The sequence below is a fragment of the Nycticebus coucang genome, chromosome X (genome assembly GCF_027406575.1).
Source record: "Nycticebus coucang isolate mNycCou1 chromosome X, mNycCou1.pri, whole genome shotgun sequence".
NCBI lineage: Eukaryota > Metazoa > Chordata > Mammalia > Primates > Lorisidae > Nycticebus > Nycticebus coucang.
Genome location: NC_069804.1, coordinates 160,009,439 through 160,297,796, shown reverse-complemented (window position 1 = coordinate 160,297,796; position 288,358 = coordinate 160,009,439). Strand labels below are relative to the sequence as shown.

The 288,358-nt window shown below is 38.9% G+C and overlaps 1 protein-coding gene and 2 pseudogenes across 1 annotated transcript; all 3 read left to right on the top strand.

The window, feature by feature from the left end:
* Positions 1–86,852: 86,852 nt before the first annotated feature.
* Positions 86,853–87,803, top strand: LOC128577600 (ADP/ATP translocase 2-like; annotated as a pseudogene).
* A 33,360-nt stretch (positions 87,804–121,163) lies between these two features.
* Positions 121,164–121,668, top strand: LOC128577822 (ferritin light chain-like; annotated as a pseudogene).
* A 34,827-nt stretch (positions 121,669–156,495) lies between these two features.
* Positions 156,496–283,342, top strand: MBNL3 (muscleblind like splicing regulator 3). Its single transcript, XM_053580901.1, has 10 exons — positions 156,496–156,677; positions 220,899–221,782; positions 223,776–223,817; positions 257,253–257,417; positions 271,958–272,149; positions 273,359–273,595; positions 277,272–277,422; positions 279,390–279,425; positions 281,928–282,022; positions 283,269–283,342. Exons 2-10 carry the CDS (start codon positions 221,606–221,608, stop codon positions 283,323–283,325), a joined length of 1,152 nt encoding a protein of 383 aa, XP_053436876.1. The 5' UTR covers positions 156,496–156,677; positions 220,899–221,605; the 3' UTR covers positions 283,326–283,342.
* The last annotated feature ends 5,016 nt before the right edge of the window (positions 283,343–288,358 follow it).

Sequence of the window (288,358 nt, the reverse complement as noted above, 5' to 3'; positions counted from 1 at the left end):
TCCACTTCAAGATTATAAAAACAAAATATTTACCTTTAGATTCTTCTAATACTTTTAGTGTTTCTTTTCTTTTCTTATATTTAAATATTTAAATGATCTAGAATTTATTTTGCTTTAGGGCACCATGTAGAATCTAACTTAATTTTCCTTCCAAATTACTTGCCATTTGTTCCAATATCATTTATTGAATAACTTTTCCTTTTTCCTCACTTTTACCTAATACTTTTTCTGCATACCAGTGAAAAAGGAAACTGTTATTTATTTTATTTTTATGTATACCATCATTCTAAAGTATATGGGCTGTAACTTGGCCCTGATTTATAAGTCTAATGGTAATTTCTCTCCTAAACAAAAATTAGCTTTGTATTTTGGTTTTTTGTTTTTTTGTTTTTTTTGTTTGTTTGTTTGATTGTTTGTAGAGATAGAGTCTCACTGTACTGCCCTCAGGTAGAGTGCTGTGGCGTCACACGGCTCACAGCAACCTCTAACTCTTGGGCTCACGTGATTCTCTTGCCTCAGCCTCTTGAGCAGCTGGGACTACAGGCACCCGCCACAATGCCCGGCTGTTTTTTTTTTGCAGTTTGGCTGGGGCCGGGTTTGAACCCGCCACCCTTGGCATATGGGGCCGGCACCCTACTCACTGAGCCACAGGCGCCGCCCTAGCTTTGTATTTTGAATGTCTAATATTTGGTTCTTCTTCTAATAGTGGTATACATGCAAATGGAAATCTAAACTCTTGTGCAAAATTTTTAGGTTTAGATTAGATTACACCCATATTAAAATAATTTTGGCAAGTCACTTCAATCTTACTGAAAATTTTGTTCGCAAGCAGACATGTAAATATAGCACACTCTGAATCTGGGCAATAACTTTTCATACGACCTCGAGATTTTTATCAGCCATCAACTACAAAATGTGACATTTAATTAAATTGATGATATGTAAATCAATGTATAATTTTTACCTATTCCTAAGCTCTATTAGGCCTCATCCTGGGAAAATAGATAGCAATGCGGCTCAATCCAATTTCCCAATAGGGATATAGTCATTAGCAAGTTGCAAATCATCTGGCCAGGTAATCTTTACCATCTTTCAAAGTTTACTTTTCCTCTTTACCTTAGTAATTAAGAAAATGAGACTAAGAACTCAATGCCAGTGACTAATTGGAAAAATATGGTCTAGTGCGCTCTGATGCAGAAAAATCACCTGATCCTAAGAATAATAACCAAACTAATTAGCCTTTATAAAAAAAAGTAATCAGAGACATTTCCAATTTATCTTCAAATCCATTATTGACACTTTTGAAGTTTCTTGACAAATGTGCTATAACAATGCTATTTTTATTTCTGTGAAATAAGGTATGTCTGTGGAATGACAGTATTTCTGGGAACTATTATCACACATAATAAAACTCTTTTGTCTTTTACTGGCTTTCAACATTATGTCATGAATTAGCCCATTTATAGAGCCTACATTCAAGACTGAGCACTGACCTGGAAGGAGACCTGAGTCCTCATCTTGACTCTACTTCTTTCTAGCTTGTTCTGTGTCCTTGGGCAAGTCAGTTTCATATTTGGGCCTTGTTTCTTTCATCCTCATCAAAAGGAAGAGATCGTTTCTGTGAGTTTAAGATTTTTTTCTGTTTTAGCTGTCTACATTTTAAATTCACTGCCATAGTTGCAAGTTTATTTCTTCAACTGCTGCAAGGAGAATCTGGTAGGTTTTGTCATTTGTGATAAATGGAACAAACACAAATATATGGATTATGTACTTTCATGTCCAAATGTGACTTTTACAGGTGATACACAATTTTCCCTATCAATTAAAGAATGATTGATTGTTACAGAGTGTGACATCTCCACACCAAGCAGGCCAAAGAAATTCCCAAAAGGCTTGGATCTCCCTTTACTTTAAAAGTGCACAAAGTACAGACTGTACCCAATGCCACCAGGCAAATGTTCAACTGACTTTTGAAAAGTCATGACATGACTTTTAAATAGAATCTAGACAGTAAGGTGGTAAGGTTAATTAGAAAAACCCAATGCTTTAAAGAACTCCTTCAGTTTTTTTCATACTTAAAGATTTTGAAATTTGTTTTAAAGATGAAAAGCTATACATTAGTATAAGAGTCTGGGAATCTCCACTTCCTATTAAAATGGACAAAAATAGAATGAGAAGGTTGACTCACTTGATTATTTACTTTATATCTAAAGGACTGTGAGTGGTAGGGTTGAGGAATGACTGGGGACCAGATAGGGCTGCAGAAGTGAAATTTCATGTCTCTGTCTCCATTACTTTTCCAACTTCTCCATATTGTACTTCTTGCTTCACAGAATAACTCAAGATAAAATGTTCATAATTAATTCACAAAGCAAAGAGCAATCCTAAGATATTATAAATACTATTACTCCCCTCTCTCTTTTTTTTTTACTGTTGGGGATTCATTGAGGGTACAAAGAACCAGGTTACACTGATTGCATTTGTTAGGTAAAGTTCCTCTTATAATTGTGTCCCGCCCCATAAATTGAAGACTTACGTATTACACTTTAGTTAGATTCTTCCTTATAAATCATAGTAAGTAGTTTTGTGACTCTCAAATATGTGACCTCCAATGAAAGAATCCCACTAAAGAACTCTGGGTTACAGAATTTGAGTCAGATGTTATTTTCACATCTGATCTTGACCAGTACATTGAGAACATTCCCTTTTTTTGTAGGGTTAAACACGGGGCAGCGAGGCTGTCTCTAGCAAAGTCTATTTCACTTTGTATCTTCAGAAAGAAAGAGCACAAGAACTCTAGCCATTTGCCAGCTAAGTCAGGCTAGAAAGTGCTTTCCCTAACCATGCAGAAATGAAACTGCCTTTCTTCTTGATTTCTTAGTATTCACATTCAACAAGATAGTTGGTGACAGGATGGGCTGATACATTTAGCATTCTTCACTGTCATATCTAAAGCTAACAGGATACTTGTGCTATTTAGTCTTCATAATATCTCTACTTTATATATATATAATTATTATTTAACAGATAAAAAAGTGAGGTTCAGTTAGGTTATATGTCTTTTTTTTTTTTTTGAGACAGAGGCTCAAGCTGTTGCCCTGGGTAGAGTGCCGTGGCATCACAGCTCACAGCAACCTCCAACTCCTGGGCTCAAGTGAGTATCCTGTCTCCGCCTCCCAAGTAGCTTGGACTATAGGCACCCACCACAATGCCTGGCTATTTTTTGGTTGCAGCTGTCATTGTTGTTTGGTGGGCCCAGGCTGGATTTGAACCTGCCAGCTCAGGTGTATGTGGCTGGTGCCTTAGTTGCTTGAGCCACAGGCGCCAAGCCAATTTAGGTTATATGTCTTGCCCAGGATTAATCAACTAGGAATATAAGACAACCAGAATTTGTACCTCAGACCTGTCAAACTCTGACCCTCCCCTGTAGGGCTTGATATTTAGCTATGGTAGAAACTTCTAAAATATTTCTTTTGGAGAGAATTGCAGAATCTCTCCTGGATGGGAAGAAAATGTGTACATCAATGGAACTGTAATAGATACCTGCATTACTCAGATGTAAGGGCTAGGTGAGGAGGAGCAGAGGCAGCTCAGATAAATGGGGGCATTTTTATTGCCTTAAACAAACTTCTAGGAAACAGTACTTTATCACCCTGATTTAGGCACCTGTACATGATTTTGCATATTAATATTTCACCACTGAATAAAATGCACTTATTTCCAAAGGCTTCCTTTAGTCCAGTAAGTCATATAACTTTCAGCCAGGGATGGTGATAGTGGCTGACATTTATTGAGTGCTTGCTACGAGCCAGGCATTATTCTATACCTGTTTTCCTGAATTATGTCATTATCACAATCACTATGTGTAGTTGGTACTATTATTATACCCTTGTGGCAGATAAAGCAACTGAGATCCAAACATTTTAAGTGGGCTATTAAAGGTCTAACAGCCACAAAGTGGCAGAGCCAAGATTCCAATCTATAGGTCTTATGGAAAAGACTTTTCTCTCAGTATAACTACTTTCCTCTCAAGAGAGCTAGAACAATCAAGATCCAACCAAAATGTTTTTTTCAAAGAATACAAGGTAGCAGGCATTTGCAGGATTCATTCATCCCAGAAAGATGCTAGTTGTTAAATATTTATTGCTACCTTTCTTGGTGAACAGATAAATCTAGATAACACTGGTTAAAGATCTTTGCCTTCACTTTTATTTCTCTGATAATCATGAAACCATTCCAAATCTGCAAGTCTGTTATTGTACCCTTGCCTAGTGATTAAAGCACATTAGCCAAGTCCTGAGATATTTGGCATGGTACAACAATCATATCTCTTGCAGTGCACAAAACAAAACAAGAAAATTCAGTGATGTCTTTGCCAGAAAAATTCATTGCTAATGTCTTAGCATAAAGTTCAAGAGCCTCCACAATCTGACTTCATTTCTCTTCACATTTTCTGTTCCCCATCTCCTTTCTATCTACCCCAGGCTGCTACTGTTCCCTTCACAGGTCCATGCAGACAGTGACGGTTAATTTTTTGTGTCAGCTTGACTAGACCATGGGATGCTCAGACAGCTGTTAAACATTATTTCTGGATGTGTCTGTTGAAGGTGTTTCTAGAAGAGATTGACATTAGAATTGGTGGACTGAGTAAAGCAGATGGCCCTCCAAAATGTGGATGGGCATCATTCAATCTATTGAGGGCCTGAATAGAACAAAGACGTGGAGATAGGTTGAATGAACTCTTCCTAGCTGTTTGAGCTGGGACATCAACTTAGTGCTCATGGTTCTCAGGGCTTCAGACCCTGACTGAAATTTACACCATCAGCTCTCCAGCTCTCAGGCCTTCTACCTACTTGTAGATGACAGATTGAGGGACATCTTAGCCTCCAGAATCAGATGAGCCAAAACCTTATGATAAATCTCTCTCAATCTTTCTCTATCTCTTTCTCCATTGTCTTATGAGGTCTGGACAATTAAGTTCATGAACTTGCCACTGTTGGCTTACGTTGGTAGCACTGTACCAAACATTCAGTAAGGTTTAATAACCTTGGTTCATCAATGTCTCACATCTGTGTTTGTGTCAGTGTGTGGTGGTGCTTTGCTGAGTGGTGTTCATTATTATTGTTGCATGTTTTTGTGTCCCATACAATGACAGCTCTGATGGTCATACCAGAAAGAGTTCCAAAATTTCTTTGAAGGGTGGACTAAGCACTTCAGTGTGTTGCTTCCCAAATGGAGTATAGTGATAGAATAGCACAGTACTTAGAAGATGACCATAGTGTTATCTAGCAATGAGATATGTAGCACTTTTTTTAGGATGAGTTCTTGAACTTGTCAGACCTCGTGTATATGTGTGTGTGTGTGTACGCACACTTGCACACATATAGGCAGTCCCTGATGTATGTATGTCAGATGTTTATGTTTTAAACATCTGACATACATACAACTCACACTTATAAATGGAGGCTATTATAGTAAGTCCCCATGTTACAAACATCCAACTGACATACCACTCACACTTATGAAGGGAGGCCATTATCGGTAATAGATAAACATACCTCTTCCAACTTACACATGAACTCAACTTAAGAACAAACCTACAGAACCTATCTTATTCATAACCCAGGGAATACCTATGTGTGTGTGTGTGTATATATATATATATATATATATACATATATGTACGCAGAAGGTGCCCAAAAATGTATACACTTTTTAAGTAAGGAAAAAATGTATTAAAATTGTAAAACCCAAGTCATGTTTGAGTTCTGCAGTTATAAAAGATACAATGTACAAGGTGACAAATATTATTGGTATATTGAGTATATATTGGTATTATTGGGTATTAAAATTTTAATAAAGTTTTCTTTCTTAAAATGTGTATACATTGTTTTGGCACCCTCTGTATATCATGTTTCCTTAGCTATATCCTCCCCACCCTTTTCTCCACTTGTTTCCATTTTATCCTTTTTTTTTTGTGAATCAATAAAAAACTTTATTTGTGCTTCAAAATTTAAACCCAAGACACACTGCTCCCATAGGAAAAACATTTCCCATTAGTCTCCCCAACAGACTATATACATGTTAATTAATTTCAAATTACAATCATTATCAGAACTGTTAATTTATAAGATTATACCCAGATCACCCAAACTGGAGGCCTGAATGTACTAAGTTGTACCCTAATTTCACTAACTGCCAAAGGTTTTCCGGGATAATCCCAGCCACTCAAATTCCTTTAAAGATGAAGTCCAAAGAACTCTCAAATGATTCTTTGGGGGAGATTATTTTACAGGCATTAGCAACTGGCAGCAGAGGCAGGGCTGTGCTGATCTGGCATCTCATTACAGTTAACCTCAGGAAACGTAGTTCATAATTCTCATACTGCAAATACATGCCTGAGATGGTCTACTTCAGTCCAGGTTCAGGGCACCTGCCACAGTGTGGCTGCTAGAGATCCTTTTTCAGCCTCAGAAACTGAGGCTGAGACCATACCATTTACAGAAATTTCATCGTGAAGATTCTTACACTCAACATTATTAATGGATTTTCACGTGACAACTTCCATCGTTATTCTGAAGCTTCAAGCTGCAGCTCTGCTTCTCAACGCCTCTACAGATGACCATCACCACAAGCCCTATGTTGCTCGCTAGTCTCAACACCAGCACGAGCAGCCATGACCATCAGACATGCGGCCGACCTAAAAAAAAAAAAAAATTTTTTTTTCTGAGAGTAGAAATATTTTTGGTTACATAGATCACATTAAGAATGCCCAAGTCAAAAAAAAAAATAAAGAATGCCCAAGTCATGATTATAAGTGGGCTCATCATCCAGATAGTATTCATTGTACCTTTAAAGTAGGTTTTCACCCATCATCTCCTCCCCTTACCAGTGGTTCTCAACCTGTGGGTTGTGACCCACGGGAACTGTATTAAAGGGTTGCAGCATTAGGAAGGTTGAGAACCACTGCCTTATACCTTACTTGATTTCCATTGAGTTTTACTGCTCTCTGTGCACATGTGGGCCAATCAGCTAGTTACAATTTAATGGTAAATACATGTGGTGTTTGTTTTTACATTCTTTTTTTAAATTTTTTTTTCACCATACACTGACTTTATATACCATTTGATTAATTTTCATCACACTGGTTAACATAGCCTTCCTGGCATTTTCTTAGCTATTGTATTCAGACATTTATATTCTACATTTAGTAAGTTTCACATGTACCCTTGTAAGATGCACCTTAGGTGAGGTCCCACCAATTACCCTCCCTCCGCCCATCCTCCCCCATCTCCTCCCCTCCCTCTCCCCTTTCCCCATATTCTTAGGTTATAACTGGGTTATAGCTTTCATGTGAAAGCTATAAATTAGTTTCATAGTAGGGCTGAGTACATTGGATACTTTTGCTTCCATTATTGAGATACTTTACTAAGAAAAATATGTTCCAGCTCCATCCACATAAACATGAAAGAGGTAAAGTCACCATCTTTCTTTAAGGCTGCATAATATTCCATGCTGTACATATACCACAATTTGTTAATCCATTAGTGGATCTATGGACACTTGGGCTTTTTCCATGACTTAGCAATTATGAAATGGGCTGCAATAATCATTCTGGTACAAATGTCTTTGTTATAATGTGATTTTTGGTCTTCTGGGTATATACCTAGTAGAGGAATTGTAGGATTCAATGGCTGGTCTATTTTTAGATCTCTAAGTGTTTTCCAAACATCTTTCCAAAAGGAATGTATTAATTTTCATTCCCACCAGCAGTGTAGAAGTGTTCCCTTTTCTCCACATCCACGCCAACATCTCTGGTCTTGGGATTTAGTGATGTGGGCTAATCTTACTGGAGTTAGATGATATCTCAAAGTATATCAAATGAAATGATTTTCATTTCTCTGATGATTAAGGATGATGAGCATTTTTTCATGTCTGTAGGCTATGCACCTGTCTTCTTCAAAGAAGTTTCTCTTCAAGTCCTTTGCCCACCCTGAGATGGGATCACTTGTTCTTCTTTTGCTAATACATTTGAGTTCACTGTGGATTCTGGTTATTAAATCTTTGTCAGAGACATAAACTGCAAATATCATCTCTCATTCTGAGGGCTGTCTGCTTGCTTTATTTACTGTGTACTTGGCTGTGCAGAAGCTTTTTAGTTTGATCAGGTCCCAGTAGTGTGTTTGTGAAGCTGCTTCAATTGCCTGGGGGGGTCCTCCTCATAAAATATTCGCCCAGGCTGATTTCTTCAAGAGTTTTCCCTGCATTTCTTCTAGTATGTTTATAGTTTCATGTCTTAAGTTTAAATCTTTGATCCGGTGAGAGTCTATCTTAGTTAATGTTGAAAGGTGTGGGTCCAGTTTCAGTCTTCTACAGGTCACTAGCCAGTTCACCCAGCACCATTTGATAAATAGGGAATCTTTTCCCCACTGAATGTTTTTAATTGGCTTGTCAAAGTTCAAATAACAGTAAGTAGCTGGGTTCATCTCTTGGTTCTCTATTATGTTCCATGCACCTGCCTCTCTGTTTTTGTGCCAGTACCATGCTGTTGAGATCACTATCAATTTATAGCATCATCTGAGGTCTGGTAGTGTGATAATTCCTGCTTTGTTTTTTATTTCTGAGTAATGTCCTGGCTATTCAAGGTTTTACTGATTCCATATAAAACGAAGTATTATTTTTTCGAGATCTTTAAAGTATGACAGTGAAGCTTTAATAAGGATTGCATTAAAATTGCATATTGCTTTGGGTAGTATGGACATTTTAATAATGTTGATTCTTCGCAGCCATGAGCATGGTATGTTTTTCCATTTGTTAACATTTTCAGCTATTTCTTTTCTTAGAGTTTCATAGTTCTCTTTACAGAAATCTTTGACATCCTTTGTTAGATAAACTCCCAAATATTTCATCTTCTTTGGCACTACTGTGAATGGAATAGCATCCTTGACTTTTTTTTCACCTTGACTGTTGTTGGCATATATATGGGCTACCGATTTATGAATGTTGATTTTGTAACCTGAGATGCTGCTGTATTCCTTGATCACTTCTTAGAGTTTTGTAGTAGAATCCCTGGTGTTTTCCAGATATACAATCATATCATCTGCGAAGAGTGAAAGTTCAACCTCTTCTGACCCTATATGAATACCCTTGATCCCCTTTTCATCACTAATTGTGATAGCTAAAACTTCTATTACAATGTTAAAGAGCAGGGGAGACAATGGTCAACCTTGCCTGGTTCCTGATCTGAGTGGAAATGATTTCAGTTTAACTCCATTCAATAGGATATTGGCTGTGGGTTTGCTATAGATGGCCTCTATCCATTTAAGAAATGTCCCTTCTATACAAATTTCCTTAAGTTTTCTGATCATGAAGGTATGCTGGATATTATCAAAAGCTTTTTCTGCATAAATTGGGAGAATCATATGGTCTTTGTTTTTTAATTTGTTTGTGTGCTAAATTACATTTATAGATTTCCGTATATTGAACCAGCCTTGATACCCTGGGATGCACCCACTTGGTCATGGTCTGTAATGTGTTTAATGTGTTGCTGGATTCTGTTTGTTAGGATCTTGTTGAATATTTTTGCATCTATATTCATTAGTGATATTGGTCTATAATTTTCTTTTCTTGTTGGGTCTTTTCCTGGTTTGGGGATCAGGGTGATGTTTGCTTCATAGAACGTGTTGGGTAGTCTTCCTTCTTTTTCTATATTTTGGAAAAGGTTGAGTAATATAGGTATTAGTTACTCTTTAAAGGTTTGGTAGAATTCTGACATGAAGCCATCTGGTCCCAGGCTTTTCTTTTTAGGGAGATTTTGTATGGTTGATTTGTATTTCAGAACTTGATATAGGCCTGTTCAACATTTCCACTCTATTCTGGCTAAGTCTTGGAAGGTGATGTGCTTCCAAGTATTGGTCAATTACCTTCAGATTTTCATATTTCTGAGAATAAAGTTTTTTGTAATAGTCATTAAGGATTTTTTGAATTTCTGAGGAGTTTGTTATCATTTCTTCTTTGTCGTTTCTGATTGATGAAATTAGAGATTTTACTTTTTTTTTCCTGGTTAGGTTGGCCAAAAGTTTATCTATTTTATTGACCTTTTCAAGAAACCAACTTTTTGATTTATTGATCTGTTGTATAATTCTTTTGTTTTCAATTTCATTTAATTCTGCTCTAATTTTGGTTATTTCTTTTCTTCTATTGGGTTGGGGTTGGACTGTTCTTCCCTTTTCAGTTGCTTGAGATGTCCCATTAAGTTGTTAACTTCCTCTCTTTTCGTTCTCTTGAGGAAGGCTTGCAATGCTATAAATTTCCCTCTTAGGACTGCCTTTGTGATATCCCAAATGTCCTGGTACTTCATGTCTTCATTGTCGTTTTGTTCCAAAAATTTGGTAATTTTCTTCTTAATCTTGTCTATGACCCAGCTATCATTCAGCATAAGGTTATTTAACTTCCATGTTTTTGTATGAGTAAGCTGATTCCTGTTGTTACTGAGTTCAACTTTTATTCCATGGTGGTCCTAGAAGATGCAAGGAATAATTTCTATTTTTTAAAATTTACTGAGGTTAGACTTGTGACCTAAGATGTGATCGATTTTGGAGTATGTTCCATGGGCTGATGAGAAGTATGTGTATTCAGTTTTGTTGGGATGAAATGTTCTGTAGATGTCTGTTAAATCCAAATGTTGGATGGTTAGATTTAAATCTAAAATTTCTTTGCTCAGCTTCTTATTGGGGGATCTATCCAACACTGCCAAAGGTGTGTTAACATCTCCAACTATTATGGAGCTGGAGGAAATCAAGTTGCTCATGTCTGTTAAGAGTTTCTCTTATAAATTGAGGTGCATTCTGGTTGAGTGCATAAATATTAATAATTGAAATCTCATCATATTGAGTATTACCCTTAACAAATATGAAGTGACCATTCTTATCCTTCCTTACTTTTGTTGGTTTAAAGCCTATTGTATCTGCAAATAGAATTGCAACACCTGCTTTTTTCTGATTTCCATTTGCCTGAAATATGAACGACCATCCCTTCACCCTGAATCTATATTTATCTTTTAAGGTAAGATGAGATTCTTGTATGCAGCAGATATCTGGCCTGAGTTTTTGTATCCAGTCAGCCAACCTGTGCCTCTTTAGAAGACAGTTTAAGCCATTCACATTAATGGAGAATATTGATAAGCCTGGTAAAATTTTGGGTATCAAGTTTTTCGAAAGTCCAGTGAACATTTTTAATCCTTTTGCCACTGTGGAAGTTAGAGTGTGATCAAAAGTTTCTGACTGTGTTTACTTTTGTGGTAGAGGATTGTGCTAGTCATTATGGATGATAGGTCTGTGAATATCCTGAAGAGTTGGTTTAGTTTTGGCAAATTTCTTCAACATGTGAATGTCATTAAAGTATTTAATTTCTCCACCATAAATGAAACTCAGTTTATCTGGATACAGGAACCTGCATTGAAAGTTATTTTGTTTTAGGAGATTAAAAGTTGATGACCACCCTCTTCTGGCTTGAAAGGTTTCAGCAGAGAGATCTGCAGTCATTCTAATATTCTTCCCTTTGTAGGTTATGGTTTTCTTACGTCTGGCTGCTTTCAGAATTTTCTCCTTCATCTTAACTTTAGTGAAGTTAATTATGATGTGCCTGGGGGATGTCTTTTTTAGGTTGAGTCATGCTGGGGTTCTGAAACTGTCTGCTATCTGAATTTCGAAAGTAATAGATAATAGATTAATTGTGTATGTAACTGGAAAAGTATAAAACCAAAACTTAAAATAAAGATTTTTGCTACATGCCATTTCATCTCATCTAACTGCGTGTAGTTTGTTTCTTGACTTAATAATTACAGGAGCAAGTTTACACCCACAGCAAAGCTGCTTTTCATTCACGTCTCCGGTCATGCAACAGTCTGGAAAATTCTTTCATAATTTCATAGAGAAGGGCCTATGTGCCTAGCGAGGCCACTTCATCACTTTCAGGGATTCTAATGACACAGATATTAGCCTTCTTGGAACTATCCCAGAGCTCTCTGAGAGAATGATCCGTTTTTACTCTCCATTTCTCTTCCTCTTTGAGAGTTTGGGAGTGCTCAAAAGCTTTGTCTTCGATGTCAGAAATCCTTTCTTCTGCTTGCTCCACTCTGTTACTGAGGGATTCTACTGTATTTTTCAGATCTCTGAGGGCTGCAAATTCTTGCCTCAATGTGTCAAAATCTTTGGTGATTTTGTCTTTAAATTTGTTGAATTCTTGAGACAACTTTTGAATTGCTCCTCAAATTTGTAATTCCATCTTTTCCTCTGTTCTATTAATCTTGTTTGCAATCCAAATTCTGAATTCGATTTCTGACATCTCAACCATCTGTTTAGGTATGGGATCGTCAGTTGCGATGCCATATCTTTCCTTGGGGGGGTGATCTACTCTGGTTATTCATGTTACCAGAATTTTTTTGCTGATTCTGCCCCATTTTTATTTTACAGCATTTGACTAGATGAGTGGATAAAGAAAAGTTGGGTTCGGGGCTCCAGGAGTAGTGATTAACCAGCCCTTTGCCCAAAAGCTGGGACCAGTGTCTGTACCTTTTCCCCTGGAGCATTGCCAAGGACCCGTACAGTTTTATGGCCTCAGACACTGGGGACCTCCTTGGTGTGGTGGGGCTAAGTGGCTCTGTCTTATTTTCAGCTGGTCTCTGTCCAACCCTAGTGAATCAGTTACTCTGGGTTGAAGTCTCAGCGAACAGAACAACTTTGCAGAATTTGTTTCTGTCCCGGCTATATTCTCCCTGCAGAAGAGATGCTGTTAGAGTTCACAGAACCTGTGCCTTAGGCCCTGTCTGTGCCACTGCCTGGTGTAGGCTGCAGTTTGTATTTCAGCCTCTGCCTGCCCTCCTTTGTCTTGGCTAATGATCCCCTGAGGGCCGGGTGTGTCCCAGGCTCAGTAAAGCAGTCCTCTGGGTCAGCCCTGCCCTGGAAATCTGCCAGCTCTGCGTGTGTGTATTCTAGTCCCCATGCTCCACCCAGGCAGGTACTGCCTCGGGCAAACCCTTTACTCACAGGGCCTGCATTTCATCCCAGATCTGTTCTGTCAGTGGCTGCCACTAGAGAAGATGCCCAGCCTCCTCTGGTTGCCCAGAGAGATAGGTGGTGTGACTCCCAAATATCCAGGGGTGAGCCCTATTGTTGTCAAAGCGGCTGCTACTCTGTGCCTCGGGACACCGCCACTTCTGTATGGTTCCCTCTCAGCTGACTGTCCTCTCCTCACTCCCGTGCTGACGCATCAGCACTGACCAGCAGCAGTCCATACCCTGTCCACACCTCTTGAGAAAATACCCAAGAATCTGGACTCCGGGGGGACAGGCTTCCAGTCCTCAGAATGAGAGTGGAGGGGTGTGCTGGAATTTCAGAATTGCAGGTAGAGAATATATACAGTTTTATACAGTTTTGTGCCTGGCAGGAGAGCGCCATGGCACCCTAGTAGGGGAAGTAGGTCCAGTGTTTAGAGGGTCTGTCCTGTGGGATATAATGAGAGGACTTTTGAACTCTCCTCATTTGTTTGTATGGAGCACTGCTACCCTTTCTCATGGGGGAAGGGACTCCCGTCCACTTGGCGATGGATTTTGTACTTTTTGTTCTTATCCTTGGGGTCACAACTCACCTCAGCAGGGTTGATGTGTGTTCCTCAACCTTCTTTCTTGGTGCAGCTCTAATCCACCAGGTTACTTGCTAAATTTCTGTCCTTTAACTCTCCTTCTGGATGGGAGCCTCTGCGCAAAGCTGGCTTCAGTCAGCCATCTTGCCTCTGCCCCTGTTTTTACATTCTTTAGATACCTCACTTAGCATAATGGCCTCCAGACTCATAAAAATTATTGCATAAGGCATTAAGTCATCATTCTTCATGACTGAGTAGTATTCAATGCTATATGTATACCACATTTTATTTACTCACTAATGAATTGATGGGCATTTGGGTTGATTCCATATCTTTGCAATGGTGAATTATGCTGCAATAAACATTTGAGTGCAGATATCTTTTTCATATAATGACTTTGTTTCCTTTGATAAATATCTAGTAGTAGGATGGCTGGAACAAATTGTAGGTCTACTTTTAGTTCTTTGAGGTATCTCCATACTATTTTCCAAAGAAGTTGTACAAATTTGCACTCCCATTAACACTTGTGGATAAGCACTCCTCTCTCACTGCATCTGTGCCAGCATCTTTGCTTTTGGACTTTATTTATTATTTTGTATTTTTGGGGAGGTTGTTTGTTTCTTGAGACATAGTCTCACTCTGTCACCCTGGGTAGAGTACATGGCATCATCATAGCTCACAGCAACCTCAATCACTTGGGCTCGGGGGATCCTCTTGCCTCAGCCTCTGAGTAGCTGCGTCTTTGATTTTTCTCTCAGCTTGACTGTTATTAGTGTATGGGGATCTTCCTGATTTGTATACATTGATTTTGTAACCTGAGACTTTGCTTTATTAATTTTTCAATTCCAGGAGTCTCTTGGTGGAACCTTTGGGGTATTCTAGATATAAGATCATATTATCAACAAAATCCCAACCATTTAGCTTTATCTCTCCTAATTTAGATACTCTTAATTTCTTCCTCTTGCCTGATTACTATATCTAGTACTTCCAGTACTGTGTCAAATAAAAGTGGAGACAATGGGAATCCTTGTCTTGTTTTAGTTCTCAGTGCAAATGTTTTCCAGTTTCCCCCATTCAGCATGATGTTGGCTATGGCTTTGTCATATATGGCTTTTATAATTTTGAGATATACTCCTTCTATGCCTAGTTTGTTGACAGTTTTTCATGGAAAAGGTGCTGAATTTTGTCAAATGCTTTTTCTGCATCTATTGAAATGGTCATTTGGTCTTTGTTTTTGCTTCTGTTTATGTGTTGAATCACATTTATTTATGTATGTATGTTGAACCATCCTTGCTTCCTAGGGAAGATGCCCACTTGGTCGTGGACAGTGATATATTTTTTTTAATTTATTAAATCATAAATACATAGATCAGGTATACATTAATGTACTTATGGGATACAATGTGCTGATTTCATATAGAATTAGGAATGCTTACATCACACTGGTTAATATATACCTCATCTCATTTACTTGTTGTTATTATTCTGTTAAGACATTTATGCTCTATACTAATAGATCCAACATGTACCTCTGCATTATGCACTATAGGTGTGATCCCACTATTCACCCTCTCTCTATCTAACCTCCCCCCGGTGGTGATATTTTTAATGTGCTGTTGAATCTGATTTGCTAGTATATTACTGAGGATTTTTACATCTATATTCATAAGGGATATTGATCTGTAGTTTTCATTTTTTGTTGCTTACCTTCCTGGCTGTAGTATCAAGGTGATACTGGCTTTGTAGAATGAAATGGAGAGGATTCCCTTCTTCACATCAGCTTATCCCTCCATGTGCCTTTACATCGCCTTCCCCCCATCCCTGTGTGCCTTCAGAATGACTCCCCACCATGTGCCTTAACATCACCTTCCTCCAGCCCGTGGGCCTTCACATTGCATTCCACCCCACCCCTGTGCTTTCACATCACCTTCCCCCCATGTGGCATCGCAACAATTCCCCCCTTCACATTGGCTTCCCCCATGCCTTCACATCACCTCCCCCTGATCCCGTGTGCTTGCCTTCCACCCTCTGCCCCACACACTGCCTTCCCCCAGTGTACCCTCACATCAACTTCCCCTGTGTGCTTTAACATCGAATCCACCCCTTCACACGGACTTCCCCCATGCCTTCACATTGCCTGCCTCCCCTGTGTGCCTTCACATTACCTTCCCCCAGCCTCCCATGAGCCTTCACCTCAACTTCCCCCACCCCCATGTGCCTTCACATTTGTTTCTCCTTTCACATTTATTCCCCTCTTCACATCAACTTCCTCTGTGCCTTCTTCACATCACTGTCCCCCCAACCCGTGTGCCATGGAATCCACTTCCCCCCTTCACATTGCCTTCCCCACCCCTGTGTGCCTTCAGATAGATTCCCCCCTTCACATTGGCTACCCCCTGCCACCGTATGCCTTCACATCAACTCCCCCCATGTGCCTTTAGATCGCCTTCCCCTCTGCCTTCACATCAACTTCCCTCTGTGTGCTTTTATACTGCCTTCCCCTCACCCCCGTGTGCCTTCACATAGCCTTCCCCCCATCCCATGTCCCCCTCCATGCCTTCACATTGCCTTCCTCCGCCATGTGCCTTCACATGACCTTACCCCAACCCCTGTGTGCCTTCACATGGGTTACTCCCTTCACATAGACTTCCCTCGTGCCTTCACATTTCCTCTGGACTTGTGTGCCTTGATATCACCTTGCCCCTTGCCTTCACTTCACTTTCCCCCTGGCTACTGTGTGCCTGCACATCGCCTTCCCACCACCCTTGTGCCTTCATATCAACTTACCCTGGTATGCCTTCACATCAAATTTCCCCACCATGTGCCTTCACATGAATCCAACCCTTCACATCTACTTCCCCCCTTCACATTGACTTTCCCCGTGCCTTCACATCAACTTCTCCCCTCTATGCCTTCACATCAACTTCCCCTCACTCTTATTTGCCTTCACATCACTTCCCCACCTTGATCCTTCACATAGCCACCCCCACCCCCGTGTGCCTTCACATTGACTTCCCCTGTGCCTTCACATTGCCTCCCCTGCCCCAGTGTGCTTTCTCATTGATTCCCTGTCACCTTTCTCCAGCCCCGCTGTAAGCCTTCACATCGCCTTCCCCCCACCCCATTTGCCTTCACATTGGTTCCCCCTTCACATCAACTTCCCTGTGCCTTCACATTGCCTTTCCCCCACCCCGTGTGCCTTCACATCACCTTCCCCCCACCCATGTACCTCACATCATCTTTCCATCAACCCGTGTGTCTTCACATTGCCTCCCCCGCCCCTGTGTGCCTTCACATAGATTCCCTCCCTTAACATCAGCTATCCCCTGCCCCATATGCCTTCACATCAACTCCCCCTGTGTGCCTTTACATCGCCTTCCCCAACATGCCTTCACATCAACTTCCCCCGTGTGCCTTTACATTGCCTTCCCCTCATCCTTGTGTGCCTTCACATAGCCTTCCCCCAACCCATGTGCCTCACATTGCCTTCCCCTCCAACAACCCATGTGCCTTCACATGACCTTACCCCCACCCCTGTGTGCCTTCGCATGGGTTACCCCCTTCACATTGACTTCCCCTATGCCTTCATATCGCCTTCCTCCGTGTGCCTTTGCATAACTTCCCCTGTGCCTTCACTTCACTTTCCCCCTGGCCACTGTGTGCCTGCACATCACCTTCCCCTCGCACCTTGTGCTTTCACATCAACTTCCCCTGGTGTGCCTTCACATCAAATCCACCCCTTCACATTGACTTCCCCACTTCACGTTGACTTCCCCTGTGTGCCTGCCTTCACATCACGTTCCTCTCACCCCTGTGTACTTTCATATCCCTTTCCCCCACACCGTGTGCCCTCACGTCATCTTCCCCCATCTGTGTGCCTTCATATTGCCTTCCCCCCACCCCATGCGCCTTCACATTGACTCCACCCCCTTCACATCGACTTCCCCACTCCTTCCCCCTGCCTGTGTGCCTTGAGCCCCCCCACCCCCCACCCCCGCCCTGTGCCTTCACATAAACTTCACCCTGTGTGCCTTCACATCACCTTCCTCTGTGTGCCTTCACATTGCCTTCCCTCTGTTTGTGTCGGTCTGTGTCCAAATTTCCCCTTTTTGTGAAAACATCAGTTACATTGGATTTGAGCCAACCATAATGATCTAATTTTAATTTGATTACTTCTATAAAGACCATATTTCCAAAGATCATGTTCTGAGGTACCTGGGATTAAGACTTCAACATATTTTTCTGGAAGGATACAGTCACACACAAACACACACACATAGTCCTAAACATTAGTAATTAAGTGATGTAAATTCAAGGTCTTAGTCATTGAAAAATATTCAGAAAATGTTTTTTATCCTTTATTAAGGGAAGGTAGATTACCAGAGAGGAAGGAAGTACCCTTTTTGTTGTTAATATATGATGTGTAATACTATTATGTGTATATTATGTATAATACTATAATACATGAAAATTTTATAGTTGTGAACATATATTGTATTTTAAAAATATTTATATATTTTAATATGTAAATAATGAACTGTTTACATTACAAGCTATTACATTATTTTTCAATCACATAACTAATTGGAAGAAGAAGGCACCAAACTAAGATTCTGTTCTAAGTTTTTTGATATTGCTAGGATAAGGAACTACCACACCCAAAGTCAAATCTTCATTATATGAAAAGTACAGGTGAGAGAAATTAATAGTAATATTTATCAGTGAAATATTCTATCTTATATGGAGATGAAATCAACTGCAAAGCATTTTGGGGAGCACTCAGGCTGGGGAATGCTGAAACAAAACTGAGATTGACATGGATCTCTTTCCTAGTCTGGCACTGGCAGAGCAGACAGCCCAGCTCAGAGTGAGCCAGGGGTAAACTTGGGGTAGGGGAGACTTGATCCCTCTTGCCCCTGATTTCCCAGGAACCTCTGGCGTTTTCCGATTTCTGCCTCTGTGCTTGGAACTGGGAGTGGACATGTAGATCTGCTGCCAGAAAGAACAGATATCTGGCCTGTGGTTTTAAGTTCCTCCTTCCGGCTAAGGGAATTTTCGGGCAACTTCAGGGGCTGTGCTCCTTTGCCTGGACAAACTGGGGGGCTCCAATGAGCCCCTTCTAGGCACTCCACTGTCCTGTACTTCATGGGCTTGTACTTCAGGCTGCTGGCTCTGATTGTGCACTCTCAATTGCCTGGACTGATGTGGCTTGAGAATTTCTTCTTTCCTCCTGTGTAAAGACCAGGCTAGAAGAGACTTCCAGCTTGTCTTCCCTTTTTAGGTTGTCTTACCACAGGGATGGCAAGAGGGGTACAATGAGTGTTGGCTTCAATTTGGGGTAGCTGGCTTGGAACTAAATAAGAGGTGATGGATAGTATTAGATTGGGCAGACATCAAGCCTTTGGCATCCATAGCCTAGTAGGTAAGCAGATGGGCAAGTGGCCAGGCCAGGCCCCTTGACTGGGCTCTGTACTCTCTGACTAGAAAGGCATTGCAACCACCCCAGGCCTTTTTCTGGGAGTTTGGAGAAGGAGTGGGGGAGCAGGGTATCCAGTAACCAGATTCAGGCCCTTAGGGCTTGACAAGGAGGCATAAGGGTAAATGGTGATTTATGGTGGTCATTCATGGATTCCTTCATTCTTTCATTCAAAACTCTTTATTTCCCTGGCTCGGTGCCCGTAGCTCAGCAGTTAGGGTGCTGGCCACATACACTGAGGCTGGTGGGTTCAAACCCACCCAGCCCTGCCAAACAATGACAACTACAACAAAAAAATAGACAGGCATTGTGGCAGATGCCTGTAGTTCCAGCTACTTGGGAGGCTGAGGCAAGAGAATTGCTTAAGCCCAAGAGTTTGAGGTTGCTGTGAGCTGTGATGCCACGACACTCTACCAACGGTGACATAGTGAGACTCTGTCTCAAAAAAAAAAAAAAAAAAGATAGCATTAGATTGTTGATCTGTGATCCATTTTTTTTTTTATGTAGGCATTTAAAAGCTATAAATTTTCCCCTTAGGACTTATTCTCCTTAATTCCCTAGATTTTGATATCTGTGTTCCCTTTGTCATTCAGTTCAAGGAATCTTTTGATTATCCATCTTAATTTCATCACTGATCCAGTAATCATTTGGCAGCAGGTTGTATAATTTCCCTGACTTTGTGTAGAATTGTTTATTTTTCTGGGGTTGAGTTCTGGTTTTATTCTACTGTGATCTGAGAAGAAAATAATATGACTTCAATTTGTTTGAATTTGTTTAGCCATTTTTGTATCATAAGAAATGATCAGTCTTGGAGAATAGTCTTTGTGCTGATGATATATGTGTGTGTACTGATGATATATGTGTGTGTATATACATATATATTACAAAATATCGATTGCCTGGACATCAAGTGGTGCTGTTGTGTTAGGAGATGGAGAACATATGCTTTTTTGTGGTGAATATTGGGCTGGTAGCCACTCTCTAGTTGCAGAGAAAAAGATTGTGTCCTGTCTTCCTGACTTAGTTGCCCTCAATCAGGGCCTGATTGTTTCATCAGCATTTGGTCCCTGTGAATTGACGTCCTAAAGCTTTTCCAGATTCCATAGGAGGCATGTCACACAGTGCCCCCCTGACAATTCCTGGGGCTGCTTAGCTCACCCCAAGGGTGGTTGTCCAAGCTCAGCAGGCGCACCAAAACTATGTACTAGGATCCTGCATATTATTTGTCCCACACAGCCTTCCCAGAAATGTGGCACCCAGCTAGCAGCCAAGCTGATGGGAGATCCACCCTACTGGTATTCAATCCCGGCTGCTGAACACTGTTCAAGTCCACCCACTCATTTAAGCCCTCCAAGGCCGCTCCAGTAAGAAGATTAGCCCAAAATGAAAAAGACTACAGGACAGCCCTTTCTTGTTCCCAGTCCTCTGTGGGCAGACTGGCCAGTGGTTCCTACTCGTTTCCAAACACTCACCTTCTGTGCTGATTTTCTTCAGGTCTAGACCTCCTCATTGGCTCCTGTAGTCTACCACTGCTTCACTGTGTCCCTAGCATGATGTCTTTGTGTGTATTCCTCCAGCCAGAAGTGGTTAGAGTTTCTTTCCCCTGCCTTGCTGTGAGTGACTAGTAAGGAGATATTTCTAGTCTGTTATCTTGGTCTGGGCTGTACTATTGTTGATTTAAAGTCAATTTTATATAATATGAGAATGGTTTCATCTGCTTTCTTTTTGTTACCATTTGCATGGAAAACATTGCATGTTTTTTCTCATCCCTTAACTTTTAGTCTGCAAGAGTCCTTGTGGGTCAGATGTATATGTTGGAGATAGTTGGTACTTATCTCATATTTTTTATCCATTCAGCCAGCTTATATCTCCTGAGTGGATAGAATTTTAAAGTGGGATGCTGTTCTGTTCATAATGTTGGGTAGTGCAATATTGCTTTGGTTGACCTGTTGTACTATCGTAATATATGAATTCTGAGCTTGAGCTTTTGGGTAGTTTTACACTGGTGGGTCACCATTGTGCTGACTCATGCATAACGCAGTTCTGAGTGTTTCCTACAGGGCAGGTCTGGTCTTGAGAAATTCTATCAGTGTTTGCTTGTCTAGAAAAGTCTTTATTTCTCCTTCATTTTTATAACTTAGTTTTCAGGATACAAAATTCTAGAATGGCAGTTCTGTTTAAGAAGACTAAGTTTGTGGCCCCAATCCCTTCTGGCTTATAAGGTTTCAGCTGAGAAATCTTCAGTTAGCCTGATGGGATTCCTTTGTGAGTTACTTTATAGTCACCTTATGGATCATAGAAATTCCTGATTTGTGTTGACATCAGCCAGTCTGATGACTGTGTGTCTTGGTGATTGTCTATTTGCAATGAATCTCCCAGGTGTTTATTGAGCTTCTTGCACCTGGATGTCTAAATCTCTAGCTAGACCAGGGAAGTTTTGCTGTATTATTCCTTCAAGTAGGGTCCAGCCCTTGTTTATTTTCTTTTTATTTATTTATTTATTTATTTATTTTTATTAAACCATAGCTGTGTACATTAGTATGATCATGGGGCACCATACACTTGGTTCATAGATCGTTTGACACATTTTCATCACATTAGTTAACATAGCTTTTGTAGCATTTTCTTAGTTATTTTGCTAAGACCTTTACATTCCACATTTACTAGGATTCACATATACCCTTGTATCTTCAGAGATCTATTATTCTTATATTTGGCTGTTTTACATAATCCCATATTCCTTATAGGCTTTGTTCATTTTATTTCTCTGTTCATTATTTCTGACTGACTGTTCTAATTCAAAAGAGTTGTTTTCAAGTTCTAATATTTTTTCTTCTGCCTGGTCTAGTCTATTGTTTAAAAAAAAAAAAGAAACTTTCCACTGTGTTTTGTATTTCCTTAAATGAATTTTTCATTTCTAGTAGTTCTATTTGGTTTTTATTTATTTTTTTGACCATATTTTTGGTTTGATTGTAATAAACTTTTTAAAATTTCAAATTAATATGAAGGTATAGATTTTTAGGTTACAATGTTCTCACTTACAAGGTAAAGTTCAAGTTTCAGAAGAGCGGTTTTTCTTTAACATGTCAATCTTTTTAGTTAAATTTTCATTTAACTTTGTTTTTCTGGTTTCTTTGAATTCATTTTGCATTTTCTCTTGAGCTTCCTCATACTCCATATTTGGAATTCTTTATCTGTCATTTCAATATTTTCATATTTTTGGTATTCATCTCTAGAGAGCTGGTGTTCCTTTTTGAGGGTGTCCTTTCGCTCTGATATCTCCAGAGTTCTTCACTGCTTTCTTCTTCTTATCTGGAATAGCTGATGCTTTTTATTTTGGATTTTCATTTGTTCAGATGGGGCCATCCCCACTGGGGATATCCTCCCATCAATTCTGTCCATATAGGCTCCCTCAACTCTCAAGTCCAGTTCCAAGACCTTACCCTTGTGTCCCCCAGCAACCCACTGGAGTCTGGGGTCACAGGATATGGCCTGCTTGTCCAACCCACTAGTATGCAACTCTGCAAAACACCAGCAGTCAGAGAGTTCCCAAATCAGGCACCTCTGGGCCTCTACAGGCCCCCAAGGGGAAAGGTGTGGGACCAGTCACTGTCTGTGAGAACCTCAGGCTACAGCATGCACCCTCTGGGAAGAGGAGGTCACTCCCCAAACCTTTGGTTCTAACTGCTTTTCCGGTTGCAGTGGGTAGGGGAGGGGCAGGAGAAGAAGTGTTTGAATGGAAGAAAGCTGACTCTCTGGTGTCTATGACACTGTTCTTGGAGGGGAGCCCCACACAGAATGTAAAAGCTCCCCATCACACAAGTTATCTCCACTATTCTATGTTTGTCACTGTTCCTGGGCTTGTGTGGGTAGGAAAACCTCCAAAAATCTTGGTAGCCCAAAGGCTGGTGGAATGGAAAGAAGCATACTCCCTTACCCTCTCACTGGACTCTGAGCTTCTCTGGTTTGATTTTGATCTCACCAATATCTTTTCTCCTTTATCTTCTTTCTTTGCTTCATAGTTTTTCTCTGTGAGATCTCTGGCAAGCTCTGGTTCTGTGTTCTACACCCAATCTGTGTCTATTCTTGCTTCTTCCCCATCTGAAATCCTATCTTCCCTCTGGATGGTCTGGGAAGCAATTTCTCGCATTAGGCATGTTTCCCCTCCTCCATTCTATCCTTTTTAAAATGTTCATCTTAAAGGACCCCTACTTGATGACACATTTTCTCATAATCCTAGCTAAACATGATCTTTCTCTTTCTTCAGAACACCCCAAAATGCTCCAAATCTTTCTTGGTAGAACTTTTCTTTTTACAGTGTTATGATTATTATTCTATGTCTTATAATTTTACATTTTAAATATCTTGTTACATTTTTTATTTTTCAAAAAAAAAAAAACACAACAGAGGAGGTATTTTGTAAACCCACATTAAATTGAAATTGAGGCCAGGTGCAGAGGCTCACACCTGTAATTCTACCACTTTGGGTGGCTGAGGTGGGAGGATTGCATGAGGCCAAGAGTTTGAGACAGCATAAGCAGGGGTGAGACACTATCTCTACCAAAAATAGAAAAATTATCCAGGCATGGTGGTGTATGCCAGTATTCCCAGCTACTTGGGAGGCTGAGGCAGGATGATCACTTAAATCCAGGGATTTGAGGTTGCAGTGAGCTGTGTTCATGCCACTGCACTCTACCCTGGGTAACAGAGCAAGACCATATCTAAAAAAAAAAAAAAAAAGAAGAAGAAGAATTGAAATTGAGGGTGTAAGCATTGGATGCCATTGCATTGTACTATTACTACACTATCTTTGGTGCTTGGTTTAACTTCGACAACTCTTGACTATAATCCATTCTGGTCATGTCTCTGCCTTGCTTAAAATTCATCATAGACCGTGTTGTATTTTATTTTATTTTTGGTGAGCAGCAATTCTCAAAGTATGGTTGGTGGACCCCTGAGCATCCCCAAGAACTTTGCAGGGAACCAACAAAGTCAAATCTATATAAATAATAATACTAAGTCATTATTAGCCCTTTTCATTGTTGACATTTTCTTTGATAGTATAAAAGCAACAGAGAATGAAACTGCTGGAGCACTGGCATGAATCAAGGCAGTAGCACTAAACTGTACTAGTTAATAATTGTATTCTTTACCAACACATTTAGAGTTTAAGAGAGAAAAAGCTATTTTGATTTAAGTAGGAGTGTCATTGATAAATAGGTAAATGTTATTGATTTTATTAAATCTTGACACTTGAGTACTTTTAAAAATTCTATATTATAAAATGGAAATGTATAATGCCTTTCTGGAGTTTTGGGGTGTTTTGGTTATAATCTTTATTTTTATTTTTTATTTATTTTTAATTAAAATCATTACTGTATACAATTATGGGGTACCATGTGATGATTTGACATACAATGTTATCAAATGCTTAAATCAAACTGATTAACATATTCATGACCTCATTTACTTATTTTTTATGGTAAGACATGTCAAATTTACTCTTAGCTATTTTGGAACACACCCTTGCATTGTGCAGATTTGGTGAGATCCCACCAATCACCCTCCCTTCTCCCCTCCTCTCTTTCTTCTTTCCCGTCCACCTTGCTAGACTATATTTGTGTTTTATCATTTGTATGAGTGTATAAATGTTTATATGTTGTTTTCATAATAGTATTGAGTGCATTGGATACTTTTTTCCCATTCCTGAGGTACTTTACTAAGAAGAATGTGCTCCAAATCCATCCAGGTAAACATAATGCATTTTTGTTTAATATTAAAGAATGATGGTTGGAGAGGAGAGAAGCACTTGTGTAATTGTTTGAGTTGCAAGCTGTACTAGCCACCTTTTTACATGGAAAATTACTTTTAAATGAAAGAACTACTGGCAGAAAATTATAGTTATTTAGGCTTGGGTATTCTGTAGACATTTTCTCAAAAATGACAGCCAGGTGTGACTGAATCAGGAGGATGGCCTGAGCCCAGGAGTTTGAGGTTGCAGTGAGCTATGATGATTCCACTGCACTCTAGCCCAAGCAACATAGCAAGACCTTGTCTCAGAAAACAAAATCAAAACTAAAAAATTAAACAAAAACAAAAATCATAAACAAAATCAAAATTAAATAAGTCACTTATAGGAAAATAATTGTATTTTTGGTCAATGATAGAATTTGTGCTTTCGAGTGAAAATTAGAAATTTTGAAGACTTAGATCTGTAACTGTTAACCTGAGAGATTTCTAGTACAAAAGAAAAACTTTTCTGATGAGATTGGAAATGAAAATAATGAATGTGATTTTTTGATATTATGTAATATGATATGTCAACACTTGGAAGATATGTATAACTCGTTATAACAATATTTTTCAGATGACCAAGTCATAATGTTCCAAAATCACGCCTGGGTAAAAGATCCATTTGAAGTTCAAGACAGACCAATGGATTTTAAATTATGAGCATATAAAAAGTTTGTTGATAATATGTTCAGATTTCACATTACAGCTAACGCTGTAGAAACTACCACTTATTAAATTTTGATGTAGTAAAAAGAAAATATCTGCACTTATCTGAGATTAATATTAAATTACCTCTCCTCCTTCTAACTATACATCTTTGCAAAGCCAAATTTTCTTCATATACTTAAACCAGAACAATGTATCACAAGACACCGGATGCAGAAGGCAAGATGAGAATCCAGCTTCTTTCTATATAGCCAGACATTAAAGAGATATGCAAAAATGAAAAATGATGCTTCTTTTCTTATTATTTTTATTTTGTTTGGGTAAACATAGCTAATTTTCATTAAAATATTAATGTGTAATGGGCTTATTACTTTTTTTTTTTTGAGGCAGAGTCTCACTTTGTCACCCTGGGTTTGAGCTTCATGGCGTCATCACAACTCACAGCAACCTCAAACTCTTAGGCTAAAGCAATCCTCATGTCTCAGGGAATACAGGCATACATTACATCGCCCAGCTAATATTTCTGTTTTGGTAGAAACAGGGCCTCACTCTTGCTCAGGCTGGTCTCAGACTCCTGAGCTCAAGCAATCCTCCCTCCTCGGCCTCCGCAAGTGCTAGAATTACAGGCATGAGCCACCATGCCTGGACTTTATGTTTTTAAATGAATTAGTAAGTAAAGGTTTTGTGAAAAAAATTCCAGCTTTAAATTCTAATATGGTAAATATTGGCATATATCACACATATAAAGAAAATTTGGAAGGATTCTAAGTAATTCATCAGAGTATACAGGGATTTTAAAACCAAAAATTTGAGAATCCACTACTGTTTTATAAAAAAGACCAAGCTTTCTACCATAGCTCCCAAAGCTCCTAATGAGCTGACTTCTGCCCTTCTCTCTCCAAATTCATGTGCTACTGTCCCTGTTCCTCATCAGGATCCAGCCATGCTGGCTCATTTTCAGTTCTCACACTGAAATGTTTCCTCCTGCCTAGAATCTTTGCCTATACCTGTTAACCCATTTGTCTCTAACTGTATGTCCTTTCCATTTTTCAACCTTTCACCTGATCAACACATATTCAGCCTCAAATCTGTGTAAGTTTTCTATTGCCATGGAACAAATTACCACACAGTAGTTTAAAACAACATTTATTTATTATCTCACATAAATGTAAATTCGAAGTCTAGGTGGGCTCAGCTGGTTTCTCTACTCCAGCTTTGACAAGCCCCAAATTCAGGTGCTGGAGGGGCTATGCTCTTTTCTTAAAATTTTAGGGAGACCCTTGATCACCTTTTCTTCCCTAATTGCAATGGCTAAAACTTTCATTACAATGTTAAAGAGCAATGGAGACAATGGGCAGCCTTGTCTGGTTCCTGATCTAAGTGGAAATTATTTCAATTTAACTCCATTCAATATGATATTGCCTGTGGGTTTGCTATAGATGGCCTCTATTAGTTTAAGAAATGTCCCTTCTATACCAATTTTCTTAAGTGTTCTGATCATGAAGGGATGCTGGATATTATCAAAAGCTTTTTCTGCATCAATTGAAAAAATCATATGGTCCTTATTTTTTAGTTTGTTTATGTGCTGAATTACATGTATAGATTTACGTATATTGAACCAGCCTTGAGACCCTGGAATAAATCTCACTTGGTCATGCTGTATAATTTTTTTGATGTGTTGTTGGATTCTGTTTGTTAGGATTTATTGAGTATTTTAGCATCAATATTCATTAGTGATATTGGTCTATAATTTTCTTTTCTTGTTGGGTCTTTCCCTGGTTTGGGGATCAAGGTGATGTTTCCTTCATAGAATGTGTTGGGTAATATTGCTTCTTTTTCTATATTTTGGAAGAATGTGTTGGGTAATATTGCTTCTTTTTCTATATTTTGGAAGAGGTTTAGTAAAATAGGTACTAGTTCTTCCTTAAATGTTTGGTAGAATTCTGACGTAAAGCCATCTAGTCCTGGGCTTTTCTTTTTAGGGAGATTTTGTATAGTTGATGCTATTTCAGAACTTGATATGGGCCTGTTCAACATTTCCACTTCATTCTGGCTAAGTCTTGGTAGGTGGCGTACTTCCAGGTATTGGTCGATTTCTTTCAGATTTTCATATTTCTGAGAGTAGAGTTTCTTGTAGTATTCATTAAGGATTTTTTGAATTTCTGAGGGGTCTGTTGTTATTTCATTGTTACCATTTCTGTTTGATGAAATTGGAGATTTTACTCTTTTTTTCCTGATTAGGATGGCCAAAGGTTTATCTATTTTATAGATCTTTTCAAAAAACCAACTTTTGGATTTATTGATCTGTTGCATAATTCTTTTGTTTTCAATTTCATTTAATTCTGCTCTAATTTTGGTTATTTCTTTTCTTCTGCTGGTTTTGGGTGTTCTTCCTTCTCCAGTTGCTTGAGATGTCCCATTAAGTTAGTAACTTCCTCTCTTTCCATTTTCTTGAGGAAGACTTGCAGTGCTGTAAATTTCCCTCTTAGGACTGCCTTTGCAGTATCCCAAAGGTTCTGAGAACTTGTGTCTTGATTGTTGTTTTGTTCCAATAACTCGGTGATTTCCTTCTTAATGTCATCTATAACCCATCTATCCTTCAGCATAAGGTTGTTTAGCTTACATGTTTTTGTATGGGTATGCAGGCTCCTGTTGTTATTGAGTTCAAATTTTATTCCATGATGGTCTGAGAAGATGCAAGGAATAATTTCTGTTTGTTTGTTTTTTAAATTTGCTGAGGTTAGACTTGTGGCCTAGGATGTGGTCGATTTTGGTGTATGTTCCGTGGGCTGATGAGAAGAATGTGTATTTAGTTTTGTTGGGATGAAATGTTCTGTAGATGACTGTTAAGTCCAGATATTGAATGGTTAAGTTTAAATCTAAAATTTCTTTGCTTAGCTTCTTTTTGGAGGATCTATCCAGTGCCGCGGACCACCCTTGCTAAAGGGGTGTTAAAATCTCCAACTACTATGGAACTGGAGGAAATCAAGTTGCTCATGTCTGTTAGAGTTTCTCTTATAAATTGAGGTGCATTCTGGTTGGGTGCATAAATATTAATAATTGAATCTCACCATATTGAGTATTACCTTTAACAAATATGAAGTGTCCATCCTTATCCTTCCTTATTTCAGTTGGTTTAAAGCCTATTGCATCTTGAATAGGATTGCAATGCCTGCTTTTTAATGCTTTCCATTTGCCTGGAGTGTAGATGACCATCCCTTCATCTTGAGTCTATATTCAGCTTTCATTGTAAGATGCAATTCAAGGGTATCCACATGGGGTCAGAAGAGATCAAACTTTCACTCTTCGCAGATGACATGATCGTATATCTGCAAAACACTAGGGATTCTACTACAAAACTTTTAGAAGTGATCAAGGAATACAGCAATGTCTCAGGCCACAAAATCAACACCCATAAATCTGTAGCCTTTATATATACCAACAATAACCAACCCGAAAAAATAGTCAAGGAGTCTATTCCTTTCACAGTAGTGCCAAAGAAGATGAAATATTTGGGAGTATACCTAACAAAGGATGTGAAAGATCCCTACAAAGAGAACTATGAAACTTTAAGAAAAGAAATAGCTGAAGATGTTAACAAATGGAAAAACATACCATGCTCATGGCTGGGAAGAATCAACATTGTTAAAATGTCTATACTACCCAAAGCAATATATAATTTTAATGCAATTCCTATTAAAGCGCCATTGTCATATTTTAAAGATCTTGAAACAATAATACTTTGTTTTATATGGAAGCAGAAAAAACCTCAAATTGCCAAAACATTACTCAGCAATAAAAACAAACCAGGAGCAATCACGCTACCACCAGACCTGAGACTGTACTATAAATCCATAGTGATTGAAACAGCATGGCATTGGCACAAAAACAGAGAAGTAGATGTCTGGAACAGAATAGAGAACCAAGAGATGAATCCAGCTACTTACCGTTATTTAATCTTTGACAAGCCAATTAAAAACATTCAGTGGGGAAAAGATTTCCTATTTAACAAATGGTGCTGGGTGAACTGGCTGGCAACCTGTAGAAGATCGAAACTGGACCCACACCTTTCACCATTAACTAAGATAGACTCTCACTAGATAAAAGATTTAAACTTAGGACATGAAACTATAAAAATACTTGAAGAAAGTGCAGGGAAAACTCTTGAAGGAATCAGCCTGGGTGAATATTTTATGAGGAGGACTTCCCAGGCAATTGAAGCAGTATCAAAAATACACTACTGGGACCTGATCAAACTAAATAGCTTCTGCACAGCCAAGGACATAGTAAGTAAAGCAAGCAGACAGCCCTCAGAATGGGAGAAAATATTTACAGGTTATACCTCTGATAAAGGTCTAATAACCAGAATCCACAGAGAACTCAAACGTATTAGCAAGAAAAGAACACGTGATTCCATCTCAGGGTGGGCAAGAGACTTGAAGAGAAACATATCTGAAGAAGACAGATGCACAATCTACAAACACATGAAAAAAGCTCATCATCCTTAATCATTAGAGAAATGCAAATCAAAACTACTTTGAGATATTACCTAACCCCAGTAAGAGTAACCCACATAACAAAATCCCCAAACCAGAGATGTTGGCGTGGATGTGGAGACAAGGGCACACTTCTACACTGCTGGTGGGAATGCACACTAATACGTTCCTTCTGGAAGGATGTTTGGAGAATACTTATAGACCTAATAATAGACTTGCCATTCGATCCTATAATTCCTTTACTGTATACCCAGAAGACTAAAAATCACAATATAACAAAGACATCTGTACCAGAATGTTTTTGCAGCCCAATTCATAATTGCTAAGTCATGGAAGAAGCCCAAGTGCCCATCGACCCACGAATGGACTAGCAAATTGTGGTACATGTATACCATGGAATATTATGCAGCCTTAAAGAAAGAGGGAGACTTTACCTCTTTCATGTTTACATGGACGGAACTGGAACATATTCTTCTTAGCAAAGTATTTCAGGAATGGAAGAAAAAGTATCCAATGTACTCAGCCCTACTATGAAACTAAATTGTGGCTTTCACATGAGGGCTATAGCCCAACTATGGCACAAGACTATGGAGAAGTGGCCAATGGAGGGGGGAGTTTAGGGTGGAGGGAGGGTGATGGGTGGGGCCACACCTATGGTGCATCTTGGAATGGGTACAGGCGAAACTTACTAAAGGCAGAATACAAATGTCTACATACAAGAACTAGGAAAAGACCATGAAGGCTGCACTGAACAGTTTGATGGGAATGTTTCAGATTGTATATGAAACCAGCACATTGTACCCCTTGATTGCACTAATGTGCACAGCTATGATTTAACAATAAAACAATAAAAGAAAAGAAAAAAATTTTAGGGAGAATCCATTTCTAGGCCCATTCTAGTTATTGGTTGAATTCATTTCCAAGAGGTTGTAGCACTGAGAGCTGTTTCTTTGCTAGCTGATAGCTAGGAGTCATCCTCAGCTTCTAGAGGCCACCTACATTTCTTGTTTTGAGGTCCCCTCCATCTTCAAGCTGGCAGAGGTGTGTCAACTGCAAAGGTCTTTTTGCCATGTAGTATGACACATTGGCAAGTTCTGGTTATTAGGGCATGGGCAAGGTATCTTTGGTAACACTTTTATTACTACAAACTCCAAAGCCTTTCTTGATCTTTCTACTCAGTTCCTATAACTTTCCATCATAGTATGTATAGCGCTAAAATATTTGGCATGGTGACATCTCCACATATTTTCTTCCTTTTCTCCTAGGAACATTGCTGCCAATTTTTCCTGTTTCCTTCACAACTAAGTGTGGTCGTGTGACTAAGTTCCTTCCAATTAAGTGTGAGTAGATGTGATATGTGCAACTTCTCCCTCACTTGCTTAAAAATAAGTTGCTTATATAAATAAAGAACTTCCTCTCTTTCCCTCTTCCCAGGAGACAAAAATGCAAACGTCAGGGATCTAGCTTCAACCATGCTGACAGGGTAATGTCTTGGGAGATGACAGAATAACAATATAAAAGACATGTGGTTCTCTAAATGACCTCTCCCATGAGCAGAGCTATCCTACAAACCTGAACTTCTCACCTTAACATTTTCAGATGAGAATTAAGTAAGCTAGCGTATCTTATTGAAGCTACAATTTGAGTGTTGTGAAGTCTATTTGTTGGAGCAGCAGAATCTTTGCATAACTAAAAGAACACTTACTACCATTTATGTTTAGATAGAATTGCCTATTCCCTCAACTCAAGTGGAAACTCCATGAGAACAAGGAATATATATGACTTATTTACTGCTATATCTACAGTATCTAGCCCAATGCCCATCACACAGCTGATGCTCAGTAGATTATTTGTTGAGTGAATGAAAGTGACATGTATGTTTATCTAGTGATTCCATTTTTGATATTACAAATGTTGGCAGCTGCCATGAAATGAATGCAATTGTTTGGGATGGACGCCCCCCAATCATAGGTAAGTGTCAGAATCTGCTTTTAATCCCGATTTTCTCATTGCCTTCCCCCCAACCACCTGCCTTTGCAGCTACTTCCTCACTGTATAGTTTATCCTCAAAGTCCCTGGGTTGGAAGACTATACACCCTGTCTAAAAACAGTTTTCAATTTAGTTATGTGGTGTGTTTTGCATTAATACTAATTTTGAAAAGTATTGTTTTACTGCTTTCCTTGTTCCTATGATAGACTTAATCAACTTTTGCCTTTATATGTATTTTTCTCTTTCTCTCTCTCTTAAAAAAAAATTAAGACAATGGGCACCTGATTTTTCCATTACAATTTCACTATTTCTTTTCTTCTTCTTTTTTTTTAGAGACAGGGTCTCACTTTGTCGGCCTCAATAGAGTGCTGTCACATCACAGCTCACAGCAACCTCCAGCTCTTGGGCTTAGGAAGTCTCTTGCCTCAGACTCCTGAGTAGCTGGTACTACAGGCACCCGCCACAACGCCCAGCTATTTTTTTGTTGCAGTTTGGCTGGGGCCGGGTTCGAACCTGCCACCCTCAGTATATGGGGCCAGCACCCTACTCACGGAGCCACAGGTGCCACCCAAAGATATATTTTTTTTTTGAGACAGAGTCTCACTATGTCACCCTCAGTAGAGTGCTGTGGTGTCACAGCTCACAGCAACCTCAAACTCTTAGGCTTAAGTGATTCTCTTGTCTTTGCCTCACAAGTAGCTGAGACTATAGGTGACTGCCACGACACCTGGCTATTTTTTTGGTTGTAGTTGTCATCGTTGTTTGGCAGGCCCGGGGTTGGTTTGAACCCACTAGCTCTGGTGTATGTAGCTGGTGCCCTAGCCACTGAGTTACAGGCACTGAGCCTCACTATTTCTTTTTTTAGAATATTTTGGGTTTTTAATTTCTCATTTCAAAGATCACTCATTCTTCTTTGTCTGCACCAGATAATCTTCTTGAAGAAGTCTGATGTTTATTTTCATAGGCACAATCCTTTCTTTTTTTTTTTTTCCTTCAGGTACTTGGTCTACTTATTTAATAGAATTATGGAATATTCCAAAAAAAATTACTGCAATTTTATTATATGTTTTTTTTTATTCTAAAAGGAGTAATACACACTATTTTTTACAAAGTATTTTTGCCCAACATGGTGATCTGGAAATGAGCACAGCCCTCACAAAATCTTGGAAGATCTTTTCATTTGAAAGAAATAAGCAAAAAAAGAAAGAAAGAAAATAAGGAAGGCAAAAAGAAAGAAAACTTGAAGAACACATAACTCCTATTATTATAAACCTTGATGCATTCTACTTCAGTTACCAGAGCAAATGGGAGCTACTGTTAGATCAGGGTCATACTTTTCTGTTTATTTCAACCAGCTTAGGAAAATAATCTAAATTTGCCAGGGGCTGGTATAGGTTCAATTCGTTCCTTCCTTCATTAATTCTACAACTATTGATTGATTGATTTCTCTATGCACAACACTATGCAAGATGCTATAGACAATACAAGGAAATTTGATGCAAAGTTAATTCCTGTTAATGTTCTAAAACATTATTAAATACCCTTGTGGAAACAAGAGACACAAATTTAATTAAAGTTTGTCAGGCTTAGGGTGATTCATGCTTCAGAGGTCCTAGTTCTCTGAAGTCCAGATTGTGTGATACTCTTATGAAACATTAGTTCCTGAAACACTAGGGGGAAAGCTATGCAAATGCCAGATGAGTGCAAAATGATGCTTGTAGCATTCATTATTATCCCCACTTCAAAACCTACCACTTTAAATTTAAAGTATATACTTTGGCTACCCATCAAATATTTATTGAATTTTGTTAAACGTGATTCAAATTTTCAAAAAGTGTGCTATATTCACGTGTTTCCTCATCTAATAAATTTTTATTGAGTGATTTCCATGTGCCAGGCATTGTCCTTGGTGCTGGGAATATACCAGTGAACAAAAGTGAAAATAATTCCTGTTTTTCTGGAGTTTACTTTCTAGCAGGGGGAGAGAAACAGTTAATCAAATAAATCAACAAGTAAAATGTCAAGTAAGGATGTGCCATGCCATTATAAGAAAAATTGTCATGTTCCTTCTCAGGTTAGGGTAGGAAATAGCTAATATGTGGGGTTCACATAGTGGACTATTTTTGTCCCACCACTCTAGAAAAGGAAAATGGAGTTAAAAATGGTTTCTTTATTATTACTTTCCTCTACATCTTTTATTGTTAACAGACTTTGCCCTCAATACCTAGTCCCCCCATTTGAGGGATGTTTTCATAGATTTGAAGAGTCACAGAAATATAGGTTATTTTCCCCACATCCACCAAATAGATTGTACTGAGATTGCATTATTACTACCTAAATCTTTCCAGGTCTTCTAGATCCCACCTATTTGTTGTTTATATAACCAAAATAGGCAACTTATAGCCAATACAATATTTAAGATACTTCAAATTCTTTTGCAAATTACCATGTGTCCTTATAGTTGTTGATAAATTAGTCTTGGTTGTCAGTGAACACATCAGTTGGCAGAGCTTAGAATCCACCAATCTGGGCCCCTAGTAGACCACCAAGGTCTCCTCTTTGTTTCAATCACTACCATTACTATCTCTTCCCAGATATTAGTGAGGCAGAAAATCTCCTATGCTTACTATTGGTGATGCTGAAATACGATATGACACCCTGATGCCAGAGATCCATATCACTGCTCTAAGAAAATGTTAACCCTCTCTCTATTATTAAATTTAGGTAAAGAGGCTGACCACAACTAAGTTCTACTCCTCTGGGGTACACAAATTCTGTCAGGATTGTATCCTGAATCAACTTCTTCTCTAACAGCCAGTTTCATTTGCGGATCTGTTAGACAATGTACATTCCATATTCTTTCATTCTAAAACTCTCTTTGGAAATTTGTTTGATTTCTTCCTGTCTTCTGGCCTCAATTAGATCGTTCAAGTCCATGTGACCACCCAAATGGTGAACCCTGAAGTAGGCCCTTCAGCCCCTGAAATGAAAAGTTGTTGTTGGGTTTTGGATATGCAGCATCTTGGTTTTCTCATGGAGAGTTTTGTCTTCCCCATAATCTGCTGTCCCATTGTACCTTTGTCCAAGAAGTGAGCACATTACCAAAGCTAAGCCAGTTGGACTTTAACAAAAATGTTAATCTTGGGAAGAAAAACCTAGAATGGGAAAATGGCTGAAGTTTGATTATTTTAGCTGCACACTTGACAAGACTATTATGTAGTCTCTGATCCTTACCCCTGAGGCTGCTTATTTGTTCTTCTTCTTCTTTTTTTTTTGAGACAGAGCCTCAAGCTGTTACCCTGGGTAGAGTGCTGTGCCATCACAGCTCACAGCAACCTCCAACTCTTGGGCTTAAGGGATTCTTTTGCCTCAGCCTCCCAAGTAGCTGAGACTACAGGAGCCCACCACAATGCCCAGCTATTTCTTGGTTGTAGTTGTCATTGTTGTTTGGCAGGCTTGGGCTGGATTTGACCCGCCAGCTCTGGTGTATGTGGCTGGCACCTTAGCCACTTGAGCTACAGGCGCTGAGCCTATTCTTCTTTTGTAAGCATAATTCTCCATTCATATTATGAACCATTCCATATCACTCCAATAAATTTATTTTTATTAAATTTCTTTATGTCATGCCAATAAATTTCCTTATAAAAGCCAGAGTTGTTTTCTGTTGCTTGTAGATGAATGATACTAACTAATAAAGTCTTAATATAAATCAGAAATGGGTTAAATGCAAATAAATGTTAGGCAGAAAAAGTGTCTCCTAATTTCACTCTCTAGAAACATTCATATCCCAATGCTTCATGGTTGAAACACTTGTTACTAAATTTCATAGCCTGAATGCCCATTAAAGACATTGTAATTCAATGTAAAATAAAGAAGAGATTTACCAAAGATTCGCTACTCAATTTATAGACATTGTCTTCTGGGAATAGGCGTTTTAAGTACTGAGGGAATAGGTTTTAAAATACTAGACATGCTCCATTAGTAGATGAATGGATAAGCAAAATTATATATATATATACCTAATGCAATATTATTCAGCCTTTAAAACAATGAAATTCTGACACATGCAACAACGTGGATTCACCTTGAAGATACCATGTAAAATAAATGAGAAGCAGAAAGTCACTATTGTATAATTCCACTTACATAGAGTAGTCAAATCCATAGTGATAGAGAGTAGAATGGTGGTTTCTATGGGCTGGAGGAAGGGAGAAGTGGGGAGTTACTATTTAAAGGGTATGATTTTGGTCTGGGATAATAAAGTTTTGGAGATGGATAGTGGTGATGGTTGAACAACAAGGTACTAAACTTTGAACTGTACAGATAAAAATGGTCAAACTGGTATATTTTATATTATGCCCATTTTGCCACAATTTAAAAGAAAAGGAAAAAAGGATCAGAAACTAGCATTGTTCATAGAAGGCACTTAGCCCATATAAGCCAGCAGAGATATACATCCTGCATATCAGATATTTACATTACGATTCATAACAGTAGCACAATTACAGTTATGAAGTAGCAATGAAAATAATTTTATGGTTGGGGGTCACCACAACATGAGGAACTGTATTAAAGGGTTGCAGCATTAGGAGGGTTGAGAACCACTGAATTATAAGCCATATATATAAAATAATTGACAGGACATTGTTAAAGTGCCTGGGGATCTGTGCCATGAGTTGAAAGGTATTACTTGGAAGTGTCGATTGAAATTGCTGTGAAATGAGGAGCTGGAAATGGAGGGAAGAATTATTGAGGCAAAAGGTAAGCAAAGGTACATCCTGGGGCTAGGGCATGGTGTGTGGAGGGAGAGAGATGAATAATCTAGCTGAGGGCATCACACAGTGTGTGTAGTAAGACATGTGGTTGGAAAAGCAGAATGAGGTCAAATAAAGGAGAGCCTTCAATGCCAGTCTACCAAGTCTGGTGAGTGAAGACCATCAATAGAGTCATGGAAGTTTTTGAAACGCAGAAATGAACACAGCACAACAAATGTGCATACAGAGAGAAAGAAAACAAGACCAGAGAACTTGGAAAGATAGAAATGAGATGATTTGAATGTGAAGGCTAAAGGAGAGGAGAAATGAATGATGATTTGGGATAGCTGGAAGAGCAATGCCATCCAAAGAAAGAACAAACACAGGAGGATGAACATTTCCTAGGGAGAAGGTGATGAGTTTGTCTGGGATGTTCTGAATTTAGGATGCTGCATTTCCTCATCCAGAAATGAAGCATTGGGGCTTGGCAAAACAGGCAACAGGAGATATTTTGAAACGTATTTATGCAAATGATATTTGAAGGCATGAGGTTGGCTAGCTCTACCACAGACAAGAGAAAGGTGAAGGGCAAAACCTTCAGAACTCATTTATCTCGAAAGGGGAGGGAGTAAAAGGGCCAGAAGTGACAAAGCCTAAACGTTGGTTTTGTATCGTATTCTCTACACTGCCAACAGGGTGGTTTCTCCGATATACAAATATCATCATACCATTCCTTGCTTAAAATATTTTGATTCAATGCACATAAAGCTGTAGTCTATGGAAACCACACATCAGAAGCACCTGGGCTATTGTTTTATAAAAGGCAAATTTCCTGGTCCACTCAAGAGATTTTGAATTCTTGAGAAATCCTTATGAAAGAGAATGGATGGCAAGAGAAGAAGGGTATAGAGGGTAGAAACAGGAGGGCAGTGTCCTGAGACCAGTGTTTCTCAAAGTGTGGTCTAACTTTACCAGGATCACCTAACGGGTGTTTCCAACAGAGATTACTGACTGTCCCTGGAGACCCACCAAATCATATTCTTTGTAGGTGGGGCCTAGGAAACATGTATTTTCTTTCTTTTTTTTTTTTTTTTTTGTAGAGACAGAGTCTCACTTTATGGCCCTCGGTAGAGTGCCATGGCATCACACAGATCACAGCAACCTCCAACTCCTGGGCTTAAGCGATTCTCTTGCCTCAGCCTCCCGAGTAGCTGGGACTACAGGCGCCCGCCACAACGCCCGGCTAGGAAACATGTATTTTCATAAATTCTGGTTGAGAACCACTGTCCTGAGCATCTCAGGTAGCCTCAAAATCAGAAGCAATGGGGTCTTTGGTGCAAAGGAGTAAGCAGGTTGTGTGCAGTCTGTGGTTAAGACATTACGTTGATAAGGGAACCAATACCCACATCAAAAGATAAGTAGGAGAGGCCAAGAGATGAACCAAAGAAATATCCCAAAAGTCAAAGTTAAGAGTCAGGAGCAAGAGGAAATAGTCAAGTCACCTGTCATCACATGGCTATTTGAAACAGGCCATTGGCTGGCCCTATGGTTGTTCAGCAACCTCTTAAAAACATTGCCCAACAACCAAAATGAAGTCTTGTCAAACCTCAAGATTCTCTGATGATTGAACTCCAAGATTTTCATTGATAATAATGCTTTTTGTTTCGTTTCTACCATTTTGATGAGCACTTAAAGTGTTAAAAGAGTAGTTTCAGACACCGGTTATAACTCTAAGTTTATTATTTTTTTAATTAAATCATAATTGTGTACATTACTGTATTTATGGGGTACAATGTCCTGGTTTTATATGCAATTTGGAATGCTTACATCAAACTTAACATAGCCTTCACCTTACTTACTTATTTGTTGTATTAATACATTTATATTCTACTCTTAATAAATTTGACATGTACCCTTGCAAGATGCACAATAAGTGAGGTCCCACTGATCACCCTCCCTCCACCGGCCACCCACTTCCCTCCCCTTGCCTTCATCTTTCTGCCTTCATTCTGGGCTATAGTTGTGTTTTATCATTCGTATGAAAGTATAGGTGATTATATATTGGTTTCATAATAGCACTGAGTGCATTGGATGTTCTTCTTCTGTTCTTGAGATACTTTACTAAGAAGAATATGTTCCAGCTCCATCCATGTAAACATAAAAGAGGTAAAGTTTCCATCTTTTTATGGCTGCATAATATTCCATGGTATACATACACCAAAATTTGTTAATCCATTCGTGGGTTGATGGGCACTTGGGCTGCTTCCATGACTTGGCAATTATGAATTAGGCTGTAATAAACATTCTGGTGCAAATATCTTTGCTGTAAAATGATTTTTGGTCATCTGGCTATTTATGTAGTAGAGAATTGCAGGATCAAATGGCAGGTCTATTTTTAGATCCCGGAGTGTTCTCCAAACTTCTTCCCCAAAGGAATTTATTAGCTTGCATTCCCACCAGCAGTGCAGAAGTGTTCCCTTCTCTCCTCTAAGTTTAGAAAGCATAAGATAAAGCTAAGAACATTTGCGTAAGTTGAAATAGTTGAGTCAGCTTCTAGGATGCAATCTTATGAGAGAGAAAGGAAGCTGGGGGTTAGACAGAAATCCATCAACTATAGAATGTTATTTGTAAACATGTTCAGTTTCAGCTGGCATCTCCTGATTACAAAGCCCCATGTGACATTTCCTTCTCAGCCTAAACAAGCACAGGGAGAATGCTGTTTCAGTAAACGTTAGTGTCCCAGGGCTCACGGAATTGTTAGCAACACAGAGACAGGATGTGGGAGAGCCAGAGAATTAGGTGAGGAGGAGACCAGGAAAACAAGGGGAGGGTTAACAGCACTCCCAGAGGCTGCTGCATAGGAAGTCCCATGACCTGTTCAACCAGGCTTTTTTTTTTCCTTGACAAGTAAAGTCTCCCGATAGCTCCAAAGAATTACTTATTCAGGAGGGGACAAATCTTTCCCATCAAGACAAGTAATGACTGTTCCATGGCAGGGACATTGAGGACATTTTTCTTCCATTGCTCAGGAAGTACATTGAAGGCAGGAGTTTAATAAAGGAAAAACCGTCCCAACAGGGAATGGTACAGAAGTTTTCCTGAATTCCTTCTGGTTCCTCATCCTGCTGTCCTTCTCAGTGCCCAGCCCTGGCTACATAAATCAAGGGTGGGGAACATTTTCTTCTGACCATTGACCCACAGGGGAAAAAAAATTTAAGTTCATCTGGGTGAAAAGCAATCTTTATCTCTCTCAAGAGGAAAAATATAGAATTTTCTAGTCATCTGGTTTTTAAATTAAAAGATTACATTACACTTGCCTATTATCTTTTTTAAACCTTGTTCTATGTTGAGGCAAAGAATGGCCGTGGGAACAAAGAAGGTGATATTATAACAGGAAGCAGCCGAAAAGGAAAAAGAAGCAGGTATTCTCAGGGTACCAAAGGAATGGAGAAAAAAGACAGGGATGGACTTTTTTTTATTATTAAATCATAGCTGTGTACATCAATATGATCATGGGGCACCATACACTTGTTTCATAGAATATTTGACACATTTTCATCTCATTAGTTGACATAGCCCTCCTGGCATTATCCTAGTTACTTTGTCAAGACATTTACATTCCACATTTGCCAAGGCTCACATGTACCCTTGTAAGATGCACCACATGTGTGATCCTTTCAATCCCCCTCCCTCTACCCACCTCCCCCCTACCTCCCCACGCTTTCCCCCTTCCTCCTGTTCTTAGGTTGAACCTTGGTTATAGCTTCATGTGAAGATCCTAAGTTAGTTTCATAGTAGGGGTGAATACATTGGATATTTTTTCTTCCATTCTTGAGACACTTTACTGAGAAGAATATGTTCCAGCTCCATCCATGTAAACATGAAGGAGGTGAGGCCTCCATCTTTCTTCAAGGCTGCATAGTATTCCATGGTGTACATATACCACAATTTGTTAATCCATTTGTGGATTGTTGGGCACTTGGGTTTCTTCCATGAGGGATGGACTTTTTATGGGGGGGAGGAGACAAGATGGCTGACTGAAGCCAGCTTTCCACAGAGGCTCCCGTCCAGAAGGACAGTTAAAGGACAAAAATTCAGCAAGTAACCAGGTGGATTTGAGCTGCACTAAGAGAGAAGGTTGTAGAACGCACGTCAACCCCGCTGAGGTGAGCTGCGACCACAAGGATACAAACAAAAGGTACAAAATCCATCACCAAGCCGACGGGAATCCCCTCCCCCATGAGAATGTCTCAGAGTGCCCCACAAACAACCGGGCAGAGTTCAAAGGTCCTCCCACTACACTCCACGGGAGAGACCCTCTAAAAACTGGACCTACCTCCCCTACTAGGGTGCCACGGCGTCCTCCTGCCAGGCATAAAACTGTATAAACTGTATATAGTCTCTACCTGGAATTCTGAGCTCCCAGTGCTCCCCTTCACTCACACTGGGGTCTGGAGGCCAGTCCGGTCGGTCGGCAAGAGGGGACTGCACCGGAGTGGCAGTTCCCTGAGGCACAGTGAGACAGCGTCTTTTGGTGACAATACGGCCAGGCATAAAACTGTGTAAAGCTGTGTATGTTCTCTGCCCGCAACCCCAGGCTTCCAGCACTCCCTGCGCTCCCCTCTGCTCTCGCTCCAAGGTCTGGAGGACTGTCCCCCAGGGGTCCAGAATCCTGGGCGAGTGCTCGAGGGGTGTAGACAGTGCTGGGCTGCAGTCGGTAGGTGCAGACTCTGGGGTACGGGAGCGGAGTGAGGACGGTTGGCCAGAGGGGAGCTACACTGGAGCAACGGTTGCCTGAGCCATAAGGCAGCAGCCCTCTTTTGCTGGCAATATGGCTCACTACCGAATATTCTGAAGCCACACCCCCTGTCTCCCTGGGCAACCAGAGACTCTGAGTTTGCCTGAGGCAACTCCAACTTGCAAACCAGGGAAACTCCCAGGGTGGGGCTGACCCAGAGGTCCGCTTTACTAAACCTAAGACACACCTGGCCCTCGGGGGATCGTCAGCCTATAGACAATACAAGAGCAAAGACAAGCTGATTTGGAACTCAATTCAGCTTCTTTTCTGCAGGGGAACCTCAGAGTTGTTCTGTTCTCTTCTGTCAGTAACATTAATCAGGGGTGAGACTGGACCTGAGTGAAAACCCCTCAACCTTCATCAAGCACCTGAGGTTGTCAGGCCTCACCTCCTCCTGCTAGAGAGAGGCAGAGCGCAGCATCCTGGCAGACTTCCTTGTGATTCAAGCAGGTACAAACTCCTGGAGTACCGATTCACTACAGGCAACTGGGTCAGCCAATTGCGGGGCTATCAGTGACTGGGTGTGAAGTGGTGCAAGGTGGGGAAGGAGACAGCAACCCTCCCAGACTGATTTATTGGCTGGGTGGCTCCTCCTGACTCCACGCAGCACTGGAGCAAGCCACACCAGAGTAGTCACCAGACCCCTGTGATCCAGTTCCCAGAGACCTCTTAAACTCTCTCACCCGAGACAGGTGCAGACTGAGACAATTGATTTGGACATTTTTGAACTGAACCAATCGCCTGAGGACAAATCAGGTGGTGCCCTGGGTGCACGGTGGTAGGAAGGTTTGATTTTTCTTTTCCACTTGTTTGCTGGTGGGGGGCGGGGTGACTTAATTGCTGACATTTCTCCACAGCTGAGACTTCAATGCAAAGTATCTGTTTCACTAGGGTGGAACAGAAACCAGCTGAAAACAAGACAGAACCACTTAGCCCCACCACACCAGACAGGGCCCCAGTTTCTCAGACCACAACACTGTACAGGCCCTCGACAAAGCCCCAGGGGAAAATCAGAGGGAGTAAAACAACAATGGGGCAGAATCAGCAGAAAAACTCTGGTAACATGAATAACCAGAATAGATCAACCCCCGCAAGGAAAGATATGGCAGATGCAATTGAAGATCCCATTCAAAACAACTGGCGACATGTCAGAAATCGAATTCAGAATTTGGATTGCAGATGAGATTAAAAAAGTGGAATTAGGAATTCGAGGAGAAATTCAAAAGTTGTCTCAAGAATTGAACAAATTTACAGACACAACCACCAAAGACTTAGACACACTGAAGCAAGAATTTGCAGCCCTCAAAGATATGAAAAATACAGTAGAATCCCTCAGCAACAGAATGGAGCTAGCAGAAGAAAGGATTTCTGACATCGAAGATAAAGCCTTTGAACGCTCCCAAACTCTCAAAGAGGAAGAGAAATGGAGAGCAAAAATGGATCACTCTCTCAGAGAGCTCTGGGATAATTCGATGAAGGTGAATATCCGAATCATAGGCGTTCCAGAAACAGATGAAGTGGCCTCGCTGGGCACAGAGGCCCTTCTGCATGAAATTATGAAAGAGAATTTTCCAGACATGCCTAGAGATTCTGAAATTCAGATAGCGGACAGCTTCAGAACCCCAGCACGACTCAACCCCAATAAGACATACCCCAGGCATATCATAAGTAACTTCACTAAAGTTAATATGAAGGAGAAAATCCTCAAAGCTGCCAGGAGAAAGAAAACCATTACCTTCAAAGGGAAGAATATTAGAATGACTGCAGATCTCTCTGCTGAAACTTTTCAAGCCAGAAGAGGGTGGTCACCGACTTTTAATCTCCTAAAGCAAAATAACTTTCAACCCCAGATCTTATATCCAGCTAAACTGAGTTTCATTTATGATGGAGAAATTAAATACTTTAATGACATTCATATGTTAAAGAAATTGGCCATAACCAAACCAGCTATTCAGGATATTCTCAGACCTATCCTCCATAATGACCAACCCAATCCTATACCACAAAATTAAACTCACTCAGAAACTTCGGATCAAACTCCAATTTCCACACTGGCGAAAAGATTAAAAATGCCCACTGGACTTTTGAAAAACTCGATACCCAAAACTTCACCAGACTTATCAATATTCTCCATTAATGTGAATGGCTTAAACTGTCCTCTAAAGAGGCATAGGTTAGATGACTGGATACAAAAACTCTGGCCAGATATCTGTTGCATACAAGAGTCACATCTTAGGGGAGACAAGATGGCGGACTGAAGCCAGCTTTCAACAAAGGCTCCCGTCCAGAAGGAGAGTTAAGGGACAGGAATTTAGTAAGTATCCTGGTGGACTTGAGCCTCACCAAGAGAGAAGGCTGAAGAACGCACATCAACACCGCTGAGGCAAGCTGTGATCACAAGGACGCAAACAAAAGGTACAAAATCCACCACCAAGCGGACGGGAGTCCCCCTCCCCCATGAGACCGGCTCAAGAGCCCCAAAATTGAACAAGCGGGCAGAAATTAAAGGCCCTCCCACTACACTCCACGGGAGAGACCTTCTAAAAACTGGACCTACCTCCCCTACTGGGGTGCCGTGGCATTCTCCTGCCGGACATAGGGCTGAATAAAACTTTGGGAATCCTTTGCCGGCAACCCTGAATCCCCGGCGCTCCCCTCCCGCCCACTGAGGTCTGGAGGCCTGTCCCCTAGGACTTCGGATCCTTGGGTGATTTCTCAAGGGGAGTGGACAGTCCCCGAGTTGCGACTGGTCAGCATTGACTCTGAGGCGCGCGAGTGAGGAGAGGGCAACGGGCTGAGGGGGAGTCACGCCTCGGCACTTCCCTGCGGTGCAGTGCACCAACCCTCCCCGGGCACAAGACTGAATAAGACTCTAGCCTCCCCGCTGAGAGCTGAGAGCCCCTACTCTCACTCGGGGTCTGAGGGACTATCCCCCAGGAGTTCGAATCCTTGGGTGATTTCTCAAGGGGAGTGGACAGTCCCCGAGTTGCGACTGGTCAGCATTGACTCTGAGGCACGCGAGTGAGGAGAGGGCACTGGGCTGAGGGGGAGTCATGCCTCGCGGCACTTCCCTGCGGTGCAGTGTACCAACCCTCCCCGGGCATATGGGCCCAAGACTGAATAAGACTCTGGCCTCCCCACTGAGAGCTGAGAACCCCTACTCTCACTCGGGGTCTGAGGGCCTATCCCCCAGGAGTTGGGCTCCTTGGGTGATTTCTCGAGGGGAGAGCACAGTGCCTGAGCTGCGTCAGGTCAGCGCTGACTCTGGGATACGTGAGCGAGGAGAGGGCACTCTGCTGAGGGGAAATCAAGCCTTGGAGGCACTTCCCTGCGGTGCAGTGCAGGAGCCCTCCCCGGACCGTAGTATTGCTAAAACTGAATGAAACTCTAGCTTCCCCCCGCCCCACTCCCAATCGGGGTCTGGGGGCCCATCCCCCAAGAGTTCTGATTCTTGGGGGATGTCTTAAGGGGTGTGAACCCAGCACAAACTGCGGCCGCTCAGTGCTGACTCTGGGGCCCGGGACAGAGGAGAAAAGGGTCGCCTGAGTGCCCACACCAGAGCAGCAGTTCCCTGGAGGTAGATCAACAGCCGTTTTTTCTTTAACGGCAGAACGCTCACTTCTGGATATTCTGAGGCCACACCCCCTGTCTCCCTGGGCAACCAGAGGAGGCCACCGGGTGACGCGGCTCACAAACCCGGGAAGCTTCCAGGGCGGGGCCGACCCAGAGAGGTGTTCAGATGCAATTCTCCAGCAGCAAAGACGTTTGAACTCAAAACAGCCCGTCTCCTGTAGGCGACGACAGGAACAGAGACAGAACCTCACAAAGTTGTCTGTTCTGTTCTGTTCTGTTAGCAGCATCCATCAGGGACGGGGCTAAGCCTGAGTGAACACCTCCTTCCCATCACCTGCATCAAACACTCAAAGATGTCAGGCCCCATCTCCTCCTGCTAGATAGCGGCAGTCTGAGGGGGCCTGGCAGACTTCCTTGCGATTCAGGCAGGTGCAAATCCCTGGAGTGTCTGTTCACTGCAGGCAACTGGGTTAGCCATCTGCAGAGATACCAGTGACTGGGTCCGACGGAGGGGCAAAGTGGGGAAGGAGACGTCAACCTTCCTAGACTGCTCTGTTTGCTGGGTGGCTCCTCCTGACTCCACGCTGCACTGGGGTGAACTGTGTCAGAGGAGTAACCAGGCCCCTGTGATCCAGTTCCCAGAGACCTCTTGAACACTTCCACCTGAGACAAGTGCCGATTGAGACAGTTGATTCGGACCTTTTGAACTGGGCTAATAGACTGAGGACTTTTCAGGCGGTGCCCTGGGTGTGCGATTGTAGGAAGGTTTGATTCTCCTTTTCCAACTGGGGCCAGAGGTGGGCAGGCGGGGTGACTTAATTGCTGATTTTTCCACACAGCTGAGACTTCAAGCCAGAGTAGAAGTTGCAATAGGATCGAACAGAAACCAGCTGAAAACAAGACAGAACCACTTTGCTCCACCACACCAGACAGGGCCCCAGTTTCTCAGGCCACAACACTGTACGGGCCCTCGATAAAACCCCAGGGGAAAAACCAAAGGGAGTAAACCATGGGGCAGAATCAGCGGAAAAACTCTGGTAACATGAATAACCAGAATAGATCAACCCCCCCAAGAAAAGATACGGCAGATGTGATTGAAGATCCCATTCATAAACGACTGGCTGAGATGTCAGAAGTCGAATTCAGAATTTGGTTTGCAGACAAGATCAATAGAATGGAATTAGGAATTCGAGGAGAAATTCAAAAATTGTCTCAAGAATTTAACGAATTTAGAGACAAAACCACCAAAGACTTAGACACACTGAAACAAGAACTTACAGCCCTCAAAGATATGAAAAATACAGTAGAATCCCTCAGTAACAGAATGGAGCAAGCAGAAGAAAGGATTTCTGACATTGAAGATAAACTCTTCGACCGCTCCCAATCTCTCAAAGAGGAAGAGAAATGGAGAGCAAAAACGGATCACTCACTCAGAGAACTCTCAGATAATTCGAAAAAAAACAACGTAAGGGTTATAGGAATTCTGGAGAACGATGAAGTGGCTGCCAAGGGCACAGAGGCCCTTCTACATGAAATTATGAAAGAAAATTTTCCAGACATGCCCAGAGAATCTGAAATTCAGATAGCAGACAGCTTCAGAACCCCAGCACGATTCAACCCCAATAAGCCATCTCCCAGACATATCATAATTAGCTTCACTAAAGTTAACATGAAAGAGAAGATTCTCAAAGCAACCCGGCGAAAGAAAACTATAACGTACAAAGGTAAGAATATTAGAATAACTGCAGATCTCTCTGCTGAAACTTTTCAAGCAAGAAGAGGCTGGTCATCAACTTTTAATCTCCTAAAGCAAAAAAACTTTCAACCCAGGATCTTGTATCCAGCTAAATTGAGTTTCATCTATGATGGAGAAATTAAATACTTCAATGACATTCATATGTTGAAAAAATTTGCCATAAGTAAACCAGCTCTTCAGGATGTTCTCAGACCTATCCTCCACAATGACCAACCCAATCCTATACCACAAAAGTAAAATCACCCAGAAACTTCGGATCAAACTCCAACTTCCACACTGGCGAAAGGATTAAAAATGTCCACTGGACGTTTGAAAAACTCGACACCCAAAATTCCACCAGACTTATCAATACTCTCCATCAATGTGAATGGCTTAAACTGTCCTCTAAAGAGGCATAGGTTAGCTGACTGGATACAAAAACTCAAGCCAGATATTTGTTGCATACAAGAGTCACATCTCAACTTAAAAGACAAATACAGACTCAGGGTGAAAGGATGGTCATCCATATTTCAGGCAAATGGTAATCAGAAAAAAGCAGGTGTTGCAATTTTATTTGCAGATACAGTAGGCTTTAAACCATCAAAAGTAAGGACGGACAAGAATGGTCACTTCATATTTGTTAAGGGTAATACTCAATATGACGAGATCTCAATTATTAATATCTATGCACCCAACCAGAATGCACCTCAATTTATAAGAGAAACTCTAACAGACATGAGTAACTTGATTTCCTCCAGCTCCATAATCATTGGAGATTTCAATACTCCCTTGGCAGTGTTGGATCGATCCTCCAGAAAGAAGCTGAGCAAAGAAATCTTAGATTTAAACCTAACCATCCAATATTTAGATTTAGCAGACATCTACAGAACATTTCATCCCAACAAAACTGAATACACATACTTCTCATCAGCCCACGGAACTTACTCCAAAATTGATCACACTTTAGGTCACAAGTCTAACCTCAGTAAATTTAAAGGAATAGAAATTATTCCATGCATCTTCTCAGACCATCATGGAATAAAACTTGAATTGAGTAACAACAGGAATCTGCATACCCATACAAAAACATGGAAGTTAAATAACCTTATGCTGAATGATTGCTGGGTCAGAGATGAGATTAAGAAAGAAATTGCCAATTTTTTGGAACAAAATGACAATGAAGACAAAAACTATGAGAACCTCTGGGACACTGCAAAGGCAGTTCTAAGAGGGAAATTTATAGCACTGCAAGCCTTCCTCAAGAGAACGGAAAGAGAGGAAGTTAACAACTTAATGGGACATCTCACGCAACTGGAAAAGGAAGAACATTCCAACCCCAAACCCAGTAGAAGAAAAGAAATAACCAAAATTAGAGCAGAATTAAATGAAATTGAAAACAAAAGAATAATACAACAGATCAATAAATCAAAAAGCTGGTTTTTTGAAAAGGTCAATAAAATAGATAAACCTCTGGCCAACCTAATCAGGAAAAAAAGAGTAAAATCCCTGATATCATCAATCAGAAACAACAAAGACGAAATAACCACAGACTCATCAGAAATCCAAAAAATCCTTAATGAATATTACAAGAAACTTTATTCTCAGAAATATGAAAATCTGAAGGAAATAGACCGATACTTGGAAGCACGCCACCTTCCCAGACTTAACCAGAATCAAGTGGAAATGTTGAACAGACCCATATCAAGTTCAGAAATAGCATCAACTATACAAAACCTCCCTAAAAAGAAAAGCCCGGGACCAGATGGTTTCACGTCAGAATTCTACCAAACCTTTAAAGAGGAATTAGTACCTATATTACTCAACCTGTTCCAAAATGTAGAAAAAGAAGGAAGACTACCCAACACGTTCTATGAAGCAAACATCACCCTGATCCCCAAACCAGGAAAAGACCCAACAAGAAAAGAAAATTATAGACCGATATCACTAATGAATATAGATGCAAAAATATTCAACAAGATCCTAACAAACAGAATCCAGCAACACATCAAACAAATTATACATCATGACCAAGTTGGTTTTATCCCAGGGTCTCAAGGCTGGTTCAATATACGTAAATCTATAAATGTAATTCAGCACATAAACAAATTAAAAAACAAAGACCATATGATTCTCTCAATTGATGCAGAAAAAGCTTTTGATAATACCCAGCATCCCTTCATGATCAGAACACTCAAGAAAATTGGTCTAGAAGGGACTTTTCTTAAACTGATAGAGGCTATCTACAGCAAACCCACAGCCAATATCATATTGAATGGAGTTAAATTGGAATCATTTCCACTCAGATCAGGAACCAGACAAGGCTGCCCATTGTCTCCATTGCTTTTCAACATTGTAATGGAAGTTTTAGCCACCGCAATTAGGGAAGAAAAGGCGATCAAGGGTATCCATATAGGGTCAGAAGAGATCAAACTCTCGCTCTTCGCAGATGATATGATTGTGTATCTGGAAAACACTAGGGACTCTACTACAAAACTCCTAGAAGTGATCAAGGAATACAGCAGTGTCTCAGGTTACAAAATCAACATTCATAAATCGGTAGCCTTTATATACACCAACAACAGTCAAATTGAAAAAGCAGTTAAGGACTCTATCCCATTCACAGTAGCGCCAAAGAGGATGAAATATTTGGGAATTTACCTAACAAAGGACGTGAAAGATCTCTATAAAGAGAACTATGAAACTCTAAGAAAAGAAATAGCTGAAAATGTTAACAAATGGAAAAACATACCATGCTCATGGCTAGGAAGAATCAACATTATCAAAATGTCCATACTACCCAAAGCAATATATAATTTCAACTCACTCCCTATTAAAGCTCCACTGTCATATTTTAAAGATCTTGAAAAAACATTACTTCGTTTTATATGGAATCAGAAAAAACCTCGAATAGCCAAGACATTACTCAGAAATAAAAACAAAACAGGAGGAATCACACTACCAGACCTCAGACTTTACTACAAATCGATAGTGATCAAAACAGCATGGTATTGGCACAAAAACAGAGAAGTAGATATCTGGAACAGAATAGAGAACCAAGAGATGAATCCAGCTACTTACCGCTATTTGATTTTTGACAAGCCAATTAAAAACATTCAGTGGGGAAAAGATTCCCTATTTAACAAATGGTGCTGGGTGAACTGGCTGGCAACCTGCAGAAGACTGAAATTGGACCCACACCTTTCACCATTAACGAAGATAGACTTTCATTGGATTAAAGATTTAAACTTAAGACATGAAACTATAAAAATACTAGAGGAGAATGCAGGGAAAACCCTTGAAGAAATTGGTCTGGGTGAGTATTTCATGAGGAGAACCCCCCGGGCAATTGAAGCAGCTTCAAAAATACACTACTGGGACTTGATCAAACTAAAAAGCTTCTGCACAGCTAAGAACACAGTAAGCAGAGCAAGCAGACAGCCCTCAGAATGGGAGAAGATATTTGCAGGGTGTATCTCTGACAAAGGTTTAATAACCAGAATCCACAGAGAACTCAAACGCATCAGCAAGAAAAAAACAAGGGATCCCATCGCAGGCTGGGCAAGGGATTTGAAGAGAAACTTCTCTGAAGAAGACAGGCGCACGGCCTTCAGACATATGAAAAAATGCTCATCATCTTTAATCATCAGAGAAATGCAAATCAAAACTACTTTGAGATATCATCTAACTCCAATGAGACTAGCCTATATCACAAAATCTCAAGCCCAGAGATGTTGGCGTGGATGCGGAGAAAAGGGAACACTTCTGCACTGCTGGTGGGAATGCAAATTAATTCATTCCTTTTGGAAAGATATATGGAGAACACTCAGAGATCTAAAAATAGATCTGCCATTCAATCCTGTAATTCCTCTACTGGGCATATACCCAGAAGACCAAAAATCACAACATAACAAAGATATTTGTACCAGAATGTTTATTGCAGCCCAATTCATAATAGCTAAGTCATGGAAAAAGCCCAAGTGCCCATCGATCCACGAATGGATTAATAAATTGTGGTATATGTATACCATGGAATACTATGCAGCCTTAAAGAAAGATGGAGACTTTACCTCTTTCATGTTTACATGGATGGAGCTGGAACATATTCTTCTTAGTAAAGTATCCCAAGAATGGAAGAAAAAATACCCAATGTACACAGCCCTACTATGAAACTAATTTGGGACTCTCACATGAAAGCTATAACCCAGCTACAACTTAACAATAGGGAGAAGTGGGAAAGGGGGGGGTGGGTAGAGGGAGGGGAATCGGTGGGATCACACCTGTGGTGCATATTACAGGGGTATTTGCGAAACTTGGTAAATGTAGAATGTAAATGTTTTGGCACAGTAACTGAGATAACGCCGGAAAGGCTATGTTAACCACTGTGATAAAAATGTGTCAAATGGTTTATGAAGTGAGTGTATGATGCCCCATAATCATATCATTGTATACAGTTATGATTTAATAAAAAAAAAAAATAGCGTCACATCTTAACCTAAAAGACAAATACAGACTCAGGGTGAAAGGATGGTCATCCATATTTCAGGCAAATGGTAATCAGAAAAAAGCAGGTGTTGCAATTTTATTTGCAGATACAATAGGCTTTAAACCAACAAAAGTGAGGAAGGACAAGAATGTTCACTTCATATTTGTTAAGGGTAATACTCAATATGATGAGATCTCAATTATTAATATCTATGCATCCAACCAGAATGCACCTCAATTTATAAGAGAAACTCTAACAGACATGAGCAACTTGATTTCCTCCAGCTCCATAATAGTCGGAGATTTCAACACTCCTTTGGCAGTGTTGGATCGATCCTCCAACAAGAAGCTGAGCAAAGAAATTTTAGATTTAAACCTAACCATCCAACTTTTGGATTTAGCAGACATCTAAAGAACATTTCATCCCAACAAAACTGAATACACATACTTCTCATCAGCCCATGGAACTTACTCCAAAATCAATCACATCTTAGGTCACAAGTCTAACCTCAGTAAATTTAAAGGAATAGAAATTATTCCATGCATCTTCTCGGACCACCATGGAATAAAACTTGAGCTGAGTAACAACAGGAATCTGCATACTCATACAAAAACATGGAAGTTAAATAACCTTATGCCGAATGATAGCTAGGTCAGAGATGAGATTAAGAAAGAAATCACCAATTTTTTGGAACAAAATAACAATGAAGACACGAACTATCAGAAATTCAGGGACACCGCAAAGGCAGTTCTAAGAGGGAAATTTATAGCACTGCAAGCCTTCCTCAAGAGAACGGAAAGAGAGGAAGTTAACAACTTCATGGGACATCTCAAGCAATTGGAAAAGGAAGAATATTCCAACCCCAAACCCAGTAGAAGAAAAGAAATAACCAAAATTAGAGCAGAATTAAATGAAATTGAAAACAAAAGAATAATATAACAGATCAATAAATCAAAAAGCTGGTTTTTCGAAAAGGTCAATAAAATAGATAAACCTTTAGCCAACCTAATCAGGACAAAAAGAGTAAAATCTCTAATCTCATCAATCAGAAACGACAAAGACGAAATAACAACAGACTCCTCAGAAATTAAAAAAATCCTTAATGAATATTACAAGAAACTTTATTCTCAGAAATACGAAAATCTGAAGGAAATTGACCAATACTTGGAAGCATGTCACCTTCCAAGACTTAGCCAGAATCAAGTGGAAATGTTGAACAGGCCCATATCAAGTTCGGAAATAACATCAACCATACAAAACCTCCCTAAAAAGAAAAGCCTGGGACCAGATGGTTTCACGTCTGAATTCTACCAAACCTTTAAAGAGGAATTAGTACCTATATTACTGAACCTGTTCCAAAAGGTAGAAGAAAAAGGAAGACTACCCAACACGTTCTATGAAGCAAACATCACCCTGATCCCTAAACCAGGAAAAGACCCAACAAGAAAAGAAAATTATAGACCGATATCACTAATGAATATAGATGCAAAAATATTCAACAAGATCCTAACAAACAGAATCCAGCAACACATCAAACAAATTATACATCATGACCAAGTCGGTTTCATCCCAGGATCTCAAGGCTGGTTCAATATACGTAAATCTATAAATGTAATCCAGGACACAAACAAATTAAAAAACAAAGACCATATGATTCTCTCAATCGATGCAGAAAAAGCTTTTGATAATGTCCAGCATCCCTTCATGATCAGAACACTTAAGAAAATCGGTAGAGAAGGGAAATTTCTTAAACTGATAGAGACCATCTACAGCAAACCCCCAGTCTATATCATATTGAATGGAGTTAAATTGGAATCATTTCCACTCACATCAGGAACCAGACAAGGCTGCCCTTTGTCTCCATTGCTTTTTAACATTGTAATGGAAATTTTAGCCACTGCAATTAGGGAACAAAAGGCGATCAAGGGTATCCGTATAGGGTCAGAAGAGATCAAACTTTCACTCTTTGCGGATGATATGATAGTATATCTGGAAAACACTAGGGACTCTACTACAAAACTCTTAGAAGTGATCAAGGAATACAGCAGCGTCTCAGGTTACAAAATCAACATTCATAAATCGGTAGCCTTTATATATACCAACAACAGTCAAGTTGAAAAAACAGTTAAGGACTCTATCCCATTCACAGTAGTGCCAAAGAAGATGAAATATTTGGGAGTTTATCTAACAAAGGACGTGAAAGATCTCTATAAAGAGAACTATGAAACTCTAAGAAAAGAAATAGCTGAAAATGTCAACAAATGGAAAAACATACCATGCTCATGGCTGGGAAGAATCAACATTATCAAAATGTCCATACTACCCAAAGCAATATATAATTTCAATGCAAACCCTATTAAAGCTCCACTGTCATACTTTAAAGATCTTGAAAAAACAATACTTCATTTTATATGGAATCAGAAAAAACCTCAAATAGCCAAGACATTACTCAGAAATAAAAACAAAGCAGGAGGAATTACGCTACCAGACCTCAGACTATACTACAAATCAATAGTGATCCAAACAGCATGGTATGGGCACAAAAACAGAGAAGTAGATGTCTGGAACAGAATAGAGAACCAAGAGATGAATCCAGCTACTTACCGTTATTTAATCTTTGACAAGCCAATTAAAAACATTCAGTGGGGAAAAGATTCCCTATTTAACAAATGGTGCTGGGTGAACTGGCTGGCAACCTGTAAAAGACTGAAAGTGGACCCACACCTTTCACCATTGACTAAGATAGACTCTCACTGGATCAAAGATTTAAACTTAAGACATGAAACTATAAAAATACTAGAGGAGAGTGCATGGAAAACCCTTGAAGAAATCGGTCTGGGCGAGTATTTTATGAGGAGGACCCCCTGGGCAATTGAAGCAGCTTCAAAAATACACTACTGGGACTTGATCAAACTAAAAAGCTTCTGCACAGCCAAGAACACAGTAAGTAAAGCAAGCAAACAGCCCTCAGAATGGGAGAAGATATTTTCAGGTTATGTCTGCGACAAAGGTTTAATAACCAGAATCCACAGAGAACTCAAACGCATTAGCAAGAATAGAACAAGGGATCCCATCGCAGGCTGGGCAAGGGATTTGAAGAGAAACTTCTCTGAAGAAGACAGGCACACGGCCTTCAGACATATGAAAAAATGCTCATCATCTTTAATCATCAGAGAAATGCAAATAAAAACTACTTTGAGATACCATTTAACTCCAGTGAGACTAGCCTATATCACAAAATCCCAAGACCAGAGATGTTGGCGCGGATGTGGAGAAAAGGGAACTCTTTTGCATGCTGGTAGGAATGCAAATTAATACATTCCTTTTGGAAAGAGATATGGAGAATACGTAGAGATCTAAAAATAGATCTGCCATTCAATCCTGTAATCCCTCTACTGGGCATATACCCAGAAGACCAAAAAGCACGTCATAACAAAGATATTTGTACCAGAATGTTTATTGCAGCTCAATCATAATTGCTAAGTCATGGAAGAAGCCCAAGTGCCCATTGATCCACGAATGGATTAATAAATTGTGGTACATGTACACCATGGAATATTATGCAATCTTAAAGAAAGATGGAGACTTTACCTCTTTCATGTTTACATGGATGGAGCTGGAACATATTCTTCTTAGTAAAGTATCTCAAGAATGGAAGAAAAAGTACCCAATGTACTCAGCCCTACTATGAAAATAATTTAGGGTTTTCACATGAAAGCTATAACCCAGTTACAACCTAAGAATAGGGGGAAGGGCGAAAGGGAGGGGAGGGAGGGTGGAAGGTGGTTAGAGGGAAGGGGATTGGTGGGATTACACCAGCGATGCATCTTACAAGGGTATATGTGCAACTTGGTAAACAGTCTGTGAAGCTAGTGAATGATGTCCCAGGATCATATCAATGTACCCAGCTATGATTTAATAATAAAAAAAAAGAATAGACAGGGATGAAGGGTTCTGAAGAAGATGGTGAAGGGCCTCCCCTGAATGTCTTGGTGTGGTCACTGGCCTTTGAAAAGTTGCTGAGTATTCTTGCAATTTCAAAAAAATCTAGCAGATGACAACTTTCTTTTTTGCATTAAGATCTCACTTCTTCAAACTCAGCCCGGGCCAGCTAAACAACAATGACAACTGCAATAAGAAAATAGCCTGACGTTGTGGCAGGCACCTGTAGTCCCAGCTACTTGGGAGGTGGAGGCAAGAGAATAGCTTAAGCCCAGGAGCTGGAGGTTGCTGTGAGCTGTGACACCACAACACTCTACTGAGGGTGACATAGTGAGACTGTCTCAAAAAAAAAAAAATTCTCACTTCTGTCTTTATTTTCCAACTTCAAAATAGAATTTTAAAAGAAGCCTGTATTTTCTCATGGATCAGAAAAGTTTTGCATGTGCAAGAAAGAATAAGTTTTGTCTGTTTCTTTTGGAATCTTAAAAGTGTTTTAAATTTCTGAGCTGGGCCTCCAAAGGCTTGTTATTGTGAAAATAAATTGCGTGGTTACATTATTAACTTTTTTCCTGTTTTCATTTATTTATTTGTTTGTTTTGTTTTCTTTCTAGTTGGACTCTTGTGGAGAAATAGTGCAACACCTAGATGAACTAAAACTTGGTGTAATTACATTTAGGACCAAGTAGACATTTTTCATGACTTGATTCCATGAACTGAGAATCCTTGTTCTGATAAGATCTTGGTAGATCAGGCAACATTTAGGAAACATTCAACAGTCCAGAGATGGGCTAATATCTCCCTGCTACCACATCTATCATTAAGATCACTGCCATTAGTGACACATGTAGTAGATATCTCTGTAGTTGAGCTCTCTTCCGGGGATATAGACTTGAAATGGAGAATAAAAAAGTTGCAAACTAATCAAATGTTGCTCCTCTCTCTTTCTCTCTCTCTCTCTCTCTTTTTTTTTTTTGTCTTTTAAAACCATCTACAAAAAAAAATATGGCTGTTATCTTTAGAAGGTGATTAAATATTAAAAAGTTCCAAAGAATTCTTTTTTGTTTTTACAGACAATTTTGCTCTTATCTTCCAGATTGCTGAAATACAGTGGCACAATCATAGCTCACTATAGGGTTGAATTCATGGGCTGAAGCAATCTTCCTTCCTCTGTCTCCTGAGCTGATGGGACTATAGGCATAAGCCCCTGTGTCTGGCTCACAAAGAATATGAATTTTAAGATACAAAATTCATAGATAAAAACTGATACCCTTTCTTTAGTCTCAAATGTTGACTTAATTCTACTCTTAATTCTATCCTTTCCTTGGCTCAGCAATAGTCTCCTTAAACTCATCTTGACCTTAAAGTCAGTATAGACTCAGACTGCTGCCACTGCCAATCCAATCTCTAGTGTTTCCATTCACAGAGAAGTAATCTTGCCCATTTTCCTGCATAAGAAGCACCAAAACCTTGCAAAGGCTACTCCACTTCACCTAGGGTGTCATCCCTTAAATTGCCAGCTGATTATATTCTTTGTGTTCACTTTGCCTGGATCCATTTAGGGCCCTCTGATTTTACACTGTCATAATATTCTCTCTAAACTCCAGGCAATCTCTGAAGAGTTATGGAAATTTTGATGAAAAGGCTGATCTACACTACATGAAAAATTTAAAACTTATCACTTCTTACCCAAAAAAGTGTAAGTATTAAAATAGCTTATCTTTTCATTTTATTTTTCAAAGCTTGTGAATTATTTGAAAACGTTGAAATATCTTAAAACAAAGTTTCTGCCTAACATCTTCACAATGAATACATATCCTTCTGCTTATTGGTACCTCCCCCACCGGTTCGATGAAATTAATTTAACACTTGGATTTAATGTTTATCTTATAATTTTTGCTCGTCCATTCTGTCTTTATCCAACCCTTTATCTTTGTTCTTCTGCTCCTTGACAATACACCATTGTGCAACTTCAATGACCACTGTAATGAGTCAGAATAAACATTAACAATGATCCATCTTTGGATCTTCTCAGTGAGAAGTGATGGACCTGTGCAGATAGGATTTCTTCCACCATACTAATACCAGTTTCTACACAGGAAAGAGTAGATCATTTGCAGAGTTCAAAAATTTTATCTAGCTGGGCAGCACCTGTAGCTCAAAGCAGTAGGGCACCAGCCCCATATGCTGGAGGTGGTGGGTTCAAACTCAGTCCTGGCTAAAAACTGCAAAAAAAAAAAAAATTATCTAGTCTAAAATTTAATGTAAGCATCATAAATCCCTGTGCTTTACAGATGACTTCCAAGTCTGGGACAAGGGCATTGTTTTCACTTCGATTTGAAACATGAGGGGACCCCTTGTCTGGTTTCCTATCTCGAACCACCCCATCCAAACCTATCCCATTCTTCGACCAAGTTTACATCCTCCAAGAAGGATGAAATAATCTGCTGCCTCCCTGAATCTCCACTGTCACAAAGAAGAAATAAAGAACAACTAGTCCCTTTACAATTTGTTGTTTGTGTTGTTAGTAGACATGTGGCTCACTACGTTACCACGCATTTTGAGTTGCAGGTGCTTTGAGGTGGAATCCATTTTCTTCTTTATCTTTTTATTGACTCGGAGAGTGATATCCCAAGGTGGTAACTGACTTTTTTCACTACATCTTTGCAAAAAGTCGTCAAAAGAAGAATGAAGAGAAGGGGAAGAAACGGAAGAAGGAAAGGATAATAAGAGGAATGAGGGGGAAGAAGCAGGAGAAAGGATCTATCTAACAAATTTCCATCCATTTACGTATATTAAATCCAAGAATTAAAATTTAGTTTTGTTGTGAATAACACTAACTGTGTGTGTTCTTTCTTTCCTTTTTTTTTTTTTTTACCATTTTTTTATATTCATATTTCTGAAAAAAAGAAAAATGCCTATAAAGGCAGACAGTGTTATTTGGCACTACTAACTGGGTAGTAAAAAGTGGGGAGTGGGGGTTAAAAGAGGAAAGAATGGCAGCCTACATTTATTGAGATATAATTGAAATACGGTAATTTGCTTATTATCAAAGTTTACGATCTGGTAAGTTATCCCATGTACATATATCTATCACCATAATCAAGATAATATTACGTTCACAAGCTCTTATAACCCCTCCTCTTGCCTCACCCCAGGCAATCATTCTTCTGTTTTCTGGCTCCTTTGATTATTTTGCACATTGAAGAATTTTATATAAATGGAATCATGCAGGATGTACTTTCGTTTGTTTGCTTCTTTGATTCAGCATAATTATTTTGAAATTATCCAAGTCGTTTTATGTATCAACTGTTATTTCTTTTTTTTTAATTTCTTTATTATTAAATTATAGCTGTGTACATTAATGCAATCATGGGGCACCATATACTGGTTTTATATACCATTTGACACATTTTCATCACACTGGTTAACATAGCCTTCCTGGCATTTTCTTAGTTATTGCGTTAAGACATTCATATTCTACATTTAGTAAGTTTCACATGTACCCTTGTAAAATGCACCATAGGTGTGGTCCCACCAATTACCCTCCCTCTGCCCATCTTACCCCTCCCCTCCCCTCCCTTCCCCCTTTCCCCATGTTCTTAGGTTATAATTGGGTTATAGCTTTCATATGAGTAAATTAGTTTCATAGTAGGGCTGAGTACATTGGATACTTTTTCTTCTATTTTTGAGATACTTTACTAAGAAGAATATGTTATTTCTTTTGATTGCTAGGTAGTTTCCCCCCACAACCCGTTTATCCATTCACCTGATGATGGACATTCCAGTTGCTTCATGGTTTTTGACTATACAAATAAAGCTGCTGCAAACATTCTTATACAAGTCTTTGTGTGGAAATATGCTTTCACTTCTCTTGGATAAATGCCTAAAAGAGGAGTGTGGCCAAGTAGTTGTGGTAAGTGCAGGTTTGACTTTAAGAGTAACTGTCAAAACATTTCTGAAAACAGTCATACTATTTTAAATCACCACCAGCAGTGTGTAAAATTTCCAGTTCTCCCGCACTCTTGCAGACACTTTGTATGGTGAGCTTTTTCTTTTTCTTTTTTTAATTTCGATTAAATATAAGGGTATATATAATTGGGTTATATTGTTTGCATTTGTTAGGTGACATCCGAGTTGTAGTTGAGTCCTTCACCCAGGAAGTGTGCCATATACCCCTACATCATAACTGATAGGAAGGAACTTTCTGAGCCTCCTTCTCCATTCCCTCTTTCCCCCTCCCCTGTTCTCTTGAATTTAATCATCTTTTTCTGTTGTTTGGGCCTGTAGTTGTTCATCTACTAGTTTCAAATCAGTACAGAGTACACAGAGTGCTTTCTTGTCCATTTTTGAGATTTGCATTTCCCTAATGATCAATGAGATGGGTCATCTTCTCATGTCCTTATTTTGTATTAATATATCTTCTTTGATGAAAATATCTGTTCAAATATCTTTTACCATTTTCATTGGATTTTTGTTTTATCATTTAGTTTTAAGAGTTCTTTATATCTTCTGGATCCAAGTCTTTTAATTTGATGCAGTGTAAACATGGTTTATAAATATTTTTCCCTCAGTCTATTGCTTATCTTTTTGTTCTCTCCACATCGTCTTTGAAAAGCACAAATTTTTGTACTGGATGAAGCCCAATTTATCAGTATTTCAGAGATTGGGACTTTACCATTATATCTAAGAATTTTTTTTGACTTTTAAAGTTTTTTACCTTTTTATTTGGAAATAATTTAGAACATGCAAAACAGTTCCAAAAATAAGAATAAAGTACACCTGTATAACCTTTATCTAACTTCATTTCTTGTTATCACTTTCCTTCATTTGTTTTAATATTTTACTTTTCTCTCTCCCCTTTTATCTCCTCTTTTTCTGAACTATTTGAGGGTAAGTTACATATATCACATACATTTACCACTAAATACTTCAATATATGCTTTATAAGAATAACCTCTTTAGGGAAGTCATCAACTTCATAAATTTACATCAATATACTACTTTTATCTAATTTACCACCTATGTAACCATAAGGTACCTATTCTAGTTGGCCTACTAATGTGTTTAATGGCCTCCCCTCAGTACAGAATTTAGCTTAGGGTCAAATATTGTATTTAATTATCATGTTTCTGTAACCAACATTAATCTGGAACATTCTGTAAACTTTCTTCATTTTTATGATGTTGACATTTTTTATATTCTTTTTTAGGGTTTTATCTGATGTTTCTTCATGATTAAGTTTTAGCTGTGTATTATAAGCATAGGTGATGCTATGAACTTCTCAGGACACCACATCTGAAGGCACACACTGCATCTGCTCATCACTAGTGCTGTTAATTTTGATCACCTGGTCAAATAGTTGTCTAGTCTCTCCATTGTATATTACTATTTTTCCTTGGAACTAATAAGCAGTCCATGGGGAGATGCGTTTTCTACTCAAACATACTCCTCATCAAAATTTCTACCTAGATATAGCATCTACTGAAGGTTATTTTATCCAATCTTTATTCTGATGCTTACAAACTACTGACTTTTCAACTCTAGAACTTCCTTCATATTTACCAGTAAATATTCAACTATAAGCAAACTCTTTTCTTTCCCTCTAGCTTTTATTAACTACTGATATGAGCTCATAATTTTCTACTTTTTATGCAAGGGTTTGTAATTATTACTTATTTTTGATGTTCAAATTGTCCCAGATTTGGCCAATGGAAGTTCCTTCAAGCTAGCTCCTGTGTCCTTGTGACATGCTACCAAAATTATTGAGCATTTCATGAATTTCCGATATGACAAAATGTTCTAGACCAGCAGTTCTCAACCTGTGGGTCATAGGAAGGTTGTTCTAGACTGTTCTAGACTCATCTTGTACCTTCTCTGCCCCAGCCTTGAAATCATCCAGTTTCCTATGCTTCCCTAGTTCTTTTAGGGTAGATTATGGTGTTAGAGACAAAATTCTAGGCTCAGTTTTTAAAAATTTTTCAGTATTTATTATCTTGAAAATAATTTAGCTTATAGATGCTAAGTCTAAAGTAGCTGCTTGGAGAGTGACTACTCTAACATGATTGGATAGTTTTTTAATCACAAACTATTTTATACTTTTTGTAGGTTTTCTAAACTAATGCCTTCAGGAAAAACAGACACATAGATGAATGGAACAGAATAGAGAACCCACAAATAAATCCACATATTTATAACCAACTGATTTGTGACAAAAGCACCAAGAAAGGACAGTTTCTTCAACAAATGGTACTGATAAAACGAATGTGTACATGTTAAAGAATGAAACTAGGCCCCTATTTCTTACTACATACAAAAATAAAATCTAAGTGGATTAAGACTTAAGTGTAGGACCCCAAATTATGAAACTACTGGGAAAAAACAGGAAAAATACTTCATGAAATTGGATGAAGCAAGGATTTTTCAAATAGGACCTCAAAAGCATAGGTGACAAAAGCAAAAATAGGCAAAAGAGATTACATCAAACTAAAAAGCTTCTGCACGGCAGAGGAAACAATTGATAAAGGGTAGAGACAATTAAAAAATGGGAAAAAGTATTTGCAAGCTATGCCTTTGACAAAGGGTTAATAACAAGAGTATATAAGGAAATAAAACAACTGCATAACTCAACACCAAATAATCAAATAAAAATGGGCAAAAGATTTGAATAGACATTTCTCAAAAGAAGACATACAAATGGCAGATAAATGAAAAAATGCTTAACATCACTCTAATGATCGTTAATCATCAGAAAAATGCAAATCGAAACTGTATGAAATATCACCTCACACCAGTTAGAACTGCTATTATCTAAAAGACTAAATAAATGCTGACAAAGATGTAGAGAAAAGGCCACTCTATACACCGTTGGTGGAGATATCAATTAGTAAAGAAATCATAGAAAACAATATGGAGGTCCTCAGAAAATTAAAAATAGATCAAGTAACCCTATTACTGGGTATACATCCAAAGGAAATGAAACTAATATGTTAAAAAGATATCTGCACACCCATGTTTATTGTAGTGCTATCACAATAGCCAAAACATGGAATCAACCTGAATGCTCAACTGTAGATGAATGGATAAAGAAAGTGTGTTATGTATATACAATGGAATACTATTCCATCATAAAACAGAATAAAATCCTATCATTTGCAGCAACATGGACGATCCTAGAGAACATTATGTTAAGTGAAATAAAGCAAGTATGGAAAGACAAACACTGCATAATATCACTCATATATGAAATCAAAAGGCATTGATCTCACGGAAGTAGAGAGTAAAATAGTAGAACTTAAACTGGTGGCTCATAACATTGTGTAATGGATGACCAAGTCTGGGGAGGGGAAGGGGGAAAGGGAGGACCAAGCTGTAGGGTGACTATAGCAAGTAACAAAGTATGGATAAAAGATTTAAACTTAAAACATGGAACTATAGAAATACTAGGAGAGAGTTCAGGGGAAACGCTTGAAGAAATTGGCCTGGGAGAATATTTTATGAGGAGGACCCCCTCCACCTCAGCAAATGAAGCAACACCAAAAATATATTACTGGGATCTGATCAAACTAAAAAGCTTCAGCACAGCCAAGAACACAGTAAGTAAAGCAAGCAGACAACTCTCAAAATGGGAGAAGATATTTGCAGGTTATGTTTTTGACAAAGGTATGATAACCAGAATCCACAGTGAACTCAAACTAATTAATAAAAAAAAAAGAACAAATAACCCCATTTCGTTGTGGGCAAGAGACTTGAACAGAGGCTTCTCTGAAGAAGACAGGCACACGGCCTACAGACACCTGAAAAAATGCTCATCATCTTTGCTCATCAGAGAAATGCAAATCAAAACCACTTTGAGATATCATGTAACTCCAGTAAGATTAGCCCACATCACAAAATCCCAAAACTACAGATGTTGGCGTGGATGTGGAGAGAGGGGAACACTTCTGCACTGCTGGTGGGAATGCAAGCTAATACATCCTTTTTGGAAAGAAGTTTGGAGAATACTCAAGGAACTAAAAGTAGACCTGCCATTCGATCCCACAATTCCTCTACCAGGTATATATCCAGATGACCAAAAATCATTTTACAACAAAGATATTTGCACCAGAATGTTTATTGCAGCCTAATTCATAATTGCTAAGTTATGGAAGCAGCCCAAGTGCCCATCAACACATGAATAGATTAACAAATTTTGGTATATGTATACCATGGAATACTGTGCAGCCATAAAAACGATGGAGACTTTACATCTTTTACGTTTACATGGACAGAGCTGGAACATGTTCTTCTTAGTAAAGAGTCCTAAGAATGGATGAAAAACATCCAATGTACTCAATACTATTATGAAACCAATATATAATCACCTATACTTTCATATGAATGATAAAGCACAACTACAGTCCAGAAAGGAGGGAAGAGGAGAGGGAGAGGAGGGGATGGGAGAGGCTGAGAAGAGGGAGGGTATTTGGTGGGACCTCACCTAACGTGCACAATGCAAGGATACATGTCAAAACTATTAAGTGTAGAGTATAAATGTCTTAACACAACAAATAAGTAAGTGAGGTGAAGGTTATGTTAATCAATTTGATGTAAGCATTCCAAATTGTATATAAAATCAGCACATTCTACCCAATAAATGCATTAATGTACACAGCTATGATTTAATACAAAATAAAAAAATAAAAAAAGATAGAAAAAAGATTTTGAATGTCACCAAAGGGAAATGAAAAATGTTTAAAGTGATGGATATGGCTCAGCGCCTGAAGCACAGTGGTTGCAGTGCCAGCCACATACACAGAAGGTGGCAGGTTCAAACCCGACCCAGGCCAGCTAAACAATGACAACTGTAACAAAAAATAGCAGGGCATTGTGGCAGGCACCTGTAGTCCCACCTATTTGGGAGACTGAGGCAAGAGAATTGCTTAAGCCCAAGAGTTTGAGGTTACTGTGAGCTCTGATGCCCTGGCACTCTACCAAGGATGACATGGTGAGACTGTCTCAAAAAAATAAAATAAAATAAAGTGATGGATATAAAAATTGCCCTTATATGACCATTATGCTCTGTATACATGCATTGAAGCATCGCATTTCACCCAATAAATATGCACAATCATTATGCATCAATTATAAAGTAAAATAAAATAACAACATCAATTGGCTGTCATGTGATCTGCACACAGAATCTGAGAAAGCAGAGCTGCAGGGACACTTTGTGATCAGCTACTTCATCACCTCACTCTACACATGACAGAACTGAGGTCCAGACAAGGTGAGAGTGTTATTTATGTAAGATCATAAAATCAGCTAATGGTAGATGTCGTCTGATTTCTGTCTACTACTATTTTCATGATACTCTGCTACGTTTCCCTCCAATGACAAAATCATAATATAGTGTTTTTTAAATCAAAATACTTGAATAAGAAAGATCCCTGTGAATTCTAAAGCACCTCAAAGACTATAAGCACAACTAATTACTACACACTTTGGTTCTCATCTGGGTGTAGCTGTCCAACAAAGGGTTAATATTGAGCAGGATTTCTTTAATAATTTTATTACTGATTTTAAAGAGGTAACCAGCTATTTATCAGCTTTGCAACCTTTAAAAACGTAAGTCCAGAGCCAGAATTTTGATTCCCTAAGCCTCACAACAATCTGTCAACTGCTTTGGACTCCATTTACCAAACAAGTTTACGGAAACTCAGTGAGTGTAAACAACTTGTTCAAGATCTACATGTGAAATAATAAATAGCCTTTGATGTGAGGCCTGATGTCTCTAAATCCTCATGTCTGCAGCTGGCTCCTTGCTGTTCACCTCTGCAACATAAAGCTGGGTCTCATAGGCCATCCCTGAAATGACTCCATGTATTAGCTTGGGCAGAAGCAGCAGAAAAATGAAAAACTGAGTTACAGCTTTTGGTTGACACAGATGTTTGAGGCTGGCAGGAAGCCTAAAATAGAGCAGATAGTTATTAAGCGCTGCAACATTAGCTTGTAGAATGGGAAGTGTGAGCCTGTGGAATCTCCTTTGTTGGAGGTATTTAGGGTAGGTTACATAACCCCCTCTCTGGAGTAACTTAAGTGAAATTGCTTGGATTCAGGGGTTAGTCTACACAACAATTTTCCTAAGCAGCACATCACAGAACTCTTTGAGGGTGGCTTGAAGTTAGAGATGTTGCCTAGAGTTTTATGTCCAACAAATAATGTCTGGAAATTGAACAAATAATTCACACATGTGTACTCCTGTTTTTCAAATGTATCTAGATATTGTGATTGAGACAACTTTTATTGAATTCATGGGAGCTTCTTGTCATGTGTGCATTTTCTCATTCAACATATAGCAAAAGTCCAAAATGCTTTTATGGAAGGTCCAGAACTTTTCTTTTGCTTATACGCTAAAGGGCCAGTGTTGTCTTGACTTTTCAATGAAGTTTTCTTAGGCAAAAGAACATTCTCTAACTCAGAAATGCATTTCTGGATAATTTTATAGGATGTGCTATCACCCCTAAAATAGAAAATAAACTATTTTATTTCTGTTTCAAGACCAGAAAGACAAAACAAATAAGGGAGAGTTTTGAAAGGTGCAATGGGTTGATGAAATAAGGAGTGGACTTGAGAGACTTCTTGTAAAGAAAATTGCAGTGGACATGAATTTGTATAAGCAGGTGGCTAAAGAGGGAGAGCATGATAGAATGTGCCATGAGTACCTGGGAGATGTAAATGCCATGAATACACGAGTATTATTTTGTTACATTTCAACTATGAGTAGGCAATCAGAGATTAAAACAAGAAAAAGCAGGAAATTTGTGATTCTCACGGGTACTTCCTATTTCACAGTGATCATGACAGTGAAATTCAGAATGGAAAACTAATGAAATAAATCCATTCTGTATTCAATATTTAGAAAAGGGAACCCTGGAAAAACTGTGTACATCAAGGAAAACATCTAAAAAGAAGAGTCTCTAAGTTCACTAATATGCAGGTTGTCTGATGATTTTTTTTTTAAATCTTATTGGAAGCTCAATACAAATATATGCTGGAGTTCACAATTACTACGTGCTTGAAAAAGAAAGTCCTATATGACTTGATGGTTTGTGAGTGACTGCCACTGTTTTTAAAATGATTATAAAATGAGCACAACATAAACTTTACCATCTTAACCATTTTTGAGTGTACAGCTCAGTAGTGTTAAATATATTCACATTGTTGTGAAACAAATATTGAACACTTTTTCATTTTGCATATCTGAAATTATATTCATTAAAGAACAGCTTCCCTTTTCTCTCTTCCACCAAGCCCTGGTAACCACCATTTTACTTGTATGAATTTTATTTGTATGTATTTGACTTTAGATTCCTCGTATATATGGAATCATACAGCATTTGTCTTTTTGTGACTGGCTTATTTCACTTAGCATAATGTCCTCCAGGTTCACTCATGTAGTAGCGTGTGACAGGATTTCCTCCCCTTTGAATGCTGAAGAATATTCTATTGTGTGTAGATGCCACCTTCTGTTTTTCCATTCATCCCTTGACAGACACGGGTGTTGCTTCCACCTCTTTGATATTGTGAATAGTGCCTGCCAATATTTTACCTGTATTTTTTATTAATCCATTTCTGGAAACAAATATAATGCTCACTGTTCCTTCTAAACTCAAGGTATAGAGGATCAACTGATCAAAACTGATCTTTTTCCCTTCTCTAGCTCCCCCCCAAAGAATCTCGTCACCAACAGCTAAACAAAACAAATAAGCAAAAAGAACCTTGAATACTTGAGTATTCTATCACCAAACAATAGTAGATCCACTGGTTACTCCTTAAACTATAGAGTTTTAAGGTTATGCCTTGCCTTGAAAGGGGGGGGGGTTAGGCTCAGATATCACAAATTTAAAAATATATGTTGTCTGCAAAATCTTTAATATGACCTTTTATTTCAAAATAGTGGGGTAATTTAGCCGAGATAAAATTCAAGTCATTTGGCAATTACTTCCTTCTAAAACAGCGGTTGCCAAGCCTGGTCAAGAATCAGAATCCCCTAAGCACCACAGTGGGTCCAGGGTGGGAACTACTGCTTCAATTGGATCCCTAGGCTCAGACTAGAATGTGTTGTTTAAGTCATTGGACCATTCACTTTTGTTATCTTGGAGGCCAAAGCCCTTCCGTGGATATAGTTATTCTATTTGGCCATGGCTCTGAGGCATGTCCGGGGTCTCTTCCCTGTGTTCTCCATCACTCCATGTTTCCCTTCCAAGCCCACTACCGGTGCTCTCCACTGCTACCCATGACTTGTCAGGTTACTCCGCTGATACAATGTGTTCTGCTGTTTCCTTCTCTACATCAGAACCTCTGGGATTTTCAAAGTGGCAATTAGGCAAACCGCTAAATTATTCATTGACATGTGCCAACAGGTTGCCCCTCTGCTCCCAAGTGACATGCTCCTTTTGTCAGAGGTTTCCAGTGACCATGCCTTTGCCTTTCAAGTCCCTCTCTCTCTACTAGTACCATTTTTGTTGCCTCACCTGGGAAATGTATCCTAACATAGATTTAAAAAGAGAGGAAGAAAAAGATTTAATATCCTTCCCATTATGCTTTAAATAATCAAATCCCTCACCTATACTCATCCATACCCAGCTACAGATGTTCTGTAAATTGTCACTTGTTTGTCATCTCTCCCCCCTTCCCTAAATGTTCCCAAACTAACAGGACATTAAATGAGAAAATGCCTCTCCATAAAATTTGCTTATTTTACTATTTGTTTCCCTGCACATAGCATCCATCTCATCATCTGTAATGCGCAATCAATTGCATACCCCCGGGAAGGTTGTTCATTGGTCATTTACATGATTAAAGAATGGAGAAAATGAGACACTTCAAAGAATAGAGGTGTTTTAATAACATCCAATTTGAATCTCTTCTCACTGCCTACCCCCTACTGACATGATATAGCAAATAAATATCACTACCTTCACCCTCTCTCTGAAAGGTTTCAGATTTTCCCCTCCTCAATGTAGTATTTATTTATTGAGGATGCCAAAGATACACCAGGCCATGAAGCCTTATGGGGATCCTTCTGACTGAAACACAGAGATCTCCATGGATACAAGTTAAGTCAAGCTTGGCAGCCCTCTCCGACTGCTTATGACACAAATCATATTAGGTAAAATCCTAAATGCCACATCTTGCTTACTGTCATAGGAATTAGACATCTTCCAATATTTTTACCTGAAAGCAAAGTAGTCACCAGTTCCCAGAATCTCTCATATCTATTTGAAATTCCCTGACCTTTAGTATCAAGCAGATGGATGGAATTCCTCTGTAACTGACCTCCACCCTAAAATTCATTTTAAGCCCTGTGTTTAGCAGGTAGGGGGAGGCAAGAAGGTGGGGGGATCTACCTTCAGAGGGCAATGTAGAATCCTTGCTTCCTTGATATTACATGACACAAATATATGGCTTCTGCCTAACCCAGGAGCTGCCCTTATGTGCAGGGCATACAATCCAAGACCCCTAGTGGATGCCTGAAAGCCCAGGTGGTACTGAACCCTACATAGACGAGGTTTTTTATTTCCTTAGTTAAGCAGAGAACTTTCACCTTTTCACTCACGAGAAGCTCTATTTTCCATATCTGAATTGTGAGGCCATGGTTAAGTAAAATAAGGCTTCCTTGAAGCCTTCCATGATTAACTGTCACCATACCATTTCAGTCAATCTGATAACCGAGAGGGTTACTGGGTGGGTAGTGTACACAGCACAGATACATGAGGTGAAGGGATAATTCACATTCTAGGCAGGCCAGGGCAGGATGGGGTGAGTTGTCACCTTGAACAATTTAAATTTAATCCTCTACCAAATAGATTGGTGCACAATTTAAAACTTATAACTTGTTTATTTCTGTAATTTTCCATTTACTATTGAAGACTATGATAGACTGTAGGTTACTGAAACCGCAGAAAGTAGAACCTCAGGGAAAGTAAGACCACTATATATGCTGAGCTGTGTAAGAATGTCTGACTTGCTCTACAATGTTTTGTGACCCACTTGTTTTTCAAAAGAATGGTGAACCTTGCCCATTGTGACGTGAGCTGACAGCCAGCACAGAAGGAAAAGACCTGGAGTGCCCTGCAAGAGTTTGGTAGACAATCATTTATGGCTACATAATGTGTACAGGGACTCCCAACCTGAGGCTGATTCCTTCGTGGGGATCACCACTTCTGCTGGGCTTTAAGCAACCCGAGCTCTGCTTCAACCAAGAGTTTCTTCTGTTTGTAAAGAGAAAAGTGGCAGTAGGAATCAAAACTTGATGTGGCTTATCTCCGAAATACCACAGGAGTAAGGCTAAGACCAACTTCAGAGTCAAGGTGAACTCTAAACTACCTGCAGAGTCTGGTCTCAGACTTGATGCAAAAGTGGAGTCTGGTTTCTCTGCCATGAAATAAAAAAACAAAAAAGGAAAAAAAAATCCTGATTCTATCATAATAGTGTCCCTATGGAAGGCCTTCCATGAAAACACCATTGGATAGCTTATATTACCTTAAAACAGGTCTTTCCGGATAACCCTTTACATATGGAATTTTAGACCAGGCCAAATAAATAATTTTAGGGATATTGAGGAAGCAGTGTTTGTGTATATTACCAAAAGAGTAGCAATGCAATGAATAAAATAAAATTCTAAACAAACAAACATGTAAAGGAAAAGGGCAATATAGAAAACACATTAGCAAGGAAATAAGAAACATTCTGTTCTGTAAACAATGCAATCAGAGTCTTCTCCAAGTGAATAAATAAACCAACGCTGACAAATCTGTGAGTTTCAAGAGCTCCTAATAAGAGAATTAACACAACACAAAAAAGGCCAATCTGTTATATGAAAACTTTAGCAAATCCTCAATCCAATTACTGAGTAGTTGATAAAAATCGACTCAAAGCTTTGGGCCATAACAACCAGAGCAAATAAAGATAGGATTGGCTTGAAAAGGAAGTTCCTAGGTTGAAAGTTTAAAAAGTAGTTCTAAGATTTGAGTTTCCAAATCATAATCATAAACGAAGGAAAGGTTGTGTATATTTCTTGATAAAAACAAACAAACAAAAAATGCATTATAATATCATACTGAGTAGCACAAATCTTGCAACTAGGAGGAAGAGAACCCCAATGAGAGTAAACGTCTATTGTATGGGGGCTTTATCGTCAAAGCTCAATGCACACCCAAGAGATATTTCAGCAAGGTTTCTAAACACAAGGATCAAAGACAAAATCTGAAAGGAAGCAAGGCGTAGAAGGTTTTTACAAAAGCAAAATATTGCTCTATTTCAAGACATGGCATAAAGGACAGGAGATAAAAGAGGTAACAGAAGTCCTAGTCATTGCAAATGTTGAAGATCATCAGACCATGGACTCAACAGAAAGGTGACATTTTATCTATCAAGTTTCCAACATTGGATTTCTATATGAGTGTGTACGGTCACTCAGAGGCCCACACTTAGAAGGGTCCTGTCCTTGGTTTAATATTCTGCTGTTGCCATCTTGAAATTTTTAAGAATTCTCTAACAAGAGATCCCATTACACTGAGCCCCACAAATTATGTAGCCAGTGGCTAAAAAGCTCATATTCAAGGAATTTTACAGAATGGGAGGCAAAAAAAGAGCAAAGGAGAAAAATCATGGCCTGATTTTTTAAAAGACTAATATAAGTTGCCATTCTTTCTGTGTTCTAATTTTGTTTCTTTTTTGTTTATTGAGACGGAGTCTCACTTTGTCACACTCTGTAGAGTGCTGTAACATCATAGCTCACAGCAACCTCAAACTCTTAAGCTTAAGCAATTCTCTTGTCTTAGCCTCCCAAGTAGCTGGGACTACAGGTGCCTGTCACAATGCCCAGTTATTTGTTGTTGTTTTTGTCGTTTTGTTTAGCTGGCCTGGGCTGGGTTCAAACCCATCAGCCCTGGTTGATGTGGCTGGTGGCCTAACCACTGAGCCATGGGCTCAGTTCTCAATTTGTAATACTTATTGAAACTACTAGTCTATGCATTAGAAAAATCAAGCTGTGTTAAGGGTTATTCTGAGATTTCTCCATTCATTCACTGTTAGGAGTTTTATTTCCCCTCAGGAAAGTTTTCTTTTCCTATGATTCTCATTGCAAAATTCAGTTTTTAGTATTTTTGGTACTGAAAATAGACTTGAAAACAAATCGAGTCTTTCATTAAATGATATTTGAGGATTTAGAATCCACATCACAAATGGAAATGGCTGAAGTCATCCTAGGACAATTGAAGAATATCTAATGGAAAAACCTGATATGGCTGTGTTACAAGAAATAATACACAGTAAATTGTCCTTTCAACCACTACTGGTTTATAAATAGTTTAAACATCAACTTATTGCTTCAGGGAACTCAAAATCAAGAGGTGCTGCCATTCTAATTGCTTACAAATTCCCATTTGATGTCTAAGGGCTTAAAACAGAACCTGATGGGTAATTTTATCTTAGCTAAAGGCAATCAGCTGAACAAATCATTAACAAGATGCTCACTTTAAGTGCTGTGTGCCCACAAAGGGCATTTTATAGCTCAATCCTTTGAAAAATTACACAACATTTGGTGAAAGGAGATGGATGACTACCAGACTCCTTAATGCCCTATTAAATGCAAAGATGAATCCAAACTTCTGGTCTGTCACTCCTATGGAGGCAAGGCACCAGGGATTCTGCCATTGCAATTTTTGCTGCAGAGTGTACAGACCACCTACAAGAGAGTACATATTTTTAATTCAGCCAGGAAAAAATTACTCATTATCGTATTATATTTTAATTCTCAGTTTGATCATGTTTGTTAGCTGAGATAGGAACAATAATGCAGGCCAACATTGCCTGGGCCTCCTATGAGCTTTCTGGAAACAGAAACATGCAAAGGGCTTAGAACAGAGGCAACATAACTCCATTTTTGAAGTGATACTGTAGTGGTCAAGCTTTCAGCAACAGTTCCTTCCTATATTCACCCCAATTCTTCAATTGGGGTGCCATGTGATGTTTCTAAATATGCATTTAATGTGACAGTTAAGAGGATCTGCACTATTGCCACCTCCAAGCTTGTAAAGGTCTGAGAAAAGAAAATCTTTTATTCTGGCTGAGTAGCAGGCACTCCCCGGAGAAAGAGAAACCAGCAGGACTTACCTGTAATTCTCTGTAATACTAGTAATATTGGCCAACATATATTTTGTGCTTAACCTGTGTCAAATACTTTGTATGTGTTATCTCCCTGAATCCTTGAAACTTGACTTTACAGATAGGGAAATCAAGGCTCAGTAAAGATACGCCATTGAGTAAGTGGCAGAGCCAGATTTGAAAACAAGTCTATTTGGCTCCAGAGTCAGGCTAGCCCTTTGCCAAATTGTTTAACCAGTCTGTTTCATTGTCTCTCAGCAAATGCCTTGAGATACTGGGAACAGAAAGACAGAGGTATATTTCATAGGCAGCAAGCAGGATACAAAATAATTAAGTTTGGAACACTCACTTAAATATCTACAGAATTTGTCACTTTTCAAAAACCTTCATTTGGCATAACAAATTTCTTACCCAGAATTCAAAGCCCACCCTGATCTAGCCCCATCCATATTTCTACTATTTCTTTCTACTCTATTTCACTTTTTTTCTGACTCAGTCATTCATTCATTGAACAACCACAAAAACAAAAACAACAACAGTAGAGGCCTACATTTGTCAGCTCAGGGTGTCATAACTAAATCCTATAGAATGAGTGGTTTAAACAACAGGAATTTATTTCCCAAAGTTCTGGAAGCTGAGAGTTCCAAGATCAAGGCCCCATTTGGTTCCCTGGTGAAGTCTCTCTTTCTGGCTTGCAGACAGCTGCCCTCTTGCTGTGCTTTTATATGGTATAGACAGAATGAGAAAAAGGGGAAGCACACTCTCTGGCATCTCTTCTTATAAGGGCACTAATTCTATCAGTTGAGGACCCCACCCTCATGACCTCATCCAACCATAATTAGATCCCATAGGCCCCACTTCTATATATCATCATGTTGGGGGTTAGAGATTCAGCATATGATTTGTGTAGGGGTATAATTCAGTCCATAGCAAGACTCCACTAGTTAGTCCTTGCCCAGGCACTAATGAGCTCAAGATCATCAACCATTTTCTTCCTCAGGCTTTACCACTAAGAGTCTTTGAGAACTATTCAAATAACATTTGTATCACAGAAAAAAAAAAAAAACACATAAGTACATACAGTTGGAGGAATTATTATTTTTTTTTTTCCTGGAGAAAGAGTCTCACTCTGTTGCCCTGAGCAGAGGGCCATGGCATCATAGTTCACAGCAACCTCAAACTCTCTGGGTCAAGTGACCCTTTTGCCTCAGCCTCTCAAGTAGCTGGGACTATAAGCATCCTCCACAACACTCAGATACTTTTCCTATTTTTACTAGAGAAGAGTTATTGCTCTTGCTCAGGCTGGCCTCCAACTCCTGAGCTCAAGCAATCCACACACTTCAGCCTCCCAAAGTGCTAGGAGCCACCATGCTGGCTGGAGGAATTATTTCATTCAACAAACATTTAGTGGGTCTGATCTGGGTACAAGTGATACAAGACAAGTTACAATCTTTGCCCTCCAGGAGTCTTAAGTCTAAAATGTCATAATCAAGCTGATTGATATAGAAGTTGTGTTTTTGCCAGGAATTGAAGATTTTAATAAGAATATGGAAGTTATGGACAATAGAATATAGTCTTCACAGAAAAGGAAGTAATGAAAGATGACGGATAGAGGTCTTGATGTTTTCCAAGTAAATAAGAGCAATGGAATGAAAGAACTGGAAAAATGAGTGGCTATTGATAGAGTGGAAAATCTGAATTTAAAATTTCAACGATGAAGCAGTTTTTCGCAGTGACAAAAGTCCAAAGTGTTGCCCTGGAAGTGGGTAGGTGAAGTGGAGAGCTGGTGAACATCAAGGAGTGGAGAGGCCAGAGTGTTGAAAGGATTGTCTATTGTGGATGTTAAAGTCACCAAGATGATGATGGAAGGGCTTGGAATGGAGAGGAAAGCAGGTATCCAAAGTCTCCAGTGAATGAGAGCAGTCAAGAGGTTGATAGATTGCAGCAGAAGGGATTGAGTATTTTGTCTATTGAAAAGCATCTAATTTCTTGAAATGTCAAATCTCCTATTGGGGTATCTGAGGTTTTTCAAATTCTGGTCCCAACCTAAATTTACAGCCTGATTGCAATCTATTCACCTACTTACAACTTCTGTCCAAGCCTCAATGGGCTAGTGCCATAACCTGAGCAAATGCCATATCCTGCAATATGCACTTCCTAGTGCCTCTTCTTACCATCCATACTATTTTACTAGACCTATACATGCAGCTTGAGCTTTTGTTACAGTTGTTTGCATATATGTCTTCGCTGCTAGTGTGTTTGGTTCCAGGGTTGATATCATATGTATCCTTATAACACTCATCTTAGCACTTAGTAAGTACTGTTCAAGTAGTAAGCAATTGACAAATATTTAAATATGTTTTGAATATTGATAAGCTTGTAAAACTACAACTAGAATGTATTTGGACCAATTCTGAACTCGTAAATTAAGCAAAGATACATGTTCAGGCTTGGCACCCATATTTTGCTCAGTGGTTAGGGCTCTGGCCACATACACTGGGGCTGATGGGTTTGAACCCTGCCCCAGCCTGCTAAACAATGACAATTACAACAAAAATAGCCGGGTGTTGTGGTGGGCACCTGTAGTCCCAGCTACTTGGGAGGCTGAGGCAAGAGAATCGCTTAAGCCCAAGAGTTTGAGGTTGCTGTGAGCTGTGACACCACAGCACTCTACCAAGAGTGACATAATGAGACTCTGTCTCAAAAAAAAAAAGATACATGTTCATTCATTTGTCTTCAGAAACAAAATTATTTTTTATGACTGCAAAATTCTACAGACTATGCAATAACATAAGAAGAATCTGTTCACAAAGCATTGTTCAATTAGATACAGGACTTTTTGAATAGGAGATATTCCATCATAAAAGATTAAAACATTTTTTTGGGTGGCACCTGTGGCTCAAGGAGTAGGGCGCCGGTCCCATATGCTGGAGGTGGTGGGTTCAAACCCACCCCCGGCCAAAAAACACACACACACACAAAAAAAAGATTAAAACATTTTTGCAACTCCAAGTACAATGGTGATTTTCTAGAATGTTGGCTTTCCTTTACAAAGTGTCATTGACAAGAATGTTTGAAGGTAATCTATATCACACGAAACATCAAAAATAATGTAAACAGGATGTGATGACACAAAATTAAATGAGACATAAATATCCTCTGTATTATAATCACTGCACATCATGGTGCCTAGTATTACTGGAATTATTAAGGTATGTTAAACAGCCTGGAATTTTATACTTTTACACTTTGAATCACATGTACTCATACATATATGTATATATGTGTATATATAATTTTAATGAAATTATCAGGGTCTTTGGTAATTTTTGCATGAAAGGAGTCTTATTGGAAATCTAAATTTGTAAAAGAAAATAGTTACATTCCCTTCAGGATGTTTCCTTTTATTCTAGCAAAATCTAGCAGTTTATTTAGGAAAAATCTTTCTCTCAGAGGAGTCCTAAAAACACACAGATCAGATTCAATAATGAAATCAGAGGGCCTACTCTTTTTACTGTCCACTGCTGCTTGGAATCACTATGTATAAACTAGAGCTTTGAAAAAATATTTTTGTTATAGAGGTGACAATTTGCTAAAGATGGAATTTAATATTTACAATGGAGGTTCACGTTCTCTCTGTTGGATAGATGCTTTGGCTCCTACCAAGATCAACTAGAAGATCTTGGAATATGGGCAAAGAAAAATAATGGAGGTAGCCAAGTTTCCTTTGGGAATCTATGAGGGCACACAGGTTGCAGAAGTTTACATTTATAAAGACTGATGTTACCATTATGTGAAATGATATGCTGAAACCAGGAGTTAGTTAATATTTAACGCTGAATACTACATTCCATATGCATCCCATTTGGGGTATTCCTAACCTACAATGGTACCCTCCACATATGGAATTAGAGCCCAATTATTAATGTTTTATTGAAAATACACTTAGAGTATTGTCTTGGAAATACTATATTTAAAGGAGTCCTGAAACCACCCCACAACTAACTCCTTTGCCTATGTCAGAGCTGATACCTGCTCTGAAAGTAGATTTTTCACAAGAGTACATGACCTCTCTTTATGTAAAAGAAACACCTATAAGAAAATGGCCACTACTGGGGGCAAAAAGGGCCCTATTTATTTCCTCTTTGAAAATAAATAGGGCTGATATTTCTACTTTGATGGTTAGCTGAGAATTGCAGGTGTGGGAAAGAAACATATTTTGATAGTGAGCTTGGTAAAGAGAGGGTCAGAGAATCCTATAGGATAGGCCTGGCAGACATAATGTTGGAAATCTCAAAGAGGGAGGCATGGACAATTGGGTACAATGAGCTGACAGGGTGAGAGAGACCAAAAATGGAGAGCAAGACCCCAAACCAAACATCTTTATTAAAAAAATCAGCTTTATTGCAGAATAATTTCCATAAAGTAAAATCCACCCCTTTAAAGTATGCAGATAGCTTGAGACTGTTGTGATGAGAGTTAAACGTTTAGAACATCTAGACTATTTCCTAAAACTCAGCAAGAATTGTGTGCCTGTTAAATAAAAAAGTAGTGCTCAGAATCTTACTTTTCTGACTTTTTATTATCATTGCCTTTTAGCATACAATTTGAAGATGTTTCCATATTGGTACTTAGGGATTCACTTAATTTCTATTAATGGCTAAAATGTATATGAATGTACCAATGGTTTATTTAACCCATTCCCAAAGGTCCACATTTTAACAATTTGGTATTATTTCCCATTACCTTCTACTTCTGAAGTTTATATCATTTTACATATATCTTTGCCCAATTAGCAGAGTAAGTTATATTATAAAATGATTTTATAAGCCCTCTATATCCTGTGTGAAAGTCAGAACTATGTATAATAACAAAATAATAGATATGTTCTAGTTAGAGACATGATTCAAACACACATTTTCACTCTTTGCATTATCATTTTAATACAGTTCAGTAGTACTAGTTAATAAAAGTATAAAATTTTGGAAAGTGGAAATTTTGCCATTTTTTTTCTGGAAAATGTATGATTGTGTACCTAAGAAGTTCAGGAATTCAGAAATAGTACAATGTGGAGCAGGACCCAGAGCCAAAATCATCTGCTTTACAATTTATGACCAAAACACATATCAGATCCTACCTTACCTAAGTAAACATTGTAGGATTTAGCAACTGTTTAGTCCATTTGTTTTACTGTAAAGGAATATCTGAGGGTGGATAATTTATAAACAAAAGAGGTTTATTTGTCTCATGGTTCTGAATGTTGTTTAAGAAGCATGGCATCGACCTTCAGAAGAGCTGTGCCGGGACCCACAATCAGCACCTTCCAGGACCTCCATAAGAGCTGCGCCCAGCGGGACCTGCTACACCACCCACCAGGCCTCCCCATGCCCTGACCAGGAACTCAGGGAATGTGTAACCCTGCGTCCTCACTCCCATTCCCTCCCTGCCTCCATACCCCCCCACTCATCTGGCTAGGGACTCTGGTAGCCAGGTGCCCTCCGGAATCCTCCCAGCCTCTGCGCGGAGCCCTTCTCCTGCCCAGAGATAGCAGGAGCCTTGGGCCCTCTTTGCCAAAGTCACTGGGTGCCAGGCACTCCCAGAACTGTGTGCACCACTCCCTGCCCTGTTGCTGCATCTGGGTGTGTCACACTCCGGAGCTGCTTCCACAACCAGAACTCCTTGGCTGGGGAAGCCAAAGAGAAACTACACAGGGTCACTCCCTACAAAGATCCAGCAACAATAGAGTCATCCCGCTGGGGTCTAATCTTGGAGAGACACCTCTCCAACTCTGAGGACAGCCAGAGGCAATGGTGAAAAACAATCATGAGACAAAATCAAGGGAAAAACTCTGGCAAAATGAATAATCAGAGTAGATCAACTCCCCCAAGGAACAATGGGGCAGACACAGCACAAGATCCCATGCACAAACAAATGGCTGAGATGTCAGAAATCAAATTCAGAATCTGCATAGCAAATAAGATCGAATTAGAATTCCAAGCAGTAACCCAAAAGATGTCTCAAGAATTCAATGAATTCAAAGACCAAATGACCAAAGATTTTAGCACATTGAGACAAGAAGTTGCAGCCCTTAAAGATCTGAGAAACACAGTAGAATCCCTCAGTAACAGAATGAAGCAAACAGAAGAAAGGATTTCTGAAATTAAAGACAAAGCTTTTGAACGCTCCCAAACTCTCAAAGCAGAAGAGAAATGGAGGGCAAAAACAGACCACTCTCTCGGAGAGCTCTGGGATAATTAAAAGAAAACCACTATTTGTCTTAAAGGGATCTCCGAAAGCGATGACGTGGCTTCACAAGGCACAGGGTCTCTTCTCCATGAGATTACGAAGGAGAACTTTCCAGACATGCCAAGACATTCTGAAATTCAGATAGAAGACAGTTTCAGAACTTCAGCATGACTCAACCCAAATAAGACATCCCCCAGATACATCATAATCAATTTCACTAAAGCTAATACGAAGGAGAAAATTCTGAAAGCAGCCAGATGAAAGAAAACCATTACTTACAAGGGGAAGAATATTAGAGTAACTGCAGATCTCTCTGCTGAAACCTTTCAAGCTAGAAGAAGATGGTCATCAACTTTTAATCTCCTAAAACAAAATAACTTTCAACCCAGGATCCTGTATCCAACTAAACTGAGTTTCATTTATGATGGAGAAATTAAATACTTTAACAACATTCACATATTGAAGAAATTTGCCATAACTAAACCAGCTCTCCAGGATAGTCTCAGACTTATCCTCCATAAAGAACAGCATAATCCTCCACCACAAAAGTAAACCCACCCAGAAAATTTTGATCAAATTGCAACTTCCACAGTCGCAAAAGGATTAAAAATATCCACCGGGCTCTCGAAAGGCTTATCAATATTCTCAATTAATGTGAATGGTTTAAATTATCCTCTAAAGAGGCACAGGTTGGCTGACTGGATACAAAAACTCAAGCCAGATATCTGCTTCATATAAGAATCTCATCTTACTTTAAAAGACAGATATAGAGTCAAGGTGAAGGGATGATTATCTATACTCCAGGCAAATGGAAATCAGAAAACAGCGGGTGTTGCAATCCTATTTGCAGACACAATAGGCTTTAAACCAACCGAAATAAGGAAGGATAAAGAGGGACACTTCATATTTGTTAACGGTAATACTCAATATGATGAGATTTCAATTATTAATATTTATGCACCCAACCAGAATGCACCTCATTTTATAAGAGTAACTCTAAAAGAGATGAGCAGATTGATTTCCTCCAGCTCCATAATAGTTGGAGATTTTAACACTCCTTTGGCAGTGTTGGATAGATCCTCTAATAAGAAGCTGAACAAAGATATTTTAGATTTAAACCTAACCATCCAACATTTGGATTTAACAGACATCTACAGAGCATTTCATCCCAACAAAACTGAATACACATACTTTTCATCAGCGCACGGAACATACTCCAAAATCGACCACATCCTAGGCCACAAATCTAAGCTCAGCAAATTTAAAAAAATAGAAATTATTCCTTTTATCTTCTCAGACCATCCTGGAATAAAAGTTGAACTCAATAACAATAGGAATCTGCATACCCATACAAGAACATGGAAGCTAAATAACCTTATGCTGAAGGATAGATGAGTTATAGATGAGATTAAGAAGGAAATCACCAAATTTTTGTAACAAAACAACAGTGAAGAGATGAATTACCAGAACCTCTGGGATACTGCAAAGGCAGTCCTAAGAGGGAAATTTATATCACTGCAAGCCTTCCTCAAGAAAACGGAAAGAGAGGAAGTTAATAACTTAATGGGACATCTCAAGCAGCTGGAAAAGGAAGAACATGCCAACCTCAAACCCAGCAGAAGAAAAGAAATAACCAAAACCAGAGCAGAATTAAATGAAATTGAAAAAAAAAAAGAATTATATGACAGATCAGTAAATCCAAAAGTTGGTTTTTTGAAAAGATCAATAAAATAGATAAACCTTTGGCCAACCTAACCAGGAAAAAAAGAGTAAAATCTCTAATTTCATCAATCAGAAATGGTAAAGATGAAATAACAACAGACCCCTCAGAAATTAAAAAAATCCTTAACGAATATTACAAGAAACTTTGCTCTCAGAAATATGAAAATCTGAAAGAAATCGACCAATACTTGGAAGTATGCCACCTACCAAGACTTAGCCAGAACGAAGTGAAAATGTTGAACAGGCTTATATCATGTTCTGAAATAGCATCAACTATACGAAATCTCCCTAAAAAGAAAAGCCCAGGACAAGATGGCTTTACATCACAATTCTACCAAACCTTTAAAGAAGAACTAGTACCTATATTACTAAACCTCTCCCAAAATATAGAAAAAGAAGGAATACTACCCAACACATTCTATGAAGCAAACATCACCTTGATCCCTAAACCAGGGAAAGACCAACAAGAAAAGAAAATTATAGACCAATATCAATAATGAATATTGATGCAAAAATACTCAATAAGATCCTAACGAACATAATCCAACAACAAATCAAAAAAATTATGCACCATGACCAAGTAGGACTTATCCCAGGGTCTCAAGGCTGGTTCAATATACGTAAATCTATAAATGTAATTCAGCACATAAACAAACTAAAAAGTAAAGACCACATGATTCTGTCAATTGATGCAGAAAAAGCTTTTGATAATATCCACCATCCTTCATGATCAGAACACTTAAGAAAATTGGTATAGAAAGGACATTTCTTAAACTAATAGAGGCAATCTACAGCAAACCCACAGCCAATATCATTTCGAACGGAGTTAAATTGAAATCATTTCCACTTAAATCAGGAACCAGGCAAGGTTGCCCATTGTCTCCATTGCTCTTTAACATTGTAATGGAAGTTTTAGCCATTGCAATTAGGGAATAAAAGGCGATCAAGGGTACCCATATAGGGTCAGAAGAGATCAAACTTTCGCTCTTCACAGATGATATGATAGTATATCTGGAAAACACTAGGGACTCTACTACAAAACTCTTAGAAGTGATCAAGGAATACAGCAGCATCTCAGGTTACAAAATCAACATTCATAAATCAGTAGCCTTGATATATACCAACAATAGTCAAGTTGAAAAAACAGTTAAGGACTCCATCCCATTCACAGTAGTGCCAAAAAAGATGAAATATTTGGGAATTTATCTAACAAAGGACGTGAAAGATCTCTATAAAGAGAACTATGAAACTCTAAGAAAAGAAATAGCTGAAAATATTAACAAATGGAAAAACATACCATGCTCATGGCTGGGAAGAATCAACATTGTTAAAATGTTTGTACTACCCAAAGCAATATACAATTTTAACGCAATACCTATTAAAGTTCCACTGTCATACTTTAAAGATATTGAAAAAATAATACTTCGTTTTATATGGAAGCAGAAAAAAACTCGAATAGCCAAGACATTACTCAGAAATTAAAACAAAGCAGGAGGAATCACGCTACCAGACCTGAGACTGTACTATAAATCAATAGTGATCTAAACAGCATGGTACTGGCACAAAAACAGAGAAGTAGATATCTGGAACAGAATAGAGAACCAAGAGATGAATCCAGCTACTTACCGTTATTTGATCTTTGACAAGCCAGTTAAAAAAATTCAGTGGGGAAAAGATTTCCTATTTAACAAATGGTGCTGGGTGAACTGGCTGGCGATCTGTAAAAGAATGAAACTAGACCCACACCTTTCACCATAAACTAAGATAGACTCTCACTGGATAAAAGATTTAAACTTAAGACATGAAACTATAAAAATACTTGAAGAAAGTGTAGGGAAAACTCTTAAAGGAATCAGCCTGGGTGAATATTTTATGAGGAGGACTTCCCAGGCAATTGAAGCAGTATCAAAAATACATTACTGGGACTTGATCAAACTAAAAAGCTTCTGCACAGCCAAGAGCATAGTAAGTAAAGCAAGCAGACAGCCCTCAGAAAGGGAGAAAATATTTGCAGGTTATACCTCCAATAAAGTTTAATAACCAGAATCCACAGAGAACTCAAACGTATTAGCAAGAAAAAAACAAGTGATCCCATCTCAGGGCTGGCAAAGGACTTGAAGAGAAGCTTCTCTAAAGAAGACAGACGCACGATCTACAGACACATGTAAAAAAGCTCATCATCCTTAATCATCAGAGAAATGCAAATCAAAACTACTTTGAGATATCACCTAACCCCATTAAGAGTAGCCCACATAACAAAATCCCAAAACCAGAGATGTTGGCATGTATGCAGAGAAAAGGGCACACTTCTGCACTGCTGGTGGGAATGCACACTAATATGTTCCTTTTGGAAAGATGTTTGGAGAATACTTAGAGATCTAAAAATAGACCTGCCATTCGATCCTAAAATTCCTTTACTAGTTATATGCCCAGAAGACCACAAATCACAATATAACAAAGACATCTGTACCAGAATGTTTATTGCAGCCCAATTCATAATTGCTAAGTCATGGAAGAAGCCCAAGTGCCTATCAACCCACGAATGGACTAGCAAACTGTGGTACATGTACACGATGGAATATCATGCATCCTTAAAGAAAGATGGAGACTTTATCTCTTTCATGTTTACATGGATGGAGTTGGAACATATTCTTCTTAGCAAAGTATCTCAAGAATGGAAGAAAAAGTATCCAATGTACTCAGCCCTACTATGAAGCTAATTTATAGCTTTCATATGAAGGCTATAACCCAACTATAGCTCAAGAATATGGGGAAAGAGCCAAAGGAGGGTAAGGGAGGGGGGAGGTTGGGGTGGAGGGAGGATAATGGGTGGGGCCATACCTACGGTGCATCTTAGAATGGGTACACGCAAAACTAAATGCAGAATACAAATGTCTACATACAATAACTAGGAAAATGCCATGAAGGCTATGTTGAACAGTTTGATGAGAATATTTCAGATTGTATATAAAACCAGCACATTGTACCCCTTGACTGCACAAATGTACATAGCTATGATTTAACAATAAAAAAAAATACCATTTCATACCAACAAAAAAAAAAAAACAAAAGAAAGAAGAAGCATGACATCAAATCTGCTTTTGGTGACAGCTTTAAGAGGCTTACACTCAGAGAAAGTGAAAAGGAGCAGACATAATATGATGAGAGAGGAAGCAAAAGAGAAAGAGCAGGAGGTACTAGGCTCTTTTCAATAAACAATTCTCATGGAACTAATGAGCAAGAACTCTCTCATTCACCAAGGCATTCTAAAGGGATCCACCCCCACAACTGGGACACTTCTCACCAAGCACCACCTCCAACATTAGGGATCAACTTTCAACATGAGACTTGGTAAGGTGAAATTTACTATATGCAAACCAGAGTACCCATTTAGTTCTTTGGTCACCCAGAAATATCTTCAATGAATTATGAATGAACACTATATATGAAATTGTAAAATTAATTGTGAACTCATCCTAAAAAAAGTGCTACATATCTCACTGCTGAATGTCACTATAATCACCAGAAGGCCAAGGGGGGTACTTTGAAGGTGATCATAGTGATACTCAGCAATGAGTTATGTAGCATTTTCTAGGATGAATTCATGAACTTAATTGCTGGTGTCAGTGCATAGCTTCCCAAGGGGAGTACTTTGAAGGTGACTGTAGTGATATTCAGCAATGAGGTATGTAGCACTTTTTCTAGAATGAGTTCATGACCTTAATTGTCTGATCTTATATATCCTGTAGTTTTTAGGGAAAACCATTATATTTTATTCCTTCAGCCTGAATCTAGTAATTAATTAGTGTGTGCCAGTCCCAGGTGTTTTGGGTAATACGATGATGAATAAGATGCACTTTCTGTTCTCCAAGGGCTTACAGTCTAGAAAAGGAATCCAGACAAACATGCAAACAACTGAAATGGCAGGTAGAAAATGAGGTTCAAGTTGAGTTCTGTGGTTGAGAGAATGATCGCTTTGTTGATCTTGTGAATATGTTATGTTTTCTTACATGGAAAAAAGAAAAGACTTTGTAAAAGAAAAGATTATGGATACAAAAATGGGAAACCATCCTGAATTAACTGGGTTGGTCCAAATGAGCCCATAAAAACAGAGAACTTTCTCTGGCTGGAAGAAAAGAGATTCAGTAGGAAGAAAAATCAGAGACATCCCAAGCATGACAGAAATGGAGAGGGTTCTAGGAGCTAAGTGGGTAAGGGCCTCAGATGACAGTCCAAGAAAAGGTGGAATCTAGTCCTAAAACCACAAGAAACTGGATTCTACAAACAACTTGAATGATATTGGAAGATAATTCTTCCCAAAGCCTCCAAGTAAGAGCCTAGCTGGAGAACACCTTGATGTTAACCTTGTGAAACTTGGAACCTAGCCTGTCTGGACTTTTGACCTGTAGAACTGTAAGGAATAAGTTTGTATTGTTTTACGCTACTAACTTTGTGGTAAATTGTTATGTCAGCAATAGGAATCTAACAAAATTGATATGAGAGTTCAGGGGAACAAAAGAAGGCCTCATGGGTGGTGCCTGGTGCTGGCTCCATATACCAGGGGTGGCAGGTTCAAACCCAGCCCTGGCTGAAAAAACTGCCAAAAAAAAAAAAAAGAAAGAGAGAGAGAGAGAGAAGAAGGAGAAGAAAGAGAAGAAAGAAAAAGAAAAAGTGGGCCTCAGACAAATGTAATCCAGGAACACTTCCTGGAGTAAGTGGTGTTTTAGATGGGGATTATTATTGGGGGTAGTAAGGGTGGTGGATGAGTTTATTTAGAGAGAAAAACATAAGAAAAGGAACTTAGGAAATCACAGGGCACACAGGAAATTTTTTGGCTAATATAGTTTGTTCAAGTAACTGTGAGTTGTAGAAAATAAGACTGAAAGGCTGATCAGATGCCAAATCACAAGAGCCTCAAATTCTAGAAGCAAAATAATTTGAGATTTATTCCAAAGGCACTAGGATACAATGGAAGGCTTTTTGAAAAGAAATTATGTAGTTAGCTCTGTACTTTGGGCCTCTGACACGACATCATTTTGAAAGTCCATCCATATATTTTGAGAACACTGTCCGTTTTGTTATCTTGTCCTTCTCTTATAGATCAATGATTGCTTGTCTTCTCTGAATTTATATGTTGAAACTTAATCCTCAACATGAGGGTATTTGGAGGTAGGGTCTTTGAAAGATGATTGGGTCACAAGGGCAGAGCTCTTATGAATAGCATTAGTGACCCTATAACAGGGACCCCAGATAGTCCCCTTGACCCTTTCCACCAGGTGTGGACATGGAAAGAAGACTGCCATCTATGAATTAGGAAGGGGACCATCAACAAACACTACTAATTCCCCTGGTTCCTTGATCTTGGACTTACCAGCCTCCAGAACTGTAAGAAATAATTTTCTGTTGTTTTTAAGCTATCAAGTCTATGGTATTCCTGCTATTACAGCCCAAATGGACTACAGTGAGAACTGTGGGATAAATTAGTTTTTGAATTCAAAAAAGAAATTAGAAATTATTTTGAACTGAATGAAAATGAAGGCACTACATATCAAAATTTGTGGGATGCCACCAGAACATAGGGAAAAATTTGTTGCACTAAATGGCTACATTAGAAAAGAAGGAACACACCGAATCAATGGCCTCAGATTCTACCTTAAGAAACTAGAAAAAAATAGCAGTTTGAGTCAAAGTAGGCAAAATGAAGGAAAAATAAAGATCCAAGTGTTAATCAACAAAATAGAAAACAGGAAAACAATAGAGAAAATGAGGAGTGTAACCTAAACCTGGTTCTTTGAAAAGATTAATAAAATTGACAAGTCTCCCACCAGATGGATTTAGGGGAGAAAAGAGAAAACAAAAATTATTACTATAGAGAATCAGAGAGATGACATCACCAGAGATACTACAGATATTAGTAGGATAAGAAGCAAACCTTATGAGCACTTTTATGTCAATATATTTCACAGGAAAGATGAAATAAACAAATCCTTTGAAAGCCACAAAGTACCAAAAGCTCATTCAAGGATAAATAGATAATAGCTCTACAGCTATAAAATAAATTGAACTCATAATTAAAAACCTTCCTACAACAAATGTCTTCACTTGTGAAGTCCAGGCCCAAATGATTTCACTTGTGAATTTTACCAAACATCTAAGGAGGAAATAAAAATTATTATTCCTAAATTTCTCCATAAAATTGAATAGAGGAAACACTTCTCAATTGTACAAGACCAGCATTACACTGATACCAAAATCAGACAAAGTCATTATAAGAAATGCACAGACACCAACCTCTTGTGAACATAATTGTAATCATTATTTCCAAAACTTTAGCAAATTGAATCTAGTTGCATAATAAAAAAAGAATATTGGCCCACAATCCTGGAATCAAAACCAGTTCATGGCCTACTCCTGTCCTGCAGTCATGTGCCTCCTCTTTCCTTTGAACATGACAGATGCCGCTGTGTCCTTCATCAAGGACTTCCTGGCAGGTGGAGTGGCCACAGCCATCTCTGAGACCGCAGTAGTGCCCATCAAGCTACTCAAGCTGCTGCTGCAGGTACAACATACCAGCAAGCAAATCACTGTGGATAAGCAATGCAAAGGCATTATTAGACTGCATGGTCCGTATCCCCAAGGAGCAGGGAGTCCTGTCCTTCTGGCGTGGTAACCTGGCCAATGTCATTCAATACTTCCCCATCCAGGCTCTCCACTTTGCCTTCAAAGATAAATACAATCAGATCTTCCTGGGTATTATGGACAAGAGGACCCAGTTTTGGCGCTACTTTGCAGGGAATCTGGCATCAGGTGGTGCTGCTGGGGCCACATCCTTGTGTTTTGTGTACCCTCTTGATTTTGCTCGTACCCGTCTAGCAGTGATGGAGGTAAACCTGGAGCAGAAAGGGAATTCAGAGGCCTTGGTGACTGTGTGGTTAAGCTCTACAAATCTGATGGGCTTAGGGGCCTGTACCAAGGCTTTAATGTGTCTGTCCAGGGTATTATCATCCAACGAGCTGCCTACTTCAGTATCTGTGACACTGCAAAGGGAATGCTTCCAGATCCCAGGAATACTCACATCATCATCAGTTGGATGATTGCAACTGTCACTGCCATTGCTGGGTTGACTTCCTATCCCTTTGACACTGTTCGTGTGGCATGATGATGCAGTCAGGGCCCAACCGAACTGACATCATGTACACCAGCACATTGACTGCTGGAGGAAGATCCCTCCTGATGAAGGAGGCAAAGCTTTTTTCAAGGATTCATGGTCCAGTGTTCTCAGAGGCATGGGTGGTGCTTTGGGGCTTGTCTTATACAATGAAATCAAGAAGTACACATAATTTATTTCCTAGTTTCCCTCCCAATATGTGGTATTATATAACATATATTGAACATTCTCAACAGGCTCATGGCTGTCTACTTATCAATGGTAACTATTTACTGGTTGAAAATTGGAAGCAATAACACTAATTTGACCAATTTTATCTTAAAATCATTTCCATGATGATGATGGTACTCAATTATATTTTTTATTTCAGTCACTCCTGATGAGTAACAAATTTGGAAAAATAAAATATCTAAAATGAAAAAAAAAGGCTGACCTTTGCTGATGCTGCAATAAAGTGTTGTAATTTAAAAAAAAAAAAAAAAAAGGATAGGCCCTTCTCTCCCTTTCTCCGCCATGGTGGTGCATGTGATTAATCCCATTTGTCACCATGTCCTCTTCACACAAGACAGGTGGTGCCCCAGCCAGCTCAGCTGAGCTGGGCTGGAAGACCAGCCACCTCTGCCCCTGTGGTATTGGTGCAGTGGCAGCCAGCAGAGGAACCAGTGGCCTGGAGGGTAAGTAAGGGGGAGCCCACCCCATCGCCCCCCACCGGAGGCTTTAGTAGCCAGAGGGGCCTGAGGACTGCTGGGGAGACACCAGTACCTTGGTGTCTCCTTCCCCTTACACTTAGGACTAAACAGGGAACCCCATTTCCTATGCCTAGGTCAATTTCGTGTAAGTTTCCTAAGCCTCAATTCCATGAATCAACTGTGTCCATTCATTAACACATTCATTCATCTTGCCCCAGCAGAAGAGACTGTGTCCATTCATTAATGCACTCATTCACCCTGTCTAGGTGGAAAGGACTGTATCTATTCATTTCCTGGCCTCATATAACCACAAGGAACCCATGTCACTATATATACCCCTGGACAAAGAGCCCAGAGAGAGAGCTTTTTTCCCCAGCTTGTTTTTTTTTCTCTCTGCCAGGAGCTTCAGTGTTTTTGTATTCTTTTCTGTAAATAAATCATATCTTACCACTGATCTGTGGCTCGTGGATTCATTCTTAAAATCACTAAGACCAAGAATCTACTGAAGATGAAATTCCAGTATCACTCTCATAAGACTTTCAGAATCAAGAAGTTTCTGGCCAAAAATCGAAAACAAAATCGTCTCATTCCCTAGTGGATTTGAATGAAAACTGGTAATAAAATCAGGCACAACTTGAAGAGAAGACGCTGGAGAAGAACCAAGCTGGGTCTATAAGGAACTGCCCATGAGATAGCACATATTTCTGCTGTATCAAGGTCACTATCATCTTACCATATCAAGCTGAAATGTCATCACTTGGACAGTTGGCAATGTTTCATTAGGAAAATGAGTATTCTTTTTGTTTATATGCTCTTCACTAATAAGCTAGTCCGGTAATAACTATGTGAGAACTTTTGTTTGAAAAAAAAAAAAGTATATTGCATTCTGGAATTTATTCTGGGGAATGCAAGGTTGGGTTAAAATTCAAAATTAATCACTGTAATATATATCCTATTAACAAACAAAAAATGAGATAGCACACAATCATTTCAATATGAGTGGTAAAAACTTTTGACAAAATCTAACATCCATTTTTGATTGAAATGATAAGCAAACTAAGAAAGAAAGGAACTACTTCACTTGGGAAAAGGGCATATATCTCATTCTTGTAATCACAGAACCTCGGGAAACTGAGGTTGGTGGAGGATAACTCCAGCCAGGAGTTCAACATCGGCCTGAACAACAGAGCAAGTCCCAGTCTCTACAAAAAATATTATAAAAATTAGCCAGATGTGGTGATGCATGCCTGTAGTCTCAGCTACTCAGGAGGCTGAGATGGGAGGATTGCTTGAGCCCATAAGTTTGAGGCTATAGAGAGCTATGATTGTGCAACTGCACTCCAGCCTGAATGACTGAGTTGGATTTTGTCTCAAAAAAAGAAAACAGGAGTATATATTTTATTTTGTTGTTGTTGTTGTCGTTGTTGTTTAGCTGGCCCAGGCTGGGTTCAAACCCACTAGCCTTGGTGCATGTGGCCGGTGCTATAACCACTCTGCTACAGGCACCAAGCCAGGAGTATATATTTTGTAAGTGATGGTGACAGACTAAATGTTTTCTTGCTAAGACCAGGAGAAAGGTAAAATGTTATAATTTTTATTTAGTATCATACTGGGAATTCTATTCAGTGCAATAAGCAAGAAAAGGATGTAAAATGTGCATGGGTTAGAAAAGAAGAAACAACTGAATTTATTTTCAGATGGCATAGCTATTTACATGGAAAATATGATGGAATCTACAAAACCTCCTGGAACTAACTGATAAATGAGATTAGCAAGGTTTCAGAGTACAAGATTAATATACAAAGTAAGTGTCTTCCTATATATGAGCAACAAGTAATATGAACTTGAAATTTTAAAATACCATTTACAATGGCTTTGAAAATACAAAACACTTAGAGATAAATATGACTGTGAAACTACACAATATTGCTGAGAAAAATTTAAGAAGACCTAAATACATGGGGAGATATATTCTGAATTAGTAGACTCAATTTTATTAACATGTCAAGTTTCTCAGAAGTCATCAGCAGATTTAATGTGATCCCAGTCAAAACGCTAGCAGACTCTTTTTAGAGTTTGACAAATTGCTTTAAAATTTACATGACATTGTACAGGACTTAAAAGAGCCAAAATAACTTTGGAAAAGATGAATGAACTTGGAAGGTGAATGCTGCCTGTTTTAAAGTCTTTATATAAACCTACCATGATCAAAACAGTGTGATATAGCCATAAAGTTTGACAAATAGACTAATAGCACAGAATAGAGAGTCCAGAAATAGAACTATACATTTGCTCAAGTGATTATTGATAGAGTTACAAAGGCAATGCAGTGGAGAAATCATAATCGACTTTTCAATAAACCACACTAGAACAATTGCATATGCAAAAATCAACCAAAAATAGACCATCGATAAGATTGTGAAACCTAAAATTATAAAACTTCTATCGATAGATAGGAGAAACTCTTTGGGGATTTGGTTAGGCAAAGATGTCCAGATGCAACACCAAAAAGCATAAACCATAAAATAAGAAATAGAGAAATCAGGCTTCACGAAATTTTAAAAGTTTTGCTTTTCAAATAAACTGCTAAGAGAATAAAAATAAAATCCACAGAATGGGAAGAAATAATTGTAAATCAAATATTTGTCAAGGGACTTTCATCTAGAATCTATATCTATGTATCTATTTCTGTATTTATGTATCTCAAACTCCAGCAAAATAAAACAAATGACACAATCAAAAGATGGGCAAACAGGAGGTAAGGATGGCAATAAGCCATGAAAATATGTCTAACATTGTTATCCATTATAGAAATGCAAATTTAACTCTGTCAGGACAGTAAGGAAAACTCAAAATGAAAGGTCAAGGGAAAAGAAGAAAATTGAGAGGACAAAAAAGGACCATGGAGGAAAGGGAAAGGAAGGAGAGAGAATAGGAGAAGGAGATAGGCATAAGAGGAGAGGATGTAGCCAACAGAAGCAAGTAAATAGGAACCAAGTCAGCTTGGGTCCTGGCACCATGCAAATGGGCTCTATCTCCTTCTGTAAGGCAGGAGTTGCACCAGCTCCTTTGTTCCCCAGTATCCCTTCTGGGATTCGCTGAAGGCCATTGGACCAAAATCTTTGTTAAGATTCTCAACAGCTGGGATCTTAAGAGTTACCGGCCTCTAGGGTATGGTATGAATCAATCCATGTTTAACAGTCATTTGTGCTTGTTAGTTTGTAAGAGGAAATCAATTTGAATATAGACAAGGTATCAAATGCCTTCATTCTATTAGACAAAAAGCTAGATAATCCCCTGCTTGAATTAACAATTGAGAATGGCATCTTAGATAAGTGTGTAACTCTAGCTTATTATGCATTTTTTTCTCCCTTTCTCTTAAAGGCATAGGATATATCCTCTCAGGAAAGACACTACCCAATGTGAGGGCATGGGAACAAAGCTTTCCTATGAGGCTGAAGATCAAGGTGGACAATACCCCTCCTTAAATTGTTTTGGTGCAATTACTGATTGTTGAATTGAGGATAGGATTTTAGAGGTTTTTTTCTTCTCCAACCCTTCCCTAATAGGATAAATGTCGGAATCTTGCACTGGAGATCAGTAAATCATCCCAATATGCTTGTGTTGATGCTGAATTCTGTGGTGAATCGTTTCTTTAGTTATCATCTTTAGGGACCTAAAACACATCAGAGAAATACTCTTAAAAAGCAAGAAATGAGGAACCAGCCTTGGGAATAAAGATTCAATAGAAATAAAATGCATCATACACTTACACACCCACATATAAATGGGCTATGGTTTAAATGTGTCCCCCAAAAGTTCATATGTTGAGAACTTAATTGCCTTTATAAAAGGATTAAGAGCAAGGGCCTTTGAGAGGTACTTAGGCCATGAGGGTCTTGCCCTCATAAACAGTTTAATGCTATTATTACATGAGTGGGCTCCTGATAAAAAAGATAAGTTCAGCCACGATTCACTCTCTGTCTCCTGCATTTGCTTTCTCCTTCTGTCCTTCTGCTATGAGATGACCCTTGCCAGAGGACAGCACTATGTTCTTGGACTTCCCAGTCTATAAAATGAGCCAAATAAACAACTATTCTCTATAAATTATCCAGTCTGTGATATTCCATTATAGCAGCAGAAAAATGATCTAAGACAATAGGCAAATAATACTTATTGAAATCAGTAGCCATATCTTGTGTGTTTGAGGCCCCTCTGACTAGCCCATCCAATAAGAGGCCCAGGGTTGGGATAGCTCTTTTTTTTTTTTTTTTTTTTGAGACAGAGTCTCACTATGTCAACCTCGGTAGGGTTCTGTGGAATCACAGCTCGAACTCTTGGGCTTAAGCAATTCTCTTGCCTCAGCCTCCCAAGTATCTGGGACTACAGGTGCCTGCCACAATGCCTGGCTATTTTTCTGTTGCAGTTGTCATTATTGCTTAGCAGGTCCAGGCCGGGCTCTAACCCACCAGCCTCTGTGTATGTGGCTGGTGCTGTAACCACTGTGCTATAGGCGCTGAGCCTGGGATAGCTCTTAACATGAGTTCTCCCTAAGGTGCAGCTAAGATGGAAGTATTGCCCCAGCATCCTACTTTCACAGTATTAACTTCTCAGGTTCTAGTAAGAGAGCCAGTTGTTTTCACGCTGACCCTGGCCTCAGAGTAGTATTGAGGGTTGGGCCCTGGTGATACCCTTGCTTCCATGCTCCCCTTCCCATAGATGTCACTCCAGTGTTGCATTGGGAAGCTTCTAAGCTCTCAGCCTCTGCTCCTTGCCTTGAAACATCCATACAGAAGTTCCCCAGAGACCTCTTAAGAGTCAAACCATATTTGCTGCAAATTCTCCACCAGCCACCCCAACAGTGGTCTCTGCCCTGATCTCTGGGGTGGATGGTGAGAGGTCTTAGAATCAGACAGATAAGTTCTCCCACTGGGGTAGAGAGCAGAACTCTCCCCAGAGTGACTGGTAGCAGTCCCTGGTGCCTAGCCTTGAAAGTATACTCTGCTGTTTGCTCATGGGGGAGACTTTGCCTAGGCTACTTGAGTAAAGACTATAGATTTAAGCTAATGGAAAGCTATTTGAATGCTTCTCTGCCCACATCATCATTCAGGAGGCAGCATAGTAATTGAAAATACCAAATTCGAACTTTTGCATCTTAGTTTGAGCATGGTCAAGCCACTTAAATTTTCTGTGCCTCAGTATCTTCATCTATAAAATGCAAATAATAATAATAAATACCTCATAAATAATAATCATTAAATGTTGTCAGCATTAAATAAATTAATTAATATTTGGAGCACTAAGAATAGAGTCTCAACATCATAAGCAAAACATAATTCTTTATTATGGTGTTAGGTGACTGGTCATGACCTTTATATGAACTTTCAAGGACACATTCAGTCCCCTCCTCTAAAAGCACGCACACACACACACATGCCTTTTATTCACTCCAAGAAGACGCTAAGACTCATACCAGTTTCATGAACAAATTCTGAGGTTGGGAAAATAAATGTCAGCCAACAACCAAACAACTACTTTTTCCATCCATGATGGACATTTACCAGTTCACCTTGGCTACAGCATAAAGGTCTACATTTCTCTTTTAATGGAAGAAGGTTAATCCAGCCTAATCATAACACACTTAGACTGGACAGATTTACTGGATTGCTTATGTTTTGTGGACATGAATCTTTTAAAACGCTTACATAAAACATTTGCCCTTTGAACTTCAGACTACTAATTTAGTGAATTACTTCACTATTTCTCGATGCTCTGCTAACAGAGGTTAAGGGGACAGCCACAAAAAAAGGCAAGAATCTGGATGGAAGCAGAGACTGCAAATTCACCAACTAGGACAAAATGACCCAGTATCTAGAGTCTATCTTCTCCAAGGCAGTTTTCTTCATTTGATGTTATGTAAAGTACTAAATTTAATATTAGGTAAGGCACAATATTATGTAAAGCACTGAGGACATGCGTCAGTTGAACAACATAATATCCAAGAGATATCATCAGGGAACAAGAAACTAAGTACCAATTTGCAGAAAAGGAGCAGTGACTGAAACCCTGGTAACCAACTTCTCTTTAACAGCAGTGACACAGAGATGAAAAGGAGCTGCTGCTGTGTCCCTGTTTTATGCCAGGTTCTTTATTTTTTTTTTTTATTGTTGGGGATTCATTGAGGGTACAATAAGCCAGGTTACACTGATTGCAATTGTTAGGTAAAGTCCCTCTTGCAATCATGTCTTGCCCCCATAAAGTGTGACACACACCAAGGCCCCACCCCCCTCCCTCCATCCCTATTTCTGCTTCCCCCCCATAACCTTAATTGTCATTAATTGTCCTCATATCAAAATTGAGTACATAGGATTCATGCTTCTCCATTCTTGTGATATATGCCAGGTTCTATACAGGCCTGAATACATCGATTCCTTACAGTTGCAGTCCCTAACCTTTGGATGGTAGATCATATCTGTCTGTGGCCGGTTAGGAACCAGGCCACAGAGCAGGAGATGAACTTTGGGCCTAGTGAGAAAAGCTTCATATGTCTTTACAGCCTCTTCCCATCACTCTCTGAGCACTGACGCCTGTCACATCAGCAGTGGCATTAGATTCTCATAGTAGCACAACCCCTACTATACACTGCACATGGGAGGGATCTAGGCTGCTCACTCCTTATCAGAATCTAATTGTGGCCCTCTGCCCTTTGCCCATGGAAAAATTTCTTCCGTGAAATGATCCCTGATGCTAAAAGGGTTGGGGACTGCTGCCTTACACCCTTCAGTAGAATTTTTTTATTCCCATTTTGTAGATTCAGAAACTGAAGCTCAGAAACATTGTTTAACATGCCCTGAGTACACCCAACCAGGAAGCAGCGAAGCTATGATCTGAAACTGGATTTTATTTCCTGCACCAAACTGCCAGTTCAAAATTTAATAATCCAGTACTCACCAGAATGCCTCAAAGCTACACGTGCTTTCTCATCAAAATGATTGTTTTGGAAATTTTACCACTGACCAAGGGCCCCCTATAGTACACGTGCAAGGGGGTGGGTGGGAGATAAAGTGGACAAAGGAGGAAGCAATGAAGCACAGTAGAAAAAGCACCAAGGGGGCGGCGCCTGTGGCTCAGGGAGTAGGATACCAGCCCCATATACCGGAGGTGGCGGGTTCAAACCCGGCCCAGGCCAAAAACTGCAACAACAACAAAAAGCACCAAGGATGCAATAAGGTCACTTAACACAATACTTTGATGAACTTATTTTGATTTTTGATCTATCCATAATTTTAACCCTTTACCTGGATCACATCTATGTAGCAATGATACAACCAGAAATGTAAACATTGGACCATTTCACTTGAAGCATCTGGAATAATGGGGAAAATGTTGGACTTAAGTTTTAGTCCAAGCCTCTTTATTGCTATAGAAAATGTATAATTTCTCCAGACTTCAGTTTCTACCTCTAATAAAAAGTAATGAGCAGAGGCAGGACCACTGAATGACAGAGTAAGTAGCTCAGCAGACTCTCCAGCAAAACAGTAACTGAATGGCTGAAAATACACCAAATGATCATTTGAAGTCTCTGGATGTTGTCCTAAGGGCTTACAGCAAATGGAGAAATATTTGTTCAAGTAAATTTACTAAATCTCCATGAGAACAGTGGCAGGCTTATCCACTTCTGTCAGGTTTATATTACGGGAACTCTGATCAAGACATGTGCAACCGGCGCCAGCCTCGTATAGCAGAGGTGGTGGGTTCAAACCCAGCCCTGGCTAAAAACTGCAAGAAAAAAAAAAAAAAGAAGACATGTGCAACCATGAAGACAGGAGCTCCTGTTCTCTACAGCTCCCAATCCAGGGCTATGGCTTCACTTCAGGACGGTCAGCATGCTGATGTTTCTTATCTTCCTAATACCATGTCATAGAAGCTCTATTCCAGGAAGGATGGCCAAGTAGATGGGTCTTTCTCCCCCCACCATGCCCATGTAGTGTGGAAGCTCTACCCCAGGTGAGACAATCCAGGAATACTGACCTGAATCATTCCCCACTTGCTTTTAGGACAGAGGTTTCACACTAGGAAGGGAAAGCAAAGGCCAGGGATCCCTACTCAGTATCAATCCTATAGGGTGGGGTTGTCACTCCAAAAAGTTTGGTTCCCCGGCCCCAGTTGCATGGCAACATTATAGGGATTCTGCTTAGGAGGAACTACCCATATGACAAGTGATTAATAAGTAGAATATGTAAGGAGCTCCAACAACTCAATGAGAAAAAAAATATAATAATTTGGGTGGCGCCTGTGGCTCAAGGAGTAGGGCGCCAGTCCCGTATGCCGGAGGTGGCAGGTTCAAACCTAGCCCTGGCCAAAAACCAAAAAAAAAAAAAAATAAAATAAAATAAAATAATTTGATTTAAAAATGGGAAAAGGATCTGAAGAGACATTTCTGAAAAGAAAACATACATTACCAACAGGCATATCAAAAAATGTTCAATATCATTAGTCATCCAATAAATGCAAATTAAAAGTACAATGAGATATTATAGTATCTCACCCCAGCTAACATGGCTTTTATCAGAAAGACAGGCAATAACAAATGCTGGCAAGGACGTGGAGAAAGGGGAACCATCACCCACTGTTGTTGGGAATGTGAATTATTTGAAAGAGTGGTATGAAGGTTCCTAAAAAACTAGCAATAGAACTACCATAAGGCCCAGCAGTCTCACTGCTAGGTATATATCCAAATGAGGGGAATTCAGCATATCAAAAAGATATTGGTACTCCTATATTTATTGCAGCAATATTCATAGTAGCCAGGATTTAGAATAAGCCTATGTGACATTCAATGGCTGAACAGATAAAGAAATTGTGGGTACATATACGCAATGGAATATTATATGGCCACAAAAAGAATGAAATCCTGTCATTTACGGTGCCATGGATAGAAGTAGAGAAGATTATGTTAAGTGAAATAAGCCAAGCACAGAAAGACAAATATTGCATGTTCTCACTCAAATGTGGGAGCTAAGTATTTGTTTAAAAATGATCTCATGGAGAGTGGGATGATAGTTACCAGAGGGTGAGAAGGGTAGTACGGAGGGGAAAATAAGATAAAGATGGTTAACAGTGCAAAAATATAGTTATATAGTTAGAATGAACACTATTTGATAGTGCAAAAAATGACTATAATCAATAAAGTTAGGGTATACATTAAAATAACTAAAAGAGAGGAATTGGAATGTTTCTAACATAAAGAAATGCTACAAGCCTGAGCTGACGGATGCCCCAATTACCCTGATTTGATTAATTCGGACTGTATGCCTTTATTAAAACATACATGTACCCTATAAATGTACCATAATAATTAAAAATTAAAATTCTTTTTTTCTTTTTTTTTTTATTGTTGGGGATTCATTGAGGGTACAATAAGCCAGGTTACACTGATTGCAATTGTTAGGTAAAGTCCCTCTTGCAATCATGTCTTGCCCCCATAAAGTGTAACACACACCAAGGCCCCACCCACCTCCCTCCTTCCCTCTTTCTGTTTCCCCCCATAACCATAATTGTCATTAATTGTCCTCATACCAAAATTGAGTACATAGGATTCATGCTTCTCCATTCTTGTGATGCTTTACTAAGAATAATGTCTTCCACGTCCATCCAGGTTAATACGAAGGATGTAAAGTCTCCATTTTTTTTAATGGCTGAATAGTATTCCATGGTATACATATACCACAGCTTGTTAATCCATTCCTGGGTTGGTGGGCATTTAGGCTGTTTCCACATTTTGGCGATTGTAAATTGAGCTGCAATAAACAGTCTAATACAAGTGTCCTTATGATAAAAGGATTTTTTTCCTTGTGGGTATATGCCCAGTAATGGGATTGCAGGATCAAATGGGAGGTCTAGCTTGAGTGCTTTGAAGTTTCTCCATACTTCCTTCCAGAAAGGTTGTGCTAGTTTGCAGTCCCAGCAGCAGTGTAAAAGTGTTCCCTTCTCTCCACATCCACGCCAGCATCTGCAGTTTTGAGATTTTGTGATGTGGGCCATTCTCACTGGGGTTAGATGATATCTCTGGGTTGTTTTGATTTGCATTTCTCTAATATATAGAGATGATGAACAATTTTTTCATGTGTTTGTTAGCCATTCGTCTGTCATCTTTAGAGAAAGTTCTATTCATGTCTCTTGCCCATTGATATAAGGGATTGTTGGCTTTTCTCATGTGGATTAATTTGAGTTCTCTATAGATCCTAGTAATCAAGCTTTTGTCTGATTGAAAATATGCAAATATCCTTTCCCATTGTGTAGGTTATCTCTTTGCTTTGGTTATTGTCTCCTTAGCTGTACAGAAGCTTTTCAGTTTAATGAAGTCCCATTTGTTTATTTTTGATGTTGTTGCAATTGCCATGGCAGTCTTCTTCATGAAGTCTTTCCCCAGGCCAATATCTTCCAGTGTTTTTCCTATGCTTTCTTGGAGGATTTTTATTGTTTCATGCCTTAAATTTAAGTCCTTTATCCATCTTGAATCAATTTTTGTGAGTGGGGAAAGGTGTGGGTCCAGTTTCAGTCTTTTACATGTAGACATCCAGTTCTCCCAACACCATTTATTGAATAGGGAGTCTTTCCCCCAAGGTATGTTCTTGTTTGGTTTATCAAAGATTCGGTGGTTGTAAAATGTTAGTTTCATTTCTTGGTTTTCAATTCGATTCCAAGTGTCTATGTCTCTGTTTTTGTGCCAGTACCATGCTGTCTTGACCACTATGGCTTTGTAGTACAGACTAAAATCTGGTATGCTGATGCCCCCAGCTTTATTTTTGTTACAGAGAACTGCCTTAGCTATACGGGGTTTTTTCCGGTTCCATACAAAACGCAGAATCATTTTTTCCAAATCTTGAAAGTACGATGTTGGTATTTTGATAGGAATGGCATTGAATAGGTAGATTGCTTTGGGAAGTATAGACATTTTAACAATGTTGATTCTTCCCATCCATGAGCATGGTATGTTCTTCCATTTGTCAATATCCTCTGCTATTTCCTTTCTGAGGATTTCATAGTTTTCTTTATTAGAGGTCCTTCACCTCTTTCTTTAGGTATACTCCTAGGTATTTCATTTTCTTTGAAACTATGGTGAAGGGAGTTGTGTCCTTAATTAGCTTCTCATCTTGACTGTTATTGGTGTACACAAAGGCTACTGACTTGTGGACATTGATTTTATATCCTGAAACATTACTGTACTTTTTGATGACTTCTAGGAGTCTTGTGGTTGAGTCTTTGGGGTTCTCTAAGTATAAGATCATGTCGTCAGCAAAGAGGGAGAGTTTGACCTCCTCTGCTCCCATTTGGATTCCCTTTATTTCCTTGTCTTGCCTAATTGTATTGGCTAGAACTTCCAGCACTATGTTGAATAGTAAAGGTGACAGAGGACAACCTTGTGTGGTTCCAGTTCTAAGAGGAAAAGCTTTGAGTTTTACTCCATTCAGTAAAATATTGGCTGTGGGTTTGTCATAGATAGCTTCAATCAGTTTTAGAAATGTGCCACCTATGCCTATACTCTTCAGTGTTCTAATTAGAAAAGGATGCTGGATTTTATCAAATGCTTTTTCTGCATCTATTGAGAGGATCATGTGATCTTTATTTTTGCCTCTGTTAATATGGTGGATAATGTTTATGGACTTGCGTATGTTAAACCAGCCTTGCATCCCTGGGATGAAGCCTACTTGATCATGATGAATGACTTTTTTGATGATAAGCTGTAATCTATTGGCTAGGATTTTGTTGAGAATTTTCGCATCTATATTCATGAGTGAGGTTGGTCTGAAATTCTCCTTTTTGTTTGGGTCTTTTCCTGGTTTTGGTATCAGGGTGATGTTTGCTTCATAGAATGTGTTGGGGAAGATTCCTTCTTCCTCAATTTTTTGGAATAATTTCTGCAGTACAGGAATAAGCTCTTCCTTGAAGGTTTGATAGAATTCTGGAGTGAAGCCATCTGGACCAGGGCATTTTTTGGTTGGAAGATTTTTTATTGTTTCTTTGATCTCAGTGCTTGAAATTGGTCTGTTCAGGAGCTCTATTTCTTCCTGGCTAAGTCTAGGGAGAGGGTGTGATTCCAAATATTGATCCATTTCTTTCACATTGTCAAATTTCTGGGCATAGAGTTTCTGGTAGTATTCAGAGATGATCTCTTGTATCTCTGTGGGATCAGTTGTTATTTCCCCTTTATCATTTCTGATTGAGGTTACTAGAGATTTTACTTTTCTATTCTTTGTTAGTCTGGCCAATGGTTTATCTATTTTATTTATTTTTTAAAAAAACCAACTCCTTGTTTCATTAATTTTCTGAATGATTCTTTTGTTTTCAATTTCATTGATCTCTGATTTGATTTTGGATATTTCTTTTCTTCTACTGAGTTTAGGCTTAGATTGTTCTTCTTTTTCCAATTCCATAAGATCTCTTGTGAGATTGTTGATGTGCTCTCTTTCTGTTTTTCGAATGTAGGCATCTAAAGCGATGAATTTTCCTCTCAAAACTGCTTTTGCAGTATCCCACAGGTTTTGGTAGCTTGTGTCTTCATTGTTGTTATGCTCAAGGAAGTTAATGATTTCCTGTTTTATTTCTTCCTTCACCCATGTGTTATTCAACAGAAGATTGTTTAATTTCCATGCCTTTGGGTGGAGTCGAGCATTTTTGTTAGAGTTGAGTTCCACCTTTAGTGCCTTATGGTCTGAGAAGATACAAGGTAAAATTTCAATTCTTTTGATTCTGTTGATATTTGTTTTGTGTCCCAGGATATGATCAATTTTGGAGAATGTTCCATGGGGTGATGAGAAGAATGTATATTCTTTATCTTTGGGATGGAGTGTTCTATATGCATCTATCAAGCACAGTTGTTCTAGGGTCTCATTTAAATCTCTTATATCCTTGTTTAATTTCTGTTTAGAGGATCTGTCCAGCTCTGTAAGAGGAGTGTTAAGGTCCCCTGTTATTATGGTATTATCAGATATCATATTGCTCAGACTGAGTAAGGTCTGTTTCAAGAATCTGGGAGCATTTAAATTGGGTGCATAGATATTTAGAATTGAAATGTCTTCTTGTTGTATTTTTCCCTTGACCAATATAGAGTGACCATCTTTGTCTTTGTTGACTTTAGTTGCTTTAAATCCACATGTATCTGAAAATAAGATTGCAACTCCTCTTTTCTTCTGAATTCCATTTGCCTGAAAAATTGTCTTCCAACCCTTGACTCGGAGCTTGAATTTGTCTTTTGAAGCCAGGTGTGTTTCTTGCAGACAGCAAATGGATGGCTTGTGTTTTTTAATCCAGTCAACCAATCTATGTCTCTTCAGTGGGGAATTCAAGCCATTAACATTTACTGAGATAATTGATAAGTGTGGTAGTATTCTATTCGTCTTATTTTGTGAGAGTCCATTGCTTAGTTTTATCTTTTGCATCAGTGTGGAGGTTAGGTTCTGTCCTTTAATTTCTGAGTTCTTACTTTGCTGCTGATCCATTGTGGTGGTCAGTGTGCAGAACAGGTTGAAGTATTTCCTGTAGAGCTGGTCTTATTGTGGCAAATTTCCTCAATGTTGGTATATCCATAAATGATTTGATTTCTCTGTCAATTTTGAAGCTTAGCTTAGCAGGGTACAGAATTCTGGGCTGGAAATTGTTCTGTTTAAGTAGATTAAAGGTAGATGACCTTTGTCTTCTTGCTTGGAAAGTTTCATTAGAGAAGTCTGCGGTCACTCTGATGGATTTGCCCCTGTAGGTCAACTGGCGTTTACTCCTGGCAGCTTGCAGAATCTTTTCTTTTGTCTTGACTTTGGACAGGTTCATCACAATGTGTCTTGGAGAAGCTCGGTTAGAGTTGAGGCGACCTGGGGTCCGATATCCCTCTGAAAGCAGTGTGTCAGAATCTTTGGTGATGTTTGGGAAATTTTCTTTTATAATATTCTCTAGTATGGCTTCCATTCCTCTGGGGCATTCTTCTTCCTGTTCTGGAATTCCTATAACTCGTATGTTGGAACGCTTCATAAAGTCCCATAATTCTGACAGTGAATGTTCTGCTTTCTCTCTCTTCTTTTCTGCCTCTTTTACTATCTGAGTTATCTCAAAAACTTTGTCTTCTACCTCTGAAATTCTTTCTTCTGCATGGTCTAACCTGTTGCTGATACTGTCCATTGCATCTTTAAGTTCCCTAATTGACTGTTTCAGTTCCTTCAGCTCTGCTATATCCTTTTTATATTCTTCGTATCATTCATCTCTTATTTGATTCTGTTTTTGAATTTCCTTTTGGTTATTTTTCACTTTATTAGCAGTTTCCTTCATTGTTTCCATCATTTCTTTCATTGTTTTCAACATGTGTATTCTAAATTCCCTTTCTGCCATTCCTAAAATTTCTGAATAGGTGGAATCCTCTGCAGTAGCTACCTCATGGTCCCTTGGCGGGGTTGTTCTGGACTGGTTCTTCATGTTGCCTGGAGTTTTCTGCTGATTCTTCCTCATGAGCGATTTCTTTTATCTGTTTTCTTGCCCTAATTTTACTTTCACTTCCTCTTGCTCTTTAAGTTCTCGTGCCTGTGGACTAAGGGTTACAGGACCAGAAGGGTGAGAAGGTTGAAGAGCAAAAAAGGGTTGAAAGAAAGGAGGACCAAGTGATAAGGAAAAAAAAGAAAAATAGAGAAAGGAGAGGGGGTGGGTAAAAGGAATATTGACAAAAAGAAGAGAGGCACAGAAAGAGGGAGAAAGAGCAATATAGGTGTACAGTAAGGTACTTTGATACAACCTTAAAAAAAAAAACCATCTTCTGGGGGTGCCCAGTTGGGTGGTTCCCTTGAGGTCAGCAGCTCTTTGCTTACCTGATCAGACACAGTACCCCACCTCCACCAAGTAGAGAGGAAAGACAAAAATGCTATAAATCAAACCAAAACAAGCAAATATGAAACTTTACGGGATAAAATTGGCTGGAAAAACCAAATAATAGTGGTAGAAACACTAATAAAAATGAAGTTCTAATTATTGAAATAGGCAGCAATGGGAAATTATAATTAAACTAGAAAAAGTGAGAAAGAAAAAGGATCTGTATGGAAAAGGTTGAACTTAAAAAACAAAACAACAATCAACTTCATCAAAATAAACAAAAAAAAACAACCAAACCCAAAAAAAAAAAAAAAAAAAACCAACCAAAAACAAAGCAATATGTATATGTTATAGAATATTGTCTGGGCAACACGTGGTCTTCTGGGGTATGAGATGTTAATCACAGTTCTGATACGACTGGAGGCTGCTAGTTTCTCAAACCCCAGCAGGTAGACACCCTAAATCTCTCTTCAGCCCACTTAAAAGGCACTTTGCGCTTGTTCACTTGCTGAGCAGAAGCTTTCCCAGGGAAGTGCTTGTCTCTGGAATCACTGCTGAAGTGGCTATCCACTTACCCTGTGTGCCAAAACTGGTCTCCCTCTGCCCCCGAGGGTTAGAGCTGCAAGGCGGCTCAGACCCCGCCCTTAGGCTACTTGGTCACTGGGTTACCAGCTCCCACCCAATTCCAGCTCAGCGACCCTGAGGGCGGAGCTTGTCAGGGCAGATCGCTCACAATGGCTGCCTGTGACCCAGAGCCAAACACTATTAGCTCCGTCTGGCTCAGCGGCTCTAGACTGGGGCCCCAGACAAAGGCCAAAATTCTCCTCACTCCCTCTCAGGCTCTCCCCAAGGCAGTTCAGCTGAATGCCAAGTCCAAAGACACCAAAACAATTCACAGGTAAGGTCTTTCTGGTTTGCAGTCTCGCTGCTACTGAACTTACAGTTGCGGGCAGGTTTAGACGGATTGAACACACGCGACCACTTGCCAGTTTTCCACTGTTTTAGTCCTCCTCTTGGGGTCCAGAAGTCTCTCGCTGACTCCCTGTATCCTCTCAGGGGTGATGATAGGCAGATCCCACCAGCCAGAGATGCCTGGAGTCCTATCTCCCCAGACTCACGGTGCCCAGATGCAAGGAAGCTGTTCAAAAAATTAAAAATTTTTAAAAATAGGCTCAGCACCCATAGCACAGTGGTTACGGTGCCAGCCACATACACTGGAACTGGCGGGTTCAAATCCAGCCTAGGCCTGCCAAACAACAATGACAACTGCAACAAGAAAATAGCCGGGCGTTATGGTGGGCGCCTGTAAGTCCCAGCTACTTGGGAGGCTGAGGCAAGAGAATCATTTAAGCCCAAGAGTTTGAGGTTGCTGTGACCTGTGATGCCACGGCACTCTAGCGAGGACAAAGTAGTGGGACTCTGCCTCAAAAAATTAAAGAAAAAGGGTGGTACCTGTGGCTCAAAGGAGTAGGGTAGGGCGCTGGCCCCATATGCTGTAGGTGGTGGGTTCAAACTCAGCCCTAGCCAAAAACTGCAAAAATAATAATAATAATAATAAAATAATAAAAATGTTCAGTTATGAACAAAAATATTGTGAGACATGGAAAGAAACATGAAATGGTGCCGTACACATAGAAGGAAAAGTAGGCAATATAAATTGCCTTTAAATAGGCCAGGATTTTGGCTTTAGCAAGTAAAAACATCAAAGAAGGTATCATAAATACATTCAAAGAACTAAAGGAAACCATACTTATGGGATTATAAGAAGAAATGAAGACTAATCAAATGGAGAATATCAACAAAGGGACAAATTACAGTCATGTATTGCTTAACAATGGGGGCACTTTCTGAGAAATTCATTGTTAGGTGACTTTGTCATTGTGTAACTATGGAGTGTATTTAAACAAACCTAAAGGTATAACTTACTACACACTTTGGCTATATGGTGTAGCCACTGTCATACATATGGTTCATCATTAACTAAAACATCATTGTGAGGCACATGACTATACTTGGGTATTCTAGAGTAGAAAAATATAATTGAAATGAAACAATCACTAGAAGAATTTGATAGTTGGCTTGAGGTGGCAAAATATAGAATCAGTAAACTTGAAGCTAGATGAATAAAGATGATACGATGTTAAGACATCATTCCAACACTTCGAACTACTTTTCTACGTTCTAATTATTTCACTGCTGCTTTTATTTTATGCTAGTTATTTTTTAAGTGAAAATGGAACTATAGTCATTCTTCCTAATTTCCTGAAAGAGAAGAAATTAAAACACAAGTGCTTTATAACAGCCTTAAAAGAATCAGAATGGGTAGGTATATTACTTGTAGCCATGATTGCCTCACACATTTGCCAGTTGGTTGGCTGAAGGAGGAATCCATTGTGAGAAGAGCTAAATGATAGATTTCTGAAGTTACCATTTATGAAAAGCTTTCCCAAAATTAAATCCAGTTTAGAATTTTAAGTAAGTCAGAAACCGAACTTTCATGCTCTTTCTTATAAACTCCAATAGCTGTTATGTACCTATTGTCATCTTTCCAGAAATTATTTATCATGTTCAAACATGTAAAATCAAGAGAATAATAATAATATAGTTACAACTGAAGAAAGCAAAGGAAACAGCATAAGAGAAGCAAATTATTTCTGGACTCCCCCTAAATCACTTTCAGAGCCCTATTTTAATAGTTTGCCCAGAGACAGGATTGTGAGTACCAGTTTTGTTCAAGGCAGGCTCCCTAATAGCTCAGCCTCTAAAATTACTGACCAAAAGGCTCATCATTTTCAGAAATGGAACTGGCAACAAAATGGAAAACATTATACTCCATTTCCTGTATAAAGTCATTCTGTGTTATACTTGCACCACCGTGTCCTGGTATAGGGAAGATTCAGGAAAAGAAGTACTATGAGAGAGTTTCATCACAGTTTTACATAAGGGAAGTAGCAGGATGATATACATAGAGGAAAAGTCCTCTTCCGTATGAAAAGAGAAATGAAGATATAAAAATATATAAACCTAAGAACAGCCCTGTGTTATGTAGTATAGAGAGGGCTACCATGAAATTTTTGCCAAATCCTGGACTATTAGTGGTCTAATGTCTTTTCCTGAAACCTGGAGAAGATGTTTGAACACAATAAATAAAATGAAGAAACGGCACAGCGCCTGTGGCTCAAGCATCTAAGGCACCAGCCACATATACCTGAGCTGACAGGTTGGAATCCAGCCCTGGCCCGCCAACAACAATGATGGCTGCAACCAAAAGAATAGCCCGGCATTGTGGCAGGCGTCTGTAGTCCCAGCCACTTGGGAGGTGGAGGCAGGAGAATCACTTGAGCCCAGGAGTTTGAGGTTGCTGTGAGCTGTGATGCCACAGCACTCTATCCAGGATGACAGCTTGAGGCTCTGTCTCAAAAAAAAAAAAATGAAGAAGCAAAAGAAATGACAATCAGCATAGGACAATGGTTAAGAATACAAACTCTGGAATCAAACTATCAAACTCAAAGCCTGGATCTACCACTGTATGACCCTGGGCAAGTTATTCTCTCTGTGCTTCAGTTTCTTCATTGATAAAATAGGTATAGTAGGCTCGGCGCCTGTAGCTCAACTGAGGCACCAGCCACATACACCAAAGTTGGCAGGTTCGAATCCAGCCCAGGCCTGCCAAACAACAATGACAACTACAACCAAAAAATAGCCAAGCATTGTGGCGGGTGCCTATAGTCTCAGCTACTTGGAAGGCTGAGGCAAGAGAATCACTTAAGCCCAGGAGTTGGAGGTTGCTGTGAGCTGTGATGCCATGGTACCCTACCCAGGGCAACAGCTTGAGGCTCTGTCTTAAAAAAAAAAAAAAGGTATAGTAATAGTACCTATCCCAACAGGGTTGCTTTGAAGATTAAATTAATTAATGTTACTATACAATAAGAACTATGGAATTGGCCTCTTTGCCTGCTTACCCTGGTAATGGAGGCCCATTTGCTGTCTTTGGTGAATGTACCCTGCTTTGCAAGTTTTCTTACTCTGTAAATTTATCTTTCCCTCCCTCAATAAACTTTTTTTCACACTTCCCTTAAAAAAACTATGGAATTTAAAAATAAGTATATTCATGATGAGTTTACTTTTTCAGAGATACTAGGGCTCACATATCACTTTTACAAACATTATCTTACTTAATGCTCCCATGGACTCTCTGGATCTGCATAATTAGTCCCATCTTAGGGGTGAAGAAACTGAGCATTAGAGCCAAAAATGATAACAATAGCTAATAAGTAATGAGCATCTATGATGTATCAAGCATCATGCGAAGCCCTTACACAATTTTCTTTTTCATGTATGATAAAATATTTCTGCAAAGGAGGAACTTTTTTTTTTTTGAGACAGAGTCTCAGTATGTCGCCTTTGGTAGAGTGCTGTGGCATCACAGCTCACAGCAACCTCCAGTTCTTGAGCTCAGGAAATTCTCTTGCCTCAGCCTCCCAACTAGTTGAGACTACAGGCGTCTGCCACAACACCCGGCTATTTTTTTGTTGTTGCAGTTTGGCTGGGGCCGGGTTCGAACCCGCCACCTTTGGCATATGGTGCCAGCACCTTACTCACTGAACCACAGGCGCCACCCCAGGAGGAACTTTTATATATTATATACATATGCATTATAATACAGATATATTATACATAATACGCATATACACACATATTTGTTATCCATATACATATTATTATACAGATTGAGTCTCCCAACTCAAAAATCTAAAGTTCAACATGCTCCAAAATCTGAAAATTTGGGGGTGCTGGCATGACACTGGAAAGAAATGCTCACTGGAGCATGTTGCATTTTGGATATTCAAATTTAGGATGCTGAGTTGATAAAATGTAAATATTCAAAAATCCCAATAAAACCCCAAATCTGAAGCACTTCCCATCCCAAGCTTTTTGGATAAGGGGTATTCTGTATTTTTCAGAATTATTTGGGAATAAAGTAGACATGATTCTCCTTTACCCCTAAATAATTAAATGTGTATTTTCTAAGTGGAAACACATTCTCTGACAAAAACACAGCGAATATGTTCTAGGTCCATCCATGTAAACATAAAAGAGGTAAAGTCTCCATCTTTTTAAAGGCTGCATAATATTCCATGTTGTAGATATACCACAATAGTATAAATGATTTATACTTAACACAATAATTAAGAAAGTGTGGTGAAGGCTATATTAACCAGTTTGTTGTATTTCAAATTGTATATAAAACCAGCACATTGTACCCCATAAATGCATTAATGTACACAGCTATGAATTAATAAAAAAATACAATATTATTTATATATACTCTAGACTTCATTCAGATTTTTTCTATTGTCTCAATAACATTGTTAATAGCAAATGAAACCCAGAAATACATGCACTGAATTATCATGGCCATTTAGTCTCCTTTAATGTGAAACACAATCTTTCTTTGTGTTTTGAGATGCTGAAATTTCTAACAGTATTGATCAGTTGTAGACTCTCAGTTTCGGTTTGTGTGAGGTTTACTTATGACTATATTCAGGTTATGCATTTTTTACAGAAATAACCCTGGAGTAATAGTGAGTTCTTCTTCATGTATTGTATCAGGACGCACATGATGTCCATCAGTTCCATTCCAGGTGACATTTTGATCATTGGTTAAGGTGATACCAGAGTATTTTCACTAGGAGGTAACTATTTTTCCTCCTTTGTATTTAGTAAGTGTCTTATGAGGAGATATTTTGAAACTATATAAATATCCTACTACTACTCGAAAATTTATACACTAGATTTGGTTCATTCTTGTCTGAAATACTCATGACTATTATGGCTGCCAAACAATAATTTCTAATTCCATTGTTGCTTCTGCATTTATTACCGTAGTTGGCTTTCTACTCTAAAAAGGATTTTCCCTTTCTCATTTTATTTATCTATTTATTTATTACATCTGTATGGGCTCATGGGTTCTTATTTATTTATTTGTTTGTTTTTATTATTTTTTTTTAACAGAGTCTCACTTTGTGGCCCTGATTAGAGTGCCTTGGCATCACAGCTCACAGCAACCTCAAACTCTTGGGTTTAAGGGATTTTCTTGCCTCAGCCTCCCATGTAGCTGGGAGTATAGGTGCTCGCCACAATGCCTGGCTATTTTGTTGTTGTTGTTGTTGTTGTAGCTGTCATTGTTTTTTGGCAGGCCCGGGCTGGGTTCGAACCCACCAGCCCCTGTGTATGTGGCCGGTGCCCTAGCTACTGAGCTACAGGTACCGAGCCTATTTTTTTTGTTTGTTTGTTTGTTTGTTTTTGAGACAGAGTCTCACTTTGTCACCCTCTGTAGTGTACCATGGTGTCATAGCTCACAGTAACCTCAAACTCTTGTGCTCAAGCTATTCACTTGTCCTAGCCTCCCAAGTAGCTGGGACTACAGGCACCCACCACAATGCCCAGCTATTTTTTAGAGATGGGATCTTGCTCTTGCTCAGGCTGGTCTGGAACCTGTGAGCTCAGGCAATCCACCTGCATTGGCCTCCCAGAGTTCTAGGATGAGCCGCTGGGCCTGGCCGTGGGTTTTTATTTAATGAGATAAAATCCTTTACTATCATTTATTTAAAACCTCAAATTTTCCTTGATTTGGTCAAGTGGAAGTCCCTTAAAGATGGCTCCTGTTTCCTTTTAACATGTCCTCATCAAGCTCTGAACAGTTTCTTACTTTCTAGCATATCAGGGTATTTCAGACTCATCTTGTTATTTTCCATTCCCAGCCTTGAAATCAGCCATTTATCTAAGAAGCCTTGATTCCTTTGAATATTTAGAAACCAAATCTGAGTGCTGGATATGCTCATTGCTTCTTGGGGGGGTCATTGTTTCTAGGCCCTCTCAGCTAACAAAGATAAAAATTAGATACATATGTACATACTCAAATACATCTATTAATATATGTATGTAGACATCTAGCTCTATTTAAATACATGATTTCGTACTGACATCGCCAAATTCAATCCCATACTACAGGGTTCATTTTACTTTTTCCATGTTCCATATTTGTAACTCCCTTCTCTGACAATGAGAAACCCAGCTTCCTGTATCTACAATGTATTTATTTATTTGGCCAATCCTAGAATACACAAAAAGTAATTTTAGTACTTATAACCCACCTCTCTGAGGAAAAAAAGCCTACAAACAAGAGTTCAATATTTTTTTAGTGTTCTTTTTGTCTTTAGTGCAAGGTCATCTTGTCCAAATGCTACATTCCAAGCTTATTTGAGGGCTAGAAGAGCAGCAGCCCACCAGCCCAGCTTTGTAAAGTCTCTAGGCACGAAAGAAGAGCCCAAGAGGTTCTCAGTTAGGACTGCCCCTGCAAAAGTGGAAATAAAGTCAAAATAGGGAGAAGGAAAACATAAATCCTCAGACAAAAAAAGAGCAAAAAGAAGGGAAAAGGGGAACAAAGGGCAAACAGGCTGAAGAGGCTAACCAAGAAACTAAAGATTTACTTGCAGAAAACAGAACTACAACTGAGGAGAGTCTAGCCTCTAAAGAAGCAGGAGAGAAAGAAGCCAAGTCTGATCAATATGGAACATTCTTATCAACTATTTTGTAAATGCAAGCTTTTTAGTATCTCTAGAAACATTTTTAAAAGGGGGAGAATGCTACCTCATCTCATTTGTTCAGCGTAAATGGTTTTATTTATTTATTTGCTGGTTGTCGTTATTTTTACTATTAGAGAGAGAGAGAGTGCTGATTCTTAACCACTAGACTACTAGGGATACATATTATTCTTATTTAGTACAACCAGAAAACAATGAGACATTGAATTATGGGAGGATTTGACTGTCTTGAGAACCAACTTAACATTCCATAAATTGAAAAGGAGGCAGTTTTATATTCTGTAAAATGAAACATACTAACTGGAATCACAGTCATTCATTTAATATGTCTTAAACATTTAAAATTACTTCTATTCCCTTTTTTCAGTAGAATTCTTTCTTAAAACCACTCCTGGCCAGGTGTGGTGGCTCACACCTGTAATCCCAGCACTTTGGGAGGCTGAGGTGGGTGGATAGCTTGAGCTCATGAGCTCAAGACCAGCCTGAGCTACAGTGAGACCCCCTCATCTCTAAAAATAGCCGGGCATGTGGTGGCGCCTATAGTCCCAGCTACTCGGGAGGCTGAGGCAAGAAAATCACTTGAGCCCAAGAGTTTAAGTTTGCTGTGAGCTAGATGTCAGGGCACTCTATAGGGGGTGACAAAGTGAGACTCTGTCTCAAAAAAGAAGGAAGGAAGGAAGGAAGGAAGGAAGGAAGGAAGGAAGGAAGGAAGGAAGGAAGGAAGGAAGGAAGGAAGGAAGGAAGGAAGGAAGGAGAGAGAAAGAAAGAAAAAAGAAAAATAAAGAAAACCACTCCCTGATCTTGGTTTTCCCTGTCAAAATTGTGTATGCTTAGCTTGGCCCTATAGCTCAAGTGGCTAGGGTGCCAGCCATATACACCAGCACTGGTAAGTTCGAATCCAGCTTGGGCCTGTCAAACAACAATGACAACTACAACCAAAAAAAAAAAAATAGCCAGGTGTTGTGGTGGGCACCTGTAGTCCCAGCTACTTGGGAGGCTGAGGCAAGAGAATTGCTTAAGCCCAAGAGTCTGAGGTTGCTGTGAGCTGTGATGTCATGGCACTCTACCAAGGGTGACAGCTTGAGACTCTGTTTCAAAAAAAAAAAAGAAAAGAAAAATTGTGTATACTCTATAACACATTTGGTTGTAGTAGTCCAGTTATTATTTTCCAATAACTTTGTAATGTGCTGTGAAAGGTTGAAAATTTCCATGTATGTAGTATGTATGATATTAAATTGTGAATTAGTGGGAATTACAATGTAAAAAATTACTAAGTTTTTAAAGACATTGATAGTTGATAGCCTCTTAAAAGAAATTGGCCTCCAAATTTTGAACTGAAAAGTCACTGAAAAGCCTATTTAGCCTCCAAATTTTATGCAAGAAAGTCATTGAAATAACAATTTAGAAAAGAATTACAACTACTTCCCTTTTCAGATTGTTTGTATGTACATTCAAATTTGAACCAATTGTTCATAATGTCTGTGTACTTATCTTTAAAACAACCAATAAAATCACAAGTATCAAAGAAAAAAGTTAATTGAATTTTTGACTTTTTATACTCTTCAGTATAAATATATTACCAATTTTAAGATAAAGTTTATTATAATAAATAAATAAGATTATTTATTTAGTAGCAAATAAACATTTTTTATTATTGTTATTTGTCTCTATTCCTCTTCCATTTTAAAGTTTTCCCCAATCTAACTATGGGTTATTTTCATTGATTCTATTTTTTGGACATGTGAAATACTAACACCATTACAAGAGTTAGAAATGTTCAAAGTGGAATATTCAGGGAAATGTCAGACCTATTCCATTCCTATTTTTTACCATCTTACCACCTACACCCTGTAGGAAACAAATCTCCTTAGTCTCTAGTTTACATTTGTGTGTTTTATTTTTGTACAAATAAACAGATGTGTGAAATTTTCTTATTTCTCTTTTCTTTTTTTTCTTTAATTGAGACACAGTCTCACTTTGTCACCCTTGGTAGAGTGCTGTAGTGTCATAGCTCACAGCAACCTCCAACTCTTGGGCTCAAGCAATTCTGTTGCCTCAGCCTCTTGAGTAGCTGGGACTACAGGTGCCCGCCACAATTCCTGGCAATTTTTTGTTTGCAATTGTCATTGTTGTTTAGCTGGTCCGGGCCAGGCTCAACCCTGCCAGCTTCCATGTATGTGGGTGGTGCCTTACCCACTGAGCTACGGGAGCTGAGCCTTTTTTTTTCTTTTGAGAGAGAGTCTCACTTTGTTGGCCCCCCTTTCCCCCTCCTGCCCCCAGAGTGCTATGGTGTCACAGCTCACAGCAACCTCAAACTCTTGGGCTCAAGCAATTCTCTTGCTTCAGCCTCCCAAGTAGCTGGGGCTACAGGTGCCAGTCACAACATCCAGCTATTTTTAGAGACCAGGTCTTGCTCTGCCTCAGGCTGGTCTCTAACCTTTGAGCTCAGGCAATCCACCCGCCTTGGCCCCTCCGAGTGCTAGGATTACAGGGGTGAACCACAGTGCCTGGCCCCTTTCCCTTCTTTCTTAAACAAAATGTAGCACACTGTATATGCTGTTTTGTCCTTCTTTTCACCTTACACTGTAACCTAGAAAACACTCCACATTCATTCATACAGATCTTTCATTCTTTAAAAAAAAATTCCTATTCAAAACTGTGTAGTAATCCAGTATATGGATATGCCATAGTTTATCCAGCCACTATAATATTTTGCAATTGCAAATAATATTGCAATGAATAATACTGTGCAAAGCTATTTTTGTAGGAGTGGAGGTGAGTGTTCCGGGTAAAGCAGGATTGCTAAATCAAAAAGTAAGTGCATATATAGGTTTACTTAGTATTGCTATTCCTCTCTGTAAGAATTGTACCAATTTACGTTCCAACCAGTAATGCAGGAAAGTGCCCTTTTACCCACAGCTTCACCAACACAGTTGTTTTTATATTAATACTTTTTAGTTTTTGCCAATCTGGCACAATGATATCTCTGTGTAGTTTTGCTTTGCACTATTCTTACCGTGAGGAAAATTGAATATCTCTTCATGTTTAAAGCACATTTAACATTTTTGTGAATAATTTTTTTTCATGTCATTTGCCCTTTTTCTATGAGGTTTTGGTCTTTTCTCTCAATTTGTAAGAATTCTTTATATGTTAGGGATATCAGCCATTTATTTATTATAAATGTTATAAATACAGCATTTTTTCCCAATTATTTTTTTCTCTCTCTCTCTTTTATTTTTATTTATTTATTTTTGAGATAGGGTCTTACTGTGTCCCCTGGGCTAGAGTGCAGTGATGTCATCGTAGCTCACAGCAACCTTAAACTATTGGGATCAAGTGATCCTCCTGTCTCAGCCTCCTGAATAGCTGTGACTACAGGCCATGCCACCATGCGTAGCTAGTTTTTCTAGTTTCAGTAGAGATGAGGTCTTGCTCTTGATCAGGCTGGTCTCAAACTCTTGAGTTCAAGGGATCCTCCCGCCTCAGCCCCCAAGAGGGCTAGAATTATGTGCATGAGCCACCAGGCCCGGCCCCATTCATTTTTTGACCTAGTTTATGGTGTTACTTTTTCCATTCATAAGTGCTTTTTAATGTAGTCAAATGTACCAAGCTGTTCTTTAATTGCCTCTTTATTCTGAGCCATAGTTAGAAAACATTTCCCTACACCTGTGTTATAGAGGAATTCATCTGTGTTTTCTTCTAGGACTTGTTTGCTTCCTTTTATTTATTTATTTATTTTTTTTTTTTACATTGGGATTTCTGATCGACCTAGAAATTATCCTCATGCACGATGTAAAATATAGATCTCATTTTATCTCTTTCCAAGTGACTAACCAGTTTTCTTGGGATCATTTATTAAAATTTCCATCTTTACTGATAAGAAATCTCTTTATCTTCATTGCATTTGATGAGGATACTGAGGCTTAGAAAAGATAAGCAACTGACCCAATGTAATATAGATAATAAATGGAGTTAGAAATGGCCCTCTCTGAAGAGGTGGCATTGAAATTAAGACCTGTAAGGTGGGAAGGCTACTTGTATGTATATTTGGGGAGAGAAAAGCCTAAGCAGGGGGATAGCAAGTGTCAAGACCATCAGGCAAGAGCAAAATTGGCCCATACAGAAGGGTAGTGTGTCTGGAATATGGTGAGTGTGGGGTAAATACATGAGATAATCAAGAGGTAGGCAAAATATGTATACCATGAAAAGCCTTGGTGAGGAATTTGATTTTATTATAAATGCCATGAGAAATTTCTGGAATATATGTAAAGACATAGGTAGTGAACTCTAATTTATGTTTTTGAATTATTAATGTTGTCAACTATTTAAAGAATAAATTAGAATATATAACTGAAAATAGAGAGATCAATTATGAGCCTGCTGCAGAAGTCCAGAAGAGATTTGGTGTGGTTTGCGCTAGCATCATGACAGCAGAGGTAGAGAGAAGTGGACAGATTCATTGATCACTTAATGTAGTGAAATCTGGGGTAAGAGAGGGGTCTACCTTGACAAATAATACCACCATTACTTCATTACTTCCAGATGCAGAACTGAGGCCTGGAGTTAAAGGAAGACAATTGAACTTAAGACATTAGATCTATAAGAACCCTATTTTTAGCTTCAAGTACGAAATGGTAAATCCATACAATCTGCTCACCTTTGACACTTTATGGTTTATGAAAATAAAAACTGTCTGGTTTTCATTTAAGCAACATGAATATTGGTTTACAAAATATAAGAAATATGAGGCTATGTAAACCCTATGACCTAATCAATACCAAAACTCCAGGAGTGATACCAAGAAACAGTTGATGAGAGAACAGCAGTATCTTTCCATAATACTGTTGGAAGAAGGTGAAGACTTGCCTTCAGACATTCCAGATTTCTGTTTGCTGTTCAAGATGGAAAGTTCACAAATACATCTCTCCAGCTTAGATTTCTCTGAGTTCCAAACCTAGATGTCTAATTGCCTTCTTGTGGACTTGACTTTTTTTTTTTTTTTTCCTGAGACAGAGTCTCACTATGTCGCCCTGGGTAGAGTGCAATGGCGTTACTGCTCACAGCAACCTCAAACTCTTGGGCTTAAGAGATTCTCTTGCCTCAGCCTCCCAGGTAGCTGGGACTACAGGTGCCCATCACAATGCCCAGCTATTTTTTGTTGTTGTTCTTGTTGTTGTCATTGTTGTTTAGCAGGCCTAGGCTGGGTTCAAACCCGCCAGCCGCGGTGCATGTGGCCGGCGCCCTAACCACTGAGTACAGGCACTGAGCCTGGACTTCACTTTTATGTCAGCTAGGCACTTCAAAACTACTGTGATCAAAATTGACATCATCTCTCCCTTCACATTTTGCCCTTCTCAATCTTTTTGCTCCTTGATTTGTACCTCTATCCATTCACCCATCAACTAGAGCCAAAAATGTGAATATTGTCTTTGATTGCTCTCTTTCCTTCAGCCCCACCTCATCCACTCCTTCAGCAAAGCCTCCAGTCTCTACCTTTAAAATGGAATGTGCATCCCTGCATTTTCTCTCCTACCACTGTCAAAATCCTGGGCAACTCCATAACCATCTTTTGCCTGGACTTTCTACAAAATTCTCTTAATGCTGCCATTCTGACCACCATAAGTTCTCCATATTGACATTAGACAAGAAATATAAAAGATATCATTCGTAAAATATATGTAATACTCATGTATTTCACAACTCACTGACTTAAAATCCTTCAAAATTTTCCCTTTACCCTTAGAACAGAGTTTCTCTCCTCGGCACTACTAATATTTTGAGCCAAAAATTCTTTGTTGTGTGGCTTACCCTGTGCACTGTAAGATGTTTATCAGCATCTCTGGCCTCTATCCCACCAGCCAGCAGCAGCCCACCTGCTGTTGTGACAACCAAAAATGTTTCCAAGCATTGCCAAATAATTGTTCCCAGATGTGGGTAGAGAACAAAATCGCTACTAGTTCATAACCACTACCTTAGAATCAACCCCAGTATCTTACAGTGGACCATATGACCTTACCTGAGCTGCACTCTGCTCACCTCTTTGACTTGAAGTGTGTATCATACTTCCCTATTATCATCTCCAGACAAAATAACCATCTTTTTTTCTCTGGACTGTGTTATAACACGGGGCTTTTTCCTTTGTATAGGCCAATCCCTCATTTTGGAACACTTTTCCCAAACATGTCCCTGCCTCATTTCACATTTGTTTATTTAACATTTGCTCATGCTTCAGATTTGAATTCAGTGAAGATTTCCTAGACCAGTCAAGTCCCACATATGTGCAATCTCAGGAATTGGTCCACCTCCTTCCCAGAACTTTCCCCAGTTTCCGTCCCAGGAGAGCAGGGCCATGTCAGTGATGGCCTGCCATTGTATCCCCAGTGCAGGCTCTAGGGTTGACTCCCTGGGTTCCTCATCCAACTGTGTCATTTATTAGCTGTGTGATCTTGGGTAAGTCACTTTATTTATTTATTTTATTTTTATTTTTATTTAATTTTTAATTAAAATCATAACTGTATACATTTATGTGGTACAATGTAGTGATTTGATATGTAGTGTGGAATGCTTAAATCAAATTGATATCCATCGCCTCACATGCTTATTTTTTGTGCTATAAGACGTTTAAAATTTACTCTTAGTTATTTTGAAATATACAAATTGTTCATATTAGGTGAGATCCCACCAAATGCCCTCCCTCCTCTCACAAATTACCCTCCTCCCTTACCCTCCTCTCTCCCTTTTCTCCTCTCCCCCTTGCTAGGCTATATTTGTGTTTTATCATTCATATAAGTGTGTAAGTGTTTATAAATTGGTTTCATAACAGTAATGAGTACATTGGATACTTTTTTCCCCATTCTTGAGATACTTTACTAAGAAGAATGTGTTCCAACTCCATCCAGGTAAACATAAAAGATGTAAAGCCTCCATCTTTTTTATGGCTGAAGAGTATTCCATGGTATACATTTACACTTGATTTATTGAAGACATATTTTCTTCCGTGAAAGAGGGGTCTTAATAATTATTTCATTGGAATATTGTGAGGAATAAATTATCTAATAAAAATCTTTTAGTAGCATACTTAGCACATAATAACTCAATGAATTCTAGTTGCTACAACTATTATTAACATTATTATTACCAATCGCTATTATTATCTTTGTATCAAGAAAATTTTATTTTAGGTAGCAACTCAGCTGTAACTTTCCAAATAATTATTTCCCTTTGTCCCAAGAGGAGCAGAATATTTTCCTTTAAAATATATGAACAACAGGGGCGGCGCCTGTGGCTCAGTGAGTGGGGCGCCGGCCCCATATGCCGAGGGTGGAGGGTTCAAACCCGGCCCCTGCCAAACTGCAATAAAAAAATAGCCGGGCGTTGTGGCGGGCGCCTGTAGTCCCAGCTGCTTGGGAGGCTGAGGCAAGAGAATAGCGTAGGCCCAAGAGCTGGAGGTTGCTGTGAGCCGTGTGATGCCACGGCACTCTACCGAGGGCAGTAAAGTGAGACTCTGTCTCTACAAAAAAAAAATATATATATATATATATATATATGAACAACAACAACAAAAAAGATTATAGAGCAAGACTGCTTAAGATGAGTAAATTCTTGGAAACGCTAAGCTAAATTGTGCTTGTTTTTAGAAGTAAATCTAAAAGAAATTATTGATAGCAAAGTCCTTTTGTTATAGTCTGAAAGTAGCTTAATTCATTTAATGGTAGAATCATCTTGGAGCTATTAAAGGAATTAGAATTAGAAAATTTTTTAAAACACAATTTTTAAAAACACAATTTTTTCTTGGTTTTAGAATAATGTATTTATTACATGTAGTATTTCGTAGTTGAGATTGTATTCTGAGAGCAAATTTGAATATATATAAGGCATCCCTGCCTTCAAGGTACTTGTAATAAAGTAGATGAAACTCCATGGGTTGAAAACCGACTAAAAGTTTCATTTGCTACAATAATTCCCTCTCTTTAAAATTTTTAATTTTGAGAAATGGGTGATAGGGGATTAAATAAAATTTTCTTTGGAAAAAGGGAAAAAATTAAAATATACGAATAAATCGTTCTTTTTTCTGATTTTATTTTATTTTTTACCTTTTTGGGGTTACTTTATTTTACTGTGAAGAGCGTAATAATAATATTCATGCAATTCAGCATGGTTTTTGCTTAGTTAATAAGTTGACTTCTTAGGTGTGACTTCTGATATTCAATATCCCTTTTCTGTCCTTGCCTACCCATTGTTTGCTCTTTAGCACCATCACTGGAAGAATGGAAGGGGACAATTACACAATGCTCAACTTGCTTTTTATTTATTATCATCAATTATTATTTAATGAAAGCCTAAAAAGATGAGGGTCTATAGAAAGTGTAAGTATCCCCCAGTCAATAGCTCTGCATCTTGGCTCGGCGCCCGTAGCTCAGCGGCTAGGATGCCAACCACATACACAGAAACTGGCGTGAGCCTGTCAAACAATGATGACAACTACAACCAAAAATAGCCGGGCATTGTGGCGAGCGCCTGTAGTCCCAGCTACTTGGGAGGCTGAGGCAAAACAATAGCTTAAACCCGAGTTTGAGGTTGCTGTGAGCTGTGATGCTAGGGCACTCTACTCAGGGCAACAGCTTGAGACTCTGTCTCAAAAAAAAAAAAAATAGCTCCACATCGTAATCCTGAGAACCTGTGTACATGGTACCTTACATGGTAAAAAAAGACTCTGAATATTTGATTAAGTTAAGGAGCTTCAGATAAGGAAATTATCCTGGTTTATCCAGGTAGGTCCACCTACAGGAGTCCTTAAGGAGGGAAGGCAATGTGACGAGAGGAGAGATTGAAGATAACCTTCTGTGTTTTTTTTGTTTGTTTGTTTGTTTTGCAGTTTTTGGCCGGGGCTGGGTTTGAACCTGCCGCCTCTGGCATATGGGGCCGGCAGCCTACTCCTTTGAGCCACAGGCGCCATCCTTTTTTTTTTCTTTTTTTGAGACAGTCTCACTATGTCACCCTCTGTAGAGTGCTGTAGCATCACAGTTCACAGCAACTTCCAACTCTTGGGCTCCAGCAATTCTCTTGCCTCAGCCTCCCAAGTAGCTGGGACTACAGGAGCCCGGCTATGTTTTTATTTTTTATTTATTTTTTATTTTTTTTGTAGAGACAGAGTCTCACTGTACTGCCCTCGGGTAGAGTGCCGTGGCGTCACACGGCTCACAGCAACCTCTAACTCTTGGGCTTACGCGATTCTCTTGCCTCAGCCTCCTGTGCAGCTGGGACTACAGGCGCCCACCACAACGCCCGGCTATTTTTTTGTTGCAGTTTAGCCGGGGCCGGGTTTGAACCCGCCACCCTCAGCATATGGGGCCGGCGCCCTACTCACTGAGCCACAGGCGCCGCCCTGCTATTTTTTGTTGCAGTTGTCATTGTTGTTTCGGGGTTGGGGCCGGCTGGAACCCAACAGCCTTGCTGTGTGTGGCTGGCACTGTAACCACTGTGCTACAGGCACTGGGCCGCTTCTGGTTTTGAAGATGTATTCAGGTGGCCTCTAAAAGCTGGAGAAGCAGAAAACAGAGTGCTCCCTTAGACCCTCCAGAAGAAACCAGTGTTGTAGATATCTTCATTTTGTTTCAGACTCCTGACATCTAGAACTGTAAGGGAATAAATTTGTGTTGTTTTAAAAGCTGCTAAATATGTGGAAATTTATTACAGCAGCAATAGAAAGTTAACACAGGTTGATTTCAATATCTTTTTGGGTTCAATGTACCGTTGAACAATCAAAGGATTAGATTTTACTTTTTTAGATCAAAATATCAAATTATTTGAAATTTGAGAAACGCACATTCTGATTAATGAGATTTCCGGTTTTATTATATTTTATTTTAATTATGAAATATTTTAAACACGCCAAAAGTACAAAATATAATATAACTGCCCATGTATCGACTAAACGAGAATTTTCGATTCACCGTATTTGCTTCAGAACACTTTCCATTTTTTTGTTTGTTTTTGTTTGTTTGTTTGTTTTTGGCCGGGGCTGGGTTTGAACCGGCGACCTCTGGCATATGGGGCCGGCGCCCTACGCCTTTGAGCCACAGGCGCCGCCCTCCAGAACACTTTCCTTTAAAAAAAAAAAAACATAAAATATTGGCAGCGCATAAGGTGGTCCCTTGGATCTGTGTCTTGCTTCAACCGTGTTTGGAGGGAAGAGACCTGGAGACTCCGTTTCTTCCAGCCTGCAGCTTTCCAGTCTCCTTTTCCCCTTGCAATGTCTGCGATCATCTTCAGGGCCATCTCCAGCTTCTAGAGGTGGCTAACCCTTATTTATTTATTTATTTATTTGTGTGTGTGTGTGTGTGTGTGTGTGTGTGTGTGTGGTTAGCTCCTTATTACCAATCAACCATGAGCTCCCAGATTCGTCAAAATTATTCCAGCAGATGTGGAGGCAGCCATCCACCACCTGGTCGGCTTGGGTCTGTGGGCCTCCTACACCTACGTACCTCTCTCTGGGCTACTATTTCGACCAGGAAGATGTGGCTCTGAAAGGCATGGGACACTTCTGCAAGTTGGCGGAGGAGAAGCGCGAGGGCGCTGAGCGTGGGTTAAAGATGCAAAACCAGCGTGGCGGCGGCGCTCTCTTCCAGGACGTGCAGAAGCCATCTCAGGGCGAGTGGGATCCAACCCTGGATGCAATGGAAACCGCCCAGGCTCTTTTGGATCTTCATGCCCTGGGTTCAGCCGCACAGACCCTCATCTCTGTGACTTCCTGGAGAGTCACTTCCTAGATGAGGAAGTGAAACTCATCAAGAAGATGGGCATCCACCTGACCAACCTCCACAGGCTGGCTGGCCCCCAGGCTGGGCTGGCCGAGGATCTCTTGGAAAAGCTCACTCTCAAGCACGACTAGGAGCCTGTGGAGCCCAGCGACCTCTGAGGAGCCCTCCTCAAAGTATTGGGTGCTGCCGGAGCCTCTCCCTCCAGCCACAAGGCAGCTTTTTAACCACCCTGGAGTCCTCTCCCAAGCCTTGGACCAACTGGAAATAAAGCTTTGAGCACCTAGTCAAAAATAGATAAATAAAATAAAAAATAAAATATTGCTGAAGCTATTAAAATTGTGCTCCTCAACTTTTCCCTTGTGCTTCTTGGCCAGAGCTTGGTATGTATAATTATAATGCATATTATTATACCAGTACTATACACGGATATATTCATAAATATTTCACAGGCTTTTGTGTATTTAATATTTATATAAGAAAGTATTCTTTTGCAAAACCTTTTCATTTTGCATTATGTTTTTGAGATTTATATTGACAGAGTATATTGTAATTGCTGTATTCTTTTTTTATTTTTCAGAACTTTAATCTCCATAAAGTTTGTAATGGCAATAAAGGGAAAAGGCCAGAATTATCTTCATTTGGTAGATAAAGTACATAGATTATTTCCTAATTCACACATTGAATCATAGGTAAGATAATCAACATAAAAATATGTAAGAAACTTAAATTCTTCTTTAAAATTTCAGATTAATATGAGAGTACAAATGATTAGGTTACAATATTTGCATTTGTTACTTAAGGGCCCTGTTGTAGTTGTGCCCCTCACCCAGGAGATGTACCATGTACCCTTACATTGTTTCCCTTAGGTGGGAGCACATCAATCTTCCTCTCCTCCACCCTTTCCCCCAGCTTGAATTAAATTGAGTTTTTCTCTTGTGTGGGCACCTATTAGTTTATCCACTGGCTTCGTATTAGTATCGAGTAGGTTGAATACTTGCTTTTCCATTCTTGTGATGCTTTACTTAAGAGAATGTTCTCCAAATCTATCAGGTTAATACAAAAGATGTAAAGTCTCCATCTTTTTATGGATGAATAGTATTCCATCATATGCATATACCACAGTTTATTAATCCATTCACGCACTTGGGTTGTTTTCACACGTTGGTGATTGTATATTAACCTGTGATAAGCTGTATTCTTTCAATAAATATTTATCTTCATTTATGAAGTATCTATTTATATTTGACAAATTGCCCAGGAGTCTCTGACATTATTCTAGTCCCCATTTTTATATAACCATACATATAACATATGTATATATCCAATAAATAGTGTGTAGGCAGATTATGCACTTTGAAACCTTAATTAAAAGGTATTATGCTGTACCTATCCTTTTTTTTTTTTTTTGACACAGAGTCTCACTGTGTTGTCCTCGGTAGAGCGCTGTGATGTCACAGCTCACAGCAACCTCAAACTCTTGGGCTTAAGCGATTCTCTCGCCTCAGCCTCCCAAGTAGCTGAAACTACTGGCACCCACCCCAACGCCTGGCTATTTTTTTTGTTGCAGTTGTTATTGTTGTTTAGCTGGCCTGGGCCAGGGTCGAACCCACCAGCCTCAGTGCAAGTGGCTGGCGCCATAACCACTGTGCTACGGGTGCCAAGCCTGTACCTATCTTTTTATAACTTGCTTTTGTCACTCAATACAATTTGGTAGGTTATTTCGTATCCATAAACATACTAGAAGGCCTTTCATTTTTAACTGCTTTACAGTACTGAATTGTATGAACAAACCAAATTATTATTTATTAATATTATTATTATTTGCAGTTTTTGGCCGGGGCTGGGTTTGAACCTGCCACCTCTGGCATATGGAGCCGGCACCCTACCCCTTTGAGCCACAGGTGCCGCCCAACAAATCAAATTATTTATCCATTTATCCGCTATGAAACAATAAGGTGGTTTTTCCATTTTCACCAATTCATACAGTGCTGTAATTAGCATCTTTGTACACAAGTTTCTTTATACACATGTGACTTTCTCTACTTTAGATAGGTATTAAAAATACCAAATGCATATCTAAACTGTAACTATATGGGTAAATACCCTTCTTGAATAATTTATGCCTTTTTGGTATAGAAATTATGTTATCATTTTATATGTGTGTGTGTATTCTAAGACAGTTTGGACAAAATGAGGTTACCTGTTCTTTGAAGGTTTTGTAGAACTCCCTGATGCAATTATCTAGGATTGCTATGCTCCCCGCTACCATCCTCCTTTGAGTTTAATTACTTAGTAGCTAATTCAAATACCATTAATAGTTGTAAGGCTTTCTGTTTCAAAACCTTTCTTCTCACATACATTTTGACCATACATATTTTTAAGGAAGTTGTCCATTTCATTCTAAGTTTCCAGTTCTAGAGGCATAAAGTTATTTATTGTAGTCTGTATTGCTTTCGTTCTTATTATTCCATACTATATCCCTTAATTTTCTTATTTATTGGGTGGTGCCTGTGGCTCAAAGGCGTAGGGCGCTGGTCCCATGTACCAGAGGTGGCAGGTTCAAACCCAGCCCTGGCCAAAAACCGCAAAAAAATATTATTTATTTATTTATTTTGAGACAGAGTCTCACTAAGTCTCCCTTGCTAGAGCGCTGTGGCATCACAACTCACAGTAACCTCAAACTTTTGGGCTTAAGCTATTTTCTTGCCTGGGCCTCCCAAGTAGCTGGGACTATAGGCGCCTGCCACAACACCTGGCTATTTTTTTTTCTTGTTGTTGTCATTGTTGTTTAGCAGGGTTGGGCCGAGTTTGAACCCACCACCCCAGGTGTATGCGACCGGCACCCTAACCACTGAGTACGGGCTCTGAGCCTCCCATAATTTTCAATATTGTCTATGTGCCTTTTCTCTTGATTATTTCTTTCAAATGAGCAGCTTTTGGGTGTGAATGCTCCATTCTCTATTTATTATATCACTGATTTTTCTGTTCTTTATTATTTTCTTTCTTCTACCTTCTCTGGATTAATTCTACCATCTTGTTCACTAATTCCAATCTCTTTCTTAACATTTTAATTAAAATAGGCCAGGCTCGGTGGCTCATGCCTGTAATCCTAGCAATCTGGGAGGCCGAAGCCGGTGGATTGCCTGAGTTCACAGGTTTGAGACCAGCCTGAGCAAGAGCGAGACACCCGTCTCTAAAAACAGCAGGGCATTATGGCAGGTGCCTGTAGTCCTAGTTCCTTCGGAGACTGAGGCAAGAGAATCACTTGAGCCCAAGAGTTTGAGGTTGCTGTGAGCTATGACGCCATGGCACTCTACCAAGGGTGACAAAGTGAGACTCTGTTTCAAAAAAAAAAAAAATGTTGTAAAGAACCGGTATTTTTTTTTTCAGATGACTGTCTTGCATTTCATTCATAAATAATAATTGTACATATTTATGGGTATATGTGATATTTGATATGTACATGCAATGTTTAATGATTAAATTATAGGAATTGAGATATCCATCAATTCCAAATATATTATTTCTTTGTGTTAAGACCATTGCAAATATTTTCTTCTAGCTGTTTTAAAATATAGAACACATTATTGATAACTGTAATGTTATCTAACACTACAACTTATTATTACTATGTAACTGCATATTTGTTTTTTTCCAATAAAATAATTTTTATTTTATTTTATTTTTTTTATTTTTTTTATTAAATCATAACTGTATACATTGATATGATCATGGGGCATCATACACTCGCTTCATAAACCATTTGACACATTTTTATCACAGTGGTTAACATAGCCTTTCTGGCGTTATCTCAGTTACTGTGCCAAAACATTTACATTCTACATTTACCAAGTTTCGCAAATACCCCTGTAAGATGCACCACAGGTGTGATCCCACCGATCCCCCTCCCTCTACCCACCCCCCCCCTTCCCACTTCCCCCTATTGTTAAGTTGTAGCTGGGTTATAGCTTTCACGTGAGAGTCCCAAATTAGTTTCATAGTAGGGCTGTGTACATTGGGTACTTTTTCTTCCATTCTTGGGATACTTTACTAAGAAGAATATGTTCCAGCTCCATCCATGTAAACATGAAAGAGGTAAAGTCTCCATCTTTCTTTAAGGCTGCATAGTATTCCATGGTATACATATACCACAATTTATTGATTCATTCGTGTCCATACTACCCAAAGCAATATATAATTTCAACACACTCCCTATTAAAGCTCCACTGTCATATTTTAAAGATCTTGAAAAAACATTACTTCGTTTTATATGGAATCAGAAAAAACCTCGAATAGCCAAGACATTACTCAGAAATAAAAACAAAACAGGAGGAATCACACTACCAGACCTCAGACTTTACTACAAATTGATAGTGATCAAAACAGCATGGTATTGGCACAAAAACAGAGAAGTAGATATCTGGAACAGAATAGAGAACCAAGAGATGAATCCAGCTACTTACCGCTATTTGATTTTTGACAAGCCAATTAAAAACATTCAGTGGGGAAAAGATTCCCTATTTAACAAATGGTGCTGGGTGAACTGGCTGGCAACCTGCAGAAGACTGAAATTGGACCCACACCTTTCACCATTAACTAAGATAGACTCTCACTGGATTAAAGATTTAAACTTAAAACATGAAACCGTAACTGCATATTTGTACCAATTAACCAACCTGTCTTCATCATCTCCTTCCCAGGCTCTGGTGACCAACTTTCTACTCTTTATATCCATGAGAGCAACACTTTTAGCTCCCGTATATGAGGGGGAACATGCGATATTTGTCTTACTATGCCTGACTTACTTCACTTACATAATGGTCACCAGGTTCATGCATGTTGCTGCAAATGGCAGGATTTTATTACTTTTTATGGCTCAACAATATTCCATTGTCTATCTATGCCACATTTTCTTTACCCATTCATCCATTGATAAACACTTAGATTGAGTCTATATTGTGGCTATTGTGAATAGTGTTGTGATAAACATGGGAGTGTAGCTATCTCTTCAATATACTGATTTCCTTTCTTTTGGATATTTCCAGCAGTGGGATTGCTTGATCATGTGGTAGATCTATTTTTAGGTTTTTGTTTTTTTTTTTTTAAGAGACAGAGTCTCACTTTGTTGCCCTCGGTAGAGTGCCGTTCCATCACAGCTCACAGCAACCTCCAGCTCTTGGGCTTAGGTGATTCTCTTGCCTCAGTCTCCCAAGTAGCTGGGACTACAGGCGCCCGCCACAACGCCCAGCTATTTTTTTGTTGTTGCAGTTTGGCCAGGGCTGGGATCGAACCTGCCACCCTTGGTATATGGGGCCAGTGCCCTAATCACTGAGCCACAGGCGCCACCCTTTTTTTGTGTTTTCTTCATTTTCTTTCATCCATGTTTTATGGTTTTCACTGTATAAATGTCTCTCTTTTTCTTCAGTAACAATTTTTTTTTTTTTTGGCCGGGGCTGGGTTTGAACCCGCCACCTCCAGCATATGGAACCAGCACCCTACTCCTTGAGCCACAGGCGCCGCCCCAGTAACAATTTTTTTTAAAGGCTATTTTGTCTGATATTAATGTAGGCATTTCAGCTCCCATTTGTTATCTGTTTGCATGGTACATTGTTTTCCAGAACTGTGGAAATTTGCCAAATCCTGGTAGCAATTTAGAGATCTAAAAAAGTTGATTCTGAAAAATGTTTTCAATTTTAAATTGATTTTAGGAAAGAAATTTCAGAAGTCTCCACTGTGCCATTTTTTTTTTGTAGAGACAGAGTCTCACTTTATTGCCCTCAGTAGAGTGCCATCGCGTCACACAGCTCTCAGCAACCTCCAACTCCTGGGCTTAGGCGATTCTCTTGCCTCAGCCTCCCAAGTAGCTGGGACTACAGGTGCCGGCCACAGTGCCCGGCTATTTTTTTGTTGCAGTTTGGCCGGGGCTGGGTTTGAACCCACCACCCTCAGTATATGGAGCTGGCGCCCTACCCACTGAGCCACAGGCGCCACCCTCCACTGTGCCATTTTTACTGAAGTTACTGGTCGACTCATTCTTTAAGGATATTTAAATTTTTTCCTACATATCTGATTTTGAGAGACTTTTGTTTTTGATTTTGATACAATTGCATTGTGATCTAAGAACATACTCTATATGAATAACTTTATTTTGTTGATTGATGGAGGTTTTTTTCTTTAATTTGGAATTTTAGAATTAGATGACACTATAGTTAACTGAAGTTTAAATAGAAGGCCTTTTAAATTTCATTCCTTGCTGGAAATATTATTATACATACCAACCAATGTTCATGGGCCACCCAGAACATAAACACTAATGAATAAAATAGAATATTTATATGTTGGTTAAGGTTTTTGCAATGCTCAAGAGCCATCATTCAGGCTTTAGAGTCAAACTGACCTGGATTCAAATACAAGTTCTACTACAGCTAATTATGTGACCTCAGTCTTTTGACTTAACTTCATATCCTTAGACAAGTTATTCAACATCATTAATCCTCAACTTTATCATCTGTAAAAATAAAATACAGTAAAACCTCCATAGTTGATCTCCTCCCTACATTGACTACCTCCTTAATTAGACCTAATTTTCATAGACCAGACACATACAGGCCTAGCTCCTTATGTTGACCACCTCTGTATGTTGAACAGTTTGTTACAGTTCCTTAGGTGGTCAACTTACAGAAGTTCTATTGTATGTTATAAATTTGTCATGGTTGTTGTCAGGATTAAACAAAATGGAGAATACCAAAATGACTGGAGCAGAAGATGTGAGAAGGATTAAGTATAAAATATTAGGCAGGGCTGCATAATAAAGCGATAAGTATGTGGGAAGTGCCTCATAAAACTTTATCCCTTTCCCTATTTGTTTACTTAGTCATCGTAGAAAAATTGTAGAAAATTGAGCATAAGGGGAAACTAAGATACCCTCACCTCCAGAAGATTAATTAATATTTGCTAACAAAATTGGCCAACTTTCACTTGCTTTGTTGTTATTTGCTTCTTTCTGTATAAAAAGTAGTGACAGCAACATTCCAATAACTTGAGATTTCTAGTTGGCTGAGTTCTGATTAATTGATTTTTTTTTTACCTTCTATCAATAACTGGGAGTTAACTTTAATTAGGGAAATAAACTCTTGACCCACCGACTGTATAATTTTGAAAGGAAAAGAAAAATATTAACACTAATTACGTACTCAAGGGTCTCTGAGAATTTCAGTATTTGACTCTATTTTTAGGGTCTTGAGTGGCATTAAGTGTTATATTTCTAAAAAAAGAAGTCCACCGAGCAATATTTTGTTCAAGTGAACTAAAATTATGCTTTTCCATTCATTTAGCTTTCCTTAGTTAAATATATTTTGTGTTGAAATACCAGTATAAGAAGAATAAAAAAATGTTAAGTCTATTGGGGGTAATTAATAAGAGTTTCCCTTTTGTTTAGTTTAAATATGATTCTATCTTTGAGGGTTTAACCTTTTCTTAGTAGAATCATTTGGTATTAAAATAAGAACATCAATTCTTGGTAAAATTCAAGTCAATCCATTCCACTTTTAAATTTATGTTCACATTTCTACTATTTAAGATCAACTGTTCATTCCATACATCTCCATCTTCTTCATGTTTCTCTTACAGATTGAAAGACAGAAATATAAAGCACTGTTCTTTGTAGTTGAAGACATATATAAATGCTTATATTTATGAATACACATTATTCTTGAACGTGTACTTTGGGGTCGAGAAACTTATCTCATTTATTTTTCACAACATCCCTTTTAAATCATGGTTTTAATCCCTGTTGTTAGAAATGAGAAATCCTGAATTTTATTTTATTTTTTTGAGACAGGGTCTCTATTGCCTAGCTTGGAGTGCAATGATGAGGTCATAGCATATTGTGACCTCATCCTCCTGGGCTCAAATGATAACCCCACCTCAGCCTCCCAAGTAGGTGTGGCTGCAGGCATGCAGCACTGCATCCAGACAATTTTTTATTTTTTGTAGAGATGGAGTCTTGCTGTGTTGTCCAGTTGGGGTCTTGCTGTGTTGTCCTGGCCTTGAGTGATCCTCTCACCTTGGCCTTTCAAAGGTCTGGGATAACAGACATGAGTCACCATATCCAGCTGGGAAAAATAGATTTTAAAAATCTGCCTTAATTTACCCTTCCCCTCCACCCCCTCCAACTTGCTTGCTTTCCATTGAGCTTTACTACAAAATGTGCACATGAGTGTTGATAAATTAGTTCCAATTTAATAGTGAGTATACATGGTGTTCATTTTTCTATTCTTGTGAAACATCACTTAGAAGAATGGTTTCCAGTTCCATCCAGGTTGTTACAAAAGGTAATGAGGGGCACAATTACAACTTTGACTCAAACTATACAAAAGCAATTCATGTAGCCAAAACGTATGTACTCCTTAATAATCTGAAATTAAAAAAATAGAGATACGATAAAAATTGTTATGATTGTACAGATTTTCTGATGCTTACTATGTGCTAGAAACTTTTTCATATTTTATCTACAAGCTTTCTGAAAATCCAGCATCACAGGTGCAAGTATCCACACCATTCAGTTAGGAAACAGAAATCTTCATAAAGTAAATAAATTATATAAAGTCCTCTCCAAGGTTTCCCTTTACAGCTAGAACAAAACTGAAACACTCCAGCCTTGGCTTACTAAACCTACCTGATCCAGCACCTACCTGACTCTCCAGAATAAGCCACAATTCACCTCTGCTCCTCAGCCCTCCGGGCACTTGGGCCTTCTTCCTGTGTCTTGAACACACCAAGCTCAGCCCCACTCTGGGCCTTTGCGTTTGCTGTTCCTTCTGCTGTTTGATCCTTGCCTAGATCTTTGCATGGCTGTTCATTTCTCATTACTCCAGTCTCGGTTCTCATCTCCTCTTTAAAGAGTTAGTTCTTTCAGGGGTCCTCAAACTGTGGCCTGCGGGCCACATGAGGCGGTGTGATTGTATTTGTTCCCGTTTTGTTTTTACTTCAAAATAAGATATGGGCAGTGTGCATAGGAGTTTGTTCATAGTTTTTTTTTTTTTAAACTATAGTCCGGCCCTCCAACAGTCTGAGGGACAGTGAATTGGCCCCCTGTTTAAAAAGTTTGAGGACGCCTGCAAATCAGTATCCTCTGTCCACTCCTATCACTCTATTAACATTATCCTATTATAACACCTTCTGGCGCTTACTGGTACTTGAAACTAAATTATTTTAAACAATTCCATTTATGTGCTTTTGCTCTCATCACCAACTCATTCCAACACTGAAATGTGAGCTCATTGAAGGCAGGGACTCAGACTGTCTCAATCACTGCTTGTACTCCCTGTACCTGGAAGAGTGCCTAGCCTAATAAATATTTATTGACTGCCTAAAAAATTTAACATTGAGTAAAATGTACCTGATTAAATGAACTAATAATCATGGAAGCACAGAAATGACTCTCAAGTGCATTATACTGAGTAAAAAACTATGTAGTGAAAAATTCCACTTATGTAGCATTCTGGAAAAGACAAAACCATAGGGGTAAAAAACAGATGAGTGGTTACCAGGAGTTGGGGGTGGACTGGTAGGGATAGACATAAAGGGACACAAGAGACTGTTTTGGGTGTTGGAACCATTCTGTATTTTGTTTCTGATGGCTATTTATGACTATGTGTTCATTAAAATAATAGAACTGGTTTGCTAACAGGATGAATTTTTGTATGTGAATTTTATACTTTAATAAATCTGATTTAATTTAAAAAATAAAAATAAATAAAATTCTCTTTACATTTTCTCCCTCCATCTTCCACCATTTAAATAGAAATTTAAATATCCATAATTTAAATAGAAATAAGTGCTGCTCTTTGGCGGGGTTATATAATTATTACAGAATGGTTAGTGGGCTCCCAAGATTTTGACCCTCCTCTTTGGGAACTGCGTTCAAGACCCATTCTTTGACTCTAAGTGGTACAAAACGTTGGTATGGTGAGAGTAAGTTTGATTTTTGGAAAGGACATACTGTCTCTGAAAGCAAAGTCTGATGAGCAATATGGGGAGTAGAGATCAAGCTGGGTGAAAATGTTTTTGTTCAATGACTAGGTGCAGATCTGAAGGAAAGATTGTGCTTTTATCGTATGGCTCAGATACTGGCTCTAAAGACTGTTCCTCTAAAGAGGAGTTCCAAAATGTGAAGTACTGGCAGTGAAGAGGCTACTTTTGTTAGACAGAGGTCACTTGGATGTTTCAAGTGCTAAGAGTTTTGTTCATACAAAATAGTCTCATTAGTCACTGTAGAATAGGAGATCAACTTGTTCCCCGATGATTTAAGTGTAGTTTTACTTTCATTTGTTTCTGTAAAACAGTCTTAAACCATTTAGCAAAAGTCACTTACATTGAAAACCCTGGTCCCCACCTGGTTAATAAAGCTTGGCCCCTTTAGTACCTTCAGTAGGCATTTACCCTATGCCAGGAAGGCTATGTTAACTAGTGTGATGAAAGTGTGTCAAACGGTCTGTGAAGCTAGTGAATGATGCCCCATGATCATATCAATGTACATAGCTATGATTTAATTAAAAAAAAAAGAAAATAAAAAAATAATAAAACTGTTGGAAAAAAAAATGAAGAATGATTTGAATGTCCTGCTGATATGGAAAGTATCTTAGTGAAGAGAATTATCTCTGTTGATTGGATTGAGCAATCTCAGAGGTTAGGTAACTTGTCCCAAATCTTTCGTATGTGAAGAGACTAGATGTATGTGGATTTTATGGTTCTGATAGGAATGACACTCAGTCAGGACTGACAAACAAATGCAATCAGTGGCATTCAATGTCCTTTTAATTCTAGATGGTCATAGTGTTAGAAGAACTTTAAGCTAGGCTCCAGTGACCAGAGAGTACTGAGAAATATGTAGTACATAATGGAATTCAGGTGAGACCATACTCAGGACTATTAAGGAGTAATTACAGTTCTGTGGTGCCTTTCTTTGCCCCTGAAATGCAGCTGATTCTTGGTGGCAGGGCATCAGCCCGCTTGCACACAGCATGGTGTACAGCTCAAGTAGAAAAAAGAGGAGAGGGAACTTTCAGTGCCTTCTCAGAGTGTCACCAGAGATTCTCATACTCCTGTGAAAAGATCCTGATGCTTCTCCTTGTGTACTTTCGACAGAGCAAAGTATACAATCTTATAATTGACCTTGGCTATGTTTCTTAGAAGCCACAAACCCAGGGCTGCCAGCTTTGAGTTTTTCTATTGCATTGTGAGATGAAAGTCAGGGGATTCAATCCTTGCAATATTATACAGTGAAGGAGCATAAAAGTACTCCTTTAAGAATGTCCATTTGTAAATAGAATTTGTTTCTTTGGCACATACTTCCTTAAGAGATAAGAAACCCCGCCAAGGAATGGAGCTGAGCATGGAGGGCCACCCTTAATGCGGGCTTTGACTTTTGACTTTTACAGCCAAGGCTGGACTGCTCTTTCCCTTTGGGGCTTTAATCTAGGCCTTAGTCATTCGTCACACATTGTTATGAACCACCGGTTTAAATTCCAGTGTCTTTCCTCATACTTTTCACCTTGGTCTGCCTTTCTAGGGCCATTAAAGATTGTTTCATACAAGCAGTAGTGAGAGAAACTCACAGTCCTCCCATAGTTCATTCAGTCTTTTTTTCTTTTAAGACAAGAGTCCCACTATGCCACCTTTGGTAGGTGCTGTGGCGTCACAGCTCAGAGCAACTTCAAACTCTTGAGCTTAAGCAACTCTCTTGCCACAGCCTCCCAAGTAGCTGGGACTACAGGCGTCCATCACAATGCCCAGCTATTTTTTTGTTGCAGTTGTCATAGTTGTTTGGCAGGCCCGGGGTGGGTTCGAACCTGCCAGCCTCGGGGCATGCGGTGCCATAACCACTGTGCTACGGGCGCCAAACCAGTCCTTCCATATTTCTCTATTTCCCTTCTCTGTCCCTCCTCTCTTTCTCTGTCCCCCTCCCCCTCCTCCTTCCTCTTTAGTTAATGCACCTACATTATTGGTCTGTGACTGTCGGCCCTTTTAAATTTTACAGAATAGCAAACTGAAAAAACAACAACTTCGAAAAATGTACTACTTAAGTGCATTAAGTTGCTTTTCCCTCTGACCTTACGTAAAATGTGAAGGTCAAAGAAATATTATAGTTACAGTTCCATTTAACTGTCACCTGAGCAATCAGAACCTTCAGACAACTGGCAGAAGTTGCAGTTTCAAGTGGAAGCTGGGAAAGCCTACACTGCCCAGAAGGCCTGTACTCCAAAGCTGGCTAAGTATACAGATGCATGGGGAAAGATGCTGAAGGAGTTTGGCAATACTTTACATATGCTAATCGAAGCCATCGTGATTGTGGAAGAGAGGAGATTCTGTGCCTTGGAATGGCTGGTCATGGCACAGCTATGCCTCTTGTGTGACTCTTGGGGAAAAAGTGCAGGTTAGTATAAAAAGGGCTGTGTTTACCAAAGAAATACTGTATCATACATGAGTTCTTTTTAATGAGCTGAAAAGATTTTTGAAGAATGAACAGTGACGTCAGCTGATGGCAGAATACAAATGTCAAATTTTCCCTTTGCCTTAGAAAAGAGAAAAATAGGTCTCAGATCATAGGATTAAGACAAAAATGAGTAAAAGATTGGAGGAAGCAGTGTACAAAATAAAACAGATTTAAGTCTCTCACCTGTAATTTCTCCAGTTCTTCTGATTCATTCCGTTATCTATTCTTGAACCTGCCTAAAATGTAGTTTTAACTGGGGTGGGAAAGAATCGATTGAGCCTGTAGTTGAGCACTCTCAGAAGATAACTAGTCCTTTTCAGTCCTCCTGAAAAGATAGCCATTTTCACTCATGCTTGCCTTCCTTCACTTTCTTTCTTCCTTCCTCCCTCCCTTCCTTTCTTCCTCTAATCATCAAATATATTTGAATCCTCACTGCATTTGAGGTGATAGTGATACAGACATAAGTTAGATGTAGTCCCTGCTCTGAAAGAGTTCAAGGGCATAAGTGCATTGGCAGAGTGGAAAGTGAAGGCATTGAGTTGTCTCCAGCATACACTGGGGATACAAAGGGGATGGTGATAACTTTTTTCCAAACGAAGTTCACAATATTAATAACTTGTAAATGAGGCAACACCATTACTGATGAAGAAAATGAGATCTGGAGAGGGGGAGGTAGCTGCCTAAGTTCTGCTGGAGAGGCAGACTTTGAACCCACCTTGCCATTGCCATAAAGGCCTTTGGTACCCCTCCTCATTACAGTAATAACAGGTCAGCTTTGTCCCCCAGAAATACCAAAGGAGACCTGAACCATTAACTCTAAGCATTCCATAGGAATAAAATGACATTTTCCTGTGGGGCATGGGAGCTTAGAGAGAATGAATGATTAGAGAGAAAGATGAGGTACTCTTTCCCCTTTCCCCCAACCTCAGGCTTATTCTGCTCAGCCAAAGTCCCCCAGGACAGCCTGGACCTCGGGTCTTTATGAGCATCTTTTGAAGTGGGTTGTCACCAGGGCTGATAGCCTGGCTATAAAACTGAAATCTTAGGGTTGGTAAAGGGCTGTACTTCTAATCATCCATAACTGAGAGCTCAGATCATGAAATGCACGTGGTACCCTCATTTGGGAATGAAGGGGAATTTACTTTCTGCTGGGCCAGTCTTGCCAGCAGGCAGTTTTACTGCATGAAGGGAGAAAAATCTCTCCTCTACCCCACTAATTTAAACCTCATTCCCAACCAGTCCACCTTCTGGTAATTTAACTGAAGTTATTTACATGACCAACTTCAAGGGGGATTTTTTATTGTCTTAATCAGAGGGTTTTATTTGACAAGGCTTGAACACACACAAAACAACAACAGTAGCTACAGACCTAATCTTAATCTGGTGATCCGTTTTTATTATTATATGTTAATAATAAAGACAAGGGTAAGGAATACTATCTCATCTCTTTCCTTGATCACTTTAAGCATATTTGTGACAGAGGGCCATATCTGTTTTTGAGATATGTGTATCGGAGGGAATAAGATGATGGATGATTTATCTAAGAATATGCAATAAATTGGTAGTGCTGGGGGCAATAATACGGACTGTTAAGCTAGGATTTAGCCTCTTTTTGGTCACATTACAATTAGAAAGTAAATTGTGTGTGTGAAGTATGCAAAAGAATATTATACCACCAAATCACTTTTTACATGCTGTCACGTGAATGGGAATGTTAGCTATACAAAATGAAAGATTGTAATAATGTTTATTAGGTTTTTATTCTTAGGTTTTATTTATTTACTTGGCAAACACTTATAGAGGGCCTCCCATGTGCTTGTACTGTTCTAAAACTTATAAAAGTTCTAAACTCATTAATCTTCATAACTACCTTTTGAGGTAGATACTATATTATTCCCAATTTACATACACATATTAAAAAGTTTTATTTTAAATTCAAATGTGTTAATAAAGGGAAGGAGAAGTTACTTATTTACTTCCCATTGTTATTCAAACTAAACAGATCCACTTTTTCTTTCAATAAAAATGATTAACACAAATTGCCAATTCTCATTTTTCAGGGAAATTAATGTTTATGCTATGCCCTTGATCCGGATTTACCCTCATCCCCACCCTTCCCTACATCATTGAAAATGTACTATTACTGTTTCTTGGAAGAACATATTAACCAGTATGTAATGGCACACTTATGTCTCAGGAGCGAAGCAGACAAACAGACTTGGGGTCCCTGGACCATGACGTACCAGATCTGACTGTTATTTACAGTTCTATGTTCTCCCTCTGCTGTCTCATAGCTAATTTTAGCTGTGTGAAGGAGGGAGACTGATGAATCCAATTGCCAAGGCAGACAGAGTATGGACATGCCGTGCCAGCTTCATGCCGTAACTGGTGATCACACCTCAATAGAACCTTGCAACACTTCTTGTAATCCCAGCTGGGCCTCCCCTGAGCAGAGACAGCAATTATGTGTAGTGGTTTCCAGATGTAAACAAATGTTCATGGGGGACTGGCTTATAATCAGCCAAGTCATTTCACTTATGGCTTGCATCAAATTGGAATGCAAGGTTCTGATCAGGGAAATCGAGCACATTCATTTACTGTCTCAGCAAGTGTTTTCCAGGACTTATGTACCTATCTTTCCCTTTAGAGGTATGACTATATAGTATATTTATGCTATTAAATAAGGTAATTTAGAAATAGAGTATATCTTAAAAATCATTCTATATCTCCTTCTGTATTTAGCTTGGGTACATCAATGTGTATTTGGCCATTTTTCATTTTTCAGTGCCATGTGCCTGAGAGGGCTAACATAGAAAATTTGTTTTTTACGGGAACTTTCATAGTTCTCTCTCAGTGTCTGTCTCCATTTCTCTCTCTCTCTCTTATTAAGTATGCTTCAGAAAATACTTTAGAACACTTATAACTTAGTGTATCACTTAAAATTTTAAGAAAAGAATACTAAAACTTTATATGGAGTGAATTAAAAATCAAAATGTGATTTCACTCAGCTATTGGTTAGTGTGGCACCCAAACTGTGAAAATACATGGAAAGATGTAAAAATGTGAGCTACATAAGAGCAAGTGGTCTCAAAGCACTATGCCCTGTCATCGCTGATACCACTCAAAACTTTATGAGACTACTCACTCCATTGAAGAGCTGTGAGCAGGATTTCAATTCAAAATATAGAGGAAATACTAGGCCCTTGAGGGGTGAAAAGAATCAAGTGAATGACTTAAGAAGAGATGCACATATAAGCTAGTTTGGGAAATAAGGTAATGTGCAGGAAAAATTCAAGTCATTAGGTAAGCAGTCTGTGACTGATCATTAAGCTGTGAATCAAGGTAGGAGCGGTCATGGCAAGTGTCCTGAGGGAGTTTTATGAAGTCCCTGAAGAAAGGTAAGATTTGAGGTCCCTGGGAGAAGCAGGAATTGTGCCAGAACTGGAGGATATGGCCCTGGGCTCCAGTCCTGCCTTTTTCTCTTCCTAGCAGCATAACCATGGGCTAGTTTATTCATTCAACAAACACTTATTTAACACTCCATATATGGCAGGCAATGTTCTAGGTTTTTTACAAACATGAATTCATTTAAGCCTTATAAAAATGCTGCGAAGCAGACAGTGCTATTATTGTCCTCCTTTTTACTGAAGAGGAAACTGAGGAACAGAGAGGTTAAGTGGGAACACTACTAATAAGTGGTAGAGCCAGGAACCAAACCCTGGCAGCTTGTATTCAAGTCATTGCACCCAGCTAGTCAACTATGCTACAAATTACTCAGCTTTTCTATCAGTTCTCCCTTTATTAAGAAAATCCAGGCAATAATTCATTTTAGTCCTGTTGTGAGGAATAAATGTGATAAGGCCAGTGAAAATGCCTGCCACAAAGAAATAAAAAGCTGCTGCTTTTTAAAAAATTTCTTCTCAAAAAAAAAAAAAAAAACACAACTCTTCTCTCTTAGAGACTCGCTTTTGTCCTGGTTCTTGGAATCAATCTTGCCTTGCTATTTTCTTGAGTACTGTAAGCTGTTTGCTTGGATCGTCTATCCTTGCTTCAGGAGGGCCTATCACTATACTCCATCTCTTTTGTGAATACTTCTTTTCCGTTTTTTGTTTTTTTTTTTTAATTTTTCATTTCTTTCTTTTTTATTTTATTATTATTATTTTTTTTGAGACAGAGTCTCACTCTGTCACCTGTGGCATTATAGGTCACAGCAGCCTCACTCTCTTGGGCTGGGCAATCATCCTGCCTCAGCCTCCTCAGCAGCTGGGACTACAGGAGCCCACCATGATGCCTGGCAAGTTTTTCTATTTTTAGAAGAGACGGAGTCTCGCTCTTGCTCAGGCTGGGGGTCTTCAATTCTTGAGCTCAGGTGATCCACCTGCCTCAGCCCCCCACAGTGCTAGGATTACAGGTGTGAGCCACCACACCCAGCCCCTTTTATTTTATTTTTAATTGACATATACTAATGGCATGTGTTTATAGGGTACATCACTCCATGTTTGATACATGTAATATATAGTGATAGGATCAAGGTACAAGGTGTTGAGGACATTCAATATCCTCCTTCTAGTGATGTGTGAGTACTTTTCTAGTGTGTGTTATGCTCCTGGCCATAAGGCCTGCTTCACTCTATGAAGTGGGTCAACCTCCAGATTATAGCCCCTCCTAGTCAGTAGTTAATCAAACTAGACCTAGCTGTGCTTAAGATAGGATATCCCTAAAACATTGGAAGACTTCTGTCCTCTGTAGGCACTATTCACTCAGTGGATACTTAATAAGTATCTGGGGCTCATGTGGCTGGCCATGTGGCAGGTGATACTTGGTACACAAAGATAAATAGGGAAAAGTAAAAACATTACAGCACAAAGGGCGTAGGAAAGACAATATGGGTAAGAGAGCTCTGTGCTTCATCCAGGAGACCATACAGCCCCTGGCTTTGCCCAACTTTAGTCCCTAGTGGCCCTCAGATTGCCTCCAGATGCCCTTTCCCTCTTCCTTCCCTCCCCACGCCATTTAGCCAGCCTTCATCTCCTAGCTTCACACTCCCAGAAGCTAAGTAATCTGATAAAAGTTATTCAGCTAACAGGTTAATGTGTTATTCTTCCTGGGTAATTTTTTTCATTTTTGAGAGGGAGTTTTTGAAGACATTAAGGCATGATGGCAGGAAATTTTAGGTATCATTGCAGCCTGGAGAGGAAGAGAGTGCCCCCCCCACACACACACACAAAACTAGGCTTTTAGGATTAGCCTCAGTCTGGTTTCAATGGTCATTTGCAGTCTTCCTGGGCCCACAGCCACTTCACTACCTTTTGGCTTTTATTATGCCCCTTCCACATTTGGATCAAAGAGAAAATGCATGATTCTTCTCTTTTGTGTTTGGAATATGTTTTCTCTTGACCCAAGAAAAAAATTCTCCCCATCACAAGAGAAATTGAGGAACAGGCTCAGAATGCACCTGGATAAAAATAGGCAACACTCGTGTTCCAGTAGGGATAATTTTAAGTGTTTCATTTATGTTATCTCATTTATTTCTCACCACAAACTCCATGAAGTAGTCATATCATCATTCTCCCCCCCTTTTGTTTTTAGAGACAGAGTCTCACTTGGTCACCTAAGGTAGAGTGCTGTGGTGTCACAGCTCACAGCAACTTCAAACTCTTGGGCTCAAGTGATCCTTTTGCCTCAGCCCCCCCGAGTAGCTGGGACTACAGGTGCCTGCCACAATACCCAGCTATTTTTAGAGACAAGATCTCACTCTAGCTCAGGCTGGTCGCGAACTCGTGAGCTCTGGCAATCCGCCTGCCTTGGCCTTTCAGAGTGCTAGGATTACAGGTGTGAGCCACCACGCTTAGCCTTCATTCCACTTTTAAAACAAAGAACTGAGGCACAGAGAGAGTAAGTAACTCGAATTCAAGGTTACACTGCTACCAAATGAACCCAGGCAATGTGGCTCTGGGATCTGTGCCCTTAATCACTATGCCACACTGGTCAGTGCCTCAGGTTCAAGCCCCCTTTTTCTGCATAGCATCAGCAGATGGATCAGACACAACCATTAGCTCATTGAGATTCATCACTAAGGGTTTCGTTCCATAGCCAGGATATTGCAGCCACACCCCACGTTTGGCAGGGCAGACAGGCCACTGACCTGGCCCTGCTGACCCTGCTCATAGCAGCCTAAGTTAGTTACTCTAGGGTTGATACCCACTATCTCCCTTTCTTTGCTGCTCAAGGTTGACACAAGACTCTCTCTCTTACTCTTTTTTTAAAATAAGAAAAATACTATATTTGGGGCCACACTCATAGCCCAGTGGGTAGGGCTCTGGCCACATACACCGAGGCTGGTGGGTTTGAACCTGGCCTGGGCCAGCTAAACAACAATGACAACTGTAACAAAAAAATAGTCGGGCATTGTGGTGGGTGCCTGTAGTCCCAGCTACTTGGGAGGCTGAGGCAAGAGAATCGCTTAAGCCCAAGAGTTTGAAGTTGCTGTGAGCTTGATGCCACGGCATTCTACCAAGGGCAACATAGTAAGACTCTGTCTCAAAAAAAAAAAAAAAAGAAAGAAAAGAAAAATATTATATTTGAATAGGCACTTCCAAAAGAAGGTACAGCAATATCCAATTAGTATATAAAGTGATCATCGACATTGATTGCATTTATTGGGTGGCGTCCAAAGACTCTCTTGTGCCCTCCTCCCATTCCACTCCACTAGAAAAGGAGGAGAAATGTTCAGAATTGGTGGCTGCTCTGAAAATTTGATAAGGAACAACTGAAGTGTGACTAATCCTACATTCTAAAAGTACAAGGAACGCCTGTAATCCCAGCACTTGGGAGGCTGAGGCGGGTGGATTGCCTGCGCTCACAGGTTCGAGACCAAACTGAGCCAGAGTGAGACCTGGTCTCTAAAAATAGCCGGGCATTGCGGTGGGCATCTGTAGTCTCTGCTACTTGGGAGGCTGAGACAAGAGAATTGCTTGAGCCCTAGAGTTTGAGGTTGCTGGCTCAGTGCCTGTAGCTCAGTGGTTAGGGCGCTGGCTACGTGCACTGGGGCCAGAGGGTTTGAACCTGGCCAGGGCCTTCTAAACAATGACAACAATAACAACAACAACAAAATAGCCAGGCGTTGTGGCAAATGTCTGTAGTCCCAGCTACTGGGAGACTGAGGCAAGAGAATCGCTTAAGCCTAAGAGTTGGAGGTTGCTGTGAGCTGTGAAACCATAGCACTCTACCGAGGGTGACATAATAAAACTCTGTCTCAAAAAAAAAAAAAAAATACAAGGAAGATTCTCCAAAGTAACCCTCCAGTATGACTATAGCCAGCCAATCTCTTCTCAAGCCAACGTGCACACTGTGCTTCCAATCTGCAGTGCCCCCTATCTTCTCTCACTAATGGAACATGTATATGTGCCAGGCACTGTGTTAAGTGCTTTCTTAGTTTTATCATATTTTAAGCTTACAGTATATCAAGGAATGACTCATATTATCTTCATTCTGTTTATGAGAAAATTAAGAGAGAATAACTTGCCCAAGGTCGCTATACCAATAGATAGTCTTTAGCTTCTTGTCCATTCTTTGCATTTTTGCATTGCCATTCAGTTTCATCTCAGGGTCCATGATAAGGGAATCCATTCATACTGATACTATATTCATAATTTCATGAATGCAAAATTCAAGATCATAATTATTATATTGACATGGCGTATGAAGGTTAGAGCATGTTTTAGCACAATTAAAGGGTAGATATTTGAAAATTAAAAAATCAGCTTAGCCGGGTTTCCCATACATGCAAATATAAGTCTTTCATGTTTATGGTCATTGCTTTCTGTGATTATAAATCTAATGGAATTGTGATATGGAGTTTCTTTCTTTCTTTCTTTTTCTTTCTTTCTTTTTTTGAGACAGAGCCTCACTTTGTCACCCTCAGTAGAGTGCTGTGGTGTCATAGCTCACAGCAACCTCAAACTCCTGGGCTTAAGCAATTCTCTTGCCTCAGCCTCCCGAGTAGCTGAGACTACAGGCACCTGCCACGACCCCCAGCTATTTTTAGAGACAAGGTCTTGCTTTGGCTCAGGATGGTCTGGAACCTGTGAGCTCAGGCAATTCACCTGCCTCGGTCTCCCAAGTGCTGGAATTACAGGTGTGAGCCACCACGCCTGGTCCCTGATGCAAAGTATTTTTCACTTGACATAGTTTAAGGCCTTAAAGAAGCTTTTGATTTGGTCTTACCCATACATAAATAATTAAAAGGCAATTCACTTTGGGTGCCTTTTATAAAAAAAAACTTAAACATAATAAATTCAGGTGGTGCCTGTGGCTCAAAGGAGTAGGGCACCAGCCCCATATGCCGGAGGTGGCGGATTCAAAGACAGCCCCAGCCAAAAACTGCAATAAATAAATAAATATAAAAAAGTAAATTCAGCTCATTCACTCTTAAAATGAACGAAAGCAATGTTTTACTCAACTGATAAATAAAATACATTCCTGCTCCACGTTTTAACCATTCCAAGAACAGAGGCACAAGAAGAGCTGAGAAATATAAAAGAGAAATGGGTGAAGTAAAAGGGTGTTAGATGAGAAAAACAGACAGTCGGAATAGGGAGAATGAAGAAAGAAATGAAGGGCCACAGAAGTATTCATAGAATGTAAAAGAACAGAAGTCGACAAACGCAGAGAAAAATAAAAATAAATGGCAACAGGTGAGAGATACAGAAGCAATTCACTTGGAAATAAAGGGCTAATCTCACATTGAATTATTTCTTCAACTTCATAGTGTTTTATTAGACAGAATGCCAAAATGATAAAATAATACCTCCATATTAACAGTTTTGAAAACATACATATAAACCTTGGGGCTCTCCCAATCTTATTCTTATGAATATGCAATCAAGGTGAAGAACATAATTTTGCACCCTAACCTTTTGGCAGTGTTACTTCCTATACAATTTTCTTGGCTTTTTTCTTAACAGTGTTCAGATCATTTCATTGCATTAATATAAAATAAATAGCTTAAGTATTTCTTTAATGTTGGATATTTCGTTTTTTGAAAAGAGTTTTGTTCTTTTTAAATTCAAACTACAGTTGCTTAATCTTTTGAATTACTGGCTTTGAATAATTTCCAGGATCGGAGTCCCTGGGTCCAAGACTATCAACATTTTTATGATTCTTGGCTCCATTTACAATGCCAGCGGCAACTAGAATGAGTGTGTTCTTTCTTCCAGAGCCTTTATTACTGGGTTTTCTACATTGTTATTTTTGGCAATTTGATTTGTATAAAATGATGCCTCCTATTTGAACTATATACTTCTCTTTTTAAATTTCAGATTAGTATAAGGATGCATTTGTTAGGGAAACTCCAAGTTGCTGTTGAGCACACCCAGGAGGTGTACCAAATGCCCCTACATAGTATGGGACAGGTGAGAGCTTACCAAGCCTCTTCCCCCTCCCTCCCTCCCTTCTTGAATTTAATTTTTTTTCTCTTGTCTGGGCATGTAGTTAGTTGTTCATCTACAAGTTTCACGTTAGTATTGAGTACACTGGATGCTTGCTTTTCCATTCTTGTGACACTTTACTTAGGAGGATGTTCTCCAAATCCTTCCAGGTAAATAAATACTAAAGATGTAAAGTCTCCATCTTTCTTTATGGCTAAATAAGTATTCCATGGTATACATACGCCACAGTCTTATTATCCATTCGTGGGTTGATGGGCACTTGGCTTGTTTCCACATCTCTGTGATTGTGAATTGAGCTGCTATAAGTATTTGAGGGCAAATATCCTTATGATAAAATGATTTTTTTTTCTTCTGGGTAGATACGTAGTAATGGGATTGCAGTATCAAATGCAGCAACTACTTTTAGCTCTTTAAGAATTCTCCATATTTCTTTCCAAAAAGGCTGTGTTAGTTTACAATCCCAGGGACAATGTGTAAGTGTTCCCATCTCTCTGCACCCACACCAGCATCTGCAGTTTTGGGACGTTGTGATATGGGCAATTCTTGCTGGGTTTAGGTGATAACTCAGGGCGGTTTTGATTTGCAATTTTCTCTGATGATTAGGGATGATGAGCATTTTTTCATGTGTTTGTTAGCCATTTCTCTTGTTTTTTTTGTTTGTTTTTTAGAGGGTTTTTTGCCGTTTTTGGCCAGGGGCAGGTTTGAACCTGCCACCTCCGGTATATGGGGCCAGTGTCCTACTCCTTTGAATCACAGGTGCCGTTGGTTTCTGTAATCTTGAGAGAAGTTTCTGTTCAATATCTCTTGCCTAATGATAAATGGGGTTGTTTGCTCTTTTCTTATTAATTACTTTGAGTTCTCTGTAGATTCTGGTTATTAAGCCATTGTCAGATTCATAACATGTGAATATCTTCTCCCACTCTGAAGGTTATATGTTTGCTTTAGATGTTTTGCCCTTAGCTATGCAGAAGCTTTTTAGTATGATCAGGTCCCATTTAATTATTTTTGGTTGTTGCTACAATTGCCAAGGGGGTCTTCTTCATAAAATTTTTTCCCAGGTTGAGAATTTTTCCCACTCTTTCTTCTAGAGTATGTAGTCAGTTTATGCACTTTGAAACCTTAATTAAAAGGTATTATGCTGTACCTATTTTTTTTTTGAGTCAGAGTCTCACTATGTCACCCTCAGTAGAGTACTATGACATCACAGCTCACGGCAACCCCAAACTCTTGGGCTCATGCGATTATCTCGCCTCAGCCTCCCAAGTAGCTGGGACTACAAGCACCTGCCACAATGCCCAGCTATTTTTTGTTGTGGTGGTGGTGGTTGCAGTTGTCATTGTTGTTTAGCTGGCCTGGGCTGGGTTCAAACCCACCAGCCTCGGTCATGCGGCTGGCTCTGTAACCACTGTGCTACACGTGCGGAGCATCTTCTAGAGTTGTTAGCCCTTCATGTCTTAGATTTAAATCTTTTATCCATCTTGAGTCAGTTTTTGTAAGTGGTGAAAGATGTGGGTCCAGTCAGTCTTTTATATGTGGCTAAACAGTTCCCCCAGCACCATTTATTGAATAGGGATTCTTTTCTCTAGTGTATGCTTTTGTTTTGGCTTATTGAAGATCAGATGGTAGTATGTGGCTGGTTTCATCTCTAGGTTCTCTACTCTGTTAGATATGTCTACATCTCTATTTTAGTGCCAATACCATGCTGTTTTGATCACTGTAGACTTGTAGTATAACCTGAAGTCTGGTAAAATGATGCTTCCAGATTTATTTTTATTTCTTAAAATTGCTTTGACTATTCAGGGATTTTTTTCTGCTTCCATAAGAAACAAAGAACTATTTTTTCAAGTTCTTCAAAGTATGATGTTGGTGCTGTAATTGGGATTGCATTAAATCTATAGAATGCTTTGGGTAGCATGGACTTTTAACAATGTTGATTGTTCCCAGCATGATCATGGTATGTTCTTCCAAATGTGAATGTCTCTATTTCTTTACTCAGAGTTTCATAGTTTTCTCTATAAAGATCCTTCACATCTTTTATTAGATATATTCCAAGGTATTTCATTTTCTTTGAAGCTACTGTGAAGGGAATAGTGTGTTTGATGTGATTCTCAGTTTGACTGTTATTGGCGTATATAAAGACTACTAATTTGTGGACATTGATTTTAGATCCTCCAAGCAGAGACTAAATTATGAAGTGATGGACTTAAGTATGATTCTAGAACAAATGGGCTTAAAGACACACATAGAACATTCCACCTCAGTAATACTGAGTACTGTCAGCTCATGGATCATTCTCCAAAATTGATCATATCTTAGGGCACAAACCAACACATTTAAAAGAACAGAAATTATGCCTTGCATTTTTTTTCTTTTTTTTGAGAGAGTCTCACTATGTTGCCCTCAGTGGAGTGTGTGGCATCACAACTCACAGCAACCTCTAACTCTTGGGCTTAAGCTATTCTCTTGCCTCAGCCTCCCAAGTAGTTGGGACTACAGGTGCCTGCTACAACACCCATCTATTTTTTTATTGTAGTTGTCATTGTTGTTTAGCAGACCCAGGCCGGGTTTGAACCCGCCAGCCCAGGTGTATATGGCCAGCACCCTAACCACTGTGCTACAAGCGCCAAGCCTATGTCTTGTATCTTTTTGGACCATAAAGGAATAAAAGTAAAACTCAATTGTAGCAAAAAACTTCATCTCTGCACCAACACCTTATGATGAACGACAGCTGGGTCAAGGAGACAATAAAGAAGGAAATAATTAGATTCTTCACACAAAATGACAGTGAAGCCACAAGGTATCAGAGCATGTGGGATACTGCAAATGCAGTCCAAAGAGGAACATTTATCACATTAAATGCCCACATCCAAAAACCAGAAAGAGTGCAAATCAACAACCTAAGGAACCACCTCAAGGAACTGGAAAAGGAACAGCAATGCAATCCCAAACCTAGCAGAAAAAAAGAAATAACCAACATTAGATCAGAATTAAATAAAATTGAGAATAGAAGAACTATTCAGAAGATTAGGGTAACAAAAAGTTGATTCTTTGAAAAGGCTAATAAAATTGATAAACCCTTGACCAGATTAACTAGAAACAGAAAAGTAAAATCTCCAATAACCTCAATCAGAAACATAAAAGGATACCACAAAGACACAAAAGATCATTACTGATTACTACCAAAAACTTTATACCCAGAAATTTGAAAATAGGAGGGGGGGGGGGAAATGCACCAATATCTGGAATCACACCATCGCCTCAGACTTAATCAGAAAGAATTAGAACTCTTTTTTTTTTTTTTTATAATTGAGACAGAGTCTAACTTTGTCACCCTGGGTAGAGTGCTGTAGCATCACAGCTCACAGCAACCTCCAACTCTTGGGCTCAGGTGATTTTCTTGCCTCAGCCTCCCAAGTAGCTGGGACTACAAGCGCCTGCCACAATGCCTGGCTATTTTTTTTTTTTTGTTGTTGCAGTTGTCATTGTTGTTTAGCTGGCTGGGCGGGGTTCAACCCCACCAGCCTGGGAGCATGTGGCCGGCGCCCTAACCACCGAACTACCGGTGCCCCAGAATTAAAACTCTTGACCAGACCAAAATCAAGCAGTGGAATTGCAACAACAATAAAAAGCTTCCAACTAGCTGGCCATTGTTGCTCAGTAGTTAGAGCGCTGGCCCTGCCAAGCAGCGGATGAGTTCAAACCTTGCCTGGGCTTGATCAAAAACAAAAAGAAAAGAAAAAAAAAAAACTTCCTTCCATCTAAAAAAGTCCTGTACCAAACAGTTTAACACCAGAATTCTGACAAACCTTCAAAGTGGAGCTAGTACCTATACCACAGAACCTATTATAAAACCTGGAGAAGGGCTGGGCACGGTGGCTCACGCCTGTAATCCCAGCACTGTGGGAGGCTGAGGAGGGAGAATTGCTTGAGCTCAGGAGTTCAAGACTCCTCTGAGCGAGAGTGAGACCCGGACTCCTAAAAAAATGAAAAAACGCGCGGCGAGCGCCTGTAATCCCAGCGGCTTCTGGAGGCTGAGGCAGCCGGGTGCCCACAGCCCGAGTCTGAGGTTGCGGTGAGCTACAACGCCATTGCACTCTGCTCAGGGCATAGGGTGGGACTCTGTCTCAAAAAAAAAAAAAAAAACCTGGAGAAGGAAGGAACCCTCCCCAACTCATTCAATGAGGCAAATATCATGATATTGATATTTGAGACTGGTGATTTGATCACAAATGAAATGGTATCTTCAGAAATGAGACCGATGATATGATCTTACGAAACCCCAGGGACCCAACTATGAGATTACTAAAAGTGGGCTTTGTCTCAGGGATTTAAGGTTGGTTCAACATACACAACTATCATGATATTTTCTTCATAGAATGAGTTGGAGAGGGTTCCTTCCTTCTCCCAGTTTTTGGTAATATCATACCAAAACCAGGAAAGAATCCAACAAAAAAGAAATCTACACACCAATATCATTAAGGAATATTAATGCAAAAATACTCAACCAGAGTCCTAGCAAATAGAATACAGCTACATGCCAGGTGCTGTGGCTCATGCCTGTAATCCCAGCACTTGGGAAGCTGAGGTGGGTGGATTACCCAAGCTCAGGAGTTCGTGATCAGCCTGGCAAGAGGGAGACCATGTCTCTAAAAAATAGCTTGGTGTTGTGACGGCCACCTGTAGTCCTAACTACTTGGGAGGCTGAGGCAAAAGATTGCTTGAGGCCAAGAGTTTGAGGTTGCTATGAGCTATGACGCCACAGCACTCTACCCTGGATGACCAAGTAAGACTGTCTCAACAAAAAAGGTGGGGGGGAGGGCGGGCGCGGTGCCTCAGCCTATAATCCTAGCAGCTGGGAGGCCAATGCAGGTGGATTGCTTGATCTCACAGGTTTGAGACCAGCCTGAGCCAGAGAGAGACCTCATCTCTAAAAATAGCCGGGTGTTGTGGCAGGCACCTGTACTCCCAGCTGCTTGGGAGGCTGAGGCAAGAAAATTGGTTGAGCCCAAGAGTTTGAGGTTGCTGTGAGCTATGAAGCTACAGCACTCTACCTAGGGTGACAGTGAGAGTGTCTCAAAAAAAAAAAAAAAAAGAAAGAAAGAAAAGAAAGGGAGACTATAGCTACATATTACAAAATTATACATCATGATCAAGTGGGCTTTATCTCAGGGATGTAAGGCTGGTTCAACATACACAAATCCATAAATGTAATTTACCAGAAAAATAGAAGCAAAAACAGAGACCATATAATTCTCCCATTTATTAGATGCAGAAAAAGCATTTGACAAAATTTAGTATCCTTGTCTGATAAGAACACTTAAGAAAATAGGCATGGATAGGACATTTCTTAAACTGATAGAGGCCGTCTATGACAAACCCACAGTCAACATCATACTGAATAGAGTAAAACTGAAAATATTTCCACTTAGAACTGGAACCAGAATAGGACGTCCACTATTACCACTGCTATTCAATGTAGTACTGGAAGTCCTAGCCAATGTAATTAGGCAAGAGAAGGATATCAAGGGTGTCCAAATGGCCACAGAGAAGGTCAAACTTTTGCTCTTTGCTAATGATATGATCTTATAACCCCCCCCCAGGGAGTCAACTATGAGACTCCTAGAAGTGATCAAGCTGTACAGTAATGTATTGGGATATAAAAATCAATGTCCACAAATCAGTATATATTTCCTTTAGTACAATAATGTTCTTTGATGATTTGTCCCTTGGGGATCAGTGAAGATTTTGTAGATTAAAAATACTTCTGTATATAGTTTAGATGTTATAAATTTATCTATGACATTCCTAGCATTTCTACCATTTAATCTCAGTTTTAATACTTGCTTCATTGTTGTATTACATTATAATTTTTCACCAGCCTTTCCATTATAAGGTTTTCTATTACTTCAACTCTTTAAAAAATACCTATAGTTGAGTTAAATACTCTAGTCCTGTAGTTGAGTTAAATAGTCTGTTCCTTTTAGTTTTTTCAATTTTATTTAAATATTTAACTTTATAGTTTATGTGCAAAAGAATTGTTACATATGGCTAGAGATAAAAGTTTATATTCATAACCAGTTACCCCAGGTGAATTTATTAAATAATGAGTCCTTTTCGCATTGTTTAGTTTTATGCTTTGTTCACCAGTCAATAATTCTTACATTTATTAGGGCTTTTTTCAGGTCTTACTGACCCATTTACTGATCTGTATTTCTTTTTTTTTTGTATTTCTTTCTTTTTTTTTGGAGACAGAGTCTCACTACGTTGCCCTCGGTAGAGTGTCGTGGCATCACAGCTCATAGCAACCTCAAACTCCTGGGCTGAAGCGATTCTCTTGCCTCTGCTTCCTGAGTAGCTGGAACTACAGGCACCTGCCACAAAACCCGGCTATTTTTAGAGACCTCGTTCTGGCTCAGGCTGGTCTCAAACCTGTGAGCTCAGGCAATCCACCTGCCTCTGCCTTCCAGAGTGCTAGGATTACAGGGGTGAGCCACCGCACCCGGCCTGAGCTGTATTTCTTATTTGCATTAGAGTTCTGCTATTTTAACTAGTGTTTATTTATTAATACATCTGATACTGGGAAGTTCTTTTAGACTTTTATTTTTCAAAGATAGTGGTGTGCAATTGTAACTATGCATTTTGGTGTCAATTTTGAGATAATGACTCTTATTCGAATTGTCTACATGTATAAATCAACTGTAAAGAACTGTCATCTTTATGCTATTGGTCTTCACATTCAGGAACATAGCATGACTTTACATTTATTCAAATTTTTCTTTATTTCTGCCATTAAGGTTTTCTATCATTTCTTTTTCTTGCACCTCTTGTGTATTTTGACTTATTTCCAAATATTTTAATGGTTTTGCTTTTAATATCACCTTTTCTTCTTTTTGTTGGCTTATTCATAAGTATGTTATTGACTTTCAAGAATATCTTATGTTTCATGACTTTGCCAAACTGTAACAGTTAATTCTGTGGCTTTTCTAGGTATGTGTGTATATGATAATGTTATCTAAAATTTTCCTATAATGGATTTTTAGGGCATTGAAAATGTTCTATATGTTATTATATACATCTGCTCTAAAGCATAGAATGTGCATCACCAACATTAAACCCTAATATAAACTCTGCATTGGGGGATAATTATTGGGAGTGTAGGTTCATCAGTTGCCACAATGTATATTACTCTGGTGGGGTATGTTGACAACAGGAGAGGCTTCCATATGTTGGGGTAGGGCTAAATGGGTAATCTGTATCTTCCTTTCAGTTTTTATGTGGGCCTAAAACTGCTCTAAAAAATAGTCTTTAATTTAGAAATTCTCTTATCTTTTAATTTCTTCATTTCACATATTTACTTATAATTACTTTCATACTTTTTTGCCAAAACAATGGTTTCTCAGAAACACTATTTATAAATGATTAAAAGCACACTTATTTCAGTTCAGTTTTGTGGAAAAGGATGTTGTTTTTCAAATTGGTAGGTGATTAGTACTTTGTTTTGAGAGTGTATGAAAGCTGTCCGGGAAGTATCCAGCCACATATGTCTCTATTTTTCATATTACATGGCTGGATACTTTCCAGACAGCCCTTGTCTATTCTTTATTATGTTAAATTCATAACTCACAAAACCTGGTGTTAGCCATAAATAGAAGTTGTATTTTATCAGATTTTTTTTTTTTGGCATTTACTGGGATAATCACATATTTTTCGATAATACTGATTTTTTGTGAAATTATCTTTATATTTCTGGGATAAACAGTACTCGATCAGGACTTAAATTTATTTTGATACATTTTTATATATTATTTGCAGCATTTTAGTTGATATATCCACATCAATGGGAGTCAGTGTAACATACTACATGGAGCAGGTGTCTGAGTTGGAATCTAATTGGATCTCAGTACGGCGGTAGTAGTTAAAAGCATGGGCCCAGCCATGGTAAACAACTGATTTAAAATCCTTGTTTTTCTATCTAATAGCTTTGCTACTTTGGACAAGGCATACATTTCCTATTTTTATAGGAACATAATAATCTTTACTACATATGGATTGTTGTAAGGATTAAATGAGCTAACTTGTGAAGGGCTTAGGACAGGGCCCGGAGCAGGTGTCTGAGTTGGCCTGGCATAAAGTAGTTCCACATTAAATAGTTGCTGTTGTAATTATTATATTCCTAAGTGAGAATAGAGCTTGCTTTTCTTTTTTATATCATGCTTACCTTCTGTATTACTCTTATCTTTTTGTATCTTTTTTATCTGTATCATTCTTAGCACATTTCCCTCTGAGGATAATTTTAAGAAATATGCTGTACTTTTCAATAATCACAGATAATTTGTATAATATAGTCTTCAAAGGCCTGGTAGAAAAATCACTTTGTAAATCTATCAGGCTCAGGTCTGTTTTGGGGGTACAGTTCTTCAATATGTATACTGTTTTCTCGTGTATTTATTAATATGTGCCCAGATAATTCTCACAATTTTTTACCACATGGAAAAAACCTCCCTGAGTTTCAGAAATTTTCTTTGTAATCTGAGAATTGAAATTCTTGATCAATTTATTATCTAGGCTTGCTATTATTTCAGCATTCAACTGGTTACTGGATTGCCTTATCTTTTCTTCTGTAAGAATAAGATTCTGTATAATTTTAAAAAGAATTTACTTTGGAAGCCAACATTTATTTGTCTAAATCTTTTTAATAACCAGATTTGGCTTTTTTCTGTTGATTTAATCAGAGCCCTTGTGTGAGCACCAAACTCCAAATTCCCAACTGAATGAAAAATGTTTTTTTTAGGAATGAATAATTTTTGTGTGTGAGACAGAGTCTCAAGCTGTTGCCCTCCATAGAGTGCCAATGGCGTCATAGCTCACAGTAACCTCCACCTCTTGGATTGAAGCAATCCTCTTGCCTCGGTTTTTCTATTTTTAGTAGAGAGGGTCTTGCTTTTTTGCTCAGGCTGGTCTCCAACTCATAAACTCAAGCAATCCACATGCCTTGGCCTCCAGAGTGCTAGGATTACAGACCCGAGCCACCACCCCCGGCAATGAATAAATAATTGTTATCCGTAGCTCTTAAACTACCCTTAAATGGCCAGAGGTTTCGGCAGCCTGTGGAGCCATCATCAGAACACAGCAATAACAAATAGTACTATTGTTGATAGTAATAGGCTGGTGAGAATAAATCTGCAGGTTCAAAACAGGAGGGAGATTCTTCACCTTTTGTCCATAGTCCTCCTCACATGTCCAATAGTACAGGTTGACTATCTGTTTAAAAGAATGATGAGTTACGTGGTTTAGCAGAGGAGTGAAACGATAATTCTGATAGAATACATTGAGAGTTCAAAACCTCCTCAAATCCATGGTGCACTCATATATGAGAGATTAGCTTCTTACCTGTCCAACATCGTTAAAAACACATTTGTTCATTAGTGGAATACAATAATCTTTTTTATTAAGCCATTACATAACTTTTAAAATTCTTTCTTGCATCAATCAAAGTTAATTATATTTATTGTAAGAACATGCTACTTAAGAGGCTGCTTCATCCTTATTCAGAGTCTTAGCCTCACAGTTTTTATGTGTAAGTGTTCATTTAAAGTATTAAGATGTAGTTAGAGTGCAGGAAACGTGTTCCCAACGTGTGTTGGAATGAATGCTTACGCACCTGTTTTGGTTGGCTTAGGGAGAGGGACAGGACTGAAATATTAAATCTAAGTGTCACAAGATACTGACCTTTGAAGATCCATCAAGATATTGGTTCTGAGATGATTCCAAAATGCAATACGGGAACAAGTGTAAGTATTCAGAAGCTATAACGTACATATATTATTGTAAGAACTCATCTAGTATATCAGCCCATACACGACCCTATTTTTCCTGGGTCATGCCCACAATTATGCCTAAGGGGAAGAACAGAAGAGAAAATGCTGGCTAGCTCTAACCACTCTACTAAAGTGGAAAGTAATTCCAAGGTGAGGCTACCTTAGAGAGCAAATGGGCCTTTTTAAAATGCTAAGGGGAGGGAACAGCAATTTCCTAGCACCTTTGAAACACTCCCTAGTGGCTCTGAGGCATGGAAATTTGCCTAGCTTCATTGGTGGTGGTCATGTCACCCTGGATAAAAGGAAGACTGTTTACCAGGCTAAAATATGTTTATAAGGTTGCTATCCCCTCTGTGTAGTAAAGAGAGAATAATGAAATATCATTTGCAATTTTCACTGCCCAGAAATTTCAAGCAAGAGACAATGTCCAAGCTATACAATCCCCCAGACTAGGAAACTGACTGATGGGTGCCTGAAATTTATGATAAAAACAATTGTTTCAGTAATTCAACAATAATAAAATTGAGCTAGTCTGTGTAGTATTAGGGAAACTCCAAAGTGTCCCACAGGACATGTGGCTTGCAGTGGTGGACAGAGGTAAGAGAACTGGTGGTGTTGACCCAAGTTTTGTTTAGTATAAAGGCTTCTTTGTTGGCTCACTGCGATAACAGTTCCTCGTTTGTTAGATCATTGAGTATAAAGTTATATAATTCAGCCTTGCCCTTCTCTCCAACCTACTGTGGTAGCAACACCTTCTATTTTAGCTATGGCAGTTCCTGAACTGCCAAAGCAACTTGATATCTGTCAGACAAATTTGAGTTTTACAAGGGTAGTGCAGTCAATTTGGTACAATTTGAAGGAAGATGGAGATAGTTAGGAATTATAGTCTTTTCTTCATTTCCCCAGATAACCAGAAACTCCTGCTCTCAGTTTGACATGCTAGGATTCTATCCATTATAATATAGTATCAGACCCTGTCCCTGCACATTTTCACAATACTTGCCAAACGCCATTGGGGGTTTTCTGGATTATTTGAAGGGCCGTTTGTACCCAGTCTTCTCCCAACGGTTCTGATCCTGCTCCTATTATCTTGCATTTAACAAACAGAGATTGATTTCTTGCCTAAAATTAGCTGGGGAATTGTATTTGGATCGGTCCATCAGAATTAAAAAGTATAATTAGCCTGAGAACTCACTCCTCCACTGTGCAACCTAACTCCTGCTTAAATATCTCCTGCAGTGTTTTTGCACTTTCTGCAGAGCATGTAGAACTCTGTCCTCGGGTGAAGCAGTTGATTGCAGGAAAGCAGCCCTGAATTGCTATGAGCTTGTCACTGCCGATCCGGCATATGTGTGTGTTATCAACTACAATTGTCCTCATAAAATTAAATAAAAGCACGCGTTTATTATTGTGGGGCTCCAATTAAGAGACAGCTGGCGCTCCTATTACACTTGCATTAAATCGAAACTTGTAATTTAGCTGTCCAGATGCACACTTTTAAATCAAAATATAAAATTGCATTCGCTTCGTCCTGTTTCCATTCAAGAGTATCTGGAGCCTTACCTCTGGGCTCCTCCTACCCCGCAAGCTCCGTGGAAGTCGGGAACATTTCGCTCTCTGAAGTTCTTAGAGGGAAATGAACGATTGGGGCATTCATATATAAGGAAGAGGACCCAGGAAGGCAGCTGGTGAATATTTATTTATTTATTTGCCCTGAAGTGAGTCGATACATTTATTGATGAAGGTTATTTTTGCAATTATCTATTTCGCTTCACCTGGCTGAACTATCTCTAAGCCTTTACGGCTTTGAACCACACTGCCCTGTCTCACTGGCACTCCAGTTCCTGAGGCTATAGAAACTTTGCTTGCCCCCACTGCATCACCACCCCTCCCCCATTCTCCCCGTGGGCCCCTCCCCCCCCCGGCGCCGCCGCCTCAGGGGAGGTGTGCATATTCCGTGTGTTTTCGCTTTTGTAAATTCTGAGCCTTGCAATTTGTCCCCCTTTCTCTTACTAATGAAATGTTAAAGGGCATTCGCAGTGGGGGCTGGGCCACCAGGTTTAGGAGAGAGGCGCCACACCCCCTGAGAATAAAGCCCGCGCTGCGCTCTCGGAGAGCCAGGCACGAATGAGCGAACCACACAAAGAGTGTGTCTGCTATACGGAACAGCTCCCTGCCGGAGGAAAGGGCCCCCACTCCCAGCGTGATCTGGAGCGCGACTTTTTGGCGCTCTTTAGGAGCAGCGAGAGGGAGTCGGAGGACAGAGAGTCCCGCGCTAGGATCGGGAGCCCAGGCAGCACGCGCCCGGATTCCCGCCCTTCTCACAGCGGAGGACTGAGGCGAGGAGCCGAGGCGCGGAGCTACACGCCGAGCCAGGTGAGGTTTGCGGTGGCGGCGGCGGTGGCGGTGGCTGTGGAGAGGAGCGATCGGGGCTACCTGGTCGGGCGGGGCGGGGCCGGGCGGCCGTTTGGCGCTTCCCAGTGGACGCTGTGGATGCCCGCGCGCGGCTCCGCTGCCTGACAGAGTTTCTCAGGAGTTGCCGTTTTGGCGTCCATAGCCCCCTTCACTATTACAGTTCCCGCCACACGCTTGGTGTGTCGGGCTCCGGGCACGGGGAGCCGCGGCCCTCAGGTCCAAGCGGCCCCGCGTCCGTGAGATCTGTGAGGGGCCAGCGGGTGTCGGGCACTGGCCCGAGGGCTGGGAAACGCCTTTGGCTGGGGCCGGGCGGGGTTGGGAACCGCGTTGCCATGGCAGCTGCAGGCCGGGGCGGGAACCCCACACCCGCCGGCCCGCCCGCCCGCCGGCCGCGAGGGAGCTGGGGCGTTCTGAGGTGTGCTCCAAGTGGACTGAACCAAAAGGATGGGAGACCCGGGGAGGGCCGGCCCGGGTCCTAGCCCCCTCCCCTAGCCCAACGGCCTGCCCGGGGAAGGGGCCCCTGAGGAGTGGAGAAAAGAAAATCTTCTTTCCCTCGGGCCTGAGCGGAGGCTGGTTAAAGCGCGGGGCGGGAAGTGGGCGGAAGGGAGCACAGCGATTGTCGCCTCCGTCGGAGAGTCCGCATGTGAGAGTCTGTATACTTGACATTTTATACCCCATAGCGGCCGACTTGGAGCCGGGTTGCGGGTCCCAGCCCTAAAGTTATGTAGGTGGGGCGGGCTTTAATTTGCTTATATCTAATGATTTCAGGAACCTCGCTTTAAAATGGCGGCATTCATTACACACCCCCGCTAAAGGCTCTCCCGGCACCGGGGCCACCTCACGCAGCGCTGCTTTTGCTTCTGCCGCTAACAGATGGCATGTGCCACTGTCGCTGCCGCTGCCCCTACCGTTGCCGCTGAGAGCAGGGCCCCTTAGCTTTGGGTTTGCGCTATCAGCATAAGGTAAGGCTGGAGACGAGTTGGGATTTGTTAAGAGTGGCTTCCTTTCTAGGACGCCGACGAAATAAGGCATTAATTAACCTTTTGAGCTATATTATACCAAATGGCAAATGGGGGAGGGAAAGTTTTAATTCTAAAACTTTTTTTTTCGATTTTAATAGAGCTTTGATCTTCCTCCCCGTTTTCTCAACCCCCCCTCCTCCTTCCCTCTTTCCTTCCTTCTTTTTTCTACTTTCTAATTCTTCTTCCTCCTCCTCTTCTCCTTTTTTTAATTTGAAGGAACGTCCTGCATGGCATCTCATCATCAAATTCTTTTAACGGTTAATTTCCCTATTTCCATGCGACTTAGTGAGCAGTGCCACAGCTTCCTTGCAGAACCTTGTCTCTTCCTACTCTGGATCAACACATTTGGGCAGGAGAGTAGATTTTAGCGGACTGTTATAAAAGGCAACTTTAGTTTTGCCACACAATAAGCTTTTATGGTAAGAAGGCGAAATTAAACGCAGACTCGAAACGAAAGTTGGCTTTTAAGTGATTCATTTGCGTAGTTTTATTATTGCTGAGGTAGACCCACTGTGTGTTTTCCTGAGCAAGTCTACTTGTTGGTGTATATGGCTATGACAGATGAATTTGCTGTCGCTCTAATTAATGTGTTTTAGAGGACTTCTTTCCTCATAGATGTTCTTAAATTGCTATTTGAAAATTGAGCTTAAGGGCGGTGCCTGTGGCTCAAGGAGTAGGGCACCGGCCCCATATACCAGAGGTGGTGGGTTCAATCCTGGCCTCGGCCAAAAACTGAAGGAAAAAAGGAAAAAAGAAAATTGAGCTCAAATCTACACTGCATATGCGTGTATAGCATTCATAGGAAAACATCGATTAAAACTCTTGCAAGATTTAATTTTGAAATATTGGTAATTTTTTACTGTGCTCACTCTCTGGTTTAATCAGTTGGGTGATTACTGAGATGATGGTTGGAAAAGTCTGTTGATAATAGCTGTACAAGTGACTAAACATCAATACTTAATATAATTCATCTGAGTTTTCTTTTCCCCCTCTGATGGAAGATAGATTGACAGTGAGTCTTACCAGAGCCCTTGGATTTTTCCTGATTTATTCACTTTTTCCTTAGCTTATGCGAAGCTAGTCCCTTAAGTACTTTTAAAAGTCATTTAGATTTTTTTTTCTAATATGCAGTTTTTTTTTGGGGGGGGTGCTTTCCCATTTATCGAAACTTTAAAAAGCATAACCTAAATGGGCTTTTGCCCATAGCTCAGCTAATGTTATTCTACCTCTGTTCACTTCTTATTTCTCTCAAAGCACTAGAAGCTAAATTTAGCAAGTGTCTGGAAAACAAGGGGAAAGATTGTTTTGCACCTATTAAAGCATGGTGCGGTTTTCCTACCCAGGTGTTGTAGTCTACCTACAAAGAACCAAACTATAACTTAAGATGGAATTTACTTTGCAACAAATTCAGCGTTAATTTTTCAGGTTATTGCTGAGAGAAGCATGTGGGGCATTTTATTGCTTCACATCTTAAGGAGAGTTCCTCCAGGTAGAGGGATAGACATTTGCATTTTTGTAAAGGAAAGCTGACAAAAGGCAACTTCTCCCATTTTTAGTGATTGATTACATAGTTAGAGCACAGTTCATTAAGCTTTGCTTCTTCATGTGCTACCTTGCTGTTAAGACTTTGGACCAAAAGCATCCTTAAAAAAAAAAAAGTGAAAATACTAAACCTTGGGGCCAGAATAGACAAACTAAACTGATGTCAGAGTCATTAGGAGGAAATTTTGCCAGTTAGCATTTTCTGCTCATATAGTGTTGAGATTGGAGACCTTAATATGAAAACATAATGAAGGAGTTTGTCAGAAAAAAATTGAGAGAGGATTGATATAGTGCTGGGCTACAGGTGGTGACTGCATGTTTTCTCTACTTATAAGACCTACTTTACTTCTCTATTTCTTTTGCTGCTTTAAGCACTCATAATGACTCCCAGGACTATTATAAAGAAACTTTTTTTCTCTCAACTGTCCATTTTAACCATCACAACAGCTTCTTTTCATGATTATGAGCTGGTAGCCAAAGTATATTTGGTATTCCCTTGAACCTACCCTCTACCTAAATAATGATTTTCACAAAATAGTTTTTTTTTTTTTTGAGACAGAGTCTCAAGCTGTCGCCCTGGGTAGAGTGCTGTGACATCACAGCTCACAGCAACATCAAACTCTTTGGCTCAAGCAATTCTCTTGCCTCAGCCTCCCAAGTAGCTGGGGCTACAGGCGCCCACCACAATGCCCAGCTATTTTTTTGGTGGTTGTTGCAGTTGTTTTAGCTGGCTCAGGTTTTGTTCAAACCCACCAGCCTCGGTGTATATGGCCAGCACCCTCACCACTGAGCTATGGGTGCCACCTGTTTTTTTTTTTGTTGTTGTTGTTGCAGTTTGGCTGGGGCTGGGTTCGAACCTGCCACTCTCGGTATATGGGACCATACCGGCGCCCTACCCACTGAGCCACAGGTGCGGTGCTGCCCTGTTTGTTTTTGGAGATGTAGTCTCACTCTGCTGCTCTGGGTTGAATGCCATCATAGCTCACAGCAACCTCAAACTCTTGAGCTAAAGTGATCCTCTTGCTTCAGTTTTTTTTTTTTTTTTTTAATTTTTAGTAGAGATGGGGTCTCTTTCTCAGGCTGGTCTTGTATTCCTGAGCTCAGGCAATCCACCCGCCTTGGCCTCCCAGAGTGTTAGGATTATAGGCGTGAACCACCGCACCTCGCCCACAAAGTAGGTGTTTAATAAATGTTGAATTAAGAAAAACGGATAGTTTATAAACTCACAGAGGAAGAGATTTTGTGTACAGCATTCATTTTAAACAGAAGACATTTTTGTGCACTTATAAGAACCTAAAAATTTAAAATAGATTAGAATGTATATTCCTCTAATTGCCTGTGCTCCATTTGTCTCAAATTGGTTCTCTGCCTCTCACTGTACTTCCAGGCATTTGCATAATTCATCCTTTTGACCAGTAGGTATATTATTATAGGTGTAACTTCACAATATGAAAAAGTATTCCTAGCACCTTGGGAATAAAAAGGGTTTTGTCTTTTGAGTGGCTGTACAGTACTGCACATGCTGGAACATTGACCATCTCTTGGCTATTATGCAGATGTTGACAATATAGTATGCAGTACAATTCTGTTCTCCACCCAGCTGCCTTTATATGTGAGAGAGGAGTGGAGGGAAGGGAGTGAGAAGTGCCCTAAAATGGTGAAATTTCCATTCATAAAATTTTACACCTCACCTGCTTACAGTACAATAAATTAAAGAAGGTGGCAGGATTTTTCTCTTTTGAAATAATGTTCTCTGATAGGATTACAAACAGGGATTGGGATATAGTAGACAATACATAAGTTACAGTACATGTTTAACAAGTAATTTGATCCTGTAATTAAAGTTAAATAATGGCCACTGCCCTGTTAAAACTGTCAAGTGTCTGTAAGGCTCCACTTGGCCTTTATTTCATCACAGTTCTCCCATACTGTTGTTTTCTTATGACAATGTTTACCAGGTGGAAATAGATGAATTTTCCTCATTGTAAATGTATGTGATGTCATGAAAACAGAAATCAGAAGTTGTGATTCTTCGTGGGATTTTTCTGACTATCCCTAGCTGTGATACACCTCTCACTTAAAAAACAAAAAGAAACCTGAGCTTTAGCTAAAATGACATGGACGATTTTCTCTCTGAGAGAATAAACTGTCTCTGGGAGCAAGTTGTTTAATAGTCAGCTATCCAACCAACAAACCAACATAAATTATGACCAAAAAGAAAGGAATTATATCTTTATTAATGTGAGCTTTTAGATGCTAAGGATACAAGGTTCCATGCTATCCTACTCTTCCTGAATGTATTGCCTGGAGATAGCCAACTAACAATGTTGGAAAGGCAACTTAGAAATTGGATAAGCAAGGTGTGAATTACCTTATCAGGTGTTAATGACATTCTCGTGCCCTGAAAGATGAAGCATTTTTCCATGCCTTTCTAATAGTGACACAATATAAATCCATCATTTAGTTCTACTTGGTATTAAACTGAGTGATAGTATTTTTTTTTTTTTTTGAGACAGTCTCACTATGTCGCCCTCAGTAGAGTGCTATGATTCACAGCTCACAGCAACCTCAAACTCTTTGGCTTAAGTGATTTTCTTGCCTTAGCCTCCCAAGTAGCTGGGACTACAGGCACCTGCCACAACGCAGGGCTATTTTTTGTTGTAGTTGTCATTGTTGTTTGGCAGGCCTGGGCCGGGTTCAAACCCTCCAGCCACAGTGTATGTGGCTGGCACCTAGCCTCTGAGCCACAGGAGCTGAGCCTGAGTGATAGTGTTTTTAAAAGATGGATGGGAAAAATAATGCAGTCTGGGAAGTGGGGCATTATCATTTTTATTTGAAAAATAATGGTATTGTCAAATGGGGAACACAAACACACACACATGATTGCTTAAATTAGTGGCTAATTTAGAAAATTTGTGCAGGTGTGTATTGATTTCTCACTGAAAAAAATTATAGACAAATGCCTACTTTTACAGCCTTCTTCCAATGATAAGAAGGAAAGAAAATAGGTTTACTAGGAACTATAATAAATAATTGACCTGAGTGATGTCTCTTTGAAGCTCAAGAAAAGACAAGGGCTCTGAATGTTCAACTCCAGGCATTTAGAAAAAGGATACATAGCTCAGAACTCAAGAATAAGGAAGAATGAAAGGAGTCTGGATTTAAATATGTGCGTGTGTATATGTGTATATGTATATTTTCCCCTTATATGTATATGGTACTTTTCAAGAAGCTCAAGCATAATAATCCAGAACTCTTTATAACAGCCATGAGAATAAAGTGTTAAGGTGAAAAAAGGAGCCAGATTAGCAATTTGGGACTCAATTAGCCATGCTGATGAAAATATTATGTCCACTCTCAAGGCCTTCTTGCATGGGCATTAAGTTGGCTCATGAGGAGAAAGAGGCTGGGAGATTGTTTTATGCCTACACAGTGAGGGAACATGAAGGGCCCAGAAGAAAGGGCCTCCAATTGAGAAAAGGCAGTCTGGGGGTTGGCATGAGAGACTTATCACAGGCTATTTGATCTCCTTAGGCCATGGGAATGTTTGCTGGATCTTCTTTTCCACTTTGGATCATTTGAATTGGTTTTAAATTGTCCCCATCAGATTCTTTGAATCCTGAGCTTCTTGGCATTGTCTGCAACTGGTGTGGAAATTTGAAAAAGTTTCTTCAGGCTCATTCAGGTTTCCTTGGATATACCAGTACCTCTTTGATGGGCAGGTGTCTGGGTCTCTTTACCTCATATCCCCAATGCCTGGTACATAGTAAGTTCTCAGTGAAAGTTCGTCAAATAAATGAAAGAATAGATTAGTCTTCCTAACATATTTATTGCATTTTATGAACATTTTCCCTATGATTTTAGGTAGAATTGTTTCTATTTTTTAACTGACAAAATTAAAGGGCAACAAATATCCTGAACATTAGGTTGGATGTATTGCTGGCTGAGGAAGCAACTCTAACAAGTTCGAGGAGGAGCAAGCAATGACAGACTTTGGGCTGAGACCTTGAGGACTGGCCTGAAAGGCAGCTGCTATTTTTCTGTCACTTGTAGTTAAATTTGGTATACCTCGCCCACCTCCCAGGGAAATAAGTCTTTAACACAAAGTTATGTAGAAACAGTTCTTGAAACCATTTTATCATATCAAAAAAGGAACAAAATAGGAAATATTTTCACTCAGATGCCTCCTGTCATGTATAGTTTAGAAAGTGATGAAGCCACAGATGAAAACCAGAAAGGTCTCTGAGAGCTGTCTCATTTTCAGTCAGGCACTGATTGCCCATTTAGAGGTTGGATTTGCATAGGTTTTTATTTACCAAGATACAGGTATGAACAGTGCCTCTTTTTACTGTATCCAGAAAGCAAAGTCCACACAATAGAAGAGACAAGAGCTGCCATTTCAGATCCACCACAATCATCTTTTGTGCACAGAGGACCATCCCTCTTTAGGTAAAGCTCTTGCACGTTCTCCCTATGTGGCAGTATGAAGAAACCAAATGAGAGGCTGTACTGGGGACTAGGATGGGAGGGGTGGCCTGTTAACAAAATGAGAAAGTGAAAGAACCAGAGAGCTTGCATTTCCCCTACTGTTTTGTAGACTTTATAACCTTTTCTCAGGGAAAACAAAACAAGGTAAAACAAAAGTACCATTTATAATAGTGGGACATATATTTCATAGTGTAATTCCTCCATTATTTCATTTACAAATGTAGAAAATGAGATTGTCACATAATATTAAAATGGCTGCTTTATAAAGATTTGATTCATATGCTATCTAGGGTTTTTTCTGAGTCCTATTTAAAATATATAGTGATACATTCAACAGAACCCGTGGCACAGTGGTGGGGATCCCGCTTCACCTCAATACTCAAGTGAAGAGTTTGCATTTGTCCTCTAAAAAGTAGGCAGTCAATAAATGACCTGATTGTGGGTGCTATTTTGTTAAAGGATACATTGATGCTTTAAAAAATTCTTTTTGTCTGTGACTTATGGGGATCCCAAAGAAGCAGGGAGAACATTTCTTTTCAGAAATGACTGTGAGAAAAATTTAAACTCTCAGCTCATTTATGTCAGCATTTTCCCCAATAATTGGACAACATGAAGAGAAACCTTGTTAGCTCACCCAGAAGTATGAAGTTAAATGTAGTACACCTTATAGGGTCACGTTTTATGTCTAGGAGCTTCAAAATACATATATTCTTTGGGGATGGGGCTGGGGTGCCATGGTTTTGTAATCTGATCTGCTTCATGAATGCCTATAGCAGTGGCCTCATCTGTAGACAGGCTGTGTCAGTAGATTTATTGCCAGCATTCTGAAGCCAGGTTGGGACTGGACTCAGATCTACAGTCTCCCCAAGGGAGGGCTGTTTTGTTTTTGTTTTTGTTTTTTTGAGACAGAGGTCACTTTGTTGCTTTGGGTAGAGTGCTATGGCGTCACAGCTCACAGCAACCTCAAACTCTTGGGCTCAAGCGATTCTCTTGCTTAAGCCTCCCAAGTAGCTGGGACTACAGGCCATAATGCCCACCCACCTATTTCTTTTTTTTTTAGAGATGAGGTCTCACTCTGGCTCAGGCTGGTCTTCAACCTGTAAGGTCAGGCAGTCCATCTGCCTTGGCCTCTCAGAGTGTTAGGATTATAGGAGTGAGCCACCTGGCCTGGCAGAAGGGCTGTTTTTGAGAAAAACCTTACATTGTGGTGGGACTTATTTTGTGTGGTGTACTTTATTAAATTAACATTTTAATGTAAGTGAAAATACGGGGGCTAAATATAATCTTGTCTGGAGATAGTGCCAAACATCTGCATTTTCAGGCCATTTGTGAATTTGAAGCCTCAGCTTAATGGTCATCATGATGACATTGATATTATATCTGAACCTGGGAGGTAACCAGTATGAGCAGTGGAGGGCTTCATGCTTGCCCCAAAACTGAGGTTTGAGGTGGGTACCACTTGTCACAGAAGATGGGTGGAAAGGCAGTGTCATCCATCCAAATGAGAAGGAAGGACAGAAGCCTGTAGATTGAGCAGAGGGACAGTCTGGAAGTACTTTTTATTAATTTTTTCTTTTTTTGCAGTTTTTTTTTTTTTATTAAACCATAGCTGTGTACATTAGTATGATTGTGGGGCACCATACACTTGGTTCATAGATTGTCTGACACATTTTCTTTCTTTCTTTTTTTTTTTTTTGTAGAGACCGAGTCTCACTGTACCACCCTCAGGTAGAGTGCCGTGGCGTCACACGGCTCACAGCAACCTCTTAAGTCTTGGGCTTACGCGATTCTCTTGCCTCAGCCTCCCGAGCAGCTGGGACTACAGGCGCCTGCCACAACGCCCGGCTATTTTTTGGTTGCAGTTTGGCCGGGGCTGGGTTTGAACCCACCACCCTCGGCATATGGGGCTGGCGCCCTACTCACTGAGCCACAGGTGCCGCCCGACACATTTTCTTAATTGACACCTAATAATCATACATATGTATGGGGTACATTGTGATATTTCAGTATGTATATATAGTATGTAATGATCAAATCAGGGAAATTAGCATATCTGTCATCTCAAATATTTATCCTTTTTTGGGGGGTTGGGAACATTCAGAATGCTGTCTTCTAGCTATTTGAAAATATATGATGAATTGCTGTTAACTGTAGTAATCGGATAGTTATAGAACTGTAGAACACCACAACACAAGAACACTAGACAGCTGTAATTTTGTATTCATTAACCAACCTTTGGATAACCCCCTTCCAACCTCTAGTTACACTATTCTACTTACTATTCTATGAGATCAACTTTTATTAGCTTCAACATATGAGTGAGAACATGCTGTATTTGTCTTTCTGTGCTTGGCTTATTTCATACAACATAATGTCCTCCAAGCTTATCCATGTTTTGGTGGGACTTTTGACCAACTAAGTGCCCCTCTACCATGTGTTAATCTTCTTTCTCACAGAGATAAAACTAGTTTTGCTGGGGAATTACTTTGGACATAATGAGAAATTCAATGCAGCAACAATGGAAGGGCAAAATGCTTTTTCATTCTTATTGAAACTTCCCCTCCAAGGCTGTTTAGTGATTGAGAAGTTGACAGGCTAGAAAAATGTGTCCTAGGACTTGGCATTTCACAGTGCTGAAAAAAGCCAAGAATCCCTCTGTATTTTGTGAAGAGTGTGATAATGGTAATGAAGATGATGATAATAGAAGGATCTAATGTTGCAGGGGTCCTCAAACTTTTTAAACAGAGGGCCAGTTCACTGTTCCTCGGGCCATTGGAGGGCCGGACTATAGTTTAAAAACAAAAACTATGAACAAACTCTTATGCACACTGCACATATCTTATTTTGAAGTAAAAAAAAAACAAAACAGGAACAAATACAATCACACTGCCTCATGTGGCCCGTGGGCCGTAGTTTGAGGTCCCCTGGTAGAGAACTCTCATACATGCATATAGTTTGAACTTGCACAAGTCAGTTTGTGGAATGACGATGATGAAGAGAGAAAGAGAGCAACTCTTAGTAATCAGGTGCAGGAAAATCGTCGTTCTGAACATTGATCCTAAATTAATAGGAAACAGCTAGGCTATCTGTCTAATGCTAAACACTTTTTTACTTATGTAGTGTTTTATTCCTGTATTCATTAAAATGTAGTAGTTCAAGTGACTGGATGTATGACCTGTGCTAAGAGACTGTCTTCTTCTTCTTCTTTTTTTTTTTTTTGGAAAAGTTACATTTTTTATACTTTCAAGTCTAGATCATGTAATAGCCCCCCCCCCCTTGTTGCCTTGTGTCTATCCCCAAAGAAATCTCTGTAGTATTTCTAGCCATCTAAGCAAACAGTTCAGACAGAGGCACTCAGAAATGGTGACATGCAATGACAGGAAATGCTGGTTGCACTGGTCTCCTTCATAACTTTACTGAGGCCATAGTTGGGTGATTTGCTTTTTACTTCCTGTTTGGGAGCTATTTGAGTCAAAAGTAGCTGTGTTTTCCATATAGAGACTTTTTCTTTAATTCTGTAAGACCACAATAAATCTGTCACTGGACTGCATGTTTTGTATAGTTTATGAACTGTATCATGTGGTTTGAGTTTAATTTGGAAGGCAGTACTTTTACAATCAAGGTTTCCCCGCACCCGCCCCACAACACGTGCAGCTTTGTGGTCTGGGATTGCATAGGCCTTCGAAAGTTTATAACTTTATTTACACAATAATGATTGCTGAGACGGGCATTTCCTGCCAGTTAATGACTGGTTGGAAGGACCAACAGTCCAAATCCAGGGAGAGAGGACCATTCATTAAATGCCAGGAAGGGCCCAACTGCTTTTCTCATGAAGTGGAGGGGAGAAAGTGAAACCACATTCTGCCCTTTGAAGAACCCAGAGCAGCGTGGGCAGAGCTATATATGTATGGAGTGCCTTGCCGTAGGGAGGATGGAGCTGCTTTCCTGACAAGGACAAACTAACTTTTCCTATAGGTTGCCAAATTGGGACTCGGGTGGGGAGGGCATTTCCTTTAGGTTGATGGCCTGGTGGAGAGGGGCCAAATAAATACCAGGGCTTCGAACTTGCCATTAATTGCCAGAAAATTCTCAATTCGGAAGTGTTACGGCTATTTATAAAAACCTTTAGGATTACATGATTGAGCTTCCTGACTGGTTGAATAACTGATCATTACTAAAGTGGACAAAACTTGGAAAGGAATGGAAAGAATGATCTTTCTTCAAGGTCAGTTTAGCAAGTTACAGATATTCTATTTTGATCCCTGAATGTAAGAAAGTAAATAATATACATGAATGAAGAGTGATTTGCCTTTTGTGAAAGTTCCTTTGAAGGCTATAATGTTAACCATTTAACCCATGGCATTCCCAGGACACAGTTTTGTTCCCAGTATAATTCTTGCCTGCTATAAAGCAGCTGAGGTGTGAAGAGTTTGGCATTGATTTAGAGCAAAAACAGTAAGATTGAGGTTGGGTTCAAATCCAGGAATCCCTGACTTCCTGGCCTGCCCTTCACTCCCTTAGCTTCCTAAGCCTTCGGTTTCCCAAAAAGTTAAATGTTTATAAAAGACAAACATCTGTTGGGTGGCGCCTGTGGCTCAAGGAGTAGGGCGCCGGTCCCATATGCCAGAGGTGGGGGGTTCAAACCCAGCCCCGGCCAAAAACCAAAAAAAAAAAAAAAGAAAAAAAAGAAAAAAAGACAAACATCTGTTCTGAGTTCTTTGGTAGATACTTCCACATAAATGAGGCTGTGTGATACCACTTCTACCCCCCACTCTAGAACTTGGCTTGGTCCTTTACCTGGAAATTTTAATTTCCTTCATATCTTCCAAATTTGATGTGGGGGGGATGGCAGGGGCGGGCTGGACTTCTAAAGTAGAGGCAATTGTTGATGGCCAGACACCTGGATTTCTTCATGGGATTGAGTTATCTGTCACATGCAAAACAAACCAAATACTAAGTTTCACTTTTGAGTCTGGAAAATGTCGTTATATGCTTTTGAAATATTCAGTAATCCAGGGATTGTTGGTCATTACCAGTTCACAAAAGTGAAAGTATTTTCCGAAGTTTAAAACATTCTACAAATAAGCAGCATACCCATTTCTGTTATTATTACATGATACCTAAAGCAGATTTATAAACAAAAAAGTGACTTCTGAACTCATGCATATTTAAAAGCATGGTTTTATGTTTTTAATATTCTGAAGTTTGAATGTTAATATTCACCAAAATTTTGCTAGCTCATTTAAAGATAGTATTCTGATTTGTAAAATGTTTTGGACTAAGAGCAAACTAGATTTTTGTAAGTAAATGTCTTATTAGCCTGAATATTTATACTCATTTATAATCAGCAACACGGCTGCATTTAAACAATGATCCAAAAACTTTAGAATTAGCTTGTCCCAAGAGGTTAGATGCCCTTTTCATCTTCTGGACATTATTATTTTTCTTAGTTAACTCTTTATAGATAATCTGAAATATATATGTTAAGCTGGTTCATGTTCAGAAACCAGTCTGTACTAGTGGCATCAAAATTAATGAAGATTTACCCTACTCTATTTGGAGCCAACAGCATTTACCTTGTGCTATTAGAAAGCCTATTTGTTCTATCATTGTAGTCTCCAAGTGGTAGGCAACAACTCATAGTGCATAATGAAGTCCATTTAGTAGATTGTGACTAGCATTTCTATTAAACAAAATCATATTAAATACGCTGCCAAAAATACCAATACATATCATGTAGTAAGGTTAAGTTTTTTTTTTTTTTTTAATTGTTGGGGATTCACTGAGGGTGCAAAGAACCAGGTTACACTGATTGCATTTGTTAGGTAAAGTCCCTCTTATAAATATAAATGTGTCCCACCTCCAAGAGGTATGTCACACACTGTGAACTCCCCCACCCCCTCCCTCCTTCCCTCTCTCTGCTCCCCCATTCCCCCAACTTAGTTCAAATCCACATGCATATGTACTGAGTTAGGATACAAAGTGTTTCTTATTGGTTGCTGTTAAAAAGGTTTAAAAGTCAGTGTTTTAGCTGATGTTATTTCAAACTGGGTCAGAAATGTTTTGTCCTCTTGTTGTGGGGGAGGTTTTCAAGGGATGCTGTGAGCTTTGGATGACATGCTGGGTGATGCTGGTTAAGTATTTTGAGAGTTCTGTGTCTGTTTTTCAGTGTGAGAAGTAAAATATTGCTATAAATATGCTGTAAGATTTAATGTGTTGGTATTTTGTAGTCCTGATGGGAGAAACTTTATGTAAGTATTGTATATTTCCCAAGTGGTATTACTAGAATATGAGACATAGAAATAAAGCTAGTTAGGAACAGAAACCCCTCAAAAAGATGTTTAGAAAAAGTCTTGGGATGATTGAGTATGAGATGCTTCTAGTAGCAAAAGAATTGCCTAATTTTTTTTGTAGAGACAGAGTCTCGCTGTACCGCCCTCCGTAGAGTGCTATGACATCACAGCTCACAGCAACCTCCAGCTCTTGGGCTTACGCGATTATCTTGTCTCAGCCTCCTGAGCAGCTGGGACCGCAGGCGCCCCCCACAACGCCCGGCTATTTTTTGGTTGCAGTTCGGCCGAGGCCGGGTGTGAACCCACCATCCTCAGTATATGGGGCTGGCGCCCTACTCACTGAGCCATAGGCGCCACCCGAATTGCCTAAAATTTTTAAATGTAGAGAAATAAAAGTTTATTTTAAGTGAATGAAAGTTAAGTTAAAAGGGTGCAAAATTGGTTTTGACTTTTGCAAATCAAAAATGGTCCTATCCAGAGAGAATGTTTGCAAAAATAATACATATAAATGTGAATATTTACCATATGCTGGAAGAAAACCTGTGGGTGTTATTTCTACGATGAATAAAGGTGACATTTAAAAATTTAAAGGTGAATTTTAAAATTGTAGATGGCCAAAATCTCTTAAATACTTCTAGGATATTAATGGAAATGATTATACAAATAAAGAAGACAGTAGCCACATAGTCTTTCCAATCTTTTTTTTTTTTTTGTACTGATGAGAATTGAGCCAAGTAGTAAGGAAAAAAAAGCTTTACGGATTTATTCACATGACAAGACATGAGGTTAAGTACTGAATATAACCCATTGGGAGATTGGAATCATTCTTAGAAGTCTGGAGAATTCTTGCATATTCTTTAGAATTAGATAATTTCCCTGGGGGAGGAAAATATTGCCTTCTGGGATACTATTGCATCTCCAGTAGGATTGTAAGTATCTTGTCATCCCCTTCCTCACTTCCACAGGTCCCTCCTACTCCCATTAAATCCCTTCTGCCCTGGACATGTTGAATTCATTTCCAAAGTTCTCTTCCTGTGGACATCTTTCAGACCCTTAAATCACTACTGCTTTCTCAATTCTGAAGACTTGAAATGCAATTAGGCTTTTCCTTATAGATACTTAAATGTTAAATTTAAGTTACTGCTCTGAAAATCAAATATAATCTCAGGTCTAATAAGTTAGTAACTAAACTCTGTGATTGTAAATGAGTTTGCATCTCTCCTCAGATACACTGCATTTACACTAGTCAAGAATAGAAAAAGACACATCTGATGATTGTGTAATTAGCAATCAATTTACAAAATGAGATGTAAAACAAATTAAGCACTATAATAAAGAGAAAATAAAAAAGAGTAAATCACCAGAAATCTCTCATGTTATATGCATTATCCTATTCATGATAATAAAAACTAGAAAATGTTGGCTCGGGGCCTGTAGCTCAACCGACTAGGGTGCCAGCCACATACACCAGAGCTGGCAGGTTCAAATCCAGCCTGGGCCTGCCAAACAACAATGACAGCTACAACCGAAAAATAGCCGGGCGTTGTGGTGGGTGCCTGTAGTCCCAGCTACTTGGGAGGCTGAGGCAAGAGAATTGCTTAAGCCCAGGAGTTGGAGGTTGCTATGAGCTGTGATGCCACGGCTCTCTATCCAGGGCGACTGCTTGAGGCTCTGTCTCAAAAAAAAAAAAAAAAAAAAAAAAAAAAACTAAACTAAAAAATGTTGATGGGTGAAATTGCATGCATTTCCAGATCCTGGGAGTTAAAGATTTTAAAAATTATTCTGTTTCATAAAGCTATTTACAGTGTAATAAAGCTATTTACAATGTAATAATACATATGTTCTAGGACCAGAGGAAACCTTTGCCTCTATCATCTATTTCACCATAAACGTTTACCAAATAGCATGGAGAAGGTTAAACAGGGTGTGGGCGGATTGTGTTTGAGTTACTCAGGATTTTCAGCTGCAGCAAGTGCACAGTTGGTTATCTTTTAGGCAAACAAAATTAGTCACTGTTTTGGGTGTCAGCTGCTTCTTTCACCTTAGCCTTCTGAGATTTTTGTTATGGGATACTTGGCAAATTAATAGTGGTAAGCTAAAGATGTGTGAGAGGGCGTGCTCAAGCTAACTACCCTGCAAGCTATCATTCATTCATTTCATGCATTCTGGCATTTCTCAGGCAGTTTGGGAAATATTATGATATGTTGTGTAATACACCTTCTGCATTATATTTGAAACTTTAAGGTACACACAGAACTCAAGACCTTTGCCAGATGGATTTATTTTGTTTATTGTGAGTAGAAATTTCCCCCAGGAGGAAATAGACTGTGGGGATAAACTTTCTTCTAGACTGGAGGAGGAAGAAGGAAGGGGGAAAGAAGATGCATGATTTGCTAGTATTTTGCTTGGGTACTTGCTATGCCACATGCCTCATTTTTTGGGTGAAACCCCAAAGAAAGTTAAGGTTTTGGTATCGCTGTTAATTGAGGAAAAGCCCTTCATCCCAAGAATTGCAACCATTAGCACTGAAATGACTGGAAGTGAAGGAAACAAAAAGCTTGATGTTGGATAATTAAAGCAAAACTCTCTTGAAATGACAGTTTATTTTAAGTAAACATAAGTTGAGTTTCCTTGGATCCCGATAAACTTTAAAAAGGATCCTGACATCTGAGATTTCATACCTTTATCTTTCTAGAGCAGGACAGAATTAGGAGATACAAAGTCGGAAAATAAGATCAACAGCTGCTGCTTATGTGCTGTTAAGGGTCCCTTTCTGATTTGCTTGGTATGAATAGTGGTATGTAGTTTAATCATGTAAGATGTTAGAGGCTTGGGATTTCCCTTGATACTTTCTATGCTGGCAGGCCCAGGCAGGGTGACATCAGCTCTTGTAGCACTTGGGTGGCAGGAGAACCAGTGTTTACAACCACCTTCACCTCCAGGAATGTATTATACTTTTAAATCAATCTTAATATCTGTAGGCAGGAGTTTATATATAGGAATAAAATTTGAACCCCCATTTTCACACCCAATAAAAAGGTCCTATAATAGGTGTTTATTCAAAGTCAACTGACATTTATTGAACAATTACTGTGTGCCAGATGCTCTGCTAGGTACTTCCATTTTGTTATGACAAAGTTTCCTTTATTTATGAAATACAATTGGTTCTAGCTAGGCAAATGGTCTCTTTGACATTCAGTAAGTACCAGGCTAAAAATCACACCCCTGTTTTTTGCATATAAACCTAGCCTCTCAAACACACAATATTTGTTTTTGTCTAGTCACACTTGCTTCATCATTTGGGGACCATCTCATGGTCCATGGCCAGCCTCTTCCTTCTATGAAGGCATTTATTTCATTATAAATTAAGCCAACATTAATCTGTTACCCGTCTTGATATAACAAAAGGCTGGCTTAGCTATTTGGTGGGTGCTGGAGTAGGATAGGGGAAACAGAGGAAGAGGCTTGAGAGGTAGATGAAGGGTGGGGAGTCATCAGTGCAAAATGATATGGAGTAAAGTGCTAGTTAAACCCATGTAGAAAAATCTACAAGGCAGCTGGATTAAACTTGTCCAGAATGTAGAGAAAATAATAGGGCAAGATGTTGGCAGTCAATACCTTTATCCTTAAGAGTGGCCAAGTTTGCCCGAGGAGAGAAACAGAGGAAGAACTTTTATGTGTCACAGAAGCAAATGGGAAAGAAATTTTCTAGAAGAGAGGAGTAGTCAACAAATACCACAGAAATGATGTAAGTTTAGGGCACTAGTTTTGGCACTTCCAAGGTCATTGGTGACCTTTGAGAGGCCAAAAACCAGTTTACAGTGGGTTGAGTAGTAAATGAAATGTTGGAAAGTGGAACTTTCAAATAAATTGAATCAAGGGAAGGAAGGGTTTTGTTTTTAGGGTAAGGATGACTTAGCTGTGCTTGCTGCCTGATGAGAAGGAGGCAGAAGTGAATATAAAAAGTATCTGTCAAGCATAAAATATGTGCTGAGTTCCTACCTTACTTGCCCAATATCTCTGTTAATATGCATGGTACTGGGGATTGTTTGTGCAGTCTGATTAAGTAATTCATGCAGAACTCTGGTTAGCCAGAGTTTTGGATCTTGTTTTCTCTCTTTGCCCTTAAGGTGCAGGATTAAGCTTGTCATAAATGAACTGGTATAGGTTTGAACCACAAACACACACACATGAAAGTGGAATTCAGCCAAAATAACAGGTAAGATTGTTTTTAAATGGCTTCAGAGACAAGACAGTGCTACTTGAATTAGTGAAAATGTGACTGACATCTTTTTTTTTTTTTTTGAGACAGAGCCTCAACCTGCAGCTCACAGCAATCTCCAGCTCTTGGGCTTAAGCGATTCTCTTGCCTCAGCCTCCCAAGCAGCTGGGACTACAGATGCCTGCCACAACGCCCGGCTATTTTTTGGTTGTAGTTATCATTATTGTTTGGCAGGCCCGGGCTGGATTCGAACCCGTCAGCTCTGGTGTATGTGGCTGGTGCTTTAGCCACTTGAGCTACAGGCGCTGAGCTGTGACTGACATCTTTCAGGTTTGATGAAAATGAGAGGGTGGGGGAAGTTATAAAAAATAATGACAATTAAATATAATTACCAAAGATCTACTTTTACTTGATGATTTGCCATTAGCCTAGGATTCAGTATCTGTTCTTCAGAAAGTTAAAAATTTGCCATGGTCAGCACCTCCCTTATGCTGATCATATGTGACACTTTCAGTTTTTCATGGATTTCATATTTCAACATATAATTAAAAAAAAATAAACCTCACGGCTTGGTGCCCGTAGCACAGTGGTTACGGTGCTAGCCACATACATGGAGGTTGGTGAGTTCGAACCCAGCCTGGGCCAGCTAAACAACAATGACAACTGCAATAAAAAGTAGCCAGGCACTGTGGCAGGCGCCTGTGGTCTCAGCTACTTGGGAGGCTGAGGCAAGAGAATCGGTTAAGCCCAAGACTTTGAGGTTGCTGTGAGCTATGATGTGCCACGGTACTCTACCCAGGGTGACATAGTGAGATTCTGTCTAAAAAAAAAAAAAAAATAATAATAAATAAGTAAATAAAATAAATAGGTCTGGATTCAGCTCCCCCTCCTCCTCCCCAGGAGGATTTTGATAATCCTCCTCAGTCTACCATTTAGAAGAATATAGCAGAACCTCCTTAGTTGAACATTTCTCTATGTTGACCACCTCCTTAACTTGACCTAATTTTCATAGACTAGGCATGCACACATGTATGTATCAGTACAGTAGGCCTAATTCCTTATGTTGACCACCTCTATATTTTGACTAGTTTCTTAGAGTATCTTGGATGGTCAACTTACAGAGGTTCTACTGTATTTTATTTCTCCTTTCTCAGAAGTTGATGGTTATTGGTACACACTATCTTAAGCCTTGAATTTAATGGATAGGTTGATTGTAGTCATACAAAGTGCTGCTGCTTTGAGGTTCTGCAGCAGTAAAATTCCATTTTACTCTGAAGAGGATAATGATGCACGTTTTGTTGCAATTTAAATCTTTGAAGTTATGGTAGAGGCACTAATGATCTTAACCAGCATTTCCCAAACTGTGTTTGTTTTGCCACGTTCCAGGGAAGAAAAGGTTCTTAAGTGGAAGGTCTGAGAATTGATGGTTGAAACAAGTACTACATTCTGAGGATTAAATTACACTAAACTACATTTCTAAAATATGGTGTGTGTGTGTGCGCGCGCATGCACATGTGCTTGTGTATCTTTTATAATTTCAGCTTTTGGCTTTTTATGCTGAATTTCAAGTTACCATGTAAACATTACTTGTTGATAAGAATTTAAGAATATTCTATCAACAGGAATCAAAATAGTTTAATGAGATCTTTATGCCAAGAGAACACATTGCACATAATTAATAGTAATTTAGATTAAAAGATTCCCCTTATGCCAGGGGAAAATGTTATTAAATGCATTTCGGAAATGACTACAGAAATTCTGCTTTAGAGTTATTGTTTATGGTTACTAGTCTAAATATCTTCTTTATCATTTTTATAGTAGCCTAAGTAGTGATGCAAATGAAATTGTTTCCCATTTAAGTTATTGAGGATATCTTTTTATTTTATTCAAGTAAAAATATTCAGCAGATCCAAACTCTGAAATAGCAGTGTGAATGGACTTAATTATGTTTTTTTTCTTGCAGTTTTTGGTCAGGGCTGGGTTTGAACCCACCACCTCCAGCATATGGGGCCAGCGCCCTACTCTTTTGAGTCACAGGTGCCACCCTGAATGGACTTATTTATTAAGCCTGTGATCAATAATTTGCAACCATTTGATTGATAATTGGAAGGACTGCAAAGGAAGGCAAGTTAAATGGTTGGTTTATTAAATTAAGGCTGTTGTTTTGAGGGAATCAAACAGCTTGGTAATAAAGTTGTGAACTGTATGCCTCTTTTTTTTTTTTGATACAGAGTCTCATTTATGTCTCCCTCAGTAGAGTGCTGTAGTGTCTCAGCTCACAATAACCTCAAACTCTTGGACTTAGGTGGTTCTCTTGCCTCAGCGTCCTGAGTAGCTGGGACTACAGGCACCAACCACAATATCTGGATGTTTTTCTTTTTGTTGTTGTAGTTGTCATTGTTGTTTAGCAGGCCCAGGCCCGGTTCAAACCCACCAGCCCCAATGCATGTGACCCGTGCCCTAACCTCTGAGCTATGGGCGCCGAGTGCTGTATGCTTCTCTTAACCGATTCATTTAGTCTGATATCTCTTTGAAGCCTTGTTTCATGGTACCAGTTAACTACACCTCATAGGAATCTCAGCCTTTCAAGGCCTGCTCTATGGTTTATCATTATGATTATTTACTGGAGTCAGTAAAGACAGTGAGTTTGCAAATACATACTTTTTGGATTTGAGTACTATTAATAATGAACATTCTTAGGATCCTTTTGCTCAAGCAAAACTGTATTTTTCAACAACAAAGTTTACACATTGCAAATGTAAGAAATAAAATTGAAAACATATAGAAAAATCTATTTTTCCCAAAAGTCTTTACTACATTATATTTTGGGGCTTTGTGTATGACTAATATTGTAACAAATGCCAAAGAAATGACTTATTGAGCTTAAAGTGGAAAATTTCCAGCAGGGAAGACAAAAGTGAGTGATGAGAGAGTATTTCCAAACATATTCCTCTTAAAATGGATTTACAGTAAAAGCCTTAGCTTCCATCTCTGCCTAGGTGCATTAAAGTTGAGAGGAACATTTACTTCAGAATGCCAAGTATCTTGTCTTTTTAAAAGCTAGGGAAGCCTGGTTTTGTAGGACTTGTGGTCTCTGAGAGGTACTCATTCAGTTCTTCTGATTCAAGTTCCATTTAATTTGTCTTGTGTTTGTTCATCATCAGAACTTCCTCTTGTCTCAAAATGCAAGATCACATTTAGTCCTTTAGCCTCTGTTCTTGGCATATCAGCATCCCTAAATATCCATCTTGATTGACATCCAAAGATCTGTATCATCTTTCCTTGGCAAGAATATGATTCTTTCAACATTCACATTAAAAATTGGACCCTTACGTGTAGAGCAGTTGGCACAAAGGAGAAAGGCACTAATTTATCTGACTCCAGTCAAAAAGCTGCACAACTTTGCATGAAAAAGAAAATCTACAAAACACATGGAGAAAAGTCAGGTATATCAGTTGTGTATGACTTCTGCAATTCATCTTCTACACAGCCTATCAACCCTGGCATACTTTCAAAGAAGTCTCTGCCCCGAAAAATCACTATACCTATAACCTTGGAAAATTGCTTTAGCAACAAAATACATTAGACATTGTGTCTTGTTTTTGTTTGAAAAGCATACTTACAGACTATGTATTTATTATTAATTTATAAAAGGGCATCCTAAGTGCTAAATACCTTCCCTTTGCTCCTGTAACATGTGTGAACATAAATATGCACAGGAATGGCTTTAGCTTATATTTATATCAGAGTTCTGTAGTACCTGGTGGTTATATTATAGATGTACAGTAGCTATGAATCATTTTTCTATTGTATATTTCCATGTAATAACTGCCCTAAAATAAATTAGTTGATTAGGCCTTTTTGTTAAAATGTAATATTAACTGATAACCAGTTTTGAGTTTTAGCATGGGTCTAACTCTAAAACAATCCACTATGGAGAAGAAGAGAAAATAAAAGGAATATTGAGAGCATATGAAGAAGTGGCAGGAAGGAGTGATGTAATTTTATATTCTTTTCCAGTAGGAACAGCTACTTTGTGCTAGCCTCTGTGGTGAGTACTTTACACACATTATCTCATCTAATTCTCACTGCAACACTGTGAGGTTGGTATTCTCTTTACAGATGGGGAACCTGGGGCTCAGAGAGGAAGTGGTGTGTCCAAAGACATTCTGCTAGTAAATAAAAGCATCAAAACTTGAACTTAATGCTCTAACTCCCAAAGTCTATGCTTATAACTCCCATGCTTATATTTTGGAAACATAAATATTTGATTGGGACCTTGAATTTGCTGTGTCTCTCTTTCACAATGTATTTACCACCTGAAGTAGAGCTGATGATAATATTACTTGGCACCCCCAGACTGACCAGTAGATAAAGATAGGGCTGGTTAAATGAAGTAAACATCTGGAATAACCAGATGCTGTAGTCTTTACAATTCACTTCTGAGTTACAGAATTATAAACTATGTGAAGTGGGGGGGGCATCATTCATTCTTGTAGAGGATAAGTCTTCATGGCACAATGTTGTCAACAACAGCAACCATAAATGTTTCAGACTTTTTAAAGTTGTATTATCATGAGAGTTACTATTATTTAACAGTGGCAGTTTCTGATGCTTTTACAGGAATACTTTGTTTAGGAAATTTTAATGTAAACTGTTAAATACATGAGCTATCCGTTGCATATTTTAAATCACAGGTTGATTTTTCTCTGATATTTGGTCCCTTAGGACTTTACTATTTCATTCTCCTTTCCATCCCTCTTTCAAGTATTATTTTTCCTGCATTTGTCATTTGTTCAGCATAATTTATTGAGCACGGATATGAGTAACCATGTTTCTAGGTGCTGAGGATATAAACCCAAGCAAGTAATCAAATAAATTTTAGCATTAAGTGAGAGACCTGGAAAATTTTCCATACATTGAGCATCACAGAGCATCATTATCTTTATTGCCTTGGATGCCTTTCTTTAGGCTAAACATGTTTTAAAATTGTACTGACTTATTCATAATAGCCAAAAAAATGGAGACAGCTCAAATGTTCATCAACTGATGAATAGATAAGCAAAATGCAGTATACCCATACAATGGAATATTATTCAGGAATGGAATACTGATCCATACTACAATATAGATGAACCTTGAAAACATCCTTTTAAAGGAAAAAGGCCAGACAAAAAAGGCTATATGATTCCATTTCTGTGAAATGTCTAGAATAGGAAAATCCTTAGAGACAAAGTAAATTCGTGGCTGCTTACAGATGGAGGAGTGGGAAGATAACTAAAGGGTATGGGATTTCTTTTACGGTGCAGGGGGATAAAATGTTATAAAGTTGAGGTGATGGTTGCAAATATCTGTAAATATACTAAAAACGACTGAATTGTACTTTTTCAAAGGGCAGATTTTATGGTATTTGCATCATATCTCAATAAAGCTGCTATTAAAATTGTACTGACTGAGATATGATGAAAGCTGTATTATACTGTTTTCAGAATTATAGAAGTTAAGTAATAGCTAAATTGACAAGATTGTTGATCTATTTTTAAAGTGAGGGAATGGATTGGAATAGCTTTGAATTCCACTTTTTCTTTTTTATTTTAAGACAGTCTTGCTCTGACACCTAGGCTGGAGTGCAGTGGTGGGATCATAGCTCACTACAGTGATCTTCCTGCCTCAGCCTCCCAAGTACCTGAGACTACAGGTGCATACCACTATGCCTGGCTTGGATTCCACTTATTCTTTGACTTTTATGGGGAAAGTTGATTTCTTACCTGAAGACCCACATTGGCCATCTCTGTTCTTCGGGGTGCTTCTGTTTTTGGCTCCACTGTTTACTGGAAACTTGGGCATACTGCCACACATGGACCAAACAATTGCTTTCCCACCATCTAGCACAGTGTTTTCCATATAGTAGTACATGGTCACTACCTTCATTGGCTTAGCATATACTTGTTGAGAACTTACTAATATGAGGTATTAAGCCAGACACTGACGGTGAAGAAGATGTGCCCACCAGGAGCTCACAGACGGGCAGCTTAGCAGGAGTTTCTCTACAGTGGGACAAATGTTGAAATGAAGATGGGCAGACACGTTTGACAGGGATGCTGAAACCTTGAGTATGGTTCTGTATCTGGATCCAGTTCATTCATTTACTTGATAATACACAGCCCATCTATGGCATTCTCCCCTACATCTGAACATGTCTAATAATAAGATACTCACTTTTTACTAAGACAGTTAAATTGCATTTTTGTAGTCTACCAAATGCTCATGTATTTTGACCTCTAATTTATACACCACAATTATGTATTTCATTTATAAATATAATAAAACTTTAGAGCTGATGATAATATTACTTGACACCCCCAGAAATGATATATATCTTAATAGAACTTACAGTTTTATGGAAAGTACTTGGATTCTGCATGTGCCAGAACCCCTGTTAATAAGCCTATAAATTTTAGGTTATTTTTATGCACTTTTGTGCCCATGAGAGGCAGTAGAGAGTAGTGATTGACAGAAGGCATTTTGGAACATGCCTGAATTTGATCCAGGTTCTCCCACTTGTGTGCTGTGTAACCTTGACCCAAGTTACTTAATCTCTCTTTGTCTCTGTTTACTCACCTTAAAATGGGTACAGTAGTGGAACCTGCCTTATACAATTGTTAGGAGCAGTACATGAATAAATGTATGTGAGAGTGCTAAGAACAGTGTCTGGCACATAGTAAACACATTTTTGCTGTTATTATACTTTTGATTCAACTGATATTTCATGTTTTGTTAGTCTGTTCCTCATAAATTATATACAGTAATCATTAAATGACATTCATGTCATTGGAGATTAAAGGTTTCTCTTACAGTGAACTATAGTCTTTCAGTGTTTCACACCAAAAGTCAAGTAGGTTCTCTGGTGTCTGTAGTTGGAATTGAGAGGCCAGGTTTAACATTCCTTTCTGCTCCTTTTACATGGCCACAGTTTTATAATAAATCACGTGTCTGTCTCCATCTCCTTGATAAAAACAGCCAAAAATATTGAAAATGACGTGAAAGAGTGAGGAAGCCATTTTTTGGTACAGAAAATGCACATCTGTTGGGACAAGACACTAAACGAAGTGTGGCTCAGTTCAGGGTCCAGAGGAAATTCACTAGTCTTTTAATCTTTATGGACCAAATTGTTAGCAATGTCTCATTATTATATTTACATCACAATTTTATCCTTATTATTAAATGTAAACATATTAATGTTGTGCCTGCCAAGAAAGCTTCCTCAGTACCAATAAGTAAATTACTTAGAGTTATTACATGTATAATCATTATTAACTTTTAGTCAGAAGTTCCATTAAATAGAATATATAAATAGTTGTTAGGTTTAAAAACTGTTATACCAACAGTCTTTATAACCTCCTGTAATTATCTCTAGAAATCATCATGTGTTCAGTGACTAACTCTCCAGAGCTTTTAATAAGGTAAATAAACAGAAGCAGCAATAACCAGTTTCCTTGTATTTCCTAAATTTTGGCATGCTCTATAGCTGCATTTTAGACTGAAGGAGGGCTCTATCTCTTCCTCGGAATCCAAACTATGCTTTCTCCTTTTTGGCTTCCTGAAAAATCTAATCCTCCTTCTTGTTCATTGACTCAAGTCCAACTAACCCCTTATGTATCCCTTCCTGTTATGCATGCAATGTCAAGGGATTTGAATGTGTGCTGTGTGTGCATGAGCAAGCACCTAGCACAAAGTACCAGTGTGATGGTCTGGTAATACTCATGAGTATGGCCATAAGCATTGAAAGACTTCTTTAGTGGGTGGAAGATAGACAGTACCCAGAGGATTCCTTCTAATTCTCACCTCCTGGACATGTCCCCATGATTCAGCAACTAAAATGGCAATGTCTGCCAGTACAGTTACAGTCCTGATTGGCATGTGTCCATGCTGTAAGGGTTGTCTAATATATATATATATATATATATATTATTAAATCATAGCTGTGTACATTAATGCAATCAAGGGGCACTATACACTGGTTTTATAGACCGTTTGACACATTTTCATCACACTGGTTAACATAGTCTTCCTGGCAATTTCTTAGTTATTGTGTTAAGACATTTACATTCTACATTTACTAAGTTTCACATATACCCTTGTAAGATGCACCACAGGTGTACTCCCACCAATCACCCTCCCTACGCCCCCCTCCCCCCTCCCTCCTCTCCCTTCTCCCCTCCCCTATTTTTAGGTTATAATTGGGTTATAGCTTTCTGTTTCCCCCCCATAACCATAATTGTCATTAATTGTCCTCATATCAAAATTGAGTACATAGGATTCATGTACTCAGTGCTTCTCCATTCTTGTGATGCTTTGCTAAGAATAATGTCTTCCACGTCCATCCAGGTTAATACGAAGGATGTAAAGTCTCCATTTTTTTAATAGCTGAATAATATTCCATGGTATACATATACCACAGCTTGTTAATCCTTTCCCATTGTGTAGGTTGTCTCTTTGCTTTGGTTATTGTTTCCTTAGCTGTACAGAAGCTTTTCAGTTTAATGAAGTCCCATTTGTTTATTTTTGATGTTGTTGCAATTGCCATGGCAGTCTTCTTCATGAAGTCTTTCTCCAGGCCAATATCTTCCAGTGTTTTTCCTATGCTTTCTTGGAGGATTTTTATTGTTTCATGCCTTAAATTTAAGTCCTTTATCCATTTTGAATCAATTTTTGTGAATGGGGAAAGGTGTGGGTCCAGTTTCAGTCTTTTACATGTAGACATCCAGTTCTCCCAACACCATTTATTGAATAGGGAATCTTTCCCCAAAGGTATGTTCTTGTTTGGTTTATCGAAGATTAGGTGGTTGTAAGATGTTAGTTTCATTTCTAGGTTTTCAATTCTATTCCAAGTGTCTATGTCTCTGTTTTTGTGCCAGTACCATGCTGTCTTGACCACTATGGCTTTGTAGTACAGACTAGGATCTGGTATGCTGATGCCCCCAGCTTTATTTTTATTACTAAGAACTGCCTTAGCTATACGGGTTTTTTTCCGGTTCCATACAAAATGCAGAATCATTTTTTCCAAATCTTGAAAGTACGATGTTGGTATTTTGATAGGAATGGCATTGAATAGGTAGATTGCTTTGGGAGGTATAGACATTTTAACAATGTTGATTCTGCCCATCCATGAGCATGGTATGTTCTTCCATTTGTTAATATCCTCTGCTATTTCCTTTCTGAGGATTTCATAATTTTCTTTATAGAGGTCCTTCACCTCGTTCGTTAGGTATATTCCTAGGTATTTCTTTTTCTTTGAAACTATGGTGAAGGGAATTGTGTCCTTAATTAGCTTCTCATCTTGACTGTTATTGGTGTACACAAAGGCTACTGACTTGTGGACATTGATTTTATATCCTGAAACATTACTGTATTTTTTGATGACTTCTAGGAGTCTTGTGGTTGAGTCTTTGGGGTTCTCTAAGTATAAGATCATGTCGTCAGCAAAGAGGGAGAGTTTGACCTCCTCTGCTCCCATTTGGATTCCCTTTATTTCCTTGTCTTGCCTAATTGTATTGGCTAGAACTTCCAGCACTATGTTGAATAGTAAAGGTGACAGAGGACAATCTTGTCTGGTTCCAATTCTAAGAGGAAAAGCTTTCAGTTTTACTCCATTCAGTAAAATATTGGCTGTGGGTTTGTCAAAGATAGCTTCAATCAGTTTTAGAAATGTGCCACCTATGCCTATAATCTTCAGTGCTCTAATTAGAAAAGGATGCTGGATTTTATCAAATGCTTTTTCTGCATCTATTGAGAGGATCATGTGATCTTTATTTTTGCCTCTGTTAATATGGTGGATAATGTTTATGGACTTGCGTATGTTAAACCAGCCTTGGATCCCTGGGATGAAGCCTACTTGATCATGATGAATGACGTTTTTGATGATAAGCTGTAATCTATTGGCTAGGATTTTGTTGAGAATTTTTGCATCCATATTCATGAGTGAGATTGGTCTGAAATTCTCCTTTTTGTTTGGGTCTTTTCCTGGTTTTGGTATCAGGGTGATGTTTGCTTCATAGAATGTGTTGGGGAAGATTCCTTCTTCCTCAATTTTTTGGAATAATTTCTGCAGTACAGGAATAAGCTCTTCCTTGAAGGTTGATAGAATTCTGGTGTGAAGCCATCTGGACCAGGGCATTTTTTGGTTGGAAGATCTTTTATTGTTTCTTTGATCTCAGTGCTTGAAATTGGTTTGTTCAGGAGCTCTGTTTCTTCCTGGGTAAGTCTAGGGAGAGGGTGTGATTCCAAATATTTATCCATTTCCTTCACATTGTCAAATTTCTGGGCATAGAGTTTCTGGTAGTATTCAGAGATGATCTCTTGTATCTCTGTGGGATCAGTTGTTATTTCCCCTTTATCATTTCTGATTGAGGTTACTAGAGATTTTACTTTTCTATTTCTTGTTAGTCTGGCCAATGGTTTATCTATTTTATTTATTTTTTCAAAAAAACCAACTCCTTGTTTCATTAATTTTCTGAATGAGTCTTTCGTTTTCAATTTCATTGATCTCTGATTTGATTTTGGATATTTCTTTTCTTCTACTGACATTAGGCTTAAATTTTTCTTCTTTTTCCCACTCCATAAGATGGCTTGTGAGTTTGTTGATGCACTGTCTTTCTGTTTTTCGAATGTAGGCATCTAAAGCCATAAATTTTCCTCTCAAAACTGCTTTTGCAGTATCCCACAGGTTTTGGTAGCTTATGTCTTCATTGTTGTTATGCTCAAGGATGTTAATGATTTCCTGTTTTATTTCTTCCTGCACCCATCTGTCATTCAACAGAAGATTGTTTAATTTCCGTTTTTGTTACAGTTGAGTTCCACCTTTAGTGCCTTATGGTCTGAGAAGATGCAAGGCAAAATTTCAATTCTTTTGATTCTGTTGAGATTTGTTTTGTGTCCCAGGATATGATCTATTTTGGAGAATGTTCCATGGGGTGATGAGAAGAATGTGTATTCTTTATCTTTGGCATGTCTAGAAAATCCTCTTTCATACTTTCATGGAGAAGGGCCTAGTGAGGCCACTTCCTCATTTTCAGGGATTCCAAAGAGGCAGATATTAGCCTTCTTCGAATTATCCCAGAGCTCTCTGAGAGAATGATCCGTTTTTGCTCTCCGTTTCTCTTCCTCTTTGAGAGTTTGCGAGCGTTCAAAAGCTTTGTCTTCAGTGTTAGAAATTCTTTCTTCTGCTTCCTCCACTCTGTTACTGAGGGATTCTACTGTATTTTTCAGATCTTTGAGGGCTGCAAATTCTTGCTTCAGTGCGTCAAAATCTTTGGTGGTTTTGTCTTTAAATTCGTTAAATTCTTGAGACAACTTTTGAATTTCTCCTCGAATTTCTAATTCTGACTTTTGAATTGCTCCTCGAATTGGTATTTCCAAATTTTCCTCCATTCAATTAATGTTGTTTTTAATCCAAATTCTGAATTTGATTTCTGACATCTTGGCCAGCTGTTTATGAATGGGATCTTTAGTTAAATCTTCCATATCTTTCCAGGGGGTGGGGTTGGGTTGATGTATTCTGGTTATTTATGTTACTGGAGTTTTTCCACTGATCCCACCCCATGATTATTTTACACCGTTTGATTTTTCCCCTGGAGCTTTGTCGAAGACCCGTACAGTGCTATGGCCTGAGAAACTGGGGACCTGTTGGTGTGGTGGGGCTAAGTGGTTCTGTCTTGTTTTCAGCTGGTCTCTGTCCGACCCTAGTGAAACATTTACTCTGGGTTGAAGTCTCAGCTGTGGAGAAATACCAGCAATTAAGTCACCCCGCCCCCCACAGGCAACAATTGGAAAAGGAAAATCAAACCTTCCTACAACCACACACCCAGGGCACCACCTGAATAGTCCTTGGGTGATTGGCTTAGTTCAAAAGGTCCAAATCAATTGTCTCAGTCAGCACCTGTCTCAGATGGGAGAGTTTAAAAGGTCTCTTGCAACTGGATTTCAGGGTTCTGGTGACTACTCTGATATAGCTTACTCCAGTGCTCCATGGAGTCATTTGGACCCACCCAGAAAATAGATCATTCTGGGAAGGTTGATGCCTCCTTCCCCACCTTGCACCTCTGTCACACCCAGTCACTGATAGCCCCACTTGGCTGACCCAGTTGCCTGTAGTGAACAGATACTCCAGGCGTTTGCACCTGCCTGAGTTACAAGGAAATCTATTTCTGCACAGTCAGGCTGCTGCTCTCTTCCTCTATCTAGCAGGGGGAGGTGAGGCCTTACAACCTCGGGTGCTTGATGGAGGCTGGGGGGTGTTCACTCAGTTCTAGCCCTGCCCCTAATTGATGTTACTAACAGAACAGAACAGAACAGAACAACTATGAGGGAATTTGTTCCTGTCCCTGCTAAATTCCCCTGCAGAGGAGAAGCTGTTTTGAGTTCCCAGAGCCTGTGCCTCAGGCCCTGTCTTTGCCTCTGCAGCTTTGTATTTGGTTACCTGCCAGTTCTAGCCTCCTGTCTTCTTTTGTCTATAGGCTGACAATCCCCTGAGGGCCAGGTGCATCTTAGGCTCAGTAAAGTGGTCCTCTGGGTCAGCCCCACCCTGGGAACTTCCTGTTTCTGTGCATGTGTTTCTAGTCCCGGTGCTCCACCCAGGTGAGTACTGCCTCAGGCAAACTCTTTACTCACTGAGCCTGTGTTTCTGTCCCAGATTTGTTTAGTGGTGGTTGCCACCTGAGTAGATGCCCGGCCTCCACTGGTTGCCCAGGGAGACAGGGGGTGTGGCTTCAGAATATCCAGTAGTGAGCCCTATTGTTGCTAAAAGACAGCTGTTGCTCTGTGCCTCGGGGCACCACCGTTCCGGTCTGGTTCCCTCTCAGCCGACCATCCTCTCCTCATTCCCTTCCAAGGGCTAGCACTGACCAGCTGCAGTTTAGGTACTGTCCACACCCCTTGAGAAATCACCCAAGAATCTGGATTCCTGGGGGACAGGCCTCCAGACCTCAGAGTGAGAGTGGAGGGGTGTGCTGGGAGCTCAGAATTGCAGGTAGAGAATATATACAGTTTTATACAGTTGTATGCCTGGCAGGAGAATGCCATGGCACCCTAGTAGGGGAGTTAGTCCAGTTTTTAGTGGGAGGACCTTTGAACTCTGCTCGTTTGTTTGTGGGGCACTCCGAGCCATTCTTATGGGGTAGGGGACTCCCGTCCGCTTGGTGATGTATTTTGTACCTTTTGTTTTTGTATCCTTGGGGTCGCAGCTCACCTCAGTGGGGTTGATGTGCGTTCTTCAACCTTCTCTCTTGGTGCAGCTCAGATCCACCCAGTTAGTTGCTAAATTTCTGTCCTTTAACTCTCCTTCTGGATGGGAGCCTGTGTTTCTTTCCAGATTGATGATCAGTTCCTTGCTTTCCAGTTATAATCGAACATTCCACACTTCTGGATGATTCTTGAAGTTATTGCTCTTCATTGGAATCCAGAGGTGTCCATTCAAAACAGAAGCACTGACGATTTCATGGCTCCTTCCTGGTCCCATGAGCTCACCCAGAACTAGATTTTACGTCAGTTGCCTGGCTTGTTTCAATGTGACTTGAACCCAGAAATGGGTGCACGGTGTGGTTGCCCAAACTTTACAGATCACAAGAAGCATCTGGGTCAGCTTCTTGAAAATAAAGAATGCTGGGTGCCCTGCTGCGCTTTCCGAACCCTGAGGCTGAGGGCCAGGTGGCACTGAGTTGTCTAATATTTTGAATATCATTCCTGGCTTATAGCCTACTGTAAGGTCAACCCCACACAACCCATGCCATTGGAACTCTGTGACCTTCACATTCTTTTCCTGGACTGTTTTTTCCTGATTTCTTCTTAAGTGTCAGCTAGAATTCTGACAGAAGAATCATATACCATAAAGAAGTGGGATGCTATTTCTGAACCTTAGTTTCTAACAGACACTGAAGATTTTGTGAAAGCCAGTTTCTAAAACTTTTAAATTGTACTTACAGGGAGGCCCCTGAGGCCCTTTCCAAGTGCACTCCAGAGCCCATGTCATTTGTGTTTGAAGACACAAATCTAACCCACTTGATTCAATACCTTACACAGAGCAATTGCCACATTTTATTTGATTGAATCTGGTTTTGCAAACCATTGAAAATCTAATCAGTTTGTTTATTGGGGACTCAAGATAGTCAGATTCACAGTAAAGTCAGAGCCAATAAATAGCTTCTAGTGAGGAGGAAGACAGACAAACTGTAAAAAAGCAGACATGAAGACACCAAATGCGCAGGCACCTGGGGCCATTTAACGAAGTACCCAAAACATCCTTCAAGACATTACGTTTTATCATGTACTTTTATTATTACTTCAATCATGACCTAGAATTATCAAGAAAAGCATAACTTTTTTTCACTCTACAAAGCATTTTAGATAGATTTTTATCTAGATTTTTTAAAAAGACATATATTTGTAAGTATTTCATTTTTTGAAATTTCATTTCTATCGATCCCCTTCTTGTCTAACATTTTTCCAGTCAATGAGGTGTTATTGTAATAAGACCGTAATATGAATTTGTGGACTTTTGTAGTATATATCTAATGGACCTGCAATATTGATAAAAAATTATTTTTCATAGAAATTATGCCTTTGAGAAAATTATTTTAGGACCAGAGCTAGCATTATACAAGCTATCTGCTCTCAGTGAAAAGCACATAGAGTTTCTTTCTGGGGTGAAAAAATATAGCATATTAATCTTCTTTGTCTCCTTCTAAATGAAGTATAATTTAAGAATTATTAGATATCTCACTAATACTAGTGTAAGGGAGCCTGTCAAATGTTTAAAATGAATTGCTGTCACCATTGAATTTTTACTTAGGCACCTTTATATATATATATATATATATATCATTTGTATTTGGAGGGAAAATTATTTTCCCTCATCAATATCATATATGTACCAAAATTTTTGTGCATTATTTAAAAATAGAACTATAGATTACAAGAAGAATAAAGATGAAGTGCACTAAACTTTTTTGGCGTTCAGTTTACTAGGGAAAGTATTTTCCAAATATCCATAACACTTTCCTTATCATGTAAGTATTTTCAAGCGCTATATAAATACGAATGGTCACAATATCCTGTGTTATAGGTAAGGGAAAAGAATGCTATACAGTGTAAATGTTGCTTATGTGTGCATAAGGAATAATCACATGCATTTTTTTCAGAATCATAGCTTTTAAAGTTTAGTTCAAGTTTGCAGCATTCAAGATGTAATGAGCAAGATATATCCTAATTTATTTAAAAGTATTACCACTACCATAACCAAATAAATATGTAATTGCTTAAAAGATGTGCCCTATGTATAGTTTTCTAAGTGCAAATATCTCTCTATCCATCTACACACACACACACTCATATTCACACACACTTTATGTCCACCCTGTGTGTGTGTACACCCAAAGTGATTTACAAGAGGAAGGCTTTGTGGTAGGCTTCATATCAGAATCCTATATACATGGTAACATATATTTTTGAAAACAATTATGTGCTCAGCACTAAACAGTCTATTTTAGTTCCTTTTTCCTCTATCAATCTCTTCCTTTTTCCTCTTTAGTCATGATTTATTGTTTTAGCTTCTATCCGCTTTTAGAAGACAGCATTTCTGTTGGATCAAATGGTTCTTAAAACATACTTTTCTTACCTCTGCTTAGCATAACAAGTATATTGGGACAGCGGATACAAAAGGACACTATTTTTGTCTGACTCCATCTTTAGTTGATAAGGAACCATTCCCCTTATCACTAATGGGCTTCCTGATATGTCTACTGACACAAATAACCTAGTAAAGAAATGATATATGAAATTAATGTTTTGGGGGGATTTTAAGGCTTACTTCTGAGTTCCCACTTACATGTGAAAATCAAAAGTCCCTTCATTCTTTACTGTTATTTCATCAACCTTTGCAATTGTGAGGAGCAGATATTCTTGATTTTAGTTTAGCATGATAAGATATATTTATTTACATCGTAGGATCATATTTTTACTTCTCAATGGAAGCTACTGATACATTTTCTCAATACAGTGAAATGTTAATTAAGTGGACCCCAATTGTCTGACATTTCCTCAATACAGTGAAATGTTAATTAAGTGGAGCCCAATTGTCTGAAACTCACAGTCAACAAGAATTTTATCTGCATTTGATCATTAGGAAAAATAAAATATGAATGTATCAGAAATTAAGTATAAGAAAAAATACTTCTTTTGTAATGCAAGAAATATTTAATTAGGTTTACTCTATTCTGTTTACCAAGGGAAAAAGTTGTTATTTTGAAAGGATTTCTATCAAAAATGGTTTCTAGTGAACATGCTTAAAAAATTCAGTATTTTCATCAATTGAATCCATTTTATATGTACTGATTTCAGACAATAGTGTGCTTTATCTTTTTTTCTTTTCTTTTCTTTTATTTTCTTTTATTTTTTTATTGTTGGGGATTCATTGAGGGTACAATAAGCCAGGTTACACTGATTGCAATTGTTAGGTAAAGTCCCTCTTGCAATCATGTCTTGCCCCCATAAAGTGTGACACACACCAAGGCCCCACCCCCCTCTCTCCTTCCCTCTTTCTGTTTCCCCCCCCAAGCATAATTGTCATTAATTGTCCTCATATCAAAATTGAGTACATAGGATTCATGTACTCAATGCTTCTCCATTCTTGTGATGCTTTACTAAGAATAATGTCTTCCACGTCCATCCAGGTTAATACGAAGGGTGTAAAGTCTCCATTTTTTATAATGGCTGAATAGTATTCCATGGTATACATATACCACAGCTTGTTAATCCATTCCTGGGTTGGTGGGCATTTAGGCTGTTTCCACATTTTGGCAATTGTAAATTGAGCTGCAATAAACAGTCTAGTACAAGTGTCCTTATGATAAAAGGATTTTTTTCCTTCTGGGTAGATGCCCAGTAATGGGATTGCAGGATCAAATGGGAGGTCTAGCTTGAGTGCTTTGAGGTTTCTCCATACTTCCTTCCAGAAAGGTTGTACTAGTTTGCAGTCCCACCAGCAGTGTAAAAGTGTTCCCTTCTCTCCACATCCACGCCAGCATCTGCAGTTTTGAGATTTTGTGATGTGGGCCATTCTCACTGGGGTTAGACGATATCTCAGGGTTGTTTTGATTTGCATTTCTCTCATATATAGAGATGATGAACATTTTTTCATGTGTTAGCCATTCGTCTGTCATCTTTAGAGAAAGTTCTATTCATGTCTCTTGCCCATTAATATATGGGATTGTTGGCTTTTTTCATGTGGATTAATTTGAGTTCTCTATAGATCCTAGTTATCAAGCTTTTGTCTGATTGAAACTATGCAAATATCCTTTCCCATTGTGTGGGTTGTCTCTTTGCTTTGGTTATTGTCTCCTTCGCTGTACAGAAGCTTTTCAGTTTAATGAAGTCCCATTTGTTTATTTTTGTTGTTGTTGCAATTGCCATGGCAGTCTTCTTCATGAAGTCTTTCTCCAGGCCAATATCTTCCAGTGTTTTTCCTATGCTTTCTTGGAGGATTTTTATTGTTTCATGCCTTAAATTTAAGTCCTTTATCCATCTTGAATCAATTTTTGTGAGTGGGGAAAGGTGTGGGTCCAGTTTCAGTCTTTTACATGTAGACATCCAGTTCTCCCAACACCATTTATTGAATAGGGAGTCTTTCCCCCAAGGTATGTTCTTGTTTGGTTTATCAAAGATTAGGTGGTTGTAAAATGTTAGTTTCATTTCTTGGTTTTCAATTCGATTCCAAGTGTCTATGTCTCTGTTTTTGTGCCAGTACCATGCTGTCTTGAGCACTATGGCTTTGTAGTACAGACTAAAATCTGGTATGCTGATGCCCCCAGCTTTATTTTTGTTACAGAGAACTGCCTTAGCTATACGGGGTTTTTTCCGGTTCCATACAAAATGCAGAATCATTTTTTCCAAATCTTGAAAGTACGATGTTGGTATTTTGATAGGAATGGCATTGAATAGGTAGATTGCTTTGGGAAGTATAGACATTTAACAATGTTGATTCTTCCCATCCATGAGCATGGTATGTTCTTCCATTTGTTAATATCCTCTGCTATTTCCTTTCTGAGGATTTCATAGTTTTCTTTATAGAGGTCCTTCACCTCCTTTGTTAGGTATATTCCTAGGTATTTCATTTTCTTTGAAATTATGGTGAAGGGAGTTGTGTCCTTAATTAGTTTCTCATCTTGACTGTTATTGGTGTACACAAAGGCTACTGACTTGTGGACATTGATTTTATATCCTGAAACATTACTGTATTTTTTGATGACTTCTAGGAGTCTTGTGGTTGAGTCTTTGGGGTTCTCTAAGTATAAGATCATGTCGTCAGCAAAGAGGGAGAGTTTGACCTCCTCTGCTCCCATTTGGATTCCCTTTATTTCCTTGTCTTGCCTAATTGTATTGGCTAGAACTTCCAGCACTACGTTGGATAGTAAAGGTGACAGAGGACAACCTTGTCTGGTTCCAGTTCTAAGAGGAAAAGCTTTCAGTTTTACTCCATTCAGTAAAATATTGGCTGTGGGTTTGTCATAGATAGCTTCAATCAGTTTTAGAAATGTGCCACCTATGCCTATACTCTTCAGTGTTCTAATTAGAAAAGGATGCTGGATTTTATCAAATGCTTTTTCTGCATCTATTGAGAGGATCATGTGACCTTTATTTTTGCCTCTGTTAATATGGTGGATAACGTTTATAGACTTGCGTATGTTAAACCAGCCTTGCATCCCTGGGATGAAGCCTACTTGATCATGATGAATGACTTTTTTGATGATAAGCTGTAATCTATTGGCTAGGATTTTGTTGAGAATTTTCGCATCTATATTCATGAGTGAGATTGGTCTGAAATTCTCCTTTTTGTTTGGGTCTTTTCCTGGTTTTGGTATCAGGGTGATGTTTGCTTCATAGTGTAAGGGTCTCAAAGACCCCTTGGGATTGAGGAGAACACCCAATCAAACGCGGAGCCGATCCTTGATACAAAAGCAGGAGGAAGCTTTATTCGAGTGCAGCACCTGGACGGACTGTTTTACAAGAGTCCGCCCTGGTTTGGGGCTTCAGGCCCCTTTTAAAGGAAAAAACCGCATAGCCCACACGCAGGTGGGGCAGTTGGGCAGTTTCGGCGGTTACAGTGTTCCGGGAAACATAGCCCACGCGCAGGTGGGGCAGTTATCCACAGACAGTTGAGTCATCTTAGTGGGGGGGGGGGGTTGGCCGAGTTCTGATATCCTAACATTCCCCCCTTTGTCTTGTTGGGGAAGTTTCAATCCTGAAACTGAGAGGAATCTTGGGGGAGTGGTTGATACCTCTGCTGAAGTACCAATACTTGGACCGCACTGATGCGTTCTTTTACAAAGTTGATTAGCCTGTTTAGGATGCAAGGGCCGAAAGTGAGCAGGAGAAATAAGAGGACGAGGGGGCCTGTGAGTGTGGACAGGAGAGTTGTGAGCCAGGGGGATCGGTTGAACCAACTTTCAAACCAGCTTTGTGCGGCTTCTCGTTCCCGTTTATGGGTGTCGAGACGCTCTCTAAGTTTGGACATAGAATCTCGAATTACTCCCGAGTGGTCTGCATAAAAGCAACATTCTTCTCTAAGAGCTGCACAAAGTCCACCCTCCTTGAGAAGGAGGAGTTCCAATCCTCGTCGGTTCTGGAGAACCACTTCAGAAAGTGAGGTCAGGGATTCTTCTAGTTTCGTTATGGAGAGTTCAATGGATTTTAAATCTTCATCTATGGCTGTTTGTAATTCTGTGACGAGAGTGGGGGTATGGACTAGGGCAGCGGTGCCAGTAGCAAGACCGGCAGCGGCCCCTATGCCTAAGAGAGCGGCTAGGGTGAGGGAGATAGGTTCTCTCTTAATTCTGGGTGGTAGGTCTGAGAAAGAGGATTGGAAGTTTTCAGCAGTGTAATATGAGATGTGTGGGAGTATTTGGACTAAAACACAAGCATCTCGGGAGGTGTTGAAGACTGATATAGAGAGGCAGGGTGTGAGCCCTGTTGTACAGGCCCACCAAGTGCCGTTGGGGAAAATTGCCCAGCTCGAGTTGCGGGGTAGCGGGATCGTATGGTTGCACAAGTGTGTGAGGGAAGAGTTGTGCCCGATACAAGTACCTTGTCCGGAGACTTCGGGGAGGGTGAGTTTTCCATGTCCCCAGGCACAGCGGGTGGAGGAGTTGTCGAATGCAGAGGTACCATGGACTGCAATTCCCTCATAGTAAGGGGGGTTTGGGTTCAGGCATAACCAGCAGGGGTTAGTTAGGTTTGGGTTTGAGGTATTGAGGGTGCTAAAGGCTCCCTGGACTAGGTTAAAAAGTCTTTGGCTTATGCTCGTATTGGAGGGGGCAGCCTCTATGGGTTGGATAGAGTGGTTGGTGGATGGTAGCGACTCAGCTAGAGGCGGATAAGGGTTTCTTTTAGGGAGAATGGGGTTAGGTCCTACGGGCTGAGGGAGGATCGGTTGGGCAAGGAGTCTAATTTTAAACAGTAGTCCAGGGTCAGGGTCGTAGGTAAGGTAGAAGCGGAGACCCCAAGTACGGCCCAGTAACCAGTTTTCTCGTTGCTTTTTCCCCTTTTCAGTGAAGGTAATATTGAGGGTGCATTGCCCTGAGCTGTTATGCCGTACAGTGATCCAGTCCCACCGTGAGGAGGGATGCCAATAGGCGTCACCGGTGGTTTCACAGCCCCATTGTGCACAGAAGAATTGATCGGGTCCCCCGCAAGCCCGTTTAAGGGTTGGGGGTTGTCCATCTTTGGGGCAGACATAAAAGGGAGTGCGGCTCAAAAGAGTGCGATGCCCAGTTGTCTGGCATCCTATGGCTCCACCGCTTCCCGTGTCTACTGACCCCAGGAGACCGTACTGGATGCGTGCCGGGGGTCCGGAGGCACGAGCTAGAGCCTGTTCAATGCTTAGTTCAGGGATGTCCCAAGTGTTTGAACCTGCGACTAAGGCACACACATTCGGGGTGAGGGGAGGCCACCAGGTATATAAGGGGTGTTGCCCCTTGGTTTCCCAGGCTACCTGACCTCGGCTGGTAAGGACTTGCCAGGTTAAGTGTTTGGGCTCATGTGGGTTATAGCTTTGGGTACTTATCAGAGGGAGGCCTAGAATCAGGAGGAGAAGTCCGTTTGACGCGGAGCTTGAGGGGATTCTCCATCTTCTCCACCGTCCATTGCTGGCCTGCAGACAGCGGGGCGGGTTTGATGTGGGATGCATGGATCCAAGATGAGATGCCGTCGACTTTGACTGCAGTCGGGGCGGTGAGAAGGACTATGTATGGTCCCTTCCACCTGGGTTCCAGGGTGGCGGCTCGATGTCGTCTGACGTAGACTGAGTCCCCAACTCGGAACTGGTGTGGCACTTGGAGATCACCGGGGATGTATGCTTCAGCTACTTGGCTCCAGATTTCTTTCTGTATTGTTTCTAGGGATTTTAGTCTGGTGTGTAGAAACAGATAAGAATGAGAATCGGGTATAGGGGTACAAGAGGCAGTTAAAGGAGGGGGGGCACCATATAGTAGTTCAAAAGGGGTCAGCTTTAAAGGGGTAGGAGTGTTTCGTACCCGAAAGAGGGCGTAGGGGAGGAGGACTGTCCAGTCTGTTATGCCAGTCTCTACGGATAATTTAGTCAGGACCTCTTTTAAAGTTCTGTTCATTCTTTCTACCTGTCCTGAGCTTTGGGGTCTATATGCACAATGTAATTTCCATTTGTACCCCAGGATTTTGGCCAGTCCCTGACTTACCTGGGCAACAAATGCTGGGCCATTATCTGAGCCAAGTACCTTAGGTATGCCATACCGCGGGATGATATCTTCTAAAATTTTCTTGGCCACGATCTGGGCGGTTTCTGTCTTTGTTGGAAAAGCTTCCACCCATCCTGAAAAGGTGTCTATAAACACTAGTAAGTATTTGTACCCGTATTTGGCAGGTCTTATTTCAGTAAAGTCTACTTCCCAGTAGCTGCCAGGGCGGTCTCCCCTGAGGCGTTTGTTGTAGGTTGCTGTACTGGGGTGGGCATTTACTAGCTGGCAGGGTTGGCAGGTCTTGGTTATTTCTTCAGTTAATTTATTCAGGTTAAAGACATAGTAAGGGGAGGATCGGACTAGAGCTCGGAGGTGCTTGGGTCCCAAGTGAGTGAGTTTGTGTAGGTAGGTGATGAAGGACCGGGCTTGTTCTTCTGGTAGGATTTTGTCTTCCGAAGGGGTTCGTCTGACTCCTTCAGGGGTCTCTTGTCTGAGTCCCAAATCCTCCATCCTCTGGAAGTCTGCTTCCGCATAGTTAAAAGTTAAGGTGGGAGGTGCTGCGATGGGGGGTGCAGATACACTGAGAAGGTGGGAATGCCTTGGGCAGCCTGCTTGGCTGCGAGGTCCGCACGGCGGTTCCCGGTGGCTATGCTGGAGGCCCCTTTTTGGTGTCCGGGGCAGTGAATTATGGCTACCTTCTTTGGGAGGTGTATGGCCTCCAGTAAGTCTAAAATTTCCTTCTTGTTCTTAATGTCTTTTCCCGCCGAGGTGAGCAGCCCCCGTTGCCTGTAAATAGCCCCATGTATGTGGGCCGTGGCAAAGGCATATCTACTATCAGTGTAGATGTTTACGTTTTTGCCTGCTGCCAACCGGAGGGCCTGAGTCAGAGCGACTAGTTCGGCCCTCTGGGCTGAAATGTTTCCGGGTAGATGCTCGGCCCATATAGTTCGTTCAGTGTCCACTATGGCAGCCCCGGCGACTCGCTTACCTTCTAGGAGGTAGCTGCTTCCATCCGTGAACCAGGTGAGTTGTGCGCCTGGTAGAGGTTGATCACGGAGATCTTGCCGTGTGCCTGTTTCTTCGGCGAGAATGTCAGAGCAGGAGTGCAGGACCTCTCCTGAGGCCCCAGTCTCCGGTAGTAAAGTAGCCGGGTTAAGGGTGACAGGAGGGCCAAAGCAAATCCTGTCTTGGTCTAACAGGAGGCTTTGATAATGAGTCATGCGGGCATTGGACATCCATCGGTCAGGGGGTTGGCGGACAATGCTTTCGAGAGCGTGTGGGGCAATTATTGTCAAGATTTGCCCCATGGTTAGCTTGTCAGCATCCTTGATCAGCATGGCAGCTGCTGCTATTTCTCTCAGGCACATTGGCCAGCCACTGGCGACTGGGTCGAGCTTTTTTGAGAGGGAAGCAACTGGCCTCTGCCATGGTCCTAGAGACTGGGTCAAAACTCCTTTGGCTATCCCGTTCCTTTCATCAATATACAAGGTGAAAGGTTTAGTTACATCAGGCAGAGCTAAGGCTGGAGCAGATAGTAGCGCCTTTTTAATACTCTCAAAGGCTTGCTGTTGTTGGGGACCCCATAGAAATGGGGTCGCCGCTTTAGTAAGGGGATAAAGAGGAGCAGCGAGAGCAGCGAAACCAGGGGTCCAGAGACGGCAAAACCCTGCGGTTCCCAGAAACTCACGTACTTGACGAGGTGTCCGGGGGGGTGGAATCTGCGTTACTGCATACTTCCTTGCCGTCGTCAGCCATCTTTTCCCTTCTTTGAGCTGGTAACCGAGGTATGTGACTTCTTTCTGGCATATTTGGGCCTTTTTAGCGGACACTTGGTAGCCTAGGGCTGCTAGTTCCTGAAGTAGACGTTCTGTGCCTTGTTGGCAGTCTTCCTCGGTATCCCCTGCAAGTAGTAAGTCATCTACATACTGTAGGAGGGTTGCCTCTGGGTTGCGGACACGAAAGCAGGCTAAGTCTTGATGAAGTGCCTCATCGAAGAGGGTGGGAGAGTTCTTGAAGCCCTGTGGTAGTCGGGTCCAGGTGAGTTGCTCCGTGCTGCCGCTATCCGGATCTGTCCATTCAAAAGCGAAGATGTCCTGGCAGGAAGGGTGTAAGCGTAAACAAAAGAAGGCATCCTTGAGGTCTAAGACGGTATACCAGATTTTATCTGGGGGGAGGGAGCTAAGCAGATTATAGGGTTTTGGCACAGTGGGGTGTAGGTCTTGCACTCTCCTATTCACTTCTCTTAGATCCTGGACTGGACGATAATCTTGGGTGCCTGGTTTCTTGACAGGGAGGAGGGGGGTGTTCCGAGGGGATTTGCATGCTCGTAGGATACCTTGTTGAAGAAGGTGTTGGATGTGGGGCCGTATCCCTTCGCGTGCCTCTTGGGGCATAGGATACTGGCGGACCGCAATAGGGGTAGAAGTTGCCTTCAGTTCCACCACTATGGGGGGGCGATTTATCGCCAGTCCCGTCCCAGCTGTTTCAGCCCAGACCTGGGGGTACTTGGCAAGTAAGTCAGGCGGGGGTTGGGTGCTCGGCCTGGTGTCTTCAAAAAGCCGGTGCTCATCACTTTGTTGGGTGGTTAAATCTGTAGTTACTTGGGGCCCCTCGGAGGTAAAGCTGATTTGGGCTCCCATTTTGGTCAAGAGATCTCGTCCCAAGAGTGGCATCGGGCACTCAGGAATCACCAGGAAGGAGTGGGTTACTGTTCCCCTACCCAGGTCAACTGTCCTATGGGTGGTCCATGGATATTGTTGGTGTCCCGTTGCCCCTATGACCCAAGATTTTTTTCCCGTTACCGGCCCAACTGGTGTAGTCAGGACAGAATGTTGAGCTCCTGTGTCTACTAAAAAGTCAATGGGCTTCCCCTCCACACACAAGGTTACCCTAGGCTCGGGGAGGGGTTCCGAGCCCCGTTGCCCCTAGGCGTTATGCCCTCCGAGGGTCAGGATAACTGGGTCCCCTTTACCCCTTCGCTTGGGACACTCATTCTTCCAGTGTCCTTTTTCCTTGCAGTATGCACATTGGTCTCTATCCAGTGGTGGTTGGCTAGTCTGTCTTCCTGAGTTGCCCAGGTTCCCTGCCTGCCTTCTCCTAAACGTAGTTTGACCTGACTCACCTATTACTGTGGCCAAAATGCGAGTTAAATTCTTTTCCTGTCTGCGCTCCTTCCTGACTTCCCTATCTTCTTTTTCTTTTAGTTTACGCTGCTCCTTCTCCTCCTCAGTTTCCCTCTTATGGTAGACTCTCTCGGCTTCCTTAACTAGGTCTTGCAAGGTATAGTCCTGCAAGCCCTCTATTCTCTGGAGCTTCTTCCTAATATCTGAGGCGGTTGCCCTATGAATGCCATAGCAACAGAGGCCCTTTGCCCCTCTGACGTTGGGTCGAAAGGGGTATAGCGGCGAAAAGCATCCATGAGATGCTCAAGGAAGATGGAGGGGGACTCCGTGATTCCCTGGGTCACTTCCCTTACCTTAGCCAAATTAGTAGGGCGCCTTGCTGCCCCCCGGAGGCCTGCCACTAGAGTCTGGCGATAGACTGTCAGTCGCTCCCTACCGTCAGCCGTGTTGTAATCCCAGTCTGGTCGGGAAAGGGGAAAAGCCTCCTCGATGCGGTTTGGGAGTTGCGTTGGTCTCCCGTCCACCCCGGGCACGTTTTTCCGCGCCTCAAGGAGGATCCGCTCCCTTTCCTCTGTAGTGAAGAGGGTTTGCAACAATTGCTGACAGTCATCCCATGTGGGCTGGTGCGAGAACATCAGCGACTCCACCAGCCCAGTCAAACGCTGGGGTTCCTCGGAAAAAGGGGGGTGGTTAGTTTTCCAATTGTATAGGTCGGCGGACAAAAAAGGCCAGTACTGGAGGGGCTGGAGGGAAGCGGGACCCTCATCTTCAGGGGGAGGAGGAGGGGGTCCATAGGCTCTGAGTGGGCAAGTAATAGTGGAATCTGGGGAGGGAAACTCTCCTCGTCGTCCGCGGGCGCTTCTGGTTCCGCGTACCGGCCCTCCTGGGGGAGGAAGGGTTGGCGCGGAGGGTAGTATGACCTCCTCCTGTGGGGCGCCTGGAGGCGGCGGGGAGCGAGGATAAGGAGGTGGGACATCATCTAGGAGGAGCTGGTCATTCTGGGGGTCTTCCAAAGGCTTCTTGGCTCCTGGCGAGTAGAGGGCTAAGACCTGTGAGGTGGCTGGTATTAGCCATGGACGGACCCAAGGGGGCGGGTTCCGCACCAGATCTTGCCAAACGATAATATATGGCTGTTGGTCCGGGTGCGAGCCAGGACCTGCTTGGAAGACAATTTTTTTAACGGTAAAGATAAGGGAGAGGTTAAAGGTACCTTCAGGGGGCCAGCCCACATTGAAGGTGGGCCATTCAAAGGTGCAGAAGGTTTGCCACGGTCCCTTCTTTATGAGGACCGAGAGATTAAACCCCCATTCCTTAACCTCCTTCCAGTGGTCCAAGGTGAGAGATAGAGGCGTACTCATCCCCTGACCCATTTTAAGAGACAACAAATGAACGTAGGACAACACACAGACAAAGAGGAAGACAAACAGAAAACACAGACACCGAACCCAACAGGGCCGACACGTTAACCTGACAGCTTCCAAAGGGCTAAGCCCTCCTGACCGGACACGGCCGGACCCTGACGAAGGGCCCGTCGCCGTACTGACGGTGACCAACAGTAGGTGGTCACCTCCTGATTCTGGGGCGTCCCCCAGCCTGACAGCGGCACGTCCTCCTGAACGAATATACCGCTCTGATATCCTAAACTTGACGCCGGCACCTGTTAAAAGACTTACAGACACGGACAAACTACACAGACTCACAGAGGCCTCTTACCTCCAAGCATAGCGGGTCCAGCGCTTGAGGGGGTGGTCGTCTCTAATCTCGGTGGAACCCCCAAATGTAAGGTCTCAAAGACCCCTCGGGATTGAGGAGAACACCCAATCAAATGCGGAGCCGATCCTTGATGCAAAAGCAGGAGGAAGCTTTATTCGAGTGCAGCACCCGGACGGACTGTTTTTACAAGAGTCCGCCCCGGTTTGGGGCTTCAGGCCCCTTTTAAAGGAAAAAACCGCATAGCCCACGCGCAGGTGGGGCAGTTGGGCAGTTTCGGCGGTTACAGTGTTCCGGGAAACATAGCCCACGCGCAGGTGGGGCAGTTATCCACAGACAGTTGAGTCATCTTAGTGGGGGGGGGTGGTGGCCGAGTTCTGATATCCTAACAATAGAATGTGTTGGGGAAGATTCCTTCTTCCTCAATTTTTTGGAATAATTTCTGCAGTACAGGAATAAGCTCTTCCTTGAAGGTTTGATAGAATTCTGGAGTGAAGCCATCTGGACCAGGGCATTTTTTGGTTGGAAGATTTTTTATTGTTTCTTTGATCTCAGTGCTTGAAATTGGTCTGTTCAGGAGCTCTATTTCTTCCTGGCTGAGTCTAGGGAGAGGGTGTGATTCCAAATATTGATCCATTTCTTTCACATTGTCAAATTTCTGGGCATAGAGTTTCTGGTAGTATGCAGAGATGATCTCTTGTATCTCTGTGGGATCAGTTGTTATTTCCCCTTTATCATTTCTGATTGAGGTTACTAGAGATTTTACTTTTCTATTCCTCATTAGTCTGGCCAATGGTTTATCTATTTTATTTATTTTTTCACAAAACCAACTCCTTGTTTCATTAATTTTCTGAATGATTCTTTTGTTTTCAATTTCATTGATCTCTGATTTGATTTTGGATATTTCTTTTCTTCTACTGAGTTTAGGCTTAGATTGTTCTTCTTTTTCCAATTCCATAAGATCTCTTGTGAGATTGTTGATGTGCTCTCTTTCTGTTTTTTGAATGTAGGCATCTAAAGCGATGAATTTTCCTCTCAAAACTGCTTTTGCAGTATCCCAGAGGTTTTGGTAGCTTGTGTCTTCATTGTTGTTATGCTCAAGGAAGTTAATGATTTCCTGTTTGATTTCTTCCTGCACCCATCTGTTATTCAACAGAAGATTGTTTAATTTCCATGCCTTTGGGTGGGGTCGAGCGTTTTTGTTAGAGTTGAGTTCCACCTTTAGTGCCTTATGGTCTGAGGAGATACAAGGTAAAATTTCAATTCTTTTGATTCTGTTGATATTTGTTTTGTGTCCCAGGATATGATCAATTTTGGAGAATGTTCCATGGGGTGGTGAGAAGAATGTATATTCTTTATCTTTGGGATGTAGTGTTCTATATGCGTCTATCAAGCACAGTTGTTCTAGGGTCTCATTTAAATCTCTTATATCTTTGTTTAATTTCTGTTTAGAGGATCTGTCCAGCTCTGTAACAGGAATGTTAAGGTCCCCTGTTATTATGGTATTATCAGATATCATATTGCTCAGACTGAGTAAGGTCTGTTTCAAGAATCTAGGAGCATTTAAATTGGGTGCATAAATATTTAGAATTGAAATGTCTTCTTGTTGTATTTTTCCCTTGACCAATATAAAGTGACCATCTTTGTCTTTTTTTGACTTTAGTTGCTTTAAATCCACATGTACCTGAAAATAAGATTGCAACTCCTCTTTTCTTCTGAATTCCATTTGCCTAAAAAATTGTCTTCCAACCCTTGACTCGGAGCTTTAATTTGTCTTTTGAAGCCAGGTGTGTTTCTTGCAGACAGCAAATAGATGGCTTGTGTTTTTTAATCCAGTCAGCCAATCTATGTCTCTTCAGTGGGGAATTCAAGCCATTAACATTTATTGAGATAATTGATAAGTGTGGTAGTATTCTATTTGTCTTATTTTGTGAGAGTCCATTGCTTAGTTTTATCTTTTGCATCAGTGTGGAGGTTAGGTTCTGTCCTTTAATTTCTGAGTTCTTACTTTGCTGCTGATCCACTGTGGTGGTCACGGTGCAGAACAGGTTGAAGTATTTTCTGTAGAGCTGGTCTTGTGGCGAATTTCTTCAATGTTTGTATATCCGTAAATGATTTGATTTCTCCGTCAATTTTGAAGCTTAGCTTAGCAGGTACAGAATTCTGGGCTGGAAATTGTTCTGTTTAAGTAGATTAAAGGTAGATGACCATTGTCTTCTTGCTTGGAAAGTTTCATTAGAGAAGTCTGCAGTCACTCTGATGGATTTGCCCCTGTAGGTCAACTGGCGCTTACTCCTGGCAGCTTGCAGAATCTTTTCTTTTGTCTTGAGTTTGCACAGGTTCATCACAATGTGTCTTGGAGAAGCTCAGTTAGAGTTGAGGCGACCTGGGGTCCGATATCCCTCTGAAAGCAGTGTGTCAGAATCTTTGGTGATATTTGGGTAATTTTCTTTTTTTTTTTTTTTTTTGTGGTTTTTGGCCGGGGCTGGGTTTGAACCCGCCACCTCCGGCATATGGGACCAGCGCCCTACCCCTTTGAGCCACAGGCGCTGCCCAATTTTCTTTTATAATATTCTCTAGTATGGCTTCCATTCCTCTGGGGCATTCTTCTTCCCCTTCTGGAATTCCTATAACTCGTATGTTGGAACGTTTCATAAAGTCCCATAATTCTGACAGTGAACGTTCTGCTTTCTCTCTCTTCTTTTCTGCCTCTTTTACTATCTGAGTTATCTCAAAAACTTTGTGTTCTTCCTCTGAAATTCTTTCTTCTGCATGGTCTAACCTGTTGCTGATACTTTCCGTTGCATCTTTAAGTTCCCTAATTGACTGTTTCAGTTCCTTCAGCTCTGCTATATCCTTTTTATATTCTTCATATCGTTCATCTCTTATTTGATTCTGTTTTTGAATTTCCTTTTGGTTATTTTCCACTTTATTAGCAGTTTCGTTCATTGTTTCCATCATTTCTTTCATTGTTTTCAACATGTGTATTCTAAATTCCCTTTCTGTCATTCCTAACATTTCTTTATAGGTGGAATCCTCTGCAGTGGCTACCTCATGGTCCCTTGGCAGGGTTGTTCTGGACTGGTTCTTCATGTTGCCTGGAGTTTTCTGCTGGTTCTTCCTCATGAGTGATTTCTTTTATCTGTTTCCTTGCCCTAATTTTCCTTTCACTTCCTCTTGCTCTTTAAGTTCTCATGCCTGTGGACTAAGGGTTACAGGACCAGAAGGGTGAGAAGGTTGAAGTGCAAAAAAGGGATGAAAGAAAGGAGGACCGTGTGATAAGAAAAAAAAAAAAAGAAAGATAGAGAAAGGGTAGGCGGTGGGTAAAAGGAATATTGACAAAAAGAAGAGAGGCACAGAAAGAGGGAGACAGAGCAATATAGGTGTTTAGTAGGGTACTTTGATACAACCTTAAAAAAAAAACCACCTTCTGGGGGTGCCCAGTTTGGTGGTTCCCTTGAGGTCAGCAGCAATTTGCTAACCTGATCAGACACAGTACCCCACCTCCACCAAGTAGAGAGGAAAGACAAAAATGCTATAAATCAAACCAAAACAAGCAAACAGAAAACTTTACGGGATAAAATTGGGTGGAAAACCAAATAATAGTGGTAGAAACACTAACAAAAATGACGTTCTAATTATTGAAATAGGCAGCAATGGGAAATTATAATTAAACTAGAAAAAGTGAGAAAGAAAAAGGATCTGTATGGAAAAGCTTGAACTTAAAAAACAAAACAACAATCAATATCATCAAACTAAATAAAAAAAAAACCAAACAAACAAACAAAAAAAAAAAAAAACCACAACGAAAAACAAAGCAGTATGTATATGTCATTGAATATTGTCTGGGCAACACGTGGTCTTCTGGGGTATGAGATGGTAATCACAGTTCTGATACGACTGGAGGCTGCTAGTTTCTCAAACCCCAGCAGGTAGACACCCTAAATCTCTCTTCAGCCCACTTAAAAGGCACTTTGAACTTGTTCATTTGCTGAGCAGAAGCTTTCCCAGGGAAGTGCTTGTCGCTGGAATCACTGCTGAAGTGGCTATCCACTTACTCTGTGTGCCAAAACTGGTCTCCCTCTGCCCCCAAGGGTTAGGGCTGCAAGGCGGCTCAGACCCCGCCCTTAGGCTACTTGGTCACTGGGTTACCAGCTCCCACCCAATTCTAGCTCTGCGACCCTGAGGGCAGAGCTTGCCGGGGCAGATCACTCACAATGGCTGCCTGTGACCCAGAGCCAAACACTATTGGCTCTGTCTGGCTCAGCGGCTCAGACTGGGGCCCCAGACAAAGGCCAAAGTTCTCCGCACTCCCTCTCAGGCTCTCCCCAAGGCAGTTCAGCTGAGTGCCAATTCCAAAGACACCAAAACAGTTCACAGGTAGGGTCTTTCTGGTTTGCAGTCTCCCTGCTACTGAACTTACAGTTGCGGGCGGGTTTAGACGGATTGAACACACGTGACCACTTGCCAGTTTTCCACTGTTTAGTCCTCCTCTTGGGGTCCAGAAGTCTCTCGCTGACTCCCTGTATCCTCTCAGGGGTGATGATAGGCAGATCCCACCAGCCAGAGATGCCTGGAGTCCTATATCCCCAGACTCACGGTGCCCAGATGCAAGGAAGCTGTTACTCGGCTGCCATCTTGCTCCGTCTCCATCATGCTTTATCCTTTTATAAAACAGATGAAGAAAATCTGAGTGTTCACGCAACCATTTTGTATGTCCGTAATATCAACCCACATTATTCTCTTCTTACTCCTTAAAGAATTGCAGTCATCACTTTCTTAGATACCTTAAACTTTGTTAACTTTGGTACATATACAGTTCATATTTGTTTTATTTATTATGAATGAGAAATCCATTTTAATAATATTAATATACTTTAAATACTACAAAATGAGGAAAAATATGTCACTTTAAAGGCATGGCTGTAGTTATTTATTAACATTTTTTGGGGGTACATATTTCTTCTTAAATTGTGTTTGCAAAGCTACCGTTCTGTGGGCTTTCTTTTCAACTAGCCACTATGCTTGCAATTCTGTAATCTGCCACAAGATGGTGCCTAGTTGTAAATTGTAATCATGTGGGTTTACCATGTGTGGGTAACAGTATGAGTAGGTTTATAAATAGGTTTATAGTACACAATTGAATTAGGTTTTCCTCTTTTTTTTTCTTTTTTTTTTTTAGTAGAGGTAGGGTCTTGCTTTTGCTCAGGCTGGTCTTGAACACCTGAGCTCAAGCTATCTACTCACCTCGGCCTCCCAAAGTGCTAGGATTACAGGAGTAAGCCACCGCACCTGACAGGTTTTTTTCTATGGAAATTAATTATTTATTAAAATAGTCAAAATAAATATTCAATCAGTTACCAATTATAGACTGATATACAATTTTCAATCATATTTAAAAAGTGAAAGTGCATAATTATGAATTCCTTTCTCCCACTAAACTTTAAACGTTATTATAAATCACCTCATGTGCTTTCTTTGGATTTTTTTTAAGAACTTCTCTCTTCCTTTTACTCAAATTCTTTGTGTATTAAGAATTTCTGGGTCAAATGTCCGTATACAACTTCCTGTAGGCTTTTTGCTTATAACTTTCTCTTCTACTGCCCTAATTTATTGTTTTGCTGCTAGTGTGAATTGCCCTACTGACGAAAGTCTGATTTCTTTAAGTTTCAGGTGAACTGTTAATCCCTGGCACTTTTTATTTAGAGAAGAACTGTGTCATTTATTAAGTATAATGTCTCAGTAGGTGTAAGATTCCACCCCCTCATCCAACAACAGCACGCACAGACCCTACAAGTGTACTCACTACCCCACACAGGAATTGGTTTGTAGCAAAATGCTATACACACATAAATATTTGGCTGCGTCTTTCCTTGGTCTCTGAAAAATCCTAATGTTCTCTCTTCTACAAGCTAGCTGGCAGCTTCTGTCACTCGTTTTAACTTCTGCTTTCTTTCTTTTGTTTGGAGTTTGATGCTTGGATTGGTATAAAAACTAGTTTGCATTAAATATTGAGGATTATGTATTAACTTTCCTAGCAGGTTTCCAGCAGTTTTATAGTCGGCTTTGCAAAAGGAGACCATTACTCTATTTCCTACAAACTTTTTGAAAGCATTCATTTCAACTTCCCATTCAAATACATAGAATGATTTTTGAGAAGAGACATAATGGCTTCAGTTCTTATGATCACATGTATTCTCATGTCATAAAAAAACGAGTTTAACTGTAAAGAGAAAGAGGAAAGTTGGGGGAGGAAGAGGAGAAAGAGGAAGAGATATTGAGATTGGGAAGGAAAATGAGATTAAAATATTCTGCAAAGTATGGAACAAAGTATTCAATTCTAGTTATCAGAACTCAGCTCTTTTGCTGTCTCTGTCACTAACTCCCTTTGTAACTGTAACCATGTAATTTATCCTCAGTAGTCCTGTTAATCTTCTCTGAAAAATGAGGGAGTTGTCCCGTACATCATTACTGCCCACATTGTGGGTCTACAACTCAGGCTTTTATATTAAATGTAAAAATGTTTTGGAATGCATTTTATTTTCAGATCTGCTCATGTTCCTGACTGCACAACTTAACTACCAAAAAAAAAAGTACAAATTTTTAGGCATAACAGAAATATGTGGCTCATTATTTATATTGTTATTTCCTGCATTCTCTGAATCTGCTGCAGTCAATATAGTGCTTTGCATTTGGGAGATATTGGTAGATGTAACATACTCCCATTTGTGTTAAAAAAAAATAACAGGAGCCCTGCAGTGGTTATTTGTTTTGTTCACACAGGTACGGTCATTGTGATTTATAAGAAATACTACCTTTGAATAAGATAGCGTATTGTAAAAGGTCACAGCTTATCATTTTATATTTCTAGGAGCTTGTTATACAGCCGGTGAGATTCAGAACTTAATCATATGCTGCTTGGGAATCTGAGATTATCTGCACAATTAGATTATAAAGTCATTACAGGAAGAGATTGTCTTGTATACATTTTGGGTCACCCCTAACCAAATGCAGTGCTGTGCACATAGCGTACAAGTTAGCAGTGCATTTCCTCTCTGATACTGTAAGTATCAGATACTCCTGGTATCTTAGCCTTGTGTGATGATGGTGAGGTTTCTAGTTCAATTTCCCATTCAATGTGGCAGAAATCCAGTGAAGAGAAATGTACCACCTAATTAAACAGTTCAGTGTAATGTTGGAGAGCTTGAACTTAGAAGTCCCTCACTATATTGAGGTAAAATGTGTCTCTCTATAGAGTTTGCTTATAGATCTTTCTGGAAAAACACAAAACAGGTGGACCACTTGACTTTGTTTTTTCTTCTGTTATCTTCACTCAGCTTCGGAGTTTCTCATTTTGTAAGTATTTATATAAGGAGGTTGATGGCTTCAGAGTAAATATATAGCAAATCACTTAAAAAAATTAGTCATTGTAGAGGATAAGGTTTGTCAGATTTCTACTTCCATATTGAACAAGGTGAGTTCAGGTGATTATCATTTCAGAAGCACTTAATTAGTGCTTACTTTGTGTTAGACAGTGTTCTAAGTACTTTATAAATAGTAACTCACCTGAATCTACAAAACAGTCCTATGAGATAGATACCATTAATTGACACCATTTTATAGATGAGGAAACTGAAGTGCAGATTGTTTAGGTAATTTTCCCAAGGTCTTTCTATTAGTAAGTATGAAGTAAAATTAAGAGACCAGGGCCTTCTGGCTCCAGAATCCTGTTCTTAACTATTATGCTATGCTATGGTGATATATCTTCTATAGGTTTTTTAAAAATCAAGGATATTTAATATTTTTATTCTTTCCTCTCAAGTACTTAGTTGTTTAAAGTTTCCTTTTAAAAGATATGGAAAAGATACTGCTCAAAGATCTGGAAAGGTACTGCTTTTGTTTATTATGTTTGTGCCGCCTTGAGGCACTATCCCTTTATTTTCATTATATAAAACTTTTGCCTATTTAATAACTGACATTGCTAATATCTAGGTAAGTTTTACTCTACTCTCTAAGGATGCTGTTACATCAGCTCTATTTTCTGTCCCTAGGGTAGCTGTTTACTTTTTTCCACTTAGGTCCTTTGCACTATCCCACACAAATTTAAATGTTCGTGTTGGCTAAAATATAACCTAAAACACCAAATAAATGCCATAATTTTCCCCCTTTTAAAAAATTTCCTTTAAGTTCCCAAAAACTCACCCACCATGCCTACTACCAGTTAGATGTCCTTAACTGTGATCTTAGGTTTATTGAGTTCCTACCTCACAGGTGTTTGCACATATGACATATGCTTTATTCCTGCTAGGAAACCCATATACTGATATTAAATGTTGTGACAAAGGTTTGAATCCAGGTTTTTGTGTTTCTAAAGCTTATTCTATAAACTATACAACAACAAACTTTCTTCACTTTTCTGGGCCTTAGTTTATCTCCTCATCTCTACAATGAAAAAAAAAAAGAAAAGAAAAGTAAACAGTATATTAAGTGCCAGGCATCAGGTTAGGTCCTGCTCTGAAGGGTTTCACAGAAATAGCTGGAAGTAGATACACAACTATCATACAGTGGGCTCATGGTGGAGAAGTCTGAACAGTGTTTTGAGCACCCATTGATCCCTTTTGCTCAGTGGAATTGAGAAGTTGGCTCTAGAGGAATAAGTAGGATTTCTCCCTTCTTAAGGAAGCACAGTTCATAAATCTCTAAGACCTTAAAATATATTTTTAAAAACTATGTTATCCTCTTCTTTTTTTTTTCCATTTTATTAAGTCATATACACATAGATCATGAATACATTTATGCATTTGTGGGGTACAATGTGTTGATTTTTTATGCAATTTGGAGTGATTACATCAAACTAATTAATTAATATAGCTTTCACCTCATTTACTTGAATATTGTGTTAAGACATTTATGTTCTATACTTGATAGATTTGACTTGTACTCTTGCAATATGTTCCATAGTGTGGCTCTTCTTTCTGTAATTGGGTTTATTAAGTGTGTAGCATGGAAATTATAGTTTGTTAGACTATTAAAGTTCATGAAAACAAGAACCACATCCTATGCCTTGTATATTGTATGTAATACATACAAGGAAAAGAAATCAAAGGAAATTAGTTTGCCTAAATATATAGACTCTTACCTCTACATAACTGACAATATGAAGTTTTGTTCAATGAGTAACTACAATGTGATGCATGCCACCTTTGTATTTGTATAATATTCAACTCAGCTAGTATGTATGTATGTATGTATTTATTTTTAGAGATAGTCTCACTTTGTCACCCTCAATAGAGTGCTGTGGCATCACAGCTCACAGCAATCACCAGCTCTTGGGCTTAAGCGATTCTCTTGCCTCAGCCTCCCGAGTAGCTGGGACTACAGGCACCCACCATAATGCTCGGCTATTTTATTTTGTTGCAGTTTGGCCAGGGTCAGGTTCGAACCCACCACCCTCGGTATATGGGGCTGGTGCCCTACTCACTGAGCCACAGGTGCCGCCCTCAGCTAGTATTTATTGAGAATTTAGTTGTGCTGCGTACTGTGCGAGGGTAGCTAATATTTAATTCAGATTAGTGTTGTTCTTGAACGCACCCATTAAATCTAGGGCAGTTTTAATTAAATGATAGATATGGAAGCCATATTGTAGCACCTGGAGGGAGGGGGTGAGGAGGAGGATGTATCAGGTGGATGTATTATTGTACCAGCAGTGAAGGCTTTGGAAGCCATCCTTTAAAGCAGTGGTTCTCAACCTTCGTAATGCCGTAGCCCTTTAATACAGTTCCTGTGGGTTGCAACCCACAGGTTGAGAACCGCTTCTTTAGAGAGAGGCAGAGTTGAAGTGTAGGAAAGGCACATGACTATTTGTTGAAGAAACAGAATTGCAGCTCAAGATATAATGGGAAAATGCCTGAAAAACATGGTCAAGGAATAAATGGGCTCTGCTATGGTTTGGATGTGGTTTCTCCCCACCAAAACTCGTTTTGAAATTTAATTGCCCTTGTATCAGTACTAAGAAATTATGAGAACTTTAAGAGGTATTTAGGTCATGGGCCTTCATTTTCACAAATGGATCAATATATTCAAAACTGGCTTAGTTCTCATGAGAGAGGGTTGTTATAAGCAAGTATAACGTGTCCTCTGTTTTGCATGTGCCCTCTCTGCATTCAGCTTGCCATCATGAGTTGAAGCAGCATAAAGCTTGCCAGAATGGCCACCAAATTTTGGAGTTTCCAGGCTCTCGAGAACCATGAGCCAAATTAAATTTCCATTCTTTATAAATCACCTGGTATTCTGTAATAGCAACACAAAATGGACTGAGACAGATTATAATGATACTATGATTTGGCCTGTTTTTCAGTAGCCTTGTGAGCTTGAACATTCATTTTTTTTAAAAAATGAAAGGTATATAAGATCAAGATTCTTAAAATAATATCAAAAAAGCTTTTTAAAATTCTCATTTGAAATTTTGAAATAAAATGTAAACATGAGGGGCTGTGGCTTATCCATGTTTGGTTCTTCATCATCTAGTTATGTGGCACTGAGTTGGTCTGTAATAAATGTTCGTTTAGTGAACAAACTTATGAAAGATTAGTTATAGATAACCACTATTAATATGCATTCAATAATTGTATTTAAGGTATCAACCCTGAATGGTTTAGAGTCCTTAATTTACCTGCCTGAAGGTAATGAACTGTACTTGATCTTTCAGGATTACTTCCAACTTTAGAATTCTCAAAATTCTTATCTCTCCTGAATGAGTCTTATTTGACTTTTGACAAACCTGAAAACCTGAGTTGTGTTGTGTTGTTTCAGTGATTACTAATGTGAAAAGCTGCTTTGTTGCTTGAGGTGTATTTTTAGTGGGACAAGTGTTTAGTAGCACATGTAATTGATAATGCCATCCATATTAGAACTCTGGAATATAAACTCAATTTTATGTCAGTGTGAGATGAAGAAATTTGTATTTGCTGAGACCTTTTACAATCTTTTGCACGGTTATACTGTTATTTTAAATATTAATAGAATCAAGGCATTTTGGTCCTCTTCATATGTATATTAAGCTATGTGGCTGTCAAATGTAATCATATAAACCATTCAGTACTTGGTGGTATAGATGATATAATGTTCACTTTATCTTTCTCATCACTTTTATAAAGTACATAAACATAGTTTTAAATTGATTCATGCAATGCGGTAACTACATTATAGAATTTTGTCAGCTTTGATAGGAATTCCTTTCACTGCAGTATGAATGCCTGACCAATTAAGCTGAGTGATTATTCATAGGTATGAGATGATTCTGTATAGGTATCTTCTTACTTTCTATATATATTGTTACTTACTTTGGAGTACAGACATCCTTGCTGGTTTGACTCAAGCATTTTCCTGAGTTTTACTTTCAAATTTCTGCTTTCCTTGCAGGTTCTTCCTCATATCTTGTCCTGAAGCCCTCTTGTGGTGAAATCACTTTTATTTTGCCTTCACTTTATGACTTGTGTACCCCAGATTTTGATATAGTAAGTTTACAAGATAGCAACAGAGAGAGTTGAACTTTTAAGGTACTGGCAACCTGTTGCAGTGTTATATAGCTTCATATTTTTTTTATAATTTCTAAATTTTGTTTCAAATTTTTTCACTTTGATTTCAATAGCCATTTTTTTTTTGCAAAAAAGTTATTTTTGGAGGAGGGATTTACTGTGCCCAAAGGCTTTATGTTTCCTTTCTGCCAGCTGGATCCCAGATTTCTGGACCACATGTTTTTTTGAATAGTGATATTAAACTCAATGTGTCAAGAATTTTCTTTTTTTTTTTTCTTTCTTTCTTTCTTTTTTTTTGCAGTTTTTGGCCGGGGCTGGGTTTGAACCCACCACCTCTGGCATATGGGGCCAGTGCCCCACTCCTTTGAGCCACAGGCGCCGCCCAAGAATTTTCTAACTGATTTGCTAGATATGCATGAGAAGATTATGCTCTTCCTCCAAATTTTAATTTTAAGCAACTCAGGATCCTGTGGTTTCCAAGAATAGGGAGTAGTAAGCTCTTGTATTGTGACTGCAAGAAGCTTGGAAGAAAACTGATAAGTGGGAAATTTTTTATTGGTGCCCATGACTCCATTATGATTTTAGAGAACTTGCTAACTTTTTTTTTTTTTTTTTAGACAAGAGTCTCACTATGTTGCCCTTGGTAGAGTGCTGTGGTGTCACAGCTCACAGCAACCTCAAACTCTTGGGCTTAAGCGATTCTCTTGCCTCAGCCTCCCGAGTAGCTGGGACTACAGGCACTTGCCACAGTGCCCAGCTATTTTTGTTGTTGTTGTCACTGTTGTTGTTGTTGCAGTTTGGCTGGGGCTGGGTTTGAACCCGCCGCCCATGGTATATGGGGCTGCTGCCCCACTCACTGAGCCACAGGCTCTACCCCCGGCTATTTTTTGATTGCTGTTGTCGTTGTTGTTTCACAGGCTCAGGCCAGGCTCAAACCTGGGACCCACCAGCCTCAGTGTATGTGGTCAGCACTCTACTCACTGAGCTATGGGCACTGAGCCTTGATAACTTTATATGTTCAAAACTCATGGCTATTTGATGATGAGTCTAGAATTGAAATTTGTGAAAGGTAGACTTTGATTTAAATTAGACTTTAACATTGTTTCTTAGTAGTATCTGTTTCACTAGGGTATTGAGGATGATTGAATGAGGTGATGAATATAAAATACCTAGCACAGTGTCTGGCATGGAATAAGAGCTCTGTAAAAGAACATTTGAGTAAAATATCACAAGAATGGAAAATCAGGCTGGGCGCAGTGGCTCATGCCTGTAATCCTAACACTCTGGGAGGCCAAGGCAGGTGGATCGCCTGAGCTCATGAGTTCAAGACCAGCCTGAGCTAAAGCAAGACTCCATCTCTAAAAATAGTCTGGTGTTGTAGTGGGTACCTGTAGTCCGCTGATTGAGAGGCTGAGGCAAGAGAATCACTTTAGCCCAAGAGTCTGAGGTTTCTGTGAGCTATGACACCACAGCACCCTACAGAGGGTGACAAAGTGAAGCTGTGTCACACACACACACACACACACACACAAAACAAAAAGAAAGAAAAGAAAAGAAAAAGAATGGAAAATCAAGTATCCAATATGCTCAATTCTGATATGAAATCAGAAGACAAATACATGCCAACACAAGAGAAAGCACAATTAAACTCAAGGAGGGGGAGGAGGAGGGAGGAGATTGGTGTGCTCTCAACCAACAGGCAGAATGTAGGGGTATACAGCACACCTTCTAGGTGAGGGGCTCAGCTACAACTTGGGCTTTACCGAACAAATGCAATCAACATAGCCTAATCGTGTACACCCTCATATTAATCTGAAATTTTAAAAAAATTTAGTTGAAATTTCGATTACATTTTAAAAAGAAATTTCTATCAGAGATTAAGATCGAAAAGTACTTGAGTCAGTTCAGAAAATAGGAATGCAGTTATATATCCCACTTGACTGGGGTCACTGATAAATGGGTAGTCAAATGCAATCAAGAAGATACACTTTTCAGTTTATTTCTCAGCCTACTTTTTATTTTATAATTTTTTTTATTTATTTTTTTTTTTTTGTAGAGACAGAGTCTCACTTTATGGCCCTCGGTAGAGTGCCGTGGCCTCACACAGCTTACAGCAACCTCCAACTCCTGGGCTCAAGCGATTCTCTTGCCTCAGCCTCCCGAGTAGCTGGGACTACAGGCGCCCGCCAACTCAGCCTACTTTTTATACTGCACAGATTTGAATCACTGCCTCACAGAGTCTATGAAATGAAGAGAAACACCCTGACCTTTATCTACTTCCCATTCATCTTTTGTTCTTCCATGAACTTTACTCTATGTATTGTGGGCTCCTTAAATAAAACAATTTTCCAAGGACAGATCATTGTTAACATTCTACATCTATGCTGCTTAAAGTCTTTGAAGAAGACTCTTATTTCCATAACAAATGTATACTCCTTGGATCACTTTCCAGGTTCTTCAGAAACCACCCACATGCTGTGGTATTTCTCTTCCCCAGTTTAAACCTGCCATCCTACGTATGCTCACTATCCTACACATGGCTGGCACCCAGTCTGATCTTCCAGTCCTTATTCATGCTGTTCTTTCCAGGAATGCTTTTTGGCCCTCTGCCCTCTCCTAGGTACGGCTCATTCTTTAAGGTCCAGTTCCCTTCTCCTCTTTGAAAACTCCTTTGACCTTAGTGACATTTTCTTCCCATTGTTAATGTTACTAAATGTTGTCTCAACTGTCTGCATTGTTTGCTTTTATTTTATATATGTTGTTCTTAACACTTCAACTAAGTGAGCTTCTTGAGTGCAGAGACAGTGCCATAAAGTTCTTATTTCCAAAGAAGTACATGACTCAGGTCAGTGCACATAGTTGGTGTACAATACATATTTTTAGATTGAGATTTTCCCATGTAAGTCTTTTTTTTTTATTGTTGGGGATTCATTGAGGGTACAATAAGCCAGGTTACACTGATTGCAATTGTTAGGTAAAGTCCCTCTTGCAATCATGTCTTGCCCCCATAAAGTGTGACACACACCAATGCCCCACCCCCCTCCCTCCTTCCCTCTTTCTGCTTTCCCCCCCAAGTCTTTTTAAAGACCTCACTTGCCTTGATAATATTAGTTGAATGGATAAAATGAACAATGGATGTGTAACTTTATTTTCTGCTCCTCCTTCCTGTCTGCACCAGCTGACTCCCACTTTGAATGAGTCTAAGGGCAAAGATTTTTTATCTTGTTCAATTCTGTTTCCTGAGAACCTAGATCAGAACCTGGGTCATATTAGATGCCAAATAAATATTTGTTGAATGAATCATCAGTAAAATCACTTTGCATATATTAATGCAGTCAGTCTTGTGATTCATTTTGTGTTTCACTCTCTAAAATGCTTGAGCATTATAGGAGTGGAATTCTGAAATGTGTTCAGTTCTTGTTGTCTTTAAGTTTAAATCCAGTTTTTGGTGAAAGCATTCCTTTTAATGGCACTGGAATTTCTGTCCCATGTACATAAGGAAGCACCTAACTACTGTGATTTAATAGCAACTATGTTTAAAATCCAGGTTTTTAGTTGTTTTATATTAAATTGGGTTAATTTTAAATATTAAAATACCACTTTTTAGTATGTTGTCATATTATTTAAAAATAGACACACCTTAAAAAATGAACTCCCTTGACAAACAAAACCAGTAACATCCATTGTTATTTCAAAAGAGACACAGTCATGCCTGTTTTTTCTTCAAGGACCATATGTGTAAATAGAGATGGGTTGTTTAATTACTTTATGAAATAGAATAACTTCCCTGATTGTTTAAAAGTATATGAAATTTATTCTCTCAGGAATATTGTGAAAAAAATGCAATGGGGCTTAAAAAATAAAAACTTAATGCAAAAGTTCTGTGCATAGGCAAAATACCCTTATTTTTATGACTATTTTCCTCTCCCCCCCCCGACAGAAGACTCAATAGGATGCCTATGAAATCATGATTTCCATCTGCAGTGCTGAGCACCTCTCATATGACTTAAAGAATGTGTGGTGGTGGACCACTAACTAAAACACGTAAGGGAAATAGAACTTGAAGCAAATTTGAAAACTTTAAGGCCTGCCAATTCAAGCACTGTACAGCAGGTGTGTCATATACTTGTAGAGCCAAAATAAATGGCCACAAGAAATTCAGAGGTAATACAGATGTAAGAAAAACTTAAAATGGAAAGAAAGAAAATGTTGTTTTCATTGTTTATTTGGGAGATTGATAAATGCATTTAAAGGAAACCCTCTTCAGTGATTGGTTTAGGTGCCAGATATTATCTTTGTGATGTCCTGGACCAGGCATGGACAGTATTCCTATGTTATGTGGTGGCTTGTGGAAGTAAGGCAAAAGAAAAGAGGATACAAGGAAAGTATAGGAAAAGTGGGGCAAAAGTAGCTGTTAACAATGACCTTGCAATCAGCTCTGAAATAATTTACTATTTCCCTTAGTTCAGTAGAAAATATTTCTTTCTTCTTTTGTTTCTTCTTCAAGGTAAATTTCACCATAAAAGATGGGAATGTAGAATGTAAAATTTACATTTTTAAAGGATACACTTAATAGTGAATCCAATGAGTATGTAATTTTTAAATAAAAGTGTTAATATTTTCCTTACATTGTGTATTATCTAGGATTCTTATAAATGAGCATCAGTTAAAAATCAAAATTTGTTTATTTTGGAAGGAAGGAAGAATACTTAAGGAAGTTTTTTTTTATGGCTCAGAATGGAATCCCACCACCCCCACTCTCACCACCAGTTCAGTTTCATCACATCCATTATTGGGCAGAAAGATTAACCAAAGATTAACTTACTATCCAAAGATACAGATAGTAGTCATTTGGGTATTCCATATTTTAATAAGATCTTGCTTTTTTTTTTTAAATGAGCAGGAATAGATCATTCTTTATGCAGATTGAATGCAGTATCAAGAATCTCACCCAGGTATTAGCAGCTCTAACCTCCAATGACAAGCTGAGTAAAACATAATCTCTACTCTCAAAGAGTTTATGGTCTAATAGAGAAAAGTAAAGGGACCCAGTCACTAGAATGAGGAAGAATATGGTATGTGCCATAAGAGTTATACACTATTGTTGCATGGTTGCAGGGAGAGGCTCCGACGTCAGACTGCCTGAGTTTGAACCATGGCTTGATTATCTCCTAACTACATGAAGTTATGCAAGTTAAATTACCTAACCTTTCTCCACCTCCATTTCCCCATCTGTAAAATGAGAACAGTAGTACCCTCTCCAAGAGGAATCTGAAGAGCAGTAAGACTTAGTTTGAGTAATTCTGAGGTATTCATCTTGATGACTTATTTCTATGCAATAGTGTTTGTGTGTTTAAGAATTTTCTTAAGTCACAGTGCTTACTGTACCACTGATGGTGAATTGGAGGTTTGTGTTGAAGTCAGAATAGCTGGTGCATACTACTACCTCTTCATAAACTCTAATAATCATTTTACTTCTCTGTGCCTTAGGTTACTTCTCTAAATGAGCATAGGAAGTTCCATGAGAGCAGAGACCTTATCGGTCTTGTTCAGTATCCAGAACAGTGCCTGGCACTTAATAGATGCTAGATCTATGTTGGCTCAGCAACTTGGGTAGATTACGAAAACACATCAGGCATGGATGTAATTTTGAGAAAGAATCATAAGTACTCTACAAAAATGACTGGCTTTTCTTGTTTAAGATTCCCAAAGGAGATAAGAAATTATCTCTATGACATTTTTCTGCTGGGATCTATGCGTGAGTTTTGGAGTCAGAAGATCTTGCCTGTAGTCATGGTTCCACCACTTCAGGCCTTTTAACTTCAAATAAGTAATTTAACCTCTATGAGCTTCATTTCAGTCATCAGCATTTGGGAGCTATCATTGATACTATAGAGTATTTTTGAGAGAGCCAAAGATCAATGATATACAAGCACTTGCAAACTGCCAAGTACAATAAAGTACAAAAGCACTAAGAAATGGTAAATTTTCATGCTCTATTTTGGAGGAATATATATTGTAAGAAACAAAATTACATTCTTATTACTCAGGTCTAAGGTAGTGAAGATGATATTAACCTCCAAATAAACTTAATCTTATGAATATGGGAAAACTAGCACCTCTCTCTGTCTTTTATACATAGATGAGCAGAGCTGCACAAGAGAACGTCTCTCCATCCTCACACCAGCTTCTTTGAGTTGTCACACCTAGTTTCTTCTGAACTAGCCTCCAAAATGATTCCAGTATGAAGGAAGGCATATGTTGGCTAGAACTGCTTTGAGGAATTGGCCAGGGTTTCATCAGAGGTTACAGCCTAGGGGGGAAAAAATCCCAAAACAGGAGAAATGAAAATTCTTTTTGTCCCCATCCCTGACCTTACATAAAATGCATGGCTAGAAGCCAATTACTGTTTGAGTTTTTCATTTGTAGTTCAAAATTCAAATTTATTATCTGTTTTTATACCTGATGGAGAAAAATCTTTCTCCAGACCCTCACTGTTTAGGGTTTGAGCAGATCTTCAACATGCGTGTGTGGCAGGTGTGTGTATGTGTGCATATTCCTTTTTTGGTTATTTTTTTTGAAATATGCTCAGGCAGCTTATATAATTTAGTTGTAGGATTAAATTGTAATATATCTTTGAATATAAATTTACAAACTTCCAGAACATACTCTTTTAGGGTATTTTCTTAATAAGTCAGTTACAGTACAGGAACTAATTTACTCTTGAAATTCAAGTTAATAACACTACTGAGGAAAATCTGTGTTTAAGGAGAATCTTAGAAAGCTTGGGATAGCTAATCTCATTACCTATCAAGCTTTACTTATTTTTTTTGGTTGTCATGTCACTTTAGACTTTAAAAAATAATAACAGCTTTAGGGTGGCGCCTGTGGCTCAAAGGAGTAGGGCACTGGCCCCATATGCTGGAGGTGGCGGGTTCAAACCCAGCCCCGGCCAAAAACAGCAAGAAAAAAATAATAATAATAATAAAATAAAATAAAAAACAGCTTTACTGAGATGTATGTCACATACTATCTAATTCATCCATTTAAAGTGTACAATGAGTAGAATGAGTTATGCTATATTAAAAAATTTTTTACCCAAACTCTAGAACATTTTCATCACCTCCAGAGGAGACTCCATACCTATTAAGCTGCCACTCCTCATTTTCTCCTCCTCCTAGCCCCTGGCAACCACTAATCTACTTTGTCTGTGTGTATATGGCTATTCTGGATATTTCATATAAATGAAATCATACCGTATGTGGCCTTTTGTCTGGTGTCTTTCACTTTAACGTAATGTTTTCAAGGTCCATCACGTTGTAGCATGGATCAGTACTCCATGCCTTTTCTTTTTTTTTTTTTTGAGACAGAGTCTCACTATGTCACCCTTGGTAGAGTGCTGTGGCGTCACAGCTCACAGCAACCTCAAACTCTTGGGCTTAAGCTACTCTCTTGCCTCAGCCTCCCAAGTAGCTGGAACTACAGGTGCCTGCCACAATGCCCAGCTATTTTTTGTTGTTGTTGCAGCTGTCATTGTTGTCTAGCTGGCCCAGGCTGGATTCCAACCCGCCACCCTAGGTGTATGTGGCTGACACCATAACCACTGTGCTATGGGCACTGAGCCTACTCCATGTCTTTTAATGGTGGAATAATATTCCATTGTGTGGATGTACCACATTTTGTTTATCCATTCATCTGCTGTTGGACACTTGGATTATTTCTACCTCTTGGCTATTGTGAATAGTGCTACTATGAACATTCCTGTACAAGGATTGTTTAAGCACCTGTTTTCAATTATTTGGGGTATATACCAAGACCCCAAATGGGGGTGTTATATGATAACTCTAACATTTTGAGAAACTGTCAGACTGTTTGCCACAGAACTTGCACTATTTTATATTCTCACACACAATGTATGATTTTTCTTTCTCCAAATTTCTTTTGTCTGTTTTATTATAGTTACCCTGGTAGATGTGAAGTGGTCATCACATTTATTTGATTTGCATCTCCCCCACCAGGCTATTTAAAAAATATTTTCTTCTAGAGATCATTTGCCTGACAGCCTTAACCCTCCAGAACAGCGATTCTCAACCTGTGAGTCTCGACCCCTTTTGGGGTCGAATGACCCTTTCACAGGGATAGCCTAAGACCATCTTACATATTAGATATTTTCATTGTGATTCATAACAGTAGCAAAATTACAGTTATGAAGTAGCAACAAAAATAAGTATGGTTGGGGGTCACCACAACATGAGGAACTGTATTAAAGAGTTGTGGCATTAAGAAGGTTGAGAACTACTGCTTTAGAACATGGTCCTATATATATCTTAAAGCAAAAGGACCCTGAAAGCACTAAGGGCAGTTATAGAACTTGTGCAAGAAAACCCTACATCTTGCCCCTAAGGCCCCCCTCCCCCATTCAGAAACTAACTCTTATTCAACACCCATGGTTGTCTATTAGGTTTTCCAGAAGAACTGGAAAATTCACTGTGACAGGTAGTATAACAGTAATAGAATGGAGGAAGTGACGAGGAGCAGCGTGCCACTATTGTACTTCCCAATACATTAATGACCCCTCAAGTCTTTAATAGAGCCAAGTTTTGTCCAATATTTTTTAGGAAGGAAAAACTGCATGTAATATATGTTAGAAAGATATCCATGAAGAGTGACTCAGAGAACAATATGTTTTGTTCTTGAATAGATAAGCTTGCCTGAATTTCCTAGGTATTTATATCTGAAAAATCAAGTGACATTGAATTTCATCTTGAATATGGAAAAGACAAATAGAAAATTCAGATGCTGTAAAGTTATTGAGAATATTGTTCAGAAAATTAAGTGAAATATTTTCAAGAACTTTAATTCTGCTATTTGTTGAAGTTAATTGTCTGAGTTTTCTAATTCTCTGAGCTTACTTTTGCTTTAGTGTATTTTTTTTTTATTTTTGGTGTGTGTTCTTGGCATAATACAAGTAAATTTATCTTACATATATCTTTTCACTGAGTTGCTCAAAATTGTTGCTGGTTAACATTGAGTTAAACTGCAAATTTTAAAGCCATATTATATTTAATGTACCACTGAAAAATGCTTTTTGTCTCATTTATTTGTGTATGCTGAAACCTTTGGAGTTGTTCCATTTTCCCTTCATAGAGACTAAGAGAGCCTACACAGAAAAAAATCCATTGTTTTTTCAAAAGATTTATTTATCTGAAGTACATTTTACCTTTCCATCTTTCACTACTCATCTGGCACTGTTGCCCAGTCTTGTGCTACAACAGTAAATCTAAGCAGTTGCTTTCTTTAACTATGCACAGTTTTACCCTAGGAAATGCCCTTCTTATTGACAATAGGTGACTGTACTCCATTGCACTGTCAATATGTAGATGCTTCCTGTTTTAAATACAATATGGTTACTTCTTTTCCAAAACTAGAGTTTGAAAAGGAAGCACTATATTATTTTAGCTAATTTTATTTGTTTTTTTCTTGCAGGTTCTGAAAAATGTCTTTTCTGAAAACTCTGCTGCTTGGATTCAACTCTAGAGCTATCTCTTTATAAACCTCTCCCTCTACCCTACCTTCTCCCACCATTTCCTCCCTCCCAAACCTGGTATGCTTTTAGTTCACTGTCAGCAGCTTGTACATTTCTTTTTTTCTTTAATGCTCAGTTTTCTTAGCCATTTCCCCTCCCTTTTATTTTGCAACCCAACTTTTTTTTAGGTTCTAATAATCTTCCCAATCTTATCCTTTAAAGCTAAGAAATAGGGAGGAAAACTTTTCTCTCCCTGATCTGAGACCATTCCACAAGTTCAAGGGCAGCCAGCAGCGTATGCTTTTCACAAGAATAATTGAAAACATTAACTGTTGAGCAAAGAATTATTTTGAAAGTCTGCCAGTTATTGGAAGTAAATTTGGCAAAGGAAAAAAATAAAACATTCATTATTTTAACCTTTACAGTTGCCTTCTTAGGAGTTGGTCTACTTTGATTTTTAGTTATTCTAATGCAATTTTTATTTTATGATTGGCTGTTTAACTAGACCAGATCTGACTTAAATGAAAACCTAAGTGCTAACAAATAGACGTTTCACCAAAGCAAGCTGTTATCTTTTCACATTTAGTTTGAATTCATCTTTAATACTTTAGCAGTCCACAGTAATATCCTAAACAGGGTGCATTTGATTTTAATTTAGCTTTCAAAAATGACGGCTGTCAATGTTGCCCTGATTCGTGACACCAAGTGGCTGACTTTAGAAGTCTGTAGAGAATTTCAGAGAGGAACTTGCTTTCGAGATGATGCAGATTGCAAATTTGCCCATCCACCAAGACTTTGCCATGTGGAAAATGGTCGTGTGGTAGCCTGTTTTGATTCTCTAAAGGTGAGTGCTATCTGAATGCACATAATTTGAATTTGTTGATTGCTATGTTATTGTAATTTGATGTGCTTTGAAATGAGTAAAATTAATAATAGCATGAAGGAGGCAAATTTCGTTTGTTTATTAAGACAGAATATCCCAGGCTTGGCACCTGTGGCTCAAGCGGCTAAGGCGCCAGCCACATACACCTGAGCTGACGGGTTCGAATCCAGTCCAGGCCCACCAAACAACAATGATGGCTTCAACCAAAAAATAGCCGGGTGTTGTGGTGGGCACCTGTAGTCCCAGCTACTTGGGAGGCAGAGGCAGGAGAATCGCTTGAGTCTAGGAGTTGGAGGTTGCTGTGAGTTGTGATGTCATGGCACTCTACCCAGGGCGACAGCTTGAGGCTCTGTCTCAAAAAAAAAAAAGAATATCCTAAAAGCAGAATGTCTTAAGGACAGACTGTCTTAAGACTTTGTGTCTGTAGAACTAAAACAAGTCTAAAGCTCAGTACATCAGTACACCAAAGCCCGCTTATCAATACACTTGAAGAAAAAAGTTCAAGAATTTTTCTAGGAATAGGGGATTTTTCAGCCTTGCTATGGTTTATTGTTTTATTATTATTATTTATTTTTTTTTTTTTTGTAGAGACAGAGTTTCACTTTATCACCCTCGTTAGAGTGCCGTGGCGTCACACAGCTCACAGCAACCTCCAACTCCTGGGCCTAGGTGATTTTCTTGCCTCAGCCTCCCGAGTAGCTGGGACTACAGGCGCCCGCCACAACGCCCAGCTACTTTTTTGTTGCAGTTTGGCCCAGGCCGGGTTTGAACCTGCCACCCTCGGTATATGGGGCCAGCGCCCTGCTTACTGAGCCACAGGCGCTGCCCTGGTTTATTTTTTTTGTATATGCTTTAGATTTTATGTACATTGATCATAATCCTCGTATAACACACAGGTGCCCTTTACTGAATTATAGCTTATTATCTGTACTTAAGTGGCACGTGGAAGAGAAAAGTCAGCTTTCAGAGGATAAAGTCAAACTGGCTGGGAGAGTACAAGATGAAAATCTTTACCATCTAGGGGGATATGATGGCATTTTGAACTTTCTTAAAGTGTATTTTGGGTCTTTAACATAGACATACTGCTGCAATACTAGGTTCACTTAATTTTCTTCTTGAATAGCTGGTTGACGAATTTCAGATTTATGAGTACATTTTATAAGGGAAGTCCTATTGTCAAGATCATCAAACCTGAATATTATGTACTAGAATATGAAGAAAATATGAGGGCAGAAAAGGTATGTACAATAAGACATATGTGATTGCAGAACAAGATAATGCATTGATTTTTATGTTTTATTCATAATTATTCTTAAATTAAGGATAAAGATATACAAATTAAAGCATAGAAGCAGAAAACATTAATGGATTTTTGGTTTAATTAATAAGATTGGCTGTGATGCATTTGAGATTCTTTTTCAAAGTGTGTGAAAATGAATTAAACTTAATAGAAACCTTTTCAATTTCTTGATAATTGTTTTACCCTCATCATGACCAATTTGGCTTTATTAACATTTTTCTTTATGGCTGCATTGGCTAATAGAAATGTATTACTTCATGTGATAGTCTCCTCAGGAATTATTTTCTTGAGTGATACAGAGGTTGAGTATCCCCATCTGAAATTCTTGGGACTAAATATGTTTTAGATTTTGGATTTTTTAGGATTTTGGAATATCTGTGTATATATAATGAGATACCTTGGGATAGGACCCCAGTCTAAACATAGCCTGAGGGTAATTTTATACAAGATTTTTAATAATTTTGTGCATGAAACAAAGTTATGTACATGAACCATCGGAAAGCAAAGATGTCACTGTCTCAGCCACCCATGTGACATCATGTCATCACTCAAAAAGTTTTAGATTTTGAAGTATTTCAGATTTCAAATTTTTAGATTAGGGATGTTTAACCTGTACTACTCTTTTGGAGTTCCTGTTATTAGTTTCTGTTGCAGATTATTCCAGTTCAAGAATGGAAACTTATTATAAAGATAAAGGTAATTCCTAGATGTTATGACTAACAGGCCTGTTTTATTTTCTTCATTTTGGTATCATTCAAGTTTCATCAACAATTTTTGTGTGTGTTCCTTAAATCTACTGCTACAGGACTGGGCAATGCCTTAAAATGGAAAAGAGCACTGGGTTAGGGGAAAAAAGAAGCATCTTTCATCTGTTTCACAGAGAGAGTCAGGAACTGCAGTAGGTGCTTTGCATATGAAGTTTCAGGAGATCTGGGGTACAGTTGCAGCCTCACTGCTGTATCTGACCTTACATAACATCTCATAAACTCTGATTTACTTCATCTCTAGTAGATGGAACTTAAGATGGCACTTCTCTAATTAACTTCCACAATTACAAGGAGATTCCAATGAAATAACACAAATGAAAAGCCATGTTTCACCATAAAAGTTAATTAACGCTGGATGTGTTTGCTCATTCCTGTAATCCTAACACTTTGGGAGGCTGAGGCAGGAGGACTGCTTGAAGCCAGAGTTCGAGACCACCCTGAGCAACATAGTGAGACCCCCCCATCTCTACAAAAAGTAGAAAAATTAGCTGGACATAGTAATGTGCACCTGTAGTTCCAGCTACTCTAGAGTCTGAAGCAGAAGGATTTCTTGAACTCACAAGTTTGAGGTTGCAGAGTACTATGATGACACCAGTGTACTCTAGCCTGGGTGACAGAGCAAGACTCTGTCTCAACAAAAAACAAAGTGAGTTAAACAAAAGGTTATCTTTTTCCGATTAACTAAGTGTTTGTTGTAGGAGTTCTTCAAAATGGTTCTATTTAGTTAGGGTTTAATATTTAAAACTACAAACTAATGTTCCAATGGTCATACCCAAATCCAGTTGCCATGAACGTGATATTAGTTCTTCAAGCTAAGTATCACTGTTTTTATAGTTAACTCTGTGATTTGGAGTTCCATGCAGGCTTTGCAAATTCTATCTTCCCAAGCATCATAGAATGTGGAAAAAGATGTATGACCTTTTTAATCATTAGTATACTTCTGGTCAGTGCTCCCATTTAAAGGCAAAAAGAGTACCATAAAGTAAACCTTTTGAAGAAAATATTATGAAAGGTGCTTTACAAAATGCATACTGCACTACCAGTCTAAATCTTGGGAGATGTTTAATTCAGAGACAAACTAGATAATGGCCAATGAATATTAATACACCAGTTAATTATTTAAATAAGCTGTCTACTCACTATATCCATTATTTTAAAACTAATTTTTGCATTATGTTAATATCTTGATGCCCAGTCTCACAGGATAAAGATGATTTACATAATCCGTACATTCTCAAATTTTGATGAAAACCTTAATATTTCAAATATACAAAGCCTTTCCAACAATTATTAATATTTAACATGCCATATAGATAGCACATTTATCAGAATTCCATGTCTGCATGAAGGCTTTATAGTTTTCTTCTATATTATTTCTTATCCATGATATACATGAAAGCTACATTAAGTTGAGGGTCATTGACCTATGTGGCTTGTATTGCTGTCGTATCTGTAATACAAAAATAATATACATCATTGGTTACTGCAGCATTTGCTACCCCTCTTGAGTTTGTGTAATTGAAACAGCCTTGATATTCGTTTGTGTACTGTTTCTTACTTCATGAGTAGTTAAATAACAGAAGCAATAATTTGATGAGTTTTAGGCTGCAGCTTTTATTTTTATTTATTTATTTATTTTTGAGACAGAGTTTCAAGCTGTCGCCCTGGGCAGAGTGCTGTGGTGTCATAACTCACACCACAAGCTCCAACTTGGGCTCAAGCGATCCTCTTGCCTCAGTTTTTTTCTATTTTTAGTAGAGATGGGGGTCTGTCTTTTGCTCAGGCTAGTCTTGAACTTGTGAGGTCAGTCGATCCACCTGCCTCGGCCTCCCTCAGTGCTAGTATTACAGGTGTGAGCCAACGCTCCCGGCCTAGTTTTAATTTTTGTAAAGATGCTTTTAGCACTAGATACTCTACCATGTGATTCTTTGCCTTCCTTATACGTATAGTAGATATAATGTCTTTTACTAACCTCATATAAGAGAATGTTATGAAGATAGGAAGGACAGGCTAGATAGCTGATTGTGTATTATGCTGGAGTACTGTGCCCATCACTCCATGAATGTTGACTGTTCAGTGATGAAGGTTGCATCATCTTCAGATAGGAATCTGGAGAGTACAGTCCATGGATTGATTTCTACCTACACAGAAGAGTCTCCTGTTATTCTGCTATGAAACTATTTTGGACTCAATTGCCATGTCTGCTTGGCACAATCTGTTTCAAAAGTTCTCTTTAAAATATTACTTAATTGATCCTATTCTAATTTCTTGATATTACAGTTTGTCGTTAGGTTGGTATGTTTAGTGAATGTTTCCTGGATTTAACAAGGGGGGGGGTCACCATTTTTATAAATCAGTGTTTGTGATTGTTTTCATAAACAAATTATTCTGCTTTAGCAATAGCATGTCTTGAGCCTTGCCATAATGTGATATCACATTTTATCCAGGAAGGATAAAAAATGTTGTCATTATTTCATGGACAGATTAACACCCATCACATCTGCCCACCTCACTGAGCACTCTGGGTACTTTTTGTAGCATGAATTTCCTGGTAAAGACCATAGCAGCAGGCATAGTCAGAGAATAGTTATGCCAACCCATATATATTCTTAAAAAATGGAAACTGGTAAGGAATGAACATAAAACAATCATACACCATGTCTTCAAACATCATATGTGACTACCATAATAATAATATTTTGACAGAGGAAACCTGTTGTATAAACCTATGGGTCTGAATCAATCTTTGTAGGTGAAATTGGCCCAAGTTACCAGTACACTCTGTACTAGTAGCACTAGTCACACACAGTAATTGTTACCAGCTCAAAATTTTCACTTTTTTTTTTTTTTTAAAGAGGCAGAGTAGAGACAGAGTCTCACTTTGTCACCCTCGGTAGAGTGCCGTAGTGTCACAGCTCACAGCAACCTCCAGCTCTTGGGCTTAGGCAATTCTCTTGCCTCAGCCTCCTAAGTAGCTTGGACTATAGGTGCCTGCCACAACGCCCAGCTATTTTTTGTTGCAGTTTGGCTGGGGGCAGGTTTGAACCCGCCACCCTCAATATATAGGGCTGGCGCCCTACTCACTGAGCCACAGGCACTGCCCCAAATTTTCCCATTTTGACAGAATATTTACTCATCCCTGTTTGTTAAGGGAAAGTTTACCACAAGATAGATTCCTAGCAACATAATCCCAAGAGTCACTGGGTTATGCAAAATATAGCACCATTTATAAGCTCCATCAGAGAGGTCTGCCTGCACTATAAAGACACATAAGCAGCAATTTGTCATCCTGAGAGTTAAGGAAAATAACATTTTATTTAAGGATCTCTACCTTCCTTGATAACGACCTCAAAAAGAAGCACACTTACCTGGTAATAGTTAATGCTATTTTGAACATTTTAAAAACCTTTTTTTAAAAAAAAAAATAAAATGGAACTACATTAGGACTCACACAAATATATATTGATAGCTTAGCCTCACCTTTTAAACCTTTCATTTTGAAATAATTGCAGACTTACAGAAAAGTTACGAAAATAGTACAAGAAGTTCCTGTGTACTCTTTACCCGGATTCTCCTAATGTCAACAACTTACATACCATGCATAGCATAGTTATCAAAACCAGGAAATTATCACTGGTACTGGTACTCTTAACGAAATTTCACCAGTTTTCTCCCTAATGTCATTTTTCTGTTCCAGGATCCCACATAACATTTATTCCTCATGTCTCCTTAGTCTTCCCTGGAAATTGTGAGTTTCTCTGTCTTTCCTGACCATGACACTTTGAATGAGTACTGGTCAGTTATTCTGTAAATGCCTCTCACTTTGAGTTTGTCAGATGTTTTCTCATGATTAGACTGAGATTGTGTGTTTGGGGCACAAAACCCGCAGAAATGATGTGCATTGTATCTGAGGGTATGTGATGTTGATATATCGTATCCCTCATTATGTGAGCCTTAATCACCTGGATAAGGTGGTGTCTGCTGGATTTCTTTGCTCTAAAATGCCAGTTTTTCTTTTGTAAAAATGGATAAATATCTCTCATATTTAATTATCATCCTATAAAATATGCCATTGATTGTAAGGGACATCTCACTATTCTAGATATTACAAGGTGAACGAATTTCCGTCTTAGAAGTGGTGAGTAATGTGCTTCTATAATTATGGCCAACAAAGAAGGGGAGTGAGGTGAAATTGACCAAAAGCACGACAGAGAAAACAGCAGGCCATTGGAAAGGCCAAACACTGGAGAGTGGGAAGCTCTGGAAGATGAATGATGTGTATTTCTATCACATGTTCCTTCAGGGTGGCCTTTGTGCTAGTTGGTGCCCCTGGCTAACTCTAATATACATCATCCTGCACTGGGAAACAAATTTTCTTCTTTTGTTTTCATAGCAAATAACATTTCCTATGTTATTTTATGATTTTAGATGTTATACATCTTTTTTTTTTTATTAAATCATAGCTGTGTACATTGATATGATCATGGGGCATCATTCACTAGCTTCACAGACTGTTTGACACACTTTCATCACACTGGTTAACCTAGCCTTCCTGGCATTCTCTCGGTTACTGTGCCAAGACACTTACATTCCACATTTACCAAGTTTCACATATACCCTTGTTATACATCTTTCTGAAGGGAAAGGAAAATACAAAAGAAGTTTTAAAGAGCATACACAGTTTACAAAAACGTATTCTACACTTCATATAAATTATTGTTTAGAGAATTAACACACCGAAAAGTGGCTTCCCAATAAAAATAAGTTAGTCATTTGATTTATACACTACTAAAAATAAAAATGAGTAATACAAAACATGAAACCTCATCTTACCTGATGCTTTCTCACAGCCTTCCCTGTCCCACTCACTACCTCACTCGGCTGTGCTGCACCTTGAGGGCCACCCTGTCTTCCATACCCTTCCTATGTGTTTCCTTTTCTTCCGAGGTGGCAAAAAAAAAATCCAGATACTGCCTGATCTCCTCCCATTCATAGCCTTTTAGAAAATAAAATAACTATGGCTATTTTTCTGATCAGACAATTTAAAAAACACTCTTTCTAGAAAACTGGAATGTAGAGACAAAGATGTTTTTAGAAACCAAACTAGGTCATTCCATTACCCATGGAAACTCTTCACATGTCAGTGTATATCCTTTCAAAATTATTTTTACTGACAACTGTTTCTTAAAATAAAGGTTTTGCTACTGTGGAATTCTAAATGCTTGTTAGGGAACAATATTTTAGAAACATACTTTAAAAGATATAACTTCTCAAATGATACTCAGCTATCAGAAATTGTGTTTATGAGGACTATGCAAAAGTAATTTTGAAAACTCTATAATCTTTTGACTGGCTAATATATTCCAGCAATTTATACATACACAAACTCTAATCTTTACGACAACCCTGTGTAGGCTTTAGTGTTAGATGGACCAGGTCTTAGATAAGTGCACAATCTCATTTCCTCACCTGTGAAACAAAGGATCCTATATGCACCTGCCTCTGGAGTTACTGAGCTTTCATATGAGATGATCAATGTAAGGTGCTCGGGACAGAGCCTGGCACATCAAAAGCACTCAATAAATCTATTATCACTAAATAAATTCTGAAAATTTAATTGTGAAGAGTATAATCAAAACATGACAGTAATAGAATAAAATTTAGGTGAGCACTTTTATAATCCTGGGGTAGAAAAGACACTTCTAAGCATGATTTCAAAGGCAGAAACAATAAAAGGAAGGATTATTAGGTTTGATCACACAATAAAAATCACTTCTAATTGGCATAAAACACCACAAAGTTAAAAGACAAGCAATAATTTGAAGAAAAAAATCTGTAATATATTTGACGAAGGCCATTATTTTAATATATAAAGAGTTGAACAAAGAAAGAAATACAAAAACTTGAAGGTATTATCTTAGCAAAACAAGCAAAGAAAATAAACCGCAAAGCAAGACAGTATGATGTGGCCACTTCATCCCTGGCGACATTTTTATGAGCCCTGCTATGGCAGCCAGTGTCACAGCCGCCCTAGTGAAAAGGTGTGATCCCTGGGCCTGTCTCTCCCTTTTTACTTGATTCCTTTCTGTGTTATTTAATTTTCTTTTACAAAAATGTTACTTGTTGGGGCGGCGCCTGTGGCTCAGTCGGTAAGGTGCCGGCCCCATATACTGAGGGTGGCGGGTTCAAACCCGGCCCCAACCAAACTGCAACCAAAAAATAGCTGGGCGTTGTGGCGGGCGCCTGTAGTCCCAGCTACTCGGGAGGCTGAGGCAAGAGAATCGCTTAAGCCCAGGAGTTGGAGGTTGCTGTGAGCTGTGTGAGGCCACGGCACTCTACCAAGGGCCATAAAGTGAGACTCTGTCTCTACAAAAAAAAAAAAAAAAAAAGAAATGTTACTTGTTATTAGAAAAACTGTTAGGGTTCATCTCGTAAAGGGAAGCCAAAATCATCTTTCTAAAATAAATTTTGTTCTTTTCAATATAATATTTGCATTTCAAATCCCGAGAGAAAAGTTAATAATTCAGTTGAGCATTTCCTCGACAGTCTGCAGCTAAAAAGAAAGACTCTTATTGTGCTTCAAATATTTTCCTTCTTCCACCCAGTGTGTGTTTATATCTGATTCATTCATTCAAAAGGTACTTACTGAGCCCTGACTGGGCACCAAGCATGGTGCTAGGCCTGGGGTCCCGGCAGTGAACTAGAAACATTCCCTGCCCCCATGGCATAGACATTTTCCTTGGAGATTATGGGAGAAGAGGTGAAAAAGAAGTAAATATCCATGTTATAGATATATCGGCAGGTGTGAGGACAGCTAAGGCTGAGAAAGGGCGTGGAAATTGTCAAGGGGCTGCTATTTTAGTTACAGTGCCCAGGGAGCCTCCCATGAGGTGATCTTTGTGGATAGGCCTGCAGGAGGTGAGGGGCTGAATGCTGAGGACTTCAGAGAACATTCCAGGCAAAGACAACAGCCAGGGCAAAGGCCCTGAAGCAAGAGAGGGCCTGGCCCCCTGGAGCACAGTTGTAGGAGAAGGAAGAGGAGAAAGAGCAGTGGGAGATGATGTTGGGGAGGGTTGCTTTGTTCATGATCAAGATTGATAATGTGAACCCAGTTTCATTGTTGGGGTCCCTAGTTTCATTGCCACAGCCAGTTGGTAGCAGGGTGTGCATAGTGATCTAGACCCATCTGATCTCTGACCTTGAGTCTAGAACTGAGCTTCGCAGGGTGGAGACATTCTATACATGCCTGTGAAGTTTGCTGCTAGAGATTGAGCCTTGTGTATGTCATTTGTGGCCTCAGATAAGGAAAAACGTTGGAAATCTGTGCTGGGTTTTCTCTTGACTCTACTGATGTGAATTTTTTTCCTGCCACTTTTGCTCTGTCTTACTGTAATAAATTCTAGCCATGAGCATAAGTTGCAATTGAATCTGTGAGTTCTTCTTGTAAATTACCAAACAAAGCTTTTCCATACATTACTATTTTCATACACTATTTACTTGATTTTTTTTTTTTTTGAGATAGCGTTTTACTCAGTCGCCCTGGATAGAGTACAGTAGCATCATAGCTCACAACAACCTCTACCTCTTGGGCTTGAGCAATCCTCTTGCCTCAGCATGTCAAGTAGCTGGGACTACAGGTACCTGCCACAACACCCCACTAGTTTTTCTATTTTTAGTAGAGATGGGATCTCACTCTTGCTCTGACTCGTCTCGAATTGCTGAGGTCAAGCTGTCCACCTGCTTCGGCCTCCTAGAGTGCTAAGATTACAGATGTGAGCCACTGCACCTGGTATCCTTGATGATTTTTTAAAACTATTTCCTGCTTTTTATGATGGAGTTCTTCCTTTTCTGTTCTTTAAGCTTAAATTTTCATGGATAATATATTTTCTTTACTTTTTGAATTATGAAAATATATAAGTATAAAAGAATATACTGTGAGGTTTCCCCCACATCGCTTTTCACCTGTTAGTGAGTTAACTTCCAACTAGTATTTTCAGTTTTCTCTCCTCCATAGATATTTCACATATATACAAGCAAATATGTCCACACCTATTCTCCCTAGTGAAATTCTCCCTTTTTTTTACACAAATAGCAGTATACTGTTCTTTTCCTTACCTTTTTTAGTTAAACATAGTAAAAGTGAAAGTATGAGGAAAGCTATACCAAATAGTTTATTTTGACACTATTCAAAAGAAACTTGGAGGTGCTATATTTACGTAAAGATAAAAAGAATTGCACATGAATATTGTTTCTAGTTCGTAATCTGTTCCTCATAGGCACAAGTAAGTACTTTAGATATATACTAGGGTTGAATAGATAGAGAATAGAAAGTGAGAGCTTATTTTCTCACCATCCAAGGAAAAAATTAAATAAAGAAAAGAGAAAGGTTACAGTTAATTTGTGATGTGGATTAGAAGGGGATCAGTATCATTATGTATACAGATAAGGATACAGAAATTGATAAAGGTGTGTGTGTGTACATGAGTTGGTATGTATGCTTTTATTTCCTAGCTTTGTCTTAGGGGAAACTAGAAGCAATGACACACCAAAAGCAATGAGCACACTTAGTGCCCATATCTTAGTGTGTAATTACTTTCTTCAATAAAAGGAACCAGGAATCCTAGCTGGGAATGTTGGCCCACACCTATAATCCTAGCACTCTGGGAGGCAGAGATGGGCTGATTCTTTGAGCTCAGGAGTTTGAGACCAGCCTGAGCAAGAGCATGACCTTGTCTCTACTAAAAATAGAAAAACTAGCCAGGCATTGTGGCAGGCGCTTGTAGTCCTAGCTACTTGGGAGGCTGAGGCAAGAGAAGCACTTGAGCCCAAGAGTTTAAAGTTGCTGTAAGCTATGACACCACGGCACTCTACCCAGGGCAACCAAATGAGACTCTGTCTCCAGAAAAAAAAAAAAAAAGAAAGAAAAGTAAAGGAGTAATGGCTAATTCTGGACTAAGGCAGGGAAAATTCAAGATGAGGCTGTAATGTCTTTTGATGTCTGAAAGTAAGAAAGCACTAGGAACAGGTTTGGGGGGGCATGACAAAAGGACACAGGATTTAATCTGAAGGATCTCCCAATGGCTGAAATTGGAAAGACTTGAGCAACAAACTATCTAATGACAGTATTGAATTATAACCTTTAGAATAAAAAATAAAATGCTCATGAGTCCATACTTATATTAAAAAACTGAATAAATGAATAAGTTGGGAAGAAGGGACAACTCCTCCTAGCAGAATAATTGTCATTAATAAACATAGAACAAATGAAGGAAACGTAAAATCACCATTAGGCAATCACCACAATAGCAATGGTTGGAGGCAAGATCCCCTAATGGATCCTGGAATCAATGGGTAAAAGCTGGAGGGGAAACATGATACTTGCCAGGATATTTATCAATTAAGAAAAAAATAGTCACTTTATAGTGGAGAAATCCAGCAAACACCATCTTAACCCAGTGATTAAAACTCACATAATGAGTGACGAGATATGTTAATATCTCATGTTCTCAGATAGTATGCACATCATTTCTGTGTTTTTCTTGTCAAACACACGTTCTCAGTCTAATCGTGAGAAAACATCTGACAACCCCAAAGTGAAAGGCATTCACAGAATAACTGACCAGTGCTCATCCAAAGTGTCATGGTCAAGAAAGACTGACAAACTCTGGCAGGTTGGAGGAGACTAAGGAGACATGAGGAATAAATGTCATGTGGGATCCTGGGTTGTATCCTCAAACAGAAAAAAAGAACATCAAGGTGAAAATTGGTGACATTCAAATTTATTTAGAGTCTTGTGCCAGGGTTACTTTCCTAGTTTGGGCAATTGTGTTATGGTTATGTAGGTTTTAATAGTAGAGGAATCTGGGTAAATGGCATACTGCAACTCCAGGAATTATTTTTGCCATTTGTCTGTTAAGTTCAAAATTATTTTAAAATAAAATATTTATAAAGTTAGCTTTTTTAGTTTCATATGTATCTCCTGTCCTTTGAGGCTCAGAAACACAGTGGGGTATTTTTTCTTTCAATTTTTATTTCTTTAAAGAAGATACTTTGGATCTGGTAATGGGAAAATTCTGAAATCCATGTATGCAAGTGGCTGATCCTGGAACTGACCCCCCCAAAAGCCGGTTAACTCAGATAACTAAATTGTTAAGAAAGCACTCCTGCCTTATAACAGCATTTTACCAATCTCGGAAATAAAACTGTTGGCTGGAGAAGGAAGACTAATAAGTTCAAAATGTTATCACTTACCGATAGCAAACTGGAGATCTAACAAGGGAGAGATACTTTTCCAAGGTCATATGCAGTTATCAAAAAAGCCTATGACTCCAGTGTTCTTACAATCATTTCTTTCTTTTTTTCCTGTGGAGATGAAGGAAACGGAGAAAACATCAATTGGGCTATTGTTCTACTAAAGTAAATGCATCCGGCTCTTATCTTGGTCATGCTGTCCTGCATGACATTGGGATGCGCTACTTTATGAAGTTCTGTGGGTCTGCTTTACTTCTTGTGCTTAAAAGTGGCGCACAAGGAAGCCAACTTTTCCTTTCCTAATCCTTCCCTCTTGTGTTGTTTCATGATAATTTATTTAGATGAAGAGTTTAAATTAAGGTTCATATTTAGTTCATTTGGACGGTTTGTTTTGAAAAGGAGGAAGAAGAAGCAGAGTGTTTTAAATTTTTGGACAAAGTTATCCAACTTCGTGATACTAAGTTTTGCTTAATTGCCGAGTGCCGGAATACCGAGCTATCTGTGCTCCCTTGTCCATCCTTCTCCCCAAACACTGTGCTGCTGAGTTAGCCAGCCAGAATTGGGGGTTATAACTGTACCTGTTAGACTGTGGATCACATCCATCTTCACGGTGTAAAACTCTTTGATGTCTGATTGTACCCTGGTCAGCTAGGGAGTTAGTTACCTATCACAGTGGTGATTCCATCTTTTTGTAAATTTTTGTAAATAACTTGGAATCTAACCTGACTTATTTAAAACGTTTCATGGGATCATAGTTCAAGAACATTTCTCTCTCCACTTTGCAGCCAACATGCAGTTGGACATATGATTAGAAAGGGCTCACAATAGGGCCAGGGATATATCCTCCAACCACAATTTGATGATACTGTTAAGACTGACCCTTTGCCACAGGAATGCCATTAAATAGGAGAGATTTGAAAATGTGAAATTTGAGAACTGTGTGGTATATAGGGTGTCCCAAAAGCCACTCATAAAGTCCCCATACATAGGGAAAATGGGAAATTGTGGCTAAATGTACCTTGATTTACAAAATATACACTACAGTATTTTACAAAATATTTACAAAATAGTCTCTATGGCATTGGTCACCTCTTTTTAAGTGTGAATACGGGGTACTTCTGCACATCTGGAAATAGCAATTAGTTCTTCTAGGAACATGATGTTCTTAGAAAATTGTTTACTTACTGCTATTTTTGCCCTTACAGTTGTGCTTTCTGTGTGTACCATCCCTGAAGTGACCCTGTTTTCCTTTATTTTAGTGTGTTGCTTGATCCTTGACTTATGGGATTATATATTCCAGAGGAATGTTAGCCATTTGCTCTTTTCTCATTATCTCCAAATAATCTGTTATTTTCTTCTCTGTCTCTTCTGCTATACTCATAATCAGCCTTCAGTTTCGTATCTTTGTACTTTTGTCACTGTCTAATCCAGATTTGCAATCCTGCTTGGGTTTTTAATGTTTTTATTTCTGTGCCTTTAATTCTTAACCCAGGGTCAAGTTTTACTGCTAATGAGAAGTTTAACTCACACTTTTTGCCTTCTTTCTTGATACTGTTTTCTTTAAAGTCAGCAAATGATTCCATATATTCTTGAACCTTTTATGATCTCTACTATTTTAATTTAGCCATATTATCTGTAAAGACAAAGTAAACAAGTTTTCTGTATCTTGTTTATGAGTTTGCATAATATTGCTCAGTGTCATACCTAATCTTGTTTTTTAGTTAAGTAGATATGGCTATAGGATCCATCTGTTAAAAACTGTTTTCCAGCAATAACTTGGTCATGGGCACTTAAAAGTACACCTTAAGTTAGATGTTTTTCCCTATCGTGCATAGGCTTTTTTTCTTTGTTGATGCTCAAATTTTTATTTATCCACTGGGAATTGTAGGAAATAAATTAATGTCTGCTTCTAGCAATATTCTTAGGAGTAGACAGTGGACATTGAAGGCAATTTCTACACTGTGGAAACTATCTATGACACATTCACTAAACCAAGACATACATTTTTTGTGTCAGTCATGATTTGCTAGCCTGGTAGTAATATTCTAATTTTTGTCTTTAGAATGCATAAGTGCAAATATAGAACCCTTTCCTCTGTGACTTTAAACTCTTTAACCATTGTTTATATGCCTCTTAAATACAGTGAGAAGATAGCATTGTAGTGTCAGTAATCTCTTACTCAGTTCCGAATACTTTTTTAGAGACCGTATTTTTTAAAATTACATTGTTTTAAGACCACAAGTTGCATTGTCTTAAAACTTGTTCCACCTGCTATTTGAGGAAGATAGTAACATTGAAGGAACAATTTGAGAATTTATAATATCTCTGGGAACAATGTGTTCTTGTGTTAAACATGTGCAAATTCCTATCCTAAGAGTTGTTTTTCTGTTAAGGTTTATGCTTATCTACTATGCTTCACTTAAATGAAATTCAGTTTTTTTCCACTTTTTATAAAAATAAAATCCCTAGAGTACCTGAAATTTCCTGGTCATTTCATTTTTTTATTAGCCAGAAAAGCATTCTACATAGAAATAGTCAATATAAACTTCAGTGTAACTGAAAAATTTTAAAATCATGTCCATCTTTATTCTGCTAGTGCCCCATGGGAGGAAGAATTTCACTTTGGAATATTGTCCTACTTTTCAAAGGAGCTTGAGAAATGCCTCTTTCATGGGTGAACCACAGATGTGGCCATTAAAATATCTGGAAAGAAACATGGTATCAGCAAGTGGCATAAACATAGAATGCTGCCTTGTAATAACAGCTCTAACAAGGGCTCCTTGTGTGGCCTTGAGTAAGTCATGAGACTCCTAGTACCTATGTTTCTCTTCACATAAGAAAGAGAAGCAACACTCAATTTGCAGGACTGTTGGCTATGGTTTACTACAAGGATTTTTATGAATGTCAGGGGTTGTTTAATGCTGAAAGTTCCTGTTAAATTCATTAAGAGTACTATATGCATTCAATTCCCTAAAGAAATGATTCATTCAACAAACACCTGTTGAAATCTATTACTTGTTAGGCACAGGGCTCAGTAGTATGCAGAATACAAAGTTGTGGAATATGTGGTTCCTGCCTGACCTCTTAGTATGGGGTTGATTGTGTAATGTGCCCTGAGCTAGGTACAAATTAACAGCTAAAAAGAATCCAAAGGGAGAGGTAAAAGAAGGGCTTCCATCCAGCTATGGTGGTTAAAGATGCAGTCATGGGGAGGTACTGTTTGAGGGATTCTTATTTCAGGCAAAGAGGATAGTCTGAGCAAAGACAAAGAGGAAAAGTGGTGATGCATTTGGGGACTTGAGGGCTACATCAGAATGTTTCCAGCATAGAGCTTGAGTTGCAGAAGAGTGACCTTAAAAGTCACTGAGAAGATTGGACTTTACTTTGTAGCTCTGAGGAGTCTGACCATTTTACATAGAGAAATGACAACCATCAGTCTATGCAAGAGAATTGCTAGAGAAAAAGACACTGGCAAGAGGAAGGACTTCTCAGAAAGCTTTAGGTGTGACATGATAAGTGTTTGAATTAGCTGGTGGCAGTAGGAAGGGAACATCAGCAATGGATGGGGCTGAGATGCAGATGAAGCCAACATGGTTAAGAATAGGGCAGGGCACTCCACTCCAACCTAGTGGTCTAGCTCTTATCTCAACATTGGATTTCACTGAAGTGAAGATCTGCCATGTTTTTGTTTCTTTTGCATTAGATACTGTCTTGTTCACCACCATATCTTTTGTGCCTTGCACATATTGGGATCTTAAAAAATATTTATTGAATGAAATATGAGCATGTTGAATCACTTTGACAGAGAGAAAACAAATATAGTACAAGCTCAATTGAGAGGTGCCCAGTGATCTCTTCATCTACATCTGTGCTTCTACCCTGAGTTCGATTTTCATTTAAATATGGATGAAAAGTATACTGTCATATGCCAACTTTCCTCACTTAACCACATTTTAACCTAGAAATGTTCTTTGGCAAAACTGTTGGATACTCTCCACAAGTTACATTTTGAGTGCTTTTACCTTATATATGGATTTTTAAAAAATTTCCTGATTGGTCATTGCTAAAAATTACTTTAATATAATTAGTGTGATAATCTAGTAGTATTCTAGCATTATTTTGTCTTAAAATTTTTGAAATTGAATTTTATAGCAGATGGATAGCTTGCAAATCAAGGTATTCTTGGAAGCATAATTAGTTCTAATAAGGTCTTTCTGAGCCACATACAAAGTGATAATCTGCAGAAAGGAGTTTTGTGAAATAGGTGACTGCCTAGTAGAATTCAAATATATATTTAAAATATAATCAATAGCTTTTGCTCTAAGTACACAGTGATATTTGAAAGTCCAAAGAGTTTGAACATAGAAAGGCAAAGAAAAATACTAATATAGCCCATGCATTGGGACTTAAGAAAAAACCCAATAACTAGAACTTAGTCTAGCCCATCTGTTTTTAAAAGAAAAGAGAAAATAAGAAAGTAATTTCAAAATGAAACTTGAAGCATCTTCAGGCTTATGAACTTTATCTTGGGATTTGTGCAGTAAGCCCAATTTCTTCCTTCAACATCTTTATATCCATTCCTAGATAGTGAGTGCTGATTTTGAGAATGGGTGATCCTGAAACCCTTGTGCAATCCTCAGTGACCAAGATATGATTCAGGGAAAATGGACTCTGTTTTCAAAAACAGGAAAGGTGCCTGAAACATTTTAGAAAAGTGTTTCAACAAAGAAGGAAACTTAAAATGACATTTGGCTGAATGCTGCTAAATATGTTAGTAGGCAACAGAGAGGTAAAACAGAAACAAGACTATTTTCCCCCCATTATCCAAATTCTCGAGGATCTCTGGCAGCACATGACATTTTCTCCATCTTTGAAGTAATAAGAAATATTTAAACATACTTTAGCTATTCACTTATTTCCCCAGATGTTCCTATTCTTTCACTAGAGAAATACGTAAGAAAAAATAGCATTGCTTCTGAGTCAGAGATTATAAAAAATGAAGGAAATAAAGAAAGAAAGGAGGAAATAAAGGAATGAAGGAAGGAGGAGAAAGGGACATTAGGAGACACCTATTGAGAATTACTTTTCATTCTGAAATACTTCAGCTTCAGTATAATGCATTTGAAAGAAAACCAGAGGAAAGGTGTAAGAATAAAATAACACACCAGTGAAAGGAAGACAGTATAGGAGTAAGACTCCCACACTCAAGAGAGAATTATGTGTGTCATTTTTTATCACTCATTTTCCATTATAAACTCCTCTGCTTTCCTTTAAACAAATGTGAAGAGCTAGCAAGTGATTAATTATGGCCTAGAAAAGTCTCATTCTCCCCGTCAAATTTGTTCCTCCTTTTCCACAGCACTACTAGACATGAACTTTGGATTTCTGCTCTGTTGTTTGCAACCTCCAAACAAGTGTCAAGTCCTAGGGCCCCCTGAGTACCACTCCTAAAAACTCTGCAATTGCAAGACAGAAATTTGTAAACTCTTCCCGGGCAGTTTCTACGTCAGTTGGTCAGGTTCCATGTCGTGGTCTTGTTTCTGCCACAGTATCTAACACAGTTGTTTTCGTTTTTTTAACTCAAGAGGTGCTTATTGAACAGTATGCTTTCTTTTATCAGGCAGCAAGACTGAAGCAGTTCAATACATTTTTCTATATACTGTGATTGCCAGAAAGCTCACAGCTACATTTTCAGCCCAGTTACAGCAATTAACCTTAGTCTAGAATTTTGAAATTTTTGATATAAGTATTCCCATCATTCCACCTTCTCCATTGTATCAGGCTTAGTTTAATGATCTTATTGAAAAAGTATCTTTCTTGAAGGTCATTTCCAAGCCTTTTGGAAGAATGTAGTTGTATAAGTAAGTAGTAAGAGAGCCAGTCAAGGAGAGAAGGGACTAGTTCTGTTTCTGAATTTCTTATTTGATGTTTATTCAGGTTATCTAAATGTTTTTCATTTCAACATGTTAATGTATTCTGGGAATTCCAGTGTCATAAAATGGGGGTCTCAGTTCAAAGTAGGTTTCCAGCTATATTAAGTGCAACTGAGACTGCTTTTAATATAGCAACAAAAGAGTAACAAATACTTGGAACTTCCTAGACAGGTGGGTTTGTTTTCTTCACTGTGAAAAGGAGAAAGTGTTCTTTGAGATGTATTCTTTTTCTTACTGCCTCACTGCAGGTGTAACTGATGAACTTTGTATTCAGTGTTTGCCTTGAGGTTTAGAAATGTATTGATAATTCAACTTTCGATTTTCCATGCTGAAACACTGTGGTCAATACTGGGTTGTTTACTTATTTGATTGGAAAAGTAATGTCTTCTTTTTAGCTTGTCCTTTTCCAGATATCTCTGCTGGGGGCTGAGGGGAAGAAGTAATGATTTCAAATGATTGGGTTTCTGTGGTGAATAACGGATTTAATTTATTGGAGAGCTGAAAGTAATTTATTAGAAAATCCTTTATTCACTTAAATTTGAGTACATAGATATGTGAAACTTGGTAAATGGTCTGTGAAGCTAGTGAATGATGCCCCATGATTATATCAAGGTACACAGCTATGATGTAATAAAAAAAATGAGAAAATTTGAGTACATAGGAAACATTTAGAAAAACTCTCTAGAAAAGTTTGTAGTGCAAATACAAAGCAACAATGTCATACTGAGCTCTCACACATAGCCACCATTATAACAAATAGCTCTACTTTGTAAATGGAAAATAAATGTATTTATTTCCTAGGAGTAGTAAAATAGATTTTGAGAAGTCCTGTCCTTTTTCATGACCTGGACTGGACTTCTTTTTTATCCAGGACTGTTAACATCATTGCTATTTCACAGAGATGTGAAATAAAGATGTCCAGATTCCTTCATTATGACCTTTTAGAAACGGAATTATTGGTAACATAAGAAAATGCTTAGTAGGCTCGGTGCCTGTAGCTCAAGCGGCTAAGGTGCCAGCCACATACACCAGAGCTGGTGGGTTCGAATCCAGCCCAGGCCTGCCAAACAATGACAACTACAACCAAAAAATAGCCAGGCATTGTGGTGGGTGCCTGTAGTCCTAGCTACTTGGGAGGCTGAGGCAGGAGAATCGCTTGAGCCCAGGAGTTGGAGGTTGCTGTGAGCTGTGATGCCACGGCACTCTACCCAGGGTGACAGCTCTATCTCAAAAAAAAAAAAAAAAGAAAGAAAAGAAAAAAGAAAATGCTTAGTAAATAGCTAAATCCATTGTTGGATAGAACAGTAGTTCTTTCCTTGGTTCAGGGGTTCTCAAAAGTGGACCAGGCAGATTGACAGCACCAGCTCACCTGAGCACTCGTTAGAAATGTAAATTCTTGTCCCCACCCCAACACATACTGAATCAGAAACTCTGGGAGTAGCCTGGAAGTCTGTGTTTCAAGAAACTATCCTAGTAATTCTGATAAGCACTAAAGTTTGAGAACCATTGCTTTAGAGAAAACCATCATGGTTCAGGTGGGTGTCAATTAAGGGCAATATTTTAAAGCTCCAGAATTCTCACGACTCTGTTTTGTTTCCATAGTGCTGCTTCCTTCCTCACTACTTGTTGAAATGACCCCTTTCTTGGGTTAGTGCTTACATTCAGAGCTGGTGGAAGGAAAATGGCATGTGTTCAGAAGACTTATATATCTTTGTGAAGCTTATTTTATTTTCCCCCAAAGGAGCATCACAATATTTATTAGCTGAGATAAGGCTCTGAGAGGTGCTGCACATGAGATAGCAGTTTAGTTCTATTTAACCCAAAAGTTTCTCAACAGTCTTAGAATCCTTATTTTTGTGGAGCACATAGAAACCTCTCATGGAATATTCCATAAGTTATTGGACAAGAATCATTTTGGTGTTTAAATGTGTGAAATGAAAAATAAAATTATTTTAGTTATTTGTCTATTGTAACCCTTCGGAAAGATTTGTGAATTTTTGTACTCCTAAGGATTTATGGTAAGTATTGCTAGCTGTCACAAGTAGATCTTCAAAATTCCATATGCAGCAGATGTGAGGGCAAAGGGATATGTGTGTATGTGTGTGTGTGTGTGTGTGTGTGTGTGTGTGTGTGTGTATATCGTATTCAAACATGAGTCACATTTATGTGAATCAATTTTGGCTTCTAAGTGGCTAGCCTAATTGAGATGAAAAATAAGAGAAATGAAAAATCAGCTCAAACACTTATAAATAGTTTTCTGATAAGATTCAACTTAATATGAGTATTTTTTTTTTTTTCAAGACAGTCTCACTCAGTCGCCCTGGGATTGAGTGCTTGGCTTCAAAGCTCACAGCAACCTTAAACTCCTGGGCTCAAGTGATTTTCTTGCCTCAGCCTTCCGAGTAGCCGCCACAATGTCGGGCTATTTTTAGAGACAGGGTCTCGCTTTTTCTCAGGCTGGTCTCCAACTCCTAAGCTTAAGCAATCCACCTGCCTCGGCTTCCCATAGTGCTAAGATTATAGGCATGTCCATTGTAGCCGTGCCCAGCCTAATATAAATAATTTTTAAAATCCCTTATTCATGATTATTTCTTAGTATTTTAAGCACCATTAACATCTTCTCTTAGAGTCTATTCCTTTGTTTTAGCCTTGTAACTCATCAGGAAAAAATGACTTGCCTGATTTCTTTGTATCATTTTAATATATGACTAAAATATATAAAATCATGGCAAAGTTAGAATAAAACCAGTACCAAGTAAAGTATGTTCCATGCTTTTTCATATAATAGAAATGATTTTAATTGTTTTATTCCTTATGATTGTAAAGTTATGCTAAATCTTGAAGTAAGAAGCTTGTGATGGATGGTAAAAGAGTGCCTTTGACGAAATAAACTAGTCTTCAAAGTAGGCACTGGCTTATTGCCAGTCGAAAACAAGAAAGGAGCAATAATTATTTTCTCTTTTTAGTTGTTTGTAAGAATGAGATAAAGTCCGAATCTGCTTCTTTATCCTCTGCCCTTTCACCTACCATACCACTAAGCTGTGGGAGCAGCAACTATTGAGCAATACGTCCAGTTTTAATAAGAGAAGTGTCCTCAGTTTCCTAATATTACACTTTTGTATTCTGCATGCTCTCTTGTCTAGTCCCTTTTAAAAGAGACAGTTCCCATTGTCCCCAGCGAATGTCTGTAATAATTCATCTTTTAAAAACTGTGGAAAAGCCTGAATGATAAATTCTAGACTACAACTGATACGTTTATTTTATTGACATGTTTACATGATGAAGCTGCATATGCATTTGTATTTGAAAATGTTTAGTTTTATTTTGTGAATATTGTTTACTAAACCAAAAAGATATTGGCAGTGTAGAAAAGAAAATAAACAGACATAACTCTTGTGCATTTGAAGCACTGAAAAATCAAAGCCTAGTTCCTAGGTCCACAGACCATCACTCTCCACTTTGTACTATCTCAAAGTATATCTACACCAGGGCCATTTAAAACTCCCACTGAAACTGAGCTCTTGGTGGGGTGGTGTTTTGTGAGGTGGTGTGTAAAGTTTATGTGAGTTCCCATTTACTTACGTTCTTAGGGCAATGAAATGCTTGAGAAGAACACTTCGTACGATTTCTTGATAAGGTTTATCTTTTGTCATCCTTGGGAGATTTTTCTCTGCTTTGTGATAGTGTTGAACCTACAGCACTCAAGACATTTATGGACTCAGTAAACCTGCTTCTGAATGGCACTACTGTGTTTTTAAAAGATCCTTCTCTCACAGTAGTAATAATGGTCATGTAAAGCACAAACCAACTCTTTTGAGTCCTACTTCCATCCGTTTTTTATCTCCATGGATATTACTGGGTTGTTACATTTGTCAGGTTATGGCCATTTAGGCTTCACATCCCATGACCTAACCCCTCGTAATTTTGACACTACTTCTCCCAAATCAACTGGCAAAATGCTATTGTGCAAACATTTACTAAAAAACTGTGTTAAGAGAGAATACATTTACACTAATTTGTTCTGCTTCAGAAAGGATGGAAGACTATTTTGAACATCCAATTCCTTTGTCTTCTTCCTATTCAAGTCATCAGAGATCCCTAGGTACTTGACAAAATATATTTGCCATAAATTTGGGCCATTAAATCGTGTCTGGACATACCTAAAAGCCAGTTGAGTGCAATCTGTGTTGTCATCTTTGAGGTGAAATGGTGGCTCAGGGAGTAGAAATATTTGAAACAGCTCATTCCTCAGGTTAGCTCTGTCAGAGTATTATGAGGCAAAGAGTCCTACTTAAGAGGGCACGTTCTGGGCCCATAGCACCTGGGTTCAGATAACAGCTCTGCTATTTATTAGTTCTGTCAGCTTGGGCGTGCTTCTTCACTTCTCTGTGCCTCAGTTTCCTCAATTTTGAAGATTAAATGAAATAATGCATATAAAACACTTTGAACAGTTCCTGCCATATGGTAAATACACATTAAAGTGAGCTTTTAACATTCAGGCAGATATGCTGCAAAAAATGTAAAGCAGATTACAAAATTCTATGGACATCTAAAGTGAGTTTTGTTTTTATGACTACTTTCATGATATTAATGGAAAATATAATTTTACAGGGGTCTCAACCTGGTGTCTAAATACAGGGTATCCATAAAATTCATGTGTAATTTAAAATAGTTTAACATAGTAAATTGCACACAGACTTTATGGCCACCCTGTATGTGTCAAAAGTTATTCTAAGTAACATGGACTAAAGCTTTATATACAATTATTCTTCAGCATACTCACAAATTATCTAAATTAGTTCTCATCCAAAGGGTCATTTGACCATTTATACCAGAGTGTAGTATACAAAGACAATGCAAAATATGAAACAACATAAAACCAAATAAATGCTCTAGTTATCTTTAGTAGAAAAATAAGTATAAAAGATTGGTACACTAATGTTTTACACTATTTAATTTCACTGTATCCACTTTATCATATATTTTCTTTCTTTTTTAAAAAATCATAGCTGTGTACATTAATGCAGTTATGGGGTACAATGTGCTGGTTTTATATACAATTTGAAATACTTTCATCAAACTGGTTAACATAGCCTTCACCTCATTTTCTTAGTTACTGTGTTAAGACATTTATATTCTACACTGAGTAGATTTAACATGTGCCCTTGTAAAATGCCCCACAAATATTTTCTCTAATTGAACTTGATTTACCCTAATAAACAGACTCATTTTATTGTTTTAAAAAGATATGTTTTCTAAAGTTTTCTACTATTATCCTGATTTTTCAGGGACAGCATAGGGGAGCTGGAGTAGATTTGTTTATTTTATTTTTTCCTATACTTTTCCTCATGAAAATAAGGATTCCACTAATTAAAAGGCACTGATTAGACTATCACCATGGCCGAATGACCCTAGAAATCTTTTTGTGCTGAATATAAAGGATGCACATTTTTAATGAACATCACATCCTTATATGTGTACTGCTTGTCCAGTAAGTCTTGCTCCGGCTGTTTAAACTGACTTAGGGAGTACAGTTGATAGATTTTAAAGCTAATTAATGAACTCTCTGTGTTCTTTATTTTATCTTTTCCTTGTTTTGGATTTAGAGATAGTCATCCTTTGGCAGTGGTCATATTTCAACTTCTTCTTTGTAAGGCCTTGAGACATTTATGGTTGAGGGATTGATTTATTTCGAAACAAAAGGCCTCCCTTTATCACTTTACTTTCTTTAAACTAACCCCATTTCTAGTTACATTGTTTGTGGAGGGACTTGTTTAGTTCTTTAAATACTAGGAACAGTTTCATCATCATCAAACATTAACTGCCTGCTGAAAGCAGAAAGTAAGCTTAACAAGGCTGCTGTATTTACTAAACTAGATTGAGAGAAGATCATTAAAAAATATATATATATGTATATATATATATTTAGAAACTAATTCAACAGTTTAATTTAGAACTTTGTTGATTCCATTCACATCTCTGAAATATGTTTTGCTGGAAACTTAATTATACATCATAGATCTTCAGGCCAGGCAAACTAGATCTTTATTTTTAAAGGAGAAAGAATTTGTATCAATAAATTGTTTTCATATCTGCAGAACAAAAAAAAAATGGTAAATTGGCCTAATTTTTAGATGCTTTTTTGATGAATCACTTGGTTAAACATGCCACTTAAATGCACTTGGAGTTTGGAGTTTTCTTTGGGAATTTGCCTGATAATCCGAACTCCCGACAATTTTAATAACAAGATAATATAAAGATTTCAATAAGACTTTTGATGATAAAATATATCACTAACAAACTATAGATTTAGTCCATGCCTCAAAAGTATTTTAATGGAAATCCATGTCACCAAGTAAAAAGTTTCTGCTCAGAAATTTTATTTTTTGTATTTGGTAATAGAGTAGGAGTGTGAGAAAAATGTTTATTTTAAAGTAGATACATTTGGCTCTGTTGGGGATTTGAAACATGGTTTCACAATTATGAGTTTAAAAAGACCCTGTAAAAACCATTTTGATATCATGCTTTTACATTTTTTTTTATCTCAAAAAAGACTCCTATTTAGCTAAACAGGGACTGATTTTCATTTTTGTGCTCCTAATTTCAAACTGCAGAAGTAAGACAATAACTATATCTTCCCTTTACATAACCTTTGAGTAAAGAAATAATGTGACTAGCTATAGAAACATAATTATTTTATTTATTCTTAACAGCACCTTGAGCCCTGCAAAGAGAAATTATTTAAATCTAAACAATAATCGGTGTCCCTCTCAGCTTATATTTTCCTTATATGTTTGTAAGTTATTTTTCTAAATTAAAGTCTTCATTGAAACTTTCTTTTAGTAGAGACAGGAAAATTATTTTTGCCAAGTGGAAAACTCAAGGTTTAAGCTTAATGCAAAACTAAAACCCTTAGGAGTTGAGGGGATTGCCCAATACCTTCTGACTTACCAAGTTTTAGTACAGTTAAAGCTCACTTGAGACCCTTAAGTCATGGAAAACCTTAAAGCTCTGGCATGGTTTCAAGGGACAGAAGTCACAGTGTAAGAAATCGCCAGTTAGACAGAAGGCTCAAAGTTCTTACTTCAGAAGTTGCTTGATGGAGTCTTCAAACAAAAATAAGCTACAGCAGCCATTTAGAAAGATCTGATGAAACTTACAGCTTCCAAAAAGGAGTGTTGGGAAGATGATTGTGCAGTGGTACTTTGTAGCAATTATAGGCAAAATATCCATCTAATTGTTAGCCTTTGGGAAGTCAAGTATGGGCAAAAATGTCATATTAATAGAAGATCCAATTCTTTGGAGTTCACTCTATAGAGTTCTCAAGAAAGTACTTGAGAGAAATCGAAATAATGCGAAGGAAAACTAACTTGACCTATAAAACACCATGCTCTTTGGTTTGAGCTTGTGTTTCTTCCTGTAAGATGAGGAAGTTGGATTAGATCGGTATTTTCATAGGGGTACACTGAGGAGAGATGTTAACAAGAATTTGATTAAAAAGGGGGAGGTAATTTCTGTGTTAATGCTGGGTTCATGAAAGTAAGCAAGTTCTTTACTATAAGATGTGTGAAAGCTTTTATTATGCTCTTGTGTATTGTTGGTCTCAAAGAGAGGAATCTAGTGTACCATTTCTTATAACTGACCAGGAAACCCAGTGTTTGAGCCTGCTCTTTTGGGACTTATGGTTTGTAATACACAATCTGGCAAATGCTAGAATAAATGATCTTGAAGAGCCTTTCTGGCTATAGCATTTGATGTTCCTATGATATGTCTATAAACATATGTATTTCCAACATAGTATAATTTCATTCTTTCTGATCTTACTAATTCTGAATCTTTGATTCCAATGAAAGCTTGCATTCTTAATGAATAAAAAATAAATTTAGGACTGTGTCTGGCAGTTGACTCCTAAATGTTCATGATTATAATGTGGGGCTATTATATATTGCCATAACACCCAGATACATTACTTGGTTCATTAGAATTAGCCATTTCTCTCTATTTTTTACTATCTTAATATGAGTACCAAGAATTGACTGAAAAAAAGATATCTATGCAAATAATAGCTATTTTGCGTGTTTTGAATCTGTACTTTCATAGAGCTGATGTGTGCATACAGAAGCATGATGCTAAGCAGTTGTTTTCCTGGGTTTTAATGGATGACTTTTGTTTGTATTTGAGTATTCCAAGGACAGGGCTGAAGGAGAAAAAAGTTAAACTATCTCTCGCCCCTGCACACACAAATAAATAAAAACCAGGAAAAGGATGCATAAAAGTCTTATCTTTATGCAGTACTTCATATGCTCAAAAACATGTCATATCAATTTGGAGGCAGGGGTAGGCAGATCTTGCTCATACACCGTGCCCCTCTGCATGCTAGCCTAAAGGGGGAGCCCCAGCAGACAGCAAGGACCTTGAAATACAAGAGTTGCACCACTGTGGGTGGGAAGGTGGAGTGGCTGATAGGGTAGTGAGCCGTGTGAAGCTCTTGGTGGGAGGAGCTATGGAATCAAAAATTGCTTTCCCCAACAGTCAACTTCCTTAAATTCCCTGCAGCTGGTCAGGTAAGTGGGAGCTGAAGTACCTTCTGCTTTACTCTGGGCAACTGAACGCCTAGGAGAGCCTGGGCTGGTACTCTGGAGGCGGCTCCTTGGAGACTTAAGGTAAAGGGGTAAAATGAGTTTTAAAGATTTGCCCCTATTTAGCTCAACTCAATGGTAGAAGAACAGAGGAGAGGTTTGCCAGATAAAATAAGGTATGGGGCATACGAAAAAAAGGATTCTCTTTTTCCCGAAATTTAAAATTAATTGGGAGTTTTAATTTTTATTTGATTATTTGATTTATTTTTATTTAATTGATTTTTATTTTTATTTGATTAAACTGGCATCTCTAGATAGGATCCTGAACAGAAGCCCTAGCTGGGAAGAAAGAGTGTAAGTAGCTGGTGTCCTCTTTATCCTATCCTCTGTGGTTGGTGACTGGATGGGGTGTTCAGAAAAAAGAGGTGAGGGAACCCTAAAAGCAGGAGTTTTGACTAATGGGCTAGAGAGATTCACTCCCCTAAGTCATTTCATAATAAAGCCTGTGTAGTAAGTAGCTTTTTGAAGTTGTATAATTTTATGTGCTTTATTTCTTGGAGTAACAAATTGAGTGTCATTATTTTTTCTTTCCTTTTTTTTTCCCTGTGTTTAATGACATTTTATCTTGGCAGCCATCCACTGCTGTAAAGACAGCTTCTATGAATGCTTAGTATCAGAAATGTCTTAGATAACTTGGTACCAGTGTGCTTGGGGTTTTAATTTGATTTGGGTTGGCCTGTTTGTAAACAGAGATGATGCATTCTTGATGAGCTTATTATTGACCAGTCATTCAGTTAATATTTTTCTAAAGGCATCAAAGGCATTTGATGAAAGGAGGGGTAAAAAGTGTGTGCGCATGGGGTGGGGGGAGGCAGGAAGCAGATTTTCCACTGCAGACAGCAACGAGGATTTTTAGTGTTATTTGCTCTTCAAAAATTGTAAAGAAAAATTTCAAGCTCTTGATTACTTGATAATAAATGTTCATTGTAAATGAAGGTGAATGTGGGTCCTGAAGTAAAGCCAGGAACACTTTTCTTGTAAGTCAGTATATGCAGTGGAGATCACAAGAAGGCCCCACCCACTGTGATTTTCCTAAAGCCCTGTATTCCACCTTTGTCTAAGTAGCTTCAGGGAATTCGACTTGCAACTTGTTCAGAGAAATTCAGGGCGGGGGTGGGGCAGTTGGAGAAGGCAGTTTCTTCTAAGCCGACAGTGGAAATGCAGGGCTCTCTTTGGGCTGGCCCTAGTGCTGATTAGATACGGATCTGCTGCTGGCTCCTTTATTTGTCCAGTGGGGCTGTGTACCTGGGGGCCCTTGAGGCCAGAGACCCCCTGGAAATAGACAAGAGTTTGCATGTCTGCATGCCTCATGGCTTCACGTCACTTCTGGTGAAATTATATATACTAAATTACCAAGATTTTTCAGCTATGATGCTTATATATTCCTCAGGGTTTATATTCATAGCAAAAGAAAAGTTAGGAAGGAGCTGTTTTCTAGACATGAATAGAATAGTGGTTCATTTCGAACAGACAACCAGGAATAGCCTCAATCATATGTTGACTATTGTACTCTTGTTGTTGGAGGGTGAAGAAAGAACTTATGAAAGGAAATAGCAAGAGAAGCCATCAGGAGTCTGAGGCAGGCTTAGCGTTACGCCCTATAAAATCATTCTCACATAGTTCAGCAAATTTGTATGGAGTGGCTACACCAGGCACAGGCATATCCCTAGAGATTCAGAGGTGAGGAAGATGTAGTTTTGCCTCTGTATAGGCTCAAAGTCTCCTAGGGAAGACAGGCATGCAAACAGTTTTGATTATACAGTGATAATGCTAAGGTAAAACTGAGTGCAAGGTGCAGGTGAAGGTATGGAGGAGAGAGAGAGAAACAGGATTGCAGGTGGAGAGAGAGTTTCAGGAAAATCTTTACAGAGGAAAGTCATTTGAACTGATAATCCATATTGGGAAGTGAGAGGCTGGTAACGGCATTTGTACTTACTGTGCTGCTTGTGAATTAGGTCAAGTCACCTCACCCCTTTGGCCTTCACTTTCTTTCTCTGTAAGATAAAGGTGCACAAGATGTTCCCTAAAATCCGGTTCAGGGCTGAAATGTTTTTATTCTGGGAATCAAGTTATCTTAGTGGGCTATTTCAGAACAACAGGGTGATTGTTTTGCCCAAACCTCCCTTCGTCTTTTGAAGGGTATAGTTTAAAAACTTTGTGAACGAAGATAGGCAAGAAAATTCCTCTGCCCTCCTCCTATCTTCTTGCCTATTTAAACTCAATATCTGGTTTGTACCCAGAGTCATTGCCCTACCTATGAGCAAATGGGATTTGTTAGAAAACAGAACTGGCATAGTAGGAGAAGGTGGTTGCAGAGCTAACTACAGTGGTCATGGGGGTCTGTATTCAGCCTTATCAATTTTGCCTTCAATATATTTAGGAAATGGTTTATTAAAGATTTTCCTGGAAACTTTCATGCCCGAATCTCAAATTTAAATTAAAATTTGTATGCAGAATTTTAAGGAAGCTGCTCATTCTGCATATATATCAACATTTATAGATGATTCAATATTTGAAGGAGAAATGATGTGGATTATATCCATTTTCTAAAGACAGAATTCTAAGAGGAAGAAAGTGGGAAATTTTCCATTAGGATACTGTTACCTAGCTAATACTCAATTTATGTTGCTGCTGACTCAATTTTAGCTCTTTTAGGTTTTTCCTAGCAGGAACGAAGCAACCTAGAACATGTGATTTGTCATTTTAAAATCACCATTTCTTCCTCCAAGAATCCCAGTCTATGCATTTAAGTGTGTTACAGTGGGGCAATATTATCACTAGGATTTTTCATTTAACACACATGATCATTAAAAATGGAATAACAGCATTTTTCTTCACAAACAAATCATCTGTGTGGTCTCTTTATTTAATATTTAACTTTTAACTCTTGGTGGTCTAGTAGATCAGTGAGCATGTCTTTGAAAAAGTAATCCAGTTATAATTGTATTTGAGAAGAGGGTATTTAAGGGTTATTTTTCTCAAAGCAAGTCATTTTGCAAACAGCTGTTTCTGTTAAGATACTGTGACGGACAATGGGTAATTTTCAGCTTCCTAGGTTGCTTTTCTTATTGTGATGGATGGTAGGCCTTTCTCTCATGAACATAAAAAGGTACATTTAACAGGACTTTTTCCCCCCACCAAGTACATAGGAAGTCTTCTATCTGACAGACTCACTCTCATAACTCCCTAGATTTAGGTGGGATTTGAATCTCTACAATACTACTTTTCTCTCTTGTCAAAGGCTTTGTACTCACTTGTGAAAAGCTTGAAGGTAGGAAAAAGGCAATAGATTGAATTTAGGAGGTTTATAAATGCTCTGCAACTTATTCTTTTGTCTGTCATCAACTTTTTGATGCATATCTAGTTCAGAAATGTCATTGGCCATTTTCTTCCCCTGCTGTTTTTTGGGTGCATTTTCAAAGACAGTAGATGGAAAAAGGGGAGCTGGAAGACTCATAGGTGTAGTAGCATTTATTTCAGCCAAGAATCACTGTCCTATTGAATCACTTTGCTATTTTCTTAACTTAGTAACACAGTAAAAGTAACATGTTTTTTAAGGCCAAAAGGAAATGGAAAAGGGGGTGAGAGGTTGAGATGAGCATAAATGAGCTTGCATGCTAGTCTCTTCAGTGTTTCTTTAATTTTTTGTATATGAGGGGATGGAGTTTGATTGCTTTACATGTCTTGACTAGCTTTAGCTGCTGTTTTTAGGGATAGCCTGCTCTGTCAGAGCATGTTGACTATCATAGGTACATTTATATAGTCGTTTATGATAAAGTCTAATACATTGCACTATTACTGTGTATCTCTGAACCTGTGGATCTAGAGTGGAAGAAAGAGAGCTTGGGACACTCTTGGCTTGTCTAGGGAAACCTGAGCAGTGATTTTTTTTAGACCCAAGATGACCACAGGGCTGTTGTAGACCCAGTCTGATAGAGTATCTTGTGTCCTGCTGAGAGTGCTCAGCTGACCTAGAGACATTATTGGAACCTTTTAGTCCATAGTTATTGGTTTGCTAAAGGAGAAAAATAATAGGTGAACACTGCTGGATGTTATCCCCATTACTTCCTCTCCATCCCTTCCTTACATGATTTACCCAAGCCATGATCTACAAGGATTAAAAACAAGTGTTGGGCGGCGCCTGTGGCTCAGTGAGCAGGGCACCGGCCCCATATACCGAGGGTGGCAGGTTCAAACCCAGCCCCGGCCAAACTGCAACAACAACAACAACAACAAAATAGCTGGGCGTTGTGGCGGGCGCCTGTAGTCCCAGCTACTTGGGAGGCTGAGGCAGGAGAATTGCCTAAGCCCAGGAGTTGGAGGTTGCTGTGAGCTGTGTGACTCCACGGCACTCTACCGAGGGCAATAAAGTGAAACTCTGTCTCTACAAAAAACAAAACAAAACAAAAAACAAGTGTTAAGAAATGTCAAAAACAAAGTGTGTTACCTCCCGCAAAGGCCAAGTATTTTGGCCTATAATTAAGTTTGGGCCTCTTGGAGAATGAAAGCTATGAAGAAGAGATTTCTTATCACCAGTTTCGTGCACATAAATACATGAGTTCTGAAGTCATTTTGAAAAAACATGAAAGGTATGGTTTTCTTTTGAAACAAGTGTGTTCCACAGATAACTGAGATATTAAATTACCTGGTCTCTTCATCTATTGTTTGGATTAAAAATGCAGACTTTTTTTACTTTATAAACTTTCTTTAATATAAACAGGAGTTTCTGGTAAGGTGGTATAGCTATGCATTTGCATTATAATAGAATTAAGTTACAGATGGTGTCATTCAGAAAAGAATGCTTTTAAATCAAATAAAATCACATAACTAAGATGAATAAATTCCTTTAACTCTCACACTGCCTCATATTCCATACTTTAGTTTTACAAGCGTATAGACTGACTTCATATAACTTTTAAAGTACAATTCTCTTTTTTTCTATTTCTGGGTCCTGTTTTTACTTTGCAAAGATGTCATTAGATTCACAAGAAAAAGCTGAAGAAAAGTTACTGTATGTTAAGAACATTGATATAAAACCACAAAGGCACGTTCAATTCTTTATCAGATTGACAGGAAAAGTGCCAAATACACTGTGTTCTCTTCCTCCTTTTCTTGCTGTCTCTTTAATTGCATTCAATATACATGGTATTAAAGCTCTAAATTGTAACAAATTATAAAACCCCAGTTATTCTTTTTTCTTTTCTGTTTTAACTCATCAATTATTTGGAATTCCTGAATATGAAAGATAGTCCTTATTCTATACCTTTTCTTGCAGGGGGGTTACAAATTGTATTTTGTGGTTTTGTATGCTAATTGCCTGAGACAAGCTATCTAGGTGGCTTTGTGATCCTGAATCAATCTTGCCCAGCAGCTGCCTAATTCCTTTTCTCACTGCTTCCCCAACGCACAGCAATCAGAGTGTCCCTAAATGTGAGTATGCAGCAAGATGAAAAATGGTCAAAGGAGAAGGAAGGTCAGGAGTAAGTTATTTACAGCAAGTTGGGGGGGCAGGATATCCAAATGCAGTTGTAAGTAGCAATAAAAGGACTGAAATTAAGAAGAGAGGTCAGGGGTAGAGACAGAGATTTAAGATCTGAGCAATTGTAATGATAGATGAAACTTTGGGACAACTTCAGTTATCTAGGGAAAAGAGATTAGAGAGGAGGGCAGAGGATTTAGAACTGGGCCTTGGGGAAATCTTTAATGTTAGGGAATGGGAGGAGGAAGAAAAACCCCAAAGTAGACATGTAAACTAGCATGCATGTCTTTAGAAGTCACTGAGTGCTGCTGCTTCCTCTGGGCTGTTGATTCTGAGCCAAATAACCTCAGTTATGTGGGCAGGGTGGAGATGATTCTAAGGGGTAAAAATCCTTGTAACCATCTTTACCTTCGTGCAAGTTGTGGCATGTGTAAAAAGAAGCCTATGTTTTCTCTTAGGAGTACATTAACAGGGGAAAGACCCCTGTTGTGATTTTTAGCACATACTAGGATTTCCTTACTGTCCTTAAATATGAGGAAATGATGTAGCTATTCCTATGTTACTTTTAGGAATTTAGGGGGATTAGGTTAATACCATTCTCAACTCATACCACCAATAAATTCTTCCTTTTCTAGGATTTGCATAGAAATGTAAAAGTACATTGAAACTAAGATACCATTTGATTTTGTCTTTTTAATTTGATTAAAAGTAAATTGAGTAATGGGACAAACCAAAAGACAAACTCAACAGAAAATAATAGTGTAGCCTTTAATTTCTCATGCTACATTTTAAGTTATACTCAGCTTCTTGCCAGGGCAGGGAACACAATAGAGCCACCTTGTCCCAGTAATCTAGTATTTAAAAGAGCAGTTGCAATTTATCTGAGTTTGCATTATATCTAGTTCTATAAAAGTTTTTAAGGACACACCTTGGTTATCAGTGAAATTATAGGAATGCTTTAAGAACAACATAAATAAATATGGAGAAGTAATTGCATTCAGTGAACAGGAGGTTTCCAACTTTTCTTTCTTTTCTGCCAACCATTGGTAGAATAGAATAAAAGTTGCCTTGTGCCACACAGTAAATACACTAACACTAAAGAAAGCTGATGAGCAAATAAAATAGAATAAAAAGGGACTTTACCTAACAATTGCAATCAGTGTAACCTGGCTTATTGTACCCTCAATGAATCCCCAACAATAAAAAAATAAAAATAATAAAAAAAAGGCCTGTGCATACTTTTGCATAATATCTGACACCACAGATAATTAGAAGTCCTCACAAAATCAGCATGCAGCTGCAGGACGCAGGTTGGACAGCCCTGGGCTGTAAACTGTTTAAGGCATAGTAAATAAGGAAAATACATAGTGTATGTTGAATAAGAACATTTGGTAAGTAAATTCATTTTTCTCCTGAGAATTCAGGTGGCCCAGCAACTTGCATTCCTGGGTCGGAAAAAAAAAAAAAAAAAAGAAAAGAAAAGCTCCCTTTTATTTTCCTCATAACCTCATATACTATAAAGACACTTAGCAAGTTAGCATCTGTGGAACACAGAGTTGTGTGCAGTTGTGCTTGTCTAAAAAGGACCATGGTGGACCCAGTAATCCAAATGAGAGAATCATTAGCTGCTTTGTAGTTAAACTCAATAATAGGTCACATTATGACAATGTGACAACCAATCCAGTGACATCCTTTGCTACTGTAATCATCAGTCATGTCTGCATTTAGGTGACACCAAAGGCATGTTTGATTCCACAGAACTGACATATTATCACCTGTCTTAAAAGTGCTTATAGGCCTATCCAACCTGCTGTCTGCAGGCTGCATGCTGATTTATGAGGACATTTTTCTGCTTATCTGTGGTGTCTGATATCGCAAGAAGTGTGTACAGATCTTTTTTTTTCCTAATCAGCTTTCATTAGTGTTTGTGTATTTAATGTGTGGCCCAAGACAACTCTTATTCTTCCAACATGAAGCAGAGAAAAAAAAAGGATTGGATATCCCTGGAACCATCAGTAATAACATTCCAATAGCCAAGAACCCAAAATATACTTTGGTCTCCATTATTCAAGTGAGTTGGGACTACTGCCTCTGGAACGTAAGAACAATATGGCTGCCACGTGTAAGGATTTTGTCAGTGGATTTCAGGATATTTCTCACCTAGAATGAGTTCTATATAAAGAGCTTTGGAGTCTAGGTTGTCCCAAATAATAAAGTCCAAAATTTATATATTTATGTATGTGTGGTTATTAAATATTTTCCATTGATTTTCTTGATCATTTATAGATATAGATCCAAATCCAAAGGGTTATTTAATTTAAACGTGCATAATTTAACATTTCATGTTGGAAAAATCTTATTGTACATTACATACATTACAAATTATTGTACAACATTACAAAATGTTGTAATGATACACTGTTCCTGATATTTTATGTTTTAAATATAATCTGATGCAGGGCGGCCCCTGTGGCTCAGTGAGTAGGGCGCCGGCCCCATATGCCGAGGGTGGCGGGTTCAAACCCAGCCCCGGCCAAACTGCAACCAAAAAATAGCCCGGCGTTGTGGCGGGTGCCCAGCTGCTCGGGAGGCTGAGGCAAGAGAATCGCGTAAGCCCAAGAGTTAAGAGGTTGCTGTGAGCCGTGTGACGCCACGGCACTCTACCTGAGGGGGGTACAGTGAGACTCGGTCTCTACAAAAAAAAAAAAAAAAAAAAATTTAAATATAATCTGATGCATATCCAAAGTAGGGCACAGCAGAGTGGCTAACGGAATGAGTTCTGGAATCAATCTAAGTGGGTTTGTCTGGTTTTGTTACTTTTTAGTTGTGTGTCCATAGGCAAGTCATTTAACCCTCTCAGTCTCAGTTTTCTCCCTTGGAAGATGATTTTAAGAGTATCAAATTTATGGGGTTGGTATGAAGATTAAATGAGTTAATTCATGTAAAGAACTTATTAGAGTTCTTGGCACATGCTAAGTGTTTAATAAACTCTTATTATATTCTTAACCATATCAGATGTTTAGAAATACTAAATGTAAATTTGTCATATTCTTCATTATTAGGGAAGGTGTGCTCGAGAGAACTGCAAGTACCTTCACCCTCCTCCACACTTAAAAACTCAGCTGGAGATTAATGGACGCAACAATCTGATTCAACAGAAGACTTTTGCAGCCATGTTCGCCCAGCATATGCAGCTTATGCTCCAAAATGCTCAAATGCCACCACTTGTAAGCAACAGCTATGTCTTGCAAATGGCCAATCTATGTCTTTTCTTAAAAGAATATATACGTATATTGGAATAATCTTGCAGGGACTTAGAAGTTAGCTGCAGCATGATTTAGTACAAGAACTAATGTGTTAATTGATAGTACAGATCTGTGCATGTGGAGGGAGCAGTCAGGTATATTGAATTGCAAACCTGGTTGCATTTATGCATGAGTTCACTTTATAAAGTAATTTGAATAAAGGAGCAGAAGCATTTTAAGGTGAGGAAGAGGTTTGATTATTATTACATGGAAACCTTTGAATTCTAGGACAAATTCAAACAAATTTCCTTGTTCTTTGATGGGGATTTTCTTATTGCTTTTTTTTGTTTGTTTTTTTGAGGCAGAGTCTCAACTTTCCTGCCCCCAATAGAATGCCATGGCATCATAGTTCACAGCAACCTCAAACTCTTGGACTCAAACAATCCTCTTGCCTCAGCCTCCCGAGTAGCAGGGACTGCAGGTGCCCGCCACAACACTCAGCTATATTTTAGAGGGGAGGGTCTTGCTCTTGCTCAGGCTGGTCTTGAGCTCATGAGCTCACGCAGCTACCTGCCTCAGCCTCTCAGAGTGCTAGGATTACAGGAGTGAGCCACTGTGCCTAGATCTTCTTGCTTTTTTTTTTTTTTTTTTTTTTTTGAGACAGAGCCTCAAGCTGTCACCCTGGGTAGAGGGCTGTGGCAACCTGACAGCAACCTCCAACTCCTGGGCTTAAGTGATTCTCTTGCCTCAGCCTCCCAAGTAGCTGGGACTACAGGCGCCCACTACAATGCCTGGCTATTTTTTGGTTGTAGTTGTCATTGTTGTATGGCAGGCCTAGGCTGAATTCGAACCCGCCAGCTCTGGTGTAAATGGCTGGCACCTTAGCCTCTTGAGCTACAAGTGCCGAGCCTCTTCTTGCTTTTTAATAAACTTTTTATTTTGAAATAATTTCAGATTTACAGAAGAGTTGTAAAAGTAGTACAGAGTTCCCATATTATCCCTCATCCAGTTTTCCCCACTGTTAACATCTTATATTACCACGGTAAATTTGTCAAAACCAAGAAACTGGCATTTATACCTCACTGTTAACTGGAGACTTATCCACACTTTACCGGGTTTTCCATTAATGCAATCCAAGGTACCCCAGGGCTTTTATTTGGATTTTGTCTCTCGTCTCTCCTCTGGTCTGTGACCATTTCTCAGTCTTTCCCTATTTTGTACAACCTTAACTATCTTGAGGAAGACTAGGTGTTTGACAGTGATTTTTACCTTAATGTAGCTACAGTTTCCCTTTGTAGAAATTGATATGATTATGGTGTCATTCTAGACAAGTGTCTAGTAGTTTTGTGGATCAGTGATTTCAAATGGATTCTTTAAAAAAGTAATTAAGCAATCTCTGTTCATACCATCCTGTTGGAAATTCATGTTGCCCTGCTATCTTAAAATATAATGTTGGATTTTGCTCTTACACTTCTCAGGGGGATTTTAAAACTTTTTCTGCTGTAGTTCTTCAGGTCTCAAATTTGGTTCATTAGTGCCTCATTCTAATTTCAGCTGGTCTACTTCCTCTAAACCATTAACAAGATAAATTTTAAAAGTCTGTATGTTACCTTTATTTGCTACCCATTTCATCACTGACTACCTAATAAACACTGAAAGCTGCAATATGTATATGATATTTAGATGCAATGAAAGTGTGGGAGTAAGACATTTTGCTCTAAGCAAAGCCTATCTTATTATACAATTGATTCTCAGGTTTCAGAAGGATCTGTGCTGATACGGCACCCTTTAACAAGTACATCTTTATAAATGAATGCAAAAGTCGGGGAGCATTGAGTCACTAAGGTTTTGCACTATGATACTCTATTTCCAGAATGTCTAGACAGATTTAAGTAAAATAAGTAGATTTCATCTCTTATACTATTAGTTTGCCAAAAATATTTGCCTTGGAACTCAACGCTGATTAATTATGTTGATAAAGGTTGCCAGGGGGCTCCTCAAAGCTCCTGTTTAATTCTCAGTAACACTTTACATAGTCCTTGTTTAAACTCTTTCCTGAGCTTTCTCACACTGAAGTATCTCAGTTCCTCCCTACTTCTGAGGGAATAGGGAAAAGAAGGCCTTATAGATACTGAGAACAGTGTGAACAAAACATGGAGAAGTGAACATACTGGCAAGTCCAGAAAACGTGAGTAGATGGGGAATAAAGCTTTTATTTATTTATTTATTTGCAGCTTTATTGCAGTATTGTCAACAAAATTGTATATATTTAAGATGCATCAATAAAACAAGGTGATCTATATATACGTTGTGAAATGAGACAATATGAATGAACCTGGAGTGCATGATGCCAACTGAAATAATCCAGACACAGGAAAAAACAAATACTATATGATTTCACTTGTATGTGGAATCTCGAAACATTGAACTCATATAAACTGAGTAGTAGGGTGGTTGCCAGGGCTGGAAGTGAGGGAGATGAGAGGATGTTGGTCAAAAGTGACTAAAGCCTGGGAGCTTTTAACTCACTGTTACCACTCTCAGCCTCTCATGAAATGTCCCAATATCAAATTGAGCAATGAGTAGGAGCCAGATTTTATTATCAGACACCTGAACCCTTCATTGCATTTCCCATGGGGCTGGAGCATGTATCTTTTCAAAAGTCAAGGGACAGCTTCAGGGTCCCAGTGATGTGCCCTTCTTCAGGGTATCAGAGAGCAAGGCATAGGGTACACATGTAATAGGGGTCCAGAGGAATCAGACTGTGCACCTTCTATTTAACCTCTGCTGGAGTCTCTGCATTCCAAATGTCAATCTTTCATGCACTATTGATCATGCTGGCTCACACTGGAGAACAGGAAGTAGCTTTTGAAGACTTCAGTAAGAAATCCATTGAGTTTTCCAGCCACTTGACTTATGCTTTCCAATTTGATTCTCCATGCCTTCTATAATAGAATACATTTCAACATTTCCCTTTCTTTTTTTCTTTTCAATGAGAGTAATTTCAGATTTCAGACTGTAGAAGATGACTGATAGGACTCACAGGAGTACAATTTACTTTATAGCATATCACAAGATATAAGGCATTAGTTAGAAGACCCCAGAGAACAATTGGAAATTGCTTCTCTACCTTGTAGATTACTCAACAATAGCTGTTGTGACGTGATAAACTGATAAAAGATTAATTTCTGCAGTTGTTACGTGTAAAAAAAAAAAATCTAACCCAAGATGGTTGATATGTTCCACTTCTGTGGTCTAGGAAGCTGCTCTGTAGATGCAGTGTAACTGAGCCAGTGTGAGCAATTTTAAGTGGCATTCACCAGTCTGATTTGCAAAAGAAAAAAAAATTATTATGAATCCTGATATTAAAGTAGCAACATATAATTTTATTTAATTTCTCAGGTACCTACTCTCCCCCAGATAACTCTATCCCTTTTAATCACCCCCCAAATAATCTGATTCTTATTCCTAAAATAGTCAAGCTTTTTGTTTTTAAAATTTCCAGTCCTGGTATTTGTATGGTTGCATATTAAAACCCATTTGTATCACTGACTTGACCTCAGGTCTTCAAAGCATACTTTGATCCATTTTTAGGATACCGGAAGAGCACATTTGCCTTTCCAAAATTGAATGTGGTTTGCCTATTACTAGCCCCTAGGTAAAGGGAATGTCAACCTAAGTGGGATGCTAGCTGGAGAAAATATTCTACTGAGTATGAATGAACAGTGAATAAAAGCTGCACCTAGTTGATTTGGGTGGAATGCTTGCTGTAGTAGGCAAGCTTGTTCACTGTCTTTAACAGGTCTGAATTAACATTTGCTAGTGTAAAATTCCACCTCAAAGCCTTCTGTTGGCTTTATTAATTAATAAGGAAGTTTGGCAAGTCAATCAAAGGGTGTGACTGTCTAGTATTTTTCAGTGCAGTTTGAGAGGGATTGCTTTCTGATGTTCCCAGCAAAAAATTCTCAACTCCCCTTGGCATAATCAGGAGGCAAATATCAGCACTATAGAAGAATGTTAGGAAAAGTAGACACACTGGCTTACTCTCAAGCAAAGCTAAAGTTTTAAAATTTCAGTTTCACAACTAGGAATTTTAGTTATGAGGAAAGATTCTGACTAATGCATGTGATGTATGTGTGTATAAAGTGGATATGATGTTCTAGCCTATTAAATATTTTTTATTTGGACATTTTACATATCTAGACCTGTCTATATCTGGGAAATTTCCTTTAGCTTCTCTTGTTGAATATGGTGATTCACATCGAAGCAGATCCTGACACACAGGTGAACTTGACCCAGCTGAATATATTTACCTGATGATTTATATAGAAATTGTTGGCTCAGCACATTTGAGGTTCCCTTGGGGTATGCCAGGACCTCTGGTTCTGCTGTGTGCTTTTCATGGCTTGCTTTCCTGTGATCAAGTTACGGAGTTCCAAACTGTGAAGGCCATGAACAAGGGTTCTATTCCACGTTATCCTTTATCTCAAATGTAGTTATCTGCCCCCTTAGACTTTTACATTATTTTTTAAATTCTATTTACCACATATATTTCTCATAAAGAGGCTTATATGTTTATTTAACATTAATACAGCAGTGAATAAAGGTGATGTAACAGTTTAGAACAAAAAATAATAGTGCAAGTAGAAAGGGGGAAGAGAGCATATACCAAGGAATGAATATCATTATTTTTAAACTCTGGTGTTTTTAATGCTTTTCTTGTTTAATAAAATAAGAGCTTTAAGGTATTGTATTAGTTCATGAAACTTAGGAATAGCAATAACTAGAAATAAAATTGGAAAATTTTTATTTACTTTTTAATTTTTAGAAATCAAAAATTAAATGATTTAGTAGTTTGAAACAAGAGGATAATATATCCTTCTCTCACCAAGATATATTCTGCATTTTGCAAATTCGTGTTAGAAATATAATTTTTCTAGTTTGCATAAACTGACTGTATTGACTATGCAGTATCATGCTATTAAAAAAAGAGTGGTATGTTCATGGTTCTTACATTGAAAATGATTGTGGAAAAGGTGGGCTAGACATTTTGTAAGTTTAATGGAGAAGGAAACTATGTATTTCAGATTACTAGTGTTATGTTTAGTGCAGAAATTATACTGTAAAGAAGGTTCTGCAGCAGGTTTTTCAGTTTATCTACTCATGGAATGATAAATAATAGCATTTAGTTCTTTCATCTTTATGTGGTGACGTTAAATGTTTTGTAAAGTGATTTTTGCAAAATGTTCAACTCAGTAGAAGATAGTGTTTGTAATTATAAACTCAATATTTTAATATAATTACAACTATCCTTATCATGTAAAGCTCCACATGGACTGAGATTGGCCGTATCTTATCAGAGTTCCTAGAGCACCAGCATACTACAAACTCAGAATTTCTCCTGAATTTCACTGTATTTTCTAAAAAATTAGACAAAACCTATATATGTAGCAACTGAAGCCTGTTGTTATCTATTTGTTCAGCAAACATTGTTCCTGAGGTGGACTTACCCTGGGACTAACTTGAGGAGTTCAGGGATCCTCATTTGGATGGTCTCCTTTCTAAGACCCTGAGAGGGACCCTAGCAATATCTTTAAAAATGTTTTTGTAAAATTTGCAAAAGATATTGATATATACTTTGTTTTTAAAGGAGCTCCCCCACTCCACTCAATGGTCTAAGCTTTGGGCCCCACAGATCCTGGATTTACTCCTCATTACAATTACTGAGCCAAAAGAGAATAGTTATTCGGACTCTTTCCTGAGACTGTGTATTGTGCCATTCAACTTAAAACTCCTTTATATTTAAGCAAACAAACATAAAAAGATTCACTAGCATAAGGTTTGTTGCCTTGTCCCAACTCTCTTAATACAAAATAATGACATCTGTTTTTTCAAAAGTTAAATGAAAATCCTATGCTTTTGCCAAACAGAGGGCACTTATACATGATATCTTTAACAGTGTCCAGTTTCTGTGATAGTAACAAATCTCAGCATTCTCCCTTTGTCCTCCCTCATATATTCCTGTAGGATAAATTAAATGTAATCTCCTTTCGGCCCATTTTGTGTCCTTCTCCTCTAGGAATGATGAGTTCAGTTGATCAGAGCCTGGTGTTAATGAGACCATGTGGGCTGGTTAGCTTCACTGTACATAATCATAGTCAAAGCTACAGCCAGCTACCTTAAAATTGCTTGCTGTTGATCACAAGTGAAGTGAAGGCTAGGAGTTTGGAGGGCTCTGCGAATATCCTTTTCCCCAATGGATAAACAGAACAACCACAACAAAAAGGCCAATGCTGAACAATCTGATCTATAAAGGATGATTTTTTTTTCTATCAAAACCACCCTCTTGTGCAGGTTGTTTGTGGTTCAGTGGTTTGTCAATGGGAGGGCTATCAGGAGACCTTGTGTATAAATACCTGTGGTTGTCCTCGCCATGTGATAATCTTAAGGTGGTCCCCCAAACATTCCTAATTTGCCTTAATAGCCTGTAAGGACCTGCTAAATATTAATTTAAACCCTTCTTTACATAGTTTCCTCTTTTGAACCATTGTGTAGATACCAGCCACATTAGCAATTTACTAGTCCCCTGGAACCACACACTTTGTAATAAGAAGCTACATACAGGTATTTTGATCTATAGGGTCACTAACCCTGTTTGCTCAGAACTGATTGATTTAGCCACTCCAGTTAAAAAATAGATGCAAACATATATGATGCATGTATATATGCATAAAATGCCCTGTGCTTTTCATAACTGCGTGATCTAGTATTTCACATCTTTAACAAAAGACAGTTTAACTTAGAGATCTAAAAATAGATCTGCCATTCAATCCTGTAATCCCTCTACTGGGCATATACCCAGAAGACCAAAAATCACATCATAACAAAGATATTTGTACCAGAATGTTTATTGCAGCCCTATTCATAATTGCTAAGTCATGGAAAAAGCCCAAGTGCCCATCAATCCACGAGTGGATTAATAAATTGTGGTATATGTACACCATGGAATATTATGCAGCCTTAAAGAAAGATGGAGACTTTACCTCTTTCATATTTACATGGATGGAGCTGGAACATATTCTTCTTAGTAAACTATCTCAAGAATGGAAGAAAAAGTACCCAATGTACTCAGCCCTACTATGAAACTAATTTATGGCTTTCGCATGAAAGCTATAACCCAGTTACAACCTAAGAATAGGGGGAAGGGGGAAAGGGAGGGGAGGGAGGAGGGAAGTGGGTAGAGGGAAGGGGATTGGTGGGATTACACCTGCAGTGCATCTTACAAGGGTATATGTGAAACTTGGTAAATGTGGAATGTAAGTGTCTTGGCACAGTAACTGAGAGAAGGCCAGGAAGGCTATGTTAACCAGTGTGATGAAAGTGTGTCAAACAGTCTGTGAAGCTAGTGAATGATACTCCATGATCATATCAATGTACACAGCTATGATTTAATAAAAAAAAAAAGACAGTTTAAAATTATCTGCCTTAAGTCTTCCTCAGTGGAGAGCAAGACTCATGGATTTATTCAAGCTCTCTGTTACTACTTTTAAAATTTTTTATTGGGCGGTGCCTGTGGCTCAAAGGAGTATGGCTCCAGCCCCATATGCTGGAGGTGGCGGGTTCAAACCCAGCCCCGGCAAAAAACAAACAAACAAAAAAAACTATTTTTATTTCTTTTGCATTATGATTTTTTAATCGGATTGTTCTATTTTGTAAACCAAAAAGTAACCAAGGGTTTAGGAATTCCTTTTCATTCAATTCAGTAAATATTTGTTGAGCAAATACTCTATGCCAGGGATTTAAATGGATAAGGAGTGGATAAAAAGATAAACAAATAATAAAATAAAAGTCCTTACCCTCCAGGAACTTACCTAACAATAGTTATATATTTAGTATTTTTCTTATCCCCTTAATTTCTGACTTATATCTGATCCTCCATATTTTTATAGCTTTTGCTTTTTTAATAGAATGATATTTGTATTAGTCATGCAATGTTTTGTTTTACTTGTGTTGTTGTTTTGGTGTGGTGCTGATTGTTTGTTAAACCTGTGATAACTTTAACTCTTAGCACTTACTTATCCTGGACTTGCATTGACATGTTTGTAAATAGTATCCAGGTTTACTCAGGTCTTCCTAATCCCCCCTCAAAAAAGCACATATTTTGTTTATGCCCTTTGTTCAAACCGAGTAATCACTTGATTTAAAAAAAAAAAAAAACCTTATTTTGAAGTATGACTAACAAAAAAATGCACATATTTCATATATCCAACTTGATGAGATTGGAGACAAGCATACACCATCACTACAATCCATGCCACAAACTTGACTTTTAAAATAGCTTTTGTTTCCTATTGGAATATTAAAAGCTAATTGGATTGCCATTACTAGATGGTCACCAACAAATGACTTTTAGGTCAGTTCCTTTTCACTCCTCAGGAACAAAATCAATATTACCTTGCTTCTGAGATCTCAAACTGCCTAAGGAAGAAGCCATTATCCCTTTTCCTGGCTATGGCGCTGACCTGGTTTAGGTATTCCTTTGAAATTCTGACCTGCTGGTGTTCTTTCTCCTCCCACGAGATATGGGTAGATCTGAACTATCATTTGTGCTGTCTTTTATTCTATTTTTACACCTTCTGTATCCACAATAATCTATTGATCATTCACTCACCCGCCTATTTTCAATACTTTCTGTAGCTTGGAGATTTCTCTGATTAATAAGGTCAGAAAAGCCAGGTCTAAGTAAGGACAATTATTCACTTTTGACCCTTGAACTTTTTTCACCCTTAGTTCTCTCTAGGGCCACAGTGACTTATTCACTGTGAATATAAGTATACTTGTTATGATTAGTACATAAACACCACTATCAGCTCACGTCTGTATAAAGTTAACTCTCAATTATTGAGGGACCAATTAACTAGTCTGGAGGTTATGCGAGCCTCCTGCAGCCTGCCTTTTGGCCACTTCAGTCCCTGCAGATCATCACTCAAGAAGTGTGGAAATAACTGAGCAAACACTGTGAAAGAAAGGTTATTCGGTTGTGTTCTGGTTGAAAAGTTAGTAAAGTCTGATGGAAACTAAAGTTATTCATTTCAGTGCACTTTGAGATTATCTGAGGATGGAACTGTGGATGATGGTAAAAGGGGCTTCCTTTTATACTATATAAATGCTTGCAAATGAGCCATAAAATGAAGGTATTATGAGTACTAATAAAATTTAAGAGTACTATTTTTCTGGTATTAAAATTGAGTCAACAAATTGTTACCAAAACAAATGTTTACCCTTTTATAAAAGAAAATGTTTAGTCGTCCACTTGTAGACAGGAGCTCAGGGATAGAAGGCCCTCCCCCACCCCCACCCCCGTCAACTTAAAGATTTAGCTTAAGTGACTTAAAGTATTATTATTATTATTATTTTGTAGAGACAGAGTTTTACTTTATCACCCTCGGTAGAGTGTCGTGGCATCACACAGCTCACAGCAACCTCCAACTCCTGGGCTTAGGCGATTCTCTTGCCTCAGCCTCCCAAGTAGCTGGGACTACAGGCGCCCGCCACAATGTCTGGCTATTTTTTTGTTGCAGTTTGGCCGGGGCCGGGGTTGAACACGCCACTCTCTGTATATGGGGCTGGTGCCCGACCCACAGAGCCACAGGCACCATCCGGACTTAAAGTATTTTTATTTTTTTATTTTATTTTATTTATTTATTTTTTTGTGTGTGTGGTTTTTGGCCGGGGCTAGGTTTGAACCCGCCACCTCCGGCATATGGGACTGGCGCCCTACTCCTTGAGCCACAGGCACCACCCGGACTTAAAGTATTTTTAATTCATCCAACAATAATTGGAACTGACTGGATATTATTGAAGTAACTACAAACAGATGTAGACTATTGAGGAGGCATAAAGACAGATTTGGCATAACATTTAATTTTCACTTTTTTTATAATAGCTTGAGGAATAACCTGTTTTGATTAACAAGTCAGTATTCCAAAAATATGTATAAACTGAACATATTTATTTGAGGTATAGTTTTTTATTGAATTACATTATTCTTCAAAGGTGCTTAAGAATCCTTTACGATCAGTATATGGTGGCTCCTAAAATTTTACCTTTATAGGATTTCAACTACTATCACCACGTTCTTTTTTTTTTTTTTTTTTTTGGCTGGGGCTAGGTTTGAACCCGCCACCTCCAGCACATGGGACCTGCGCCCTACTCCTTGAGCCACAGGCGCCGCCTATCACCACATTCTTAATTGCTGAGTAATTACTGTTCTATAAACAAATACTTAATCTTAATTTTACTAGCTGTAGAAAAGAACATTTTAATGAATACCTATACCTTAGTGTTGGTCGATAAAGCCAAACTTTTTCAGCTTGTGGAATCTTGCCACTAATACTAAACTCCCATTAATAGATTTATACATTAATATAATTGGTGCCTTATTCTAGAAGTTGATGGAGCATTTTTTTTTTAAATCCTCTAGAACCAGCATCAGTGAACTTTCTTGTAAGTAGCTAGGCAGCATTTTAGGCTGTGTGGGTCAATGGGCAAAGTTGAGGATATTCATAGTTACATAGATACTTACATAAGAAAGAAAAAAATCTATAATTTTTTAAAAATAGGTCTACTAGGCTCTGCGCCTGTGGCTCAAGCGGCAAAGGTACCAGCCACATACACCTGAGCTGGTGGGTTCGCATCTAGCCTGGGCCCGCCAAACAACAATAGCTGGGTGTTGTGGCAGGCGCCTGTAGTCCCAGCTACTTGGGAGGCAGAGGCAGGAGAATCGCTTGAGCCCAGGAGTTAGAGGTTGCTGTGAGCTGTGATGCTATGGCACTCTACCCAGGGTGACAGCTTGAGCCTCTATCTCAAAAAAAAAAAAAAAAAAAAAAAAACAGATCTACTAATGAGCACATTTGAATTTGTGGATGGACACAGAAATAAGAATTTCATATAATTTTCATGTGTCACTAAATATTCTTATTCTTTACATTTTTTCCAATCGTTTAAAACTGTAAAAACTATTCTTAAGTCACTGACCATACACAAATAGGGGCAGGCTGAAGTTGGCCTAGGGGCCTTAGTTTTTGAACCCTTACTATAGAACACTGTTCTTAACCAGTATGTAGTCCATAATCCTACACCAAGGATTAGTGTCATAGGGTTCTTGAACCTTCTGAGATCACAAGCAACATTTAATACATACACAAATTTTTCGATTCTACAGCCTTCATCTGACTCTCAGAGAAATCCCAGACTCAAAAAAGATTAGGAGCCACTCTGCTTAAGACATTTTATTAATTTTTAGGAGACATTTTCTGAGTGCCTGATAGTTCCTAGGCACTTTGCAGGTCACTGGGAACTCATGGGAATTTCTACTGTAGGAGCCAATACTGCTAGAGACACTTAGGGTAAATAATTGTTGGGTGATCTTATTCATAAAGCTCATGGTTTCCCCCATTCTTGTTGGTTTTAAAGGACTCAGAAAGGTGAAAATTCACACCTCTGGTTATGGGAGGGAAAGACTTGTCATATTTGCATGTATTTAGTCAATAATTTAGGCTCAGATTTAAATCTCTGACACATTTTAGTGTTTGGACCATTTTAGGTTGTGAAGAGAAATCAGATTCAATATATTAGGAACCATTTTCTTTAAAGATTAATCCACAGATAATTCATGTTAGTTCAGCTGATATCAAGGGCTGAGATATGGGTAGAAGCAGCATTAATGTTGCTTATTAAAGCCAAGATCATGAACTTGCAGGCTGCTGGACTTGACCCATGGCTGTTAGTCAAAGCTAAGCTCTTGAATGTTCAGGTCATGAAACTGAATAGTTATCCTGGGGCAGAGGTGCTGGTGAGAAAACAGAAATGTCCATTAGAAAATAAATAAGCAGCTTAGGAGTTCCTACCTCTGCCCCAGGGTTGAGAATGGAGGAGCTTGCCTTTCCCTAAGAAACAGTGTTATAGAATAAAATTTATATTCAAGGAGGAAATGGTTATAAAAGTTAGAATACTCGTCTTGAAACCTAAAGATAGCACAGTATATAGCTTGTGGTGAGACCTTAAAAAAATTTAAATATTTTCAGCAAGCTGCTTCCATTTTCTATATAGACTAATAATGAATTTACAGCTTTTTTTCATACACTTGGAACATATAACAACCCTAAGAATGTTAAAATGTATTCTGAAGAAAGTAGAATTTAATCAGAAAAATTACCCCTGGTGAGTCACCTCCCAAAAAAGGAAAGAAGAAATTACAGACATTCAGAGCTACCATAAACAGAAAGCATTGCTTACATGTAAATTAAGCTTAAATATTATTAACTGATCAGTATTTATTAGTGATTAATGATAACCCCCCTAAGGTCTTTCTTTCAGTTCAATAATTAAGTCACCCTAGTAAGTCTTGTCAGTTTGGGGGCCTAGATTCTTTTTACCCTTCCTAATGTTCCAATCAGGTAATTTGATAAACTCCTGTAATATTTCTGTAATAATAGTCCTTCTTGGTTTTGTAAAAAGCAAAAGCAAAAAATATCCAGGAGAATGGGGTGGTGACTTCAGTGAGAAATTTACTAGGAAAGGCAGATTGAAAACACAAAGTGAAATGGAGTACTATTGTATGGTTCCAAAATGGAGTTTTTACCTTCAGAGATTCTTGCTAATTTTGAGATACCTATGATTAATTTAATTGATAAAATCTGCCTTATTTCTGAATCATGCCTGGGTGGCTGTTTGGGGAGATTTCCTTCACATATAAAATAATGTCACATCAACTAATTCCTGAGCTTCACTTCTCATTGGATGAGAAGTATCTCATTTCCCTGTAGCCTCTTAAATGACAATACCTCATTAGACTGGGACAGCCCTCAGCTGTTTGTACCCCAAACCTTAAGGCCCCTGCCCTGACTACTCCATCCTTTTGTCTTGCACCTGATGGTGTCCCTTTCCTCTTCAGCCTCTTGGCCACCATGCCTTGTTAACCACCCTAGTAAGTCTCGCCAGTTTAGGGGACTAGATTCTTTTTACCCTTCCTAATGTTCCAATCAGGTAATTTGATAAACTCCTAATGCTAATATTGGGGCACTTCCTTCCAAGCTGAATGTGATTTATAACAGTGGCTTCTTGGAATGCTGTGCTGATGACAATTTCAAGTCTGTGTGTGGGACTCGCTTCTTAGTCCACAGCCTCCTAGTCTACTTATATTTACAGCATTTCCTATTAATGTGATTTAGTAAGTGTGGACTCAGCTTGACAACGCCACAGATCGTTATCTTTTTAGTAAAAGGAAATCAAAAAAAGGGAAAAAGAATACATGTGATTAGTAATTTACAGTGAGACACCAGCAGTTACACAATAACTACCTTATTGAGTCACTATTAGAAATGTAATGCATTTAGTAGTAATTTATTATTCATTCATTAAATTGTTAAAATTTATTTTTAAAATCTGTCGTTGATTGTACCTGTCAGTCATTCTCTAAATATTGGGTACAAATATTCAAAAAAATCAAAGAAAGTATAACCACATTGAGAAGAAAAGAGGCTCACATGTGGAACAAACTGGAAAACAGCACAGTGAAGTGATATATGGGTTACAGATTTTTTTAAAAAAAGGCAATACATTTATTAAACTCCTTGGCTCCAGGACTTGTAAAAATGGAAAAAAACAGTAATAATCCTTTGCATTTCTAAGGCTTTTCATTACATGTTATACTCTAGTTTATGTACCATCTCATCCTTTTATCTTATCTCTTCCTGCCTGCCAGTGATCCTTGTAGCATTTCTAAGGTCTTTTTTGAACTCTTGAGTATTATCTGGCCCCCTAGATAAAGGCAAGGCTAGGCAAGTCAGATTAGTTTGTGAAACAGGACCTCTAATAAAAAAAATGATAATAATAATGAAATAAATGACCATACCAATCTCACTTTAGGAAGATGGCAAGAAGCTGTTAAAGCACTCACTTTTTCTAACCTATCCCTTTTTTCTTAACTTTTTGCTCTCCTTATAGTCAGGTACCTGGAAAAGAGAAGCAAGGTCAGTGTTTGGTAGTACAGGGGGACCTGTGGTAGCACTGGTCCACTTCAAGTCCACCTGTGAAGTCCATGCCTGTGTAAAGAGACAAGGAAGATCATTATATATGTGATATCATTAGTGACACGGATTTTTAAAAGGAAGTGCTAGAGAAGACACCTGTGTAATAGACACTAACAGTGAGATTTAATTTGGCTAATTCACAACTGTTAAAAAAACATGTGGTTTGTTTTATCCACTTGTCAATAAATTTGTTAGTTAAGGAGATTTGTTGGTTTAAAGAGAACTTCTATATGGGAATTAGTATCAGATTAAAAATAAATCAGAAGAGGGTGGCGCCTGTGGCTCAAAGAAGTAGGGTGCCAGCTCCATGTGCCGGAAGTGGTGGGTTCAAACCAAGCCCTGGCCAGAAACTGCAAAAAAAATAAAATAAAATAAAAAATAAATCAGAAGAAACGCTAACACAGTTTTTCCTTTCTTTTAAACATATAGGCTTCTTTTCCTGTGGCCCCACCACTTGCACCTAATCCTCCGTTGGCTTTCAATCCTTACTTGACGCATCCTGGAATGGGCCTGGTTCCTGCTGAACTTATACCAAATGCACCTTTTCTGATTCCTGGAAATCCACCTCTCTCAATGCCAGGAGCTGCTGCTCCAAAACCGATACGTTCAGATAAACTGGAGGTATTTGTGAAGAAACATATAAATATCTATTAAGATAGATGTTAACCTTATGCATAAAGTAACATTCTTAGAGCACAGTGTGTTGAATATTTGAAATAAGTAACCCAAGTTTTTTAGTTTACGGAGTGCTTATGGAATGTTAAGGAAAATGTTAAACATTTTATTATTGTAATAATACCCTGTTATGAAGTGCATTGGTCCAGTTGTATATTAGATAAACAATATTTTATTTATACCCAGCCATAGTATATTGGCAGCCTTGTCACTCCAAATTTTACAGAATATTTCAAAGGATTTGTTCTGTGAAATTTAGATTTTGGTCGAGGAGGTACACTTGGGGATTTGGACGGCCACTTATGACCTTCAGGCCACAGATTCCCCACCCCTGGGTGCTACAGCACAGGAAATCACAGTAGAAGTGCTCCTTGTATGCAGACTTGAGCTTTAAAAAATGGGATTAATGTGTTTGTTAATGTATCTTTACTTGCTAGAACTACGAAACTGACACAAAAGTAGACTGATACTCCAGTGATTGCAGAATGTAAATGAATCTTACATTGTGTAAACCTTTTTTTCCATTTTAACAAGGAAGTACTAGATAATAAATATGCCTTTATGCTTAAGAAAAGAAAATTTAAAAGACATTTCAAACAGCTTTTTGATTTATTGAAGTCCTTCAGTCTTCTCTTAATTGTCATTCTTTGAACATTGAAATAATTAGTTGATTCTTACAAAGGCAGCCCCTTAAATGCCTGGTTAATGTATTGTTATAGAAGCTGATTGTTCATGTAACTCAGTCATGGTTCACAAGTTGGCTGTGGAAAACCACCAGTGCATTGCTTGGTGATAAACACTTACCTTGGACCGTAAAAAAAAAAAAAAAAAATTACACTTAAGGGTATGTATTAACTGGAGGATTAAAAATGGGTTTTGATAATACGTTAAGTACTTTTATTTCAGTGTGAGGAAAATAGACTTTTCCTTGGAGAAAATGGATTTTTTTTCCGAGGGATAGAAATTCTGTGTTTATATCTCGTATTGAATGGAGCTATACATTATCCTTCATCTTTTTAGATTGTTCCTAAATCATACATACGAAATATTTGTTAAATACAATTATTCCTACATTCACTGTCATCAAATAAATAAATAGAGCCAGTCACCTTCCAGTCATCAAGGTGTGTGTGTATGTGTGTTTTTCTCTTTAAGGTTTGCCGAGAATTTCAGCGTGGAAATTGTACCCGTGGGGAGAATGATTGCCGCTATGCTCACCCTACGGATCTTTCCATGATTGAAGCCAATGATAATACTGTGACAATCTGCATGGATTACATCAAAGGTCGATGTACCCGAGAGAAGTGCAAATACTTTCATCCTCCTGCACACTTGCAAGCCAAACTGAAGGCAGCTCATCACCAGATGAACCATTCAGCTGCCCCTGGAATGGTAAGAACAGGCCTGGATTTGTCACCTATTTTAGGATAAATGGTTCATATATTCCCCAATTTGTCTAATATCCTGTAACCATAATCTTGAATAGTTATGAGTGGACCTTAATATGTCGAGACACAGTTCTACCCTATGCCCTAAGCAGAGGGCAATGGCGTCATAGCTCACTGCAACCTCAGACTCGGGCTGTGGGCACCCTGCTGCCTCAGCCTCCGAAGCCGCTGGGATTACAGATACTCGCCGCAGCGCCCGGCTGGGTTTTTCCATTTTTTTCATGAGTCGGGGTCACTCTCGCTCAGACAAGCCTCGAACTCCTGAGCTCAAGCAATCCTCCCGCCTCAGCCTCCCACAGTGCTGGGATTACAGGCGTGAGCCACCGCGCCCGGCGAGTGGACCTTAATATGAACAGTCAGTGTTATGAGCTGGAAAAGAAAGAACCTATTTATTCTACTTTATTTACTAAGATTTTCTAAAGATAATTATTTAAAAGCTTTACTAATGATTTTAACCTACTGTGCTATTCCTCTCATTTGCAGGGAAAGGTTAAATTGTATGATTTAAACAGTAAATTATTTGTGAGAGCTTTTATAGTCTAACTACTCTTAATATCCTAGAAAGGCAGAAAGTTGCCTCTCTGCTCTCTAGGCCAGTTTTATGGGCACTTTGCTACTAATATCTTTAATGCTGTTCTAAAACAGAGCACTTGAAATATGGTATAGTAAGTAGTTTTTAATTTCCCAAATGTTAATTTTTAAGCTATTTTTTTCTTTTTTAAGACATGGTATTGAGGACAAAGGCAGCAGCCTACTAAGTCTAGGGGACAGTTTCTACATGGTCAGGAGAAGCCTGGCTTTTGAGTTGCCCTAGCAAGTCAATTGTGGGAAGAATTTAGTTCTGCTTAATTAGACTGAAAGGTGGGAAGTAGGGAAAGTATTTGTGTAATACTAGAGCGTGACAGGTTGAGAACCAGGAACTATGATTACTTATGTTTGTAACAGCTGTCAATATTTTGATGTGCTGATTGATTTTTTCCTACCTAGACATTTCCTCATGTAGTAGGGCATAACAACCACAATAGGGCACAAAACCTAAGGAAACATCATGTTTCCTGGCTATGGAAAAAACACTTACATGGGGTGGCACCTGTGGCTCAAAGGAGTAAGACCCAGCCCCGTATGCCAGAGGTGGCGGGTTCAAACCCAGCCCTGGCCAAAAACTGCAAAAAAAACAAACAAACAAACAAACAAAAAAACAAACAAACACTTACATGACCCTGAAGCTGAGGGAATGCATAGTTAAATCTCCTCATGTACATTTACACACTCAGAGTTCTATGACAGAGACCTTGCCTTTTCGTAAGATAGATACATTTATTTTCAAGCACACCTATTAAGAAGGGTGGCCTCATGTGGAAATGAAATTTATTTTGCTTCAAGTTGAACTTCACAAAATAAGTCAATCTAGTCTATGTGAGTGGCTGTCACATTTCTTCTCTAAGGCAAATATACTTAATTTCTCCAACAAGTTGATCCTGGCCGAAACCAGTCAAAACTAACCGAAACCAGTAAAAGGTTTAAATTAGTCTGAGGAAGTATAAACCACATGAAACCTGTCCAGTTGAAAACAGCTGAAACCAGTCTTAACTGGTCTAAACTGGCTGTAATGAGTCTAATAAAGACTTAATAGGTCTAAACCGGCCCAAACCAGTCTAAAATAATCTAAAACAGTCAAGGCTGGAATAAACCACTATGAACCAGCTGAAAGCAGAATAAAATGGCTGGAACTGGTTGAAACTGGTCTAAGCCAGACTAAGTAGGCTAAAATCTGTCTGACCCAATCCAAGTCAGTCAAAACTGGTCTAAACCAGAATAAGCTGCCTGAAATGGGTCTGAAACACCTGAATTTGGCCTAAGCAAGGTAGAGCCAGTTATAGACTGCCTGTAACAAATCTATACCACCTGGAACCTGGAATAAACTGGCCTTAACCACTTTATCCCAGACTAAGCCAGTGGGAATCAGTTTAAGCAGATGCAAACAGTCTAAATCAGCTGAAACTGGATTAAATCAGTCTACAGCAACGGGAAACCAGACCAGATTGGCTGAAACTACTCTAAACTGATTGAAACCAGGCTAAACAAGACTAAGCCAATAAGAAACCAGTTTAAAACAGGCTACTGGCAAAACTGGACCAAACTAACTGTCATCTGTTGAAATCAGTCTAAGTCAGAAGAAACCAGCTGAAACCAGCCCAAACTGGCTGAAACTAAATGTAACTGTTCTAGACTGATCTCAACTGGCTAAAACCAGACCAAACTGGGCAAGACTGGTTTAAACTGGTTAAAACCAGTCTATACTGGTTGAAATCAGTCTATATCAGCTGTGACTAGAGGAGGCTACAGTAAACCTGCCTAACTAGCTGAAACCATTCTGAACTGGCTGAATCTGGTTTAACCCCACTGAAACTGGTCAACACTGGCTGACACTAGTCTAAACCAGTTTAGTCCAGTAGAAACTGTTAGAAGCCTTGTCTGATTGAAAGTTATCAATCTGGTCGAAACTGGTCTAAGCTTGTCTACACTAGCTGAAACCAGTCAAAATTGGCTGAAATAAATAAAAGACCTCCAAATACTTTTACTAACAGCAAAGTTCCCAGAAGAAAACAGAAATACCTTGAGGCCTTGGTTATCTAGAGGAAGGAGGTCATGGCATGACCATTTTTGGCACATGGAAGGCAAGTTACTTAGCACAAGTATTTGTGTCTCCTTAAAAAATTAGAGCATACTGAATTGTTGCTGGGTCATATTTTTTAAGTAATGTGAAATTTGCTGAGGAAAAAAATGTAATGTTAAACTTCTCCAAGGAATCTGATCCAGGGGCAAATTTGATTAAGTGTCATAAGCACAGTGGGATTTTGAAAAGATTGTAGACATGAAAGGAAGGTTTAAAAATGCTAGTAAGTTTTGGAATTAGACCTTATAAGGACTTAACAAGCCATATAGTACATACCAGAATGCACAGTAAGCTATTATAAATGAGAACTGCATACATTTTGCTAACTATCCATAGTATCTGGCTAGGGTAGGTGGTAGGGGAGTAATGATTTGTTTTGTCCTCATACGTTAGTTAGGAAATGAAGAATTATAGGACTTGAACCTAAAAGTCTTTATATTAATTAGATTTTATTTTATGGGGCTACAGTGTCAGACTCTGATCTACCAACATCTGTTTTATCACCTATATACCATTTGTCTCCTAGATCCATGTTGGAATTTTAACTGGAAGAAATCTATTTTGACCTATATCTGTTGTTTTTGCTAATTTCATCTTTATAGATTAATAGATGAGCATCCCTCAAACATTAATTTTTAATGATTATTTGTTGTAAAAGCTTTCTATTGCATCCTGCCTCAGTGAGGTCTAAATTAGTGAAGTTGAAAAGATTTTTTTTTTCTGTTGGACTATCTATTCTTCTAGTTGTTTTGTTTTGTTTTGTTTTCTGTTTTGTTTTACTGGTTAATCACAATTGATTACCTTGCTGTGGAGTCACTGTTTATCCAAAGTATTGCTCAACAGATACTCTTATGGAGGAGTCCTAGGCCATACCTGCTTGCCTGGCTTGTGTACATGCTTTACTTTCTCTGGTATTAGTGATTAATCAATCCCTCCCCCGCAGACCCTGCAGCCTGGTGCACTGCAACTGATACCAAAGAGATCGGTACTTGAAAAGATCAATGGTGCCACCCCGGTCTTTAATCCCAGTGTTTTCCACTGCCAACAGGCGCTGATTAATCCACAGATCCCTCAGCCGGCATTTATCCCTGCAGGTGAGAATATAGCTCTGGGCACTGTGGTGAGTGCGGTAATATTGTGAACATATACAATGCAAAGCAGCTTCAAAAGAGATTTTCTGAGAGGACTGTTGACATGCATTTTGATTAGAAATAAAACTAGTCAGTTATTCTTGACCTACTGATATCGAGAATAACCTGTTTTTTTTCCTGCAAATCCTGAAAATTAATTGTTTGAAATCAAACAAGGAAAAGATATGAACATTTTTCTTTTTAGCATTTCTTATTTTTTGCTTCTTATGATTGAGTCACTCAGTTCTATCTCAAACTAATTCTTTGACTCTTAGGTATCACTTTCACAGATGGTGATCTGCTTTCAAAACAAAATTTTTCAGCTTCAGTGTTAAGAAGACTTGTGATCCACCTCTCATTATTGTGCCAAAAGCAGTTATAATAAAACTGCCCTTAAACTTACAGAATAGGATAGGATAATGAGTATAATACAGCATAGTGTATATAAAACACTATGGTAGTTTTAGCCTCTAACTCTTGGACCAGGTAATATTTTAAAAGTTTTTTATATTTTCTGACATTTTGCAGCATATTGTACATTACCTCCTATATTCAACTATTACATAATGCTTTTGTATCCAATTGAATAGAAAAATTTAAACCAGAATTTTATTCAAATAAATATCTTATATGGGGAGAAACAATTTTCTACCAGTAGTTTAGTACTTTAAGAATAAGCAGATAGTCTCTTCAGAATAAATTGAAAAAACACTAGAAATACAATAGATTTTTTTTTTCCCCAGAATCCTAAATACACTAGTTTGGAAGCTATTATTAAACGAAAATAACTTATGTTTTAAAAATTATTTTAGAAAGCCATGTATAAACATGCTAAACACATAGTATTATATACTTGGACTTGAAAAGTTTTTGGTTAATTAGTAAATAAATAAATTAATCAATTTTGAAAGAAGCTACGTAAAAATCAGCCTTTAATTACGAACCACAATAGTTTTTCAAGACATTATTTAAATAACATACTTTTTATGCATTTATATAATAGTTCTGGGGAGGGAATAGAATTATTTAGCATTTTTTTACATCACTTATAATAAGTAACTACCAATATCTAATAGTTTAGACTTTTCCCTTAAACCTAAGGAAAAAATAATGTTCACAGAGTAAAAGAGAAAATCAGTATGAGTTCAGTTGAGATGGCTTTATTTCTGGCATTTTTTTCTTCAAAAATTGTAGTAATTTACCCATACATTACGTCATTCCACCTGGACTACTTCCGATTTGTCTTGTAGCTATGGAATGATGAGAGGAAGGATGGAATGAATTCAGTAGCCCAGGAAATCTACCCAGGGTGGTTGAAGGTAAATGTTAACATTGTCCATTCTAGGTTTTCTTAATGCTACAGTTATTTGGTTTAGAAGTTAGACTTTTCTTTGCCAAATTTGGCTAATATAAAATCTAGATTTATAAGCAAAAATGTAAAAAAAAATCCCCTTCCCTTTAATTAATAACAAAATAAAAAGCTATCTGGCTACAGCTCCCTCTTAAAGGAAAACCCATTTGCTTATTCATAGTCAAGTCCTCAGTTACAATGAGGTAGAGGCAGCAGTGTTCAGAGATTAATGGTATAGCTAGAAACATGGGCACCCAATACCAGATCCTGGAGCATATTTTGAAAATAATATGTAAAAAATTTAAATTCTCCTTTTTATGATAAAAATTATTTAGGATACATTTGTCCAAAATATGTAATTTAAGTGATATAATTCCTTTAAAGAAAAATGAAAGGTCATTGTTGTACCTAAGAATCCAAGAATTAATTTGATTTACCTGGGTTTGTGATCTTAAAGCTAATTTATAATTATAAGCATGGGAGTTTACTGACTGGATTTGCATGTGCTTATTAATTGATATTACAAAATAATGAAATATCTCTTTTCTTTACTTTCCACGTTTTTCTGCATGGTGTACAGGGCCAATACTGTGCATGGCTCCCGCTTCAAGTATTGGTAGGTTTTGTATAAAAATTCTCAACTTCTTCTAATCTGAAAAATATGATTTTATGTTATGATTATGAAATAGATAAGTAACTGAAAGATGTAACTGGACATTTTCTGAGTACTGAAGGTTTAATAATGGTGCTTTCTGTTTTCATGTCTTTGTAGAATCAAAATAGTCCTCTTTTTCAAGTCCTAGTTCATTGCCACTGTAGCCAAATACTGACCATATCACTTCTCTATTTTCACCATAAAAATAGCAACTGAAGCAAGAGGGACTTTACCTAACAATTGCAATCCGTGTAACCTGGCTTATTGTACCCTCGATGAATCCCCAACAATAACAATAAAAAAAAAAAAAAGAAATGTAATTAAAAAAAAATAGCAACTGAAATGTTTTAAAATGACCAGACTTGGAAATTTTGTTCTTACCTTTACATCTATTTAAAAATTATAAAATACTTCAAATGTATAATTTTTAAAGTACGGTGAAACAATTCTTCCCCCAAAAGTTACTCATTCAGTGTAAATCATTCAATACTCAGATGGTGAGAAAGGATAAGTTACGCAAAGCTAGAGCATTTTGTAGTGCTCCCTTAGGAATTCTGTAGTGTTCTGGGTTGAAGCACCATCTGCACAGAAACTAGGCACAACAGAATCATTTCTTTGGGCGTTAAGTGATTTTAAGAACCAATTGCACACAGATCAAGAAGAGAAAGGAACTGGGAGTTCACAGCTCCTATATATAGTCCTCATGGGCACTTGAAACAACCCAGGAGAAAATACCCTGTTTCCCCGAAAATAAGACAGTGTCTTATTTTAAGGTGTGCTCCCAAAGATGCGCTAGGTCTTATTTTCAGGGGACGTCTTATCTTTCCTGTAAGTAGGTCTTGTTTTTGGAGGATGTCTTATTTTCGGGAAACAGGGTAGCTCTGTTCAACATACGGAGGAATGATCCCACTCCATCCTGCCCACTATCTCTTATTAATCCAGTTCCTCTCATCCTTTTTTTAGAGTTTGTGCCACCTTGGTCTTTAGCACATTGGTGGACCCAAGCAAATGCAGAGCCCAAAAGGCACTACTAACAGGCTTCTTGAAATAAAGCAAAAGACCAAACTGACATTTTCACATAGTGTCAGCACTCACTAACACAACAGGGTCTGAACCCTGGCAGTGGAGGTGAGGCCTCTGTTACTGAGGGGTGGCTCTACCCTGTAGGAACCAACAACAGTTCCATTTGTACTAACAGCAACATTATATGCATATGATTAAAAGAACAGACTTCTGCAAGTTTGAAAACTCTGTCTCTGTCTGCACATTTTGTGGTGGTTTTCTGGACCCCTTGTCCTTTCACCTTCAGAGCTCTGCTTAGGAATGCAAACTGCATGCTTTAATGTTGCTCCTTCCTGTACAGTTGCCACAATCCCAAAGGGAAAACTAGAGTGGTTTTAGAATTAGCACATAGCACAATAAGGGATGGCCTCAGGTGATGGGTGGAGTGGAAGGGATAACGATAGGGCACATTTTCAGTTTCTGTGACATTGCATATGTCATTTTTTCTCTCTCTGGCCATTTACTTTCTCTGTAGACTTTCAGAAAATCTGAATTCAATTGATGTAGACATGATAAATTATATATGCGTGCTTGCCATTCATACATTGCCATTTATACATTAATTCCCCGGTTTACTTTCCAAAATGAGTTAGAAATTAGAAAAGCATCCAAAAAGCTTTCAAAATGAGATAGAAGCTAGAAAAGGTGAAGAGAAAACATCCTGAAAGAGATTTTGCAGCTGCTAGCCATTGTAGCCTTAATATTTGCTGTGAAGACAAGATTTACTATGAAACACTCCATGTATTTGTTTGATAAATAGCCAGTTTCTAAGAGTTTACCAGAGGTGCACTTAAAAACCTGCTCACATAGTCCCAGTCCCATGTGTTCTTCATATCTCCTCCTCTACCACGTCCTCACCAATCACAGTACCATTTTTTTTGGCATGCAGATCAGGTAAGTATACATATAACGGTCCTTTTGCACCCGCACACTTGTAGCACTCATGTCTACAAGTCGGTGAACCTAAACACCAATTTGTAATTCCCTAATCCCCTCATGGATGTACAGTCCATTTACTTGTCTACTTAACTAGCTTCAGGTAGATAGCCCTGGTAAAATCAGGTTTATTTTTCTTATGCACTCATCATAATTCCTTCTGAAAATTTAGCCTTTCGAGTCAATTACAATGTGATTCTGCTCAAAAACTTACTAAATATTGAGAATGTTCTGTTTTCCTTAATAGTAACTATAATCGGATTTCCCCTTTCTCTTTTTTAATTTCTTCCCCTTCCATGCTGTGTTGCTTTGCACTGAATGTGATTGCATGTTGCACCCTGATGTGTCCATCATGATGTCACTTGGCTTGTTGCTGTGATGCCTACACACTCCATTCCATCGTATATGTCATCGCTGTGTAAATGCTTCACTTTCCTGTGTGCTTCCGTGGTTTCCTTCTGAAAGTGCCCATGATACACGGTGCTCCATCTACCACTGTGTCTACAGCAGCAACACCTGCCACCAGCGTTCCATTCGCTCCAACAGCCGCAGGCAATCAGGTTTGGCCATTTATTTTACCTGTTCAGACCTAATTAATTACAATGTGTTGGTAAGGCACAGTATATGCTTTTGGATTGGTGAGACACATTGGTTCATATTCCTATGTATTTCTTAAGCAACTGCCACATTTAGAATTTTTTCATTTTTATTGTTGTTATTTATTTTTTATTGAGACAGGGTCTTGTTCTGGGGCCTGGGCTGGAGTGCAGAGCCATCAAAATAGCTCACTGCAACCTCAAACTTCTGGGCTCTCGTGATCCTCCTGCCTCAGGGTCCCAAGTAGCTGGGACCAGCATTCACCACCAACCTGGCTAATTTTTCTGTTTTTAGTAGAGACGGGGTCTTGCTCTTGTTCAGGCTGGTCTTGAACTCCTGGGCTCAAGCAACCCTCCTGCTTCAGCCTCCCAAAAAGTTAGGATTACAGGCACGAGCCACTGTAACCAGTCTTAGAAGTTTTATTTTTGTGTATATTCTAGAGTGATGTATGTACTTTGCTATTCATCCTGAGATTAACAAGTAGACATTTACTCATTTTTAATCAGTTACTAGATGTCAATCTTGATATTCCATATCCGATTATTGTGTTACACCAATCCTCAAATGTATATACTTAATATTTCTTAAATGCTTCTTCACTGGTCAAAAGAAGAATTTATTTTATTTTACTTCCATTTTTGGTTATTGTGCTTGAACTTGGACAGTGCAATCATTACCTTTGCCTTCAGATCCACTGGAAAGAAAACAAGACAGCACATTTCTTTCCAAGGCACAGATATTCTTACCATTTCTCAGTGATTACATCAGAAATTCTCACATGTACACTAGGTGTGCTTGTGTTATTTTGATTTTTATTTGCTTTAGTATTTTCAGGCAGAGTCACAAAGCAAATTATAAATTTGGGGGAGTCTTGAAATTTTAAGGAAACACATACAATAATTATTATATAATGTTATGGCTATTTTGCCTTACTAAAGCAGTAGTCCTGCATACAGACTGTAAATTCTACTGCTGTTTAAATTACAAGTATTATAACCATAAAGTATACAGAACAATTAATTCATTGGAAGAACAAACACTTCCTAATCTTTGCTTTGCAAAATTAAGTATTAGTGAAAATGTTGAATATGTCTGAACTTTTCTGTAAAATTGATTATGGTTATTGATTACCATGTCCAAGCAGTGAACAAAGGAAACAGAATTCTCTCAAGAAACTATTTTAATCTAAAATCTTTTTTGCTACTATAGATACCCCAATTATCAGTAGATGATCTGAATAACACCATGTTTGTTACACAGATGTAGAAGTTACCAGTAGAACAGTAAGTTTCTTTAAGTATTAATATAAGTAATATTTATAGGCTATATTTTTTATTTACACAACTGCATTTGCTAAAGTCTTTGGTAAATCTTTTCATTTTTTTCCTTAATAAACATTGCTTATAATTTAGAACCTGATCTATACATTCTGAATTTTCCAATTTGAAATATGAGAGCAAATATGCAATTTTTTAACATGGAAATGACAGCTGGTACTGTATTTTCCCAGTGAGCTTACAAATTCTGAAACGTTTTCCTATTATTAAAGGAATATGATTTGTTCGCCAAAACAGATCGATTTTGAATTTTAATTCTTTAACATTTTTATAACTTAGTTAATTTTATTGAAGTTAAAGCAATAATTTTGTTAGGATTTGACTGAGATCACTATCTTAAAGATATCTTAAAGAAGCAAATATGCTTCTCCTATGACACTGTAGAAAATAGAGCTTTTACAGTCTGCTGCGTTGTGTTGCTTCCCAGGGAAGTCAATCAGAATTGCTCCAGCTATTTGAAATTTTGAGTGACATAATTGAGTAATGAATCATTATTTTCATTCAAATCATGTCTTTTCTTTTTTTTAAATTTTAGTTGTTGTTGGATTTTTCCCCTTTGCACATGATTTCCTCTTCGCCTAGTCTAGGGCCCATAGTGGCACACATTGAATTTGCACAGTCACTTGCAACATGTGAATTTTGAAGCCACTTAAGACTCTAGGTATCTTAATTAATTCTAGGGACTTATTAAAATAGTGTACCAGCCTTGAATAGCATACCTTAGTTATTGAAAGTTTGAAATTTCCATACCTGGAGTGTAGTTCTGGAGATCCCAGCTAGTCCTTCTTTCCTGAGGAGGACACACAGGCCCAAATTACTAACTATAATAAACAGAGCTGATAGCTGACACTACATTAAATAAACACGTCCCTTCAATCATAAGGAATGTTTTAAAAAGATACCTTTGGTGCATAGGAAAGCTGAAGGAGCTATAAAATGAAATAATTTTCAGGGGTGTCATTTGGGACAGTGGCAACTTGGGAATAGCAGCAAACAGGAGAACAGAAGTGTTTACCAACACTTGCCTAGTTCTAACGGGCTGCTTCACATAAGGAAAACAAATGTCTTTAAGTATCGTAATTAACTTTTCAACAGAACATTTTTGAGACAACTGATTCCTTTTTGCTTGGTTCCATTAGAAAATGTAGAAGTATTTTGCAGAACATAATCACTTCCATATGTAACAGGTGTTGAAAATTTTTCCAAAGTTCAAAAATGTAATTTTCTGCAATACAATATACCCAGATTTCATACTTAGGCTATTTCTGCATGGCTCTAAAACATTCAGATAAAAAGTTTAAAGTTTGTTCAATATTTACATATTTCAAAATGTTTGCTATCAAACACATTTTCTCTACACATGCCATTTGGAGGAGGTGGACAAATGAATGGATATTCAGCAAGAAGTTTTGGGATTAGATAGATAATGCCGTAAACAATGGAGTGCATCTCTGTTAACCTAGGATGGTTCTCCACATTAGTGCTCCATGGGAACCACAGACTATTATAGCTGTATGGCTCTTTAGCAATCATTTCCAAGAGCCCCATTTTCATAATTGTACAATTTGCAACTCAAAGTGGGGGATGTCTTGGCATAGTTTACTCACAGAACTGGAACAGGAACCATAGTGTCCTGATTCCTGGTTCAGTAACCCTTCAATATTTCTCACTCTTTTTTAATTTTTCATTTCAGTTGAAGTTCTGAGCAGCAGAATTATGGAGTTTCAGAATCTCTCCGTGAAAACCCCCATATGGCCTTTCTCTGTATATTCTCGTATGTCCTCTTCTACCAACACAACAATAAGTGTGGTGCAGTCAATATATTAAGCAAAACAAAGATACCAGCCAACAAATTCAAATAAGAAAAAATAAAGCATTAAAAGTCAACGGAGATGTTAAAACAAAACACAATTAGAAAACTAGTAACTGCCATCTTTGTTCAATTATTTAGTAGAATATGACCATAAAATTTTGTAAGTTGTTACATTACTCTTTGTGATTTTCCCGTAACCATGCTAAGTGAATTCTACAGTGAAGTGTTGGCTTACTATACATTCTTGGTGGATAAATGTTTATCTGTTTTTGAAGTGTTACGTTACTATTTTGTTTACATAATAGTCTACTGGTTTGATTTAGAAAGTAACACTTATATTCAGTACCATTTTTACTGTTACTGTATTGTGTTGTGTTGTGTTAGGTTTTCACATACTGTAGTGTTTTCTTGTATATGGAGGGTATTTGATTTCAACTGAAATATTATTTGTGGGGAACAGAAGTATATGTGCTTGAAAAACAGGACAGGTTCATGTTAATGTGCTCTCTCTAGAATATTTCTGTAGATTTCTTGATGTAGACACTTAAAAGACCTCACTGTTGGGTGTGCACAAAGCCTATTCATACACATGCATGTGTGTCATCTGTACCAGCAGATCTGATGTTGCATTATACAATCAAATTGCTAGATTTTGAAGAGAGAGAAATAATCACCTGCACAAAGCAAAGAACTTCTTAGAACATTAACCCCTGCTTTGTTCCTCTTCAATAGCTTGAAAAATAAGAATTTACGTTTAAATGAATATCTTGGCATTTATACTAAACTTATGTAAAGTGCACATTACATTTTTTTATGGCTCAAGAATCCTTTCTCCTAGGTTGAGTGTCTAAGACTGAGCCACTTATTATCTTCAGCTCAGAAACTGGTATTGAGGGCTTAAAGGTATGCTAATTACAGGTTATAAATCCAGCAGAGATAGGGTTATGGATATAGTTTTAACATACTGGAGAAAAGTGTGTAAAACCATTGCAATGTAACCTTTTACACAAGTGCCATTTTCCAAATGCAAATGGCTTATGCTCTTTAGACTATTCTTTGAATAATAAGTAAGATGTAATCTAGCAAAAGTCAGTCAAGGTGAAAGAAAATTGATTGCAAATGAGGCCTTTCCTCCCCAAATGGATAATCTTCTCAGATTTGGAGAAATGGCAGAGACAGGGGGCAAGGAGAGGTTTCAGTTATTCTTTTATTTATTCAGAACTAGGAAAGATATCTTCAGTTGTCTTTAGCTTCAGTTAACTGAGTTTCCAGTTTTATTAAACACTTAGTGGAGGAACAGTGCCTGTGATATATGGCAAGTGTTTCCTTGCCCTGACTTTAACATCAGAGTCTCTCGCATCATAATCAAGCCTCTTTTGTTTGGAATCCTTTCCCTTGATATGTGTTTGAAAATTATAATACAGATGGGTTTTAGCACCCTTTGTATGGAATAGAGTGGGTATGTTCCACAGAGCTGAGCTTAAGTCACATTACTAATACTTATGAAATCATTTTACAGATCATTATTCAAATCGTAATTAATTTACTCCTGTGGTGCGTGGCATGCCCCCTCCACTCTAGTCAGTTATTAACATTACTGTTGTTATACAGTGATGGAAACACATATTTGACATCAACTTAAATAGATTTAATATTTTCTAGTAAATACACATTCTCCTACTGGAAAGTACAAAACCATCAAATTTGTTCCTTCATGAAAATGATAAGCAAAGAGAAAATCTGACTTAGGAGACCCTGTGCCAGCTAATAGGGTTTGAATCACAGAACAAGGGAATGGCAAAACCTTTTTTTATGAAACTGAAACTCAGGGCCTTCGATTTGCCCGAGGCTACCAAGCCATTGTGAGACCTAAAAATACCTTGTAACTCCCATTGTTCTTCCTTTTTCACACTATTTGTGCTTAAGAACATTTGAAAGTATCCCAAAGCAGATTGGGTCAGAATGTAAGAGAGCAAATTTAGCTTTCTGGTAGTTGAGATACTATTGATACTACTTATCAATTAAATCCTGATCAACAGTGGTATCTAAACAGCCTTGCTTGTATTGAGACACTGTCATCTCTTAATAGTGTTGCCTGGTGTTAGAGATCCAGGATTGTCCTGACTTTTACCTGTGGACTCTATGAACCACTTAATTTCTGTTTGGTGAAATCTTAACATTGCCAGAGAAGAAAGCAGAGTATGCCTTTCTAAAATTCCTTGTATATGGAACTGAGTTTTGTATAATCTGTGCCAGTTCCTCTCCAGAAGGGCAGATCTGATTAAGTAAATCTAAGAAGGATGCACTTGAATAGTCTGGCTGTATTCCTTAAGGGAGACAGCAATGCTTTTTGTGCGAAATGAATTTTTGTGTAGTTTGACATTTTGATGTAACATAACTATCTCATTTAACGTTTTCAACTTTTGGCAAAGTTGTACGTGGAAGATGAACTGGAAGACTTGACATTGACTTATTTTTTAGGAATCTGTTCGGTGAGGGATATTCAGGACAGTTGTATTTTTGGTGCCACAATTTTCTGTGTTGTTGGCATTTTAAAAGTTGCTTTGAAGGTGAATTTAAAGAATTTGAAGAAAGAAAACTAAGAAAAGATCTAAAGTTCTCATGAAATTGAATAGTTCTGAGAAAATGCAATTTTGAGATAGCACTCATTAACTTAGTTGTGCAATGACTTATTCAAATGACCTTTATTTAAGGCAAAAAAAAAAAAAGATAAGTCATTTAGACTATAAATTTCCAGTGAAAAAAGACAAGTCACAAAACTAATCAGTGACTCTAAACAGAAATTTACTGGATGAACTGTATATATAAAATTCTAATCACTTGTGATTCTTAGTTAACATTTTATAAGCTTTGTATTTTATAAGGGGCTCAATTTTTATTTATCCAAAATTATTATTTTTGTCTATTTCTCTTAGCCTTTTGCAAAAACGTGCAGGGTTGCTGAAACTTAGATAAAACGGGTTATGTATACGGAGAAAATAATCTAAGAGGGTTTTAGTAGTGTCAATGTTTTTTTAGTAAAAGGCAGTATATGATCATAACATAAGTATATTTTAAAGAGGGATTAAGATTAAATTAAAAAATAAAATGGATTCATAAAATTGCTATTTAAATACAGTATTTACTTT

Coding starts and splice junctions, on each gene's coding strand:
- MBNL3 (XM_053580901.1), top strand. CDS start 221,606: ATGACGGCTGTCAATGTTGCCCTGATTCGTGACACCAAGTGGCTGACT. Junction 221,783..223,775: donor CCTGTTTTGATTCTCTAAAG/GTGAGTGCTATC, acceptor TTTCTGTTGCAG/ATTATTCCAGTTCAAGAATG. Junction 272,150..273,358: donor TACGTTCAGATAAACTGGAG/GTATTTGTGAAG, acceptor TTTCTCTTTAAG/GTTTGCCGAGAATTTCAGCG.